We start from the raw sequence: 227,347 nt of genomic DNA on the forward strand, positions 1-227,347 counted from the left end.
GTTAACTGCTTCTTAGCCAGTATTTCTCTATTCTGTTTTGCCTAAAATTTTTATGCAGATGAAATGTTGAACTAACGTCACCATGGTAACAAATACCATGAGGCATTTTCTGTGTATGTAGTTCTTTTTGCCGACTGAAGGCGGCAGTCGAGTCAGGTCAGGCTTACTTGATCTTACTGCTAGGAAAAAGTCAACCTTTAAGGCCTATGTCATCTTAGCCTAAAATCCAAGGAGAAAAGGGTGAAAAAGTAGAGGCTGATTCTCAATCCCTCCTCCCCACAACGTTTTGATGCAGCCTTCGTCGGTCTCAAGGTTTCAATATACGTTGCTTACGAAGACTTGCTTTTTGACCTGTTGAGGAAGACCTTAGGATTCTGGAGAGCATTTTTTTTTCCCACAATGAAAACTAAGGACATGTGGTATAATGAATACATTTGCCCCAAAAAATCCAGAACAGGCAGTCATCATACTTTCAATGTCAGGGGATTAAGAATTTATAAACAGTTTCCGCTCTGTATTCAAAAGACAGGTTCCTTTCCAGAAGGCATGATTTGTGTTGTTTTTCTGGGATTGAGGAGGAACAGGGAAGCTGGCTGTCCCTGTCTGACTCAGGCTCAAGAGACTGAATTTTCTGTGTGCATCCCGAGTCCTCCTCCTCCATGGTTCAGCACAGTTCTGGTGCACAGAGCAATCCCAGGCTGCTGTGAGTCACTGGGAATATCAATAGGGAGAAATGAACTTCATGCATAGTCCCTGGCTGGGTCACCCCCTAGGGTGAGTTAAGTCTTGGCTGTCAGAAACTGCTCTTGTGCCAGGAGTGCTAAGCCATATTTATTTTTACCAGGCCTCTCAGACTGTCTTGTTTGGAGTGAGAGATCCTGAAAAGCATGCCAGAATGGGCTGTTTGTCTCCCTTTTATTGTCCCCTGGGACATGCCCCTAGGAAAGTTGTAGGGGATTGCCAATTCCAGAAGTGTCTCAGAGACATTCGTTTCCTCAGAAACACCACCCCTTTCCTCATCCTTGAAGGACAGACCAGGGGACTGAATTTCTAAGATCAGAATATTGCCCTGAATTAGACCATCACTAATGGCCTTTTCAAAGGATACCCTGGGGGTGCTACAGAAACAAGATAGAAATGGGCACTATTTTGATCCAGTTGGGTTGGTAGAATCCTCTTACAACCCAGGCATCATTCAACAACCTGAATTCTAAACATAATTCTTCTAAAAGAGTAAAAGGTTTGACATTTCCACACTTTAAAACAGTGGTTCTTAATCAGGAGTGATTTTTGCTGACATGGGGCAATGCCTAGAGACATTTTGGGGAGTAGGTATTACTGGCAAATAATGAGTAGAGGCCATGGATGCTGCTAAACATCCTACAATAAGCAAGACATCCCTCCCCACAACAAATAATTATTCAGCCCAAAATGTTAATAGTGCTGAGGTTGAGAGACCCTGATTGAAAAGTTAAGAACATGAGTCTTAAAAAAAGAATTGCTCCATCTCTAGGATCACTTTCTTGTGTGAATGGAGGAAGGAGTTCTTAAAGCTATAGAATGGAAAACAAGAGAAACAAGAGAAAGCACAGCTAAAGGAAAGGAGCTAAAAGAGTCCTATACCTATCTGCCTAGGGATGCCTATTTCCAATATTAACTCACTTAGTGGGAGTAAGTATTTATTATGGGTATATTATGTGCCAGACACTGTAGAAGCAATAGTAAACAGATATATTGGGTCCCTGGAACTTACACTCTGATGGCTGGGGAGGCTACAAGTATACAGAGGCATTAAAAGAATGATCTCACAAATGAATTTAAAGCTACAAATGATAGGGGTGTTCAAGGAAAAGTACAGGGTTCTATGAAAGGATAGACTTGATTTAGATTTGGGGGTTCAGGGAAGACCTGTCAGAGGCACTAACACTAGCATGCTGAGTAAGATTCGTCAGGCTAAGTGTGGATGAGGTGGGTCTTCTAGGCAGAAGGAACAGTATGTACAAAGGCCCTGAGCCAGGAAAGATTTATAGAAAAATATAATTAACTTTTAGCAATGGTATGCTTTTATCTAGGTTCAGGGGGCTACTACTGGAGACCAGGAAAAAAGAAAAAAAAAAGAAAGCATAAGGGAATAGTCTGATTTGCATTTTTGTGCTTCTTTAATTGCAGACCCTCCATACCACCACTTCAAGTACCAACACTTTTCACGTTCCAGCTCAGCAGTAGTATTTGAGCCAGGATCTGGGTACCATGGCTGATTCAGTTCCCTGGCATAACTTGGGACACACCCTGAAAAGTGGGACTTCCTAGATATATTTTTTTAATCTCCTGGAAGCTTGATAGTCACACACCTGGCACGTATAAATAGAGCTTTTGCAGCAAACATGTCAGTATGTCTTGCTTATTTCAGTAGTAAAGATGAATTTAGAATGGTGGATAAACAAATGGATCAATGAATAAATACTCATTTAGTAACAAACATGACTCAAGCATCTATGTAAATGGTCTGTTTCACACATGCCCCTTTATAATTCACTTTCTACACAGCAGCCACAGTGACTTCCTAAAAAACAAATCAGGTCATGTTATTACCAGGCTTAAAACCTTCCAATGGATTCCTACTGCACTTAGAATAATAGCTGTACTTCTTACATGTCCTTTGAGGTCCTTCATAAGCTGGCCTTTGCCTAATTCTTTGACCACTTTTCCCCTTACTCATTCTACTCTAGCCACACTGGTTTTCTTTCAGCTCTGTAACATGCTATCATTTCTTACAACTTTTGCACAAGCTGTCTCCTCTGTTTAGAATGCTGTTTCCCCAGACCCTTCCATGGCCGCTCCCAGCTCAATGTCATAGCCTCAGAGCTTACCATCTTGCATTTGCCTTGTTCTCACTCAGCCTTTACCCTGTTTTATATAGGAGATTGGATAAGGGTTCCTGGAAGTGGTACCATTTTGCCAAAGTCTTAGAGGATGTGTAAGAGTTTACTAGGCAGAAAATGTGGGAGAGGTACATTCTAGGCAGAGAGAAGAGCTTATCCCAAAGCAAGAGGGAGTGAAAGAGCTCAGTATGTTTGGGAATAGTGAGTAGAAAGGCATAGCTAGAGAATTAAGTGTGTAGGGAAGAATAAATGGCACAGTGGCTGGAAAAGTAGGTTGGGACCCAACTGTGAAGGAATATATATGTCTGCATGTTAAGGAATTTTGATTCATCCTAGTAATGGTGAGTTAACAATGTTTTTAAAGTAAGGCAGTAACATGGTCAGATTTAACATTTAGAACAATAAACTCTTGTAACAATGTAGAGGATGGCTTGGGGGAGAAAAAATAGACACATAGACTGTGGCTTTTTGTCCTAAGAGTCTAAAGCTTGGGAACTTCCAGTTCATCCAGTTCATATCCTAAGTTTATTTAATGATTCCAAGTAGATTCCCTCTCATCTTCCTGAGCTAGTTACCTTAGCTTGTCTACTTGCAGCATCGTCTCTATGCCTTTTGTTGAGTTAGTTGCTTTTTTTTCTGGGTATTTCTTAAGATATGGTGATCTGTCACACATAGTATTTAGGTGTAAGGAGGTGATGCCAATGCTTTCTGATTGATTTTTAATCTCCTTCTCAATGATGCCTTGCCATTTGCTGGCCTTTTTATTTAATAAATTTGTTTCATGAACTGGTTCCTGTGAGGCAACCATAAGTCCTGTGGATTGGATGGCTTTCATTTTCTAAACTTTTAATCTAAAGTGGGGAAAAACGTCTATTTAACAGGCATGTATTCTGTCAGGCACTGTGTATGATTCTAGAAACTTAAAGATGAATGAAGACTGTCTCTGACCTCCAGGAACTCAGAATCTAGTAGGATAATTCAAATTGGGTTTTTTTTTTTGATGACATAAATATTTTTTAAGTCTACTTTTAAAAATATTGGTTCAATTTCATTTCCAGTCCTTATCCACATGCATAACCTGTGTACATTAACATTTATAGAACACTCCACCCAACAATAGGGTATACATTCTTTTCAAAGAGCACCCAGAACATTTACTAAGGCATATTTACTAAGGTAGTCCATATTCCAGATCATAAAACAATTCTCAATAAAGGCAAAAAAGATTCAAGTCATATAAGTTTTCTCCAGGTATATCTGACCACAGTGGAATTAAACTAGAAATCAGGGACTTCCCTGGTGGTCCAGTGGTTATGACTCCACATTTTCACTGCCAAGGACCCTGGTTCAATCCCTGGTCAGGGAACTAAGATCCCACAAGCTGCACAAAAACAAACAAACAAAAAACCAGAAACACCTTTGGAAAATCCCCCAATATATGGAAATTTTGAATAATACACTTCTATATAACCCATGGGTCAATGAAGAATTCCAAAGGAAAATTAGATAATGTTTTCTATTTTAGTTTATAAATTTAAATGTTTATAAAAGTACAAAATCACATTTTTGAAGATTGGAGTTCTTTTTGTGGGAAGATTTTTAACTAAAAATTCCATTTCTTTATAAATATACAGCTTTTCAGGTCGATCTTTGTTGCTAAGTGCAGGCTTTCTCTAGTTGTGGCGAGCGGGGGCTACTCTTTTGTTACGGTGTGTGGGTTTCTCATTGCGGTGGCTTCTCTTGTTGTGGAGCTCTAAAGCACAGGCTCAGTAGTTGTGGCGCACGGACTTAGTTGCTCCGTGGCATGTGGGATCTTCCCAGGCCAGGGCTTGAACCCGTGTCCCCTGCATTGGCAGCCGGATTCTTAACCACTGCGCCACCAGGGAAGCCCCCCATCTGTTTATTCTTGAGTGAAACTTGTTAGTTTGGGTTTCAAGGAATTTTTCCATTTTACCTAATATGTTAAATGAGTCGTGTTGTCCTACTATTCCCTTAGTGAAGATGACACAAATAGTTATCGCTGTGCATGCTCCAGGACAGAGGAAGGCACAGCTAATTTTTGTGGGCTACCAAGAAGGATCAGAAAATCCTCCTCCGTTTTACACTACATGAAAGTGTAATTCCCAACTCTTTTTGCAGCACTGAAAATATAAAATAACAAGAAGGTACAAGTCTGTAATTGTCTTTGAGCTCCAGTTCAATTTAAGCCATGTCCTCTTAACCACTCTCTCGAAATGCATTAGTTTTCTTTAACTGCCCAAGAAATGGGAACATTTATTTTTCCTTGCAAATTCTCCCGAAGCTCTGGTCTGTTGACCTGTGGCAGTCCAAAATGATTGGTCTGTAAATAGCATTTTAAACTAAACATGTAAATCTCATACAGTGGCACCACACATAGTTTCTGCTTTGCTTTTATGGAAGGTAAGTCTTTGAAGAAGAGCCTAGTAGCTCAGCATGAATTTCATGACCTGCATTTCTTAGTAGCTACTTCGCCTTTAGCATCTTTCTGCTTGATGAGTTGATAAAAGCTTGTCCTAGTTTCTTGAACCTGCTTTGTAAGAATAAGTCATACTGCATTTTTTCTTTCTATTGTTTCCTTGACGTTTAAAACTATTTGGTACATTTATATTTGCTCTTCTGTGGTTTTCAATAACAGGGAGGATTTTCTTCCCTATCAGTCTCTTCATAGGTCCTCAGCAGAGCCAGAGATGTCTATTAATTTTCTCTTTATAATTAGAAATTATAATCTGATAAATTGGTGTCTCAGCATATCCTCTTTTGTGGGTATTTTTCCTGTTGTTTTGAGTTTGATGTTTCCATTCCTTATGCAGTAGTACTGTCGCCTCTCAAGCACTCTCTACGTTTTGACCAATTTCATAATACTTGCTTATTTTCAGGATTGTGGAGTTGATTTCTGATTTACTGGTCTATCTGGATGATTATTGTTTAGGTAAAAATTTCAGACATATGTAATGATAATTTAAGAACCTGAAAAGCACATCTAAATTGAAGGCTGACATGTTTTCCTTTTCTTACATTCAACAGGGTCACAGAAATACACTTGACTTTAACAATTCTTGTGTATTTCCCCTTTTCTTAAGACCTGATGTTGTGTATGTTTCACTGAAAAACTTCCTTCACTACTGACCCGTTGCCAAAACTTATTTGTGTAATGTAGGGGCAGAAGAGAAATCTAAAAGTAATGGCTCCTTCTTGGGAAAAACAAACACTATATGGAATGTCATCACTTCTGCTAAAAAATTTTTTAAAGATTTTTAAGCCACTCATTTATTGTCTGTTTGTCTTCAGGTTATAGCGCATGCCTATTATAGAAAAAATTTAACAATATGGAAAAGTATAAAGAAGAAAAATGTAAGCAGTAATTCCACCACCATTAAAAAGGCTACCTGCTATTTCTGTGCAACCCCAAATTTTCTTGAAGCCTTAGCTTAACGACCACCTGCCCTTTTCTAAGTCTTCCTCCTCAATAGACTGTTTAGGACATTGAGTGGAAGACTGACTTTAAATATAAGGGCCCTTAGGATTTTTATGGAAGGGACGGAGCTGTAGGAAAAACCTACAAATTGCTCCAGAGATGACATCTTGTTCTTATTTAGCTTTCTTTGAGTCATTAACAGTCGGGCGCCACTGGTGCTGAAACTTATCATTATTATAACCACAAATGGGTTAATCCCCAAACAAAGCTATATTCTTGGGGCTGGTTCCCAGCTCCACCACACAGACCCCAACAGCAGCACCCTCTGAGTCCCAGGATAATGCCCCACAAATAAGGGGATGTCAAATGTTCAGCCTGGACTCAAAATTCTCTTCTTTTGTCTGGGAGCTTCCAGTTGCTGGCAGGGCAGAGCAAAAAGAAAAATAAATAAATAAAACCCAAGCCAACAAACCCTAAAAAAAGAGGCTGTGTGGTTTAGCGGTCAGACCACTAGCCTGGAGGTTGAGATCGCTGAGATCCAGTTCCAGCTCTCCCACTGACTGGCTGGATGATGCTAGACAAGTCATTTTCCTGACATGTTCCTCGGTTTCCCTACTTAGAAAAGGGAGAAGTGCATTAGAAAGTTTTATGAGGACAAATGAAATGATCTGAGAATAGCTTCAGGTTGCTTGGAAATAAAATGAAATTGTAATCCTTAATAATTACCATCCTATTACTTTATTAATAATATAGTAAAAAGCCACAGGTGTGAAAGTTATGAAACTCCCATAACTCTCAAGGTGCATGGGGTAGGGGAGGGGGTGGGAGGCAAGGGTGGAGGTAGAAGGCAAATATTTTTTTATGATATGCAGGACTTCACATCAAATACCAAATTAGTTAACTTATTACCTCAAGATAATAAATGCTGCTCTGAGTTCGGCTCTGTCCCTTTATCCTTACCACATGCAAACTCAGAGTGACTCACCGGAGCCTAGAAATGAGACACATATACAATTTTAAGGGAAACGGAGAATTAGGAGGTTTGAAGCTTCTACTGGAGAAGGCTAAGAATAGACCACTCAGAACACAAAGACAAGAACCTCCTCTTTCCTTTTTCTCCCAGTGTAGGTGGTCCACTGGTTTCCCAATCATTCCTTTGATAGAATGATTTTTGTTTTCTTTCTTTCCACAAAACCTCACCTCATGTGGGGGGAGAGCTAACTAAAAAAGTGAGGACAGAGTGACCTTTTCTACTATGTTTGAACTGTGACGAGTGGTACACACCACTAAGCCGTTGTTGGGCGTGGAGAGGTGCAAAAAGAGAAATATCCAGATATCTGGGAACTTGAAAACCAATGAACACTCTCCCCTCTTAAAGGAAAAGTGAGCAATTAGGGATATAAGGGAAAAAATCCAATAGGTGTCCTTGTTTGTGCATCCCATCCCCCCAAGAAGTGAAGTGTCTTTGTAAGAAAAAAAAAAAAAGAAAAGACACTTGGGAAGGGTACCAAATAGTAAGGGATAGAAGTAGAAGGAGGGGCTATAAAGATAAAGAGGAATTTGAAAGGAAATGTCAATGAAGTCATAGAGAATTTAATGAGCACTTTCTGGATGCCCAGACTTGTCACAGGCAGAAAAGACACATCCCTGACCTCAAGAAGCAGCCAAGATATACGCACGTGAAAGCATTTTGTAGTAATTTAAGATGATAAATAATAAGGAGATAAAAATAGGTAATGGGATAGTAAATGTTTATGGGAATTTAGGGGTGGGAGCTATTATTGTGACTTAGGATAACAGTTGTATAAAGCAGGAGTAGTTATGAAATTCAGAAATTGCGGGTATATGGAGGGCTGGCAATAATTTTTCGACACCGGGAAATAGGATGGTTTCAAAGGAACTCTCCACCTCAAATTCCTCTAAAACCAACGCCTCAAGAAAGGGAGGCCAAAGAAACTATGACCGCCGCGAAGAGGCAGCTCCCGGAACTAGTGTGGCCAGCTTGGCGTTGCGATACGGAGACTGTTTGCGTGACACCCTCTCCGCCTCTAGCCTCTCCTCCCGCAGCGTGGGTGCCATGGCAACAGAGAGAGCCCTCGACCTGGCTTCCGGAAGCGGGAGAGCTGGAGCTCTGAAGCTACCCTGGTCAAAGGATGCTGAGTCCGGAACGCCTAGCCCTACCGGACTACGAATATCTGGGTAGGCGCTTCCTTCAGCTTCGGGGAAGGAAACAAGTGCAGACGAATTAGGCCAGGGTTTGGGGAGGAGGCCGGGGCGAGGTCTGAGTGGGAACGGGTAGGGTGGGCTAGGGAGGGGCGGGGTGGGGGCGGTCCAGGGCCTGAACTTGTAAGGCCCAGCGAGGAGGAAAACACCATCTGGGAGTAAAGAATGCTGAAGTATACCCGCTGGAGCTCAGACAGTGTGGATTGTGCCCTAAGTGGGCTAGGTTGGAGTTGAGAATTGAGGGGCCTTTGGGGGTATTACTGATATGCTGCCAGTGGAGTAACCTTGGAACCTTGAAGTGCCAAATCAGTCATTCTGTGAACAATCATTTAACCGTTATAGCGGCAACTAACATTTTTGAGCATTTCTTTTACATCAGGCACTATGCTAAGCATTTTACGTGCATTCTTTATTGAATCTTCTTAACAGCCCCAGGAGGAGACTGTGTTTTTCTTCCATTTTGCAGACAGCGAAACTGAGGCCGAAGAGGTGACTTGCACAAATAAGGCCACACAGCTATAAAATGGTAGGGCTAGGATAAGAACCTAATTTGCCCACTCCTGAGCTTGAGCTCTTGGCCATTAAGGCTGTGGCTGTAATACTTTACACACACTGTAACACCTTCAGTGTGTAAGGCATTTACTGAATGAAAAAAGGATATATGTATGTTGTGTGTATGTATGTATATACATGTATATACATACATGTATGCACACGTTTTAAAAAATTAATAGACTTTATTTTTTAGAGCAATTTTAAGTTTACAGAAAATTGAGCAGATATTATAGTGTTCCCATATACTCCCTCTCTCTCTCACTCAGAGCTTCCCATTATTAACATGTGACATTAATATAGTACATTCATTACAATTGATGAACCAATATTGATACATTATTATTAACCAAAATCCACAGTTTACATTAGGGTTCACTCTTTGTGTTGTACAGTTTTATGGGTTTTGACAAATGCATGATGTCATGTATCAACCATTATAGTATTATGCAGAATAGTGTCACTGCCCTGAAAATCCTCTGTGCTCTGTCTATTCATCCTTCCCTCGGTCCCCCAACCACTGGCAACCATTCATCTTTTTACTGTCTCTAAAGTTTTACATTTCCAGAACGTCATATAGTTGGAGTCATAGAGTACGTAACCTTTTCAGACTGGCTTTTTTCACTGAGCAACATGTGTTTAAGGTCCCTCCATGTCTTTTCCTGGCTTGATAGTTCATTTCTTTTTATCATTGAATAATATTCAATTGTATGGATGTACTATACACATTTTTTTTCTTTTTTTTTTGCAGTACGCGGGCCTCTCACTCTTGTGGCCTCTCCTGTTGCGGGGCACAGGTTACGGACGCGCAGGCTCAGCGGCCATGGCTCATGGGCCCAGCCGCTCCGCGGCATGTGGGATCTTCCCGGACCGGGGCACAAACCCTTGTCCCCTGCATTGGCAGGCGGACTCTCAACCACTGTGCCACCAGGGAAGCCCTATACACATTTTTTAATGAAAAACAATTCTAGTTTAAATTTTTGAATTAGTAATATGGAAACTAGATTAAAAAACATAAAGAAGTTTATAATGAAAAGTCTCTTCCAACCCCTTTTCCCCCATCTGCCAGTTTCCAACCATCCTCAGCCCCCCACTAGTAACCACTATTACTGGTTTCCTGTGTATCCTTCCAGAGTTTAGTTTATTAGGTATATAAGGGAGAATACACTTTTTTCATTCAATATATCTCGGAGTGATTTCTGTGTCAGTGAGACCTTTCTCATTCTTTTAAAAAAATGTTTAGCTACATAGTATTTTAAATACTTGACCAATTCTCTGTTGGTACACATGTTGTTTTTAGCCTTTTGCTATTACTGAAAATACCCCACTGAATAACCTGTAATTTTGTGCCATTGCTAGTATATCTGCAAGGATAAATTCCACAAAGTGAAATTGGTGGGTCAGGGACCTATGCATTTTAAATATTGATAGATATTGCCAAATAGTCTTTCACAGGGGTTGTACCATTTTACACTGCACTAGCAATGTAAGAGTATGCCTGTTTCCCCATAGTCTTTCCAACAAAGTATATCAAACTCAAACCATCAGATTTTTTCAACCTGTTAAGTGACAAATAGTCCCAGGGTAGATTTAATGTGCATTTCTTTTCTGAAGTTGAGCATCTTTTCACCAGGTTTAAGGGCTGTGTAGTTTTTGAAAGGTGTATATATATATATATATATATATAGAGAGAGAGAGAGAGAGAGAGAGAGAGAGAGAGAGCATTGTTATATCACAGATAATTTTGCATCCAATGAATAAGAATATCAATGTCTAACAATGCCTAGACTTTTGCTAAGGATTTTATGTATTTTATCTTATTTACTCAGTACTAATCTATGAAATATTTGAAAAGCCTAGTCTATTGTTCACTTCCTTGGATGTTTGCATCAAAGTCTTAACATATTTAAATTATATGCCTCAAAGGCTTGACATATTTAATATACCGGTGCTTTGGTGAGTAGAAGTTGGTGGTCCCTCCAAAAGTGGCTTTTTACAGCCACTAATTCAGTGGCAATGTTGATAATAAATCTATAAACAGAATCAAGATTTCAGGTTGGTTGTAAAAGCTTCAGTTTCTAACCACTTATCTAATTATTGAACCCTGGATTATTGAACCTCCTTCAGGTTCTGTTGCATATTTAAGTGCCTTAACTCCCTGTCCCATTCACCATCTGGACGTTCATACTGCCCTAAGCAGGGTCATACTACTCATTGGCTTCCTCATGGTTCCTCAGACCATACAACTCTGATGAAATGCATTTGTCTTTAGTTGAGAACAACCCTGCCCATTACAGTTTGGTCTCTTTTAGAGGCATGCTGTTGCTGTTTTGAAGCAGTCACCCTCAATATAATGACCACTGAAAATCACCCCTTATAGATTAATTTAATAAAATATTTTCTGATTTGAAAATTTAAATACCTACAGAGGTTTTTTTTTTAACTTTTTTATTATTTATTTATTTATATATTTTTTACGGTACGCGGGCCTCTCACTGTTGTGGCCTCTCCCGTTGCGGAGCACAGGCTCCGGACGCGCAGGCTCAGCGGCCATGGCTCACGGGCCCAGCCGCTCCATGGCATGTGGGATCTTCCCGGACCGGGGCACGAACCCGTGTCCCTTACATCGGCAGGCGGACTCTCAACCACTGTGCCACCAGGGAAGCCCCAGGGGTTATTTTTGGCTTGGCTTTTCTTCCTCCTCCTCTCCTCCTCCTCCTTCTCCTTCTTCTTTTTTTTTTAAATAAGTTATAAAGTCACATGTGTAGGCCTAGAGAAGAAAATACACATAGAAAAAAGAAAATTGCATAGATAGGAAAGCTCTAGGTTTTCAGTGCATCAGAAAAGTGAAAGCTCAATATCCCTTGGTAAGTGTGTCTGGAGACCTCTTTTTAGTATTATGGTATAAACGACAGGGATACCTATTCAGTGAATATCCATAGATTTTCCCTTCTGCCTGCTAGCCAGGGCTTATATTTGCCTTTTTGACTACTAGTGAAGAAAACAGTCTTTCATCCTGTTGGGTAAACTGATCCATTCCCTGCTGACTTTGTGGATTAGGAACCTGTAATCATGGCCTGGAATGGCTTAGGATCTTAAGATCATCATTACAGAACTGACTCCATGATGTTCATGCCTGCAGTCATCAGAATGGAGTGATAGGAACTATGTTAATGCCCAGGCGAGAATAGAGAGAGAGGAGAGTCTGGTAAGGAGATGAAATAAATATAGAGCCCTTGAAAGGTTTCCACTTTATGAAAGCTACTTATTGGAAGCTTCTGCCAGAGGCTGAGGTGTGTCTGTGTATCTGGTTGGGTGTGGAGAGTTCTCTAGAGCTGAAGGGCAGCCTGTTCTGGTCCCAGGTTTGCAAAACACACTACCTACGTGCTGACCTGAGTGTAAGCATGAGGGTGTGAGGTTTATTATTTTACCCCACCTAAATTGGTGAGGTGCTTGCTTTCACTCACGCTTCAATTTGCCTCTTCTGTTTCTATGGGTACTGCTTATTCTCACTAAGACTGGTAGTGGATTGGCATAATAGATAACTCCAGGAAATCCGAGATGGTCTTTCTCCTTTGAGGGCTATAGTTTTAGAGGAATCACAATAAACTGGACAGTTATTTTTAAGCTATAGTTTTTGAGCACTTCATTTATGCTTAGCACTGTGCCTTAACTCATTTAATCTTCACAACCACCATACAGTTAGGTGTTATTATTAGTCCTATTTAGTAGTTATTAATATTGTCTCCTCATTTTACAAATAAGGAAACTGAGGCTTAGAAAGGCTAATTGATTTGTACAAAGTCACATAGGTGATGATACATAAAAGCAGGGATTCAAATCGAGGTTTATCGGATTCCATGCCTGTTTTTTCCTCTCTACCAAGAAGATAAAAATAAACAAACCAAAATATCTATTGCCTGTAAAGGGTAGTGATCCTTGCTTCCCTTTTAAGAATGGAGTTCTTAAACAGTTCATTAGTTGCAAATCAGTTTCCTGAACACAGGAATTGTATCTTTCTCATCATTGTATACCTACCTTTCACGATCTAGACACTTTATACATACATGTGTGTTAAATTGAATATGAATAATCTGACCTTAGGGTCCCCCAAATGTGAGCAGCTAACAGCAATAACTAAGACTTATTAAGTACTTACTATGTACCAGGTAACATTTTATGTGCTTTATAAACATTAATGCACACGAAGATAGTTTCAATTTTTATCTCCATTTCACATATGAGGAAACTATAGCACAAAGGTATTAAATAACTAGTTAGTGAGTCCTAGAGGCAGAATTCTAATCTAGCAGTCTGACTCCAGAGTCCACACTGTTAAACTCCATGCAATGAATACCTTGAGCAACTCCAACAATGAGGCTCCAACTATTGCATAGACCAGCTTATAATGGTTGCATGGATTCTGGAGTAAGTTCAGGTGACTCCAAGAGCTTAATTTAACATTTCTGCCAGGAGGGGGCATACTAGGAACCAGGATGGATCAGGGAATAGTAAAATTCCAGTTCCTTCTTGCCACTGGACTCATCTCTCAATTGCAGGCAATAAGGAAGATAACTTCTAAAATTAAACCATTTAGGAGAGTTTTAATGACAATAATCTATGTACTTTGTGTAGCTGTGTGACCTTGAAGAAGTTACTCAACCTCTCTGTGCCTTAGTTTCCTGATATGCAAAATGTACTTACCTCATACATGTAAGCTTTTAGAGCAATGCCTGGCTGCTACATTGTATCTGCATTGTAAAAAGAGGAAACACAAAGATGAGTAAGATACCTTTCCTTCTAGAGCACCTGGGTAGGTGCTCAATAAATATTAGCTGCTATTATTACTCCTACATTTTAACAAAAATGTAATACATCTGTGGCAGCCATGAAATTGTGCCTCTCAGATCCCCTATTACGTGGAGGGGAGGGTAATTAACTCTGAACCCCAGCTCTCAATCCAACACCTTGTTCACATTGAGGTCACACTTCCCGCAGGCTGCTCCCAGCGGATGACTGGGTGGGGAAGACCCACTTTTATGAGAAGTGTGACTCCTCTGATAGTGACTTTGGCTTGAGGACTCCCACTGCACTGCAGTCTAATACTCTCACTCCCTCGCTCTTCTTTACAAGGGTCAACCCTGCATTGTGGTCTGTCAGCTCTCCCAGCTTCTTCCAGCTCCCTCCCCATTTTCCCTCATGGGCTTTTCAGTATATCTCTTGCATGTCTGATCCTGTCTTGTCTGCTTCTCAGAGTACCTGGACTAAGACAACATCCAACAGTAACTGATATAGTCCCTTCCAGTCATGAGGTTGATACAGTCTTTTCAAGCCTTGACAAAGGTTCTGACATATGATTCTTTCTATGTTGAAGATTATTAAGTGTTACTAATCTTATTTTTTTGCATTTGCTGATATCATAGCACATGATATTTACTTGTCTTACTGCCTGGCACAATTTCTTTTTTTGCTTTTGGATGAATCCTGATAAGCAAACTTATTTTTGTTTGAATATAATGAGTGAATCTTCCAAACCCAACCCTATGCTAGGAAACATTGCTATTTACAATATGTCAACAGAAATACTGTTAGAACTTTAGAATGCTTGGGTTGTTGCAGAAAGAAAAAGAAATATTACGGATGTTATGCTGACTTCCTAAATCTTTGGAAACTAGGTTTAAAATATATAAAGCTGGTCACTTAAAAACAGTAATGAACGTGTTCACAAAACAATCTCCTTCCTTTCTTCTTCCCCCCTTCCCCTTCCTTTCTTTTCTTCCTAATTGTTCCTTTCTTTCTTCCTGAATACCTTCTCTATATAAAGCAAAGCATGAATACAAAGTGTTCCTCCCTACGGGAAACTTATGCCAAAGATGGGAGATGAGACATATTCATAAATGACTGTAACACAAAGTGACAGTGTTAATAAGTGCCAACAAAACTGGGAAATCGCCAAGACACCTGCATACATACAGTTCACTTGCTCTATAATGACACTTATTTCCCATCTCTGTAGTTGTAGCGCACGGGCTTAGTTTCTCTACGGCACGTGGGATCCTCCCGGACCAGGGCTCGAACCCGTGTCCCCTGCACTGGGGGGCGGATTCTTAACCACTGTGCCACCAGGGAAGCCCTAATAATGTTTTTGCTGGGGAGAAAAAAGAGCAAGTGAGTTCTAAGGCACGTTGTTTGTTGACCCATCCCCATTTCTCCAAGGTAACTGATTGCAGGTGATGTCAGTGTTATTCTAGGGTTTAAATTCTAAGGTTCTGTAAATTGTTTACTTTGCTTATCATTTATATATTCAAGTAATCTTAAAATCTTTCCTCCAAATGCTGTCCAAAAGTTGGGGATCTCTTTTATTTGTTATAAATACCACATTTGCTAAATGAGTAAATTTAGGAAGCTGAGTAGGTAATTAAAGTTTTAAAAACTAATAATAGTAGATGAGAAGAGACAAAATGAGCCATTAGCTTATCTCTAGTTCATTATCCTGTTTATAGCCTTCTTAGCACTTATCACAATTATCTTATTTATCTATCTGTATATTTTGTTACTGTTTCTTACTAGAATGTAAGCCATAAGGCAGGCTTATTCTCTCAGTATCTCCAAAATCTAGCACGGTACTTGGCCCAAGTTAAGTGCGCAATTGTTAGACGAATAGTCTGCTTTAAGTAGCAAAATAATTTTTTTTTTCAAATGAGAGAAGGGACTCCAGTTCAACAAATAGTTATTGAATTCCTACTGTGTGAGAGACACTAAGCTTTTTTCTCCTTCTTCCATTGACAAAAAAAAAGGATGACTGATTAAAATCTTTCATCTGAATGCTGTCCCAAAGTTGGGGATCACTGTTATTTGCATAAATACCATGTTTGCTAAATGAGTAAATTTAATTTCATGGTTGACACATTTTCTTTGTTTCGGTTACACAACAGTAAGATTTAATTCATTTTTTTAAATGATATTTTATGAAGGAAGGAAATTTTATACAATTTGGGGGCATCTCCTTGAGATTCCATCTTCAGTTGGGCAGAGTAATATGCTTTAAGACTGGAATTACCCTTGTCAACTAATCCCTGGGTCCACTGTGTTGGGATGCCCTTGCGCTACTTCCCTACGGGCCTTAGGAAATTGCTCATTCTATGATTGGAATTTCAAGTCAAAACACATTTATCTGAGCAGAATTTTAATGATTTATCAAAGAGAGGAGGGATTTTCCCATACACATCTGAACTTACCAAATTACCGATCCCATTAGCTATGTTTTCTCTTAAGCACCTTTCTTTAAACAAAGTAATTACTGCTGAAATCATCCAATGTATTTTTCATAAAAGCTTGTGACTAAGTTTTGTTTGATTAGCAGGAACGCAGTAAAAGTAAATATTGTTTGAGAAGGCACTTTCAGAGCCCTTTCTTTTTCTTCATTGAATTAGCTTTTTAAAAGCACTGTTCTTTGGAGAGAGTAAGAGCCATTTTCCAGTTGTCCTATTGTGTAGCTCAAGGTCTTGTTAATACTATTATCTGGCCCTGAGATTACAGGTAATTGTGGTAAAACACAAGCTTCAGTTTCTGTAATCTAAGACAGAAATCTGTTTGTGCCCTGGCCTTCATATCAGGTGTTTGTTAAATTCAGACTTCTCTCACCTGGGATAGCCCACTGCCCCCCACAGTAAACAGAGGTATCTGGCAGGGATGGGGCTACATTAGAGCCATTGCCATTTTTTTTTTCTTTTTAAAGATCATGTAGCAGAACCCCTCCTGTGGCCAACTTACATACAACATGTGCACTAAATGGGAAAATTATATATTTTAAAATAAGCATGCTTGAAACAATAACACTTTTGAATGTGAAATGTACCAAAAGGCCGCATGTCTCTGGCTTTGCTTGTCAAATGGAGAGGCTGCCAGAACCACTCGGCTCCATGGTTCTCATGCCCTAAAGTCCTGCAAATTGACACGTAAGTAGGCAACACACAAAGAAGCTCAGCCCATGAGAAAGTGAGTTTGGGCGCTTGGGCTGCCTTCCTTTCTCTCTGTGTGGATTTCTTTCCAGCTTCGCTTCTTCTGTCCTATCTTAGTTTTTCAGAAAGGAGAGATTAAATGTGTCTGCTATTTCAGCATGTTAACTGCACAGGCAACATGAGGCTAGCACTCAGGCCACTGTTCAGCCTGTCATATGGAAGGAATTGCTTTTCAGGGGAGATTATAATTGTGTATGTAGCCACACAAATGCACATTCTGCCTGGAGGAAAATGCACAGAAGAGGAGGCCTTATGCTGCCACTCAGGTCTCTTTGTGGAGGGCTGCATAAGAAGCCCTTACATGGCATAGTCAACTCTTTTGGGCTTAATGAGTCATCTTTTTGTGTGATGCCTACTTCAAAAAAGGAGGAGGGCGGGGGGCGGGGGGAGAAGAAGAAGCACACTCTTGCCCAAGTGAGTTGCTTTTATTGGCCCTGCAGCTTTGTCTAACAGTTTTGTATATTCCTGATGACATCATTTATAATACTAGTGCACAGAGAGTAAACAAAAAATAATTTAGCTTTCAGGCATTTAGACAAAACTTAAATAGTGCAATTTAGAGAAATGATAATAAGCTTTATAAACAGTGAGCACATGAGCTTAAACAGCAAGCATGACCCCACTCTTTTTTGGAATGTGATGTGTTGAAAGATGGCTGTAGAGAAAACTAGAAGCTTGACACTTTTGAATTATGTGCAGTTCAGACTTGAGTCCATGGTCTAGTGTTAATCCCAAGCAGTATGTTCTAGTTAGTGGATAAAATACAAGCTACCATGTGAGTAAGTCATTAAGCCCCTTGAGTCCTAGCATTTTACCTATAAGAAAGGAAAAGGTAATATTACCACCTACTTCACAGGAATGTTAGAAGACTGAGAAGATAAAACATGTGGAGCTCTTTATAAGAAAGGTATTTTGTAAATAGAAAATAGCATTATTATTGTCCTTCATCAAATTTCCCCAACACATGGAGTTGATAAAAGCTATCTCGTAGGGGGTTGAGAGGATGAATTAATATATGTCAAGTATCTTAAAGTAAACTATTTAATGAGACCTAAAATTGATAGTCTTTCTTGATAGTCTCTAGACCACCAAACCTGATATTTAAACACATGATTAACTTATAAAGTCTTATATGTGCCATCAGTCTTTTGCCTTGTCTTCAAGGATTGGCATGGTAGAGGATAGTGAATATACAGGTAGAAGAAAATAGGTTAAGTCTTCGGGAAGAATGGCCCTGCCTTTTTTCTTTTCCAGATTATGCCTATGAATAGTCTTTGGAGTCTTGCTAATTTTTTTTTTAATTAATTAATTTAATTTTGGCTGCATTGGGTCTTCGTTGCTGCACGTGGAAGCTTTCTCTAGTTGAGGTGATCGGGGGCTCCTCTTCATTGTGGGGCGTGGGCTTTTCATTGAGGTGGATTCTCGTTGAGGAGCATGGGCTCTAGGCACGTGGGCTTCAGTAGCTGTGGCACGAGGGCTCAGTAATTGTGCCTCGTGGGCTCTAGAGTGCAGGCTCAGTAGTTGTGGCACACGGGCTTAGTTGCTCCGCGGCATGTGGGATCTTCCCGGACCAGGGCTTGAACCCGTGTTCCCTGCATTGGCAGGCAGATTTTTAACCACTGCGCCACCAGGGAAGTCTGAGTCTTGCTAATTTTTGTTGCCATGTCTGGACATAGGTAGAGACTGTTTTGACCTTTGTTCTTCCAGTAAATATTTGGTTTTGATCTCATGTTTCTAAAGAAACAAACTCATAAGGAAAAGAAGTGATTGTTTTGTCTCACATTGTGAACTTTTCTTATCATATTTCTTAGTAGTTAAGAGAAAATAATTATTGTTGAAGGACCTGACATCGAGTTCCCTAACTGGAAAGTTCTTAAACTCAGCCAAGTAGTAAAACCAGCTTTGGTTATTATCTTTAGAGGAGAAGGGACATCAGAAGAGAAATTATATTTTTTAATTGACAAAATTATCGCTAATATCTCTGCTTCCATTTTTGTTGGTATTTTCATAAGGTTTTAGGCAACAAAACCTGAGAAGACCCTCTCATGTAATTTTCAAGTTTAAAATTTCATCTGTTGTTTCCAAGTAGAGTAACACTTGGGTAACCTCACTTCCCATATTTAATTTTCTATTAGATGACACTAAATGGGAAACACTATTTCATTTAAATTCTAACTCCTTAGCAGAGATTATTTCTCTTACGTTTTTTTAAATACAGAGGTAATATTCCAACTTCTAAGTAAGGCCAGCCCCCCAAATACTGTCTTAAGTGGGAAATATATTCAAATAGATGCTCTTGGTATGGCAGCTGGAGTCATTCTCATATACAGGAGGACTGGAGATGGACAGCAATCTCATTTAGTCCTTACAAGATATTTGTGAGGCAGGTACCAGCCTGATCCTCTTCCATGAGTAAACTGAAATTTAGGTTATGTAACTTGCCCAAGGTCACCAAGCTAGTAAATGTGGAGGTGAAGCTTGAATGAAGTTTATCTGACCCTAGAGCCTGTGTTGTTAGCTGCTTTGCTTTTAGGCCTGATTTCTCAAGGCCCTCTTTCCTATTCAGTTCACAAGGATTGAAGGATTAGAACTTAATATTTTAACAGAAATGTCTACAGAATATATGATATATTCCCCAGATTCTCTGGTATAATAGAACATAATTTAACATTTCTTTATGTTGTGGTGTCATTATTTGAGACATTATTTATTATATTGTACTGTAGATGTGTTATGACATTTACTCATGAGGGTGGATGCTAGGAAACGGGGACTCAGAGAACTTAAGTAAAATTTCCAACGTTTATATATAATAGATAGCAGTAGGTGGAGCTAAGATTTGACTAGTACTTCTGGTTCCAAATTTAGTGCTTTGGGTGCCATTCAATCAATGTTAGTTAAATCTGACTTTATAGTTATTAATTAATGGTAAGAACTTCCCCCTATGCTCAAAACTCCTCTCTCTCCAGACTAATGTTTCCTACTTGGTCAGTAAGATGTTGAGGTATACTGAGGTTTTGTACTCTAGGTGCTTTTGTGCCACTGATCTCAGGGTGATGGTTGAGCAGCTGTTATAAAAAGATCCACCACCACAGCTGCCCCCTCCAGTGCAATGGCTCATACAAAAGAGAACTTTATTTCTTTCTAACTTAACCTGAGTCCAGGATGCGGATGGCAGGATCTGCTCTAGGAAGCCATCATGGGATTTCAGGTTAGCAGGGCAGACAAGCCATTTGAAACCCATGGTTTCTGAGGATGCCTCCATTGTAGCCATTTCCAGTTATAGAAAGGAAAAGGGGAAGGAGCAAGTCCAGGGCAAACACCTTTTAAGCAAGTAAGGCAGAAGTTGCAAACATCACTTGTGCTCACATTTCATAGGTGAGGACTTAATATAAGGCCCCTGCTAACTGCAGAGGAGCTTGGAAATTGAAGTCCAACCAGACAATTGTGTGTAAGAAGAATAGGAGCACATATTTTGGGGTGTGCAAACAATAACCTGCCATACCTGGTATGTGTATTGTTAGTAGGTGCTTGCCCTTATTCAGAAGCGAAGCACAGATGTATCAGTAGGTGTCTGACTTTTCCTCCCCTACCTCTACCTCTGTTAAGTACAGAGTATTTTATCCCTTGTCCGTGTTCTCCATTCTTCTGCCTTATGCTACTACTGAGCTTGGTTGCTCCCTTTTTTTAAAAAAATAAATTTATTTATTTTATTTATTTTTGGCTGCATTGGGTCTTCATTGCTGTGTGCAGGCTTTCTCCAGTTGAGGTGAACAGGGGCTACTCTTCGTTGCGGTGCACGGGCATCTCATTGCGGTGGCTTCTCTTGTTGCGGGGCACAGGGTCTAGGTGCGCAGGCTTCAGTAGTGTGGCACTCCAGCTCTAGGACACAGGCTCAGTAGTTGTGGCGCACGGGCCTAGTTGCTCTGCGGCATGTGGGATCTTCCCGGACCAGGGCTCGAACCAGTGCCCCCTGCATGGGCAGGCGGATTCCTAACCACTGCACCACCAGGGAAGCCCATGGTTGCTCCCTTTTTATTATTTTTTTCCTTCTTAACTCTATGTCTCCTGTCATTTCTCTTGGAACACTTCTCTGTCCTTTGTAAACATTTCCAACTGATCAGAAGAGTCCCTTTCTACACTTTAGTGAGCACATGGAATGTTAGCGTTTTAGTTCTCTCCTGTTGTGTTGGCTGCTGGGTGTTGGGGCTTACTTTGCTGCCAAATAAAACTTCTCTAAGTGGGAGTTGGACCCATTGTAGGAACTTAAATCTTGTTTCCAGAGAGCTAGTTTTACAATAAATAAAGATATTTATCTTCCTATACTGAGAGTGAGAGTTTTAGAAGAACAAGGAAAATGTGGTGCCACGGAAACTGGGGGAGGAGTGAGTTTCAAGATGGAGGGAGTGTTCAGTAATAGCACTTGTCGCAGAGAGGTCAGATAAGATAAGAGCTGCAGAAGAGATTGTTAGTGGCATTAGGTGCGAAGTTTCAGTGGAGTAGTGTGGCAGGACGCCAGATTTTCCTGGATTGAAGAGTAAATGGGAAGGGTGAGGGATTAGAGACAATAGGTAGGCTGGATTTGTTTCCAGAAGTTCGGTGGATTGGGGAAGGAGGAGGGGGGGTGATAGCAAGAGTAGGGAGAGTTTATTGCTGTTTTTAAGTTTTTAGATGGCAGAGAGACTTGAGTATGTTTATAGGCTGAAGGAAAGGGAGCCATAGCCGAGGAGAGAGAGAGGATCCAAGAGAAGAACAAGATACTTAAATGATGGAACGCTTTTTCAGAAGAGGTGGGAGGGAATTCCAGGATCAAGGGCAGAGGAGCAAGCTTGTTTCTGGAGGTGGGAATCAGGGCTATGTTTATCCATTGGGCACTATAGGCATTGTGCCTAATCTATAAACTGTTTTGAGATCTTTGAAAATATTTGATGCCTATAAAATATTTATTGACCCTGAACTATAGGTAAATGTTTAATTATACATTTATAAAACATAGTATAATGTCACTTTTATTGTTATATTTAGTGTGGACAAACATTTTATTACATTTGAAAGCAGCTTATAGGTAAGATTTTTCGCAGTTAGCAGGAGTTCCCAAGTGAGAAATCAGGTCCTAAGATGGCTTTAGAACAACTTTACAAGGCTATTATTCAGCAATAAAGAAGAAGGAAGTCCTGCCACTTACAACAACATGGATGGACCTTGAGGGCATTATTTTAAGTGAAATAAGTTAGAGAAAGACAAATACCATATGATCTTATATGTATGTAATATTTAATATCTTTAAAAAACCTGGACTCATAGATACAGAGAAAAGATTGGTGATTGCCAGAGAGGTGGAGGGTGGAGGGTGGGTGAAATGGGTGAAGGTGGGGAAAAGGTACAAACTTCCAGTCATACAGTAAATAAATTCTGGGGATGTAATGTACAACATGGTGACTGTAGTTAATAATCCTGTATTGTATATTTGAAAGTTGCTAAGAGAGTAGATCTTACAAGTTCTCATCACAAGAAAAAAAATTGTAACTGTGTATGATGATGGATGTTAATTAGACTTACTGTGGTGATCATTTCACAATATATACAAATATTGAATCGTCATATTGTACACCTGAAATTAATATATGTCAATTATATATCAAAGAAAAAGAAAGAAACCCTGACTCTACAAAGAATAATGTATTTGAACAACAGACAGAAAGTAAAAATGGTGAAGGAGGGCTTCCCTGGTGGCGCAGTGGTTAAGAATCCGCCTGCCAATGCAGGGGACGTGGTTTCAAGCCCTGGTCCGGGAGGATCCCACATGCCGCGGAGCAACTAAGCCCGTGCGCCACAACTGCCGAGCCTGCGCTCTAGAGCCCATGTGCCGCAACTACCGAGCCCACGTGCCACAACTGCTGAAGCCCGTGCGCCTAGAGCCCGTGCTCCGCAACGGGGGAAGCCACCAGGGTGGGAAGCCTGTGCACCACAACGAGGAGTAGCCCCCGCTTGCTGCAGCTAGAGAAAGCCCGCACGCAGCAACGAAGACGCAACACAGCCAACAATAAATAAATTAATTAATTTAAAAAAATGGTGAAGGACAGAGTTAAGCTTAGAAATGGAGCTGAAAGTTGATGTTCTTTACCTGACCACTTAACCTCGTGTTTGTCTTTGAAGTAAGATTCAAGGTTATCTCCTTAAGAGTTAGGGAAACAAAAGTAAAAGGCATAAAAGAGAGCAAAGAAAATTTGTATTGTTGAGGAAAAGAAGAAACAAGTTGCTGTAGGAAGGAAGAAAGATAGCTTGACTAGGGACAAGTATAAGAATTCTGAGCAGCATTAAGACATTTGAAGTAAGGATGTATAAATAAATCCTTTGAAAAAAGAAGCAACAAAGAACGTAAATAGGAACAAAGTCGACTATGTAAATTCTAAAAGAAAAAAATACAAAAATATTGCAAAGTAATAATTAGATGAAATGATTGAAAAACTTTTAGGAAAACAACATGTTACAAATAATGGGTAAAGAGGGAAAATCCAAATAGAACAAAAATTGTTTAATTTAATGTATATTTTTATTAGCTACAGAATTTTATCAGTCAAATGGATTTATGAAAGTTTTAACAAAACACAATAGTACCATACCACCCAAACTTCTCGCCTCTAAATCCCACTCCTCAGAGAAGACTACTTACAGATTTTTTCACCATGTCTTTTGATATTTTTCTACATATTTTAAAGTAACATGCTTAAACTACTCCCCTTGATTTTTCAGTTATAGATGTTATCTAATGACTTCTTATGATGGATTTAGTGCTTTTATATCCTCTAAATTTCCTTCCTCCTAGCCTTCCAATAAAACTATGATTTTTGCTTAAGTTAATATTCAGTGTTTATCATCACTAAGGAAATGGTATGTATACATTAGTCATGTGGTATGTACAAACAACATGTACAAACAATAAGGTAAAATTAGAACATTTAGGAAAAGACTAAAGTGGAAAATTTGGAAATAAAAAATATATGGATCTTTTACAAACATTTATCATATACAAAGAAGTTTTTGGTTAATAAAATGTAGAAATTATATATATTGCATCCTCAAGCTATAATAAAATAAAATTAGAGATAATAAAAGTATAATTTAAAAGTTACCTAACCACAAGGATAGTTTAAAAATTACTTTCCTTTACAACTATGTTAGATAATAAATTTGAGAAATAACAATAAACTATTTTTTGATCCCAGCACAATTAAAATCTATGGGCAAAAAGCAATACTTTGAGGAAAAATTATTGTTATAAATTAATAAGAAATAAAAAGGTAATTAAGCTTAAAGAATTTAGAAAAGGAGCAAAGTAGCAAACCAAAGAAAATATAAAATCGAATTAAATAATAAAACTAAAAGTACACAAACAAGTTGGTGATTTTTTTTGAGCTTTCAGAAACAAATAGTTCATAAATTACAAAGTTTGTCATTAACTCAGAAAAAACTCATCTTTCTTTTTTCTGTCATTTTTATGGATGTGTAATTTATCATCCATAAATCACCAATTATAAGGGTAAGATTTAATAAGCTTCAATATATGTATATAGCCATGTAATTGTCACCTCAGTTACGATATATAACATTTTCATCACCTGAAAATGTCCTTATGCCCTGCTCCTATGTTGAAGCCCTAATCCCCAATGTGATGGTATTTGGAGGTGAGGCCTTTGGGAGGTAATTAGGTCATGAGGGTGGAGGCTTCATCATGGGATCATATGAAGAGACACAAGAGAGATAATCGCTCTTTTCACCCTGAGGAAGAAGGTGGTCATCTGCAAACTAGGAAAGCTCTTTGGTAGTATATACTAAAGTTGAACATACTCATACCCTATGGCACAGTCATTTACTTCAAGGCACAGAACCAACTGAAATGCAGACATAAGTTTACTAAAAGACTTATGCTAGAGTGCTCATAGTCACACCATTCATATTAGGCCCAAACTAGAAACTGAAAACATGCTGTCAACAGGGAATTGATAAATAAATTGTGGTGTATTCAATAATGGAATATTATGCTGCAATGAGAATTAATGAACTCACAGCTGTATGGACGAACCTCCTAAATATGATGTTGAATGAAAAAAGCCAGACACAAAAGACTGCATAATGCATGATTTCATATTTCCAAAACAGGAAAAATTAGTCTATGTATTTACCCTTGGGGGGCTTACAGCTGGAAGGAGACTCTAGGAGGTTTTCTAGGGTGCTGATTATAAGTGCAAATTCATATTTTTCTGTATACTACGATACTTTCATAGAAAGTTTTAAAAAATTATGTTACTTAGTTTTTAACCTAAAGATACGCAAGTAAAATAGAACTGAGGTCCCAGAAATAGATGCCGAAGTACATATCCATTTAATTTGTGACAAACTAAGTGTAACAAAATAATGTGAAAAATTCATTAGTTGAGATAATTGGAAGGAATATGGAAGAAATAAATTCAGATTCACACTTCATACCATGTGCTTCAATGAATTCTAGTTGAATTAAAGTGTTAAAATACTTTAAAAAAATTTAAAGTGAAAAATTACAGTCAATCTGCATGCCCATCAGTAAGAGAATGGTTAATAAATTATGATATTTTTATAATAGGTATTACCATGCAGCCGTTGAAAAGGATGCGTTAGACTAATATGGAAAGATGTACGTTAAGTATTAAGTGACAAAATAAGTTACAGAATGTGTACAAAGTGGTTACATTTTGTAAAAAAACAAGTTAACGTTTGTACATTTATGTATGATCACACATAGAAAAAGTTCTGGAAGGAGGTAGAACAATCTGTTGACAGTGAATACTCTGAGGAATTGAATTAGGGAAGTGCTTACAAATGAGGAAGCCTCACTTTTTACTTTATCCCCTTCTGTATTGGTCTGTTACATTCACGTGTTGCTTTTACAATTAAATTTTAAAGTCCATATAAGAGGAAAGATAACCTAACTAAATATTCAGATTAACAATAATTTAAGCTTTGCAAATTAAGATATTTTTGAGTTAGTTAAAACAGAAAGCTTTATACTGGGATGTCTGCAAGGAAATTGGTCTTCTTTTTTTGAAGGTGGCATAGTCTCTGGAGAGCAGTTTGGCAACGCATAACAAGAGCCATAAAAATCAGTATATCTTTTGATCCTAAAGCCCTACTTCTGGGAGATATCTTAAGGAAGTAATTCAAAAGAGAAAATAAATTGTGTAAAAATGTTTATAGCTACATTATTTTTAATAAAAAACTGGAAATAATCCAGAAGCAAACTGAGGTAGATTAATACAATGGGATATTATATTATTATAACATTAACTAATTCCTAAGAAGACTATATGTGTGTGTGTGTGCATGTGTGTGTGTGTGAAAAAGCATGTACAAATTTTTTTTTAAAAAGTAGAACTCAAATATAAACCTATGGATTTTGGTGAAAATGAGAAGGGACCATAGAGATATGTAAATTCATGCTATTTTAAGATAAAGGAATTCTGTGTTTAAATAATGTTTTAAAATGCAATAACAATATTGATTTCTAATTTTAAAAACGTATTAAACTAGATGGCCTAATAAGGTTACTGTCAGCTCTATGCTTTTATAATCTTAAGAAAGTGACATTGAAAGTCATGTTTCTTTGATCTTTTCCTTCTCTCTCTAGCACCATTCATATCTTTCTCCTTAGTTTAATATTTTCCTTAAACTAGGTCCATTAATGAGTCTCTGCACTGAGTCATTTTGTTTTGGGAAGACAAAGTATAAATTCAGAGAAGTAGAAGAGAATGCAGTAATTTCATTCTCCATATCTATTTATATTAACTGTTACAAAAGCAAAATGTTCACTAATGCTTAATCAGGCTTCCAAATAGTTCTAGAGAGTATCCTTCTCCCCCATAATCTAATGAGGAAAATTCAGTTTGGAGGGGGGTGAAATACCTTGCATAATGCCCCATGGAGCCATCTATAAGACAAGGATTAGAAACCAGGGCTCATGTAACAAGACCCTCTTGCTCAGGCTGTTAGCCTGGGGGCCTCTCTGTGGGATGGTAGTGCAGGGCTGGGATCAATTCACTGTTTAAGAGCTGGACTGAAGGTCAGTTCACCTTTCCTTGAAGGGTTGAATTATTTGAGCAGTATAAACTTCCTGATAAGAGATTTCTGGAAGCAATTGTAAAAGTGGCTTATACCACCAACAGGTGGAACTAGATGGAATCTAACCTAGGCTGTCCAAAGAGAAGGGGCCATTAGAGAGAAGTTCTGCTTCCCCTTTGCTACTTACGTACTTCATGTGCCGCCCCTCATTTCATTTTCCTCTCTAGTGCAAAATGCAGGATCAAAGGAAATGGTGCTGTCATCAGTTCTAAAATTGAACAGAATGCTTCCTCGGTTAGTAAATGGAAAAATTAATTTTAAAATGTCTTTATGTAAGTTCTGTGAAATACTAAGATATTGACTTGTGATCTGTTTTTCAATCAAGGTATTTATGTTCATATTAATTATTATTAATCATGGTCATTTTAAACTTTGTGAATATCTCTAAGAATTTCTCTAAGAATTATCCACTGTGATTCAGTGGGTTATGTTTACACTTACGAGATTAAAGTTCAAGTTTCTGCTCTGTCATTTATAAACTGAATGACCTTGGGCAATTTCATCATTTGTAAAATGGAGAGAATAATCCCAGCCTTATCTGACTCCTAGGTTGGTTGCAAGGTTCAATGAGATAATGTATGTGAAAGTATTTAGTAAACTTTCAGGGGCATTACAGATGTTACTGTTCAAGTCACAAAAGTCAGTTAAGACCTTACCGTGTTTACAACAATGGTCCAGCATTGAAGAGAACAGTATATCTCTTCAGATGCTAGGATAATGTCTGGAAACACTTTATGCTAGCCTAGCATGCACTAACCTAAATCAATGGATAGGCCAATGAGCCTCCTGATTGGTATGTTAGTTTGATCCCTTCATTTATACTTTTGGGCAAATACATGGATGTTTTATGTTTATATTAGGTTTGTCTGAATACAATAGAAAAACCTAAAATAAAGTGGTTTGATCGACTTAGATGATTATTTCTCTTTTGTGGAAAAGAATTCTGAAGATGGGCAGTCCACGGCTGATATGGTATGCTCCAAGGTGTAATCAGGAACTCAGGTTTCGGTCTTTTTACTCCAACATCCTACCCATAGATTCCATCTTTTGCCTCATGATCCATGAGGACTGAAGTAGCTCTCTGTTATCTTCTGAGGTAAATAAGGGACATCTTTCAGCTGAATTAGTTCCATTTAGGGACTTTCTAGAAGACCCGCACCATATTGTGCTTATATTTTATGACTTAATCACATGACTAAAGCCTAGCTGCAAGAGGAGCTGAGAAATGTGATCTTTATGCCAGTGGCCATGTACCCAGGTAAAAATTGGAGTACGTTTCTAGAGAAAAAGGTTACTAGAGTCAGCAACTAGCAGTCTCTGTCACAGCATTATATAAATATATGGATGTTTTCTGTTATGAACTGCCCCCCCTACCCCATCCCCAACACACAGACACACACACACACTCGCACGTACCTCACATTCACGTAAGTGCTGCCTATTTCATTTTGCTTGTTTCCTGGGTAAATTAGTCCATTTCAGCTATCCTGTACCCAGGAATCATGTCAATGCATGGTGATTGATGCCAGCTTTAGAAGAGTAACCGGTTGAGCTCATTAAGCAAAAGGTTCTGTGGCCTTTTTTCAAGACAGCCAGTTGACCAGTGGAATGAATTGATTATGTGTATGTTCAGCACTATGCTTGATACTGCAAAATACGCATAGGGGGTACAATACAGACTTTTCTTCCTGTATTTTGGTCTTAGTGAATGGAACCATCATATTCCCAAATGCCCAAGAAAGGAACCCAGAAATAATCCTAAATTCTCTCCCATCCTTTACCTCTCATCCAACCAATTACCAACTTCCATTGATTTTTCCTCTTTTGCTTTTATCTGTCATTCCCATTGCTACTTCCCTAATTCAGGCCTTAACTCTCTCTGACCTGGACTATTTCAACAACTGCCCTACTTCTTATTTGTACCTCTAATCTTTCTCCCTTCAGTTCTTCCACACTGCTTCCAGAGTGATATTTCAGAAATAGTAATCTGATTGTCACTCTCTTGCTCAAAATCCTTCAGTGGTTTCCTGAAATCTGTGCTCTTTTATAAGACCCTTTATGGTGATGATGCTGTCCGGCCTTATCTCTTAGCAATACTCAACTATTCTTAGCTTTCCAGATCTACCATGCTTTACACATCTTGATGCTTCTGCATGTGCTGATATGTCTGTGTTAAATATCTCCCCTCCACTTTTTTTTTTAATTTATTAATTTATTTGGCTGTATCAGGTCTTAGTTGCTTCACTCAGGATCTTCATTGCGGCACACAGGATCTTTCATTGCAGCGTGGGGGCTTCTTTAGTTGTGGCGTGCGGGCTTCTCTCTGGTTGTGGCACGTGGGGCTCAGTAGTTGCAGTGCATAGGCTTAGTTGCCCCGTGGCATGTGGGATCTTAGTTTCCCGACCAGGGATTGAACCCGGGTCCCCTGCATTGGAAGGCGGATTCTTAACCACTGGACCACCAGGGAAGTCCCTCCTCCCTCCACTTATTCACCTGGAAAATTTTTTCAGATCCTTTGAAACACTCTTTCTCCCAGACAGATATAGGCACTCTTTCTCTTTACATTTTTTACATATCTCCTTTATAACAGTTATCATACTATATTGTCATTGTTAATTTGTATGTCTGCTTCTCCAGTAGATGGTAAATAAACTCCTCAAGGACAAGGACCATGCTTAGGTATTAAATAATTATTAAACAAAGGGATGTCTTCAATTGTAAGTGAGTTGGGGATACTCACAGATGAAATAAGTGGAACACTTTTAAGTCAGCATGAAATCAAGTGCTATGTAAGAAGAAATAGGAGTTCAGGAGGAAAAGGAGATCACTGGGGATTGGAGGAATTAGTCAAGGAATCAAAATGAGTATATCTCCTTAGGGAGATAGCAAAGTTCTTTGGGCAGGGAAAACTGAAAATTCTAGGGATATATTTTTATACTTGGCAATGTTTGTATAAAGCAATATTTCTAATGTCAAAACATTAAATTTTGAAAAATATAATAAGTAAATAAAAAAGGAAAGAAAAATGAGAAAGGAAAAACCCGAGGAAATACAAGGGGTATACTGGTTTAATTTTGAACCCTCTTATCTATAAATGTCTTTAGTTCCTTTTACTTTAGGCTTTTCTCATCTCTGAAGAAATCAAAGTCCTATTGTATAAATGCTTTATTAATAATACTATATCAGTTATAAGAGTCAACATTGTCTCAACCTGCAATCTTTTTAGAATGTGTGTATACATACACAGTATTAATACGTGTTTATTATATATATGTTTTATATATGTATATGTATAGACTAGGTAATAGTTCAAAACATATAATAAGGCATACATTGAGAGGAATTGTTCTCACCCTGTCACATTTTACCCTTGTCCCCCTCTCATATGTTCTGTAGACAACTGCTTTTATTTTATTCAACCAGCTCTTTTAAATCCATTTGATATGATTATATTTTGGTTCTCCAAGTTTCCAGTACTGTTGAACTTTGCCATTTTTTCCCCCTGAAATAGCCTCCTTCTTTACTTTTTCTAGAATACCCTCTTTTTCTGCCTTTTATCGTAAAGGCATGTAATAATTTACCTCATCTGATTGTCTTCCAGTTAAGAGTTCAGTATAATTCGGTAATCTGATTATTGGTACTTAGATTATCTTTCAGCCCAGCGTTATAGGACAAAAACAGTTTTTTTATAATTGTTTCTGAATTATGATTGGTACCAGAGGCCTGAATGGACTATCAGTAAGATAGAAGAAGGCTGGATAATATCATTTGACTATTACTTTAAAAAAGATAGGTCCATTCAGGGAGTATGAAAAAAATATTTGAAAATAATTCAGTTGCTACCATGATTCATTTTGTTTGTTTGTTTTTTAATTTATTTATTTACTTTTGGCTGCATTGAGTCTTCATTGCTGTACGCGGGCTTTCTCTAGTTGTGGCGAGCGGAGGCTACTCTTCGTTGCGGTGCACGGGCTTCTCATTGCAGTGGCCTCTCGTTGAGCGTGGGCTCTAGGTGCGTGGGCTTCAGTAGTTGTGGTGTGAGGGCTCAGTAGTTGTGGCTCACGGGCTCTAGAGCGCAGGCTTAGTTATGGCGCACGGGCTTAGTTGCTCTGCGGCATGTGGGATCTTCCTGGACCAGGGTTCGAACCCGTGTTCCCTGCATTGGCAGGTGGATTCTTAACCACTGCGTCACCAGGGAAGCCCCTCCTTTTGTTTGTTTGTACAAAGAAAAACTTTGGCAATGTGGTTATAGATGGAAATATGGAGAACTTAAGGGATGCATTTGAGCAAGCCCAAAGACTTTCTATTACTGAATCAAGGGTAAAAAGAATGAAGAATGACTTCAATTTCTGTATCTCTAAAATGACTGGAGTTGAATGATACGATCTTAAAGTCTTTCTACTCCTTAAGCTTTTATAATTCAGGAGCAGTGGTGAGAATAGTGACAAAGTGACTGGCTACTGATTCCAAGTTAAGTACAAAAAGAGAGGCCAATGGAACAATCTGTGGAAGGACATAAGTGATTTCATGTCCTGGTGAAGAGGAATACTGTGTTCAGTAGAAGTTGAGGAAGACAAGGAATTTTCGGGTTGGAATTTGATAGATCATCATTGTGAAAGAAAACTGACCATGTGTGTCTAGGAAGAGAGATTTGGGTGCTGGATTTTTTTTTTTAATGTGTAGGCTATGAACCCTCAGGGGAGCTATAGATGAGCCTTAGGAGGTTCTTGAATGTTCTAAAATTATACACAGCATATTAAATTATATCCATTTTTCTTTGAGGAAGCATTTGCAGCTTTAATTAGATTCTTATCATGACCTAACAAAAAGCCACTCACTCTTAAAATATGAATGATAAAGACTCCAAGTGATTAAAATGGAGAAAGAGTAATAATACACTTCAGTGGTCATGCAGTGGATGAATATAGTCATTGTGATATTTTCAGAGTAAGTTGGGTTTCAATCACAAAAGACACAGAAGTAAGGGGTGAGAAAAATACAAAGAATGGAGAGAAATTGTCATTAGACAGCTTTGAGTCTTGGCTTGCCATTATAAGCTGTGTGACCTTGGGCAAGTGAATAACCTTCAAAAACCTCAATTTCCTCAGTTGTAAAATGGGGATAATAAGTATCTACCTTAAATGGTGGATATGAAGATTAAATGAGATAACACATGGTAAGCACATAGTATAGTGCTTGGCACATAGTAAGTATTTGGTAAACCTTTTCCCTCACAAGGTTTTAAATTTTCTATATTTATTTTAAGGTCCTTATTGTAGGTTTCACTGGGGAGGGCTGGTCCTTAGTAAGTCCATCTTCAGAGAACTACTCAGTGATGCTTACACTCAAGATTATATTAAGTGGTTAGTCTAGAGGCTCTTTCCAATGTAGATTTGCAAGCTGGGTGTATAAAAGTCAGACACTAGACTTGTTGCCTGGCAGCACGTGTCCCTGAGTGGTAGTACATGGCTTGCATTGTAATGTCATCAGTGCAGGGGCCAGCTGGCTGGACATGTACTGCCACATAGTCTAGGGACTCCATTCCTCAACGAAACAGCAGCCGGCACTAGGGTTAACAGAAAATGACAAACCAGGCATGGATGAGGGAGGCGCCAGTAGAGCAGCGGGATGTCCTTTGATTTGCTTCTGTTATTTGCATGTCTTTCTTGTGATGTCTGTGAAATGTTCAGAATGACAAAGTTTTTAAAAGACCTGCTGACTCCGCCTGAAAAATGTGAAAAACCTCCCGTTTAGAGACCCATTATGTCCAGCTAGCCTGCATTTTCTATATCTTTTCCTTCATTTTTTATTAATGCAAACATTTGCATGAAGACAGAACCTTTGTTTCTTAAAGAGTTCATCTGCTCCTGCTGCTTACTGGCCCTGCCATGCAAGAGCACAACAGAACCTTTGTTACGCTTTGAGCAAAGCTGTTTATGAACGGTGGCTTACTGAGAACTGCTTCCTGTGCTGTGTGCTTCCATTTTGTCTAAAAGAAAAAAAGAAAATAGTTCTTAGGAGTGAAAAGAATTTGGACTTTCTTTTATTCACGTGTTGAATGTTGAAATGACAAGTAGCCCCCAAATTTGTGAGGAACTGGTAATTGCATCGAATGCATTTTTTCACTTTACCTTGAACATAATGAGGCTCTTGGTAACAATGGAAGAGACAAGTACTTTCTCACTGGAATAGAGAGACAGAACAGTAAAAAGGCAACAGAAAGAAGGGTTGAGAACAGGGCAAAAATGGCTTCCTGTAAGAACCCTAATATTGTAACAGAATGTGTTTTGGCACTTAGTGTTCCCCACCTGGAAGGCACAGTCCTGAAATGGTTGAGTTGAATAAAGAATAGCACCACAGTTTATAAATAGTGATACATTTTATGTACTCATTCAGTAAATATTTGAATGACTGGTATGTGGAAGACACTGAATGATTCTGAGTGTTATAGGGGATAAAAGACAAATGAGTTATGGTACCTATCTGTCTTTAAGGAGCAGGAAGTCTAACAATGGAGGTAACACGTGTAACAGAAATAACTCCATATCAAAGTAGAAAGTGCCACTGGAAATATTTAGAATAGGTATTTAGGAAGTTCAGGAAAAGGAAGGTTGTTTCTGGCTGGGAGATAATCAGGGAAAGCTTCCTGACCAGGTGGCATTTGAGTTGAGCCTGGCAGGAGAGGTAGGCTTGGACATTGCAACATGCCAACATTCCATTAATCATTTGAGTAATAAGTCAAAAATTATGTGGCTCTGGTAAAATAGATCCAAAGCATATTTTTATAGGGTACTTTGGTGTTTTACACCATTTATTCGCTTTCATTTAAAAAAAGTTTAATTAATTAATTAATTTAGTTTTGGCCATGCCATGTGGCATGTGGGATCTTAGTTCCCTGACTAGAGATTGAACCCGCCACCCCTGCAGTGGAAGCGTGGACCCTTAACCACTGGACCACCAGGGAAGTCCCCACACCATTAATTTAGATGATATGTTAAATGATGGCATGAATTTCCTGTGTAAACTAAACTAGGGCCTCTCTGTCTAGCCTATGCTGTTCCAGTCATTCACCGCATATGACTTTTGTGCACTTTGGCCTAGGCCTCTAGGCATCTATAAATATCTATGTAAGCATCCTTTACTTTCATAACAAAAATAGAAACTCAAAGGGATTATTGAGCATTATTGTAGCCATATCCCATAAGCAGGGTGTAGACATAGTTCTGAGTGGGGATTTGACATGTGAGACTCTCATTTGAAAAAGAATCTCCACCTTCATACAGAAGCAGTATCAATCAGAAGAGAGAAGATTGGGAATTCTAAGCCCATGAGTTTTCAGCTGCCTTTAATTAGAACTCTTCTGTATCTTTCTGCCACTAGATTAAATGAGACCCTGTTGCTGTTTTATGAGTTATTGTGAGTGCCAACTAATTTTTATGAAATAGTTTGAATGTAAAATGTCAAGTAATTGATAAGTTGTTGCATTCATACCTTGCTGCATTAATATCACTAATCTGTATATTCATAGTTAAATTCCATATTACCAAACATAGTTGCTGATAATCTGTAGATGCACGGTTTGCCACAAAGGCTACAACCTTTAATGACTATGTAGCACAATTCATTTTCACCCTATAACATTAATACTTCCCTGCCTGACATGACATTATGAGTTGCACATTATGACAATATGATTTCTCCATGTTTGTCAGTTTATAGGGTTTTTTTTCTAATTCATGGTGCTTTCTGGAAGATGGTATTGTGAATGTTTATGGAGTTGATTTGATAACTATACTGCTCTATGAGTAACTATTTTTGCAAAGCTTTAGTCATGACAATGCTTGGATTCTTCATGTATCCCATAGATCATAACTGTGGGAAACTTAAGTGCTACTTCAGATTTCTCTGCATTTAGGCAGTGCATTTTGTTATGGTCAGCTCTCTGAGTGCTTTAAGTTTGGATCTCTGTAATAGCTTCCTTAAAAAAAAAAGAAAAAAGATTTCTGTAGTTTCTGGCACTTGAAATTGCAAGACTCAAACGTACTAATTCTGTATTATGAGATTTAGGCTGGAAATACTGAAGAAATAAGATTTAAGTACTTAGCCTTAATTGACATCTGCCTCTTTCCCGCCCCCCCAAACCCCCCCCCCCCCACCAGTTTTAGGAAGGAGAAGGGAGAGGAGAGGATTAATGGTTGACCAGAAACTGTTTGAATGTCAGGGGACTCAGCTGTTAACTTGTACAATACCACCGTTGGTTGAAGGAAGTAGACTTTAGTTTTTTGTCTTCTACTTTACATAAAGACCTTTAGTCACCTCTTGTTTTCTGGTTGTCACAGGTGATGTTAACATATGTGTAATGCTTTCTTTGCTCCTGGCTTATCTTCTAGTATTTGAGTTTGACTAGCTGTATAGCAGCACTGTGGTGGTTTGGGTGTCCAAATGCAATGTATTAGTTTTGTCTGTTTTGTAACTGTTAATGTAAAAGATCTTTCCTTAATTTGTACATTTGTTCTTAGAAAATTCCATTTGATACATATGCTCCGTAGCTCTTTAAGGGCTGCAATATAGTGTAGTGCAGACCAAAGGCCTGGATTCAAATCCTGTCTCTGCTGCTTACCAGCCCTTTAACCTTTAGGTAAATTACATGTCTGAGTCTTCCTTTTTTCACCTGTAAAATGGAAATATAATAAAAGTACCCATCTCATAGGATTGTTGTGAGCAGTAAATGAATTATTACCTATAAAATGCTTAGAATGCTGTCTTTCATAGAGCTTAATAAATGTTGGCTGTCATTTTATTATATTTATAGGTTTAGCTACCATTAAGCAAACTCCGTAATGATCAAGAGCTATTAAAAGAGGGAGGCCTCCTGCATTTATATAAAGGATATTTCTCAAGATATTGATCTGCAAGTTGTGATTCATTTACAGTTTTTTTCTGGGGGCCCAAAGTTAAACTTGACATGCAACTGTTTTATATTCAGAGCTAGTTAGTGTTTAGAGAAGCTTGATTTGGGGTTAACACTTTTACTTTATTTTTCTCCACCGCAAGTTTTAAATTTCTTTTTGTATTATACTGACTATGTTAATTGTGAACTCACAATTTTGGTAAGGGACGTAATTAGCTTAAATTAAATATCATACCAGAACAAAATATAGGGTAATAGGTTTATACACTTGGAGTACAGAAGGCCTGTTTGAACAAGACGCAAAGCACAAAGGGCACAGATAAATACTTTTGATTACATGGACATTTTAAACTGTGCAATGAAGGGTACCATAAACAAATGAAAAGAAAACCCATAAGGTAGAAAACCCATATTTGCACATATAGAGAATTAGAAAAACCTCCAAATCAAGAAAGGAAAAAGACAGCCAGAGAGGAAAATGGGCAAAGGATATTAGCAGATTATTCACAGAAGAGAAATACAAGTAACCATGAAAATATGCTTAACTTTATTTAATTAAGTAATTAAGAAGACTAAACTATTAAAACAACAGTGAGAAACTATTTTATAACTGTTAAATTGGCAAAAGTCACAAAGCTTTAGTGAAAACAGATTTTCTCATGGTGGGGAGGAGTATAAATTGGAATAACCCTTTGTAAAGCAACTGTGTATATCTAGTAAACATGAAGATGTGGAAAAAAGGGAATTCTTGTGTACTGTTGTTATGATTGTAAGTTGGTACAGAAACTATGGAAAACAGTACAGAGAATCCTCAAAAAATTAAAAATAGAACTACTACCATGTGATCCAGCAATTCCACTTCTGGGAATATATCCAAAGGAAACAAAAGCACAAAATGGAAAAGGTACCTACATCCCCATGTTCATAGTAACATACTTAACAATAGCCAAGATAGGGAAACAATCTAAGTGTCCATTGATGGATGAATGGATAAAGAAGTTGTGGAAAAAATACACACACTGGAATATTATTTTAATAATATTCTGAATACTATTCAGAATATTATTAAAAATGAGGAAATTGGGCTTCCCTGGTGGCGCAGTGGTTGAGAGTCCGCCTGCCGATGCAGAGGACATGGGTTCATGCCCCGGTCCGGGAAGATCCCACATGCCTCGGAGCGGCTGGGCCCGTGAGGCATGGCCACTGAGCCTGTGCATCCGGAGCCTGTGCTCCGCAGCGGGAGAGGCCACAACAGTGAGAGGCCCGCATACCGCAAAAAAAAAAAAAAAAAAAGAGGAAATCCTACCATTTGCAACAACATGGATGGCCCTTGAAGGCATTATGCTGAATTAAGTAAGTCAGAAAGAGATAGACAGATACTCTATGATCTCACTTATATGTGGAATCTAAAAAAACCCACCAAACTCTGAAAAAAGAGATCAGACATGTGGTTGCCAGAGGCAGAGGGTTGGGGGAAGGAGAATAGGAGGATGGTGGGGGTGATGGTAGGACAGGGTGCAGATTTCCAGGAATAAGGTAAATGAGTCCTGGGGATGTTAAGTACAGCATGATGACTGTTGTTAACACTGCTGTATGATGTATGGGAAAGTTGTTAAGAGAGTAGATCCCAAGATCTACTTTTCTTTTCTTCTTTCTTTTCTTTTTATTGTATCTATATTTGAAGATGGATGTTAGCTTAACCTATTGCGATAATCATTTCATAGTATATGTAAATCAAGCCATTATGCTGTATTCTTTAAACTTACACAGTAATGTATGTCAATTGTTTCTCAATTAAACTAAAAAAAAAAAAAAAAAACCATGAGGATATGTGCATCCTGTGACATGTCCATTCAATTTTGAGATATCTGCCTTAGGAAAACTCTTGTACGTGTATGCACAGGAAAACAAGTGCAAGAATGTTCAACCCAGCACAGTTTGCTATAGTGAAAATGTGGGAACAACCTGAGTATTTATCAATAGAGGAGTATTTACCATTGGCAAATAAGTTGGTTCCATATTGTTTCATAAAAGATTTCCAAACATGGTTGAGTGAAAATAGTAAGGTACAGAAAAGTATATGTCACTTACTTAAAAACAAAACCAAGCTCACAAACTGTGTTTATATATTTTTTTAAGTATGAGTACCAAACTGATTGGGAACTGGGATTGGTTTTTTACTTTTTCTATATTGTTTGAATCTTTAAAAATAATTAAATATGTAATTATAAATAAACATTTTTTTAAGTTTAAAGATCATGCCAATACTTTATCCTATTTACCAACTGAAGTTTCTTTTCTAGTATTAAGAATGGAGAGCCAGTGTTTTCTAGATAATACAGTGTAAAATGGGACACATTGTAGGTTCTTAGCTTTTTCTTATTTTGTTTTGTTTTTGAGAGCTAGGGTTGAAGTGGAAGGGCATGGGCTTTGGAGTTAAATCTTAAGTTTGAATTCTAGCTCAGCCATTTTTTAAGACTGAGCAGGTTCCTTAACCTCTCTGAGCTTCAAAAAAGTCTATTTCCTACCTCATTGGGTTGTATAAATATTGCATGTGCTGGTTTTCCTCATTTCCCCATCTCCTTTGGTCAAAGGAAATTGGTCTAGTGTGGTCTAAGATCAAAGATGGTCTTGTATGGGTGATAAAATATTTTACCAGAACATACTGTGTCCCTGGATCAGGACATACCAGTAAAGATGGAGGATGTAAATAATTAGTTTTAGAGGTTTATTAACTTTTTAAACCATTAAGCTATCTATATGTACTTAACAAGATCAAATACTATATCATGTTAGTGATTTATATATGATATTAAACTTGAAGCTTCTAAACAGTTTACGTGACAGGTCGTTGGTTAACAGGGTTACTTTTCTAATCTCAGAGAACAGTCTTAATTTAATTCAGCACTTATTTGTGCCAGCCAGCATCTAAATCTCAAGAGGCTTCAAAGACAAAAATGTGTCTCAAAAGGACTCTGGTAAGGGAGAAGAAAGTCAGATTTAAAGTTGAATATATGTGTGTACTCTGCTTTTCACTTACACTGCTCTTGCTCTTGTATCTATTAATATCACATATTGTAATTCATGTGAATATTTTCTGGGGAAACTTGTTTATTCTAATACAGGGACTCTGTATAAAATACTAATATAATAAAATGAGTGGTCTCAATGATGTAGGTAGCCTGTCAAGCAAAAATTTTCGAATGGGACCCCTTGTCATTTAATTGCAAAATAAATAGCTAATGCTTTGATGGTATTTATGCTTGGGAAGAGAGTAAAAAGAAATAGTTGTGGACTTCACCCGTATAAATTAGAGCCTCCTGAGTAATTAACAGTTCATAAATGAATGCTTCCCACAAGTTTAAAGGCTATAGCTGAAATGGGTATAGATTATGTGTATTATCATATGTGTAGGGTTTTATATAGCCCAGGAATCCTTGAAGATAATCTGTAAACATCCTTGGTTAGATGAGCAGAACTTTAAATAGGTGAGTAGGGGGCTATAGTGGGTTGGCCTCCGGGTGTTCCTTAATGTTGAAACCCAATGTCTTGTGAGGTGCGATGTCTGGGAGGGATATGTAGTAACAACTGTAATAAAACAACAATAATAAACATAATAGCTAATGTTTATTGCATATTTACTATGTGCCAAGCACTATGCTAAGATTATTACATAAGTTATTTTATTTACTCCTCACTACAACCTTAGGTGGTAGGTATTATTTCCCAATTTTACAGAAAAGGGCAGAGAGATTTGGTAATTTGCTTCAAGTCACACAGCTAATAAGTACCAGAGCTAGAAATCAAATCCAGGTCAGCCTGACTCCAGAGCCCATGTTCTTAACCATTGCGATAAATTGCTATGTTGTTTTAATCTGTGAAATTAGTATGTAGCAATAATAACATAATCATTAATATGTTACCTTCTGTGTATATCAAATGTATTCTAAAGAAGCAGTTTATTATTAGACATATTCTTTTTTTTTTTTTTGCGGTACGCGGGCCACTCACTGTTGTGGCCTCTCCCGTTGCGGACCACAGGCTCCGGATGCGCAGACTCAGCGGCCATGGCTCACGGGCCTAGCCGCTCCGCGGCATGTGGGGTCTTCCCGGACCGGGGCACGAACCCATGTCCCCTGTATCGGCGGGCGGACTCGGCGGACTCTCAACCACTGCGCCACCAGGGAAGCCCTATTAGACATATTATTAATGTCATACCCATTTTATAGCAAGAGTGACTGTGGTATATAGAGATTAAGTGATCAGCAGGAGGTGATTCAACGGAGAACCAAGAAGTTTCTGATCCACAATTGCTTTCACTCGTAACGTTCATATAAAGATCATACAGTATTTACTTATTTATTTATTTATTTATTTATTTTTTTTGTGGTAAGCGGGTCTCTCACTGTTGTGGCCTCTCCCGTTGCGGAGCACAGGCTCCGGACGCGCAGGCTCAGCGGCCATGGCTCACGGGCCCAGCCGCTCCGCGGCATGTGGGATCTTCCCGGACTGGGGCACGAACCCGTGTCCCCTGCATCGGCAGGCGGACTCTCAACCACTGCGCCACCAGGGAAGCCCTATTTACTTATCTTTTACTTAGATATTTCAGTGCAGTGCAGTCTGAGATAAGCACTTATAGCTTCAGTACACTGCACTGAAATATCTAAGTAAAAGATAAGTAAACACTGTATGATCTTTATATGAACCTTGTGAACGATGCTGTCTGAGCAAAACATGGACTCTTGGGCCTTAGTGTGGATTTCAGAACAATAGAGCATATTGGTTCATGTCAGAAAACTTAATCCTGGTCTTGTGGAAATCACAGCAAAGCAGAAGAAGAGAAGCCAATCTGAAATGCTTTTCTTTTCCAAGAGGGCAGCTAAGGTGCCCAGATATCTTTGCCCTCCAGGGGTGCAGGTGTGCAGTTTTTATTCTTTAATCATTCACATAAATTAAAGCTTATTCTTTTGCATTTAAAAAATAACATGAAGTGACACCCTCCATGTTTTATTGCCAGACAAGAGCTTTGAACTTCTGTCTCGCTGAAGTTTGGTAAAGTACAAGGATTTTCCATGGCTGGGTGGTGCCCTTAACCACAGAAGGAACATTGGAATGATAAGAGCTGCACAGGAAGGAAACCACTAGGGAGCAGCAATTTAGAGAGAGCTCTTTGCACTTGGCTCGTGTGAAATTCTTGGGAAGGAACTTCTTCCTACCTCTGCTGGCTCTTCTTAGCTCCTTTGCTTCACGCACAGATGAAAAGAGCACTAGGACATATATACACTACCAAACGTAAAATAGATAGCTAGTGGGAAGCAGCCGCATAGCACAGGGAGACCAGCTTGGTGCTTTGTGACCACCTAGATGGGTGGGATAGGGAGGGTGGGAGGGAGGGAGACGCAAGAGGGAAGAGATATGGGAACATATGTATATGTATAACTGATTCACTTTGTTATAAAGCAGAAACTAACACACCATTGTAAACCAATTATACTTCAATAAAGATGTAAAAAAAAGAAAAAAAAAGAAAAAAGAGCACTAGGGCTTTCTGTTTCTACTTTCCGAACTAGGAATGGGTGGAGTAAATACTTTGTGGTGGGGTGGTTCTTCATAAGAAACTTTGAAATTTGGGGACAAGTTTTAACTTCACACAAATGCTGATTAGCATGCATACCTATGCAGGTGGGGACAGGATATAGACACACTCACATACACACATATGAATTCACATGGACACAAGTGGACCACATCTCTCAGATGATTTTACTATCAACATACACCCCTGCTTTTGTGCTCTGTGTAAAATGAAGATCATATTTATTTCTAAAACTGATTAGAAAGTGTCAGTGATGAGGCAGTGTGGTATATAGTGTTAAAAGCATGGGTTCTTGGTAGGACACACCTTGGTTTGAATCTTGGCTTCTCTTCTCACTAGCTGTGTGATCTTGAGCAAGTTACTTTAATTCTATAAATCTCAGTTCTCCCATTTGTAAAACAGAAACATGATCAAAATTTCTATCATAGGATTGTTGTGAAGACTAAATAAAATCATGCATGTAAAACAATTAGCACAGTCTCTGGCCCATTGTTGTTCAGTAAGTTGCACAGGTCCTCAAAATTGGTAGAGCTGTTATTATCATTATTATGTGTAATATTAAACTCTAAATGTCTGATTGGTAGCTGAATGTTAAATAAGTATAGTCCTTTATTTATATTTGTTTTCTTTTTTCCTTCCCCTTTCCCCCCCTACTTTTTTTTTTTTTTCTCATGCAAAGTCTGTTTTCCAGAAAAGTCCTCCTTTTTTTGAGGAGGACGAAAGTACTTTGATTTTAACTGCTCTGAAAACATTTCTCCCTTAAAGAGCTTTCACATTGACTTTTAGTCCCTGGAGCTAGGGAGGAGAAGCAGCAGGATTTGCTTCTAAGTAGAGCTCTTTCATTTCTACCATCAAAAAACAAAACAAACAACCAAACCAAAAAAACAAAACAAAAAAAACCCCTAGTCTTGTAGTAGCCTTAGGTAGATCTAAGTCATAAACGCCTATATAGCCCAAGGAAGAAATCTTTTTGTAAGACCAGGATAAGTGAGTGGAATAAGGGAAGGAAACTCAGAGGTGAAAGTATACCTGATTTTAATGTTGGTTTGGCCATTTTTTCTTCCTGATTTCATATATGCTTAATTATAAAACAATTAATGCCAGAAATATCTTTTTTTTTTTTGGCCATGCCACGTGGCTTGCAGGATCTTAGTTCCCTGACCAGGGATTGAACCCAGGGCCAACAGCAGTGGAAGCACTGAGTCCTAACCACTGGACTGCCAGGGAAGTCCCAAGAGATTGTCATGTATTATCTCACTTCTCTGTCAGTTTTGGCCATTTCTTAGCGAAATAGTTTTCCAGTTGTATGAACTGTTGCTGAAGCACTGGTTTTGTTTTCACATCTTTTTCTGAGGTCAGGGTTAGAGAATGTTTGTGGTAGCTGATAGTTGTTAGCTTTGGGAAGCACTCATATTGATAGAATAAGTCATGGAATGTAAACATGTCATTCATCTGGACTTTAGGCTGGTGTAAACATGGTGAAACTTTAGGTAACCACTGTCAAAGACTCACTTGAGTAGAGCTTGGGTAGATAAACTTATTTGCTTTATAATCTCACTAAACTACCAGGACTTCAGGAATGTTTTTTTGAAGTACCTATTTTTACAAATTTTAGGTAATTCTTTCATATTTTCCTGAAGGATGAAAATGTGAAAGAGGCAAATGCCCATCTCAGTAGCAACTTTGTGGAACTGCTTTTTGGCAAGATATTTATTACTTTTGGGTTTTTTGTTCTTACTGTTCCAGACGAAAGTTGTTTTGTTTTGCTATTTTGTAAAAAATAGGATGGCAAATGGAAGTACTGAATTGGAAGTTTCTATATGAAGTGTGCCAGGCTACCACTGTTATACCTGAAGACAAAACTCAGGGAAGGGGAGCAAGCATTTCGTGAGCACCTGCTATATTAGAAGCTCTGCTGTATTACTGAAGTAAGCCTCCGATAGCCCTTTGACATAGCTTTTAATAAAATATATTATCAAGAAAACCAGGTATTGTGGTTTATGAATAGTAACGGTATTATTATCCACAGGAAATAGGCTTGCAGAATTATTTGCTCAAGGTCACACAGCTAGCATTTGGTGGGGCTGAGAATGGAACTCAAGTGTCTTGGAACTCCAAAGCCAAAGTTCTTAACCAGTGATTCTTAAACTACATCAGAAACATCAAGTGTACCTGTTAAAAATTACTGGGCTCCAGTTAGAATTTTAAGGTCACCAAGTCTGAGATATTGTCAGATGATCAATTTGTATTTTAACAGGGTGTCTCAGTGATTCAGATCAAGAAGTTGATTGACCATGTTTTGAGAAAGAATTAAATTATGTTTCTTTCATCACTTGTATGTGGAATCTAAAATATGATACAGGGACTTCCCTGGTGGTGCAGTGGTTAAGAATCGCCTGCCAATGCAGGGGACATGGGTTCGAGCCCTGGTCTGGGAAGATCCCACATGCCACGGAGCAGCTAAGCCCATGCGCCACAACTACTGAGCCTGCGCTCTACAGCTCAAAAGCCACAACTATTGAGCCCACGTGCCACAACTACTGAAGCCCGCACGCCTATAACCCGTGCTCCACAACAAGAGAAGCCACTGCAATGAGAAGCCCGCACACTGCAACGAAGAGTAGCCCCCGCTTGCGACAACTAGAGAAAGCCCACATGCAGCAGCGAAGACCCAATGCGGCCAAAAATAAATAAATAAATGTATAAAAAAATAAAAATAAGTAAAATAAATTATGATACAAATGAACTTATTTACAAAACAGAAACAGACCCACAGACATAGATGACAAACTTACAGTTACCAAAGGGGAAGGGGGAAGGGATAAACTAGGAGTTTGGAATTAGCAAATACAAACTACTATATATAAAATAGATAAACAACAAGGTTCTACTGTATAGCACAGAAAACTATATTTGATCTCTTGTAATAACTTATAATGGAAAAGAATATGAAAAAGAACATATATATATAACTGAGTCACTTTGTTGTACACCAGAATCTAACACAACATTGTAAATCAACTATACTTCAATTTATAAATAAATTAATTTAATTAAATAATGTTTCTTTCCACACTTGATAAAGAAGAAAACAGGTGCAGATTAAATAACTATCCAAGATTAAGCTATCAGACAGAGCCATGATTCCAACCCAGGTCTGTCTAATTCTAATACTCATCACACCCTGTATTACAAGCCCATGATTAAGTCACACATTTATCCGTCACAACAAATGTAGAAAACATGATTTCTGATAAATTGGGCCACACAGATTTCATGGTCTTATTATTTATCAAGGTTAATAACTTATGACAACTTTACTGAAATCTTCATGGTCCTTAAACTTTTTCAGTGACTTTTTTTTTTTAAATTAAAGAATTGAGTTTTCCTTGCAGTCAGATCATCCATGTTTCAGGCATAGAATCATTACTCCCTGGGATAAATTTCTGGGACACGCAGAAGTGGAAGAAGGTGGAAGGAGGGAGGAAGAAAGAATTCCCAGGTGTACCTGCTAAATGGTGCTAAAGCTCCTCACCCTAATCACTGAAATGAAGAGTGAAGGGTTGATATTAATACTAACAGCCAATCACATGGCAATAGGTTATGTTCTACAGCATCTCCCATTCTGCCCATTGAGACTAGCTCAGTTAGGGCCAGCAAGTTTGGTTTGCCTATTCCAGTCCACTTCCTAGAACAGAACCAACACCTTGATTGACTTTCATGGCCTACTGGGATTGGAAGGACTTTTTTTTTTGTATCCCTCTAACTTTCTCTTTCTGTCTTTGTTTGTTTGTTTTTTGTAGCCCAGCGCCATGTCCTCACATACATGGAGGATGCAGTATGCCAGCTGCTAGAGAACAAGGAAGATATTAGCCAATATGGCATTGCCAGGTTCTTCACTGAATAGTAAGTACATGAGTGCTTTGCCTATAGCGTGGGCCCAGAGGAGGCTTTTGGAAGCAGGCAAGATACATGAAAAGTAGAGCAGGGCAATGCTGATTATGTAGTGGCAGTGAATGCTTAGACTGATTGAGGGCTGCCCAAACAGGTTTTGGAACATGCCTTTGGTGCAGCTAGTTTTGTCCAGTGATAAGTCTCATGAGTGGTGATAACTATAAAAGTTCAACTGCTGCTTGTTTGATCTATTAGATCTGGTTTTTTTAGGTTCTTCTTATAATTTTTAACTTTCCCTCTTATTCAGAATATTCACTCTGATTTCCTTTAGTCAGTGTTCCTTTAGCCTGTGTTTTTCTTGGCTGGCTTTTTTCGTGGAAATGCTTAGGGTGATATTCCTCTGCAGTTTTCTTTCTACAGGAGGCTGTGTCAATCACTTAATGATTTGAGATTATTTCTAGAGGCAGGACATCTTTCACAGATTATATCTTTGAGGAGTAGTGTTTCTTTATAAAGTATGCTTGGAGTGTGTAAAAGTCAAAATGATTATTTTTTTAATTTATTAAAAAATTGTTTTCTTCAAGTTATAATTTCTTCAAGATATAGTTGATGTATAGTACTGTCTAAGTTTAAGGTGCATGGCATAATGATTTGATTTACATACATTATGAAGTGATTATCATAATAAGTTTAGTGAACATCCATCATCTTATATAGATAGATAATTAAAGAAATAGAAAAAAACTTTTTTCTTTTGATGAGAACTCTTAGGATTTACTCTCTTAACAATTTTCATTTGTAACGTGCAGCAGTGTTAATTATATTTATCGTCTTGTACATTATTACATCCCTAGTACTGGTTTATCTTATAACTGGAAGTTTTGCCTGCCTTTATGCACTTCCTCCTATCCCCCACCCACCTCCGATGACCCGAAATCTGATCTTTTTTTCTATGAGTTTGTTTGTTTTTGAATTATTGACCTATAACACTGTTAGCTCCTGTTACACAACATAGTGATTTGATACTTCTATGCATTTGAAACTGATCACTGCAATAAGTCTAGTTGTGATAGTTCACCATACAAAGATATTACATAGTTTTTTGTTTTTGTTTCTTTTTTAGGTATTACATAGTTATTGACCATATTCCCCACACTGTACATTTCATACCCGTAAGTCATTTAGTTTGCAACTGAAAGTTTATACCTCTTAATCTCTCTTACCTATTTCTTTCTTTTTGGTATCACAGAACTGGTTTTAGGCTGAATGAAATAATCAGTTTGAAATACCTTGGTCTTCATGAAAGGATATGCTAAAGAAATACAAAAAATTATTTTTATTACCAAAATGCCAACATATTTATATAATCATTTGTCTTCTTTTTCCTTTTTTTCTGGTTTATTGTAAGCATTCTAAAAAAGGAAGAATAGCCTCTTATAGGCTTCTACTTATGGTGCATCATGAGCTCAAGTCCATCCTCCTTGAAAACAATTTTATTTTCCTTTCTGTTCTCCAGAGTTTCCTTGAAGATCAGACATCTCTTCTAATGGCCTTAACTTGGGTTGCTGTTAGGGGAATTCTTGACTCCCCCAGCTCTTTTGCTGAGGTATAAGTCTTGCAAACAAAATCTAGATTTCTTATGGATTGGAATTTCAAGTTCCTGGGAAAAACAGGCTTGCCAGGATCAGAGCTGTCCCTTCTCTTCTCCCAGTCTTCTAAAGGAGGGTGAAGTAGAACAAGGAATGTCACTTGTTCTCGAGGTATGGGCTGAAGCAAATGAGGTGGACTGGGAATAAAGACTGAGAATGAATAGCCTTGCTTGCTTTTACAGAACTGACAAGCCTAGGGGTCAAGTTTCTAGGCTATTTAATCTGTACGAGCACCCTTGAGGCTCCTTGCCAAATGAAATATGATTCTTCTGGGGACAGTGCTTCTTCCTGGCTTTTTTCATTTTACTCTATTCCCCCTCCCCATCTCCTTTATAAGTCTTTTCCCTACTGTGCTGGTTCCTTGAGGGTAGGCATCATTTCTTCTTCATCCCTGTATTCCCAATACCTGGCATGATGCTTATTATATGATAGGTGTTAGGTAAATGTTGAATCTACAGCTGTATCTGTATTTTAGGTTATTGCATACTATCCACTCTTATTCTTGGTCTTATTATGAATAAGGACCGTCTCTTGTTCTTTCTCTCTTTTTTCTTGATTCTTTTTGATAAAGTTCTATATCCTGCCATTTAAGAAGCTGTCTACTGGAATTCCCTGGCGGTCCAGTGGTTAGGACTCCACACTTACACTATAGGGGGCACGGGTTAGGTCCCTGATCAGGAACTAAGATCCCATATGACGTGCAGCACGGCCAAAAAAAAAAAAAGAAGCTGTATACCATGTATGTAGCACTCCAAAAGTGAACCCACTGGTGTATGTAACTAATACTGAACTCTAGTAAGGCTTATAACTGTTTCCAAATGCTATTGACTATAGCTTTTATCTAGCAGTACACTGTTGGAAAAAAAAAATCTTCAGACTTTTTTCCACAGTGCTGATAGAAATCTAGTTGCCAAGTGAGCAGTTGCTTGTCCTTAGAAAACTAAAAATTACATAATCTATGTGAATGGCACATACCTGACATTTTTTTAAAATAGATCTTTATTGGAGTATAACTGCTTCACAATACTGTGTTAGTTTCTGTTGTATAACAAAGTGAATCATCCATATGCATACATATGTCTCCATATCCCCTCCCTCTTGAACCTCCCTCCCACCCTCCCTATCCCGCCCCTCTAGGTCATCGCAAAGCACCGAGCTGATCTCCGTGTGCTATGCTGCTGCTTCCCACTAGCTATTGAATATTTGGTAGTGTATATATGTCGATGTTACTCTCACTTCACCTCAGCTTCCCCCTCTCAAGCACCCCCCAACTGTGTCCTCAAGTCCATTCCCTATGTCTATGTCTTTATTCCTGCCCTGCCGCATCAGTACCATTTCTTTTTTTTTTTAGATTCCATATATATGCATTAGCATACAGTATTTGTTTTTCTCTTTCTGACTTACTTCACTCTGTATGACAGACTCTAGGTCCATCCACATCACCACAGATAATTCAATTTCGTTTCTTTTTATGGCTAATATTCCATTGTATATATGTGCCTCATCTTCTTTATCCATTCATCTGTTGATGGACACATAGGTTGCTTCCATGTCCTGGCTATTATAAATACTGCTGCAATGAACATTGTGGTACATGTCTCTTTTTCAATTATGGTTTTCTCAGGGTATATGCCCAGAAGTGGGATTGCTATGTCATATGGTAGTTCTATTTTTAGTTTTTTAAGGAACCTCCATGCTGTTCTCTGTAGTGGTTGTATCAATTTACATTCCCACCAACAGTGCAGGAGGGTTCCCTTTTCACCACACCCTTTCCAGCATTTACTGTTTCTAGATTTTTTGGTAATGGCCATTCTACCTGACATTTCTATAACTCTAAAACACCATATTGGCCTGAGGCAAGTCATTTTAAGAGGTGAGCCAGCATCAAAGCTCCAAAATCCTTAAAAAAAAAAAAAAAAAAACACAAAACTCAACTTGAAAGGTGTTTGTATATGATTGAATAGGAAGTAGTATTTGGTAGACAAGGAGACCTGAATGGTAGAAGTTCCTGATTTTCCTTTGATTGTGAATTTATCTACTGAAAATCCTTCTTTCGCAGACCTGAGTTTTGTATTGATTTATAGAAGCATAATGAAGTGAAAAGAGCTCTGCCCTGGGAAGAAAAAGAGCTCCTATCCTTATAAGTCCTCACTCCATAATCTTGGGAAAATTTCTGAAATTTTTTTCCTTTTTTTTTTGGGCTGTGTTGGGTCTTCGTTGCTGCGCATGGACTTTCTCTACTTGCAGTAAGCGGGGGCTCCTTTTCGTTGAGGTGCGCAGGCTTCTCATTGCGGTGGCTTCTCTTGTTGAGGAGCTTGGGCTCCAGGCTCACAGGCTTCAGTAGTTGCAGCACGCAGGCTCAGTAGTTGTGGAACGTGGGCCCTAGAATACGCGGGCTTCAGTAGTTGTGGCTTGCGGGCTCTAGAGCGCTGGCTCGGTGGTTGTGGCACACTGGCTTAGTTGCTCAGTGGCATGTGGGATCTTCTCGGACCAGGGATTGAACCCATGTCCCCTGCATTGGCAGGTGGATTCTTAACCACTGTGCCACCAGAGAAGTCCCTCTGAAATTTTCTGGGCTTCAGTTGCCTCAACTGTGAAATGGGTATAATAAAGTCTAATGTGCTAATAAATAAAAATAACGTAATAATTATATATTATAATAAAAAATGTTTTATTAAACTCATACTATGTTTCAGCAACTATAATTCTTTGAAATAGGTAATATTATTATCTCTATTTTATAGATGAGGAAACTGAGGCTCAGAAAAGTTAAAATAGCTTCTTTAAGTTCACAAGCTAATAAATGACAGAATTAGGAACCAAGCCTCATCTGCAGTATTACAAAGGCCACTATTCTGTACTGTCTCCAAGTCGCTATAATGCCTAATGTTGCTGGAGGCCTAACCAGATAATAAATATGAGGTCTCTTCTAGCTATGTTTTCTGGATTCTTTGAAATTTCCCTTATGAGCTGTACTTCACACAGTTTATTACATAGCTTTGTCTGGTGACCTCCATTCATTGCCATTTAAATGTTTTATGTTGTCCTTTTGGAGGGGATACAATTGGAGCTGTCTCAAAACAATAGGAAACATAATTTTTTTTAAATGTGTTAAGTGTGCACTTCCATCTCTCAGTTTCAAGTTCAGACATTGAGATTTTCATACGTTTAATGGTGGATAATTTACCTTTGAGCAATGATAAAAATACTCTTCAAAATTGTTTTTGGAAGGTTTTTCTGCTGATTTTCTTCTATGGATCGGCTTGCCCTCTCACCTGTGCTGTCACTCCTTGGTGCTTGGTGTTTTCCAACAAATCCATGATTGTTCCAGCAAATCTGGATAAGCTGTAAAGCATGAGTAGCTAAGCTGTACTGTGTGTGTGTGCGTGTGCGTGTGTGTGTGTGTGTGTCTGCAAGACTGTGAGCTCTTCAGATCATATTCTTCTGGACACTCTTGAAAGAGGGATACGAAATCCCACAGGATTTTCTTTCATGTTGTATGCAACCTCTACCTCTGAATGCCATCTTTCAACCAATGAAAGGTAAAAGGAATTAATATTTAGAGGTGCCGCTCTAAGAATAGACCAAGTGTCGGCACGGGGTCAGGACCTCTGAAGAAGTACAGACAAGAAAATGAGGCTAGAGTAGCTGTAACTTAGAAACCACAGCAGAGTGTGACCAGGTTCTTGTGGGAAAGATAAAATGAGAAATGTGTTTTTTTAGGACATTGGAAAATAATGATGAGAGAAAAACAGGCTGAAATCTGAGAATTCCTATCACGATTGGGAACCCTTCTTCACAGGCTAAATTGATAGTTACAACACTGTGGCATCAGAGAGCTTGACCTCCACATACTAATATAGAAAAGAATGATACTCTGTGGTCTTGGTTGGTGGGCCCAGGAGGACTCTTTTTTTATAATCAAGTGTCTTGTTTTTGTTTTTTTTTAAATGATGATTTTACCTTTCTAGGGAAGTTTTCATGATGACTGTTTTGCTTACAAGTACATATACAGATATCCTTCATTGATGGAAGTTTTTTTTAAGGATATGTGAGAATATAAGACAGCATTCATTCAGTAATTATTTTTGAGCACCTACTGTGTGCCTATGTGTATTTGGCAATGAAGAAGACATAGTGGTGAACAAGACAAATAAGGTAATTACCCTCATGAACCTAGCTGTTTAGTGAGGGAGATAGTCAATAAACAAGTAAGCTGACAATGACGACAATAGCTAATAGTTAATAAATACTTGCTATGTGCTGGGCATGGTTCTAAGCATATAACATGTATTATCTCATTTAATTCTCAAAATACTATGAGGTGGAATATTAGTATTATCTTCATTTTATACATTAGGAAATTCAGGCACACAAAAGTAACATTCCCTAGGTTACACAGCTGATAAGTGTAACAAGGAAGTAACTAGGATAATGTGATATATAGGATGGCCAGGAAGGCCCCTTGGAGGAGATGGCATTTGAGGGCTTATCCCATGGAATGACTGGCTCATCCCATTTGAGAGCTGATAAGTTATCTCAGCTCAGGTGACCTACCTTCTTTTTGTCCACCTTTATTACCTAGGCTTTCTGTGTCCAAAAAAAATAGTTTGATTGATTTTATGTGCTGCTTCTCAGAGTGGAATACTCTTAACAGGCAGTAGTCATAGAAAGCTATCTTACAAGTAATTGGCCTCCCTCATGCGCTGCTCATATATAATAAGTAAAAACAATAAAATAATTAGTCATAAAATTATTTGTGTTATCTAATAGATAGTATAAATATGGAGATGGAAGTATTTATCAATCTTTGGAAAAAGAACATTAGTAATTCCATTGTGATACATATTATCAGAATTCAGTTGGGAACTTGCATGCTTTTTTATATACTCTTGTAGTAAAAGGTACCAGCCTCAAATTCCTTTTTTTATTGTTTTAATTAGAATAAGTCCATGAAATGTGAACTTCATTAATTCGCTCTTGGAGAAAAAAAGGAGATTCCAATAGTGCATATTCTTAAATCACTTAAAATATAACTTAATGAAAACAATGCATGATTATAAAATATGTATTATTTCTTCTTTTTTAAAACAGGTGCTCTAAGCCCTATGAAAGATGACCCACTTCTCTCCTCAGTAATCTAGAACAGTCAGGGTATAAACTTTCAGTTCTAAAATTGGCAAATTTTTTAGGATTATCCACCACCCAGCATTTAAGTAATGTTTTGGGTTCTTCTTGTGCCCATGGTAACAGAGGAGTGGATTTGGAGCAACAAAAAACACATCAGAACAAACCAGGAACTCACTGATTTCCAGGCTCATAGCTTTGAATGAGGGGTGGACTTAAGACTTCTCTGGGCCATTTCTGCTCCATGTTTTCCCAATTTATTGTTGTTAAATTGAGTCAAAATGTGGTATAGTGAAGGAATGGTGACTAATCCTATCATTGGCTTCTTCAAAAGGTGTAATACTTCTCCCAGCCTACCCCTCACCCCCATCTTTTTTCCACAGTTCAGTTCTTAGCTGGAGTTGACACATTGTAACAGAATATAATCCATTTTTCATTGTCAACATCTGGATTCTCAGACTCAGATAATTGCCACGAATAGATTTTGCCATAGCTGAAGCAATCCTATCCTCATTGTTATTGGCCCAGGCATTTCTGTTAAGCCATCATTTGTGAAATCTATAGAGGATTCTGGTTCTTTTCCATATTACCAGAGGTATCTTATAGCAAAAGGACACCAGGGAAACATAGTGGTGAGTTGAGAGTCACCAAAATCTATTTTGAAACTTAAAAATCCAGGTTCATTGAGGACATAAGAAGCTGCTTATTTGCTTAGAATCCGTCTCTCTTCTTCAGTCCCTTCATGTTTTGATTATAGGAAACCATCCAGCAGCACTTGACCTGGTAACTGAGGAAGCCATTTCACAGCCCACTGGTCCCCTGACTCATTTAGAAGTTGCAGTCAAAGGTTATGGAAGTAATAATTGGGCCCAGATTCTCCCTGTCAGGAAACACCTTACTTCCCCACCCCCTCCCTGCTACAATTTAAGAGAAATTTAGCTGTTGTGAAACTGTGCAATAAGAGGAAATGAAGGAACTCCATCCTTGGCTGAAGTATTCTCAAGACCCAGCGATATTATTTCTGTTTTCATGGGAGCTGCTTTTACAGCTAGCTAGTATAAATTTTAGGTATAATTCTCCACACTAAAATATTTCCCCTTAGAGAAATTACTTGATTTATTTTAATCTATAAATAATATAAAGAACCTTTACTTGGTCCAATCCAAGCCCTGGTATTCCTTGTCACTCTGATAATTTCCTGAGTACTCCTCTGGCAATCAGGTAGACACACACAAATCTGAAGTAACATGTCAGTAGTGCTATTAGCAATGTAAAATAGCTAATCAGAAGTTAAGAAACTTTACTTCATCAACAATAGAGCAATTTAAATTCATCGGTGCTTTTAACTTCTTCCATAATTTGCTCAGAGCTCTCGAAGATCTGTGGTGCTGGCAGCACAGGCCTGGCATGAGAGCAGGAAAGAATGACACAATCTGGCACCTTTAACCAGAGGGTTGTTAATGAACTGGGATGGGGCCAGAGGGGAGAAAGGGGAAGGAGGATGGACAGTTAGATTTTTGGCAGTCACACAAAGGTCCTTCTTCCCTGAGAAAAGTGAAATGAAAGTCAAATGAAGCTTCTCTCTGTTATTATGATTTACTAAGATGTTTGTCTGTCCATAGCCTCCGGCCCCATGGCAGGTGCATCTTTGCATTCTGACTTCCCCACAAAACAAATTCTCAGGGTCCTTCAAGAGGGGTCATATCCAACCAGGTTCTTGTCTGAGGCTACAACTGTGATTTCTTTTTTCAACTAACAAATGCAGCTCAGAGCAGCACGGTAGAAACTACCTTATCAGAAAATGTTATGAGCATGTAAATTTATTTGAAGACTCATCATTCCAGCATTACTGAGTTCTGAGGCTGCCACAGTAGGTAATGCCATTTCTGGTGTGGCCATAGAAGCAGCCTTGAATTTATCCCTTTGTCATTAAATAGCATTAATAACAAATGCCTTTGTTAAGGTCCTTGTGTTATATTTTCCAAGTCAAAACAATTGCTAGGGATGAAAATACCTGTCTCATAGGGTTGTTATGCAAATCTAGTGAAATGACAGGTATAAAATATCTGACTATATGTAATTCATTTTCATCGAGTCTCATTCCCCTTTATCTCCAGTTTTCTGGGATTTTTGCTTCCCTCCTACTTCATGGCTTTTTTGGAAAGTGATAGTCTTCTTCTTCTTTCTCTTTAAATGGTATCAAAGTTGAAAATCTTGAGGACTTTTAGTCTGTCTTGTTTTCTGTAACACTTTTTGCTTACCCTGCACTGTTTGGAGATTAAAGACGTTTGATGATTTTCTGCACGACTATTAGCCATTTAGTGTTAGCCACTTCACTCATTATTTAGTTTATTCAGAGAATAGCCTAAGAAAGCTTTTCTTTTCTTTTTTTTTTTTCACAAAAAAGCCATTTCCTCACTTCCTGTCTATACCCTCTTTCCTCTGGCTGCCAAGATTTTAAAAATTCAAGGTGTAATGGGAGACCTGAGCTAGTCGGGGCCATGCAGCTTGTATTGTTCCCGCTCTTAGCTCTAGCAGTACAGTGATGTGCTCAGGGTAATGAAAAGCAGACATTCTCTGCTGAGGTCATTGCTCGTCACACTGGCAGCTTGCTCCAGGAAGCTGTTTATCTGTGCTTGCTGAGCCAAGCTCCAGCCTCCAAACAGTTGGATGCACTGAGAAACCACAGAGCCCAAAGAGAGAATGTTACACGGGCAGGTCCAGGCAGAGACAGTATATTTACACCACGCAAGCTGCAATTTACATGTGTGGGGGTAATTGCTCATCTGCACCCTCTCAGACTTCACCTTCTATGTAATATATGTGCCCTCTCAAGGGGGTTTAACCTAGAGAACTGTGCAGCTCTGTCCAAATTGCCCTGAACATCCGCTAACTTGCCGTAAGGAAAAAAAGGTATTATAGAAAACTTGATGTAAAAACCACCTTTTTTTTTTTTTTCAACTGGACCATTTTTAAAGTCTTTATTGAATTTGTTACAATATTGCTTCTGTTTTATGTTTTGCTTTTTTGGCTTTGAGGCATGTGGGATCTTAGCTCCCTGACCAGGGATTGAACCCACAACCCCTGCATTGGAAGCCAAAGTCTTAACCACTGGACCGCCAGGGAAGTCCCCAAACCACCTTTTTTTGTGTGTGTGTGGTACTCGGGCCTCTCACTGTTGTGGCCTCTCCCGTTGAGGAGCACAGGCTCCGGACACGCAGGCTCAGCGGCCATGGCTCACGGGCCCAGCCACTTCGCGGCATGTGGGATCTTCCCGGACCGGGGCACGAACCCGTGTCCCCTGCATCGGCAGGCGGACTCTCAACCACTGCGCCACCAGGGAAGCCCACCCAAACCACCTTTTTAAGGTAGTATTTTTCTGAGTCAAATTTGTTGTTTAGAATCTTAAACCATACAGGCCCTATCTCTAAAGCATCCCAAAACACTGTTCCTTGCATGGTTTTTCCAACTAAATATTTTTCTTCATGCCTTTACCGAAATAGCAGGTATTGTTATAGAGCTTCATATGTGGCCTATATCAATAGGAATATAAGATATGGTCACATGCCTAAGGGAGTGTAATCTGGTTGAGGAGATAATGCTTATTGATTAACAGCTACAGAACAATTCAAGACCTTATATAATGGCATTAAATTGTGCTCTGAGATCTGAGAGTAAGGTGAAATAATGGGTACTACAGTAGTTACATCATAGAGGAGTTTGTTTTGACCTCTGTGATGGTTAATTTTATGTGTCAACCTGACCAAGCTAAGGGGTGCCCCAGTAGCTGGTAAAACATTATTTCTGGATGTGTCTATGAAGGTGTTTTCAGAAAAGATTAGCATTTGAATCAGTAAACTGAATAAAGAAGATTGCCCTCACCAATGCATATGGGCATCATCTAATCCACTGAGGGCCTGATTAGAACAAAAAGGTAAAGAAGGGTAAATTTGCTCTCTTTGCTTGAGCTGGGATTTCCATTTTCTTCTGCCCTTGCACATCTGCACTCCTGGTTCTCAGGCCTCCAAACCTGAACTAGAACTTAACACCATTGGCCCCCTGATTCTTGGGTCTTTGGACTCAGACTGAGACTCATACTATTGGCTTCCCTGGCTCTTAGACCTTCAGATTTGGTTGAATTAACCAACTTTCTTTGTTCTCAGGATTGCAAGTGGCAGATCATGGGACTTCTTGGCCTCTATAATCACATGAGTCAATTCCATAATTAGATAAGCTATATCTCCTCTTATATATATTTATATATATACTATTGGTTCTGTTTCTCTGAATAACACTGACTAATATAACCTGGAAAGGTGAGTAGAATAGGGATAAATGAAAAAGAAAGAAGTATTTTTATGTGACATGAAAGCACTGTAGCGTAGTGGTTAACAACACAGACTTTGGAATCAGATCTATGTTCGAGAGCCTGCCATCTAACTTAATAGTATGTGACCTTGGGCAGGTTGCTTAGCCTCACCTATAAAATAGGGAGACTCATATAATAAAATAAAATTCCATGTTACATGACTGATAGAAGGTTTAAATGAGATAATGAATGTAAAATGCTTGGCATTCTACCTAAGATATACTACGTGTTGAATAAATGATAGGTACTGCTACTGTTCATTCATTCAAAAATATTTACTGAGTGCATTTTGGTAGTTTTCTAGACACTAGGAGATAGAAGTGAACAAAACAGACAAGAAATCTCAACCTTCATGGAGCTTCCATTCTGAAGTTAGCTATCATTCAAACTATCTTTATTTCACTTTTTTTTCTCTTTTAATTATTTTAGACTTACAAAAAAGTTGCAAAAATATTATTGAGTTCCTATAACCCTTTCACCCAGCTTCCATCAATGTTAACATCTTCTATAACCATAGTATAATTACAAAAGTCAGAGACTTATTACTTGAAAACTATTAACTATCTATAGACCTCATTTGAATTTTCACCTTCATTTTTGAAGGCCTGTTTTCTCTTATATAAATTCTAGGTTGGCAATTATTCTCCTTTAGCACTTTGCATATACCATTCCTTTATCTTCTTGTTTACACTGTTTCTGTTGAGAAGTCAGCTATCAGTCTTATTCTTACACCTTTGAAAATAATCTTTCCTTTTACAATAATCTCTAGCTACTTTTGGATATTTGGTCTTTGGTTTTTGGTAGTTTTTCTATGATGTGCCTAGGTTTGCTTTTCTTTATATTTATAAACTATTTGGGGTTCTCAGTGTTTCTTGAACACGTAACTTACATCTTTTATCAATTTTGGAAAGTTCTCAATTTTTAGCTTTTCAAATTACTTCTGTTGCACTATCTTCACTCCTGGGATTCTAATGACACAAACATTAGACTTTTTCATGGTATCCACTCTTATGCACTTTTCTGCATTTTTTCATCATTTTGTCTTTCATGCTTCATTGTGAATATTTTTTTCTATTTTACAGTTCATTAATTCTTCTTTCATTTATGTCTAATTTGCTGTTAAACCCATCTACTGAGTTCTTAACTCCAAATATTATTTTGTTTTTGTTTGTGTGTGTGTATGTGTGTGTGTGTGTGTGTGTGTGTGTCTTACTGTGGCACTTTTAATCAGTCTTTTAAATGCAAAGGAAAGAAGAAAGAAATTGCAAGTTGGACGACCCAGCAATCCCACTACTGGGCATATACCCTGAGAAAACCATAATTCAAAAAGAGTCATGTACCACAATGTTCATTGCAGCTCTGTTTACAATAGCCAGGACATGGAAGCAACCTAAGTGTCCATCGACAGATGAATGGATAAAAGTTGTGGCACATATATACAATGGAATATTACTCAGCCATAAAAAGAAACGAAATTGAGTTATTTGTAGTGAGGTGGATGGACCTAGAGTCTGTCATACAGAGTGGAGTAAGTCAGAAACAGAAAAACAAATACCGTATGCTAACACATATATATGGAATCTAAAAAAAAAAAAAAAAATGGTGAAGAACCTAGGGGCAGGACAGGAATAAAGATGCAGACATAGAGAATGAACTTGAGGACATGGGGAGGGGGAAGGGTAAGCTGGGACGAAGTGAGAGAGTGGCATGGATTTATGTATACTACCAAATGTAAAATAGATAGCTAGTAGGAAGCAGCTGCATAGCACAGGGAGATCAGCTCAGTGCTTTGTGACCACCTAAAGTGGTGGGATAGGGAGGGTGGGAGGGAGATGCAAGAGGGAAGGGATATGGGAATATATGTATACGTATAGCTGATTCACTTTGTGATAAAGCAGAAACTAATACACCATTTTAAAGCAATTATACTCCAATGAAGATGTTTAAAAAAAAAAAAGAAATTGCAAGTTGGGGAAACTGTAAATGGTTGAAAGTTAGTTTGAAGAAACCTTAGGATTTGTTTACTAGTATTTCTCATACTTTTCTTAGTCTTGCCTCCCCTACAGTGCATCTTCATTCTTTCTTATTTTTATTTCCAGCAGCAAAGAGGATTTTAATTAGCTTACTTTCTATAGTTTATTCCTCTAGTTTATTCTGAAAACCCTCTTTTTAAAATAGTAGTTCAAATATGCTTTTCTTGTTTGTTTTTTACAGACTTATTTTTAGAGCAGTTAGGTTCACAGCAAATTTCAGAGGAAGGTAGAGATTTTTTATATACCCTCTGCCCCCTAAAAATTCATGCTTCTCTCATACCAACATCCCACCAGAGTGGTACACTTGTTACAATTGATGAACCTACACTGACACATCATTATCCCCCAAAGTCCATAGTCTACCTTAGGGTTCACTCTTGGTATTGTACATTCTCTGGGTTTGGACAGATGTGTAATGATATATCCATCATTATAGTATAATACAGAGTATTTTTATTGCTCTAAAAATTCTCTACCTGTTTATCCCTTTTTTCCATTCCAATTTCTGATATTTTTACTGTCTTCACAGTTTTTCCTTTTCCAGAATGTCATATAGTTGGAATCATACAATATGTAGCTTTTATGATCATTATATTTTTTTAATTCTAGAATTGCCATTCAGCCATCATTAAAAAGTCTACAAATAACAAATGCTGGAGGGTGTTTGGAGAAAAGAGAACCCTCCTACACTGTTGGTGGGAATGTAAATTGGTGTAGCCACTATGAAAAGCAGTATGGAGGTTCCTCAAAAAACTAAAAATAGAGTTGCCATATGATTCAGCAGTCCCTTTCCTGGGCATAGATCCAGACAAAACTATAATTCAAAAAGGTATATGCACCCCTATGTTCATAGCAACACTATTTACAATAGCCAAGACATGGAAACAACCTAAATGTCCATTGACAGATGAATGGAGAAAAGGAAGATGTGGTACATATATACAATGGAATATAGTCAGCCATCAAAAAGAATGAAATAATGCCATTTGCAGCAACATGGATGGACCTAGAGATTATCATACTAAGTGAAGTAAGTCGGAGAAAGACAAATACCATATGATATCACTTATATGTGGAATCTAAAATATGACACAAATGAACATATCTATGAAACAGAAACAGACTCACAGATATAGAGAACAGATTTGTGGCTGCCAAGGGGGAGGGGAGTTGGAGGGAAGGATTGGGAGTTTGGGGTTAACAGATGCAAACTATTATATAAAGGATGGATAAACAACAAGGTCCTACTGTATAGCACAGGGGACTATATTCAATATCCTGTGCTAACAGGATACCATAACAGAAAAGAATATGTAAAAGAAAATATATATATAACTGAATCACTTTGCTGTATAGCAGAAATTAACACAACATTGTAAATCAACTATACTTCAATAAAGTTTTTTTAAAAAGAATTGCCATTCATTTCTTTTTTAATGGTTTCTTTACTAGATCTTATCTTTCATTTGCTTGACCATAGTAAAGCATGATTATAAACAGTCCTTCATTCATTATTTGGATTCTCTGTGGGTCTTTGTCTATTATCTACTCTGTCTCTTGGTTTTTTACTCCATTGTCTTATCTTGTAGTATGCTTTTCCCCCCTTTAGTTGAGTGTTGTATATTGTATCAATATATGAAAAACTATAGAGATAATATGAGGCCTAGAATGATGTTATCTTTCTTCAGAGAGGATTTACATTTGCTTTTGGCAGATGGCTTGAGCACTCACAATCCTGGATTGCCTCAGTTCAATCAGGGGTTGAAATCATTTGAAGCTGGGCTTAAGTATCAGGGAGGGCTGATCTATCAATATTTCCAGGTATAGCTTTTCATGGTGCCAACCAGAGCCTGAAGGATTTACCAGAGTCCCTCTCCCCAGCCTTGGTGGGTCCTGAACTCCAGTTTTTTGGCTGCCAAGTCTTAAAAATCATTTGAAAACTCAAGAACTTAACATCAATTCAAAACTATTACCTGCTCAGGCTATCAGCTGCCTCTTTCATGACTAGTAGAGGCCCTTGGAACTACTAATGGGTATAATATTACCTTATTTTTGAAGTGGTGATGACTATAAATGATATTGTGAGATATCTGGAACAACTTCAATATGATATGAAAATATCTGAGATTTCTATTGTTGAAAAAATCACAGGAACTGCTAATTCTACTATATTTACATTCATAGTTGAAGGAAATCCTAAATTCCAGTTAAAGGTTACTAAAAAATAAAGATGTAATTTTTTTCCTATTCAAGTTTGTAGATTCCTTGAATTCAATCCATGGACCCTTCTGTTTAGAATTCCTGCCCACTGGGAAGAGTGGCACCAAACACTGGGCTTACCTCTTTGAATTTTATTCTCCTCTTATACGTGGCCTTGTCGTTCTTCATTTGACTTGGTGGCTCTCTGATGACTTCAGATAGATGCTTTTAATAGTTCATCCAGTTTTTCTCAGCCAGGAGGATTGGTCTAAATTACTTAGTCTACCTTTATTGTAAGAGGAAGTATTTGGAACTTTCATTCTAGTGGAATATAATTATATTAGCAGAAGTAGAAAGGCGTCATAAAGGAGGGGTCATAAAGGAGTCTAACTTGACTTGTGGAGGACCAGTACACGTTGAAAAGCAACAAACAAGAAATATATATTTAGGATAGGGTCAGTCTGTGGAAGCCTCAATTATATTGAGATAAGAAGAAAGGCAAAGTAAAAATACCTTATAAAGGCTGAGAAGTAAACTCACTGCTTGGTCTTTTTTTTTAAATTTATTTTTGGCTGTGTTGGGTCTTCGTTGCTGTGCATGGGCTTTCTCTAATTGTGGCGAGTGGGAGCTACTTTTCGTTGTGGTGCGAGGGCTTCTCATTGCAGTGGCTTCGCTTGTTACGGAACACGGGCTCTAGGCACATGGGCTTCAGTAGTTGTGGCATGTGGGCTCAGTAGTTGTGGCTCGTGGGCTCTAGAGTGCAGGCTCAGTAGTGGTGGCACAAGGGCTTAGTTGCTCCGCGGCATGTGGGATCTTCCCGGACCAGGGCTTGAACCCATGTCCCCTGCATTGGCAGGCGGATTCTTAACCACTGTGTCACCAGGGAAGCCTTTGGTCTTCTTTTAATTTTTAAAATTCAGTAACTATTTATTAAGCCCTACTAAATGCCAGTCACTGTGTCAGACATGGTCCTCAAGGAATTCACTGTCATTCTTACGCGAAGCAGAAATAATGGCAGTTTACATACCAGAAAAACGCTATTATTCTACAATGTTTATGGACCCACTATATGCTAGGCACCATGCTACTGAAGGATATAAGATGAATAAGCCAGTTGAACTCGAGGAGCTTATGAACTCAAGGAGAAAATTCAGAAGTAAGCATAATTATTAAGATGCTATTAAATAAGTACCAAGTAGAATTTCATGTTTTGGGATAAGTGGAAGAAGAGATTCATTCTGACTATGAATTTTGAGCTTCAGATGGTCCTTAGAAGATGAATAATGGAGAATGGGAGCTGAGCAAGGAGTGCATCTCTAGCCAAGGCAACAGCATGAGCAAGGGCACAGAGGTTTGGTGTATTTAGAGAATGATAGAAGGTCTGTGGTCAGCGGGTTAGTCTGTTCAAGCTGCTATAACAAACTGTCATAGACTATGTGGCTTATAAACAACAGAAATTTATTCCTTGCGGTTCTGGAGGCTTGAAGTGCAAGGTCAAGGCTGACAGATTCCATGTCTGCTGAGCCCTGCATCCTGGTTCATAGATGACCATCTGTTTGCTGTATACTCCCATGGTGGAAGCGGTGAGGAAGCTCCCCTGAGCCTCTTATAAAAAGGGCACAAATCCCATTCATGAGAGCTCCACCCTCGTGACCTACCTCCCAAAGGCCCTATCTCCAAATACAATCACATTGGGGATTAGGTTTCAACATATGAATTTTGAAGGGGACACAAATATTCAGCCTACTGCAGTGAGGTAATAGAGCTCAGGAAGATATTTCAGTGAGGGGTTAGAAAGATAATTTTCTATCCTATGTGACTGGTACGGTGTTGGTGCCATTGACTGAGATCATTCAATTCAGGAATTATTTCTTACATACCTGTTATGCCTTGGTTTATGACAGGTGCTGGAGAAACAATGACTAATAAGGCATGGTCCCTACCTTGAGGGTACTCATGGTCAAATAAGCCAGTGATTAAATTACTTGTGATTTGAGCTAACTAGAGGTTTAAGGTGCTAAGAATAAGACTGTCCAGAGGACAGATATCTTAATTAAACTTGAAGAGTCAGGGAAGGTGTCACAGAACAGGTAGCCTTCTAAGCTGAGTATTCTTTTCCTAATTTATTTATTTATTAAAATCAGAGTTATACATGCATACAGTTTAAAGAGTGAAATAGTTCTATACGAATTGTAAAAAAAAAAAAAAAAGCATTCTTCCAACTCTCTCTCAATTTAGTTTCCCTTTCCTCAGAGATAATCACTTTCAACTCAGAGTGATTTATTTGGCATTTATTTCTAGACCTCTAAATGACTAGCGTATGTTGCTACTTCTTGATTTTTTCAAATCCAGGTGCTATCTATTGACTTCCCGCTGTGTAAGATATAACCCTAATGCCCTTTAACACCCTTTACTGCACGTGTGTGCCTTTGCTCACCCGCCACAACTCCCAGTATACTCATATCAAGGTTTTTGTTGTATCATTATTCAGTGTTTATATTTTATAACTATACAAACAGTGTCAACCCCTGAACTATGTTGTGCAATCTTCTCGCCCCTATGATTACCCCGCTCCCTCTTTTTTCTTGTTTGGTTAATTTCCTGTAGACTTATCACCAAGTGAACCAAATTCTACCCACTTGAGTAAATTTCCCTTTAGTACTGTGCTATTTATTTTCCACTTGCCCCTCCAGATCCACTCTCTACATTTCTCTGCTCTGGAGGGCTGATCTGTATGGATTTTAATCCATAGGCTCCCTTGCCCTGTGGCTTCCATTTGGGCTAAAGCCAGTGGGAGGTACTGGCAGGAGATTGAAGGGCAGGAGGAGAGAGAGTGAGATTGGGATATCTATTCACTTGTTTCTCTTTCTACCAGTTTGCTGTGGGCTGCATTGGCTCTGTTCCTCTACTGAAGGTCACAGCTCAAGTCGAATGGTCCCTACTCTTTCTGGATTCAAGAAAGCATTCCCTCTGCTTGTCTCTTCAGGCCTAGGGGTAAAAAACAGATCCTAACTGTTGCTGGCCCTTAGGTAATACACTTTCCCTTAGCCCTGTCCATACCTTTGTAAATATTTTTTCTAAAAAACTTTCCTCAGCTATCCTTTTTAAATGCATTATCTGTTAACTGCCAGGACTCTGACAGAAGCAAGTACATTAATATTTGTATTTATTCTCTCTGTTTTCTCTCCTTAAAGAAGTCTCCTCCAGAATCTTCTGGTTTGCTTTATCTTTATTATTTTATCTCTCTGTATGCTATATAGCAGTTATCAGGGACCTCTGGATTTCACCATTACCCTTCAGATTCCCTGTCTTCCTTCTTCCTTGTTTCTGGTGTAGTAGTTTTAAAAAAGGACCCCACATTCTTTGATATTCCTGCCGTAGAGAAGTGGGGTCTATGTGCCCTCCCCTTGAATATGAATATAATAAAGTAACACTTTGTGACTTCCCAAGGCTAGGTCACAAAAGACCATGTGGATTCTGTTTCTGGGACCTCGGTTTTCAGAAATTCCCTCTCAGGACCCCTCTTACTAACCAGCTGCCATGTGTAAGAAGCCCAGCCACAAGCCTGGTCTTCAAGTCATCGCAGTCCTGGCACCCAACATGTGAGTGAAGAAGCCTCCTGATGATTCTATCCCCAACGCTTTGTATCGACCCCAGCCATTCAAGCCTTTCCAATTTAGGTCCCAGACATCATGGAGTAAAGACAGGGCGTCTCTGCTGCACTCTGTATAATTCCTGAACCTACTGAATGCACAAGCAGAGTAAAATTTTTATTTTTTATGCCAGCAAGTTTGGTGTGGTTTGTTATGCAGCAGTAGAGGTCCGAACAAAATTTGTTCCTGGGAGTGAGTTGCTGCAGTAACAAAAACCTAAAACATGCATCATTGGCTTTGAGACCAGGCAGCAGGCAGAAATCAGAAAGACCTTGAGGAGACTGTTAGTGGAAGTCTGATGGGCCTCAAGGAGGCTATCAATGAAGCCTTAATAAAGAGTGAGGAAAATGTTATTGGAAGCTGGAGGTAAGAGGACCCCTGGTTATACAGTGACAGGAAGTTTGTCAATACTGTTTGTTACCTTTGGTAATGTGAAAAAATAGGAAATGTAAATGAACTATTTGGTTTTCAGGTAGGATTTAGAGGAAATATAGAGAGCTTGGGACAGTCTTTCTAACCAGCAAAAAATACTCAAAGTAAGGAAGTGCCTCAAGGCAAAGATCGAATACAGAGTGCTGTCAGAAAAATGTGGTCTTAGAGTAAGGATGTACGTTTGTTAAAACCTCAGAAAGATTTCAAGGTGGAGCCTCTTAGACTCTTTCAGATAGACAAAAGACCTAAAGATCCTAAGGGTGTTGTCTCATTGCAGCCTAAGAAAACCCAAATAGGGCCTGTCTCAGGGAGACTTGGATGTACAGCTTTTGTCTGATGAAGAAAAACCCATGTTTTTAAGAGAATTGTATTGGGGGAAGTACCACCAGTTTGGACTAAAGAGGATAGAGATAAATACAAAACAAAAAGTTACCTTAGGACCCCTAGACTTCTATGGGCAGGAAGCAAGCCAAGAAAGCCCCTCCACTACAAACTGAAGCAATGTTTCATGGAAATGAAAGTATGATTCAGAAGATGGAACCAAAAGCTCAGAGTATAGAGTCAAAGGTCATGGAAAGTCATTACCAGGAAGAGGTATTGGGCCCAAATCAAGGAAATAAGACATGTGCCTGTGTGGATTTCAGAATTGCAATGGACCAGTGGTTACATATTGCCTCCTATTCTCCCTCTTTTTGAATGGAAGTCTATTGTGTTTATCCTATGCCTGTATCATCATTGTACATATGGGAGCGTATAACTTATCTCCTCAGTTTACAGGTGTTTAGATGAGTAATCAGACTGTGGAGCTGTACCCCAAAAGTTGTACTTGAGGAACTTCATCTGCACCTGGTTTTGATTTATATGACAAGATCCTGGAGTTAGGGTTGATGCTGAAATGGAGTTAGACTTTAGGGGTTTAGGAGAGCAGGGTGCATTTTGCATTTGGGAGGAATGTAAATTTGGGAGGGAAACTGTGGCAGATTATATTTTCCAAAGATAGCTGCACCAATGTCTCCTATCCTACATGTTCTTCTACAAAGTGACCTTGCCACACCCCCAATAAAAGGTGGAGTCTAGGACTTCCCTGGTGGTGCAGTTGTTAAGAATCTGCCTGCCGATGTAGGGGAACAAGGGTTCGATCCCTGGTCCGGGAAGATCCCACATGCCGCGGAGCAACTAAGCCCATGCACCACAACTACTGAGCCTGCGCTCTAGAGCCCACGAGCCACAACTACTGAGCCCGCGTGCCACAACTACTGAAGCCCGTGTGCCCTAGAGCCCACATGCCGCAACTACTGAAGCCTGCGTGCTCTAGGGCCTGCATGCCACAACTACTGAGCCTGCATGCTGCAACTACTGAAGCCCACACACCTAGAGCCTGTGCTCCTCAACAAGAGAAGCCACTGCAGTGAGAAGCCCATGCCCTGCAATGAAGAGTAGTCCCCACTAGCCACAACTAGAGAAGGCCTGCGAGCAGCAACGAAAACCCAACACGGGCAAAAAATAAGTAAAAAACCAGAAAAACAAACAAAAAGAAACTGGCTTGTTCATTTAAAGAAAAAAATGGTGGAGTCTAATTTTTTACAATGATGTGCCTTGGTGCGCATCTATATTCATTCATTGTGCTGGGCTTTTAAGGATCCTTTTGTTCTGGGAACTCATGTCTTTCAGTTCTGAGAAATTTTCTTCAATTTTTTTTCTTGCCTTCGTTTTCTCTGTTCTTTCAAACATCTTGTCTACTTGCATAAGCACCCATGTAGTTTTATATCAATGGTATCATACTATTCATGCTGTTCTGTATAATGAATATTATTTTTCAGATTATACAGGCTGTATATCTTTTAAGATTTATCAAATGATATGACATTTAATATTTATCAATTAGCATGGCATTTAAACATAATCATTATACCTATATCTATATATAAAAAATCTATAGGCTGTTTCGCACACCTGGAAGTGGCCCACACACCAAATAAAAACTTTTTTAGACTAGGTCCCAATTTGAACTTCCGAAAATACAGTCACCATATGCTAAGGCATGAATTAGGGAATGAGCGTGGTGTTTGATGTTCCCCATTACTCTTTTCATTGCTCTCCATTGCTCGTCCCTCCTTTCTTACATGATGACCCTATCTGAGATGGGTCTACATAATGGAGAGTAGTTTAGAATTGTGATATTTTATGGAAACAATTCTCTGTAATAACTTTTTGTAAAAATCGTATGTTTATTTTGGAGTTTTAAGCCTGGTGGTAAGACAGAATTTTTTTCTTAGGAATCCAGATTTTCTCTTTAATCAGCAAAACCCTTTAATTTGCTAAAGATCAGTTTTGTGCCCTGTTGACCGCTCAGTGGAACAAGCAAGTGTTAAGAGATCCCTTGTGTTTTTTCTTTGGTTGTAAATTCCATCAAGCTAGCCCATTAATTACAGTGGTTGGGAATTGGAGAGCTGTTCATTGGGCAATTAGCAAAGGGTGGTGGATGAAAGAAAAATACCTTTCTGATATTTTTGCTTAGGAATTTAGGGATTCAGAATTTAGTCATAAACGATTTGAATTGTTTGAATTCAATTCAAACAATTGAATTGTTTTGAATTGTTAATTCACTTAAATCCTTCACTTGAATCACTCTTAAATCCTTCCTTGTTTTGTAACATACAAGAACTTATAGCTAAAACAGTGGTTGGGAAATTCTGTTGTGGATTTAAGGTCCTCGAAAAGCATCATCCTTTAATGGGCATAGTGTTTTGGTGATAGATAAGCAAGTATCGGTTAGCTAATAAAGTGAGAAGTCCCAGGTCCCGTGGTTACCTCTCTGAATCAGAGGAAGTGTGTAGTTTGTAGGCAAGAGGCAATTTCTTTGGAGTTCACTGTCTCTGTTCTGCAGGGCTTTTTTTCTTTCTTTCTTTCTTTTTTTTTTTAAATATCATCCTAGAGATAACAAGAACATTTAATGGCACTAGATGGTACTCATCAGGAGTTTAGGATGTTTGCATGTTAGGTTGTTTAAAACAAGGCAGAAAGGATTACTTACTGCCAGCTGCATCATTCCTGGCAAGAGCTTACTAGTTTGCTGCTTGGTTTTTTGTTGTTGTTGTTAACCCATTAGAGAAACTAACCACTATATTAGTTCCAGCCAAATCTTTGTCATCACTGGTCCTAAAAACCTCTTGGGGACCTAAGAGCACCTGGCCATTCTGAAAGCTTCTATGCTCAGTGATTGATGCTCATCTCTGCAGGCTCCCCAAAGCCCTCGTCCCTTTTTCCTGAAGCACCTTCAAGCATTTCTGCATGGCTACCCACTCTCTTCTATTATATCTCCTCCTCCTGCCTTACTGAATACTGGATTTCCCAGCTCACAACTCTTAAGAAGGAGCTTTATTTCAGAGTAGAAAAGGGCCCCCATATGTGGCCTATTATATCCATATCAACTTGCTTACCCTTTTCAAACAGCTATTGTCTTTTAATAGGGTCCTGCCTGGCAGGGGGAGTCCTTAATACCTGCCATATAAGAATGGGCAGCTTGAGTTACAGCGAACTGCAGTTTGGTGCTCTGATCAAAAGGCCTCTGTTGTTTTTAGGGTTTTGTTTTTTTTTTCCCCTTCCCTCTCTCTCTCTTTCTATATCCTAAGCTAATAATTCAGCACAGCAAGGTCATTACTGGCTTTGAATTGAGAGCTGAGAGTGTTAAATTACTGACCTAGAATAAAAGAGATCTGGGGGGCTCTCAGGAAAGATAAAGGGATTCCGGCTAGTAAAGTGCAAGCCCAGCAACCTCGCTTCTTAACAATATTATTTTTTTTAATCCTCTCTGTCTTCAAAAGTCTTTTCTGGGACAAGGAAAGATCCCCAGTTAGAGAAATTAGGTTAGGAACTCAATGACATCTTCTGAGAATTGTGGCCCAGGTGCTAGAAGTTCATGGACGCCTATGTAGCTGTCCTTTTTGTCTCCCCACCTTGTTACTATTTCACTCTCTTCCAGCTTGCTCCTTAGCCAAATATTGGTCCTTTATCACATAAGTCAAATATATTTGTGATATTTCAGCTGAAAGATTATCTCCCACACGGGGATTTCAGACATGTGAAAAACATACCATTAGGCCCCTAAAATATTTTTCAAATATGACATTGTCATCAAAAGCTACTTCTAGTCCATTTATATTTTGTAAATAATGTTTGTCTGGTCCTCACATACTTTAACAAGAAAAAAATTCCCCCACTGTGAATGAATTTGACACCTTTTCTCTACTATATTGGGTCTTCTGAAGAAAGTCATTTCCACCCCTTCATACTTTGTCAAAACTATTACCTCCCATATATCCTTTTTCACAATTATCTCTTAAAAGCCAGGCACCATTCATATCCTCTGGAAAATATTGACTTCCTAAATTTACTATTTTTAGAAAAGTCCCTGAAATCAACTTTCACAGATTTTCTGTACATCAAAGTAATAATAATAGCTTATAGTCCCTGAATGTGCCAAGAATTATACCACAGGCATTATTATCACATTTAATCTTTGGCAACCTTATATAGTAAGCATTCCTATTATCACCATTTTACAGATAAAACATAATTGAGACACAAAGTGGTTAAGTACCTGGCCCAAAGTCACACAGCTAAAAAGTGGTAAGATTTGCCCCAGACTAGCGCTTCTCAAACTTTAATGTGCATATGAATCACCTAGAGATCTTGTAAAAATGCAGAATGGGGTTTATTAGGTCTGGGATGGGACCTAGATTCTGATCTCTAAGAGGCTTCTAAGGGACACCGATGCTGCCGTCGTTGGTCCACACTTTCAGTAACAAAGCTGTAGACATTCTTACTTCGGACCCACTCTAAAAAATGTTACGGTTATAACTTCCAATTTCTCATTCCATCAGGCAATTCTATAAATATACATACTGGGTTTTTGTGTTATGTTACTACTATTATCTTAACCAGTATCTTCATTTCTTTATTTTTATTGTGGTAGAATATACATAACATACAATTTACCATTTTAACCATTTTTAAGTCTACATTTCTGTGACATTAAGTACATTCACATTGTTTTGCAGCAGTCACCACCATCCATCTTCAGAATTTTTTCATCTTCCCAAACCGGGACTCTGTACCCATTAAGCACTAACTCCCCATTTCCTCCTACCCCTATGCCCTGATAACCACCATTCTACTTTCTATCTCTATGAGTTGACTACTCTGGATACCACATATAGGTGGAATCATATAATAGTTGTCTTTTTGTGACTGGCTTATTTCATTTAGCTTAATGTCCTCCAGGTTCATCCATGTCGTACCATGTATCAGAATCTCCTTCCTTTTTTGAGGCTAAATAATATTTCATTGTATGCATGTATCACATTTTGTTTATTCATTCACCTGTCGATGGGCACTTAGGTTGCTTCCACTTTTTGGCTATCGTGGATAATACTACCATGAACGTGGGTGTACAGATATCTGAGTCCCTACTTTCATTTCTTTTGACAATAAACCTGGAAGTGAAATTGCTGGTTTATATGGTAATTCTACCAATATCTTACTTTCTAAGGTACAAGTTTATGTCCAAGTTATTGTTTGTGTCCCTCTTTTTTAAAAGAAAAAAGAAAAAAGAAAAAAATATTTCTTACTTAAAGTGAATCTTTAAAGGTTTGGCAGGAAAAGTGAGTTTTCAGTATAGATTTTCATTAGGTTCTGTCATCTATAGCTGCTTTGTGATTTTCAATCAATCACAAAAGAGTATTGAAAAATGTCCTTTGTTTTTTAGAAGTCTAATGGTACCAAGTAAAGAATTAGAGAGTGGTAATGTTCTAAAATAAATCAATATTAAGAAGTTTTATGTCACAGAGAAAGTTTTATGTGAATGAATTCAAGACTTCACCTGACAGACAGGTGTTTGGGGAACGGGGAGGCCCTTGTTAAATTTTTATGTTCTTTCTTTAAGATTTCCTGGAGTAACTATCCTAGGATCTTCAGAAACTTTGTGGCACCTCTTTCTCTGAGGTCTTTAACCAAATAACACATTAGATTCTCAGTGTTTACAAAAGTTTTGTGTAAGAACCTGCCTACTATCTAGAGTTCTTCCCTCATATATCTTTTTTTTTTTTAATAAATTTATTTATTTATTTATTTTTGGCTAGATTGGGTCTTTGTTGCTGCGTGCAGGCTTTTCCCTAGTTGCAGTGAGCCGGGGCTACTCTTTGTTGTGGTGTGTGGGCTTCTCATTGTAGTGGCTTCTCTTGTTGTGGAGCATGGGCTTTAGGCGCACGGGCTTCAGTAGTTGTGGCTCGGGGGCTCTAGAGCGCAGGCTCAGTAGTTGTGGCGCATGGGCTTAGTTGCTCCACGGCATGTGCTTCCCTCATATATCTTTAGAAATAAAATTCTCTGCTGGAAATAAGAAAACAAATCAAAGTGACATTGAAATCTGATGAGTTAATAAGAAAGTTTGAAGAGATTTTTATAAAGGTATCAGGAAGAAACTGACTTCTTTCCATCATAGACTGCTGAATCATTAAGGCTACTTTAATCATGTATGCCTGGAGCTCTCTCATTTTAGGAGTTCCTAACTAATGCAAAAGATTGAAAAGAATGGACTTGAACTTGGAAAGGTAAGAGAAAACAAAATAGCTTTCACCTAAAGTCAGGAAAATGAGTATTTTAAAAATATAAATGGATTTACCAGTAGCTTTAAATAAATAAGCATACATGGCTACCAAAAGAAACTGCATTTATTTTCTAAAAAGTGAGACCAACTTTGGAGATAAAACAAAAAACAACACAAAGAAGGTAACTCTGGAGATAATGGTAATAGTGTAACACAAGACATGATAAGATGAAATAATAACCTAGAAGAGAATGGAATCAGCAGCCGCAAGACTGATGTGTGTGGCTCTAACAGAGCAAACCCTGTTTGGTGTGTTCCCAACACCCCTTCAATTTTATTATCATTTTGAATTAAAATCAAATCCAAGACTTTGGCCTATGACTAAAGCATTTGTATGAAGCATTTTTTTCTCAGCCTAATTCATATCATCTTGAACGAGAACAAGGGATGGTGGTTTGAGAATTACTTGCTGGCTTTGAACCGAGAGAGCTGATAAATGTAATAATGCCTGCAGCTCCTGAATGGGGGTGGGGGGGTAGCAGGGAAAGTGTTTTTAACATTTAAGTGACCCTAAAAATAGGGTTGGGTCTTCAGTGAGATCTGCAGATGATGCTAATGGGACCATATTGAGGATCCTAGTGAGAACAAAAGGATGATACAAAAAATCCTAGAAGCTATAGCTGTAGGCAGAAAATAGAATGTTCCTTAAAATGTCATCTACTGTTGTACAAAGCTCAAATATGCAATGGGTGGGAAAAACCTGGAAGGAAACTAGTATTGAGCTGAAAAAGCTAAAGAAGAAAACTGACAAGAAATTAGATAAGAATGTGATATGTGATCTGGCAGTAAAACAGACGAAAGCTGTTTTGAGGTCTGGAGGTAGAGAGTAATCACACTGTAGGGAAGGAACGGCAGGATGTATCTGAGGATGACTAAGGAGAGCCTTACCTGCAGCACTAAATTTAACTACAGTAGCAGAAAAAAATAGTACCGGTGGGATGAGCCTGTTGACAAAAGAGATACAGAGGTTGAAAGGTAGAGCCGAAGAGAAAGAAATAACAGATAACAGGTTTAGAGACCACATAAGAAAATATGTGAGATGTAACATGTAGCAGGAGGTAAGATATAACAGAAATACTACAGCATTCTAAGGAGGAACATTCTTTGTCCAGAAGTTTTTCCTGTAAGGCTAGGAGATGTTTCCCCAGAGAAATCATGGAAACACAATTACTCTTGATTTCAAGTGAAATTCGGCAAGCTCCTGGAAGTTCTGTTATCAAGACCTGTGTTTAAAGGCCTTGTAGGAATGAGAAAAACTAGAGATTTATGGTAACTGTTGTTAAAAAATATTTTTCTTACAAAAATGTAACATATAATAATATTGTAGAATATATGGAAGACAAAGAAATCAATTAGAAGCTAACAATCCTAATTCAATGAGTAAATACAATTCTTTTAAATTTTTTAAATCATTTTCCTTATTGTAGACCTACTTTATTGTAGTTAAAATTATAATGTACACACAATTTTATTTCCTGTTTTTTTTTATAGTATATGAAAAGCATTTTCTAAATTGCTACATTGTCTTTTTGTAATTTAAATTTCTAACATGCTGTAAAGAGTATGTATGCAGAAATTTTCTCCCAGTGCTCTCTCTGTGCATTGATTTTCCATCCTGAGGTACATGTATTTGCCTGTTTCTATTCGCATGGAGTAAAGAGCAATATAAAAGAGATGTTCCTTAACACTTAAAACTGCAAGGGATAAACAGATGTTAATGAATCATCTTGCTTTTCTACTGATACAAGTGGGTAAGGAATTGATATGCAGTTGAGAGTTTACCATAGCATGCCAGGCATTCGGCAATCAGTTTTGAAGTTGGAAGGCTTGAAAGGGGAGTTTGAAACATTTTTTAACTCTGGCAGGGGGCCTAACTGAATTATGAATAAAGATCCAGAGGAGAGCAGTTTACTTTCAGAGAAGCAGCATATGAGAACGAAGTCCTTTGCTTAGTCTTCTGGGGAGAATTTGCTTGGTGATCACCCTATCTGGAAACACTCTCCTTTCCCCTTGGCATCAGCCCAGGATGGGACAAGTGCTCTCTTCCGCTGCTTTAAGAAGATTCTTTCTGGGGTTTGGTGACAGAAGAGTACTTGGTGAAGTAACCAAGGAAAGAAAGCTCGGCGCTGCTTATGCTTCCCATTGCAGAAGCTTTTCGTAGCTCTCAGGGCCTGAGGCTGTCTCGTGAGTTTTTCACTTCATAATGCAGTAGAATATGATCTCACTGATGTCATGGTCTGAAAACTAGCTCTGCTACTGAGGATTACTCAGTCAGGCCGAAAAAAACCTTGGTATGCAATGCCAATGCTAAGGCATTAGAGTGAACCGATAAGCTTCTGATTTAGTTGTTTTACTGTTGCAGAAATTACCAATCTCATCCACCACAAGGGCAGCTCAGTTCTCACAAATTGGTTCACCTATCCCTAGACAGTGACTGAAGATTGATTAGTCCCTGTTGGATTTCTTCCTAAATTGGAGATTTTTTTTTTTAGAAGCCAATGATCTCAGATATTCTAGTTCTGATTTAGCCAGTGCTGCGAATGAGAAGATGAAGAGGATTGTGAGTGTCCACCTGCAGCATGGCAGCTTTCTATTTTCTATACTGCTTACACTTATATCTTCCTGGCCAACAGAGAAGATGACCTGCAGTCGATTCACCTGATGCATATCTATGAGCAGAACCATATTCCAAATGTCCCATATGTTAAAACCACACTTGGTGGGCTTCCCTGGTGGCACAGTGGTTAAGAATCCGCCTGCCAATGCAGGGGACACGGGTTCGAGCCCTGGTCTGGGAAGATCCCACATGCTGCGGAGCAACTAAGCCTGTGCACCACAACTACTGCGCCTGCGCTCTAGAGCCCGCAAGCCACAACTACTGAGCCCGCGCACCTGGAACCCGTGCTCCATAACAAGAGAAGCCACCGCAGTGAGAAGTCTGCACGTCGCGACGAAGAGTAGCCCCTGCTCGCCGCAACTAGAGAAAGCCATGCACAGCAATGAAGAACCAAAAGCAGCCAAAAATCAATCAATCAATCAATCAATTAATTAATTAAAACACACACACACACTTGGTCAAATTTCTCCTTGGATACAGGGTCATGATGTTCATTTATTTTTTTCCTGTTATGGGTGTATTGTATGTTTGAACAATAGATTATAACAGCCCAGTAGAGAGTTAGATGGTTTTAGAAATTCTGCATTAAACTTTTCTGCAGAAATTTCTTTGTAGCACTATAATAAAGAAATTGGTGTGAGGTAACTTCTATTCAAGTGTGTTGCCGAAACTATAATACTTTGGGGTTCTGCAACATAGACCAAGCTGACATGCTTCACTGATTTCTCTCATCAAGTTAGCATTGCAAAATTCTACAGCAGATAGGCAATGGAAAGAAGACACGTAAGGGCTTAGGCTTCGTCTGAACTTCACAAGGAAGGAAAGAACAAACCCAGGCTTAGTTAGTTCTGGGGACCAAATCACACCCCAGGAATACATCTTTAGGGTTTGGTGACTTTTTGCAGCACAAAATGCCAGTCTGCTAATTTTTCCAATCCATTAATGGGAAATATGCCCTAAAACTTTCTTTTCTATTCCCTCTCTATGGAATATCTTTTTTCCTTCTGCTTCCAGAAGCAATAAAAGGTTACTTTAAATCATGATTTTTTCCAAAATGTTTTGGATCTTTGATCTTATTTATTTTTCAGAGGTTGATCTCTACCCTGTGTATTTATCACCTTGTGTGGCCAGTTTGTGCTACATAATTGGGTGTGATCTGTTCTCATATTTTACTTTCTTTGTAGATCCGTTTAGGATTTCTTGCAAATAAAGCTCATCTCAAAACAGCAAAAAACAGTCCCAATTCTAACAGAAGATAGTGTATTCTAATGAGCTTGCCTGATTTTAGAAAGAAAAAAGGAGACAAGAGACTGGCCTAAGAAGACCAAACTGCTGCAATCCAATTTAATTGTGTAGGTCAGTACTCATTGGCTGTTTTCATTTTGAGTAAGAGCAAGGAGTACCTGGAAGATTTGAAGTATTATAGGAACTTTGAACTTTTGCCTCTTGGCACATTGAAAATGAACTGGAATATTTTAATCTGGTCCTTTTGCTCTTTGTTATTTCTTTATCTAGAATGTGAATGGCTATGTATGTAAATCTACTACGATGACATTTATATTTAATTCTTTCCTTGGTAGTTCTTGAGTTACTGGCCACTTCACCAAAGTAATTTAAATCAATTCTGACTTTTTGCTTTTTAATATCCAACATTAAGGTGTTTATGTGGAATTGATACCATAAACGAATTCTTAGAACTTCTTTAGTTTTTCAGGAGAAAACAGATACCACTTAATAGAAGTCTGTTGACTTTTTTCTGTATAAACAGCCTTTGTTATTAAATAAGAAAATGAAATTTTATCAAGAACTCACACTATTTAACATGTTTACAAATGTCTGTTTATAAAGTCATTAATTTTAAGCACAGCTTCTGCTGTATTTTCTTGATCTGTTACTCTAGAGTTAATCAACTATTAAGCAAATAAAATGCGAAAACTATGAAATTTAAATAATTTATTTTCTTGTTAAAATCAATTTGAGACATTTGTTCTCAATTTCATTTTAATAAATTTATTTATACCTTTAAGATAAAAATGATATAATTCACAGACATTTTAATTTTGAAATCTCTGGTTCTCTTGTGGCCAGAGGATCCAAACAGAGAGTTCTTGAACTTTTTATTCATGACAGCTTAAAAAGAGATCATCAGATCCCTATGAATTGGACAAAAGAATATCTGTATTATGCTACCTATAGTATAAGAAAGAACAAGAAATAAAAATATTTACATGTATCTTCTCTTTATTGTAGAAAGTCAACTTATAAAGGTAGATGAAATGATGTAATTAGGGGAAAAATAACCATTTGGCAAAACCATCATAATTTTTATTGTTTCTGGCAAGAATTATCAGTAGATGCTGAAAGTAGCAAATGAAAGTTTGAAGAGTAACAGTATATTTCCACAGCCTCAAAGTATCTCCCCACAAGATACTTACTAATTACAAAGGATGGCTCTACAGTGGGTGAACCTAGCAGACACTGCTTTACCTAAATGACCAAAGTTGATATCACCAGTAATTAGACTAATCCACAGCAAGTGCCTCTTGATATGATGCACTGGGAAAACTAAGCATCACTTCTGTGATAATCCTGCCAAAAGAGTATAACCTGAATCTAACCATGAGGAAACATCAGACAAACCCAAATTGGAGTACAATCTGTACTCTTTAAAAATGTCAATGTTGGGCTTCCCTGGTGGCGCAGTGGTTGGGAGTCCGCCTGCCGATGCAGGGGACGCGGATTCGTGCCCCGGTCCGGGAGGATCCCACGTGCCGCGGAGCGGCTGGGCCCTTGAGCCATGGCCGCTGAGCCTGCTCGTCCGGAGCCTGTGCTCCGCAATGGGAGAGGCCACAACAGTGAGAGGCCCGTGTACTGCAAAAAAAAAAAGTCAATGTCATGAAATACAAAGAAAGACCCAGGAACTGTTTCAGATTAAAGGAGACTAAAATGTCATGACAACTGAATGCAATGTATCATCTTGAATTTTCTTTTCCTATGAAGGAGACATTACTGGAACAATTAATGAAATCTTAATAAGGTCTGTAGATTAGATAAAAGTATTATATCGATTCTAATTTCTGATATTGTTCATTGTACTATTGTTACATAAGAGAATTACTTATTTTTTAGGAAATACATACTGTGTTTAGGGGTGAAGGAGCATCATGTCTACAACTTACTCTTAAACAGTTCTGAAATATAATATATATAAATACCTATATTTATACATATATGTATGGGTGTGACAGAGAGTAGAGAGAGAATGAGAGAGAAAGAATGTTGTACTGAGAGCAAATGTAGTAAAATATTCACGTTCAGGTAATCTAGGTAAGGGATATGCAGGAATCCTTTGTGCTATTCTTGTAACTCTTCTGTAAATTTGAAATTATTTCAAACTTAAAAAAAATTGACATCTCAAGGGTATAAAACCAACAACTTAAGGAAAATGAAAGATTTTGCTTAATGAAATTTAAATACTGGTTTTTGGAGAACTCTGAGGCAGGCATCTGATATACTTTTGTATGGCCTTTAAGATATTTTTAGGAACTCTTTTGTTTGATTTTACAAGTAAGATTGATAACTTCTTTTTTCAAAATTTGTGATCCAATTTTATTTATTTATTGAAGTATAGTTGACTTATAATATTATATTAGTTTCAGATGTACAGCACAGTAATTTGATATTTTATAGATTACACTTCATACAAAATTATTATAAAATATTGATTATATTCCCTGTGTTGTATGTTACATCCTTGTAACTTATTTATTTTATACCTAGTAGTTTGTACCTCTGAATTCCCTCCACTTATTTTGCCCCTCCGTCTACCCCTCTCCTCTGTGGTAACCACTAATTTGTTCTCAAGATTCATGACTATTAAAGAACATTTCAGTTTAGTTAAATACAATGAAAAATTAATAAGAAGGTTTTTTTTTTTTTTTTTTTTGTGGTACACGGTACGCAGGCCTCTCACTGTTGTGGCCTCTCCCATTGTGGAGCACATGCTCACAAATGGCTCACGGGCCCAGCCGCTCTGCTGCATGTGGGATCTTCCCAGACCGGGGCACGAACCCGTGTCCCCTGCATCGGCAGGCGGACTCTCAACCACTGTGCCACCAGGGAAGCCCCAAGAAGGTACATTTTATGCAGGTAGAAAGTTTGTTTTGGATTTCTGGTCATAATGGCTTTCAGTGTTTGTGATTTGGTCCTCCTATTCATTCCAAACACATGGTAATGATAAAATTTTCTGAGAGAAAATTTAAAGGATTTAGCCATGTGTAAAATCAATATAAATTCACCTATAGACCAAGAACTAAACAAAACCACAATGTTAATGGGACTAAAACCTTAGGCCTCCTGTACTCTGGGTTCAGAAGCAAGCATAGGTAACTAAGTGCTCATTTCTTATGGAATAGTAAAGACTAAAAGTGTCACACACAGGGCAAGAGACTAAAGCCAGACTTTTCTTCCTCTACCCCTTTAAATGGGATTCATAAAAAAACTTATTATTGCTATCTGGAAAATGGCTTATATAAAACCTGGGAGTACAAGAGGAAGCAGACACCCTTGTAGTCAGAACTTAGTCTTGCTACTCAGGTCTAAGCTACTCAGGGATTCAGTGATAGTCTCTGTGATATCCCCAGTATCATCAGGAATGGAGTCTTAAGTCATCCAATATAAGACCTAGTTCTGAACTAGGATCTGTCTCCAGGAGACAGTGAGAGAATAAACAAGTAGAGAGAATAAAGCCTGCCACTTAAGATGAGTTTGCACACTGCAATTCCAAAACATATAAGGAAAACTGATGCTAAGAAAAAGAGCCAATAAACCCAGGAATTGAAATATAAATTTACTCCATAGAAAATAAAGTTAATTAGTTATTTTAAATTGATTTTGAAATGATGTTTAGGATCCTCAGGGAGAAAAAAGAAAGAATAGTAGTAATATAAAAAGAGAACAAAATATGGATAAACAACAAGGGTTGTACTGTATAGCTCAGTGAACTGTATTCAATATCTTGTAATAACCTATAATAGAAAAGAATATATACATATATATATATCTGAATCACTTTGCTGTATATGAGAAACTAACACAACATTGTAAATCAATTATACTTCAATAAAAAAATAAATAAATAAAGAGAGAACAAAAATTGGGAAACAAGAACAGGCAAAATGAAACAAAGCCATGTATAAGCCTTAAAAGACAAATTGAAAGTTCTAGAAATAAAAAAGTTAATTGAATTTTTTAAAAACGGAAAGAGAATGAACTCTAGACCAGACATAATAGAATAGAGAATTCATAATTTAGAAGATAATACTAAGTGTAACACAAAGATCAAGAGATAAAATCTATAAAAGGACAGGTGAGAGACACTGAGAGGCAACAATGTGTGTCTAATAGGAGATTTAGAAGAAAAGGATAGAGAAAATGGCAAAGGAGCAATATTTTAAAAGATACTGGCTAAGAACTTTACAGATTTGACAAAACACATAAGTCAGGTGAAAGTCCTGAGCAAGATAAACAAAAATAAACCTACATGGTAGACACATTGTAGAATCTGCAGAACATTAACAATAAAGAAAATAGCTTATATGAATGATAAGAATGATTAACTCCATCCAGAATGTCAGAAGTTTGACTGCTGGCATCTTGACAACAATGATAGGTGCCAGATGACAATGGAGTAGTATCTTTAAAGTGCTGAGGGAAGATAAATGGCAATCCAGAATTCTCCACCTGGTTAAATCATAACTCCAGAGGGTAAAATAAAGATATTTTCAGGAAGATGAAAATCAAGAGTATTTACCACCCACAGACTTTTGTGTAAATGACAGGTCTATGAGTATTCAGAAATTCACAATTCAGAACTCAAAAAAGCTTAAAAAACAAGGTTTTTTTGGTAAGTTTTCAGCAAACTCATTTGTGGGCACACTTGACCTGAACTAGTTTATGAGGCTGTCTTTGGTCTTTATTTATCCTACCTAGTGTGACTATATGTTTCACTGTGGAAATTTTAATATGCTTGACTGTGGGCTGCTTCCCCGGACCCAGTGGATGTGTTATATCACAGCTAGTTTGTCCAACATGTTGCCTTTATAAAATCCAAAAATTTGTCAGTTCCAAAACAGAGAGGTCCCAAGGATTTCAGATAATGATTGTGGACCATTCTTTCTTTACTTTTTTTCTTGAATAATTTCCAACTTTTCCCCCCAGTTTTACTGAGATATAATTGACATACAACACTATATAAATTTAAGGTGTACAGCATAATGACTTGACATACATGTATGTTGTGAAATGGACCTTTCTTTTTTTCTTTCAATTTTTTTCTTTTTTTTTTTTTACCTTGAGGTATAATTGACATACAACGTTATATTAGTTTCAGGTGTACAACATAATGATTTGGTATTTGTATATATTGTGAAATGATCACCACAGTAAGCCTAGTTATTATTCATCACCACACATAGTTACAGAATTTTTTTCTTGTGATGAGAATTTTTTAGACTTACTGTCTTAGCAGCTTTTAAATGTGCCAGTATTATTAACTATAGTCACATGGCGTACATTACATCCCCATGACTTATTTATAACTGGAAGTTTGTACCTTTTGATCCCCATCACCCATTTTGCCCATCCCCCAAAATGGTTGCCTCTGGCAACCATCAGTCTGTTCTCTGTATCTGTGAGCTTGTTTTTTTGTTGTTTTGTTTTCTTTTTCAGATTCTTCATATAAGTGAGATCATACTTATATGAAGTATTTGTATTTGACTTTCTCTGTCTTATTTCACTTAGCAGAATGCCCCCATGGTCCATTCTTGTCACAAATGGCAAAATTTCCTTCATTTTATGGAGAAGTAATATTCCATTGTGTATATATATCACATTTTCTCTATCATCACTTCATCCATCAGTGAACACTTAGCTTGCATCTATATCTTGGTTTCTATAAATAATGCTGCAATGAACATGGGGGTGCAGATATCTTTTTGAGCAGTTCTTTAGATAAATACTCAGAAGTGGAATTGCTGAATCATATGGTAGTTCTATTTTTGTTATTATTATTTTTGTGTGTGGTATGCGGGCCTCTCACTGTTGTGGCCTCTCCCATTGCGGAGCACAGGCTCCGGACGCGCAGGCTCAGCGGCCACGGCTCACGGGCCCAGCCGCTCCGCAGCACGTGGGATCTTCCCAGACCGGGGCACGAACCCGTGTCCCCCGCATCGGCAGGTGGACTCTCAACCACTGCGCCACCAGGGAAGCCCTATTTTTAATTTTTGAGGAACCTCCATACTGCTTTCCATAGTGGCTGCACCAATTTACATTTCCATCAACAGTGCACAAGTGTTTTCTTTTCTCCACATCCTTGCCAACACTCACGATTTCTTGCCATTTTAAAAATATCCATTCTAACAGGCGTGAGGTGATGTCTCATTGTGGGATTTTTTTGTTTGCCTGTATGTTTGTTTGTGGTACGCAGGCCTCTCACTCTTGTGGCCTCTCCTGTTGCGGAGTACAGGCTCCGGATGCACAGGCTCAGTCGCCATGGGTCACGGACCTAGCCGCTCCGCGGCATGAGGGATCTTCCTGGACCGGGGCACGAACCCGTGTCCGCTGCATCGGCAAGCGGACTCTCAACCATTGCGCCACCAGGGAAGCCCCTCTCATTGTGGTTTTGATTTGCATTTTCCTGATGATTAGTGCTGTTGAGCACCTTTTCATGTACCTGTTGGCCATCTGTATGACTTCTTTGGGAAAATGTCTATTCCGATCTTCTGCCTATTTTTTAATCAGATTGTTTTTTTGTTTTGTTTTTGTTTGCTATTGAGTTGTATGAGTTTTTCATATAGTTTGATATTAACCCCTTATCAGAATATGATTTGAAATATTTTCTCCCATTCAGTAGGTTGCCTTTTCATTTTGTTGCTGGTTTCCTTTACTGTGCAGAAGTTCTTTAATTTGATGTAGTCCCACTTGTTTATTTTTTCTTTTGTTGCCTTTGCTTTTGGTGTCAAATCCAAAAAATTGAAATGGACATTTCTTAGAGGATGAACTTTAGCAAGAAAATAATTGAACCAAGAGAGAAGGAGCAAAAAATAGTAATGAGGATGAAAATTGGTATGAAATGTTGGTAAACTTAATTAGCTATTAACTAAAAATTAGTAACTTTTTTACATTAAAAAAAAAAGTAGAGTCAAAAGAAATAAAAGACATCCAAATTGGAAGGGAAGAGGTAAAATTATCTGTTTGCAGATGACATGATCCTATGTACAGAAAATCCCAAAGAATCCACAAAAAAAGCTACTAGTGGGCTTCCCTGGTGGCACAGTGGTTGAGAGTCCACCTGCCGATGCAGGGGACACAGGTTCGTGCCCCGGTCCAGGCAGATCCCACATGCCACGGAGCGGCTGGGCCTGTGAGCCATGGCTGCTGAGCCTGCACGTCCGGAGCCTGTGCTCTGCAACGGTAGAGGCCACAACAGTGAGAGGCCCGCATACCACACACACACAAAAAGCTACTAGAGCTAATAAATGAATTCAGTAAAGATGCAGGATATGCAGAGGCAGGATCAGTTGTGTTTTTATTCCAGCAATCAACAATCCAAAAAGGACATTAAGAAAGTAATTCTACTCACAACAGCATCTAAAAGAATTAAGTACCTAGAAATAAATCGAACCAAAGAGATGAAAGACTTGCACAGTGAAAACTGTAAAACACTGCTGAATGAAATTAAAGAAGACCTAAATAAATGGAAAGACATCCCATGTTCTTGGAAAGGAGGACTTAACATTGTTAAGATGTCAGTACTACCCAAAGCAGTCTACAGATACAACACAATCCCTACCAGAATTACAACAGCTTTTTTTTTCCACAGAAATAGAACAACCAATCCTCAAATTCATGTGGAATTGCAAGGGCCTCAAATAGCCAGAACAATCCTGAAAAAGAAGAATAAAGTTGGAAGGCTCAAACTTCCCAACTCTGAAACTCAATACAAAGCCACAGTAATTGGAACAGTGTGGAACTGGCTTAAGGACAGACATATAGACCACTGAAATAGAAGAGAGAACCCAGAAGTAAACCCTCATATGTAAGATCAATTGATTTTAAGAAGGGGGCCAAGGGTACCATTCACTGGGGAAAGGACTGCTCAAAAAGTCTTTCAACAAGTGGTGCTGGGAAAACTGGATACCTGTCTGCAAAGGAAAGAACACTTACCTCACACCTTATATAAAAATTAACTCAAAATGCATCAAGGACCTAAACTTAGAGCTAAAACTATAAAACGCTTAGAAGAAAACAATCCAATGTCTTCTTGACATTGGATTTGGCAATGATTTTGTGGATATGACACCAAAAGCACAGGGAACAAAAGAAAAAATAGATAAATTGGACTTCATCAAAATTAAGAACTTTTGTACATCAAAGGATACTATCAAGAAAGTGAGAAGACAACCTGTAGAATGAGAGTACATATTTGCAAATCACATATCTAATAAGGGATTCATATCCAGATTATGTAAAGATCTCTTACAACTCAGCAACAACAAAAAATGAACAACACAATTCATAAAAGGACAAAGGGCTTAAATGGGCATTTTTCCAAAGAAGATATACAAATAGCTAATGAGCCCATGAAAAGATATTCAACATCATTAGTCATTAGGGAAATGCAAATCAATACCACAATGAGATACCACTTCACACCTGCTAAGAGAGCTATTAAAAAAGCACATGGTGGTTGGGACTTCCTTGGCGGTCCAGTGGTTAAGACTCCATGCTTCCAGGGCTTCCCTGGTGGCACAGTGGTTAAGAATCCGCCTGCTAATGCAGGGGACATGGGTTTGAGCCCTGGTCCAGGAAGATCCCACATGCTGTGGAGCGACTAAGCCAATGTGCCACAACTACTGAGCCTGTGCTCTAGTGCCCGTGAGCACAGCTACTGAAGCCCGCACACCTAGAGCCCATGCACCTCAACAAGAGAAGCCACTGCAATGAGAAGCCCACGCACCCAACGAAGAGTAGCCCCCACTCGCCACAACTAGAGAAAGCCCACGCTCAGCAATGAAGACCCAACGCAGGCAAAAATAAATAAATAAATTTATTTAAAAAAAAAAAGACTCCATGCTTCCATAGGGGACATGGCTTGAATCCCTGGTCAGGGAACTAAGATCCCGCATGCTGCACAGCACAGCCAAAAATAAAAAAGAGGTGGTGGAAGCACAGACGTTGACACGAACATGAAGAAATTGGAACCATTCTGCATTGCTGGTGAGGATATAAAATGGTACAGACACTGTGGAAAACAGTTTGGTGGTTTCTCAAAACATTAAACTTAGAACTACTCTTTGATGCAGCATTTCTACTCCTTGGCATGTATCAAAAAGGAATTGAAAGGAGGGACATGAACAGATATTTGTACACCCAAGTTCATAGCATTTTTCACAGCAGTCAAAAGGTAGAAACAACCCAAGTGGCCATTGACAAATGAATGGATAAACAAAATGTGGTATATACATGCAATGGAATGCTATTCAGTCTTAAAATGGAATGAAATTTGAAGTATTCCACAACATGGATGGACCTTGAAGACATTATGCTTAGTGAATTATCCAGAAATAGAAGGACAAACATTGTATGATTCCATTTAAATGAGGTACGTAGAATAGGCAAATTCATTGAGACAGAAAGTAGAATAGAGGTTACCAGAGTCTGGGAGGAGGCTAGAAGGGGGAGCCATTTTTTAAATGGATACAGAGTTTTTGTTGGGGATGATGAAAAAGTTTTGGGTATAGATAGTGATGATGGTTATATAGGATTGTGAATATGTTTAATGCCACTGAATTGGACATTTACAGTGGTTAAAATGATAAATATTATGAATGGTTAAAATGATAAATATTATATATATCTTACCACAATAAAAAAAGTTTTTCAGGGCTTCCCCGGTGGCGCAGTGGTTGGGAGTCCGCCTGCCGATGCAGGGACACGGGTTCGTGCCCCGGTCTGGGAGGATCCCACATGCCGCGGAGCGGCTCGGCCTGTGAGCCATGGCCGCTGAGCCTGCGCGTCCGGAGCCTGTGCTCCGCAACGGGAGAGGCCGCAACAGTGAGAGGCCCGCGTACCGCAAAAAAAAAAAAAAAAAAAAAAAAAGTTTTTCAATTAAAAAAAAGGTAGAATTCAAATTCTAGAAAATAGTATCAGAAGATGAGAAGAGTGCTAATAAGTTATTTAAGTGTACTTTGTTCCTTGTTTTGGAGAGTGATAAAGATGATTAATTTGACATTTTAAAAATGTATAGCTAGGGCTTCCCTGGTGGCGCAGTGGTTGAGAGTCCGCCTGCCGATGCAGGGGACATGGGTTCGTGCCCCGGTCCAGGAAGATCCCACATGTCGTGGAGCGGCTAGGCCCGTGAGCCATGGCCACTGAGCCTGCGTGTCCAGAGCCTGTGCTCCGCAACAAGAGAGGCCACAACAGTGAGAGGCCCGCGTACCGCAAATAAATAAATAAAATGTATAGCTAAATATGTATGTTAAATTTAAGAGAAATACTGAAAGGTTACAGATTCTGTCATAGCTTCCAAACTAATTGGGGGGTGATATTTTTAAAAAACTTTACTAACACACTAAAAAGTAGGAAAAGAGAAAAAAAGTCAAAGAATAACAGTTCTCAGAAAAGACAAAATAAGGGACTTCCCTGGTGGTCCAATGCGATCCCAGGGAACTAGATCCTGCATGCCACAACTAAAGATCCTGCATGCTGCAACAAAGATCCCACATGCGGCAACAAAGATCCCATGTGCTGCAGCTAAGACCCAGAACAGCCAAATAAATAAATATTTTTTTAAAAAAGACAGAATAAGGGCCTCCCTGGTGGCACAGTGGTTAAGAATCCGCCTGCCAATGCAGGGGACACGGGTTCGAGCCCCAGTCTGGAAAGATCCCACATGCCGTGGAGCAACTAAGCCCATGCGCCACAGCTACTGAGCCTGCACTCTAGAGCTCCCGAGCCACAACTACTGAGCCTGCGAGCCACAACTACTGAAGCCTGCGCACCTAGAGCCTGTGTTCCGCAACAAGAGAAGCCACTGTGATGAGAAGCATCCACAACAAAGAGTAGCCCCTGCTCACCGCAACTAGAGAAAGTCCGCATGCAGCAACAAAGACCCAATGCAGCCAAAAATAAATAAATAAATTAATTAAAAAAATAAAAAGACAAAAGATGGCAGAAATTAATCAAATATATAAAAAACTTACTAAAATACAGAGAATGTAAGATTGGGTAAAAAACCAAATCCAGCTGTGCAGCACTCACAAGAGAATTATCTTTTTTTTTTAAAATTAATTAATTTATTTATTTTTGGCTGTGTTGGGTCTTCGTTGCTGCACATGGGCTTCCTCTAGTTGCGGCGAGAGGGGGCCACTCTTCGTTGCGGTGTGCAGGCTTCTCATTTCAGTGGCTTCTCTTGTGGAGCATGGGCTCTAGGCACGCAGGCTTCAGTAGTTGTGGCATGCGGGTTCAGTAGTGGTTCATGGGCTCTAGAGCGCAGGCTCAGTAGTTGTGGCACACGGGCTTAGCTGCTCCGCGGCATGTGGAATCTTCCCAGACCGGGGCTCGAACCCGTGTCCCCTGCATTGACAGGCGGATTCTTAACCACTGTGCCACCAGGGAAGCCCAAGAAGTATCTTTTAAAAATTACCCAAAAAGATTGAAATTAAAAGCATAGAAAAAGATATGCCAGGCAAATACTAATTAAAAAAAAAAAAAAGCTGGTATTGCAGTATTACAATACTAATATCAGACCAAAGTCCTAGACTTTTAAAAAGATGGTAGAAATTTGACTTTCAGTATCACTGGTATGGCTAGTTACAAACATAAATCCTGATACTTTCTGCCTGGTGTTATTCATCTGTTTTTTTCTTTTCTTTCTAAATCAACTACCACAGACATTTATGGAGCAGTATCTACTATGTGTTAGGTAATGCAATGGAGACAAAGATGAGTGCAGCCTAATTGATTACTGTATAGAATCTAATAGAGGAAATACATCCAGTAACTTTAAAACAAGGCAGCAAAATTGTGAGTCCCATTAGAGAGTTATAAGTGAGATATGATGGGAATGGGCTGTGGTGGGAGGAATCAGGAAAAGATTTCATGCAAAACATGGTATTTGACATGGATAGAATTTTAAGAGATGGAGGTAGGAAAAAGAGATTTCAGGTTGAAGAGAAACAGTAAAGCTTTGAGCAAGCGCATTTTCTGCTTTTTCTTTACAGCCATCTTATCTGAAAGAATTTCCCTGGTTATACTAAGATTGTCTATTAACTCTTTAGATAGTGATTCTGATCTCCATACTGATCAGCTACATGATCAACTGATCATCTGATTATCTCCATACTAATCAAACATTTCTAATTATTTTTATTTTTAATTAAATATGAATTTTATTGGTATGAATTATCTAAAGGCAGTAGTGTAAATACAATTATGTCTTTTTATATTCAGTATTGTAAGACTTTGCCCTATCAGTTTGTTGTATAAAATTCCTATTTTATAAATTCTTATGTATATTCTATTCATTTATACAGTGAGGCTCAGCTAGATTCTTCAATGAATGAATTACTCCCTAGCTTAAAAGAAGATATTTTTTAAAAGCTACACTAAGGATATAATTTCACTAGTATTAGTTCCTTTACAGCCTGGACCATAACCTAGACACCAGCATTTTTCCCCTGGGGGTTGTGTAGCACACTTTGGGACTAATTCTTTACTGGGTAGCTTCATAAATTTAGGCTAGAATGTTATCATTTGCTAGACTTCATTTGCTAGAAATGTGGCCTGCTCCATTTACCTGTAACAGCTCATTTGCTTTATTTTTCATTTTCCTTTACTCAACACAACAGCACTGCAAACTGCGTAATTAGGTTAACACTTTCGTTGCTTTTCAAAAATCTTTCTTATAATTCTTTGCCTCATACTTTCTCATAGTATCTTAGATTTGTATGCTAGTTTTCCATGGGGGAAGAAGGGTATGTAATTCGCTTTTTCATGCAGTGTTGTTAATATTGACAGAAGGAGGCTAATTTTATCCTAAGTGATAATATGCTCTATGTTGAAGACAGGTTAAACACTTCCCTCTGAACTTGGTCAGGGAAAAGGAAAATGGATTAGATGGCTCCTGAAATTTTTTCCTGTTCAATTCAGAGATTCAGAATTTTTTCCCCCTTTAAATGCTAAACAAATGAAAAGTGACATTTGGGATTACCACTATCCCTCTGTTGCTTGCCATCTTCAGTTTAATGTCTGCTTCTCTACAAAGATTAACATAGTTTCCACTCATGATTTACTTGTCAGGGACTTTAGGAGTTTTCTGGAACCAGAAGTCTGCCTTTGGTAGTGATGATTACTGGATAATTGCCTATGCTTTGGTGGATTTTCCATTTTTAGATTACATCAGGCTCTACAGACTTTATTTCTTTGGCAGAAGAACCCAAAGGCAATGGAGTATATTTTTTCCCCTTCCCCAGCCCAGCTTAAACAATGACTCACTTGGGCCCTAGGGCTTTACTTCATACTCTCATTCAGGGGCCGCTTTCTACCCTTGTTTTTCTTATTTGCCTTTAGTGTCTGTCTGGAACCTTTTATATCCTTTGGCACATGGATTTTCCTCTAACGTTATTGTCAGAGAGGTATACGCCACCACCCCCAAACTGGAACAGACAATCCAGTTATGTTCCCATAAGCCATGTTGTTCTTAAGACAGCTGATATAGGTCAGAGAGAATACAAAAAGAATATCTTTAAGGAAACATAAATTTCAAGTGGGGTAGAGGGAGAAGTATTCTCCAAAAAGATATGAGTGCCAGTGTCATCCAGCTAAAGACAAAGATTTCCCACTATATGAGATGCTCTAATGACTGATTAAAACTTCCTCAGTGTGTGTGTGTGTGTTTGTGTGTGTGTGTAGGAGGTGGGAAGCACTCAGAGGAATTGGACTCCAAGAGTTTTCAAAGAGATATAGTTATGTGAAGAGAATTCCTCATAGAAGGACTTGGTCTAATCTATAGTTCAGAGTTTTTTTGGAGAAAAAAAGATTTTTCTCCTTTTGGGCAGTGTTCTATATATTCTTGACTTTTCATTCTAATTCCAGCCTTCTGTAACTCTCTATCTAATGATAATTCCTTGATTTTTCTCTTTGCAGTTTTAACAGTGTATGTCAGGGAACTCACATTCTTTTTCGGGAATTCAGCTTCATCCAAGCCACCCCTCACAATAGGGCATCATTCTTACGGGCCTTCTGGAGATGCTTCCGAACTGTAGGCAAAAATGGCGGTAAGTCTTCCCAAATTTTTTTCTTGCCTTCCTTTATTCCCTCCAAACTTCTTTCTTTTGCTCAGTATAAATACTGTTTTAGTGCATACTCTTCAAGGCTCTAGGAACACCTTTTAAGGAGCTATCTGTCTTGTGTCAGAGATACTGCCATCAATATTATTATCACCATCACCATCACCATCACTGAAGCACTTATTAAGATCCAAGTGTAACTCTGAGATCTATGTGCAGTAATTCATTTAATCTTCACAACGTCTCTCTGTGGTAGATAATATAATTCCCATTTTAAAACAAATGAAACTTAGGATCAATTTGCATATTGTTGGTTCAGCATCTTATGATTATAACCCAAGGAAAATATTAAAAAATACACTGATCAAAAATGTGTTTACTGAGACTTTATTTTGGTGATATGAAGGGTGAAGGACCCTTACTGAGAGCTTCTTTTAAAAAAATGGCACTAAATTCTTACATTCAGGATATTAAAATAGATTAAATTGCTCCAAAATTTTCAGATATAGAGTCTCTACATCAAAACTTTTGTTCACGTCTGTTTTCAAAGGCCTGTTCTTATTCCCATCTTCATATTATGTTTTTCCAAATAAGTATCGAATATCTTTGACAGTTTCTATAGTAAACCTAACTTAAAGTAGAGGAAGGCTTAAACTATTTCCTCATTCATTCAACAAATATATCTGGTAGACTTACCATGTACCTGGTGCTGGGGTTATAGTAAGAAAATAGGTATGCTCCCTGCTTTCATTGAATTTGCAGGATCCCCTACCCTGCTCTAACTGATGCTACTGCTACTTTATATATAGCTACTGAAACTTTTTTGCTAAAACTCCTTCTACCTAGTTTCTGATTAGATCATTTCGCTATCCTAAGAAATAGGTATGATAGATATTATTGTGCCCATTTTATTTTATTTTGTTTGTTTATTTATTTTAAGAAGATGTTGGGAGTAGGAGTTTATTAATTAATTAATTTATTTTTGCTGTGTTGGGTCTTCGTTTCTGTGCGAGGGCTTTCTCTAGTTGTGGCAAGCGGGGGCCACTCTTCATCGCGGTGCGCGGGCCTCTTACTGTCGCAGCCTCTCTTGTTGTGGAGCACAGGCTCCAGACGCGCAGGCTCAGTAGTGTGGCTCACAGGCCTAGTTGCTCCGCGGCATGTGGAATCCTCCCAGACCAGGGCTCGAACCCATGTCCCCTGCATTAGCAGGCAGATTCTCAACCACTGCGCCACCAGGGAAGCCCTGTGCCCATTTTATAAATAACAAAATTGTGTAACTCGCAGAAGGATTGCACAGTAGCAAATTTGGAAATAGAACCCAGATTTACTAATATGCTCTTTCTACTACTGACAAGTAACTCTAGAGATCATCCATCTCAATTACACTGTTGTGCAAGTGTATTGAGAATAGCATCATCTTCTTTACAAAATATATGACTAGTAGTCGAAAATCAGTGTGAACTCAATTTTAAGTGAACTAGCTCAGAAAAACTATCTTGTTGGTCTCCACATAAACAAAACTGGGAGCTGTGAGTGTATAGATGAATTTTGTACTATTTCATCAGAACCTGTCTTTACTAATCCTTTCTCTGTCCCTTAACCAGTCAGCAAATATATATTAAATACTCATTATATCAAAGAATGGTGCATATAGCTAGAGCTGGTTTCTGTGAAGTAGCACATGGAGATAACTATGGAAAATAATCTTCAGATATCCTTAATTCTTTTCATGACTTACAAGTGGGGCCTCTTCAGTAATTTATTTATTATCACAAGGGATCCATATAGTGGTGGACTCTAAGCAGATGTGGTTTTCTTTATCTTTCTTATAGCAGCTGCCAATGATTCATCCAGCTGCTGAGAGGAAGCAGCTCCAAGTTCTCCCTATTTCTCCTGTGCCCCCAGTAGGACCTAGATTTTATGCTGGATATTTATTGTCATGCTTCTGAATCAGACAGTCTCTGATTTCTTAAATACCAAATGCAACATTTGCGTCTAGGTGATCCTAAGATCTTTGGTTAAATAGTTTTAATATATTCTCAGTTTCCTCCAGGAAACCGTCAGTCTCCAATTTTAATCCAGAATGAGCAAAAACACTCAGAGGCAAGATTCCAAAGGAAAGTATTTATTAAGTCCCATTTTTTCAATTAGAATGCCAAGTACCAGACACCTACTCAGTGGAGCTGCTATTATATTGTTCTCCTGCAGATAACTTCCTTAGAACATCATGTACATATTGTAGCATTATCAAGAGGAAACTGACTCTTCTGGGAGGAGGCAAAAGATGAGCTGGGTTCCAGCGTAACATATCTAAAAGTGAAGCCACCTGTAGAAAACTAAGGACCTTGATCCCTTCTGGCAAGAAATCTTTTATCCCAGTTTTTAGCAAGTACAGAGATACGATGTCATTCCTGCATGACTGAGTATTGAATGATGCTAATTTCCCTGTGTCTGAATTTCAAATAACCTCATGAAAACTGTAGTGAGTCTCTTGCTATCTAGACAACTTTAGACTCTTGGAAGCAAAAAGATCTACTCAAATGTAATAAGCCTTTAAAATTCAACTTCTCACTTTGGTATTTTTTTCAATACAGAAATATTAGTCTAAATTTTCCAAGTTGGCAAAGATTGAAATTCCCTTGAAGTAAATCTCTACTTCTATTTAGGGATATTGGCTCAAAAGAGCTTTTGTCCACAGTTTATTTTCAGTTTATGAGAATTTAGTTTTGAGCTTTGTGCTTTTACCAGTGAATATATATATTTCATTTAATAAAATAATGATACTAAGGGAATTGTCCTCCTGCTATAAACAACTAGAAAATCAGACAAAGTATCTGAAACAACTGTTTCAGACATTGGACCAACAGTCAGTGTGGAACTATGGTCCCTGAGGGGCAGTTACCAAGTGACAGTACAGGGAGATCATCAAAGAGCTTGGTGGTCTTACTGAGTTGAAGAGGCAGAGGCTGGGGTTTAGGGAGGCCAAGGTGGCCAGTATTTACAAGGCCAAGTACCAGAGAGAAGGGCATTGCTCACTTAGCTCCAGAGAGCTGCAAGGAGGTATTTGAGTCTTTGACTACAAACTCTGCACATGTGTGGGTTGGAAAAAGAACCACTAGAAAACAGTAGGCCAGACAATTCCTGGAGTACTCACAAGGCTAGTTTCTTCTATTTTGAGAGAAACCTCAAAATACACTGGGCATTGGATAGAGTCCTCAGTAGCTTAAGCATTAAACTGATCTGCAAGTAACTGCATATACCAGAACAAAATTCAACACTCCTTAAAGGAATTCAACAAAATCCAGCACTCAACAACATAAAATTCACAAAGTCTGGCATCCAACTAAAAATTACAGGAAGCAGGAAGATATGACCCATAACGAGGAGAAAAATAAATCAATAGAAACACAGACTCAGAAAAGACAGAGATGGGGGAATTAGCTATCAAGGACCTTTAGACAGTTATTTTAAGTCATATAGATGTGCTCAAGTATGTAAAGGAAAATATGAATATGATTAGGAGATAAATGGAAGATATTAGAAAGATCTAAATGGAATTTCTAGACATAAAATACAGCATCAGAAATGAAAATAATGATAATAATAGCAGTTAATATTTATTAAGTGCTTCCTGTGTAGATTATCTCATTTTTCTAATCCTGTGTATTAGGTAGATACTTTTATTATCTCCTTTGCACAGAAAATAAAACTGAGATTTTGAAAGTTAAATAACTGGTCTAGGTCACACACCTATAAGTGTGTGACCAATGAATGACAAAGAAGCCAGAGAGCTGACTTGAGACAGTATTATGTTTTTAGTGTGTAATGTGTTCTCCATCAGAGAGTGTATGAAATGCTGGAAATACAGATAAGTAAATGACAATGCTTGCCCTCAAAGAGCTCACATTCCGGGAGAAGAAACAGAGTAGCCTAGAAGTAGTTTCCTTAGAGTATAAGTGATTAGTAAAGCCTGTATGAATCAGTAATCGCACAAGGAAAGAAATAGTTCTTCCTGCAGAAGTTGGGGAAGGCTCTAAAGAAGTAAAGACAATTAGGATGGATCTTGGAGTAGTAGAAAGCTGTTAAGCAAAGAAGGAGTACATTCTGAAAAGAAAAAACAAGATTTTTCAAAGTATGATGACATGAAACATCATGGTTCCTTTGGAAAATGGTAAGAAGAACAATGTGGCAACAGAAAATGATGCCGAATGCTTATTGTGCCAGCCACTGAGCAAAATGCTCTACATGTATTCATTCATTTCATTCACACAACAAACATGAGTTGGTGTGATTATTATCCTGTTTTATACATAAAGAAACTGAGAGAGAAGTTAAGTGACTTGCACAGGCGATATAGTTTATAAGTAGCACAGCTCATATTCAAACTTGTCTTCACAAAGGCCACATTTTTTTTTTTTTTTTTTTTTCTGTACGCAGGCCTCTCACTGTTGTGGTCTCTCCCATTGCGGAGCACAGGCTCCGGACGCGCAGGCTCAGCGGCCATGGCTCACGGGCCCAGCCGCTCCGCGGCATGTGGGATCTTCCTGGACCGGGGCACGAACCCGTGTCCCTTGCATCGGCAGGTGGACTCTCAACCACTGCGCCACCAGGGAAGCCTCCTTTGTAATTTTTTAAACAAACAAAAATCCTTCAGTGTGATCTCTTCACTCCTGAGGTCTCCTCTAGCAGCTGGTTCTCTCCACTTGTTCCCACCAGTGCTTCACCTCTCATCACTTTCCCCGGAAACCTGATGTGGCCAGGTTAAATAAATAAACAAATAATTTCTTCAACCTCAAGTTCCTGTTTCCTAGCTCCCATTTTACTTATTTCTTCTCTATTCCTAATTTTCTCTTATTTTTTCATTTTTACTTCTTTCTTCAGAATCTTTTCTCCAGGGAGAACATTGACAATTGATGTCCCCTCAAATCTGTCCCCTCTCTACCTGCAATAACTTTGATCTTTCCCTCTATTTAATTTTTTTTTTGGCTGTGTTGCATCTTCGTTGCTGCACGCGGGCTTTCTCTAGTTGCCGTGAGCGGGGGCTACTCTTTTGTTGTGGTGCGCGGGCTTCTCATTGTGGTGGCTTCTCTTGTTGTGAAGCACGGGCTCTAGGCACGTGGACTTCAGTAGTTGTGGCTCTCAGCCTTAGTAGTTGTGGCTCGCGGGCTCTAGAGCGCAGGCTCAGTAGTTGTGGCTCATGGGCTTAGTTGCTCCGCGGCATGTGGGATCTTCCCGGACCAGGGCTCAAACCAATGTCCCCTTCATTGGCAGGTGGATTCTTAACCACTGCGCCACGAGGGAAGTCCTCCCTCTATTTAATTTTTCCTTTTTTCTATTTTGGTTATTTGGGGGTGTCACACATGTCACACAAGCATTCCTGGAATGCTTTTGTCACAACCTCCTCTCCCACCCAACCCTCCTCACCCTCCATACAGAATACCCTTAGGCTGCTGACCTCTCTTTATCCTTTTAGGTCTTAGTTTAAAGGTCAGCTCCTTAAAGGGGGCTTCCCTATGACCGTTCCTCATCTGAATTAAATCCTTTCATTACTCTTTTCAAAGCATCCTGTAATTTTCAGTCATCATTTATTACAGTTTCTGACTAAATATTTTTGGGATGACTCTTTACTTAATGTCCATCTCCCTTATTAAATTGTAACCTTTATGAGGGCAAGAACCTTGTTTTGCCAATAACTATTCCTAGCACCCAACATCTGTAAATGATTTGTTATTTAATGTGAAGGCTCACCATTTCCCAATCACTACAAGAGGATAGATTCTTTTTTTTTTTTTTTGCGGTACGCGGGCCTCTCACTGTTGTGGCCTCTCCCGTGGTGGGAGCACAGGCTCCGGACGTGCAGGCTCAGCGACCATGGCTCACGGGCCTAGCTGCTCTGCGGCATGTGGAATCTTCCTGGACCGGGGCACGAACCCGTGTCCCCTGCATCGGCAGGCGGACTCTCAACCACTGCGCCACTGGGGAAACCCAAGAGGATAGATTTTTGAATGGGTTATATTATCGTTTCTTCTATTGGGTGTAGGATTGGTTTTGTAAATCTGTTTTACGCTAACTTTTCAATATTGTGTAGGAGCCTTGTTTTAAAATAATAGTAGCTACCACTATGCAAGGCACTAAACTTCATGTTCTAAGTGCCCCACTAAAAACTAACCCATTCAAAGCTGTGCTATTTTAAATGACACCTAATTAAAACAATATTCAATACCCACTGGTGATTCTAAACAAGGATTAGAAAGATTTAGATCATGATCTGTATGCAAACTTAATTTTTTTTAATATTTATTTATTTATTTGGCTTTGTTGGGTCTTAGTTGCAGCACGTGGGATCTTCGTTGTGGCATGCGGGGTCCTTTGTTGAGGTGCGGGCTCAGTAGTTGTGGCATGCAGGCTTAGTTGCCCCATGGCATGTGGGATCTTAGTTCCCCGACCAGGGATCAAACCCACGTCCCCTGTGTTGGAAGGCGGACTCTTAACCACTGGACCACCAGGGAAGTCCCGCAAACTTTAAACATTGGTGAGGATCTGATTAGTAGTACTTCCTTTCCTTCTTTTGTATTCCAGTCCAGCCTTTACGCTATGAAAGAGATCACAAACTAGTGGTCAGCTGACTGCACGTGCCTTGGCCTGCAGATATGTTTTCTTGGTTTGCGGTGTTAAAAATACATATTTTTAATTTGATGCCAACATTTAACATAAAAATCTCAATTCAATTTCACTTAAAAATGGAAAGTCCTCCCAATACCACGACGACATTCTAACAAGAAGACAGTTTGCCAGGGCAGAAGTGCAGCTGCTCTCTTTAGACAGGGTATGTAGACTCAGATTTACCGCCAGGACGGAGGTACAGCTGCTCTCTTTAGACAGGGCACGTAGACTCAGATTTACCACCATCCCCAGCTGCCTTGCTTCACCTGCTTACGTTTCCTGCCTGGCCTCTATAGGCATTTGAGTTTGCTATCATTGCTAGAACTTCTTGGTCCATTTATAACCACTTGAAAGGTAAGGTTACACTCATAATTCAGAACAAGGAGTCAGGTTCTTATTCCTCAACTAGATGCTCTTTCTCTCTTCTCCTTGTTATCATGATGTCTCAAAATTTTTTATAATTAGAAGTGACCTTAAAGTCCTCTCATCTTGAAACTAAATCTAGGTTTTTTTTAAATATTCTCTTTTTTACAGTAAAATATACATTACATAAAATTTGCTATTCTAACCACTTTTTAAATTGAGAAATCTTTTTTTGGTGGTAAAATATAAATAACATAAAATTTACCATTTTAAGTGTACAGTTCAGTGGTATTAACTATATGCACATTGTTTTTAAACCATTACCAGTATCTATCTCCCTTTTTTCATCTTCCCACATTGAAGCATTTTACCCATTAAAAAAATAACTCCCCATTCCCCCCTCTTCCAGCCACTGATAACCACTGTTTTACTTTCTGTCTCTGTGCGTTTGACTATTTTAGGTACCACATATAAGTGGAATCATACAATATTTGTCTTTTTGTGTCTGACTTATTCCACTAAGCATGATGTTTTCATAGTTCATCCATGTTGTAGTGTGTATCAGAATTTCATTCCTTTCTATAGTTGAATAATATGCCACTGTGTGTATATCGTATTTAGTTTATCCGTTCATCTGTCAATGGACACGTGGGTTGTTTCCACCTTTTGGCTGTTGTGAATAATGCAGCTGTAAGCGTGGGTGTACAACTATCTGTTTGAGTCCCTGTCTTTGATTCTTGGATATGTACTTAGGAGTGAAATTGCTGGATCATATGATCATTCTATGTATAACTTTTTAAGGAATTGCCATACTGTTTTCCACAGTGGCTACACCATTTTACATTCTCACCAGCAATGCACAATTTCTCCCAATCCTCACCGACATGTGATATTTCTTGTTGTTTTGATAATAGGCATTCAAATTGGTGTGACGTGAAATCTCATTGTGGTTTTGATTTGCATCTCCCTGATGACTCATGATGTTGAATATCTTTTCATGTGCTTATTGGCCATTTGTATATCTTCTTTGGAGAAATGTCTATTTAAGCTCTTTGCACTTTTTTGAATTGTGTTGTTTATTGTTGTTGTTGAGTTGTAGGAGATCTTTACATAATCTGCATATGAATCCCTTATTAGACATGTGATTTGCAAATATGTTCTCTTATTCTGTAGGTTGTCTACTCACTTTCTTGATAGTATCCTTTGATACACCAAAGTTCTTAGTTTTGATGAAGTCCAATTTATCTATTTTTTCTTTTGTTCCCTGTGCTTTTGGTGTCATATCCATGAAATCATTGCCAAATCCAATGTCAAGAAGCCATTGGATTGTTTTCTTCTAAGAGTTTTATAGTTGTAGCTCTTAAGTTTAGGTCTTTGATCCATTTCAAGTTAATTTTTAGATAAGGTGTGAGGTAAGGATCCAACTTCTTTCTTTTCTTTTCTTTTTTTTCCCACTGCATGGCATGTGCAGTGGAAGCATGGAGTCCTAGCCACTGGACCACCAGGGAAGTCCCCCAACTTCTTTCGTTTGCAGAAGGATATCTAGTTTTTGCAGCACCACTAGTGAAAGACTTTTTGAGCAGTCCTTTCCCCAGTGAATGGTACCCTTGGCCTCTTCTTGAAAGTCAATTGATCTTACTGTGAGGGTTTACTTCTGGGCCCTCTCTTCTGTTCAAGTGGTCTATATGTCTGTCCTTATGCCAGTTCCATACTGTTCTAATTACTGTGGCTTTGTATTGAGTTTCAAAGTTGGGAAGTTTGAGCCCTCCAACTTTATTCTTTTCCAAGATTGTCCTGGCCATTTGGGCCCCCTTGCAATTCCATATGAATTTGAGGATCAGCTCTCTATTTCTGTGGCAAAAAACCTGTTGGAATTCTGGTAGGAATTGTGTTGTATCTGTAGATTGCTTTGGGTAGTATTGACATCTTAACAATGGTAAGTCTTCCTATCCATGAACATGGGAAGTCTTTCCATTTATTTAGGTCTTCTTTAATTTCATTCAGCAGTGTTTTATAGTTTTCAGTGTGCAAGTCTTTCACCTCCTTGGTTAGATTTATCCCTAAGTATTTTATTCTTTTCATGCTATTGTAAATGGAACTGTTTTTCTTAGTTTCCTTTTTACATTTTTCATTGCTAGTTTATAGAAATAAATTGGTTTTTGTATGTTGGTTTTGTATCCTGCATCTTTGCAAAATTCATGTATTAGCTGTAATAGTTTGTGTATTTGTGTATGTGTATAATCTTTATGGTTTTCTGCATAGAAGATCATGTCATCTTTAAATAGAGATAGTTTTATATTTTCCTTTACAATTTGGATACCTTTTATATCTTTTTCTTGCCTAATTGCTTTGGTTAGAACTTCCTGTGCTATGTTCAGAAGTGGCAAAAGCAGGTATCCTTGTCTTGTTCCTGATTTGGGGGGAAAGTTTTCTAGTATTTGGTTTTAAGATAAAAGTATGTCAGGAAAATTGTGATTCACATGGACAAGTAGCTGCAAATACTAATAGATTTATTTTTAACATCTTGACATCTGGTCAAAAAAAGTTTTTTAGTTATACTGATCCACATATTCAAAAGAGTAGTGATAGGGAATTCCCTGGCAGTCCAGTGGTTAGAACTCAGTGATCTCACTGCCAGGGCCCCGGGTTTGATCCCTGGTCTGGGAACTAAGATCCTACAAGCCACAGAGCGAGGCCAAAAAAAAAAAAAGTAGTGATAGTAAATTTTTGTGCCAAAGCTGAGTTACTTTCCTAATTGATGTGTGATCACTTTGGAGAAATCAATGAACAGTTTTCTCAGCTAGTTTAAAAACTGCATTGTTTGGAGAAAAATAAATGTATCTTATAATATCTCATATGAGTTGTTCAATAGTGTTATTTCTTTAAAGATTAGGTACCTCAGGGGCTGCTATGGATTGAATTGTGTCCCCCCCACATTCATATATTGAAGCCCTAACCCCCAACATGACTGCGTTTGGAGGTAGGGCCTATAAGGATGTAATTAAGATTCAATGAGGTCATTAGGGTAGGGCTCTTCTCCAATAGGATTAGTGTGCTTATAAGAAGAGATATCGGGGACTTCCCTGGTGGCACAGTGGTTAACAATCCTCCTGCCAATGCAGGGGACATGGGTTTGAACCCTGGTCCAGGAAGATCCCACATGCCACAGAGCAGGTAAGCCCATGCGCCACAACTACTGAGCCCACATGCCATAACTACTGAAACCCGCATACCTAGAGCCTGTGCTCTGCAACAAGAGAAGCCACCGCAATGAGAAGCCCGTGCACCGCAACGAAGAGTAGCCCCACTCGCTGCAACTAGAGAAAGCCCACGCACAGCAACAAAGACGCAGCGCAGCCAAAAATAAATAAATAAATTAAAAAAAAAAAAAGAAGAGACATCAGAGAGCCTTCCCCCTCTGTTCGCCATGTAAGGACACAGTGAGAAGGCAGCCTTTTACAACAAAGGAAAGACTCCTCACCAGACACTGAGCCTGCTGGCTCTTCCATCTTGGACTTCTAGTCTCCCAAACTGTGAGAAAAATAATTTCTCTTGTTTAAGCCACCCAGTCTATGGTATTTTGTTATGGCAGCCTGAGCAGACTAAGGCCAGATTTTTACAGAGGCCAGATTTTGCTCATAATTTTCGTGCAGAAAAATTAATTTTATTTTGCATTTTGAATCCAAATCCTGTTTTGATTCATCACTAATATTTTATCTGAGGTGGTAAGTATGGCAGTGTTATAAGCCTAAATTGAGCTATTCAGTTTATTTAAATATCAGTAAGATTTCCAAGTTGATAAACTTACATTTAATGAATGTACTTAAGGTAGAAATAATAGTAATTTCTTATTTTATTTGACTATTGTTTTGACAACTGCCTTCTATCAGTCAGAAAACTTTAGTGTAAAAGAATAAATTCTGGCATCACTACTGATACGTCTGCAAATGACTCTGAAAGGTCTACAATTTAAAAGCCTCATCCTAATAAAATTAACAGTATGTATCAATTTGTATAACATTATCCAATAGTGTTTTGAAAAATGCTTACATAATCTTAACTGCTAGTGTTTATCTACACAACATCTAATGACATTTTAAGGCCTGTGATCCACTATTCCATCAATTTTTTCTGCCATTGCTTTTCCAGTCCCAGCACAAAAACGATTACATTTTTACCACTTTGTTAGTATCTTAACACTTAAATACTTCTATTTTGTAATTATCAAGTTATTTTATAGAGTAATAAATCTACTTTGTTTTGTTCCATAACCACATCGTATAGGAACAAGTATAAGGAGGGGTTGATAACATCTGTACTCTCATCCAGTAGAATTTAAAGATTTTATGTAATCACAGCCTTTATGCCAATATAGTCCTGGATTAAAAAGAAAAGAAAAAGACTAGAGCAGATAAAAAGCTTCCTAGTCAGTGACACATTTACAAGTTCAAATACATATATTTGTGAGCAGGAGAAGCGCCACGATGAGTTAACCTGAGAGCACAAGTTGGTAGTGTCTGTATATTCAAATTTACTATGTAACCTATTTAGTGCGCATGTTGTTTTTCTTATAAATTTTAAACAAAGGTATATTTTTAATAAGAAAACTGTTAATATTAAACATTTGTAGAAACTTACCAATGCCTCTGAAAAACTCAAGCCTTCTGGTTTGAAAACTACTGATGTTTCTCTACTCATTCCCCATCGCACAGGTATAAAATTGAAGCCTGAGGTCTCCCAGAGAGTCTTCTGACTCTCACCAAGTGCTCTTGCTATTAGCGTCAAGTGCTCTTGCCCTGACGCTTAATGCACATCAATATATTTTATGTCATTCAGCCTCTGAGATCAATGTATAATTTTCTAGCCCAGAATGTGATCAGATTAGTTAAGGTTTAAGAATGTGTTGCAATTGTGTGTGATTTTCTATCTTCTTTGATTGCCTTAACAGATGGAGGAAAGTTTAAGTTCCACTCTACCTGTCTTTAAGAGAAAACATTATGTTATTCCATCTTTTATTTAAAATAAAAAATCATGATTCTTATTACTGAGGGAAGTATAGTACTTGCTTTACTGCATATTTCATGCTTTGAAGGACATAACAAGCAGAATTTGGAAGTTCTTTGAAAATACAACCAAGGGTTTTTCAAAAATTAGGCTAAAGTGAGACTTTACCATGAGATGTTATTAAACCCATTCTCTAAAGCAGATGTACCCCCAAAACAGAATGGTACCTCTTAGGCTTCTGAAATCTCTTGCTCACATGATTCAGTTAAAAACAAAAGTAAAAGACTAAATTAAAGTGTATACACTGTGAGTCAAAATAAAGCCACCTTAGGTTAAAAATGTCAGTTTAATAAACCATACTCAAATTTGGTAGTTTTGGTGGGTTTTAAGCTGGGAGTGTATAAAAGCAATTATAAGTAGTGTTGAAAATTTAATCTTTTCTAGTTTTATTTTCCTTGGCATAACCTGCTCTTCATTCCTACCGCTGCCACTGGACCCTAATTTAGAACCCTAACTAACCACATCGGAGAGGTTGTCAAAAAGAAGATTCCTTGATCCCATCTCCAACCAAGTGAATCAGAGTCAGCAGGGGAGGGACGTGGGAATGAATGAATGAATGAATTTATTTATTTTAACATCTTTATTGGAGTATAATTGCTTTACAGTGTTGTGTTATTTTCTGCTGTATAACAAAGTGAATCAGCTATATGCATACGTATATCCCCATATCCCCTACCTCTTGCATCTCCCTCCCACCCTCCTTATCCCACCCCTCTAGGTGGTCGCAAAGCACTGAGCTGATCTCCCTGTGCCATGCAGCTGCTTCCCACTAGCTATCTATTTTACATTTGGTAGTGTATGTATGTCAGTGCTACTCTCTTACTTCCTCCCAGCTTACACTTCCCTCTCCCGTGTCCTCAAGTCCATTCTCTACGTCTGTGTCTTTATTCCTGTCCTGCCCCTAGGTTCTTCAGAACCATTTTTTTTTTAATTCCATATATATGTGTTAGCATACGGTATTTGTTTTTCTCTTTCTGACTTACTTCACTCTGTATGACAGTCTCTAGGTCCATCCACCTCACTGCAAATAACTCAATTTCATTTCTTTTTATGGCTGAGTAATATTCCATTGTATATATGTGCCACATCTTCTTTATCCATTCATCTGTCGATGGACACTTAGGTTGCTTCCATGTCCTGGCTATTGTAAATAGTGCTGCAATGAACATTGTGGTGCATGACTCTTTTTGAATTATGATTTTCTCAGGGTATATGCCCAGTAGTGGGATTTCTGGATCATATGGTAATTCTATTTTTAGTTTTTTAAGGAACCTCCATACTGTTCTCCATAGTGGCTGTATCAATTTACATTCCCCACTAACAGTGCAAGAGGGTTCCCTTTTCTCCACACCCTCTCCAGCATTTATTGTTTGTAGATTTTTTGATGATGGCCATTCTGACTGGTGTGATGTGATACCTCATTGTAGTTTTGATTTGCATTTCTCTAGTGAGTGATGATGTTGAGCATCTTTTCATGTGTTTGTTGGCAATCTGTATATCTTCTTTAGAGAAATGTCTATTTAGGTCTTCTGCCCATTTTTGGATTGGATTTTTGTTTTTTTGATATTGAGCTACATGAGCTGCTTGTATATTTTGGAGATTCATCCTTTGTCAGTTGCTTCATTGGCAAATATTTTCTCCCATTCTGAGTGTTGTCTTTTCATCTTGTTTATGGTTTCCTTTGCTGTGCAAAAGCTTTTAAGTTTCATTAGGTCCCATTTGTTTATTTTTGTTTTTACTCTAGGCGGTGAGTCAGAAAGGATCTTGCTGTGATTTATGTCATACAGTGTTCTGCCTATATTTTCCTCTAAGAGTTTTATAGTGTCTGGCCTTACATTTAGGTCTTTAATCCATTTTGAGTTTATTTTTGTGTATGGTATTAGGAAGTGTTCTAATTTCATTCTTTTACAGGTAGCTGTCCAGTTTTCCCAGCACCACTTATTGAAGAGGCTGTCTTTTCTCCATGGTATACTCTTGCCTCCTTTATCAACGGAGGTTTATCTCTGGGCTTTCTATCCTGTTCCATTGATCTATATTTCTGTTTTTGTGCCAGTACCATACTGTCTTGATTATTGTAGCTTTATAGTATAGTCTGAAGTCCAGGAGCCTGATTCCTCCAGCTCTATTTTTCTTTCTCAACATTGTTTTGCTATTCAGGGTCTTTTGTGTTTCCATACAAATTGTGCAATTTTTTGTTCTAGTTCTGTGAAAAAATGCCATTGGTAGTTTGATAGGGATTGCATTGAATCTGTAGATTGCTTTGGGTAGTATAGTTATTTTCACAATGTTGATTCTTCCAATCCAAGAACATAGTATATCTCTCCATCTGTTGGTATCATCTTTAATTTCTTTCATCAGTGTCTTATAGTTTTCTGCATACAGGTCTTTTGTCTCCTTCAGTAAGTTTGTTCCTAGGTATTTTATTCTTTTTGTTGCAATGGTAAATGGGAGTGTTTCCTTAATTTCTCTTTCAGATTTTTCATCATGAGTGTATAGGAATGCAAGAGATTTCTCTGCATTAATTTTGTATCCTGCTACTCTACCAAGTTCATTGATTAGCTCTAGTAGTTTTCTGGTAGCATCTTTAGGATTCTCTAAGTATAGTATCAAGTCATCTGCAAACAGTGACAGCTTTACTTCTTCTTTTCCAATTTGGATTCCTTTTATTTCTTTTTCTTCTCTGATTGCTGTGGCTAAAACTTCCAAAACTATGTTGAATAATAGTGGTGAGAGTGGGCATCCTTTTCTTGTTCCTGATCTTAGTGGAAATGGTTTCAGTTTATCACCATTGAGAATGATGTTGGCTGTGGGTATGTCATATATGGCCTTTATTATGTTGAGGTAGGTTCCCTCTATGCCTATTTCCTGGAGAGTTTTTATCATAAATGGGTGTTGAATTTTGTCAAAAGCTTTTTCTGCATCTATTGAGATTATCATATGGTTTTTATCCTTCAATTTGTTAATATGGTGTATCACATTGATTGATTTGTGTATATTGAAGAATCCTTGATTTCCTGGGATAAACCCCACTAGATCGTGGGGTATGATCCTTTTAATGTGCTGTTGGATTCTGTTTGCTGGTATTTTGTTGAGGATTTTTGCATCTATGTTCATCAGAGATATTGGCCTATCGTTTTCTCTTTTCTGTGACATCTTTGTCTGGTTTTGGTATCACGGTGATGGTGGCCTCATAAAATGAGTTTGGGAGTGTTCCTCCCTCTGCTATATTTTGGAAGAGTTTGAGAAGGATAGGTGTTAGTTCTTCCCTAAATGTTTGATAGAATTCGCCTGTGAAGCCATCTGGTCCTGGGCTTTGTTTGTTGGAAGATTTTTAATCACAGTTTCAATTTCAGTGCTTGTGATTGGTCTGTTGATATATTCTATCTTCCTGGTTCAGTCTCGGAAGGCTGTGCTTTTCTAAGAATTTGTCCATTTCTTCCAGGTTGTCCATTTTATTGGCATATAGTTGCTTGTAGTGATCTCTCATGATCCTTTGTATTTCTGCAGTATCAGTTGTTCCTTCTCCTTTTTCATTTCTAATTCTGTTGATGTGAGTCTTCTCCCTTTTTTTCTTGATGAGTCTGGCTAAGGGTTTATCAATTTTGTTTATCTTCTCAAAAAACCAGCTTTTAGTTTTATTGATCTTTGCTATTGTTTCTTTCATTTCTATTTCATTTATTTCTGATCTGATCTTTATGATTTCTTTCCTTCTGCTAACTTCGGGGTTCTTTTGCTCTTCTTTCTCTAATTACTTTAGGTGTAAGGTAAGGTTGTTTATTTGAGATTTTCTTGTTTCTTGAGGTAGGATTGTATTGCTATAAGCTTCCCTCTTAGAACTGCTTTTGCTGCATCCCATAGGTTTGGGGTCATCATGTTTTCATTGTCATTTATTTCTAGGTATTTTTTTATTTCCTCTTTGATTTCTTCAGTGATCTCTTGGTTATTTAGTAGCGTATTGTTTAGCCTCTTGCGTTTGTATTTTTTTACAGTTTTTTTTTCTGTAATTCATATCTAGTCTCATAGTGTTGTGGTCGGAAAAGATACTTGTTACAATTTCAATTTTCTTAAACTTACCAAGGCTTGATTTGTGACCCAAATGGATAGATATGGACTATCCTGAAGAATGTTCCATGATCACTTGAGAAGAAAGTATATTCTTTTGTTTTGGGATGAATCTCCTATATATATATCAATTAAGTCCATCTTGTTTAATGTGTCATTTAAAGCTTGTGTTTCTTTATTTATTTTCAGTTTGGATGATCTGTCCATTGGTGAAAGTGGGGTGTTAAAGTCCCGTACTATTATTGTGTTACTGTCGATTTCCCCTTTTATGGCTGTTAGCATTTGCCTTATGTATTGAGGTGCTCCTGTGTTGGGTGCATAAATATTTACAATTGTTATATCTTCTTCTTGGATTGATCCCTTGATCATTATGTAGTGTCCTTCTTTGTCTCTTGTAATAGTCTTTATTTTAAAGTCTACTTTGTCTGATATGAGAATTGCTACTCCAGGTTTCTTTTGATTTCCGTTTGCATGGAATATCTTTTTCCATACCCTCACTTTCAGTCTGTATGTGTCCCTAGGTCTGAAGTGGGTCTCTTGTAGACAGCATATGTATGGGTCTTGTTTTTTTATCCAGTTACCCAGTCTGTGTCTTTTGGTTGAAGCATTTAATCCATTTACACTCAAGGTTATAATCAATATGTATGTTCCTATTACTGTTTTCCTAATTGTTTTGGGTTTGTTATTGTAGGTCTTTTCATTTTTTTGTGTTTCCTGCCTAGAGAAGTTCCTTTATCATTTGTTGTAGAGCTGGTTTGGTGGTGCTGAATTCTCTTAACTTTTGCTTGTCTGTAAAGGTTTTAATTTCTCCATCGAATCTGAATGAGATCCTTGCTCGAGATCCTTGCTCGGTAGAGTAATATTTGTTGTAGGTTTTTCCCTTTCATCACTTTAAATACGTCCTGCCACTCCCTTCTGGCTTGCAGAGTTTCTACTGAGAGATCAGCTGTTAACCTTATGTGGATTCCCTTGTATGTTATTTGTTGCTTTTCCCTTGCTGCTTTCAATATTTTTTCTTTTTATTTAATTTTTGATAGTTTGATTAATATGTGTCTTGCTGTGTTTCTCTTTGGGTTTATCCTGTATGGTACTCTTTTTTTTTTTTTTTTTTTTGTGGTATGAGGGCCTCTCACTGTTGTGGCCTCTCCCGTTGCGGAGCACAGGCTCCGGACGCGCAGGCTCAGCGGCCATGGCTCACGGGCCTAGCCGCTCTGCGGCATGTGGGATCTTCCCAGACCGGGGCACGAACCCGTGTCCCCTGCATCGGCAGGCGGACCCTCAACCACTTGCGCCACCAGGGAAGCCCCCTGTATGGTACTCTTTGTGCTTCCTGGACTTGATTGACTATTTCCTTTCCCATGTTAGGAAAGTTTTCGACTATAATCTCTTCAAATATTTTCTCAGACCCTTTGTTTTTCTCTTCTTCTTCTGGGACCCTTATAATTCGAATGTTGGTGCGTTTAACGTTGTCCCAGAGGTCTCTGAGACTTTCCTCAGTTCTTTTCCTTCTTTTTTCTTTGTTCTACTCCCTGGCAGTTAATTCCATAATTTTATCTTCCAGCTCACTTACCCGTTCTTCTGCCTCAGTTATTCTGCTGTTGATTCCTTCTAGAGTATTTTTAATTTCAGTAATTGTGTTGTTCGGCACTGTTTGTTTGCTCTTTAGTTCTTCTAGATCCTTTTTAAATGTTTCTTGTATTTTCTCCTTTTTGTTTCTGAGATTTTGGATCATCTTTACTATCATTACTCTGAATTCTTTTTCAGGTAGGTTGCCTATTTCATCTTCATTTATTTGGTCTTGTACGTTTTTACCTTGCTCCTTCATCTGTAACAAATTTTTTTGTCATTTCTTTTTTTTTTTTCTGGTGGGTGGTGCTGTATTCCTGTCTTACTTGTTGTTTGGCTTGAGATGTCCAGCACTGGAGTTTACAGGCAGTTGGATAGAGCTGGGTCTTGGTGCTGAGATGAGGACCTCCAGGAGGCCTCACTCCAGTTGATATTCCCTGGGGTCTGAGGTTCTCTGTTAGTCCAGCAGTTTGGACTCGGAGCTCCCACCACAGGAGCTCAGGCCCAACCTCTGGCCTGGGAAGCAAGATCCTGCAAGCTTTGTGGCACGGTTAAAAAAAAAGGGTGAGGGGGCTTCCCTGGTGGTGCAGTGGTTGAGAGTCCGCCTGCCGATGCAGGGGACACAGGTTCGTGCCCCGGTCCGGGAGGATCCCACGTGCCACAGAGTGGCTGGGCCTGTGAGACATGTCCGCTGAGCCTGCGCCTCCGGAGCCTGTGCTCCGCAACGGGAGAGGCCACGGCAGTGAGAGGCCTGCGTACCGAAAAAGAAAAAAAGGAGGAAAGAAAAAAAGCAGTACAATATCAAATAATAAAAAACAAAATAAAATTAGAAAGATAAAAAATGTTAGGAAAACTAAAACTATAATTGAAATAACTGCAACAAGGTACAGTAAAACAACAACAGAAATAAAGAAGAAAAAAGGCGGGGGGGACAAGCCAAAAGGAGAGATCACTAACAAAGTATAAAGAATAAAATAAAATTAGAAAAATAGAAGATTTATTAGGAGAAATAAAAATATAAAAGAATCAACAACAATGAGTCAACAAGCTAAAACAGAACCTCAATCTAAAAGAGGAAAAAAGAAAAGAAAAAAAAAAAGTCTGGCTATGGGGGCGGATTGGAACTTAGGCAGGGGCGGGGTGTTTACAGTGGGGCCGGACCTAGGCTGGTGGGGAGGTGACGTTTGAGCGTGAGGTGGGGCCTAGGCGGGGCGACGTTCAAGTGTGGGCAGAGCCTCTGCTTAGGACCTGCGCAGAAGGGGAGCGGCAGCATGTGGAAAGCAGGGCCTCGGCAGTGTGGGGTTGCGGAGTCTGGAGATAGGGCCCTGAGTGAGGGTGTGGGGTGGGGCTTGGCTCTGCATGGCAGGAGGGAGGCTCTGAGGGCAGAGGATTAGGCCAGGGAGCCCAACAGGCTTCTCAGTGCCCAAGTGGACAGGGAAAGCCCCGGTCCTGTTCCCTTGTGTTCCTTCGTGCCCCTCCCCCACAATCTCCCCCCGGGGTCTCCCGTGTCGCTGCCAGACCCCTAACCGTGGGTGGGTTGTGCTGGGTGTAGAACTCCTCCCCTACCCCAGCCGCCCCTCAGGGAGGCCGGTCCCGTAAGTCCGGCCTTTACTTCTGCTCCCCCTTCACTCCCTCCCACTCCCTCAGGACCCGCGCTGCTGGAGAGGGCCTCGGTGGGCAGAGGATCAGGCCCGGATCTCAAGAGGTTCCTGGGGGCCCAAGTGGGCAGGGAAACCTGGCCGCACTCCCTTCTGATCCTCTGCCCTCCCAGTGGTCCCCCAGTTTCCCCCTTCGGGCATGGGATCCCTTCCCCTCCCTCAGCCACCCCTCTGGGGCGCCAGTCCCGTCCTGCCTTCACTCCTCCTCCCCCCTCACTCCCCCCACTCCCCATGTCCCTGGTTGCTGGGGGTTCCTTCCGTCCCCTTAGGTGTTCGTGGTCCCCCACCGGTGCCTGGTAGGTGCCCTAGTTGTGAGAAGCCACGAATTCTGCGTCCTCCTAGTACGCCATCTTGACTCCCCCCCTCACCCGGGAATTTATTTTTTAACAAGCATTTCAGGTGACACTTAAAATCACTCGTGTGGGAAATATTGAATAACTTCTTAACTTTTTTCTTTTGCTCCAGTCCTTGCTCTGCATCAGCAGTTTTCAACCCTGGTTGCACGTCAAGTTCATTCAGGGAGATTTTAAAAACTACCCATGCCCATGCCCCATCACAGATCGATTTAATCAGAATCTTATGGGTTGGGACCTATGCTTTTTTTTTTTTTTTAATGTTTTAAGTAAAAAGGTTTTATTGCAGTACAACATTTAGAGAAAAGTGCAAAATAATAAATGTACAGCTTAATGGATTTCTACAAAATAAACATACTCATGTAATGTCCATCCAGATAGAGAATATTACCAGCGCCCCAGATGCCTCTCCCAGGTCCCCTTCCAGTCATGAATCCCCTCTAGGGTCACCACTAGTCTAACTTTTATCACCATAAACTAGATGTGCCTGATCTTGAACTTTATGTAGCTAGAATCATAGAGCATGCGCTCCTCAGGGGCTGGCTTCTTTTGCTTAACATTATATTTCTGATTTGTTGTTGGGTTTAGCTACAGTTTGTTCTTTTTTATTGTTGTACAGAATTCCATTTTATGTATAAACCACAGTTTATCCATTCTACAGTAGGTGGTGTTTGGGTTGTTTTCAGTTTCAAGCTAGTACAAACAATGTTACTATAAACATACTTTTATATGTCTCTTGGTGTATAGATTTCTGTTAAGTATGTACTTAGGAGTGGAATTGTTGGGAATGCGTACATTCAGCTTTAGCATATGTTCCCAAAATGATTGTACCATTTTCCACATTTAACTGCAGTTTATGAGAGTTCCTGTTGCTCTAGAACTTTTTCTGGGGCCCATGCATTTTAAAAGCTCTGCAGGTGATTGTGATGCACATTGAAGCTTGAGAACTACTGCAAGACCTTTTATAAATATAATTCTCTAAAGCATAGCCTTGGGCTTGTCGCCCCTGCTTAGAACATCAAAGGTTCTATTGGTATTGCCTGCTTATGAAATATGAGTTCCATTACCTTACATTTAGGCCACTCATGATCTAACCTCAGCTGTTCCAACCACTGCTTTCCTACTCACAGCCTACACTCTCACCACACACAGACATTCACTTTCCCCCAAGTACTCCTTATACTTTTCCCCTAGCACACCTTTGTTTTTGCTTTTCTATTTGTGTAGCACTTTCTTGCATGTCTGTCACATTCCTGCCCATCTTCAAGTAAACCCAGTTCTAAAAGTCCTTGTAATTCCCACTTCCTCCCCTCCTTGCCCTCCCTTACCTCCATAAGTGATCTGTCTTATGGCACTTATTCTATCATATTTATATTAGTTATTGGCAAACATACAATCTCTTTCCTAAGATATCGCATGGGGTCAAGAATAAATCGATTTTGTCTCTCCTACCTCTCCATTCAGCTTGTAAATGTGCAATATCAAGCTCCATGTGAAGCACTAAAGAGAAGACTTTAAATTGGGTACAGCTGTGTAACCATGGTTAAGTTACTTTCTCCAGGCCTTAGTTTTCTCATCTCTAAAATGGAGAGTGTACTACTTCAACATTGTGAAAATTAAATGAGATAATGGACTAAAGCACCTGTTAATCTTGGCACATAATAACTGCTTCATCAATGCCAGTTGTTTGTGTCATGTGATAGGTATCATTGTTAGTTCCCTTGAGGGGGGAGACAGCATAGTTTATCTCTGAAGCCCCATTCGGTACCTTTGCTTGTTGTGGGTGCTCAGTAAATGCTGGAAGAATAAATTAATGAATGTCTGCTGGATGATTGGATGGGCCAAGCTTATTCATATTCCATTGCCAGTAAGTTTGGCCTATCTTGGAAGAAGCAGTCAAATTTCAGTTTAACCATCAGAGATAGACAGAAAGTAGGGTTTCTACTAAAAACTTTATTAAAAAGCTTAAATCCCCAGTTTAACCATACAACAGCTGCTCTCCTTCTGCTGCCAGGAAGTAGGGAAAACGCTCCAAGAGCTATTTGCTGTTTGTTTGTTCATCTTCAGGTAAACATGCCATGACTTGGGGAGAGCACACACGTCACCCGCAGGCAAGCTTGGGTCTGGGAAGTTGCAAGTAGGAGCAATGAAGAAGAAATCCCCCACTCTGGGAGAGGTTCCTGCAGGGACTCAGCTAAACCCATTTGCAGCTTTGCTGAATTATTTACTAAGATGAGGGGACTGGGTGTGGCTGGTCTGAGATTCCTCCTGGGAAGTCACTTTAAGAGTCTCCTTAATTTCCTCACCCTTCATCTTTGTTCTCTGGCTTTGGTGCAAGGGTGCAGGCAGTCGCACCCAGTTGACTGTTGTTCCCAGCACACTGAATTCTTTGAATCCGGCTGTTGCTGCCAAGGATTCCCTGCCCTGTTCTTTTCCCCTTGCCCTGATTTTAAAAACAGTTCGAGAAGTTCTCATCTGGCATGGAGATGCTGTTTTTCTAGATACATAGGACCAAGAAGGACCTTTAGAGCTTTAGATTATCATTTCTCAAAAACCCAGTATTGCTAGATGAACAAATTATACAAAGTAGGCTCTGCCATCACCACTGTCATTTAAAGGTATTTTAGTGCTAAGAGGCTGTACAAGTGAGATAAAACTGATACCTGAGAGTATTTATCACCACCTATGTCACTTGCAGGAGGAATATAAGAATATATTTAGCTAATTGAAACCTTATTAAAGGTGTGTAACAAAATATATGAAGATTAATGGGTAGTCCACGAAAATGTTTACCAGATAACTAATATCTTTTAAAACATGAGCAAATAAATGAATTTAACCATGTTATAATCAAAATGGGTCTGATGACAAAAGAATTAGTAGTCTGAAAAATATATAATCCAGTGTTCGAAACCTTATTTGTCATGCAAATTGGCCAATAATTCCTTAGAAGCACAATTCTACTTTTATTTATTATTTTTAAATTTATTTATTTGGCTGTACCTGGTCTTAGTTGCGGCATGTGGGATCTTTAGTTGCAGCATGTGGGATCTAGTTCCCTGACCAGGGATTGAACCTGGGCCCCTGCATTGTGAGTGCGGAGTCTTAGCCTTTGGACCACCAGGGAAGTCCCGCATTTCTACTTTTAAAATAAAATTAACTTCAGGAAGCAATGATGAGCAAGGAAGTAATACAATTTTAGGAAGACACTGAAAATCTGCACTTATTGTCTCAAGTGGCAGAACAACAGGATGGTATAATACCATTTATGTAAAATTATATATTTTTATGTCTGTATGTACTTATGTGCATACAAAAATGTTTGGAAAGAGGTTTACCAAAATGTTATAAGTGGTTTTTCTTTCAGTGCTAGGATTTTACTTTTTTTTCGCACTTTTTTATACGGTTTGAGTTTTTTATAATGACTGTGTAACATTTTTATAATCACAATAAAAGCTATTTTTATTTTGAAAAAAAGAAAATTTTGTTTGACCATCTGCTATGGGCCCAAAATGGTACTAGGAGTTACAAGGATTAGAAAAGAAGGCTGCAACCTGGCCACCAGTATGTTTACATTCTAGTTGGGAAGGTACCTAAAGGGTGGTAGAGTGTAGAGTGTAATCAGGTGTCAGGATACGTGGTTCAAAGAAGTGCTGGAGGCTACCAGGAAGAGGAGAGGTCATGTGGAAGTTTTCATTGGAAAGAGGAAGCTCGAGTTGGACCTTGAAAGATGGACAGAATTTGACTGGGAGGAGGGAAGAAGGATATTTTAGGCAGCTTGAGCACTGAAGCAATAATAATGGTATTTGAAAAGACAGTGAGGAAACCAGCTTATATAGAGTAATAAGCAAATATGATTTGTGATAGAGAAATTTGCTTTATTGCCAAGTTTATTCCATATCTTTATTTTGATACATTGCAAATTGTATTTTGGTATACTTGAGCATTGTAAAAATCAGATCTTAGAAAAATAAATTATTCTGAATACTGACTCTAAAGTGACATAAAAACTATGACTGCCATGAATATTTCATTATTTTAGTGTATTGAGAATGGAAGACTTCAGTCCATGTGCTCTATAATCCTGTCATTTCTATCCATGTCTCAGTTCAGTCAGTGGCTTTTTCTATAGGCTTTTAATTTGTGATTAATATATTCCTACACTTTCTTGTATTAAAAATCAAAAAGTAGGGTATGAAGGATGGAGGCCAAAAGTTTATTTAAAAATAAATGAAAATTTATTTTTAAAAAAGACATTAAGATTGAGGCTTTTCAAACAATGGAGTCAGGATTTGCTTTTACTAGTTACTTGGTTAACATGACTACATGAAATGTGTGCTATATACTCTAAATACTGTGGCCATGTAAACTATACTTACCATGCAAACAAGTCTTTCAGAGAACCATATGTTCGAAATTTTAAATACAAAATGTCAACTATAAAGCTTTCCTTTTTGAATTCATGTATTTTTAAGTACTTTCAGTGTTCAAAGCACTGTGCTGCTAGGTGATGAAAAGTAAGCAGAGAACTCATTCATTCATCTATTCATTCATTCAACAGTATTTGTTGAGTGTGTCCTCTGTGCCAGGTATTATTCTAGGTGCTGGAACTAAAAGGATAAGGAGGAAATAGTTCTATTCTTAATGAACTCATAGTCTAGTTGGAGAGAAAATTGACATGTAAATAAACAGTTATAGACCACTGGTAGACAGTGTCAGGTCAAATACACATATTTATTTGCACTCTCTCTATAGAACACACTAAATTTATAATAAAGGGGGGAAAAAGGTATAAAGCCAAAAGAGAACAAGAGATGACAGTAAGTAGTAGGTGTCAACTAAATTTTACAGGGTGGACTACAGATGGATAAGTAGGGAGTGATTTAGCAAAGAAAGCTGATGACTAATTTACAAAAGAGAAAGGTATCTCTTTATGCCACAGAGGTCTAGAAGGGTTCAAGAATTGGAGGTGTCAGGTACTCTGAAATTGGGAGTGTGAGGAAAGCTGAAAAGAGGATTTGCTGCAAGTCCTTGTAAGGAATGGTTAGATCCCCAGATCCTCTTCCCCACATTAAGCATCAAGGTCACTCCCTTCTCCGTCCAGTAGAAGGTTGGAGCAACTAAACTGAAGGAAGTCTTAACTCAAGAATACCAGGTTCAGAGCAGAGGTGAGATGGCCTCGTGAAAACAAGGAAATAAGCCAACGTCTACATGCTGTATGTTGATACCTCATTCCCCCCTTCCCTTGCTTAGCTCTCACAATGCTGGCTGCCAAATGGATACTCCCCAAGCACAAGTCTAGAAAATTTCCTGGAGAAACTTGAAGAGCCCCAGGAAAAGTCCCTACAGATCTGACATTTAGGAGTTCCACTGTAAAATGACCAGGTCTCCATTCTGCAATGGAGCTCAATGTCAGCAAGCTCCATCCATTTAGAAAACCAGCTTTTTTACATCTCACTCTAAATATGAATGGACATATTCAAGGATCACCAGGCATTTGGAGAAGCCTCTAACATGATAGCCAGAAACGAAGACCAAACAAACAAGGTAGAGGAGGGGGAACTCAGAAGAAGCAGTAACAATACAAGGAGCAGAAGAAAACTTTAAGAAAGCTGTCATTAATAGCCTCAGGGAAAACAGAGAAGGTATTGGATCCATTAAATAAGACTAGCCTGCCAGGCTTCCCTGGTGGCACAGTGGTTAAGAATCCACCTGCCAATGCAGGGGACATGGGTTCGAGCCCTGGTCTGGGAAGATCCTACATGCCGCGGAGCAACTAAGCCTGTACGCCACAACTACTGAGCCTGCCCTCTAAAGCCTGTGAGCCACAATTACTGAGCCCACGTGCCACAACTACTGAAGCCCACACGCCTAGAGCCTGTGCTCTGCAACAAGACAAGCCACCCCAATTAGAAGCCCACACACTGCAACAAAGAGTAGCCCCCGCTCGCCACAACTAGAGAAAGCCCGCGCGCAGCAACGAAGATCCAATGCAGCCAAAAATTAAAAAGGAAAAAAAAAGACTAGCCTGCCATATATAGCCGTGTGTGTGTGTGTGTGTGTGTGTGTGTGTGTGTGTGTGTGTGTGTGTGTGTGTTTAAAGAACAAGAAGGAGTTCTTGGAATTAAAAATATAATAGCATAAATTAAAAATTCAATAGAAGGGCTAAAGGTAAAGTTGAGGAAATTGCCCAGAAGAGGCAAAGAAATAGAAAATAGAAGAAAAATACAAAAAAATTAGAGGCCTAGTCCAGAAGTATAACGTCTAAAAAATTGGACTTCCAGAAAGAGATAAAGGAATTAGAATGCCACTGGGCTTCTCAACAGCAATGCTGGAAGCTAAAACTCAGTAGAGCAATAGAGCAATGCTTTCAGAATACAAAAGTAAAATTATTTCCAACCTAGAATTCTGTACCAAACCAAATTAATAATCAACAGTGAGAATAGAATATAGAGTTTTAGATAGGCGAGAGCTTATAAATTTTAACTCCCATGCAGCTTTTCTCGTGAAACTACTGGAGGATGTGTTTCACCCAAAAATGGGAATAAATCTAAAAAGATGAAATTATGGGATCTAGAAAAAGGGATCTAACACAGAGAAGTAAAAGGAATTCTTAGGATGATAATGAAGGGTAGTCCCAGGACAGTCATTTATGCAGGAGAGTTAGATAGCAAGCAGTTCAGATTGCAGCAGCAGAAACATCCAGGAGGAATGTCTGCAAGAAAAGTTTTAAAATAGAACTGATAAAAGTGTTGTGTTAGATTACATTCAGTTGGAGAATTAGAGATTAATACTTCAGTTGAAGAAATAGTGATTAATACTTAGAAACTCCAAGCCAACCAAGAAAGAGGTAATTCCAAGAGAAACAAAATGTTGTATGAGGAAGAAAATGTAATAATAATATACCTTGTGGCTTGGCTGTGAATAATGTTTATGTGGTATAAAAATATAAATATGAATATTTTAAGCTAAAATTGTTACTGTATCTATATTAGAAAGATGGAGGGATGGGAAATGTGTGTAGGTGGTGAAAAAGATAATCTGTCATTTTCAACTAAGAGTCCAAAGATAATGTAAAATTTTAAAATCAAGAAATAGCAGCATAAGCGTATTATTAAAAAATGAAAAACAGAAGACAAGTGGAGTTGGTTAAAAGAGTTGCTACCGTAGTTTGGTTTGGAACCAACTGAGTTTGAAAAACCAGTGAACCTTTCAAATGAACTTGTCCAGCAGGGATTCAAGTCTGATAAAGAGATTGGAAGTGGAGATATAGTCAGAATGGATATAGTGCGAATGGATGAGATCACCGAGGGATGAAAGTGTAGTGAGAGAGAGAGATAAGGGCAGAACTTTGGGGAATGCTTATATTTAAAGGGTGAGAGAAGGAAAAAGAGTCAGGGAAGAAACAGAATATAGGAGGAGAAATAGAATAATATGCCATTACATAAACCAAAGGAGGAGAGTTTCAAGGATAGGATGGGCAACAGTATCAGTTGTCGCAGGTGGAGAACTAAAAAAATGTCCTTTGAATCTATGGTGATTGGAGATTGTAACTTTCAAGAGAACAGTTTTGATGTGATGGAAGCAACACTGAAGGGGCTACTGAGTGAATGAATGAGTGGTAAGAAAGAGGAGATAGTGAATATAGCACACTCTTCTGAGCAATTTGGCTTTGGTAAGTAGACTATGAAAGTTTTTTTAGATTAAGGGACCACTTAAACATATGTGGGTAGATAGCAAGAAGTTAATGGAGAAGGTAAGATGCAAGTGTAAGGGGGATAATTGACAGAGCAAGATCCCAGAGAAACTGAGAGAACATGGACTCAAGAGCACAGATGGAGAGATTAATCTTAGTAAGAGAAGAGAAAGATTTCTTTCTTTAAGAGAGGGATGGAAGAGGTGAGGATAAGTGAAGACACTAAGAAATATTAAGGTGTAGAGGAAGGAAATTGAAGGATTAAAAAATCAGATGGCTTCGATCTTCTTAATAAAATAAGTTATCTGCTTAGAGTTGGGGGTTGGGGCAAAGGGTTAGTTTGGAAATTTGAGAATGGAAAATGTCTGGGGCAGCTGCTGGAAGGAATGCAATACAAAGTTAAAAGGAGATGACTGAAAGGATTACCCGGTAGCCAAGAGCATCCAGTTGAGGTTAGAATGTATGAATTTGTAATAAAGCCAATCAGTATGGTTTCTGGACTTCCTCCAAGAGCGCTATGACTCCAAAAGTTGTGTAAGTCATCATCTTGGCTAGAGAAGGGTTTTCTTGGAGTGTCTTAGGAGACATCCCAGGGTTCAAAAACTTGAGAAAAATGCTTGCTCAAGGAGAGTTAATGCTTAGGAATACCAAAGAGCAGGTTTGCTTGTGGGATACTTCCTTCTGTGGGTCATTCAGAAGTCTTGTGGGGAGAATCATGGGCAAAAAAAAAGAAATATACTTAAGAGACTTAAGAGAAGCAAAGCAGTTTGGTATCAAGAAGAGCTATAGCTGCATGGATATCTAGACACAAATCTGAGGGTGGGACCGTGTTCGAGAACATCTGGATTCAGATAAAAGAAGAGCAGAAGAGAAGTGACATCATTGTGGGATTACACTGTAGGCTACCTAGCCAGATGGAAGAAATAGATAAAGCATTCTTGATGTAGATCATAAAACTGGCCTGAGTCATGACAGCATGGCAACAGGGATTTCAAACGTCAGGACATAAGTTCCAAGACACATTCAGCCAAAAAGCAGTATACTTGATTAATTCCGTTTTTTTTTTTTTCCTGCTTATGATTTTCTAATCATTAAAGAGACACTTGCTGGAACTTCCCTCGTGGTCCAGTGGCTAAGACTCCATGCCCCCAATGCAGGGGGCCTGGGTTCAATCCCTGGTCAGGGAATTAGGTCCCACAAGCCAGCAACTAAGCCGCAACTAAAGATCCCGCATGCCACAACAAAGACCCAACACAGCCAAAAAATAAATAAATAAATAAATTTTTAAATGGTCCACATAAAAAAAAATCTTAAAAATAATAGCCTTTATTTATTCAAACAAAAACTAAAGTCCCTTTTTATAGCGAAAGAAGATAAAATACCTAGGAATAAACCTAACAAGAATATGTAAGAGCTGTATGAAGAAAGCCTTAAAACACTACTGAAGAACTCAAAAGAAGGCTTGGACATATGGAAAAGCATAGTCTGTTCTTAGAAAGGAAGACTTAAAAATCATAAAGCTGTCAGTGCTCCCTAATTTAATTTATAATTACCACGATCTCAGAAAAAATACCAAAAGGATTTAATTTTGTTTGCTTATGTTTTGTGAGACATGCTGATTCTAAAGCTGATACAGAAAAACTAAATATACTAGAATAACCAGGAATATTCTGAGAAAGAAAAGAAATAATAGGGAGGCCCTGAACCAAGATAGTGGAGTAGAAGGACGTGCTCTCACTCCCTCTTGCGAGAACACCAGAATCACAACAAACTGCTGAACAGTCATCGACAGGAAGACACTAGAACTCACCAAAAAAGATACCCCAGGGCTTCCCTGGTGGCGCAGTGGTTGAGAGTCCGCCTGTCGATGCAGGGGATGCAGGTTCGTGCCCCGGTCTGGAAAGATCCCACATGCTGCAGAGCGGCTTGGCCCATGAGCCATGGCCGCTGAGCCTGCGCGTCCGGAGCCTGTGCTCTGCAATGGGAGAGGCCACAACAGTGAGAGGCCTGTGTACTGCTAAAAAAAAAAAAAAAGATACCCCACATCCACATCCAAAGACAGAGGCGAAGCCACAATGAGACAGTAGGAGGGGCGCAATCACAATAAAATCAAATCCCATAACTGCTGGGTGGGTGACTCACAAGTTGGAGAACACTTATACCACAGAAGTCCACCCACTGGAGTGAAGGTTCTGAGCCCCACGTCAAGCTTCCAAACCTGGGGGGCCGGCAATGGAAGGAGGAATTCCTAGAGAATCAGACTTTGAAGTGCAGCGGGATTTGTTTACAGGACTCTGACAGGACTGGGATAAACAGAGACTCCACTCTTGGAGGGCACACACAAAGTAGTGTGTGCATCGGGACCCAGGGGAAGGAGCAGTGACCCCATAGGAGACTGAACCAGACCCACCTGCTAGTGTTGGAGGGTCTCCTGCAGAGGCGGGCGGTGGCTGTGGCTCACCATGGGACACTGACAGCAGAAATTCTGGGAAGGACACTGACAGCAGAAGTTCTGGGAAGTACTCCTTGGCGTGAGCCCTCCCAGAGTCTGCCATTAGCCACACCAAAGAGCCCAGGTAGGCTCCAATGCTGGGTTGCCTCAGGCCAAACAACCAACAGGGAGGGAACCCAGCCCCATGCATCAGCACACAAGCGGATTAAAGTTTTACTGAGCTCTGCCCACCAGAACAACAGCCAGCTCTACCCACCACCAGTCCCTCCCATCAGGAAACTTGCACAAGCCTCTTAGACAGCCTCATCCACCTGAGGGCAGACAGCAGAAGAAAGAAGAACGACAATCCTGCAGCCTGTGGAACAAAAACCACATTCACAGAAAGATAGACAAGATGAAAAGGCAGAGGGCTATGTACCAGATGAAGGAACAAGATAAAACCCCAGAAAAACAACTAAATGAAGTGGATATAGGCAACCTTCCAGAAAAAGAATTCAGAATAATGATAGTGAAGATGATCCAGGACTTCAGAAAAAGAATGGAGGCAAAGATCAAGAAGATGCAAGAAATGTTTAACAAAGACCTAGAAGAATTAAAGAACAAACAAACAGACATGAACAATACAATAACTGAAATGAAAACTACATTAGAAGGAATCAATAGCAGAATAACTGAGGCAGAAGAACGGATAAGTGACCTGGAAGACAGAATGGTGGAATTCACTGCTGTGGAACAGAATAAAGAAAAAAGAATGAAAAGAAATGAAGACAGCCTAAGAGACCTCTGGGACAACACTAAACGCAATAACATTTGCATTATAGGCGTCCCAGAAGGAGAAGAGAGAGAGAAAGGACCCAAGAAAATATTTGAAGAGATTATAGTCAAAAACTTCCCTAACATGGGAAAGGAAATAGCCACCCAAGTCCAGGAAGCACAGAGAGTCCCATACAGGATAAACCCAAGGAGAAACACACCAAGATGCATAGTAATTAAATTGGCAAAAACTAAAGACAAAGAAAAATTATTGAAAGCAGCAAGGGAAAAACAACAAATAACATACAAGGGAACTCCAATAAGGTTAACAGCTGATTGCTCAGCAGAAACTCTACAAGCCAGAAGGGAGTGGCATAATATACTTAAAGTACTAAAAGGGAAGAACCTACAACCAAGATTACCCTACCCTGCAAGAATCTCACTCAGATTCGATGGAGAAATCAAAAGCTTTACAGACAAGCAAAAGCTAAGAGAATTCAGCACCACCAAACCAGCTCTACAACAAATGATAAAGGAACTTCTCTAGGCAGGAAACACAAGAGAAGAAAAGGACCTACAAAAAGAAACACAAAACAATTAAGAAAATGGTAATAGGAACATACATATCGATAATTACCTTAAACGTGAATGGATTAAATGCTCCAACCAAAAGACACAGGCTTGCTGAATGGATACAAAAACAATACCCATATATATGCTGTCTACAAGAGACCCACTTCAGACCTAGGGACACATACAGACTGAAAGTGAGGGGATGGAAAAAGATATTCCATGCAAAAGGAAATCAAAAGAAAGCTAGAGCAGCAATTCTCATATCAAACCAAATAGACTTGAAAATAAAGAATGTTACAAGAGACAAGGAAGGACACTACATAATGATCAAGGGATCAATCCAAGAAGAAGATATAACAATTATAAATATATACACACCCAACATAGGAACACCTCAATACATAAGGCAACTGCTGACAGCTGTAAAAGAGGAAATCGACAGTAACACAATAATAGTGGGGGACTTTAACACCTCAGTTACACCAATGGACAGATCATCCAAAATGAAAATAAATAAGGAAACAGAAGCTTTAAATGACACAATAGACCAGATAGATTTAATTGATATTTATAGGACATTCCAACCCAAAACAGATTACACTTTCTTCTCAAGTGCGCACAGAACATTCTCCAGGATAGATCACATCTTGGGTCACAAATCAAGCCTCAGCAAATTTAAGAAAATGAAATAATATCAAGCATCTTTTCTGACCACAATGCTATGAGATTAGAAATGAATTACAGGGGAAAAAACGTAAAAAACACAAACACATGCAGACTAAACAATACGTTACTAAATAACCAAGAGATCACTGAAGAAATCAAAGAGGAAGTTAAAAAATGCCTAGAGACAAATGGCAATGAAAACACGACGATCCAAAACCTATGGGATGCAGCAAAAGCAGTTCTAAGAGGGAAGTTTATAGCTATACAAGCCTACCTCAAGAAACAAGAAAAATCTCAAATAAACAATCTAACCTTACACCTAAAGGAACTAGAGAAAGAAGAACAAACAAAACCCAAAGTTAGCAGAAGGATAGAAATCATAACGATCAGAGCAGAAATAAATGAAATAGAAACAAAGAAAACAATAACAAAGATCAATAAAACTAAGAGCTGTTTCTTTGAGAAGATAAACCAAATTAATAAACCATTAGCCAGACTCATCAAGAAAAAGAGAGAGAGGACTCAAATCAATAAAATTAGAAATAAAACAGGAGAAGTTACAACAGACACCACAGAAATACAAAGCATCCTAAGAGACTACTACAAGCAACTGTACGACAATAAAATGGACAACCTGGAAGAAACAGACAAATTCTTAGAAAGGTATAACCTTCCAAGACTGAACCAGGAAGAAATAGAAAATATGAACAGACCAATCAGAAGTAATGAAATTGAAACTGTGATTAAAAATCTTCCAAAAAACAGAAGTCCAGGACCAGATGGCTTTACAGGTGAGTTCTATCAAATATTTAGAGAAGACCTAACACCCATTCTTCTCAAACTCTTCCAAAAAGTTGTGGAGGAAGAAGCACTCCCAAACTCCACCATCACCCTGATACCAAAACCAGACAAAGATACTACAAAAAAAGAAAATTACAGACCAATATCACTGATGAATATAGATGCAAAAATCCTCAACAAAATACTAGCAAAGAGAATCCAACAACACATTAAAAGGATCATCCACCATGATCAAGTGAGATTTATCCCAGGGATGCAAGGATTCTTCAATATACACAGATCAATCAATGTGATACACCATATTAACAAATTGAAGAATAAAAACCATATGATCATCTCAATAGATGCAGTAAAAGCTTTTGACAAAATTCAACACCCATTTATGATAAAAAAAAAACTCCAGTTGGGCTTCCCTGGTGGCGCAGTGGTTGAGAGTCTGCCTGCCGATACAGGGGACACGGGTTTGTGCCCTGGTCCGGGAAGATCCCACATGCCGCGGAGCGGCTGGGCCCATGAGCCGTGGCTGCTGAGCCTGCGTGTCCGGAGCCTGGGCTCCGCAACGGGAGAGCCCACAACAGTGAGAGGCCCGCGTACTGCAAGAAAAGAAAAAAAAAACTCTCCAGAAAGTGGGCATAGAGGGAAGCTACCTCAACATAATAAAGGCCATATAAACAAACCCACAGCAAACATCATTCTCAATGTTGAAAAACTGAAAGCATTTCCTCTAAGATCAGGAACAAGACAAGGATGTCCACTCTCACCACTATTATTCAACATACTTTTGGAAATCCTGGCCATGGCAATCAGAGAAGAAAAAGAAATAAAAGGGATACAAATTGGAAAAGAAGAAGTAAAACTGTCACTGTTGGCAGATGACATGATACTATACATAGAGAATCCTAAAGATGCTACCAGAAAACTACTAGAGCTAATCAATGAATTTGGTAAAGTTGCAAGATACAAAATTAATGCACAGAAATCTCTTGCATTCCTATACACTAATGATGGAAAATCTGAAAGAGAAATTAAGGAAACACTCCCATTTACCACTGCAACAAAAAGAATAAAATACCTAGGAATAAACATACCTAGGGAGACAAAAGACCTGTATGCAGAAAACTATAAGACACTGATGAAAGAAATTAAAGATGATACCAACAGATGGAGAGATATACTATGTTCTTGGATTGGAAGAATCAACATTGTGAAAATGACTATACTACCCAAAGCAATCTACAGATTCAATGGAATCCCTATCAAATTACCAGTGGCATTTTTTACAGAACTAGAACAAAAAATCTTAAAATTTGTATGGAGACACAAAAGACCCTGAATAGCCAAAGCAGTCTTGAGGGAAAAAAACGGAGCTGGAGGAATCAGACTCCATGACTTCAGACTATACTACAAAGTTACAGTAATCAAGACAATATGGTACTGGCACAAAAACAGAAACATAGATCAATGGAACAAGATAGAAAGCCCAGAGATAAACACACGCACATATGGTCACCTTATCTTTGATAAAGGAGGCAAGAATATACAGTGGAGAAAAGACAGCCTCTTCAGTAAGTGGTGCTGGGAAAACTGGACAGCTACACCTAAAAGTATGAAATTAGAACACTCCCTAACACCATACACAAAAATAAACTCAAAATGGATTAAAGACCTAAACCTAAGGCCAGACACTATCAGACTCTTAGAGGAAAACATAGGCAGAACACTATGATATAAATCACAGCAAGATGCTTTTTGACCCACCTCCTAGAGAAATGGAAATAAAAACAAAAATAAACAAATGGGACCTAATGAAACTTAAAAGCTTTTGAACAGCAAAGGAAACCATAAACAAGATGAAAAGACAGCCCTCAGAATGGGAGAAAATATTTGCTAATGAAGCAACTGACAAAGGATTAATCTCCAAAATTTACAAGCAGCTCATGCAGCTCAATATCAAAAAAACAAACAACCCAATCCAAAAATGGGCAGAAGACCTAAATAGACATTTCTCCAAAGAAGATATACAGATGGCCAACAAACACATGAAAGAATGCTCAACATCATTAATCATTAGAGAAATGCAAATCAAAACTACAATGAGATATCATTTCACACCAGTCAGAATGGCCATCATCAAAAAATCTAGAAACAGTAAATGCTGGAGAGGGTGTGGAGAAAAGGGAACCCTCTTGCACTGTTGGTGGGAATGTAAATTGATACAACCACTATGGAGAACAGTATGGAGGTTCCTTAAAAAACTAAAAATAGAACTACCATATGACCCAGCAAACCCACTGCTGGGCATATACCCTGAGAAAACCATACTTGAAAAAGAGTTATGTACCAAAATGTTCATTGCAGCTCTATTTACAATAGCCAGGACATGGAAGCAACCTAAGTGTCCATCAACAGATGAATGGATAAAGAAGCTGTGGCACATATATACAATGGAGTATTACTCAGCCATAAAAAGAAACGAAATTGAGTTATTTGTAGTGAGGTGGATGGACCTAGAGTCTGTCATACAGAGTGAAGTAAATCAGAAAGAGAAAAACAAATACCATATGCTAACACATATATATGGAATCTAAGGAAAAAAAAAAAGGTTCATGAAGAACCTAGGGGCAAGACGGGAATAAAGACACAGACCTAGTAGAGAATGGACTTGAGGATATGGGGAGGGGGAAGGGTAAGCTGTGACAAAGTGAGAGAGTGGCATGGACATATATACACTACCAAACATAAAATAGATAGCTAGTGGGAAGCAGCCACATAGCACAGGGAGATCAGCTCAGTGCTATGTGACCACCTAGAGGGGTGGTATAGGGATGGTGGGAGGGAGGGAGACGCAAGAGGGAGGAGATATGGGAACATATGTATATGTGTAACTGATTCACTTTGTTATAAAGCACTTTGTTATTCACTTTGTTATAAAACTAACACACCATTGTTAAGCAATTATGCTCCAATAAAGATGTTAAAAAAAAAAAAAAGACACATGCACCCCAGTGTTCATTGAAGCACTGTTTACAATAGCCAGGTCATGGAAGCATCCTAAATGCCCATCGACAGACGAATGGGTAAAGAAGATGTGGGACATATATACAATGGAATATTACTCAGCCATAAAAAGGAATGAAACTGGTCATTTGTTGAGACGTGGATGGATCTAGAGACTGTCATACAAAGTGAAGGAAGTCAGAAAGAGGAAAACAAATATATATTAACACATATATGTGGAACCTAGAAAAATGGTACAGATGAACAGGTTTGCAGGGCAGAAATTGAGACAGAGATATAGAGAACAAACATATGGGCACCAAGGGGGGAAAGTGACAGGGGGCTGGGCTGGGGGGTGGTGTGATGAATTGGGCTATTGGGATTGACATGTATACACTGATGTGTATAAAACTGATGACAAGAACCTGCTGTATAAAAAAATAAAATACAATTCAAAAAAAAAAGAAAAATAATAGAGTAGTAGCTCTTCCAGATATTAGAAATTATTATAAGGCTATAATAATTCTAATAATAATTACTAAAACAAAACACTTACTCTGTGCCAGGTACTGTTTTAAGCACTTTCACTATAATAATTCATTTAATCTTCACACCAGCTCATTGAGATTAACTTGCTCAAGCTCACAGAGTTAATAAGTGGCAGAGGTTGAATTTAAACTCAGGTACTCTGGCTCCAGTGTACATGCTCTTCATCACCATGCTATACAAACATTCATTACAGGAACATGAATAGATAAGTAAAAATCAATGGACCAGAATGAGAAGCCTAGAAATTGACCCAAATATGAAAAGGGAGTTAACCTGCGTTGGGGGAGGGAGGACCTTTTAAATCAATGAGCATAACTGGTAGCCATCTTTTAAAAATAAAGGGATTCCTTCCTCACACCTTACATGAAAATAAATTCCAGATGGATCAAAAATTTCAGTGTAAAAAAAATGAAACCATAAACATACTCAAAGAAACCACAAGAAAGTGTTTTTATAGTTCAACAGAAAGCAAAGCCTTTCTTAATATGACTGAGAACATCAAAGCCATAAAAGAAAAGATTGATACATTTCATTAGGTAAAAAGGATGAAAAATCTGCTTGACAAAAAAATCCTATAAATAAGGATAAAAGATTAACAACAAACAAGGAGAAATATTTGCAACGAATATCACAGGTGAAGGGCTAATTTCCTTACATATGGAGTTCCTAAAACAATAATAAAAATAATAAAAACTCAGTAGAAAACTGAATGAAGGAAACGAACAGAAAATTGAAGCAAAAGATTGTATAAACTGTTCTTAAAAATACTTTTTTAACAGTAGCTTGATTGAGATATAATTCACATGACATACAGTTCACTTACTTAAAGCATGCAATTCAGTGGTTTTTAGTATATTCACAGAGTTGTGCAACTATTACCACAATCAATTTTATTTTATTTTTTATTTTTTAAAATTTTATTTTTATATACAGCAAGTTCTTATTAGTTATCCATTTTATACATATTAGTGTATATATGTCAATCCCAATTGCTCAGTTCATCCCACCACCACCCCCATCCCCTGCCACTTTCCCCCTTGGTGTCCATGTTTGTTCTCTACGTCTGTGTGTCTATTTCTGCCCTGCAAACCGATTCATCTGTACCATTTTTCTAGGTTCCACACATATGCATTAATATACGATATTTGTTTTTCTCTTTCTGACTTACTTCACTCTATTTTTTTAAAGGATTAGATTTCTAAAAATAATTTGTATTTGTTTATTTATGGCCGCACCAAATGGCATGGGGGATCTTAGTTCCCCCACCAGGGTTCGAACCCGTGCCCCCTGCAGTGGAAGCACGGAGCCCTAACCCCTGGACCACCAGGGAATTCCCACCACAATCGTTTTTAGAACATTTTTATCACCCACTCTCTGCCCCCACACACACACAAAAAGTACTCAGCAGTAACTCTAATTACTAAATACTTACCCCTACTCTTTCCACTACTCACCCACCCACTTCCAGCCCTAGGCAACCACTAGTCTACTTTCTGTCCCTATGGATTTGCCTATTCTGGACATTTCATGTAGATGGAGCCATACAATATGTGGGCTTCTTTGTCTGGTTTCTTTCACTTAGAATAATGTTTTCAAGGTTCATCCATGTTGTAGAATGTATCATATCCATACCATATTTCTTTTTTATGGCCAAATAATATTTCATTGTATGGATATTCAATGGCTATTTATCTACTCATCCACTGACAGACATTTGGGTTGTTTCTACTTTTTTGGCTCTTATGAGTAATACTGCTACAAACATTTGTGTAGAAGTTTTTGTGTGAACATATGCTTTCACTTCTCTTGGGTATATACCTAGTAGTGGAATGCTGGATCATACGATAATTCTATGTTCAACTTTTTGAGGAACTGCCTGCCTACCTGCCTGCCTGCCAAAATGGCTGCACCATTTTACATTCCCACCAGTAATGTATGAGGGTTACCATTTCTCCAGATTCTTGCCACCACTTGTCTTTTTTTTTTTTAATATAGTTGACATACAGTGTTATGTTAGTTTCAGGAGTACTACATAGTGATTTGTCATTTGCATACATTATGAAGTAATCACCATTATAAGTCTAATATCCATCTGATCCCATACAAAGTTGTTACAGTATTATTGACCATATTCCTTATGCTGTATGTTACATCCTTGTGGCTTGTTTATTTTATAACTGGAGGTGTGTACCTCTTAACCCACTTCACCTATTTTGTCCCCCCACCTTCCTGGCAGTGACCCATTTGTTCTCTGTGTCTATTGAGACTGTTTTCATTTTGTTTTGTTTGCTTGTTTGGTTTTCTTTTTTTTTTTTGTAGATTCCACATATAAGCGAGATCATGTAGATCTCACTTTGTCTTTGTCTGACTTACTTCACTTAGCATAATTCCCCCTAGATTATCAATGTTGTTGCAAATGGCAAGATTTCTTTTTTGTGGCTAATATTCCATTATATATCTACACCACATCTTCTTTATCCATTCATCTATCAATAGACACTTAGGTTGCTTCCATATCTTGGCTATTGTAAATAATGCTTCAGTGAACATTGGTGTGCATATATGTTTTTGAAATAGTGTTTTTGTTTTCTTTGGGTAAATACCCAGAAGTGAAATTGATGAATCATGTAGTTCTATTTTTTTTTTGAGGAAACTCCATACTGTTTTCCACAGTGGCTGCACCAATATACAAAACCACCAACAGTGCACAAGGTTTCCCTTTTCTCCACATTTTTGTTGTCTTTTTGATGATAGCCATTCTGACAGGTGTGAGGTGATATCTCATTGTGGTTTTTACTTGCATTTCTCAAATGATTAGTGATGTTGCACATCTTTTCATCTGTCTGTTGGCCATCTATGTGTCTTCTTTGGAAAAATGTCTATCTAGGTCCTTTGCCCGTTTTTTAATTGGATTATTTGGGTTTCTGCTATTGAGTTGTATGAGTTCACCATATATATTGAATATTAACTCTTTATCAGATACATGATTTGCAAATATTTTCTCCCATTCTGTAGGTTGCATTTTCATTTTATTAATTCTTTCTTTTGCTGTGGAGAAGCTTTTTAGTTTGATGTAGTCTATTTTTTGCTTTTGTTGCTTGTGATTTTGGTGTCATATATCCAAAAACTTGTTGCCAAGACCAGTGTCAAAGAGCTTTTCCTTTATGCTTTCTTTTAGGAGTTTTATAATTTCAGTCTTACATTAGTCTTTAACCCATTTCAAGTTATTTTTGTGCATGGTGTAAGACAGAGGTCCAATTTCATTATTTTGCATGTGAGTATCCAGTTTTCCCAGAATCATTTATTGAAGAGACTATTCTTTCTTGGCTATCTTGTCAAATATTAGTTGATCATATATGTATGGGTTTTCTTCTGGGCTCTCGAGTTTGTACTGTTGCTCTGTCTGTTTTTATGCCAGTACCATACTGTTTTGATTACTTTAGCTTTGTAATATAGTTTGAAATCAGAATGTGTGATGCCTCCTGCTTTGTTCTTTCTTTTCAGGATTGCCTTAGCTCTTCAGGGCCTATTGTGGTTTCATATGAATTTTAAGATCCTTTTTTTTGCTATTTCTGTGAAAAATGCCATTTGAATTTTTAAAGGGATTACATTGAATCTATGTTGGCTTTGGGTAGTATGAGCATTTTAACATTATTGATTCTTGCAGTTGGTGAACACAGATATCTTTGCCTTTGTTTGTGTCTTCAATTTCTTTCATCAAAGTCTTGCAGTTTTCAATGTACAGATCTTTCACCTTCTTGAATAAGTTTATTCCTAAGTATTTTATTGTTTTTGATGCTATTGTGAATGGGATTATTTTCTTTATTTCTTTTTCAGAGTTTGTTGTTTGTGTATAAAAATGCAACTGATTTTTGTATGTTGATTTTATGTCCTGCAACCTTACTGGATTAAGTTATTAGTTCTAACAGTTTTTTGGATTGGATTGTAGTTTTTAGGATTTTCTATATGTAAGATCATATCATCTGCAAACAGAGACAGTTTTACTTCTTCCTTTCTGATTTTGATGCTTTTTATTTCTTTTTCTTGGCTAATTGCTGTGGCTAAAACTTCCAGTACTATGTTTAATAGAGGTGGTGAGAATCGGCACCCTTGTCTTGTTCCTGATCTTAGAGGGAGAGCTTTCACCCTTTCACCACTGAATATCTTGTTAACAGTGAACTTGTCATATACAGCCTTTATTTTGTTGAGGTGCATTCCTTCTGTATCCAAATTGTTCAGAGATTTTAATCATGAAAGGAGGCTGGGGCTTCCCTGGTGGCACAGTGGTTAAGAATCCGCCTGCCAATGCAGGGGACACAGGTTCAAGCCCTGGTCCGGGAAGATCCCACATACCACGGAGCAACTAAGCCTGTGTGCCACAACCACTGAGCCTGCGCTCTGAGCCCATGAGCCACAACTACTGAGCTCACCGGCCACAACTACTAAAGCCCGCACACCTGGAGCCTGAGCTCTGCAACAAGAGAAGCCACCATAATAAGCCCTTGCACCACAACAAATAGACCCCGCTCGCCGCAACTAGAGAAAGCCCGCGAGCAGCAAGGAAGACCCAACACAGCCAAAAATAAGTAAATTAAATAAATAAATTTAAAAAACAAAAAAGGAGGCTGAGTTTTGTGGATATATGTTTTTATTTCTCTTGGGTAAATATCTAAGGGTGAAATTGCTTACAATTTGTTTTCCAAATTGGTTGTACTGTTTTACACTTCTATCATCAATATCTGAAAATTCCAGTTGTTACACATCCTTGCTAACATTTGGTGTTGTCAATCTTCTTTTTTCCTCCAACTTTGAGATATAATTGACCTATAACATTGTGTAGGTTTAAGGTGTACTATGTGATGATTTGATATATGTGTATGTTGTGAAATAATTACCACAATAATGTTATTTTTTAAAATATGGACTGCTTCACAAATTTGTGTGTCATCCTTGCACAGGGGCCATGCTAATCTCTGTATTGTGCCAATTTTTATACATGTGCTTCTGAAGCAAGCATAGTCTTTTTAAGTTTAGCTTTTCTAATGGGTATAAAGTAACCTTTCTAGTATCTTGTGGTTTTAATTTGAATTTTCCTGATGACTAATGATGTTGAACACTTTTTTACTGCTTATTGACCATTTCCTCTGTGAAATGCCTCTTCAGATCATTTGCCCATTTTTAATTTTTTAAAATTTTTAAAAAATTATTTTTTGATGTGGACAATTTTTAAAGTCTTTATTGAATTTATTACAATATTACTTCTGTTTTATGTTTTGGGTTTTTGGCCACGAGGCATGTGGGACCTTAACTCCCCGACCAGGGATCGAACCCGTATCCCCTGCATTGTAAAGTGAAGTCCTAACCACTGGACCACCAGGGAAGTCCCTTGCCCAATTTATAGTGGGTTGTTTATTTTAATCCTTGAGCAGCAGTTCTTTATATACTCTGGATGCAAGTGAGATATGTGAATTGCAGATCTCTCTCCCATTCTTTGGCTTGTTTATTTATTTCCTTAGTGGAGTCTTTTATTGAGCAGAAGTTTTAAAAATCGATTTTTTCTTTTATGGTTAGGCTTCTGGGTCTGCTCTAAAAAAATCTTTGCCTACACTAAGTTTGTAACAGTATTACTCTACATTTTCTTCTAAAAGCATTAGAAATTTAGCTTTTATGCTTAGGTATATAATCCATCTTGAACTAATTTTTGTGTGTGGTTTGAAGTTGAGGTCAGGGTTTTGTTCTGTTTTTTTCCATATGGATAGCTAGCTGTTTGTTCCAGCACCACTCTTTGAAAGACTTCACCTTTCCCACTTAATTGTTTTGGTTCCTTTGTAAAAGAAATCAGTTGATTACATAAGTGTGGGTGTATTTCTGGATTCTCTGTTTTGTTCCATTGATCTATTTGTTGAATGTTACTCTTGATTACTTTACCTTTATAGAAAGGTAGTGTATGCCCTTCAACTTTTGCATTTTCACGATTGTTTTGGTCATTAGAGGTCCCTTGAATTTCCATATAACTTTTAGAATAAATGTCAATTTCTACACACAAAAGAAAGCCTAACAAGAATTTGATTGACATATCCATTGAAAAGCATTTCTAAGTTTGTGGTTGATTTTCGACTGTGGCTTATTGTGATATTACGATTGATATATTTTTTTTCAATTTCGGTTTGGTCAGATTTTGTTTGGGGATTTTTCTCTAGAAATAACCTAAGGAAGGAAGTATTAGGAGATCTGAATGAAAGAAGAGGCATACTGTATTGTGTTCCAGGTTCAGATTCAAAACTGTAAAGAATTAATTCTACCTAAAATAAAGTTATTAATTCACTACAAAAAAAAGAATTTGATTGAGATATGAAGAATCTGTAGATCAATTTGGGGAGAATTGTTATCTTTGCAATATTGACTCTTCCAGTCCATGAACATAGTAAATTTTTTCTTAGGTCTTCTTTAATGTCTCTCAGCAATACTTTATAGTGTTTAATATACAGATCTTACACATTTTATTAAATTTATCTATATATTTCATGTTTTGTGCTACTATTTTAAATAGCGTTATTTTTTTCAAAGTTTTTAATTTTATTTAATTTTATTATTTTATTTTATTTTATGTTATTTTTGGCTGCATTGGGTCTTCATTGCTGCACGAGGGCTTTCTCTAGTTGCAGCGAGCAAGGGCTACTCTTTGTTGCAGTGCGCGGGCTTCTCATTGGGGTGGCTTCTCTTGTTGTAGAGCATGGGCTCTAGGAGCGCAGGCTTCAGTAGTTGTGGCACACGGGCTCAGTAGTTGTGGTGCGTGGGCTTAGTTGCTCCGTGGCACATGGGATTTTCCCGGACCAGGGCTCGAACCTGTGTCCCCTGCATTGGCAGGCAGATTCTTAACCACTGCACTACCAGGTAAGCCCAATAATGTTTTCTTTTCTCTAGCTTACTTTATTGTGAGAATACAGTATATAATAATATAACATACAAAATATGTGTTAATTGACTGTTTATGTTATCAGTAAGGCTTCAGGTCAATAGTAGGCTATTAGTAGTTAAGTTTTGGGGGAGTCAGAAGTTATAGGCAGATTTTCAACTGCGTGGGGGGCTGGTTCCCCTAAGCCCTGCATTGTTCGAAGATCAACTACATATACAAATGAATGTTTATATTTATATTGTATTAAATTAAAGGGAAAATAAGAGACTAGGAACACTGAGAATTGTGACAAAATACTGAGGACAATATAAAAAGTCTTCCTTTTAAAAAAATTGCATCAGAGCAAAAAAGAACAATGAAGACTAGGTGGGTGGTATAATATTAATGAATGAAAGTGAGAAAGCAAAACCTCTTATTCTGATTTAGTCTTCTCAGTCAAAGAGGACGCTCTCTGGACTGGAAAAGATAAAATAAACACCGGTTCCAGAGAATGAGATCAAATATAGCTGAGATTCTAAGAGATAAACTGCTTTTAATGAGCTCAAGTTTCTGGGCCTAATGTACATCCAGAGGTGCTAAGGCCCAGTCGATAAACTGGCTGAACCACTGCTGGCAGTCTTTGAGAAAGCAGAAAGTGTGCATGTTGTGTGGAGGGGGCGGGGGGATGGGCAGAGGGAGGGTGGCATGGCAGGTGGAGAGGAGAAGTTCCAGAAGATTGGAGTCAGAAGGTCATTTCAGCAGACTGAAGGCTGATGACCTTGCCATCCATCTTGGGTGATATTCTTCAACTATTTATTAAAAAGAATTAAAAAAATAAATAAATTGTAGGTATGTAGAAAAGGAAGTTGTAGTCACTGTAAGCCTATCAGAGTTTATTGAAAAAGAAGGGGGTGGGAGGGGATGAGGGAAGGAGGAAGGGGTGGAGAGAAGAGATGAGTAGAGTTGAGAAGAAAAGGAAAAGAAAAAGAGCCCAGGCTTGGTGGGTAAAGAAGGCCCGATTTCAACCCCAGGTTTCACTTCTTAGTAAAATGACATTAGGCAAATTATTTATCTCTATAAGCCAAATTTCCTTATTGGTAAAACAAATAATAAGAGAACCTACTTCATAGGGTAGTCCTGAGTTGTAAATCAAATAATGTGTGTAAAGCACTTATTTATCAAAATCAGTGATGATTGTGACGGGAGTGATAAAAGATGAATGGTGGTAATGGCAATAATCCTGAAGGAGGAGCAAGTGAAATAGTTAATGCAAACTTATTCTGTTTTTGAAGGCATTACCAGACAAATTGGGAGAAAGCTGTACTTAGTTTTAGCTGTACTTATCGTAAGATCATTCTAATATTTAGCTACATTTATTGTATTTGTATAGTTTAATTGGGTTTCAACAAGACCTTGACAACATCTCCATGATATCCTTGTGAAGAAGCAGAAAGAATACAGGCTGGTTGAACAACATATAACTGGTTGAACAGTCGTATCAAAATGTGCTAATTAATGAGTTCATGTCATGCTGAAGGGAATAGTCCAGAAGTATGATTCTGGACTATTCTTTAGCCTATCTTTTTTTTCTAATCCATTATTTGCATGAAAGCATTGATAGCAGGTTAATCAAAGGTGGGAGAGGTAGCTAATAAGCTGCCTGAAAGAAACAGGGCCTGAAAAGCCATAGTATAATATAGTACAGAGAATATAGGCTTGGTGTCATGGGTCTACCATTACTTGCTTATGACCTTGAATAAATTATTTAACCACCTGAGCCTTTGCTTTCTAATTTGCATGAAGATAATACCACCTATTCCATGGTGGTTGTGGGAATAAAAAAGATAATATATGTGCACTAGTTAAATATATATGTATTAGTTATCTATCAGTGTATAATAAATTACCCCAAAACGTGGAGGCTTAAAACAGTAAATGCGTATGTCACACAGGTCCGGAGGGTCAGGAACCCAGGAGCAGCTCACTTAGATGGTTCTGGCTCAAGGTCCCTCATAAGGTAGAAATCAAGATTTGGGTCGGGGCTGCAGCCACCTGAAGGCTTGAATAGGACTGGGAGGTCTGCTTCTAAACTCACTCACATCACTGTTGGCAGGAGGCCTCAGTTCTTCATCGTAAGTTCCTCATGATATGGTAGTGGCTTCCCCAGAGAAAGTGATCTCAGAGAGAGAGCAAACAGGAAGCATCAGTACCTTTTATGACCGAGTCTCTGACGTCACGTACTGTCGCTTTTATTTTATTCTGTTCTTTAGAAGTGAATCAGTAAGTTTAACCCATACTCAAGGGGAAGGGAGGGGAGTATCATAGAATTTTGTGGACCTTAAAACCACCACATTATACAAAGTACTCTGTATAGCGCTTAGCACGCAGCAGGTACTCCATAAATGGCAGTTGCTTTTATATTGTTACTAATATACACCTCATACACATGGTCCTTACTATAAAGCTATTGTGCGCAGGACAAGAAAAACTCATGGTTTTTTAGATTCCTGGAAAATACAGAGAAGGAAGCACCATATATCACAATATTCATTATATCTGTTTTGTAAACTAAAATGAATGAACCATTTTTGTACTGCATATATTGCATTAAGAACATAACTGATAAAAAAAAATTTAACACTTAGTAGGCATACTTAAAATGTAGAGTCAGCCTGCAAATACCAGTGACACGGATAGTTTGAATGACAGTTAATCCAAAAATTGATTTTGTTTGGTTTTGTTAAGATAAAATATAAACACCTATATTTATATTTAATAAATATGAGAAGTCTTAAAATTTTAACTGTGTAATACATCAACTTGTATGAGTCCTGCTCTCCTTTCCATCTAGAAATGGGCCACAGCAAAGACTGAGAGGCCCCAGTCTGCAGCAAAGATAAGAAGACTTGCTAGTTCACACACCCTCCCTGAGGGCAAGGAGTAATTTAGGGGGGAATTAAACCAACAAACAAAAAAGTGTATCAACAAAGGGCTCAGTTAAGCCAGAGAGTTGATGTTGACAGTAAAAATTTAGAAACAAGAATTAATATGGCTAAATCACTGGGTAACCTAGAGTTCCTCTGTTTATATATACATACGGATACGTAGTATCCATACAGCCTCAAGGATTGTCTAAAGTTCTTTGTAAACAAAAGCATGAGATCTCTTGAACCCCAGGTGGACAGAGTAATTCACTGGGCCACTTTTGTAAGGTAAGATCATTAAATTGAAGATATTGTCACACCCTAAACTGGTTCATTTACTAGTGTTTTGATTTGTATTAATCATTAGACAGGTCCTCAGGCTAATGTCTGATGTGGTAGAACGCTACTTAGCAACTCACCAACATAGCAATCAAACTTCCTAGTCACTGATTTGAAAGTAAGTAAAAATGGCCCCTGAGGAGCCAGTGTTTACAGAGTTTATATGTGTGTTTGTAGGAGAGGCAGAAAGTCTCCCAAGAGTTTGACAGAGAATCCGTTTACTTATAAATGCATAACCTTCAAGTACTGATCAGTTCAGCAGCAGCAGATAAAAAAGTAGTGAGGAGGGTCTAAAGTGTTGCCTTAGCCACACACTGACAGTGGTGATAAATGTTATCAAAAAAGGAAGTCACTAGAGAACCAGTGAAGAGAAAATCCATATTAAAGACAAACAAGAGAAAATCCATATTTAAAACAAGCAAACAGTATTTTAAGGTCATTTACCATATAGGGGACATGTAAAGGCTTTATTAATCTTTTTGCTCATCGAGGGTATCTTTCTATTATGGCCAGGGCAGTAAGCAATAGTCATAATGTTGAACCAGAGTTGATAAACAAAAGGTTACTTGTGTTTATTATCATCTTTTTAGTAAGCCAAGGAAGTTTGTGATACAGTTAGAGATAAGATATGTTTAAAAATTTTTTTTTAAGTTTTGACACTTGAGTAAGCTTTACTTATTGACTTATATAGAATGCACATAGAAGAAGGGGTCACTAGAGGCCTCTGGAAAAACTGTGTACTGATTCAGCCTCATGAGGGTCGCACAGCCTGTTCTGTGAATAATAAAATAATTATAATAGTAGCCATCATTTAATGAGCACTCACCATGTGTCAAGAACTGTGTTAAATCTTTACATGCATTGTAATATTGAATCTTCTCAACCACCATTTAAGTATTATTATTATTTCCATTTTAAAGATGAGGAAATTGAGGTATAGCAGTTAAATAATTAGTGCAACAGAATCAAACCAAGGTCTGAATACATCCATTCGGGTTTCCCAGCTCAGTCTAAGTGTTTTATGGTGATGAGAAATATCCTTTCTGAGGAGGAATGACATTGTGCCTTCTAATTTATTTTCAAAGAATGAATGAAGATTCCCTCCTTTCTTTCTTTTTTTTTTTTTTAATAAATTTTTATTTATGTATTGATTTTTGGCTGCGTTGGGTCTTCGTTGCTGCGTGCGGGCTTTCTCTAGTTGTGGCGAGCGGGGGCTACTCTTCATTGTGGTGCGCGGGCTTCTCATTGCAGTGCTTCTCTTGTTGCAGTGCATGGGCTCTAGGCGCGCGGGCTTCAGTAGTTGTAGCACTCGGGCTCAGTAGTTGTGGTTCGCGGGCTGTAGAACGCAGGCTCAGTAGTTGTGGCGCACGGGCTTAGTTGCTCCGCGGCATGTGGGATCTTCCTGGACCAGGGCTTGAACCTGTGTCCCCTGCATTGGCAGGCGGATTCTTAACCACTGCACCACCAGGTAAGTCCCAGCCTTCTTTATTTCTTACTTATTCATGTGACCCTTTATTTTCTCTCACTCTGTGGTAGGCTGAATAATGGCACCCAAAGATACCCAGGTCCTAATCCCTGGAACCTGTGAATGTTATCTTATATGACAAGAAGAACTTTGCAGATATGATTAAGTTAAGGATCTTGAGATGGGGGAGATTTTCCTGGATTATCCAGGTGGACCTAAATGTAATCACAGGTATCCTTATAAGAGGCAGACTGTGGGAGACTTTCGTGACAGAAGAGGAAGAAGGTAATGTGAAAGCTGGAAGCAGTGGACAAGGGAAGGTGATGTGATGCGGGGCCACAAGCCAAGTAGTGAGGACAGCCTCTAGTCGATTGCGAAGCCAAAGAAATAGATTCTCCCCGGATCTGCAGAAGGAATCGGGCCACTGACACCTTGATGTTAGCCTGTTAACACTCAATTTGGACTTACAGCCTCCAGAACTATAGGAGAATACATTTCAGTAATTTCAAGCCACCAAGTTTGTGGTAATTTGTTAAAGCAACCATAAGATTCTAATACACACCCCATATTACTGGCTTCACGGTTTATTTCCTTCGCACTTTGTCCTTATATTTTTCTTACACTTTGCAATTATTATATTACTTTTCTGAATTCAGTTATAAAAGCATTATTTCAGGTCAGGTTTGAGGAGTGTTGAGAGTTTAGCTAAGCTACTCCATGCTTTTGCTGCCTTGCAATCCATTTTGTTTGGCCTGCAGAGACCTTAAAATGATACCAGCTTCCTCAGCAAGTGCATGCCTTAGATAACAGCCTGCAAAGTCACAAACAAATATAAGTTCCTGATATGACTTTACCACTAGCAGTCTCCCCTGCCTCCCAGGGCTTTCACCTTGTCCCTTAGATAAGACCCCCATGGGAGCTTACCAAAAGCCCACTCTTTTGGTTTGAATTGACCAATCCGGCCTTAGTCCAGGAACCCCAAAGTTCTCCACCCACAGACCCTAATAAAGCCTTGTTGCCCCAGGTCCTGTCACTCTCTGTCTTCACTCTGCCTTGACCTCCCCCTGTGGCCCCTTGAGGTATGCTTTGTGCTTCCTCCAGGACCTGTCCGTAATAAACATCTCTATTTCAGTTTCTCTTGTGGTCTGTTGCTGAACAAGATAATATCTGGTACCCTATGCTCCACTTAAGAAATGTTGATTTGGGCTTCCCTGGTGGCGCAGTGGTTGAGAGTCCGCCTGCCGATGCAGGGGACACGGGTTCGTGCCCCGGTCTGGGAAGATCCCACATGCCGCGGAGTGGCTGGGCCTGTGAGCCATGGCCACTGAGCCTGCGCGTCCGGAGCCTGTGCTCCGCAACGGGAGAGGCCACAACAGTGAGAGGCCCGTGTATGGCCAAAAAAAAAAAAGACCTGGTGCAACCAAATAAATGAATATTTTAAAAAAGAAAGAAAGAAAAGAACAAGAGTCATGGGAATTCCCTGGCAGTCCAGTGGTTAGGACTCTGTGCTTCCACTGCAGGGGGCTCAGGTTTGATCCCTGGTTGGTGAGGGGGGGACTAAGATCCCACAATCTGCAAGGTGCACCCAAAAAAAAAAAAAGAGGCATAATGACAAGCAACTTAACAGTAAGACTACAAGAGACTTAAATTGAGTATTGGGCAACAGGATGATGTGACTGTCATGAACCTAAGTTAGCCTTAGATTAATACAAGAATAATAGAGGCTGTAAGGAGAAGATGATTGTTTGGCTCTATTTATTCATTTTTCATTCAACAAGTATTTATTGAGTGCCTACTGTATCCCAGGAACTAGTTTATAGATTCTTGAAGGTCATCTTTTTTAACCGTGCAGTAAAAAATAGAGATAGTCACAGTTTCATTTTGGAATAAAGGAAGGTAATTATCACAGAAATAAAACTATTGTGTTATTTGCAGATATTTTTGTTTTACTGATTGATTTAAAATTGCTTCTTTTGAGCTCATCTCTCTAATTAGAGAAATAAATTCCTGACCGCGAAATGGCCTACCGAGGGCATAGTCAAGACAAAGTGCAACAATCATTGCATCTTTTTCCTGAAAGAACTTTCCCATGATTGTTTAATTCGGCCTGAAGAGCCTTTTGTGACACTTAAACATCACTGAGGGGAAAAAAAAGGGACTGAGCTGGGTCAGTTTTGCAAAGGACGTAAGGGGTGAGTCTTGTTTCACTTGCCAGTATTAAGACAGGATTTCATCTATGAACTTTGTTTCTTGTCCAACTCCAGTTTCCACAGGTTTCCGTTTTCCTTTGCTCTCCAGTCAAAAGGAAAAATACTCACGTGACTGTTAGGAATACTGGAGCAGTAAATTGTTTGTGGGACTTGAAACACCCTTTTTTCTCTCCCTTCAAAGCTTTAAATGATACTTGCTTCATTGAAGCTTACAGATTATTAAAAGCAGGCCTGACAGAGTGTTTTAGCTTCCAGTAGAAAAAAATCTCTATCAAACTAATCTTTGAGTCATGTAGAAGTTTTCCTTTTCTAACGTTAATGCTTTGGAGCATTCCAGCACCTTTTCAGTAACTGCTGTACAGAAAACTCCTGTATCTTCCTTGAGCCAAAGATGAAACTGGTGTCACCTCTAACGATTGTTAGAATTCCTAGTCTTTTTCAAATAGGTTATTATTTACCCATTCTGTTATTGCAAAGTAACTCCCAAGGACCAGTGTCCTGGAAAAACAGAAATAACATAGTAGATTAGCAGTAGTTACGGGAACATTGAGAGTACCATTGCAAACCTGAATTTCTTGCATCTTTGTGGCTTCAGTTTAGAGTAAATGTAGATGGACAGAGGTCAAGCTGTCTCCAATTTGACCTTTAGTTAACCTAAAAGCTATATAAAAAAATATAAAAACTAAGGATACCCTACTTCCTGTTACTTACAGAGAAAGAAGCATAAAAGGGCCAGACTAACAAAAAAAGGAAATAACATTTGTTGAATGCCTACAGTGAGGTAGGCATTGTGACAGGCACTTCTTAAAGTTATAATTCCTACAGTATCACATTTAATCCTCATCACAATCTGCATGGTATTGTCTCTATATTATAGACAAGAAAACAGAGGCTCACAACTAATTTGTTCAAGGCCATACAATAAGTAGTGGAGAAAAGATTCGAAACAGTCTGTTTGGCTTCCAAGTTATGCCCTTTCCACTACCTCTTTCTTCCTACTTCTCTGACCAGTCCTCCTCAGTGTCTTTTAAAAAGTTACTCTCGGCAGTGGGAGGGGAGGTGGGCAAGAAAAAAAAAAAGTTACTCTCCTGTATTCGTCTTAAATGTTGGTATATCCCAGGGTTCCATTCTTGGCTCATTACTTTTCTCACTACACATGGTTACTGAGCAGTCTTGTCTCCTTTGACTTTTCCTACTACCTTAGGCAAATGACTTTCTAGCCCTGAACTCTCCCTGAGCACCAGACCCACACATGCAGTGTGCTATCAGCCTCAGACATCACTACTGGTATGTCTGACAGTCACCGAATTTTCAGTGTGTCAGAAACAGAACTCCTCACCTTCGCCCTTGAATCTGCCTCTGCTCGTGGGTTCCCCAAAATTATACTCTATCATTCTAGACTCCTCTTTTCCTCTCACATTCAGTCAGCTAAAAAGTCCCACTGTTCTCCCCTTCAAAACAGTTCCCGATTCCCGACCCTTCTTCTTGATTCCCCTTATCATTGCTCCGGTTCTCGCTTGAACCTTTGAAATTCTGCTCCCTTTACAGTCAAGTTATCTATATACGAAGAAAATCTGACTGTGCTGCTATTATTCTTCTTTTACTTGAAACCATTTAAAGGTGCCCGCACCATCTATAGAATGAAACACACAAGACTTTCTGTGACCTGATCTCTGCCTCTCTCTTCAGCCTTGTTTCCAGCAACTCCTTGCCTGAAAAGATACTCTCCAATTATACTGAATTCAAGTACTGGTAGTTCCTCTCATCTCACATGTTGCTTGCCATGGGGATGCCTTTGTTGAGGCTCTGCCTGTAGCCCTGCCACCCCCATCTTTCCGCCTGGATAAACTCCCGCTTCAGTACACATCTCAGGTAGCACCTCCTCTAGAACACCTGCCCTCAGCAGCCCTCTACCTCAACCCACCAAGGAGGCTAAACCCTGTCCTCGCCGTCATTACTTTATCAAGATTGTTTTGAAATCAGTTTTTATCTTCTCTATTAGACTTTAAGTTCTTTGGGCACAAAGACCATAACTTATTGAATTTTTTAATCCTAGTGCCTAGCCTGGTACAGAGAGGGCTCTTAATGACTGTTTAACCTTAGTTAAACAACAGCATACTATCTCTCAAAAATGACTTCTGTATTGGCAGTTCAAACCATATCTTCCTCTGTGTAAAATAAATCTGACAACCGTTAAAACACAAGGACATAAAAAAAAAAACAACCTGATTTAAAAATTGGCAAAGGACTCAATAGACATTTCTCCAAAGAAGATATGCAAATGATCAATAAGCCATGAATGAAATGAAAAGATGCTCAACATCACTAGTCATTAGGGAATGAAAATCAAAACTACAGTGAGGTACTACCTCACACCCATTAGGAGGGCTACTATTAAGAAAAGAAAAGAACAAGTGTTGGCAAGGATGTGGAGAAACTGGAACTGGAACCATTGTGCACTGTTGGTGCAAATGTACAACGGAACAGCTGCTATGGAAAACAGTATAGTGGTTCCTCAGAAAATTAAACACCTCTGTGTACATATCCAAAGCAGAGTCTCAAAGAGATATTTGTACTCCCATGCCCATGGCAGCATTATTTACAATAGCTAAAACGTGGAAGTAACCAAAATGACTATCAGTGGATCAATGGATAAGCAAACAGTGGTACATACATATAATAGAATATCACTTACCTTAAAAGGAAGGAAATTCCGACACATGCTACATGTGTCAGAACCTCGAGGACACCATGCTGAGTGAAATAAGCCAGTCACAAAAACACAAATACTGTAGGATTCCACTGATGTGAGGTACTTAGAGTAATCAAAACCATAAAGACAGAAGGTAGAATAGTGGTTGCCAGGGGCTGGTGGAATGGGAGGGTATTGTTTAATGGGTATAGAGTTTCAGTTTTGCAAGATAAAAAGAGTGCTGGAGTTGGATGGTGGTGATCGTTGCGTAACAGTGTGAATGTACTTAACATCAGTGAACTGTACGCTTAAAAATGGTTACGATGAATTTTTTGTTATGTGTATTTTACCACAATAAAAAATTTGTAAAAAGCAAAAACAGGGCTTCCCTGGTGGCGCAGTGGTTGAGAGTCTGCCTGTCGATGCAAGGGACACGGGTGCGTGCCCCGGTCCGGGAAGGTCCCGCATGCTGCAGAGCGGCTGGGCCCGTGAGCCATGGCCGCTGAACCTGCGCGTCCGGAGCCTGTGCTCCGCAACGGGAGAGGCCACAACAGTGAGAGGCCCGCGTACCGCAAAAAACAAAAACAAAAACAAAAGAAAACATAGGACAGAGGAATAGGTCTAAGGGTTAATAAGCTTCTTGAATTGGCACCATGGTGCCCCAATACAGACAGCATCCAGTTATCTCTTCATGATCCTTAGGGTCCAGTAGTTCCCAAATAGCCACTCTGGGGTATGGCTAGAGAATCTGTAACTTTAGCAAGCACTTCAGATGATTCTGATGAACAGACAAATTTGGGGAACTGCCTAAGCCACATTATTATAAAAGAATGATTGAAGAACGCTTTATCTGGATTTTTTTTTTAAAAAAAGACATCATTTTTGGGCTTCCCTGGTGGCGCAGTGGTTGACAGTTCGCCTGCCGATGCAGGGGACACGGGTTCGTGCCCTGGTCCGGAAAGATCCCACATGCCGCGGAGCGGCTGGGCCCATGAGCCATGGCTGCTGAGCCTGCGCGTCTGGAGCCTGTGCTCTGCAAGAGGAGAGGCCACAACAGTGAGAGGCCCGCGTACCGCAAAAAAAAAAAAAAAAAATCATTTTTTATTGTGGTAAAATACACATAATAAATTCACCATTTTAACCATTGATAAGTGTACAACTCAGTGCCATTAAGTACATTCACAGTATTGTGCAACCATCACCACTATCCATTTCCAGAACTTTTTCATCATCCCAAACTGAGACTCTGTGCCCATCAACCAATAACTCCCTGCTTCTCCCTACCCCACCCCCAGCCCCTAGTAACCTGTAGTCTACTTTCTTTTTCTGTGAATTTGCCTCTTCTAGGTACCTCATAAAAGTGGACAGATAACTGATTTTTAACCTAAGTTTAATTGCTTTCTTGCCTGGAGGCAGGAGTGAGGGGAAGCAAACATTAATTGGGTGCCTTGACATGACAAGCCAAGGTCGCATTCAGATTTATTGGATTTATCTCAAGCAATAGAAAATTATATTTATAAACTTTGGTTTCATGAAGTCATGTAGATTCCTTTTATCCTAATTATTTTTATTGTGACTTATGTGTTCCTTATAAAATCTATTCATTCAAGATGGTTACTGATTAGTTGGTGATATTTATCTGATTTTCTCTAAAAATTAATAAGCATCTTTCAGTTACATTGTTCTAAGATTTTTCTGTAATATCAAGGCCCAGCAGAAAAAAACAAGGAGAATATTACTATTAAAATTGTTCCAAAGTTCAAAAACAGAGGAATTAGGACTTTTTAAACTCTTTTTATAAAAGGCATCTACTTCAAACCATCAAAAATTTGAAATTTCAAGTCATCCGATTTAGTACTCAAGATTTAGTACTTGAGTGCAGCCCTACTGGCTTCTTCTAGATATCCCAATGAAGCAAAGAACACCTTATGTGCTCAGCATACTACTCTGGGGAGAAAGTCTCTTCATCTTGTCCAGAGCAGGACTTCAGACATCTGTGCCAGAGGCCCAGGAAATAGCCACTACTTGGAATGTTTATTTTAACCATATTCCTCAAACTTTTAAGACCAAGTATCTGTGACATACTCACGACCTTCACTGTTCCATAGTAACCTAATTATGTGTTTTGTGCAAAACTATGGAACTACCTGTTAATTACTTAAACCTTGCATTATAAAATTGCATTATAAAATTGCTTTTGATCTCTGTCCCCATGGGGTTGGACCACTGTATCGTGATAAATGGTTGGCCTAAGGTCTTCCTACACATTCCTGTTCTCCATTAAAAAAAAGAAAAAAGTATTCCAACTTCTAATTCTCAAACCTATAAGGGCCCTTCTGATAACCTACATCTATCACTGAAGTTGACCCTTGGATCCTATAATGCTCTTTGTTACAGACCTACTTTGCAACTTTGAGCGAATTACTTCTTGAACACTTAACTTTCCACACCACTGTTCATTGAGCATAAAACCAGGATAACAATACCACCTCTAGAAAAAGAGATTAGTGAGTCATTGGGTCTGTTTCCTTACTTATCTCTGGATGGGAAAATGCCTTCTTACTTTTCCTTCTGAATTCTCCCTTTGGTACCTGGCCCAAATGAAGAATTGTTCTTCTTGGCAGCATCTGTGGCTACCAAGAGGGACTTTACCCGCACTGCCTTTGAAGTGGTAGAGCAAAGTCTTTACCGAGGGCTTGGAGGATCTGGCACCCTGAGGAATCCTACACGTCCCCATCCACAACCTCTTTGGGAGGTCCTTTTCCTAAAGTTATATTCAGACTTACATCGATAGGCAGAGGAGACATCCTTCCTACAGAAGGTTTGCTTTTCCCCCACAGCTGTGGGAAGATGGTGAAGGGGAAGTGGGAACTGGGTATAACATTGGCATGTGTTTTGAGCACTTCAGATAAAAATGTTTGATGAGTACCGTCTTGTTTTTATTGCCTTATTATACTGCACGTTGAAGAATGTGTTTTCTCTGGTCACCTGCCAGTGAAAAAAATTAGCCTTTTCCTGAAACTAGGATTAGTTCTTTAACTAGTTATGTAGGTAGAACAAGATAGACAAATGCTTCTGAAATTAGCAAATCAAGACTGGAGCACAGTGGTGCTCATTCCTGTTCACTGCCCTTTCCAATTCACTGACAGCTGCTGCAACCAACAGGAACAGGATTTCGGTGGGGCTCTCTTTCTCTTCTCACCTACTCCAAGTCGGAGTGTTTTCAGTTGGTTCCTTTGTTCTGATGTCCAAGACTTTAAAGGACTTGCCCCTCCCCCTCTTCGTTCCTGTTTTATGGTACCCGGTAGGAAATGATTTTTCACTTAAATCCCTCTTCTGTAACAAACGAATCACTTTTTTTTTTTTTTGCTGGGGGTGCTGAGTTGGGTCTTCGTTGCTGTGCGCGGGCTTTTCTCTAGCTGCGGCGAGCAGGGGCTACTCTTCGCTGCGGTGTGCAGGCTTCTCACTGCGGTGGCTTCTCTTGTTGCGGAGCACAGGCTCTAGGCGCGTGGGCTTCAGTAGTCGCGGCACGTGGGTTCTAGAGCGCAGGCTCAGTAGTTGTGGTGCACGGGCTTAGTTGCTCTGCGGCATGTGGGATCTTCTGGGACCAGGGCTCGAACCCGTGTCCCCTGCATTGGCAGGAGGATTCTTAACCACTGCGCCACCAGGGAAGTCCCAGAATCACTTTTTAGATTTCCATACCGTGTGTTCTCTAGTTTTTATTTTAGTCCAAAATAGTCATAGTTTCATTTTTTGAGGCAAAGTGTGAAGTTTTTTTGTTTTTGTTTTTGTATTTTTTTTGGCCCTCTCTCAAATTTGTTCTGGTTTATAGCAAAAGAAATGGCTAGCATAACATTTCTGTATCAGAAGCTAGTTGAGCTAAATGTGTATACTACTTTGAAATTCTCCTTAATGGGTTTGCATTGATGTAGGGTGTATCTTTTGGCTCTGGGCATTCTGAATAAAAGTTAAAGCATTTAACCCACCATTAGCTCATCTCCACCTCTTCAAACAAAAAGGAATGAACTATTGCAACGTGAGGGACAGAGGTCACATATGAGGGAGATTTATTAGAGATAATGTTATTCCGTGTCATGTTAGGTTCCTAAGCAATATTGCAGAATAACCTTCCCTGAAGTCTTTGTTTTGTTTTAATAGAGTAGACTCTGGTAGTGAGGAATTAATTACACACAGATCTACTTGAAGTCATGAGATGGACTTTATCTCTTGAAGTCAGTTATTCTTTAGAACGAATAAGTTGTATATTATTTTGAGGGAATTTTAACACTGATTTAATTGGGAAAATTAAAATGAGTCTAAGCCTAGTTTACAGAGAAGAGCCCTTTTAGATAGTACTTTTTTATTTGATTTGCCAACTCGCACTCACTTATGGTGAGTTTCAATATGGATAGTTCTACGTTGTGGTCAGTTTCCACGACTACTAAATAAAATATGAATTTCTCGTGTTATTTGAAGACTGCCTGTGGGAGTTGTTTGTTTTTTGTTTTTGTTTTTTTGCGGTACGCGGGCCTCCCACCGCTGCGGCCTCTCCCGTTGTGGAGCACAGGCTTCAGACGCGCAGGCCCAGCGGCCATGGCCCACGGGCCCAGCTGCTCCGCGGCACGTGGGATCCTCCCGGACCGGGGCACGAACCCGCGTCCCCTGCATCGGCAGGCAGACCCCCAACCACTGCGCCACCAGGGAAGCCCCGGGAGTTGTTTTTTTTTTTCTTTTCTTTTTCTTTTTTGGCTGCGCCCGCGTGGCACGCAGGATCTTGGTTAGACCAGGGATCGAACCCATGCCCCCTGCTGTGGAGACGCAGAGTCTTAACCACTGGACCGCCAGGGAAGTCCTCTGTGGGAGTTCTTGATTTGAGTCTTTGTTATCTTCTGAGGAACGTATCATGGTTTACTCTGTCTCATCTGAACCCTACAAAAGATGATGGTATTCATCTTAGGAAAGAAAAAACTTTTGAACCTCCCTATACAGTGTACTATGCTTCCTAAGCCATTTGCTTGTGAAATAGAAACCGTTAGGATAATAGCCTGAGTTCTCTTCCTCTCTCCCCATCAGTCAGTTCTTATCTGTTAGCACCTTCTTTTGCTTTTCTGTCATCAGATGGAGAAAAGGGGTTGTCAGAGGCAGAACAACCTTCTTAAACTTTTCTCTAGCAGAGTACCATGATCCTAGATTAAAGTAGGAACCAGAAGACATGAGGTCTAGAAACCTCAGAGTGACCTTATATGACAGATAAGACAGTTATATGAAGAAATGTCAGTCCCTGTGACCTAAATTAAGCTACCTAATCTCTCGATGATATCATTTCTCTGATTGTAAAAGGGGAATAGCAATACCAATCACTGTCTTCCTCTGGAGTTTGGGAGAAGTTTAATGAGATAATGAACTTAATTCTACTCTTACAAGGGAATATGTTGTTGATGTTTAGAAGAGTGAACTATTTGGCGGTCCCTAAGGGACTTGACGATCTACTACCTCTTCCAGCACTCAGAAAGAAGTATTGTAGAAAGTTAACCCACAGCCAAAATGTAAGCCATTATTCAGTGGATAGATCAGGTCCAGTGTGAAAAAAGGGATTTTGCTCTCTTCTTTGGAAGAACTATCACTAGATAGGCACAAAGATATCCTTTTTTCTTTTTTTTTCTGAAATCAGAACAGTGGTATAATTGTGTTTTGTGGTTCACTTTGGGAGAATGTTGGGTTCAACCCTGGAAATCAGATGATATACTTTTTAAAAAGTCTCTGGAACATGCATTCTCAGTGGGAGCAATATTGCTCTGAAGGGGGGAAATATTGGTTCTTTGAGAGGCAAAAAAAATAAATATTACAGTGGTTTGTGGCCCTCCACTTAAAAAAATAGACATACAGTATATCTACGGTAGGAAAATTTCTCGGCGGGGGGGGGGGGACTTGGAAAAAAATGTATGAAAATGCTGGGGGAGGGGCAGGATTTTCAAAGGTTGGGAAACACTGCTGGAGTCTAGAACAAGCATACAGTTGTCAATTACTCTTCTGGACATGTCTGTCCCTAAGTATAGGTGAGCTGCACATTGTCAGGCTGAATGCAGATTGCTATTGATTTCTTCACTCCAACAGAAACTGAGTTCATAGGAAACTTGAAAGAGATTAAATTTGTACCCTAAGGGATAATGATCTCACACAAACAACTCAAACATAAAATCTACCCTTTTAGAACCGATACTTTGTACTTAAATGTGGTTAAATCCTTAAGGTAAGAGACTCCTTTTTTCTCCTGCCTCTTTAGCCTTACAGAAAGGCACATCAAGGATAGGAACAATCTTCAAAGTGCTTCACAGAAAACGTCAGACTGAGAGAAAAGGGAGGGTATGGACCCCGCAGGCAGGAAGGGAATAATTGTCTAAATAGCAATGTAAAGTGCAAAGGAGTGAAGACAAGAAATATAGTGGGAATTGATGTTTAAATGTTTAAAGAATTTGAAGTTTGATGTTGCTGCTGATATTAATAAACATTTATATATCCTTCCATCCCCCTCATATGTCTTATATAGTCTTCATACCTTTTTAATGGATGGGACGTCTCAAAGTTGACTTGCTACGTACTATGAAATTTGGAAGAGGCCCTGTGTTCTGTATCCCTGAAACAATAGAATGGCCATATTTTCTAAAAATATTTTCCCCTAGTCTCTGACTCTTCCTTGTTTGATTATACTATTCTTCGATATACATAACATAACATAACCATAACTTGGAGGAAAGAGAAACAGTGATTTTTTTTCCTCCCTGCTTACCCATTTCACAGTGATGTTCTGGACAATGAATACTCTTTCTCCAAGCCAAGCATTTGCTAAGCATTAGTTGCTGTGGGCATTTAACTGTCTTACAGAAATCTACCCCAATCCCCTGTTTGTCGATTTCCTTAAGATCTTAGAAGAAAGTGAAATGAATTGGAGAGAGGCCTTCAAGCCCCCTGATCCACAGGGGGCCCACTCATCTCCACTTCCCACCCCAGTTCCAAAACCTAACATATTGTCCCTTTCATAGTTCCTCAGATCCCCACCCTTCAGCTTCTTTTTGTTACCCACTAGGTGGGTGTAACCAAACCTCAGTCACACCATGGCCCCAGCAGCTGGGCTTCTCTCTCCCGCATCACATTGCAGACATTCTTTTCACATCATTTTGTCCTCTCTGCTGCATTCCCTCCATTTGGCATCATTCCCTCTGTGCAAACTTCTCTTTCAAGGGACAGGAGTTTGCCAAGGAGATGCTGGCAGAGAGGGTCCAGTTCTCTCCTTTCTATCTGAAGAACCCAGTGTCACTCATTAGCATATGAGAAGAATGGTTGTAAATAAACATCAAATGAGGTTAACGAGCTGCAACTCATCAATATTAATGAAGTCCACCTCACAGTCTTGGAGTGAGGTACTGATGGCTCTAATCACAAGAAGCAGCTTCATAAGGCCCCCAGTTACAGGGCAGGAAGGGTTAGATTCAGCCTGCTGGAATGTTTGTCATTTTACAACCCCAGGAATGCTGCAGAGAAAGGCTGTCTGATACCAGATCTGTACTTGCAAGACCCCTCTTGTGTTCAGAATACATCTGTTTGTCTCAACAGGTGGAAGCCTAGAGGAAGAAGGCTGTATCTGCTCAGCCAGACTCTGGGATGGGAAAATGCCAGGTCCATCTGCAAGTCAAAATGGAGGTCCCCAGAGTACTAGGATTTAATCTCTCATGGTCCTTTCATCAATAACCCCATGAAACTCAAACTCTTGTTTCCAGTGTACTGAGGGAAGATCTGGAGACCTTCTAAGCCCAGTCCAATAGAGAGATGAAGAAACTTGTGTTTCATGTAGCTCATGTGCCAACTACCAGTTAGGTCCCTCCCCAGAGTCATGTTTGATTCCTGTGCCTGTATTTAGAAGATTCAAAGGGTAATAAGTACAGCTGTAATTTATTGAGCACTTACTGTGTCCCAGGCACTGCACTAAACATTTTTCGTACGTTATATAATCCACATATAATCCCATGAGGGTGATTCCCATTTCACAGGTGAGGAAATTGAAGCTCACTGATCTTATGTGACATGTCTAAGATTACACGCAGCAAGTGACAGATCTACAATAGATCTGTCTGACTGCAAGATCCATGCTTTCTGCAAATGCCAATCTAATCACTGCATTCTATGGCATCTCAAAGTCAATCATGAAAAGTATGTGAGCTTCTGTGCTGTTCCTTCTCTTTTGTAAGATGCGTGCCCTTGGGCTTCCCTGGTGGCGCAGTGGTAAAGAATCCGCCTGCCAGTACAGGGGACACGGGTTCGAGTGCTGGTCCGGGAAGATCCCATATGCCCTGGTGCAACTAAGCCCGTGGGCTACAACTACTGAGCCTGCACTCTAGAGCCTGCGTGCCACAACTACTGAAGCCCGCATGCCTAGAGCCCGTGCTCCACAACAAGAGAAGCCACCACAATGAGAAGCCCGCGCACCGCAACGAAGAGTAGCCCTTGCTCACCACAACTAGAGAAAGCCCGCACGCAGCAATGAAGACCCAGTGCAGCCAAAAATAAATAAATTTATGATGCGTGCCCTTTCTTCTCTAGTTCAACAGACCAAACACAAAGTAGTTCTCTGAAAGTAGAATCAGAGGACTTCAGAATTAATTTTTTTAATCAGAGCACCTCTTTGAAATTAATTTTAGAAAGGAAACTTTCACTAGATGTGTTTCCCTGTGTATATAAATTTGAGGTCAGTGGGATGTGTACTTTGAGATTTTGTGTGTGTGTGTGTTGGGTAGCACTGATACTGATTTATCCAGCTCACCAGGCCAGTTCCTTTTATGATTAAGCACACACCTTGTGTGAGATCATTGACTATGGGACAAAAGAAGCCGCCTGACTCTCAAGGCTGATTTGAGCCTATGATCCTAGCCTTAGTTACACTGTTTCAGCAACTGAACCCTGGTTTATTTCTCAGTGTTCATACTATCAGCTTCTTTATCTATGATTTCCTGGAGGGCGGAAAGGAGACCCTGATCCTTCATCAAATGGTTGTTATCACAAAAGCTATACCTGATTGTTTTTAAAGAACAACTCACAGTGAAAGCGTCTGAGAGTGAAACAGCCACTTATCTTTCTTCTCCTTTCCTCCTTGAAAACTCAGGGACCTTACTTGGTAATTTTTACTTAGGCAAAGTGCCCAGGAATGTTTCCACAGAATAGCACCCAAAGCCCACCCATGCAGGAGCCCTTCCCGCCACCAAGGTAACCAAGACTGGGAAGCAATTGAAACTGGGCCTTCCTTTCCCAGGCCTGTGGCTGTCAACTTGGCTCAGAAAGAGGCAGACTGATGACTCTGTCTCCTCACCCAGTCACATTACCGCACAGTTCTCATTTGAGCCTGAAGTCACATGGTTTTGCTACTTATGGCCAAACAAGGATGCGCTGTTTCCAGTTCTTTGAACCCTGGGTTTGGCCTGGGCATCCTTAGTTGAAACCATCAGCGCCCCCAAAACCTGAAGCTTTTCCAGGGACAAATTGCATGCAGCGGTGGAGAGGGGGAGCAGAGCAGTGCAGTGGAGCAGCGGATGGGGCGCCGTTGGGACATTGGCGAGAGCCAAGGGGTTAGTTCATTGCTGCTTTGTATACTCAGGCGCACCAGAAAACTCAGATTAATAGGCTGTTTATTCTTCAGCATGTTCCTTGAATCAAAGGCTCTGGATGGTATTATTAAAGAGTGTTTGTGAGAGTGCCCTGGAACACTCCTCCTGGTCTCCGCTCACTGAAGAGGAACGACTGAGTCCTTTCATTTCCTGGGCAGCATCCCTCACGCTCACTGCTCACTGTAGTATAAAGGTCTGCAGAACCTTTGTTAGAAACAGAATCTTTTGTTCGGTCTCTATGAGGTCCCATTACCTCCAGCACCTTGGTCTGTTAGAGTCTAATCATTTCATGTTCTTGTCTTTGAGCTACCTGAACCTGATGAATGCAACCACTTTATCTCAGGCAGGTTTTTTTTTGTTTTTGTTTTTTGAGGTACGCGGGCTTCTCACTGTTGTGGCCTCTCCCGTTGCGGAGCACAGGCTCCGGACACGCAGGCTCAGCGGCCATGGCTCACGGGCCCAGCCGCTCCGTGGCATGTGGGATCTTCCCGGACCGGGGCACGAACCCGTGTCCCCTGCATCGGCAGGCGGACTCCCAACCACTGCGCCACGAGGGAAGCCCAGGGAGGTTTTTTTGTTTGGGATTTCTGAGGGTTTTGAGTTGGCTCTGTTTGGCACCAGTTCTCTGTCTGGGCAGTACAGTCATCTTTTATTTTCATGTTTATTTAAAGTACTTTTGCCAGGGGTGAAGAAAACATACACCTGAACCCTATTCTGTGAAACAAATGAAGATTTTTTTTTTTTGGCTATTAGAAGAGTCCCCTGAAATGTAATGACGTTTCTTCAAACCTTGGAATTGAAACATATCAATTATGGAGTTACTTCCTCCACCACCAACCCGCACAGTAGACATTTATGTCGGAGAAGGTCAAAAAATTAGGAGGAAACTGCTTCTCCACTCCCCTCCCAACCCCTTGGCAGCAGCAGCCTGCTATCACATGAGGGACCGCTGTACCCTGTTCCCTCTAGCAGTTATACTTTTCCCGTGGCCTGGAAAATAATTGTATTTCAGGCCTTCCACGACTTCTGTGCGTGCACACACACACACAACCACAACCCTCACAGGCATGCCCTTAACACAGAGGCATCCAGTGTATTGCAGAGGTGCTCGAAGCTCACTAATCACTATAGACGATGCAAACACTCAGCACATTGCGGGCACCCATATATATCAAACAAACCCAGTACAAATCATAAGCAACAGTTCTGAATCTGGCACAAACTTAATTACCACAGCCAGAGGCCAGAAAATGAAATTGGGGTCATATATCTGGGGTTGGAACTCTAGAAACCATCTGGCATCCTGTAGCCCAAGATTCCACCAGGGAGATGCTCCTTGGAGGGAGCCCTTGGAGCACTACACCGTGGGGCAGTGGGAGTCCTCTCATCCAGAGGATGCTGTCCCCTCACTTCCCTCCAAAACCAGCACAGCTGTGTGGATGAGGACTATTTGTGATATATACACTGAGATCAAGATATATATACACGCCCGGGCGTTCCGCCTGTTTCCTTCTGTGAAGGCCATCTGTTTATCCAGTTCCAAATCCCAGAAGACAGTCACCGAAAAGTAAATAGTGAGAAGGGACAGGTTTTTTTTTTTTTCCTTCTAGATAAACATGTTCTAATGAACAAAACAGATTTTGCAAACACATTCTATCTAGTAAATCTTACCTAACAGCTGTGTGAGAAGGGCTTAGAAGGGAGAAGGATGAGGCATATGGGAAGTCTCGGACTTGACTAAGAGAATTAGAAAGTTCAGAAATCCACAAAGCAGGGGCAGTTCAGTACTGTCTACTTCTTGTTAGATGGAAATGTGCTGCTTTATTCTATCACCTCATCCCAAACCTGGGATCTGTGGTGGGCTTGCCGAAGATAAAGATCAGCTTCTTCCGCTGAAAAACCAATCTTATCAAAACTTTATCTTTCGAGGACGTGTCCTGCCTTCTGACTGTACCCTCTTCCTCTCCCACTGACCCTGCTATCATCCACTTCAGCTCTAACGCTCCTCTGGAGTCAGACAAGGGAGTATTGCCCTAGAGCAGCCCATCTGGCCTGACTCTGCTTGGAAATGAGGGACTGAGCTTAGATCAAGAACGGATTCTGAAGATCAGGGACGAGCACAAGAAATTGACCTTTGGCCTCAGAGGCGGCTGGATATTTGTGTGTGTCTGTTCGATGTCGAAATGGCTCACTATACCCTTCAGGAGTTGTTGTGTGCTTTTTTAATGCTCTCCTCACTCCTCAGTTGCGGGTCGGATGCTTTGGATAATCCAGTGGAATTCTCTCCGCTTCACTGCCGGTTGCTGCCAGACACAGTGCTAAATCCTGTCAGTCGGTGACTTAAAATGATGATGTGTGAAACAGTGCCGCAATCTGGACATCCTGCACTCATTCCCATGGACTGCTTTGCCAATTAACCATAGTAGGGAAATGCGGCAGCAAAGGGGGAAAGAGCCGTTTCTAGAGTCCTCGCCGTATCTTTCCTCTGGGATCAGAGTACCTAGTTAAGCTCCCAATCCTCTGCCAATGCCAGTATGTGTCTCCAGTAATCAGTGAACCTTGGAATTACGTTTCGTTCAATATCATTCCTTTCCCAGGCCTCACAGAGCAATTTCTTTAACAGATTGTAATGTGCCAGAGACAGAGAAGTAGTATGTGTGTGCAGAGTAGGGAAATGGGAAGCAAAACACTCTTGCTGCTGGTTCCCATCTCCCGGCCTGTGCACGTGCTGTCTCTTCTTTCCGCAGATCGCATGCTTGGCTTCTTCTCATCCGGTTAGACCCCAGCTCAAATGACACCTTCTCAAAGAGCTTATCCTTGACCACCCCATCTAGTATCTCACTTTCAGTCACTCCACATCACACCACCCCGTTTTACTTATGTCATCGCCCTTATCACTCTCTACAAGTATTTTATTTATCTCTTCACCCACACACACGTACTGGAATGTAAGTTCCATGAAAATAGGGATTTCTGTCGTATGCATTGCTGTTTCTGCAGAGCCTAGCGTAGCCCCTGGAACACAGTTGGCACTGAATATTTATTAACTGAATAAATAGGTAGGAATGTAGCAATTAAGAACCCCCAAAGCAAATATATGGTTACTATCAGGAGATGGTGAGAGCAGACAGACAAATACTTTGAGGACTGGAATAAAAGTACAAGGTTTCTCATACTGGTTTTCATAATGGTTTCAATTCCAAACTGAATGTGTTGAGTTGAACATCACATAAAGCGAGTTGCTCTTCACTTCTTCTGACTCAGACTAAACTGAAAGTAACACCTAAGTTACCTATGGAGTAGGTTAGGTCAGGGTCATGGAGACCAAGCACTTCACCCTTCCTTGGCAAGCTGGCGTAACTGAGGCCACAACGGATGCCCACTTCCAGATTTCCACTCGATAGTACCTGGCTTAGCTTTCCCGAGGGCAGGTGCCAGAAGAAACTGGCACAAAAATGTAAAGCAGTTTAAAGCCCAGCCTGGGTATCTATCTGGCCTTGATTACACTCTTGCCTGCCTCCAGTTCCCCAAAAGACCACACCCCTCTCCAGAGCTCCGGGGCCCTGCAGGCAGCTGTTCCCACTGGGAGAGCCCTGGAGGGTGGGTGGGTGTGTCTTAGCACCGACATCGCCAGCTGTGAAACGGGAGGGCTGAGAGAACACATCCTTTTAACCTGGCAGCCACGTGGCACTCGTCTCCTCAGAAGTCCTTTGCCGAATGGAGAAGTAATAGCTTCTCAGACGCTATCCTTTGTCTTGTTGGGGCAAGATCAGTGCCTAGTGTCAGGAGAGAGATATTAAAGATTAAAGAGCCTCCTCCACCAGGAAACGAGATAGTTTTGCCTGAATCTCTTAATTTGCTTTTCCCCCCATACAAGTGCATTCATGTTGCTGGGCTCCCTGGCTTACTCCCCAGCAGTTTGTAGTCATTATTCTCCTGAGTTTGTGGTCTCATTGATATTAGAATGTTTTTCATCTGCTGTGATGCTTCCACGCTCCACTGCTTTTCCTCTTACATTACTAACGACTCTTCTGTTGGTTTCAGCCTTTAGCCAAGCGCACCCCATCCACACCCCACTCTTTCCCTGTCTTTTATTGATGCTATGTTGACTTTGTGTGTCTCTGTTAGTTCAGTTTTCTGAGCACCTGCAGAGAATTAACCATCTCTACTTGCTGCTGGGGATCACCCAGGCCTTTGATCTGTTTGATTTCTGTACTTTTGGAAACGTTGAAGGATTCTGTAACCCCACCAAAGTACATAAAACCTGCTATAGTCCCTGTAGCCTGACCTTCCAGACTAGCTCTGCTTAGGGACCAGAAGATGTTAATGTAAATACAGATGTAGATTCCATCCATTAAGTGTTTACTATGTACCATGTACTGTTCTAAGCACCTAACATGACTATCTTATTTAATCCTTACATGTAGGCCTAAAAGGCCACACATGAACTGGTCCCAGTTATTTCTCCAACCCTATTCCTTAGTCCTTTCCCTCTTGTTTTCTTGGCTGTAGCTACACTGGCTTCTATGCTGTACTTCTTACCCAATGGGTATGTTTCCTCCATATAGCCTTTGCATTGGCTATTCCCTCTGCCTGGAATGCTTTTCCCTCAGATGTCTGCCTAGGTTACTTTTTAACTTTCTTCAAGTCTTTGCTTAGGCATTACCTTCTTCATGAAACTGAACTAGACTCCTTTCTATAAAATGATGCCACCACTACTACCTCACACTCCCTATTCGACTTGCTCTATTCTATTTTTTCCGTTAAACTTATCAATAACTTACTCTATAGTTACTTATTTTGCTTATCTGTCTTCTCCAATATAATGTAAGCTTCAGGAGGGCAAAGAACTTGTCTATTTGTTCCCTAATATATCCCAAGCACCTAAAAGAGCAGAGTATCTGGCACACAGTAGATGTTCTATAATTCCTGGCGAACTTCATCCCTTCAAGAACCATGTGAGTAGGTGTTTCTGTTATTTCCATTTTAAAGATGATGGAATTGAAGCTCAAAGAATTTAAGTAACTAATTTGCCCCACATCACTCAGCTATTAAGTAGTGGAGCTGGGATCTGAAGCCAGGATTGACTAACTCCAAAGAATGTGCTTTCAAGCACTAGGTCAATAGTTCTCAAAACATTTTTCTTTTAAGTTTTTGGCCATGCCAAGCAGCATGTGGAATCTTAGTTCCCAGAACAGGGATGGAACCCGCACGCCATGCATTGGAAGCATGGAGTCCTAACCACTGGCCCGCCAGGGAAGTCCCATCAAACTTTGATATACATAAACGTCACCTGAGCTATTTGTTTAGATGCACATTCACACATCCTAACCCTGAGGATTCTGATTCAGATTCTGTAGGTCTGGGATGTAGATGATCCATGAGCTATCCTTGGAGGTACATTGGGATATACTATGTTGCCTTTAAGGGCTTGGGATCTATGTAAGGAGGCACAGAGATAAAGCCCATGGAACATTTTCTAAGTGCCCACTATGTACCAGTCCCTGTGGCACATAAAAGTCCTCACTCTCAAGATTCAATCTTTTGGTGATAATGGGGCAAACAGACACATATATCATTAATAAATCATGGAATATTTAAAAGCACATGCTTTAGATTCAGGCAGACCCATGGTTCAAAGCCTGAATGGCAAATGACTTAACCTCCCTGCATCTGCAAGTAAAATGAAAACAATATTTACCTAATAGGACTGTTATGAGGGATTAAATGAGGTAATGGGTGTATAGGACTCAGGAAGGTAGCTTAAAAACAAATAACCAACACCAGGATAAATAAATGGCTCAGAAACAGTAAACATAGAAAAACTCAGAAGAAGAGTTACAGTTTTACAGCCTACTGTTTTATACTTAAGAGTACCAAAAATTTTTGTTGTTTGTAATGTACATGAAAAACTTTTCAAAATATATTTATATATATCTATATATAGATATAGGTTTAAAATACTGTTCCCTGCATTCTTTTTTTTTTTTTTTTTTTTTTTTTGCGGTACACGGGCCTCTCACTGTTGTGGCCTCTCCCGTTGCGGAGCACAGGCTCTGGACGCGCAGGCTCAGCAGCCAAGGTTCACGGGCCCAGCCGCTCCGCGGCACGTGGGATCTTCCCGGACCGGGGCACGAACCCGCGTCCCCTGCATCGGCAGGCGGACTCTCAACCACTGTGCCCCCAGGGAAGCCCCCTGCATTCTTAAATAGAACTTATCTTGGCATCTAAGTATATACTTATAAATTATGTTATGCTGGAAAACACTGCTGCCGTCAGAGCTTATTGAAGTGTACCCTAAAAGCATCGATTGTATTTTAAATATTTTTTCCTGCTTCTCTATCATGTTTCTATCATGCTGTTAATGCCTAATTTCTCACTGCTGTCCTTGCACCCGCCTTTTATAGTTCCTTTTCCTCTCCCAGGTGACTTTGTCTAGTCTGTATTGGGTTTAGAAACTAGATGGCCAAGCTTATTAAAACTGTGAGCATAATCAGGACATTTCTCAGAAGCCTGTAAGTTAACCACATAAGCTTTAATGTGCGAACTTTGTGACATCTGTCTTGCCTACTTAGAGGCTTATTGGCATTTAGATATTTGAGATTGCCTATTAGTTAAGTTTTAAATACGTTAGGTATTATTGTGTAGGGTACAGACACCTGGAAAATCCATTTTCATTGTTCTCAGCATTGGAAGTTAGTCCATTTTGTAGCTCCATAACTTGAAAGAGCCTTGGGAATCACAGGATCGTAGATCTGGCCTTTTGCTGTCAAGTAGGTAACTGATTGTTATCTCCATTTTACAGATAAAGAAACTGAGGCCTAAAGAGTAAATAGCATGCTCCAGTGAGGCAGTCCAGCAGAGCCAAGGCAGGGCTCCAAGTCTCTGAGCCTTCCCTTCTGCTCAGGCACACTGTTCCCAGGAGGAAACAGAGAATCACCTTAGGTTGTAGAAAGGAAGGAAAACCATCAATAACTATGACTAAAGAAAAATGAAGCCTGATTAGCATTGTAACTAATCAGTTTTAGCCCTGACTTTGATAGGTGTTTTTCCCCCCAGCCCTGCCCTCATTGGAAGGGATGTATAATCTTATTGTGCCCCCATTGGGCCCAAACTGTGAGCATGTATTGATATAAGGAAGGCCCAAGGGGCATTATAATAAGATCCAGAAGCCTGTAAAAGATTTTAAAAGATGATTATCAGCTTTTCAAACTCTTCTCATTATGGACAAAACAAGGTGATTTAGAGAGGGCAGATAGAGCCACTGAGAATGAGGGACATGGAAATAGGTTTTTGAAGGAAGATGCAGAGTTGACTGGCTGCATCTTCTTGCTTGCTGGCTGGGTGGCTGGCTGGCCTCCTTGCTTGCTTTTTTTTTTTTTTTTTTAATTTTATTTATTTTTGGCTGCATTGAGTCTTTTCTCTAGTTGCGTTGCTTCGTGCGGGCTTTCTCTAGTTGGGGCGAGCGGGGGCTACTCTTTGTTGCGGTATGCGGACTTCTCATTGTGGTGGCTTCTCTTGTTGTGGAGCACGGGCTCTAGGTGCTCGGGCTTCAGTAGTTGCAGCATGCAGGCCCTAGAGTGCGCAGGCTTCAGTAGTTGTGGCATGCAGGCTCAGCAGTTGTGGCTCGTGGGCTGTAGAGCACAGGCTCAGTAGTTGTGGTTCACGGGCTTAGTTGTTCCACAGCATGTGGGATCTTCCCGGATCAGTGCTCGAATCCATGTCCCCTGCATTGGAAGGCGGACTCTTAACCACTGCGCCACCAGGGAAGTCGCAACAGAGGCATTGTGAACCCAGGCCTGTCTTAATTCCAAATCTCATGTCCTTAGTTATTATGTATACTGCACTAGCAGACAATAACATGGGTTTCATAGCATCCCACTCTTCTAGCAAGTTATGTGCTACCTAGATGCAAATTACGTCCTACCAGTTCTTTAGGTTACTGCCTTAACCACAGAGAATTACAATTAAAGAATCCTAGAATGTTAGACCCAAATAGAACCCTGAGGATTATTGAGACAAAAAATTTGCAATTTTTTATACTTCTGAACGGTCTTACTTTTTTAAGACCCGTTGATGTCTTCCCACTGCTCATACTTTTGTCTTCTTAATTTTTTAAATGAGTTATACATGAACATGACAAAATTCAAAAGGTATAAATCTTACATACTTTAAAATATATTTAACTTAGTCTAATCGACCCCAATCATTTGGATGTGAGGCATGACAGAGGAAGAAACTGAGGCGTAAAGAGCTGGTGCCCAGTTGAAGGCCACCCATCAATGGGCAAACCAAGTACCTTATCCAAACTCCGGTGAGTAAGACCAGACTTTGTCTTCGAGAATACTTATGCCTAAAAGAAATTGGGTAGGTTTATCCTTTGATGTCACTGGGGTATTTTTTATCTTTTTCCTTTCCTTTTGTATGCCTGCCAGTCCCACTGAAAGACAAGCATCCGAGTTGAGAAAGCCTGACCATTGTGTCATTTCCCAGGGTGGAGAGCCACTAGCATTTGGTTCACATTTTTATTAAAGTAAGATGAGTGATTCACTCACATTACAGGCAAGGAATCTTTTACCAGGAAAACCATACTTTGAAAAACAAAGCCAATGGCTTTAAGGAACAGAAACTGCTAACATCAATTTCCTTTCCCATCCAGTCCCAAAAAAGTCAGACACTCTCTGTCTCTAGCTGCGTCTTTCTCTTACCCACACATATACATATAATTATAGATATGTTACGTTATATATGCCCACAAATGACAGAAGACAGCAGGAAAGACAAAGGTGGATTCATCTGAAGAAATGTATGTGTTATCTACATCCAACCCTCTATCTGGTTCCTGCTGTTTTTTGTTTCTGAAGTCTATTTTTTTAGTTGATGGGTAGCCATAAATCCATCATCATTGGTGGAAGTTAGTGGATTCTGACAAGAGAACAGGCTGTGGTCTTTATAAATACGCCTACATGCTGGCAACAGCCTTCCCATACTCGCACAATCACTGAGGACCAGGGAACTTAGATTGTTTTTTATTTTTAGTCTGTCTTGGTTCAGCTCACCCTCAGTGAGTAACTCTGTTAGCCACTGCTTCTTATTATGTTTATTTAGAAGAGAAGGAAAATGCATTTGAAGCAAAACAAATGCATAATCTGTTCCACTTCTTATTTATTCTATGGCTACTTTGGACAGTGGAAAGCCCAGAGAAATAATAACTTTTATTGGTTTTTGTTTTCTGTGGCTTGCTTTCTCAGACAAGTCCTCATCAGACAGTTTTGCTGATAGCTTATGAAACTCCATGCCAACTCTCAGCCTCATTTTAAATTGGAAAGGAAAAAGGTAGCTGGAAGTATTTTTTATGTACATTAAATATACTCTTCTCTTGCTAATCTGTGTCTGATCCTGTTAACATTGCAGATACAGGCTAATAATGACTTTAAATGTTTATTGTTTTTGTTATCCCCTCTCTATTTTCTTATAGAGATTAGCAGCAAGTCACCAAAAATAGAAAGCCTCTGTCAGTTTGTTTGGAGGGCAACAAGGAAGCTGGGAGCCAGATAGACTACATCTGACCCTGGAGTCAGCCTAGGAGAAAGATGATAGAAAGAGGTGGAATAGCTGGTGGCAGATTTCAATAGTAACAGTAATGATAATAATAGCATTTGCAGCTAACATTTACTGCATTCTCACTATGGAATTTGCTATGCTAGGTGTTTTTCATCCATAGAAGAAATAAAAGCAGGCTGAGTTCCCAGGGTCCCAGGGACCATATGGCAAGAAAGAAACAGACATCACAGGGAACTGGCCTGTGTAATAGAAAGAGGCCTTGCCCTGGAATGGGAAAGCTTGATCTGATCCTGGTTCTAACATTTACTTGGTGATTTTATCCCTTACTGAGACTCATTTTCCTTGTCTATAAAAATGGGAATATTTTTATTCCCATTTTCCTCTCTCTGCCCCACAAACTTCTTATGGAGATCAAAAGTGATAATGCATATGAAAACAGTTTGCATAATTGTACAGTCTCTTTATAAATATGACTCATCATTACTTTTAATAGTGAGAAGAGAGAGGATTGGCAGTGCACTGACTATCAAGGAAAGTGGTGTACACCTGCCTTCAGGCAGGAAGTCTGTTATTCACTTGTCAATAAGAACAAAGGAAGCAAGATAAAATAATTATGAGATAAGGAATAAGATTATTCTAGCCACCCACTGGCTGGAGCTGGAGAACTTCCATGAACTGTGCCTTTTGTTATGCAGGTGCCATCGCACCTGTGTGCCTCAAACACAGGAGAGTAATAACAAGAGTGGCTACTCTTTATTGAATGCTTGCCCTGTGCCCTGTTCTAGCACTTTAAGTTTACTATCTCTCTCTTTTTTTTAATCGTCTCTTTTAACCCTCTCAAAAACTCTTCATGATTAGTATTAGTATCATCTTCATTCATATTCATGTGATGATGATTATTATTCACTTTCATTTCTAATTGGCTTGCTCAGTGCCACCTGGCTAGATTAAGAACCAGGATTTAGATCCTCGTCGGCTGATTCAGGAGCCTGCACTCTTAGTGAGGCACTATATAAGACCCACTTAGGGGTCAGGGCCAGTGGGGTTTTCTTTTCTTTTTTTTTGGCCACGTTGGGTCTTCGTTGCTGCGCGTGGACTTTAGTTGCGGCAAGTGAGGGCTGCTCCTCGTTGTGGTGCGCGGGCTCCAGGCACGCGGACTTCAGTAGTTGCAGCGCGCTCGGACTCAGTAGTTGTGGTTCGCGGGCTCTAGAGCACAGGCTCAGTAGTTGTGGTGCACGGGCTTAGTTGCTCCGCGGCATGTGGGATCTTCCCAGACCAGGGATCAAACCCATGTCCCCTTCATTGGCAGGCGGATTGTTTTTTGTTTTATAAATTTATTTATTTTTTATTTATTTATTTTTGGCTGCGTTGGGTCTTCGTTGCTGTGCATGGGCTTCCTCTAGTTGCGGCGAGCAGGGACTACTCTTCATTGTGGTGCGCAGGCTTCTCATTGCAGTGGCTTCTCTTGTTGCAGAGCACGGGCTCTAGGCATGCGGACTTCAGTAGTTGTGGCACGTGGGCTCAGTAGTTGTGGCTCACGGGCTCTAGAGCGCAGGCTCAGTAGCTGTGGCGCACAGGCTTAGTTGCTCTGCGGCATGTGGGACCTTCCCAGACCAGGGATCGAACCCTTCGTTGGCAGGCGGATTCTTAACCACTGTGCCACCAGGGAAGTCCCGGGCCAGTGGTTTTTAAACAGTCCTCTATAGAGCCCAGAGTTTAAAGCAGTGCCTCAGGCCTTCTCCCGCAGCTTCCTCATCCCCGCACCTCTAGCCTCAGTGAAGGCTATTGAGGACAAAGTTGGGTAAGAAGAGGTTTGTTTTTATCTATGTTATACATTAAGGTTCCTTATAAAATTTCCATTTTTAAAAAGTATATCTGTTTAGGGACTTCCCTGGCGGTCCAGTGGTTAAGAATCCATGCTTCCACTGCAGGGGGCCCGGGTTCTATCCATGGTCGGAGAACTAAGATCCTGCATGCCGTGCGGTACAGCAAAAAAAAAAGAAAACCTTCCAAAAAGTATACCTGTTCAAAAATTTTGTTCAGCCCTCACATACCACGACATCCTTATTTTATAGGTGAGAAAATGGAGGTCCAGAAAACCTGTGGCCAGTATCATGTAAGTAGTTCTTTGCAGAACTCAGACCAAGTTCTTTTTAAAGTGCTACCTCTGTTTCAAAAATTGAGTGAGGTATTCCAGATACACCACCACTGAGAGGGCAGGATTTTCCTCTCACCTTTACTTCCCGTGAGGCGGGAATGAAGTTCATTGTCCAGCTCTTGTGCCTGTTTGACCGTTTCTGTTCAGTTAAGAACAGGAGCAGGTCACAGGAGGTTACAGCAGCACCTGCTTCTTCCTGGATAAAAATTACACCTTAGCTCTGAAATCTCTGCTTCAAAGCGCACACCCTATCCTCCCATTTCCAAACAAAAATGTGAAGGAGCGACACTTGATAGGGCTGGACTAGTTGGTCTCTGGATCAGAGTGCAAATGGTAGTGCAATGCTAGGCTTGAAATAACTTCCTCGATGGGCTGCTGGGCCCTTTGGGAGCTTATGGTGCCAAGATCCTGCTCTACATTTTAGTGTCCAAAGCTGCCTCCATTCCTCTGTAAACTGTCAGGAGACTGTGTGCCTGTGCCAGAGTAGCTAGCCCTGTTGCTGCTGAAGAGAGACTTTCTTTCCTCCTGGCTGGGGCCTCCTTCCATAATGCCACGTGGCTTCCCACCCTGGGCATGTGCAGCCTGTTGTGTTTCATGTTATCAAAGCTGTCTAAGACAGTGCCTCCCCCCAGAACCAAGCCTTGCCTTGGTCCTCCAACTCTCAGGAGCCTATCAGGATGTACAGAAGAGAGGGTAGCACCCCAAGGTGTATACACAGTATAGAGGGTTCTTACATATCAGCCCAGCCCACTGGTTCAGTCCCACAGTGGTGGCTAGAGATGGCCATGGTTAGCCCCAAAACCCGATCAGATTGCCATTATGTGCCACACACAATCCCTGGGGAAGAATTTTCAGACCCTGATTAGAAATGCTCACATTTCTTTAAACCTTTGTATAATATAAACAGTTCCTGGGGAGTTTCTTTTATTCATTCTAAAAATTGCCATGAAATTGTTATTATATCTGATTTAGTGTTTTGCCTAGAACATATATACTGGCCAAAAAGTAATAGTCACTTGATGTTGGGCTTAGTCATAATCAAATATAAAAACTAAAGAGTCTGGCTTTCTGCCCCTGTTTGAACACACTACACATACTCTGGGGAGTAATGAGTTGGCAAAGGATAGTGTTAATAATGACCCCACAGGTGTCGTTGGAAGCCATTGCTTCTCATTCCTTTTATAGAATCATTTCCCTTTCAGTAAACTAATTATCATTTTCCTCCATTTACAATATAAAACAACAGTGCTGTCAAAGAACATAAAATTGAAGAACACAGTCTGCTCTTCTTTGGGGGTTTTGCTTGACAGGAACATGGCCCTAGGATGTGAGCAATCTTCCTGTGACTTTTGGTACCAAGTGCCACGTGGGGAGTGAAGCCGTCAGATGTCTGCCTCCTTCCTCTCCCCTCCCCCGACTCTCCCTCTCTCCCTTCCCCTCCTTGCAGAGTAGCACTGAGATATTTACTCAGCTGTGGACTGGTACCAAAGCCTCAGTGCCCTGGGGAAAGGAAGGGGTGGTATGGTCATGCCCTGAATTATCCACGTCCTTCCGAGCATCTCTTGGCAGGGCGGCCTGGCTGGGGGTGAGTGTCATTTGGAATGAGCCTTCACAACCCCTGCATAAAAGAATATAAAAACAATTGCAGTTGAAAATTGGAGAGTCCACTCATGGACTGTGGTGTTCTCTGGCCTCTGTGGTAGTTCCTGTTGAGATCATGCAGCCAACCAACTAGAGGTTGTCCAGTCCTCTGGGATTCTCCGTGGCTTGGTAGCATTTCATTATCTCCAGCTCCAGTCTCAGCACTAGCTCACTCAGCCCTCAGCATGAAGGCAGTCATGCAAATGAACTCAGAGTAAACCCCAGTTCATCCTCCAGAGTTTTGGAGGTAAAAACCCTTGATTCAGGCTTTGGGAAGGCTTCTCTGAGTAAGGAACAAAGGTATGGCCCTCACTCCTTCCATCTGGCACTCCTCCACTGGTCTCTTTTAGTGACACCACTCTGACCCTGGAAAAGGCACCATTTCCTAGGAAGAGCAGGAAGCATCTGAATCTTCAACCACACACTGCCGCAGTTCTTCTGAGCAAACGTGTGGACACGTGCGGTGGTCTGAGAGGAGGATGTAGAGATGACTAAGCTACCCCCACAGAGCTTCAGAGACCAGAATTTCCACAGCAAGAAGGCAGACCAGATGTAGAAAAGATAAGAGAAGGTCTTCAATCCTTCTTTTCCAAGAAAGGAGGAAGTGAGAACGAATTAGCCCTTGAATATATTGGGCCTCAGTAATTTGTGATAAGATTACTTTTCTTAGCCAAAATAACCTCACTATAATCCATCCAATAATAATACATCCAATAATAATCCATCCATCCAATAATAATCCATCACTCTCTAGGATTAGAGTAGGGCTAGCCAGGAAAAGAATACTTTGAGTCAGGGATTGGTTATCTTGAAAACTCCAGTATTCAAAACTCCAGCTAGAGTTGTAACAGTAGTAAAGTGAATCACTAAGAAGTAAACCCTAGGCGGCTTCTGATTTTCACGGTAAAATTGGTGATCTATTCCAATGAAAATAAATACTCGAGTTGATTGGACTGAGCTCTTGATAAGAAAGTGCTGGGAGTCAGCAAGGCCATGGAATGTAGTTACACCTTCCATAATGTATTGAGTTCACTGAGAGCTGTGGTACCTACCAACCAGGACGTTTTCCATTTTCAGCACTTTACAGCTCCTGGCACCTCCTCACACTGCCCTGAACTTACAGTCATGCCTCCTGTGCCTGGAGATCCCCCATCTCTGTGTCCACACAGTGACCAGAAACTCGTCCCTCCGAATTTTCATCTGGGTCACTGTGCAGTGCATGTTTTTATTCAATCATTCCTTCAACAGATATTTACTACTGTATGCCAGGCCTTGTGCTGAGGGCTTTCGTTAAGGCCAAAGATGCTTATCTTCAGGACTTCAAGTTTTAACCAGTTAATAATTATTAAATAATTCTCCCATTTATTGAGCATTTTGCTAATTTTTCAGAAAAGTTCCTTATATACAAATTACCTCATTTGATTTTTACAACAATCACACTAGGTAGGTACTGTGATTAGTCACATTTCTAAGAGGAAACCAAGGTTCAGAAAAATTGTCTAACTTATCCAAGTCATACTGGTGGTAGGTAGTGGAGGCCAGGTTTTGAAGCCAGGTCATCTGATTACATAGTCTGCGCTCTGCACTAACACAACTGCCCTGCCCAACTGGAGGGTATCTGTATGTTTAACTTAGATACTGGGTTGGCCAAAATGTTCGTTCAGGTTTTTCCATAAAATGTTACAGAAAAACCCAAACGAACTTTTTGGTCAACCCAATAAGTCTTTAACTTAGATGTAAAGTTTGTCAATCACCTGGCATAAACAATCCTATCATCAGAAGTCAAGTCCCCCACTAACCAGCCAGATCACACCTGCTAGAGTAGAACTTGCAGGACCTTTGGAGCTAGACAGGCATATGTCTGAATCTCAGTCCTCCCTCCTCTTACTAGTTCTGTCTCCTTGAAAAAGTAATTAACCTTAAAGAAACCCTAGTTTCTTTATTTCTAAAATAATAACAGCAAATACTAACAGAGCACTTATGATGGGCTATTATTCTTAGTTCTTTTTTTTTTTTTTTTTGCGGTACACGGGCCTCTCACTGTTGTGGCCTCTCCCATTGTGGAACACAGGCTCCGGATGCGCAGGCTCAGCGGCCATGGCTCACGGGCCCAGCCGCTCCGCGGCATGTGGGATCTTCCCAAACCAGGACACGAACCCGTGTCCCCTGCATCGGCAGGCGGACTCTCAACCACTGCACCACCAGGGAAGCCCTATTCTTAGTTCTTAACATTAGCTCACAACAACTGAATGATGTTGGTACCACCATTATACCCACTTTATAGATGGGGAAACTGAGGCATAGAGCACTTAAAGGTCAGTAATTTGAAATCAGTGGCAAAGCTTGGATTTGGACCCAGGCAGTCTAACTCTAAAGTCTGTGCTATGGGCCACAATGCTGTACTGTGCTGCCTCCTGAGATGATAGGATTGAGGGTGTAGAAACCTCTGGTCCAGAGCCACACAGTCAATGGGACTATTACAAGGTTTAGAATAAGAAAATTTAACAGCTCTGACCACCCACAAAAAGAGTAGCACCAACTTGTGGGGAGTGTTCTGATTTTGATCTTATACCAAAGTCGTCTTATGTCTTTGCCTTTGAACTTTCAGGACCTGCTGGCTGAAGCTTTCCTAATTGTGGGGGGATTCCTTTAGAGAAGGCATCTGTTGGTACACACCGCTTACCTTCCCTGCACCTGCCAGGATGGAGAGCACTGGCAGGTGGGCGGGGATGAGAAATGGCTATGTAGCCACCAGCACAGGTGTACTCAACCCCCACCTTCCCATGGCCTCCGGCTCAGCAAAGGCTGTGGTGCTGGAGCTGCAGTCTTTCCTGTTGACAGTAATTAGAACCTTTCAGACTTAATTTCTTACATGAAAAAATCCCAATTCACTTGAATTGTCTCCTTGATCCAGTTCACCTGGAGCTATTTAGTTCCTGCAGTTTGTTTGGGGAGAACAAGCTATTAAGCCTTCACACATTACCGTTGATAAGATCAAGGTGCGGAAAATGTTAGCTGGGTAAACTTTGGAGCCAGACTGCCAGAGTTTGAATTCCAGTTCCAGCAGTTAAGCATGATCTGAGTTTTTGTCTGTGAAATGGGAATAACCATAGTGAAGATTAGATAAGATGAGATGGCACAGGTAAAACCCTTGGAAGATCAGTGTCTGGCCCATAGTAAGTGCTCAGTAAATGTTAACTGTTAGTATTATTATCGTTAATTAAGCCCATCCAGCCCTTAGACCCCAGCCTAGGATCTTGCTCTGGGAAGCCAAGTCCCCTTCCTGTCCCCCAGTCTCTGGACCCTTCTCTCCTCACTTACCAGATGATTTCATCTCTCTATGCCTCCACGCCCTCATCTATGAAATGTGGCTGGGAATGCCAGAGTCTAGAGTCTACTTTGTGAGGTTGTTGTGAAGGTTAAGTGAGCTAATTCAAAGCCTGAGCACAGAGCTCAGTGACTAGTCAGTCTCACTACTGTTATTCCTGAAGAACCAAGGGCTGCCTGGAAGGCAGATCTTTGAGATCTTGGAGAGCTCTTAGAACCAAAGGACCCAAAATAGGCAGGAGCATTTAGGGTTAACCAATGCCTGAGTGTGAGCCTCTGGAGCTGGGTAGACCGCTGGCTTGTTGGGAACGGAGGAGGCATTAAATGAATGCAGACTGCAGAAGAGTATTCAAAACCAGGTTCGGCTCAAGCAATCTGACTGAATTTTCAAGGCAGAAAAACTTTAAAGGGGTTTACGCATTTATACTCAGCAAGAAGCACCTTCCTCCTCTCCTGCCTTTGCCCCCAGGATTTAAAAACAAAACCGAATAGCTCCTGTTGTTTGGTGTTACTATGTTCTAGACATTCTGCTGAGTACTTTATTGACATCACCTTTTTTGATCTTGACTTCAACCCTGAAAGGTAGGTGTCATCATTCCCATTTTACGGATGAAAAACTGAAATTTAGAGAGATGGAGCAGTTTGCCCAAGGTTGCATACCTGGGAAATTGCAGAGCCAAGATTTGCACCCAAGCCAGGCGGACAGGAGGAGGACAGCTCCCATTTGTTCATCAGTGTTCTGATTTTGGAACAACACTTAGTGCTCACCATTCTCCCAAATACCCACTGTACAACCCAGGAGTGTCTCCAAGTGGCAGATGCCTCTCCCTTGAAATTATCTGGCCTTGATATTATCCTACTTCTACTTTAATAGAACTGCTGTCTTCCACAATTAAACTGGCCAAAGTTGTTTATCTGCCTGCATTTCCCGTTCATCTCTTTATCTGAGTATCTTCCTCACTTTACATTGGGAATAGTCAAGTTCCAGAAGTGGTGAACAGGATGTATTCTGTTTTTCTGATGTATTTAGTATTTCCAAGAACTGTTGTTGCATTGGAGAAGTACAAAATTATTTTTGTAAATCATTCTTCTACGCTTAGGAAGCAAGTATTTGAAGCACATGAGTTAGAATATCATCAAGGACCTAAAAGAGAGCTGAGAGTCTGGAAACCAGGAGGCTGAGATCGATTTCCAGCACTGTCTTTCTTGATTGAATAAGGTGGTCATACAACTCTCTTGGCTTCTCATTTTCCTTTACCCTGTTTGTCTTCCCGAGGATATCTTGTAGATAATTTGGGGGATAAAAATGAATAACTGTGAAATACTTTGACCCCCCCTAAGAATGGTATCAGATCCATCCACCAAATCTTAGCCTAGAAAAGCATTAATGGGGACTCCCTTGTGGTCCAGTAGGTAAGACTCCAAGCTCTCAATGCAGGGGGCCTGGGTTCAATCCGTGGTCAGGGAACTAAGATCCCGCATGCATGCCACAACTAAGAAGCCCTCATGACGCAACTAAAGATCCCACGTGCTGCAACTAAAGATCCCACATGCCACAATGAAGATCCCGCGTGCTGCAGCTAAGACTGGGTGCAGCCAAAATAAATAGATTAATTAATTAATTTTAAGAAAGAAAGGAAAAAAAGCATTAATGATTCAAAGATAGAACTTTCCTTTATTAGTTCCTGCCAGAACTCACTTCTCTCTATACAGGGGGTTTTGAAGTGAGAATAAAGTGGGAACATATTAGATTCAGTGGCTTTTCTCCCTTTCGTCTTTCCTGTCCCTCACCCCAAGTCTGCGAGCCCACAAGTGGCTATTACTCCTTCCCTTGAAGAACAAAACCTCCTACTAGGCTGTGCCCTAGGTCAGGCGAGTGAGGAGAGGAAAGTGCACACCCCATTGTGGCTAAGACGAAGGCCGCAAAAGCCATCTTGATCCTTTGACCTACATTGACGCTGAGTCTGTCGCTTTGGTGTCCCTGACTTTGGCAGTGTGGTTAGTCTAACTCTATGCCCCCACCTTGAATTGAGCCTTGATGAAAAAGTAGTAGGAACCCAGGCCTGTCCCTGGGGATTTGGGGTTTTTATCTTGGAAACGCATCAACCAAACTATCAGGGACAGGAGATCTGGATTCCTGTGGCTTGAGCTAACTTAGGTCCAAAGAAACCCAGTGCCTGTGATCATCATCTTCATTCCCCAAATGTGGCCATGCCCTCTGGATTCCCTCCTCTCACTCATGCTCCCAGTTAGGAGGGCTTCTGGGTTGCTTGATCTTGCTTTACCATCAGCACGTCGTTCCATATTTGAAATGCTTCGGTATACGGAATACTTGTGGATGGCAGCTGCCTGACTGATCTGAAATCTCTTGGCTTTGGGACATGCAGTAACAAAACAACTTTTAAACACCAGTGTATTTCCTCTCCCTTGGCATTCTATAAACCCCCCTGAGATTTACCTCTCTGGGTTTTCTACTAGGTCACAGAGCCTCATCCTGGCTCATCTCTCCCAAAACACTGCTTCTGTATATCAGGAGTCCCTTGGTTGCCTAGATTGTATATCTTGGACCTTGGTCTTGGCTTCCTAGAATAGGATGACCAGATTTGTGTGCAGCCATCCAAAAGGAGCCAGCCTGCACAGTACTGGATGACAGAGTAAGAAGGTCTGTGGGTTGCTATGCTGTATTCTTCTCCTCCATACGTTGCAAGACTGCATTTGTCTTAATACTGCTTGCAGATGTTCTGTGGATGGTCTCTGGGCATGTTGTGGTGAATGTTACCATGCCAGAGAATTTCAGCAAACTTAGCCAGCTCTGAAATGACTCATTCTTGTGGATTTGCATACATAAGAAGGCTAATGAAGGTACCCCTCTAATTCCCCCTTCTTACCCGACCATCTTTCAAACCAGTGAAGCTCCTTTGGCCAAAATGTTGTAGCTGGGTGCCTCCCATCCAGGAAAAACTTTGTAGAGATATTGATCTTAAAATCTCACCCTTGGAGGGTTAGTGGCTAATGCAGCCTTAACACTGACTCACCTTTAAAAGAGCAGATCTACTGAGAGTAGGTCTGAAAACCATGAAATGATCAAAAAGACAGCAGTGACTTCACATGCAGAGACCTAATGTGTTCCTATCCATTTCCATTCCAGATTTGCTGACCATGAGGGAATATCACTGCTTGCTGCAATTACTGTGCCCGGATTTCCCGCTGGAGCTCACTCAGAAAGCAGCCAGGTATGTCTCCTGGGCTTTTGAAGTCAACTCAGCCCCCTCTTTGCCCCAGGCTTCTGAGAGAAACCTGAACTGTATACAAACAAACATACCATTAGGGGAGAATGAAACTGATAGGGAAAAAACTGGCATTTGGAGAGGGGTCTATTTGGGATTTGCCCAAAAACATAATACTTTCTGCATTTCCAAATGGAAGCCAAATGATCTTTGGTGGTTTCTGCGGGGAGTTTTATGGTCTGCAGATAGAGTTGGGAGGTGGTGAGATGAAGAGGCAAACACACACACACACACACACACACACACACACACACACAGGCACGTACACAAAGAAATATCCCTAGAGGAAATTCTGAGAAAATATGGGGCAAGTTTGACAGCGACTTGTAATAAAGGGGGTTGAAGTTCGAGACTGGAAAACATGAAGGTGATAAAGCCCAATTGAGGGAGGGATAAATTGTATTACTTTTGCTAAAAGAAGGTTTTCAAGATTAGTCCAGAACCAGGAAGACTTGGTAGAAATAGTTAGAACCCTCTAATTTCTGTGTTTGGTTTCACTGTCATTCACATTTTTTAACCAAATGAGGTCGTTGGGCTCTGCCTCAGTTAACTTTTACTTGATTAACTGAAAACCTGAGCTAAGGCAGCAAGTGGAAGTATAGCAAAAATCTTGTTTTCTGAAAAATGCCAGAGCAGAGGATTTTTAGGAAAATACTCTGTATTATATCATACATGACAGATACGTGTCATTAGACATTTGTCCAGATCCATAGAATGTACAACACCAAGAGTGAATCGTAAATCTAAACTGTGGACTTTGGGTGATGATGTCTCAATGTAGGTTCAACGATTGTAACAAAGGTACCATTCGTGGGGGATGTTGATCTGGGGGAGGCTGAGCACGTGTGGAGGCAGGAGGTATATGGGAAATCCCTGCACCTTCCCCTCAATTTCACTGTGAACCTAAAACTGCTCTAAAAAAGTAAAATCTGATTCATTTTGTTGTGAAGCTGAAACTAACATACCATTGTAAAGCAATTATACTCCAATAAAGATGTTAAAAAAAAAAAAGGAATTACAGAGACTACAAAAAAAAAAAAAAAGTAAAATCTAAATAATAATTTTTTAAATGCCCAGCTTCCCTAAATCAATTAGTCAGGTATATTTACAGAGTAGAGTTGACTAGTGAACAGGGAGGGGCTTAGGGGCACCGACCCTCTGTGCAGTGGAAAATCCAAGTATAACTTACAGTCAGCTCTCCATATACACAGTACCTCCATATACATGGCTCTGCATCCGTGGGTTTAGCACCTGCGGGTTCAACCAACCGCAGATTGCGTATTTGCTATTGAAAAAAAATCCACATATAAGTGGATCTGTGTAGTTGAAACCCAGGTTGTTCAAGTGTCAACTATATATTCACATCCATCACCACAGTCAATTTTAGAGCATTTTAACTACCCCACCAAGAAATCCAGCACCTCTTAGCCATTACTCCCCAATCCCCCATCCTCCCTAGCTCTAGACAACCACACTCTGTCTCTATATATTTGTCTATTCTAGACATTTAAAATAAATGGGATCGGGCTTCCCTGGTGGTGCAGTGGTTGAGGGTCCTCCTGCCGATGTAGGGGACGCGGGTTCGTGCCCCGGTCCGGGAAGATCCCACGTGTCGCGGAGCGGCTGGGCCCGTGAGCCATGGCCGCTGAGCCTGCGTGTCCGGAGCCTGTGCTCCACAACGGGAGAGGCCGCAACAGTGAGAGGCCCCCGTACCGCAAAACAAACAAACATACAAAATAAAATAAAATAAATAAATGGGATCATATGATATATGGTGGTCCTTTGTGACTGGTTTCTTTCACTTAGCCTTATGTTTTCAAGGTCCATCCACATTGTAGCAGGTCTCAGTACTTCCTTTCATCAAATATTTCTTGAGTGCCAATTTTGTGCCAGGATCTATTCTGCATATTAGGGGTACAGTGATGAATAAGATATAGTTCCTGCCCCTCAAGGAGCTTGCCATTTGATTTAGAACTGGATCCCTTGGGTACCGATCACGGCCTGCCACCACTTTGTGTCACATCACCTTGGTTTCTGTCACTGCACAGCAGCCTCCGTCCTCCTGTCCCACTCCTGAAAGGTAGCGGGCGAGTGTGAGGGTGAGCCTTCTGTATGATTTTCAACCCCACCAGCCCCGTTTTTGCATTTGCCCCACCCATCTCCCAGACCCTTCCAAACAATCTGATGTGTGTAAGCATGGCAAGATTAGACTAGAAGGAATAGAACCCTCTAAGATCCACAGATTCGTACAATTATTGATACCAAGGGGCTTCTGGAGTGGCATTCCCCTAGCTGTGTCAGAAGCTTACCTCCTCCTCAAGAGGCCTACTGTTCAACAGAAACTTCAGACCTTTCCATTTGAGGAAGAGGAAGCAAGGTAACCAGTCCATGTCAATAGCAGGGAATGTGAGGGGATGATGGGGATGCCAGTATCAACAACAGAAGGGCCCCAGGTGAGCCTCAGGATACTGGCTACAAAATTAGAGATGAACTCGGGACTCAGGCTTTTGTGTCAACCCCGCCTCCCCAGTGCCCTGCTTTCCTCACTCCACTCCAGCTGGTGTGTGTGTGGAAAAATTGCATACATCCCAGAAAGTGCCCTCTGATTGTTTAAGCTATTCTCATCTTGTCCTGAAGGTCAGGATCCCAACTTCCTCACACACAAACCCACGCTTCTGACCAGAACTGCAAATGGGGGTGGTTAGGCCTCCAAGGCAGTTACTCTAGCTGGAAGAGGCACTGCCCTCTCCTGTCTCACTGCTGGTCTCACTGTATTCATGGCCCTGAGGTCTGGGGACAGGCCGCAGGAGGAGGCTCCAGTCTCTGATGCTGTGCGCGTAAAAGAATGTAATCCACAGGCAGCTGTATGCCAGAGCCTGTTCAGCGGCAGAGCAGCTCCACATGCGCCTGACTTACCTGCGGCCAGCACCGTGGCCAGGCCCCGGAGCGGCAGGTGTGAGCCGGAAACAGGAGAGCAAAGAGCAAATAGACTCCATGACAGCGCCCAGCCAGAGATCCCCTCCACCGCACACACTCCTGCAGCAGTGGGAGTCGTTAAGTAATTTTATCCCTAAGTGGTCACCATAGCTTCTCTGTCTCCAAGGACTGGGAGGCTTTCCTGACGGTTAAGAACATTCAACTAGAGCCAGAATTCTTGAGTTCAAACCCTGGTTCCACAATTTACCAGCTTGTGCCCTTGGGAAAGTTATTTAATTTCTTTGAGCCTCAGTTTCCTCATTTGTAAAGTGGGAATAATCGAGAAGCATATAATGTGCTTAAAATAATGCCTGGCACAGAGCAATGTTAGAAGCAGTGGTATTAACCTTGACCTTTAAGAGCACAGGCATCATAGGGTTAGAAAGACCTGGGTGTACACACCACCTGTGCTCTATTAACTGGATGACCTTGAGGATCTCTCTTAACTTCTACAAGCCCTGTTCCCCTATCTGTAAAATGGGGCTAATAATAATAACTAACTCAGGGCGGTTGTAAGATTTCAACAAAAAATTATATGTAAATTGCTTAGCACATTATATAATCCAATAAATAATAATTTCTGCTGTTAAAATAATGTTAGTATTATTGTTATTACCAGATTTTTTTAAATAAGTGAGAAGTCAGACAGCAGATTTGTGGTTGCCAAGAGGGAGCGGGGGAGGGAGAGGGATGGACTGGGAGATTGGGGTTAGTAGATGCAAACTATCACATTTATTTATTTGTTTGGTTGGTTTTATTTATTTATTTATTTATTTGGCTGCATTGGGTCTTCATTGGCTTTGGGCTTTCTGCATTGGGCTTTCTCTAGTTGCGGCGAGCCAGGGCTACTCTTTTTTTTTTTTTTTTTTTTTTTTTTTTTTGCGGTACGCGGGCCTCTCACTGTTGTGGCCTCTCCCGTTGCGGAGCACAGGCTCCGGACGCGCAGGCTCAGCGGCCATAGCTCACGGGCCCAACCGCTCCGCGGCATGTGGGATCTTCCCAGACCGGGGCACGAACCCACGTCCCCTGCATCGGCAGGCGGACTCTCAACTATTCCACCACCGGGGAAGCCCCGTGGCTACTCTTCATTGTGGTGCGTGGGCTTCTCATTCCGGTGGCTTCTCTTGTTGCGGAACACGGGCTCTAGGCGCACAGGCTTCAGTAGTTGCAGCACACGGGCTCAGTAGTTGTGGCACGTGGACCCTAGAGTGCACAGCCTTCAGTAGTTGCGGCATGTGGGCTCAGTAGTTGTGGCACACGAGCTTGGTTGCTCTGTGGCATGTGGAATCTTCCCGGACCAGGGATCGAACCCATGTCCCCTGCATTGGCAGGCAGATTCTTAAACACTGACCCACCAGGGAAGCCCAAAACTATTACATTTAGAATAGATAAGTAACGAGGTCCTACTGTATAGTGCAGGGAACTATATCCAACCTCCTGGGATAAACCATAGTGGAAAAAAATATTAAAAAAGAATGTATATATGTGTATAACAGTCACTTTGCTGTACAGCAGAAATTAGCACAACACTGTAAATGAACTATACTTCAATTAAAAAATTAAATAAGTGAGAAGTTCCTGGGTTCCCTAAGGCAGTGGTTTCTGGCCTTTTTTCCCTTCACAAAGTTCAGAAAATAATATATAACAAAAAGTAGGGTAAAGACAGGACTGCCTGTGTCTCCTCCCTCCTGGGCCGGGGGGACCATCACACCTGTAATCCATTCAAGGCCCAAATGACACAGGGGTGGGAAGCTTCCCTCCAAGGGTGAAGATTTAAAGCAGTGGTTCTCCAACTTGAGTGTGAATCAGAATCACCTGCAGGACTCACTAAACAGCGATGGCCCAGCCCCATGCTCAGAGTTCAGTGGGTCTGAGGTGGGGCTCAAGAATCCATATTCCTTATAGGTTCTTAGGTGATGCTCATGGTCTGGGACCACACTTTGAGAACCACTTTAGAGCATTGCATGCCAACCTCTTTCTGGCATTTTAGAATTGATTGCATTAAAAGGAATTGCTTTTCCTTCTCACTCTTGTCATCTGAAACACTAACTCACTTCTCCCTCACTTAAAGCCAGATTTCCTAGTGAGTAATATATGTTTAACAGGAAAAGCTCTTTTATCATGGTTATATGCTGAATACATATAGTGCTTCAAAAGCACATAAACTCCTCTAAGGAATCTAGTTTTAGACCTAACAAGTCACCTCCATTTAAGAGAGTCATTTTTCAGCTGGTCCCTGTATCACAAAGGTTGAATGGCCTAATGGTGTAGGACTCAGGTGCTGGAGCCAGACAGCCCTGGGTTCAAATCTCACTTCCTTCACTCATAGGCTTGTGACCTTGAGCAACTCCTCTGAGCCTCAATTTCTTCATCTTTAAAATGGAAATATAATAGCACCTGCCTCATAGAGTGTTTTTAGGATTTAATGAGATAATGCATGTAAAATACCTGTCACAAAGTCTTTTTTTGTTTGTTTTGTTTTGTTTTTTTGGCCGCACTGCGTGGCTTGTGGGATTTTAGTTCCCCGAACAGGGATTGAACCCGTGCCCTTGGCAGTGAGAGCACAGAGTCCTAACCACTGGACCGCCAGGGAATTCCCTTACCTATTATTTATTTATTTATTTATTTAGGCTGCATCAGGCCTTAGTTGCGACACGCAGGATCTTTCGTTCTAGCATGCGAGCTCTTTGTTGCGGTACTCAGGCCTTTCTCTAGTTGTGGTGCGTGGGCTTGCTGGTTGTGGCTCATGGGCTCAGCTGCCCCATGGCATGTGGGATCTTCATTCCCCGACCATGGATCAAACCAGCGTCCCCTGCATTGCAAGATGGATTCTTAACCACTGGACCACCAGGAAAATCCCTCCCTTACCTATTTTTAAAGAATATAATTATAATTAGTAAGTGGGGAGTGATACTTCATTCTTATATTCATTTTTCAAATGTTTACTGAGCATCTACCCTCTGCCAGGCCTCATGCCATGCCCTGAAGATACAGCTTTATGCTCTCTTGATGTCTTTCTTTATGCCTCTCCTCTGCAATATCATCCTGCATAGATCTCCTCCCCAGATCTGACCTGCCATCTGACAGTGTCACTGTTACCCCAAAGGTCTTTCACCTAAACAGACTATCCTTTCCCTCCCCATTCTTTCATTTACCAAATATTTATTGAGTGCCTGTTATACTGCCAGTCGTGCTTGTGGAGGGGCTATGACAATGTTGCTCCAGCCCTGGAAGAACTTACAAACTGACAGAGCAGCAGACATTAAATAAATGAAGAGCTAAGTGCTATAGGAACATATAAACAGGATACCCAGCCTAACCTGGGGAATCATGAAAAACTTGTCCATAAAACAGAGATGTTGAACCTGAGACCTGAAGGATTAATAAGAGATGAATTTGCCCTATCAACTACTAGGACTGATTATAAGGCCATCATAATGCCAACTAAAAATTTGGGACTTGCCATCTGCCTTTACAAGGATTAAGCCACTACAGCCGCTGACCTTCAACACACCCTGAGTGGGATTCAGAGTGGAGATCAGGAATGAAGCGCTCTGTGCTCTGGGGAAAAATGGCAGAACAGGCCTTCAGATAGTTAGTTTTTTTTTTTTGGCCATGCTGCATGTGGGATCTTCCCCAACCAGGGATCAAACCCATGCCCCCTGCAGTGGAAGTGCAGAGTCTTAACCACTGGACCGCCAGGGAAGTCCCAGATAGTTAGATATTTTCAAGGGAAGATTTTACGAGCCCAATTCTTGCATCTCCTCATACCTGAAAAGGCATTAAAATCATTAATGGAGACACCTGCTCCTCGTGACCAGCAGTAAACTTCACAAGACTAGCGACAGCCTTCTGCAAAAATGTGTGCTGGATTGCATGTACGTCCCCTTCACCAAAATCACATATATACCGACCTTCCCCCCTACCTCTCCAGAGCAGTTTCTCAGAGCTATCTGATATGCTGTCTCCCAGGCCGTAGTCCTCATTTTGCCCCAAATAAAACTTAACTCAAAATTCTCACGTTGTGCATGTTGTTTTCAGTCGACAGTTTATCCACATAGGATAAAATAAAATTAGCTCCCTACTTCAGACCATATTCAGAAGTCAATTTCACATAGATTACAGACCTAAGTGTAAAATGCAAAACCGTAATACTCTTAAAAGAGATTAGGAGAAAATATTTTTATGGCCACCAGGTAGTTAAAAAATTCTTAAAACAAGATAAAAATTCTTAAAGCCCAAGCCCAGTGGACAAGGTTGATAAACTGACCACAAGCAGAATTGCATTCACTTATTCAATCATTCAGCCAGTGTTCATGGAGAGTGCCTGTTCTGTGCCAGGCACTCTTCCAGGTGCTGAGGACAGAGCAGTGAACAAAACCAAGCCCCTGCCCTCGTGGAGCTGACATTCTAGAGAAAGGGGAAGTATCTGCTAGGAAGCACGAATTCCCTGATGGCAAAGTGAACCCTAGCCACAGCGATGCAAGTGTTGAACCCTAACCCGCAGGACTACCGGAGAATTGAGATTAAAATTTTCTATTCAACAAAAGATGCTGTAAACAAAGTTGAAAGACAAGCCAGTGACTAAAAGATATTTATTACATATGTAACTAACAACAGATTAGTCTGCAGAGTTTTTTAGTCTCAAGAATGGTTTATGGGGGACTTCCCTGGTGGTCCAGTGGCTAAGACTCCGCACTCCCAATGCAGGGGGACTGGGTTTGATCCCTGGTCAGAGAACTAGATCCCACATGCCACAACTAAAGATCCTGCACACCACAACTACAAAGATCCCGCATGCCGCAACGAAGATCCTGCACGCGGCAATGAAGAGCCTGCGTGCAGGAACTAAGTTTAAGACCTGGTGCAGCCCAGCCAAATAAATAAATTAATTAAATAAATATTTTTTTAAAAAAAGAGTTAAAAGCTATTTTAAAAAAAAGAATTGCTTATGAAGAACTCCTACAAATCAATAAGAAAAAGATGGAGAACCTCAGTAGAAAAGCAGTCCAAAGATACAAACAGATAATATATAGAAGAGAAAACCCTGACAATTAATAAACATTTGGGCATATCTTCATGGCCAAACTCACTGGTATCAAGGAAATGCCAATTAAATTGAGATACCACTTCACCGTCATCAAATGGGCAAAAATTTTAAAGTGAGATCATACAAGTATTGGTGAGAATGTGGGACAGTGGGAACTCTCCTAAACTGCTAGTGGTAGTGTAAATTGGTATAATCACTTTGAAGCAATTTGGGCACATCTTAAAAAGTTCAAGACGTGTGCCTGGTTATAAGGAGACATGCAGCATTATTTGTAATCGCTACCAATGGAACCCTCTGCCCGTCCCTATGCAGTAGAAAGGACAAAGTGTGCTACCTCCATTCTGTGGAAATCTATAGAGCAGCTAAAATGAATGCAGGGAGATATATATGCATCAGCACTGATAAATCTCAAAATGTCAAGTTACCAAATGATGCATAGAGTCTGAGAACAAGCAAAACAAAGTTATATAATATTTTAACAATGTAGACATTTGTGTGAGTTAATATAGTATGGAAACATGGGAGGGATGCCAAGCCCAAGTTTAAATGAATGAATGCTAAGCCCTCAAGCCCCAGTGACGATCTCTGAGGAGGAAGGTAGAGGAAGGGGATGAGGGAGGGTGTCCAGGTGTTCAGGTGTTTTAATCTATATGTGTAATATTTTACAAAGCTTTTAAACATTGAAGCAAGGGTGGCAAAATGTGAAGTTTTGATGAAGTTAGCTAGTGGGTATACAAATGTTTGTTATGTTAGTCTGTGTAATTTTTTTGACGTTTTAAATATTTTATTTAAAGTGAAAAGGGGACTTCCCTGGTGGCGCAGTGGTTAAGAATCCTCCTGCCAATGCAGGGGACACAGGTTCGAGCCATGGTCCGGGAAGATCCCACATGCCGCAGAGCAACTAAGCCTGTGCACCACAACTACTGAGCCTGCACTCTAGAGCCCGCGAGCCACAACTACTGAGCCCACATGCCTAGAGCCCGTGCTCCACAACAAGAGAAGCCACCGCAATGAGAAGCCCGCGCACCACAACGAAGAGTAGCCCCCCACTCACCGCAACTAGAGAAAGCCCGCGCACAGCAACAAAGATCCAATGCAGCCAAAAAAGTAAAAAATAAAGTGAAAAGCGTGGGTAGGATTTAGGGAGGGAGCAGGGAGAGGGAAAGGCCGTCTAGGGAAAGTAAGCAGCCTGGAAAGAAGCCCCTCTTTCTCCAGTGAGGACCTAGGGGAACTGGGGAGTCAGTGGGCCTGGAGTTTGAGGAGTTTGGGGACTGGGAGAAGAGAGGGCCTCACAGGCCATGCACTGGATTTGAGTTTTTATCCTAAGATCATGGAACATTCCCCCACCCCCACCGTCTGTAAAGCTTCTTGGGAGAGACCAGGATAATGGAGCTGAAGTGGCCAAGCGGGGCCTTCACGGTGTCTACAGGGAAGAAGCAGTATCCGGGCCTAAGCCTCCAGCCCTCCTGGGGGCCACGGCTCTACATCAAGGGTGGGAGGAGGGACAGCGCCACCGGCAGGAGGTGTTATTGCCACTTCTTACTGGAAGCAGCTGCAGTGGCCTGGGAACTGTGGTTAGCGTCAGAGGGGCCTGTGTTTGAATTACAGCTCTTTTGCTTCTGCCTTGAGACCCTGGTCAGGTTTCTGAACCTCCATGTTCTCGGTAAAGATATCCACCGATCTCACCTCATAGGATTAACGTGAGAAGAAAATGCAATGACAGATGTATGGCGCTGACCAAGTAAGGCCTTAACGAATACCGTGTTGCTGTAGTTGTTGCTGCTTCCCACACTCTCTGGATCCAGCTTCTCAGGCACCACAGGGCAGGTGGGATTGGGACCCCCTGGAGATGCAGGCCAGAGCCCAGGGAGAGCCATGACCTGGACACCCCATGCTGCTCTGAGGGCCTGAACTTGGAGGCAGCTTGTGAGGCACAAGGGTGCCTCTGACACAGTCCAGAAGAGGGGCAACCCTGAGGAAGTGTCACAGGAAACCCTGACAACACCTGGAGAAGGTGGCCAGGGTGTAGTTTCATCCTCACTCATGGCCCTGACTTTAAGACATAGTCCACAGAGGTGTCCCGGGGTCCCAGACAGACTCGGAGACACGCTTTAGCTGCACCCATGAAAGACGCTGCTCATGTGACCTCCCAAAGGAAGTGCAGTCATGGAAGCGTTCTTCCTGGCCCTGGCTTTGGCCTGGCTTCCCCCAAAAGTGGACTTGAAACAGGATAGCTAGCTTCCGCCTGAGAGCCTCTGCCCTGCCGGGCGCTGGCAGCACCTACTTCCTCTGAGCTATATTTTCATTTGGTATTTTGAGCCCTTCCATCACCTGAAACCAGCTAGAACACTTATTGGTAGCAGCTAACACTTATTTTGAGTGATTACTCGTATATAATAATACAATAGGCACAGTATATCACCATGTTGAGTCTTCACAAGAATCCCGTGAAAGAGGAACTATAATTATCCCCTCTTTACAGATGAGGAAACTGAAACTCCAGGAGAAAACATAACTCGCCCAAGAAAAGGTAACTTAGCCAGTCGGTTCTAGAGCTGGGATTTGATCCCAGGGCCGCTAACCCAGAACTGCACACACACACAAAAAAACAGGTACAGCTCATGCCACTAGACCAGAGATACTGACCCTTAAGGGGGAATAGGAAGCTGGTAAGTCAGTAGGTTCGGACTGAAAGCTGTTTGCTTCCTTGGCACCCACTTAACTCCAGCCAGCCAGCCCATCCCAGCTGTTGGAAGTCAGCATGGGAGTGAGAGCACGGCCAGCCCCCTTAGGAGTAGCTCAGACCCTGCCAAGTGCTCTTTCCCCATTCCAGTCGCTGCCCTGGACTCCACCCTTCACATGGTTCTGCTCAGAGCCAACCTGAGCTAGAGTGCCTTTACTTGTCCCTGGAGTTCCTCTCTCTAGCCCTGAGGCCTGGCCGGCAGGGATTCCTCCACGATCCAGTGGATGTGCACAGACTCTCGTTGGCAGCAGCTTCCTGCTGGCTCCACTTCAAAGCAGGGGCGGCCTGTCTCCTGCAGGTGTCAGACGCAGCCGGCAGGCCAGCAGGAGGCCTCTGGCAGGAAGGGGTTTTAAGCCAACTGCCGTCAACTGGAAAACAGCACACGTGGATGACCTGTCTTCAAGAAACTCCTCTTGAGCCCTCGGGGGCTGGTGACAAGTTTGAGTTCGGGGTGGAGCAGCTGTCGGTGGGTTGTAGGGCCTACAGCCTGGGGTTGGCCCTGTCACCAAAGGCAAAGACAGACCTGTAGCCCCCTGCCTGCCTTTTCCCACAGTTCTGCCAAGACTCCAATGCCAGATGCCCAGAACTTTTATGGGTCAGAGCATCAGTCGGGAGATGGACAATGCAGCATATGATGTTTCTAAAAGCACCTTTTTGTAAGTCTTTCAGACTTTTCTGCAGCGATGGTCCTCTGAACAGCAAACTTTCCCCCCAGCAGAACCCGCATTAACAGGAGAAGCTGTTAGTTCTGTCCACCCTTGGGATGACACTCTCTCAGGGCTAGAAGGAGCTCTTTCATACTTTCGGGAAGTATTCTGCTTGAATATCTCCAGCAACAAGCAGCTCACTCCCTCACAAAGCAGCCATAATCCCAGAGATGAGCATCTTCAAGTCTTCTAGAGCCAAACTGTAGACCCCTGTGACATCTCCCTCAGAGGCAGCCCTTCAGGAGTCGGGCCTCGGCCTCACTTCCTCCTTCATCTTCTCTTCCAGGCTAAAGGATCTAAAGGCAGTCATTTGTCTGACATCCTGGTGTGCAGACTCCACCCCTCTGACCTCCCTATTCCGTGACTCTAGTTTATTCCCCTTAAATGGACTGTCCAGGGCTGGATGTAGGATCCAGATGTCGCCTTGCCAGGGAAAGAGAAGAGGGAATACCGCAGCCTCTCGTAGTCATTTGTTCATGCTTTCCTTCATGCAACAAATACTTACCGAGTGCCTACTGTGTGCCCTGCACCACACTGGCGCTTGAGTCAGGCAGCGAACAGAGAGACAGAGGTGTAACTTGGTGGCTCTTATAGTCCTGGGGCAAAGACAGACACGAACAGTGTGAGGGGGTCACAGAGAACTGTGGAAGCCAGAGCAGGGAGGCCTACCCTCGCCTTCCCAAAGGGGTGCTCTGTGGCTGCACCCTGAAGAGTGAGGAGGTATCAATCAGGTCGGTGAGGAGAAGGGCATGGGGGGCAGGAGGAAGGAAGAACTGAAGCATCTGTGTGGCTGGAACATCGTGAGGGACCCTGCCTGGGGCCTCCGATGAGTCTGGAAAGGTGAGCAGAGGCAGAGGGCAGGTCATGCAGGCTCATAAGCCAGGATAAGGATGGGAGACTTTGCTCTAAGGGCAATGGGAAGCCCACGAAGGGTTTCAAACAGAGTTGTACGATGGTCAAATTCACGTTTTGAAGATCCTTCTGACCACAGTATGGACACTCAATTAGAAGCAGGCAAGAGTGTTGCAGAAAACTGGGTGGGAGGTCGTTCCGTTGTCCAGGAAGCAGAGGTGGAGGTGGGCATTGGACGGGGGCTGTGGAAGTGGAAAGAAGTAGACAGATGCAAGAGAAATGTCCAGAAGAGGATTGATAGGACTCGGTGACTGACTGATGTGGGGCAGGCAAGGAAGGGAGTTTCCAGGATGTTAGGAGGACTCCAGTTTCTGGCTGAGCAGAGGAGCGTTGCTGTTAATGGCAGCTGAGATCCAATCGGCTTCTCGGGCAGCCAGTCTCACTGCTTGCAATCAAGAAAACCCCTCAGTCCCAGGCACAGGTGCTGCCGGGATCCCAGCCGCCTGTCCCTCAGAGAGAAAGCCCCTGCTGCCCGTGTGCCTCCCCCAGCTAGTCTGCTGGTGCCTCCTGACCAATCTGAGTCTCGGCCCACCGAGGAGCAGGGGCCAAAACCAGAGCACACGCAGGGTCGCCCTGCTCCCACGGAGACCGCTGCCACCCTCTCAGAAGAGGGAGCTACCGTTCCTAGTCAAGAATGGCTGCCCACAGAAAGCTGCAGCCGGGCCGGGGCTGGAAGGGCAGGCCCTGCTTGCAGCTGCCAGTCCTGGCTGTGGCTGGGAGAGGAAGATGCTTATGGCAATTGGCTGGAAGCCCTGGCGTGGCAGGGCCTGTCTCAGGAGCACGATGATCAGCAAGAATTACAACTTCTGGAATTAAACAGTGGTGAAGATTGTGCAAGTTTGTGAATATACTAAAAAATACTGTACACTTTTGTGTGTGTTTGTGTGTGTGTGTGTGTGTGTGTGGTACGCGGGCCTCTCACTGTTGTGGCCTCTCCCGTTGCGGAGCACAGGCTCCGGACGCGCAGGCTCAGCGGCCATGGCTCACGGGCCCAGCCGCTCCGCGGCATGTGGAATCTTCCCGGACCGGGACACGAACCCGTGTCCCCGGCATCGGCAGGCGGACTCTCAACCACTGCGCCACCAGGGAAGCCCCACTGTACACTTTTAAAGGGTGAATTTTATGGTATTTGAATTATATTGCAATACAGATCTTCCTCAAGTTTCAATGGGGTTATGTCCTGATAAACCTGTTGTAAGTTGAAAATATCAAAAGTCAAAAATGCGTTTTTACGCCTAACCTACCAAAGATCATAGCTTAGCCCAGCCTACCTTAAATGTGCTCAGAACACTTACATCAGCCTACAGTTGAACAAAATCATCTAACACAAAGCCTATTTTATAATAAAGTGTTGAATCTCTTATGTAATTGATTGAACACTGTACTGAAAGTGAGAAACAGAATGGTAGTCTGGTACAGAATGGCTGTCTGTGTCCACCCTGGTGACCGTGTAGCTGACCGGGAGCTGCCACCGCCCAGCATCACGAGGGAGTATGTCCTGCGCATCGCTAGGCCAGGGAAAGATCAAGATTTAAAATTCAAAACATGGTTTCTACCAAATTCATCTTGCTTTCACACCATTGTAAAGTCAAAAAACCTAAGTTGAACCATCGTAAGTCGGGGACCATCTGTATGAAATGAATGAATAAATAGGTAAAGAGAGAAATTGTAAATGGACGTAACTGCTATAAACAGGAGCACCAGGTCCCGGGTTGATGATAAACCAAGAGGAGCCATGCAGCACCTTCAAAGGCTTTGGTTCCCTTCGTGGTTTCCTGCTTGGGGGTGTTCTCAGCCCGGCACTCTTCCCTAGCAATTAACTTCAGGCCATTCGGGTTCTCAGCTGTCCCGGGAGTGGGGCAGGAAGGAGACGTCACTGCCTTCTCTCCTCTGGGGCCTTTCCTTCCCTGTGAGCCTGGGAAGGAACGACTTGGAGGTGCTGGTGGCTCCTCCTCCCTGGGGCTCTGGGAGAGCTCACTCTTCCTCTGTAGTTTGGGTGTCTCTGTCACCCAGTCCCTACTACCTGCCCTCTCTCTCCCTCTCTCTCCCGATCCAGATATCAGAATCTGGGCTTTGTGCCCCCTCTCTTCCCTTTCGCCTGCCTGAGGTTATGAGAAACGGGGTAACTACTTAGCCAACGGCTCAACGCTTGGGCCCAGGAGCCTCTGCCGGAGAGACCAGGACGCCCTCCTGTGGCCGTTAGCAGCATTGCGTCCTCCCACTCTGGCCTTGAATTTTTTTCCAGCTGGAATTTTAATGTTGAATTCTGGTAGTTGAGGCAGCTTTTGTCTTCCCCAGGAGATACATGAGAAACAGTTAAGGCCCTAAGATATAGGTGAGAAGAAAAAAGATAAGTTAGGCAGCTAATAAACTAAGAATTAAAGTGCAAGTGTTCATATTCTGTATCTTTATTTTAAAAGAGGCAGTGAGACCTAGTAGAAAGTAAGTACATGACGTGTAGAGCAAATTCACCAGCTGTGCGACCTCAGCAAGCTGACTGCTCTGAGACTTAATCTCTTCACCTGTAAAATGGGAATAATCAACAAGACCTACTTCATAGGATTGTTGTGGGATAAATTTTAATTAATATAAGTAAAATACCTTATACCGTGCCTGCCATGAAGTAAGTACTCAGTCAGTATGGCCTGTTTCTATCGTTACCATTATTACAACTGAAGACCAGAGGTAGGAACCATTGCTTTCTTCGGGGAGACCTGAAACCAGGGCAGCTGCCTGGCACAATTCCAGGGGCACTGCTCACATTATATTCTCTCTAAAACCCCTTCCCCAGAGGTGAGCAATGCCTGCTCTCTCTGGAGCTGATCCAGTTGCCAGTCTGGGGATTCTCAGACCCAGGGAGGTGGAGAGAGAATTAGAAAAATGCACGAGAGAGCAAAATAAAAGGTTTTTTGTTTTTAAAGGAAAGATAGGGCCCAGTCAAAAACAGATGGGGAGGTGGGGGCGGGTACTTCCCTGGTGGTCCAGTGGTTAGGACTCTGTGCTTCCACTGCTGGGGGTGCGGGTTCGATCCCTGGTCGGGGAGCTAAGATCCCATATGCCACACAGCACAGCCAAAACAAAAAACAACAAAGAAAAGAAACAGATGGGGAGCCCAGCTTCCCATCAGCAGGTGAGTTTGGCACCCTGCCTGGCACATGGATGGAGTCCAGCGAGTGCTAACTTCCTTCTCTTCCTGTCCTGTCCGGTGAGGCCCTGAGCAGAGTATGAACGTGGCCTTGGTCTGAGCCCTTTGGTGGTCACATGGTTTTCTTCCTGCGAGGTGAGTGCGCAGGCCGAGGGGTAGAGAGAGCAGACAGCAGGAGGTGGCCAGCTTGTGAGAGTGAACGGCGTGCGTGGAGGACCCGCAGCGCCGCAGGATGGGGTGTGTTCTTGGACCCTCTCAAGTGCAGACCCCAAGCGGTACCCTCTGCTCTTTGTGCCAGCTGTGTCCCAGCACGGAGGTGCCTGTAGCCGTTCTGAAGGTCCTTGGTAGCTTATTAAGTCTCAGTGCCACTTGCCAAGACCCCTGTAAACCTCTTGGCTGTTCTTTTTGCCTTTTCTAATCAGCTGTATTTATTCTGAACTAAATGGTCCTCGCTGCAGGACGGAAGTGTTTACTCTTAAGGGTATGAAAAGGGGTCTTGGCTGCGTTGCAGCTGCACCCCCTCTCCTTGTCAGCACCCACCCACGTCCCATCCTCCAGCTGGTGCCACAGACACTGAAGCGGGAGCCTGCCTCCTGCTTCAGTTCAGTTTGGTGACAGAGTCCAAACGATGGAGAAGTGGCGTGACCGGGAGGACCTTATCTGGGGGAGCCCTCTCCCCAGTGTCTTGCTGTCCCAAGGGAGACTGGATCCCCAGGGACAGCTCGCTCGAATGCTCCCCCAGACACACACGTACACGCATCCTCTCATATTTTCTCTCTCTTCCCCCCTCAGGATTGTGCTCATGGACGACGCCATGGACTGCTTGATGTCTTTTTCAGATTTCCTTTTTGCCTTCCAGATCCAGTTTTACTACTCAGGTGAGAGTCTCCCAGGACCCCTGTGGCTCCTGTCAGGACCACGTGCCCTCTCCTACCCTGTTGCCCTTTCCATCGGTGTGCCCGGCGCATGCACTTCTCCCCTCCTCCCTCCGTGGTGTGCTTCACAGCTGGTCACCCACCAGCAGGATGTCTAGTTCTTGCTGGTGGTCACAAGATTCAGTCTGCAGAGCCGACTCCCTCAGCCTCCTCAAGACATAGGAAACTGCAGTGCTTCCAGCCAGCAGCGCAACACATCAGTTTAAGTGATAATGACAGTAACAACAATACACACTATTGGAACAACACCCGATAAATTCACTAGCGAAAACTTACTGTGTGCCAGGCACAGCACTAAGCACCTTAATCCTCACAGCAGCCCTGAGAGGTAGGTCCTTTAAGAGAGAAGCCGACAGAGGTAAAGCTGCCAGAGACACCGCGCTTATGGGGGTGGAGCCCAGACCTGCAGAGGGCCCACTCCACAGCCAGTGCGCTCAGCCACTCTGCTGTGTCACTGCGATCGGGGGTCTCTCCCTGGGCCCTGACTCAGATGTGTGAGCACACATTTTCCACCCACACAGCTTTCAATAAGCGCACGCCAGTCCTCTCTCACACTCCCACCCTGCTCCCCAGTGCTCACCAGCTGTGCCCTTAAATACCTTCTGGGCTCAGGTGGAATAAAAATAGATGAATGAACGCCAGTGCCCAGCAGCTCACACACAGCAACATCAAATGGAATGTTGGATTTAGAAACTGCTGGCTATGTCCATAAACAAACTTGTTTAAAACAGGCTATTCCAGTAAACAGAAGGCTGTCCTTGGAGCCTGGACGTGGCCTTCCTGCCAACGGGTGGCCCCAGCCAGCCCTGACCTCACTCAGGCGCCACATTCTGTTTTCCTGATGGCGGCCCAAGGGCCTTGTCAGGCAGGGGCTGGAGCCTGGGGCCTCGCCACCTGCTCTTAGCAGCTCCAGGTGTCCATTTCCCATTTCTCTGAAGTTTCTTGGGCCCTAGAGAAGGAGCTGCCACGTGTGGAAACCCTCTTCCCTTGGCTGCCTGTCGGGGCTCTCCTCACAGCGGTCCCAGAATGGGGCAGCAGCAGGGAGATGGGCCATAAGTCTCTGCTTACCTACGAGGGCTCAGCTACTAACATTTGAAAACGAATTCAAATGTTTAATAAATGAGCAGCTTGCAAGCTTTCTCTCCCACACTGGTATTCCAACCTGCTTTCTTGAGTCAGAGAGGCGTGTGGCTCACAAGATGGGCTTACCAGCAGGACTGTGCACACGTTCGCCGTTCAAACTTTTTTTTTTTTTTTTTTTTTTCGGTACGCGGGCCTTTCACTGTTGTGGCCTCTCCCGTTGCGGAGCACAGGCTCAGGACGCGCAGGCTCAGCGGCCATGGCTCATGGGCCCAGCCGCTCCGCGGCATGTGGGATCTTCCCGGACCGGGGCACGAACCTGTGTCCCCTGCATCGGCAGGCGGACTCTCAACCACTGCGCCACCAGGGAAGCCCCTTTCAAAATTTTTCAGAAATATTTATCGCATTTTCTATGTGCCGGGCACAGTGCTAGGTGCTGGGACAGGAAGGCTGACAAGGCATGATCCAGGCCTTTATGCAAGATCTTCTATTCCAGCAAGGAGACAGAGTGAACAAGTAGTTACACAGAAAACCCCTCACTGGATAAGCACTACAGAGGAGTACAGGGTGCAGGAAAGGATGTAACAGGGGGTCTCACCTGGTCTAGGAACAACTGCCAGAGGAGGGGACATTTGAGCTGAAACACATATTAGTGTCATCTCTCATGAGTGTAGTGGTCACATGAGGCCGAGGGCCCCTGTTCCCAGGACACTGTGCGCTGAGGACTGAGGCTGGTGTGGAGCTGAGCTAACACACAGAGAAGGGAGGGCACTGTGAGGGGACCAAGTGTGTCATCCCCGCCTGACCTGTGCCCCTCTACTCCTGTACCCAGAATTCCTGGAGAGCGTGGCTGCCATCTATCAGGACCTGCTGTCAGGCAAGAACCCCAATACGGTGATTGTGCCGACGTCATCCAGTGGGCAGCACCGCCAGCGGCCTACCTTGGGCGAGGCCAGCATGCTGGAGGGCGTGGAGGCGTCACTGTTCTACCAGTGCCTGGAGAACTTGTGTGACCGGCACAAGTACAGGTGAGAAATGGGCACGCAGACCCCACCTCAGCCCCAGGATTGCAGGCTCCTGGCCCAGAACAGATCTCCAGCAGGCTGTTCTGACTGGCCCAGGGCTTTTAGGCCCTTGATGGTCATAGTATAAATTAGAACAGTGCCATTTGCCCCCAGTCCAGGCTGTTGACTGAAAGTCTTCCCAGGTGGCTCACAGGAAGGATTGCTTTCACTTGGGCAAGAGCAGCTGTAGATGACCAACTTGGGCCCCTTCTCCTTGCCAGGAGATAGATTGGTCTTGACTTTTTAGAGAGAAGGAAAAAAATATTCACTGTGCGAGGAATTCACCCTACAGAAAGGAGGGTTAAGCTGTCCTGTGTAGCACAAAGTCCCCTTGGGGACAGAGCAGCCAGTTTTGGTCTCCTCCAAGAGGAGGCCTTGCCCAGCGCCATTTCCCCGTTCCCCCACTCCCACCCCTGCCAGTGAAGCACCAGTTAGTGAACATGCCAGCCTTTCTGTTCACAGTCAAGGCCTTGCTTCTGGAGATCTGCTATACTCCCCGGGGTCTTAGGGCTCCCAGGGTAGGCAGATCCCTCGGTCTTGGCTTTGGGCATCCCCCTAAGCCTGAAGGTTTGGATGAAAAGATGGCACTCAGACTCACTAGTCTTTGAATTTGGCATCTGTATTCTCCCTTCTAGCTGCCCACCCCCAGCACTCGTCAAAGAGGTCCTAAGCAACGTTCAGAGACTGACCTTCTATGGATTCCTCGTGGCCCTCTCAAAGCATCATGGGATCAACCAAGCCCTAGGTAAGCCAGAGCTAGCTGTGGCCAGCCTCTCCTGCCCCTACAGTGTAAAGCCACATAGGAGCTGGCCCGTGTTGGTGGACAGAATCCCAAGGGGGAGGCAGCTTCACCATGTCTGCCTTGACTTCTCAGGGCCAGACTCTGAGGCCTAGGGAGCCAGAACATGCATAACACATGATGTGCCCTCTGAGGCCTCTCACCCTCCCGTGGCCAGGGAGAGCCTTCCCCGCCCGAGGTCCTGCCCCAGCATGAAGCAGCCTCTCCATGGCAGAGGCACGCCCAGCCCCTCCCATGGAACCCTCATTTCTGCTTTGGGGCGTGGCCTGCAGGTTGGGCAGACACAGGGCTATTTAATCAGTGGCTCTGGAGCTTATGTGTCAGAGGCACCTGAATCCCATCTGTAAACAGGGCAAAGGTGTGTCTGGGGAGACCTTTTTCCCATGTGGAAAAAAAATCTTATTAGTCTGAAAGGGAGTGGAAAAAAAGGGGGGCGGGGGGCAGAGAGAGGCCCACACTGGCCCAGTTTTTCCTGTCCATCGTTTTACTCTCACTGGTTGGCCTTCCCACCCACCCTCCTCTTCCCCCTCCCACACCTGCTGCCCTCCCAGGGGAGGGGCCACCAGGCTGTCATCGCCACAGAGCTTGAGAGGGGTTCTTATTATTAGTCTCTCTCCTCAAGAGATATCCAGGTGTGCTTGAGATCCCAGGTTCCTAAGTCTCAAAAGAAGACTTTTGCCAGTTGCGGGAGTGGGGTCAAGAGAAGGAAACTGAACATTCGTTAAATGCCAGCCACAGCAGCCCAAGTGCTGGGCTAGATGCTTTAGATCTTACAGGACAGAGAGCCTGCTAGGAGCACAAACGTCAGCAGGACTGACTGAGGGTCCACTCAGGCACAATGCACGGGTATGGGGCCCCCTCAGCTGAATGAGGTTGGTAGCCAAGGTCACCAACTGGAGGAGGAATACAAATGTGGCAAATACGAGTCAGCAGTAAGGGGGCAGGGAGTGGGGAATTGGCTTAGGTTTTCTTTTACACGCCTAGGTAACTGACCCTCCCTTCCTGTCCACAAGTCAGCCACTAGGAAGAAAAAGGAAAAGCTAAGTAGCATCTGGGTCACAGCGTAGACTAACATCATGCCTTCACTTTTTCTGGGTCCTTTAAGAAGGACAGTCATTCATTTAAGTTCCTTTACAGAGCACTCATGTCGGGCAAGTGGGAGATGGAAAGAAGTGTATGGTCTCTACCCTCACCTGCATCTCCAGTGTATGAAATAGAGACCTGAGGTCCCCCAGGTGCAGCCAGTTGTGGAGGGGTTGTCCTGTTCCCTTAGTCCTCCTCAAGGCACCCCCCCCCCCACTCACAGACACAGAACAACAAGAGGGTTCCACCGGACCATAGTTTAAACACCACTTAGAACAAAAGGGGCCAGGAGGCATCATCTGAGAAAGTCAGGAATTGAACTAGAGCCAGATGGATAATTTTAAGCTTGAGGCTTTCTAGAGACTAGCACTGTTAGAAGCCACATCTTGCTTCTGACCACCAGTGAAGCTCTTTTCTCTAACAATTTGCTGTTAAAATCTATCTGCAAACTTCAGCTTTACCTTCCCTCCCACTGTTAACTGCTCCAAAGAGCATCCTAGACCCTCTCCTCTCACCTTTCCCCAGTATCCAAAAATTACTTCCCTTGGTTTATAACTGAGGAAACCAGCTCAAAGAGATTTGTGGCAGAGAAGGGACAAGCTCTCCTCCCGGTGGCTTCTGGCCACGGAGAGGAGAGTTTGATCTGATCCTGACCCCCCCTTCTCTTCTCACCCTGGGACCCTCCCTGGAGAGGCTGAGGCAGCGTTTTTCACCATTCTGTCTCCAAAGTGGGGTCACTCTGATTTAGAGGCACAAAACTAGATAACTTATGGTCTTTGGGGCCTGGGCTGTATCCTGTGTCTCTGGCTCCTTTTCAGCTCAGTAACTGGGGCCTCAGGAAAGGACCAAACCCTCAGTACCTGCTCACAACCCACCGTCTAGTCTTGGAAGGAGATCGTCCTGTTTGTGCAATGACCTTGAGGTTTGGGGATGTCTCGTAGCTATGACTGCGAAGGGTAGGCAGTGGGCTTCACTAAATTTTTCCAGCAGTACCTAGGACTTACTGCCCCCCTAGCAGACCTCTTAAACTTCTGTTCCCCAAAGCTTTTAGATCAGCTCTCCCAGGGTTGGCAGAATAGGCAGACATGAAGGTGAGGGGCACATAGGCATCTGCTGGGCACGGGCTATGTGACTGCAGCCGGGTGAAGGATCCTCAGATTAAGTTCTGTGCCCCCAATTATTTCCTAGGAGCTTTGCCTGACAAAGGGGACCTGATGCACGACCCAGCTCTGGATGAGGAACTAGAACGGCTGTAAGTGTCAGGTGGGAAGATGCTGCCCCCTTGTGGGGACAAAACCTCAGTCAGACACGGTAATGCCCCGTCATGGGTCACACAGCACTTGTCCATCGGTTGGGGAGGGGTTTGGGGGCCAGCAGAGGCCTGAGGGATCCTCTCTGAGTCCTTTGGGAATACAGCCCATGGTTTCATCCACATGCAAGAGTGAGTGCGGAGGTCCTGGTCTCCGGACGGGAGGCACCTCGCTGCCCTCTGGGCTTCTTCCCTTCTTCAGGCTGGCGCAGATCCCAGGCCTGGTCAACTCGGTCACTGCCGGTCCAGAGGCCAGCTGCCTGCCTGCCCGGACCCCTCCCCGGGTTGGCTCCCCCTGGAGACCCCTGCATCACGCCCGCAAAGTGGATGCAGAGAGCGACGGCTCCACCGAAGAAACAGATGAGTCCGAGACTTGAGGAGTCTGAAGGGTCCTATCTACAACGCCCAGTACCCAGCTCCCCGCCCCCCTCTCCCGTCCAGCCCTTGGGACTCCCGGCCACCTCCTCTCCCACCCCCATGCCATGCTGCCCTCTGCTGGTGAAAAGGCCAAATAACGGCCCCAGCCCAGAGACCTGCCAGAGGGGTTCTAATGATCAGCCAAGCTAAGCAGTGACCCTAGCAAGTTAACAGCCTGCTCTCCTGGCTCTGCCAGCCTCTCATCGGGCCCCCAAGCTGACAGCAGATTGAGCTGAGGCCACCAGAAAGGTGACTTGGCTTTAGCCTTTTGCTGACAGTCCCCATCTCCTCACAGCAACTCCAGGAAGAGGGAGACCGTGCATAACCATGCAGGACCTTGCATGGTAAAGGGTGACACCCAGTGATGCAAGTATTAGGAGGATATAGCCATGGTGGCCTTCTGCTGGAGCAATAGCCACTAGCCATAAGATGGAGAAGGGTGGGTGAAAAGACTAATTTCACTTTCAAACACTGCTTCGTCTCCTCTGTGTCTAACAGTTAAATATGTGAAATGAATAAAGTCCCTTGTGTCTGGTAAGTGGTGAGTCTAAAGCCACTAGACTGAGGGGGTGAAGGCAAGGGGCAAGTTTGAGTTTTTGGTGCCAAGTTCCAGCTTTTTTCTGGCAGGACTGGGCAGTGGGGGCCAGAGGACCACTCAAGCCTGGAGAACTGCCTCAGATAATGGCAAAGAGGGGCTTACCTCCTGCACGTCCTCAGCCTTTCATGGGAAAGGTGCCTCACAGGGGGAATGGACCTTCAGGGAACAAGCTCAGATGGTTCAAGGCCAGGTTCCCGTAACTTTAGAGACTTTGGCCGCGAAGGGTTAGCGTTGCAGAGCCTCTCAACCAGAGTTTCATTAAGCATTTTCCAAGTACCTGCTCGGGGTTAGGCCAGTGGGGATGCAGCTGTGAACAAGACAGGTCGAGGAGTACCAGCTTCCAGCCAAGGCTGGAAGGTAAGGCAGGTGGTCTTCAACTTCCCTGCATTGGGCAGGGGTCCTTGAATTGGGCAGTTAACACCCACCTAGGGACCCAGAGCAGGCTGCTTCCTCTGAAGCCACTGGGCACACACATTTTCCTGGGCTCCTCCCTGCCCAGACCAGCACCCCTGGATAGTTAGTAACAGGGACTGGCTCCCAAAGCTCTGCAGCCCCGGGCCAGGACTGGAAGTTCCAAGCCATGTGGTGAGGACTCAGGACCAGTGATCTCCAGCCTCCAGCTGATTGAGAGCAGTTCAAAAATCCTGACATGCATCGGTCACCTGGGGAGCTTGCTTACAACGCAAATGACCGAGCTCCAGCACAGAGATCTCCATTATGAACACTCCAGATTCCAAAGCTCCAAGATCCCCAGTTTGGAAATCACTGCTTAGAGCCCCCATGGCTCCCTCCACCCATCTCCCAGAGCCCCTATAGGGGAAAACGGTTGACACACACACACACACACCGTTTGGAAATCACTGCTTAGAGCCCCCATGGCTCCCTCCACCCATCTCCCAGAGCCCCTATAGGGGAAAACAGTTGCCACACACACACACACACCATTTTTTTTTTTTTAACTCCACTGAGACACCACCCCCCCCCCGCACCCCCAACCAAGCCTACCGCTGGGATGAGGTGTACGGTGCTGAAGTCGCTCGCCTGCCTGCAGCCATATGGCTCAGTGGGTGAGTTAAAGGGCCAAGTAATACCAGCTCTGTCCTCCGTGTGCCACGGGGTGGTGAGGTCGAGGCTGCACCGGACCTCACAGCAGCACAGGGCCAAGGAGCCGGGGGCCTTTGGCTTTCAGAGAAGGGACAAGCTGGAGGCCCCGGAGAGAGCGCCCTCAGCTTCAGCACCGACACCCTACGCATACTGGTGGGAGCCCAGAGAGTGAGGCGAGGGGCTTGCACTGGGCAGGGAGGCAGGATCCAGAGAGGACACTACTTCACTCAGACCAACAGAGGCCTAGGGCCCCGTCGGGGCTTTATTTGACACCACTTAGTTTCAATACAAACAGTCCAGAAAGAAAGTCACATCCCTTTGGGTGAGGGGGTGGTGGGAACAGTGGTCTGTGTTGCTTGGAACCTCAACCCTCAACCACGGGGTGGCGCAGGGCCAGGCTGCCAGCACGGCAGGGGACGATGGCACCAAGGATGAGTGTGTGGCCCAGAGGGGTGAGACCTGCAGCTCTGGAGGCGCCTCAAGCTCTCAGTGGTGGGGTGCTGTCCAGGCCCCAAGACCCAGATGATGAGGAGGAAGAAAGCTGAGCCCCAGGAGCCTGCTTCTGTCCCTCACGTCCTCTGCTTTCTTGGCCAGCTTTACACTCACAGTATCCAGAGCAGAGCACAGGGCAGATGAGACCCACCATGGCCACCAAGCAAGAGAAGAAGGGACAGAGTCTCGGGAGGGGACAGAGGGTCCTGTGGTCCACAATAGATGGTATGGGAGGACTCCGAGACACCCAGGAGGAGAAGTAATCCTCCAAGTGATCACTGTAAAAAGGGGCAGTGAGACAGGAGATCACTCGGGCCTCCAGTCTGACCCCAAATGAAACCTTTAGGTACCAGGTAAAGTTTCTAGCCCTCAGTAAGGCCCACACGAAGGTCCTTCCCCTCCCCTGCCCTCTCCTGGTGCCCAGAAGAGACCACTGGAGCAGCAACAGCAGCAGCCTAGTCCAGAGCCTCCCTGCCCTGGGGGCTGATCTACAGCAGAACTCTTTCCAGACCTCCCTGCTGGTTCCAGAGGACAGGGGCCAAACCCCCAATCTGGAAGGATCCTAGAGCCAGCAAAAAAGCCTTATACTTTTTACTTTCCCTACTCCAGGAAGGCCTGGACCCAGGATAAGCCATCCTGAGGGAACTCTCCCCCCTCACTCCCAGTGTGGCAGGACAAGCGAGCAGCAGCTTTGGGGGCAGGACTGGATTAACAATAATCTAGCACACAGGGGTGGGAGTGGGAGAAGAAGAGGATAAAGGGCGCAATCTCCAGGCAGAGGTCAGGGGCTGATACTGCCCATCCCTCACCCGAGATCCTCAAAGGCCACCCACTCACACACCACAGGTATAAAATAACAATGCCTCCCCAGCTTCCACAAGGCAAGCATCCCAGGCCTAGGAATCATGAGGTTTTTGCTGCTGTCAACACCATATGTCTGAGCCATGGAGCCTGGATCAGTAGGAACCATAGCGATCCTGGGGATGGGGAAAGAAAAAACAAAGTCAGGGTCTCTAACCTGCATCAGCTTTCCAGCATGCACACCCTCCCCCAACACACCCCTCGGGACTGGGGTACTGGCAGGCGGGGGAATCAGGCACCAATCTCACCCTGGCAGAGATTGTTTTCTATTTTACTGTGACCCAGGAAAGGGGCTGTGGCCAGATCCCAAGGGGGAAGCCCTGCCTGATCTCACAGAAGCTGGAGAGGGAGGAGAAACCGTACAGATGACAAGAGTGGGGGAAAATCACTGCAGACATGGCATCGTCTTAGGGAGAGGCCCAGCCCTGGTACCAAGCTCAAAGGAAGGAAGCTGCCCTTCAGGAAAAGAAAATGCTCTCTCGGGCTGAGGGCTACCGTGCAGCTACGTCTGGATCTGGTGGAGAAGACCAACTTCCAAGCATTACCCTTTGGTCTCCTCCCACCCCAGGTCAAGCAGTCCCAGCCTCACCTGCAAAGAATTCATCACACCATTGGCCAGCACGGCCATCTTCCCGGCCACAGACTTGACACCCTGCTTAAACTGGGCAATGTCAGCTGTGGGCAGCACGTTCCCCAGAGACACACTACCTGTCAAAGCAAGGGAAAGGGTGACCCAGAGCCCAGCAGGAAGCCCTTCCCAGTCCAGGGGGCCCCAGCTCCGCTCGCAGGCTTCGCTTGGGGCCTACCTGCTCCATGAGCACCATCCATGTCCCCAAAGAGGTCCGAAGAGCTGATGGCACTGCTGCCTGAGAGCCGCTGTAGCCGGGACCTGGCTTCATGCTGCGGTGAAGAAAAGGCAAGGCCTCAGGACCTCTGGGCTGATGACCCAAGAACTCATCCAGGCCCAGCCACCCTGGTGCCAAAGTCCAAAACAGTAGGGAAGAAACTCTGCTTCTACCTGCTGCCTCCAGGCTCAGGTAAGCGGACAACTCTACTTACCTCAGTATCCATTTCCCGCCCAAAGAACATGTCAGATGAGATAGCTTTGGCTCCTGCAAATTTCTGTCGTGCTTCACTCGACTCAAGGCCTGAGCTCCGGCTTTCCACTTCCCTCCGGTTTGTGACTCTGAGGGGTGGATGTGGGACAACAGCTCTGACTCTTCCCATTGCTACCAGGCAATAGTATCACTATAGCATTACTATCCCATTCCTACCGGAGGCCAAAAAAAGCACCAGTGGCCTTCTGGGGATGCTCATCATGGCCCCATCTGACTACGGCTCTGGGACCCAGGGGCCCTCTCTTCTCCACACTGAAGCCAAGGCACAGAGAGCTTATGTTCCCTCCACTAGGTAGCATGGAAATAGGGTTTGGAGGGGCCAACGCTTCTGCCCCAAACCACTAGGATGATCAAATGTCTCAGTCTGCCTGGATTTATACCTACTCTCCTGGCGTAATTAATAGTATTACCCCCCTTTTACTCTCAAAAGCATGCCAGTGTGGCTGAAAAGGTGTACGGTCACTCCCACCTAGCACTGACACAGACACTGAGCTAGGTGTTTCATAAGTTTCATTACATTTAATCCTATGGCAGCTCTGAAGTCATTAGTTATGTCCCCATTTTACAGATGGATTATCTGCAGATTATTTATCAGTTAAGGACTGCCCCGATTAACATGGAATATGCTTTTAAAAAATTACTAGATGAAGGCCAGACACACAAAATCAGGCTCCTCCTGCCAGAGAAATGGACCTCAAGCACAAGAGGCTACAAGGCTTCCTGCAATGGCAGAGCACAGCTCAAACCAAAGCCTGATTCCTGCACTCTCTAATCTGGTAGCCACTAGCCACATGTGACTATTCAAATTTATTCAAATTAAATTAAAAACTCAGTTCCTCAATTAACCCTAGACACTTTTTAAGGACTCGCTAGCCACATACTTGGTGGCTACCACACCACACAGTAGCACTGCCAGCATCACAGAGCATCCTACTGGACAGTGCTGCCCTTGAGCACTCCACCTTTCTGAAATGGGCCGGACGCTTGAGACAGTCACTTCTGGCTCCTTCTCCTCCATCCCGTCCATACCCCAGGCAGCATCTGTATCCCAGCGGGAACCAAAACTCTCCCCCAAGGAAAAGGGGTTGTCCTTGTACCTGGGGAGACAGTACAGTGGCTCAGAGAAGCTTGATGAGGAACATGGTAGCCCAGTCTGCACCCCAACAATAGCCTTACTTTGGGGGTCCAGAGGCGAAAGTACCAACATCGTCAAACAAGTCCAGCTGTGAGCGGGAGGATTTTGCACTCACTGGGGTTTCCTGTTCGATCACCTGCATCTCAGACAGCACCGAGTGGGAAACGGAACTGTGGAGAAAAGCAGGAGTGAGCATCAGTGTCACTGCACAAGAGAAGATGCTCAGGGCTTCCCTGGTGACGCACTGGTTAAGAATCTGCCTGCCAAGGCAGGGGACACAGATTCAAGCCCTGGTCCCGGAAGATCCCACATGCCATGGAGTGACTAAGCCCGTGCACCACAACTACTAAGCCTGCACTCTAGAGCCCATAAGCCACAACTACCGAAGCCCATGCGACTATAGCCCACACAACTAGAGCCTGTGCTCCGCAACAAGAGAAGCCACCACGATGAGAAGCCCACACCACAATGAAGAGAAGCCCCTGCTCGGTGCAACTACAGAAAGCCCGAGCGCAGCAACGAAGACACAACGCAGCCAAAAATAAATAACTTTATTAAAAAAAAAAGAGAGAGAAGAGAAGATGCCCAGCTGCTGGCAGAAACCTGGGTTCTCCTTCACTGAGCACCACCCAGAACCTTCTTCCCCTGACTGTGCCCAGGGCTGGGCAAGACCCAGCAGGAAGTGCTAGCAACTGTGCTAAACTGGAGAGCACTCCTCACCTGTCAATACATCAGCTTTGTTTTCTCAAAGTAGGGTTTCCCTGACAAATGACTGTTTGGCCTGTTTTAATTTTAACGATAATGTGCACCAAATAATAGTGCTTTCTGTCCTCAACTTGCTGCACCATGAGCCACATCCTTCACCAAGATAGACACATAAAACAAAAAAGATGAAATGCCCCAGAACCAGGGAAGTGAGTCTAATGGCATCAAAGGATGAGTTCTTAATTATCCCATCCTTTTTTTTTTTTTTTTTTTTTAAAGAAGAAAGCATTTCAAAGTAGAGTCTGGCCTTATGCACTAAAACCTGGATCTGCTATTTGGTTTCCCAATGAGAAGAGGCATTGAATTTGGCAGCCAGTACCAACTCGTGATGCCTCTCTTCCCTCCTGTGTTAAGCTCCACAGAGGCTTTTAAGGATTAATTTCATTTAAATAAATTCATTAAAAAATATCTACCACTTTTGGTTGGCAGAACTCCAAGGAGTGAATATTTTGCAATAGCGTTTTATATAAGGTGGGCTGGGTTTAAATGATTCTACTGCAGTACAAAAAAGAAAAAGAAAGTTTTAAATATACCCTTTAATCCAGTCATTCCTGTGAACAAAACAGGGAAGAGGAAAGTCCTTTTGGGATAAAATTTTGTCTCCCTGATTAGCTGTGGGTTACACTATTAGTACACAGACTAAAAGGGAATAACTTAAATCCAACTGGCCGTGTCCTGAAAGATTAAGTAGAAATACCCAGCTGTATCTTCTTCCAGAGGAGTAGAGCATAATGGCTACAAATACTAAATATATAATCAAACAGTTCTATGTTCAAAATCTAGTTGTAAGAATCACTAGATTTTGGGGCTTTAGACAAATTGCTTAATTGCTCTGAGTCTCAATTTTCTCATTTGTAAAAAGGGAAGACAATACCTCCTGTATAACACTGCTGTATTTAAGTAAATAAGGCCATTGGCGAAGCTCACGCCCCCTGGAAAGGAGCAGACCACTTAGCACAAGCTCACTGTAGCCAGGATTGCTCACCCTGGCGCTGCCAGATATTCCAATTTTTAAGAGAGATAAAAAATCTAGTATTACTGAAATCTCTAGATGCTAACTCTTATTGTGAAGCAAACAAAATGCATAAGAGAACTGGTCAGCAGCTCTTGTTCTTTTTTTTTTTTTTTTTAAGAAAACCACAGCAACATAAACCCAGTGGTCCTGAAACAGGAAGGGTACCACCCAACCAAAGGGCATTTAAATGTCTGGGGTTATTTCTGGGTGTTATGGCATCTGGTAACACTAATGGCATTTAGTGGACAGGTATTAGGAATGCTGAAAGCCCTGCGATTCTTGGGAAGCTCTTGAGAAAACTGTCCTGCCATTCAAAGTGCCGTTAGCACCCTTTTTAAGAAACATCACCCTAGGGACTTCCCTGGTGGTCCAGTGGTTAAGACTCTGCGCTCCCAACGCAGGGGGCCCAGGTTTAATCCCTGGTCAGGAAACTAGATCCCGCATGCCGCAACTTAGAGCCCGCATGCCACAACTAAAGATCCCGCATGCTGCAACTAAGACCCGGTGCGGCCAAATAAATAAATAAATATCAAAAAAAAAGAAATACCACCCTAGTCTCTTGGACATATCGAAAGAGCACCTGATCCTGTGTTTCATTCGTTCAACAAATACTTAGCGAGCATGTACCTACTATGTGCCAAACACTAACTAGGGGCTTGAAGACAATAAGCAAAGTCATCTATTCAGCCTTGGAGGAAGACTAAGCCTAGAACCCCAAATTGCTGGGAAGAACCTTCAATGGTTCCCAGGGGAACAATGGCATTTCCGCGCCACACCCCAAAGCTGAGCCTCACCTTCGGGACACCAGTCCCATGCCCAACCTCTCTGCCTGCTCTCGCTTCTTCCCTTCCAGATTCTGTAGCTTCTTCTCCTCCTTCTTACGGTCAATCTGAAGCTCCTGGTAGGCCAGACGCATGGAGGCAACCCTTAGAGGGAACAAACGTGTCAGAGGCTGGCACCATCCTGACCTGTCCTACCTGCCCACCCAACCCCATACAAGCTGGGGCCCCTCTGGCCAACACTCACATGGACTCCTCGGCCTGCTTCTTGGCATCAGCCACCTGCTGCTCACGGAGCTTCTCTGCCACCTGGGCCTGCCGCTCAATCTCGCTGAAACTCTGGCTGCTCACCTTCTGGGCCCCTAGGCCTTTCTTGGCACCCAGCTGGGAGAATTATATGATGAGAGCTTTGCCAACCACAATGCATGGAAACACCCACAAGGAAAGGGTTCCTTCTTAAAGTTTAGTGTAAAAAAAACAGGAGCCCCGTCAGCATGGTGGAGAGGGAGAACAGTGGTTCTGCTGGAGCTGAGCATAACGTGGCCCACACAACCCCAGCAGAGGCCTGGGGGCCGGAGGACAACGGCTAACGCTACCAGGCCCAGGATGTGCCAAGCACTTATGTGCACAATCTCACTGACTCCTCCCAGGAGCCCCTTAGAGACAAGCATCTTGACAGCCCCTCACAGATCAGGTGCAGAGAAGCTAAGCACCTTTCCAGTCATACAGCCAGTAAGTGGTCAGGGAAAAGGGGGAACCCAGGCGTCTGACTCCAGCTCCTAACCACTCTGCCATACTGCCTCTCCCCACCTACCCCTTTCTTAGCTGCTGCTGGCTTCTTCTTGCCAATGAGGGAGGTTTTCAGTTCTGTGTGAGGAAGAGGGTGGGGCGTGAGCAGAGACAAAGGGAGGTCAGAGGCAGCAGCTCAGTCCACATCATGCAGCTTTCTGGCAAGAGCTTCTACAAAGAACAGCTTCAGGCAGGGGAAGGCAAAGCTGCCACTACCAGCTCCAACCAATGGTGTCAGCACGTCCAAGCCAAGACAGACGAGGTTAGAGGAGCTTACTGATTCCCAGCCGATGGACCTAAGAACCTAGACCTGAAGCACCAGAGACAAAGTCCCTGACCCAACACGAAGACTGCCAGGCAGGGGCAGCACCAAACACCAGCCTCAGCTCCTAGAGCAGAGGGAGCGGGCGCGCAAGGGGCTCCCCAAGAAGCTGCTGGTTACCTCTGGCAGGAAGAGCCCCTTTAGGTGACAGATACATGGACTCTGGAGAAAAACAGACTTGTGGCTAACAGGGGGCCCCACCTCAGAGCCTCCATATAGCTCCCAAGCCCAGAGGCCTCTACAGAGCCTCACTCCGGACCAGGCCATGCCAGCCTTCCCATGGGGTCAGACTGACGGTCATTCTGCTGGCTTCCTGCCCCAATGCCCAAAGGTCGATAAAACAAACCAGGGCAGCAAATGGACTGTTCACCCTGAACTAAGTCTGAAGGACATCAAGAAAAGAGTAGAAAAGAGCCGAAAGGGCAGGGACTGGCCGAGAAAGGACAATGTTGCCTCCAGCCATTAGCAGCTCAGAGTTGTCCCCTTTCTCGTGAAATAGACCAGACAGGCCAATCCTGCCTCGGCCCCCAGGGTTAGGTGTCCAGCCTCACGCTGGCCAGCCCCAGCCCCACCACCAGAGGCAAACCCCAGGCCTGGGACACCGGCCGCCAAGGGCCTGCTCTCAAGTCCTTGTGGTCGATGTTGCACCCACAACTTCAATCCCAAGCCCCACTCCAGAGAGATCAGATGCTCAGTCTCCTGGGACCTCAGTCCACATGACCAGGCAGCAACAGATCTGAAAAGAACCCCCGAGGCCGACCCTCTCCCAGGCACCCCACACCTGCCACCTGGCATACTGACCCAGAGAAGCTTTGGGCGAGGTGCCAAGCAGCTCCATGTTGGGGCCGTGCTCCGGCTCTGTGGATGCAATGATGGGAATCAGGTGGAAGACTCAAAACTTCCTATGACCTCCCCTTAAGGGAAGTGATGGGGTAAAAGTAGGGGCACCGACTTTCCTCAGCTTTCTGAGGCCACCAAAATAGAGCAAGAATGCCCACCACCTCCTCCGAGGGACTTAAGTGAATCCCAGCCCACCCAGAGATAGTAGGAGACCCCTCACTCCCATTACCTTGGCCAGGTGTCCCATTCCTAGCCCCAAGTCCTTTGCCAGGACCAAGGCACATAGTTGGAATCTGGGCTAAACTCACGTGCCAGGCCACTGCTCTCTGCAGGTGGGGGTGGCTGCTGGGTCTCTGATGGGTCTGTGGCTGGTGCATTCCAGGCAGGGGGCTGAAAAGCCAGATGACAGAAGCCTTGATGAGCCATTCCTGCTGGCAAAGAGTGCCAAATACCTTGTGGGTACAAGGCCCTACTCCAATCCCATGAGGAAAGAATACTGGAGGTTAGCAATCAGAATTATAGTTGCTATTCACTACAGAAGAAAGCAGCACAAAACTAGCAGCCACCTCCATCCCTTCACTGTTTACTTAGAGCCAGAACCCATTCCCTTAATTTAATAATTGCATCGGGCACTCACCATGTGCCAGGTACAAGTCTAAGGGCTTTTTACATGTAAATATGTTTTATTATCACAACAAGCCTATGAGGTAGATACGTTCTCCATCTTAAGAGACTGAGATTAGGTGTCTTAGCCACCACACTAGAAAGACTAAGTAAAGGAGCAGGGATTCAAACAGAGTCTGACTTCAGCACCCAGTGGGTGGGTAGAGGGGAAACCTCCTCCCAGGGGTAGGTTGCTTGGGAGGGAATCCCTTCATTGTCCCCAGCCACAGCGCCTTTATCATAGTGGAAGAATCCAGGAAAAGTTATTTGGGGTTCCTGATACCTCGAGCCTTTAAGAAGCTTCTCGTCCTCCCTACCACCCCAGCTTATAGGGGTGTGTTCCTAAGGAGGGCCTCATTGCACCCCTACTCATGGGAAGAGGAAACACCTGGGTCTATCCAGCAGTGGGCCCCAAACATTCCCCGTATGAGGTATCACACCAAGGCGAATGGAATCCACGCCCATGACTGTGGGCCTTGGCCTCAGTAAGTAAACCACCTGTCAGGAACAACTGTGGGAAACATTCCTTGTGCGCACTCACTTGAGTGTGTTCCGAGAAGAAATCAGAGTCCTTCTTCTCTGGCGAGTGACTGGGAGCACTACTCATATTGTCTATCCAAAGCTAGAAAGAAGACACAACTGAAACACAGGACTCTGAATATTCCCAGTTACCCCATGACCCCAGCCCGGGAGAACAGGCACTTACATCAGTGCCATGCCTAGCCAGGGCCGCACTCCCCAGCTGCCGGATCTTTTCCCGGTACATCTGGGCAGCTCGGCTATTATATTTGGTGTTGGCATCACTGGCTGTGCATCCATGTTGGCGGAAGAAGGCTGTCTGGTGAGCAAAGAAGAGAGGAGAACGTGCTACAGGTGGTTCTCCCCAGAGCAAAACAGACACCTCCTTCTAACAGTCTGGTTATTACTTACACAGGACAGTATGCTCTATTGACACCAGCAGTTTTTCATAAAGTTCCTCAGGAACTCCTACAAAAAACACAGCCTCCCATCCTCTACGATGAATGACTGAAGCCCAGACCTCACTCAGCTCTGCCTGAGGACAGCATGCTGTACCCACTCTGCCCTTCCTTCATCCAGGCCCACGAGACCCAGACAACTGTGGAGGCCCCAAGCCCTTGGCCTCTCCCCCAAGAACGTCTGTCCAGTTTAGTTCGAATCCAAAGCCCCTTGGAAAAGAACAACGACCAATCTCCAAGTGTAGAGAATAGTATACAGTGTTGCCATAGACCAGAGAATCCTCTGAACAGAGAAACTGAGAGGGCCTCCAAGAAGTCACTGTGAAGTCAGTACCCAGGCAGAAGAACGGGGGCAGGAGGATGGTAAGGAGGAGCTTTACCGCATTGGCATTCCCGCCGACCTGCATACACCTCAGCTGGAACCAGTTCCAGTTGGAATCCAACTCTGTGGACCTGTGTGCAAGGGCCGTGTGTCACCTACCAGCAGGTTCCAGGAGACGCTTCCCTGGCAGACCCACACCTGTCATTTGGCCTCGGGCTGCAGTAGGCACCCAGGAAACATTCATCAGCCACCTCCCTGTTTCCTCCACTCTACCCTGTCCAGGAAAGCTTTGCTCTTTATTCACCTAGTCCAAAAGGTACTAATTATTTCCCAGATGCGAAAGGAGGTCGAAGCTTGGACTCGGCCTTTCCCTTAAGGCCAGCCACAGTCTCGCTCCAGTGCATCAGCAACAAGAACAACGCAGATAACTTTTCCCTGAAACTAACGCTTGGAGCGTCGAGTTTGACGACCAGGAAATAACGGAGTTTTGACCCAGACGCGGAAACGAACCGCCTGTGTAACAAGGGGCCCACACTGGCGGCTGCCTCCCGTGAGAAGCTGGCGAACACCAAACTCAGGGCGCTCCAAGTCCAGGCAGCCACTCTCCCCTGCTGAGCACCCAGTCCCGACCGACGGCGAGGAGACCCCACCTGATGAAGCTGAGATGGACGCCCAGGGAGCGATGCACGCCGGAACAGTCAATGCACAAGAACACACCGTACGTGATGCTGGCCCAACTCGGATTCTTGGCGCCACAGTCGAAGCAGGCCTGGGTGGAGAAGGAGATGAGCGAATGGTCAGGGGCCCCGAGTCGAGGCCGGGCGCTGACACCCCAGGAAAACAGCCCGCGCCGGCCCCTCTCCCTCCCTCAGAACCCAGGGGAGCCGGGAGAGTCCCTCTCGGCCGGCGCCGGACGCCGCGCGCCTCCCTCTCACGCACCTTGTTGGTCGGAATTGCGCGAAGCCTCTTAAAAAGGGTCTGGATCTCTGTCTTGCTCGGCTCGGCCGCCATTTTCTCTCCCTCCCAGACACCAGCGCGATCGACGGGTCCCGTCACGGGTCAATCCGCGGCCGCGAAGGCGGCACAGTTGGGTGGGCCTCAACGGGGGCCGGCCCGCCGAGGGGTGGAGTGATTTGTCCCGATCTGGACCAATGGGCGGCCGGCGGAGCTGGCGCCGAGACGTCAGCGTCCCGGGCCCCGCGAGGTCGCCCGAATCCGCGCCGCGCCGCGCCGCGCCGCGGCCAATCCGCGCCGGGGCGGGGCGACGGCCGGCCCACAGGCCCAAACCTCGCCGCAGAGCCGCCCGCAAGCCCCGCCACCCCCAGAAGGTGGAGCCACCTCACAGAAGCGTGGACTGCGAGGCCCGGCACCCGGCCTTAGCTCAGGCCAGTTGCCGAACGGTGAGTAATGATTAACAGTCCTACCAAGCAGTCGTAGTCCCGCCGGCCTGGACGGGAAGATAAACTGGCTGGGCTCCCGCCTGGCTCAGAACTCAGCACCCAGCCTCCACCAAGCCTGGATGGCTCACACCAACTCTGATCTCGAGTCCCTTCCACCCCAGGTTAGGGTCCCGAAGGCCCAGAACAGGTACCAGGCTGGCAGACCTTCGCCCAACCCCCGCCCCCCCAATATACTCCAGGCCCACGACCTCCTCAGTGCCTCTCTCCAGATGCCCTCGGCAGCCTGGCAAGAGTGGAATAGCGAAAAAGATGCATACAAGCCTGTTTTGTTTTTTCTTCCAAGTTTAATACACACTAGAACAAGCCACAAAAGAGTGCTGCTAGCCCAGAACTACACTCACCCCAGGCCAACCCCAGGAACCCCAAAACACAGAGATCAGGAACTGCATCCACAGCTCCTGGGGAAACTGGAGGACTCTTGGGGAGGCCCAGGCACCCCTGGGCCCTTCTGTCACCTCCTGACCTCCCCATCTTCCCCTCAGCCTAGACTCAGTTGGCCATTCCCTACCAGTCCCTTCTTAGACACAGGCCCCTCCCGTTCCCTGGGTCCCAGGACTTCCTCCCTCCTCAAGGGACAGAGGGGCAGCAGGGGCAGGATGGTTCAAGGCCCTCAGGTCCCGCTGTCCAGACAAGCTGGGCTCTGACCCAGGGTGGAGAAACGTTGCAGAAGGGCTGCCAGGGCAGGTCAGGCCCCCACACACTCCACATAGTTGGCCGGGTACAGGCCAATCCTGCCACTCTGCAGCTGGCCCTGACACCAGCCCTGCTCATCCTCCTCGCTCATCTTCAGCAGCTCCTCCCCTGCAAGAAGGGGGATTGGTCACTGGCAATTGTCCTGGCCCAGCCCCATTCCTGCAATTGGGTCAAGGACTGAGGGGGAGGGGGTAGTCGGAGAGCCCAGCTAGAAGAGACCTGGCTCAGGCAGAGGGAGGTCAAAGTCAGCCACTCCACCCCCAACCCTGAATGCAGCAGTCAGGCCGCAGCTGATGACTTTGAGAGGCAAATGAGGACTCCAAGCGGACACTCTGACTCCTGGGGGCTGGACCCAGAGCAGCCTTAAGAGTCAGAGAACTGGCCCTTGATAAGTGGATGTCTGGCTTCCCTTTTCCACAATCCTGCTCAGGCTAGTAAAGGGGCAGGGAAAAGGGGTGGAGGGGCTGAAGTCTGGAAGGGATCAAGAAAGGAGTTCCAGGGTACCTGCTCGGAAGCTCAGCTCATCAGCTTCCTGGCCCGCGTAGTCATAGAGTGCCCGCACCCGGACCCCAGTAGCAACCTTCCGGGGGTTCTCCTCATCTGACCACTCCTCATCCTGCCCGCCGCTAGAGAGGGAAGGACAAAGGGACAGTCTCAGGGCACAAGGAACATGAGCGAGAGAGCCTAGGACTCAGGGCCAAGGGCTCACCTCCTGGAGGAACCCAGGGAGAGGCAGGTGGGGAAAAGCTGCAAGATTCTAGCCTGACCTCTGCCATGAATGCCTGCAAGCTCAGGCACACTTCTGCCACACAGAGCTGACATGAGCAGTAGATGAGAGGGAATGTGGGAAACGCCTGGCAAATCTAAACCACCATAAAAACTGGCATCATTACAACTCATAAGCATTACAACCCCTAAGGTACCTGGCACCGATTTTCAACCCACTTCAGGTGTGACGGGAGTGAAGGGAAGAGACAGAGGAAGGAGGGCAGAGCAGGGGGCAGAGCTGCTTCCTTCCCACAGCCCGAATCCTGGCTCTCACCCTGGGGACCCCAGGCACTGGGGTGGGGATGCAGCACCATCTCTTGTGGGTACGATGCTGGTCAGAGTAACCTCGTCAGGGCTCCGGCCACCCTTCTCCTTCCGGCTGATTGTCCTCTGTGTGTCCCAGGACCACTCCTGTGGGGGCAGTGTTCAGGGTCAGGCGGGGCTGCAGGCTCTGGTGGCCGCCAGGACCACCCAGACCACCTTGACCTCCTTCGTCCCAAGCCCCAGCCTCCCTCCTGAGGTCCAGGCTGAGCCCAGTGGGAGCCCACCCCACCTCCCAGCCCCAGCCTGCCTGGAACACGTACCTCAAACTGGGGCCAGTTCATGGCCATGCCCGGCCCGTGGGTGCTGCGCCACCACCGCAGATCCTCCCTGTCGCTGGCTGCCTCGATGCCCTGATGCAGGTCTCGGTGGAGTTCGTGGAACCTGTGCCCCAGGCACAACCCTCAGGCTGGGAAGCCCTGGGCCTCTGCGCACCCCAATCTCATTCAGCCCAGCCAGAGCCCAGGGGAGATGGAGGAGACCCAGCATCACCCAGATCTCCATGCCCACCCGGCAGGCCATACCTCTCGCTGCTGGAGAGGTCGAGGTGCTGGTGTAAGGTGAGCAGCATATCCTTGAAGAAGAGAAGCCGCTGGCGCTCGGCAGCCTGGCAGGTCTCGAAGGCCTGCTCCATGTCCTCCATGTAGCGTGGGGTGTAACGATGCAGCTCCGCCAGTGTCTGCTCGTACTGGGTTTTCATCTGGGTGGGAGAGGAGGGGGTCTGGTGAGGACAAGACCTTGTATTGCTAGTATTTACTGAGCACCTCCTGTGGGCTAGACTGTGGGCTAGGCACCAGGGTCCCAAAACCTGGCTCCTGCCCTTGAGGAACCCCAGGAGCCTAACAAGGGAGGTGGCATTCAGGCACAGCAGCTTTAAGAGTCTGGTGGAGAGTGAGATGAGGTCAACCTATGGGGAGCAGTGGGAGAAATCAGAAAAGGCTTCCTGGAGGAGGTGGAAACTGAGCAGCACCTCAGAGGACAGGGAGGAGCTCGATGTGCAGAGCTGGAGGAAGGGCACTCTGGCAGGGTAGACAACGTGAGAACTTGTCCCAGGTGGGGACACTGTGAAAGGAAAGGAGCTGGGAAGTTCTCCGCAACTGCGAAGATTATCCCAGTGCCCGAAACCACACCATTTCTCTCCTGAGTAAAGCATCATCTTTCTCAGGTTCCTCCCTTAACTGATAATCTGGAGAGAAGGTGGCAGGTGAGGATGAGAGCAATACAACTGCTGGGGACTGGAAAAGGCACTCAGGAAGCCCTGACCTGGGCCAGCCCAGTCCCTCAGCCGGTACCTTCTCGGACTCCTTGGAGCAGCGTTCCACCCGCTCCTGCAGCTTCCGCAGCTGCTCCTGGGAGACAGCGCTGTCCGCCTTCGCGTGGCTTTCCCGAGTCTGGGCTGTCTTCTCCTCCTTCCGGGCCGCATGGTAGCTCTTCTTGGAAGCCTCGACCTGGCATACACACAGGGACCACTTTGGACCCTGCATGCCATGCTTTGGCCCCCTCTAGCCCCAGGCCGACCCAGGAAGGCGTGTGCCTCTGCTGCCCATCCCGCCCAGGCTCACCTCCTTCAGCCTCTTTAGCCAGGGCTTCTGGGCCTTGCGGAAGCCGTCCTCGGCAGCCCGGCTCTCGCGGAAGCCACCCAGCACAGGCCGGTGGAAGGCCCCCCGCTGCCAGGCGCGCACCCGCTCGCTGTCCTGGCCCTGCAGCTTCTCCCGCACCTCCAGGTGCAGGGCGCTCAGCCGCTCGGCCGCAGTGAAGAAGGCATGCCAGGCCTTCTCCAGCGTGCCATACTGAGGGCCTGCAGGGAGGGAAGGGGCTTGGGCTGGGCCGGGGATGCCACTTGCAGTGAGCCCACCCCCTCTCGTCAGGTGCTGCTCTGGGTGCCAGACGTGGAGGAGAAATGCAAAGATAACAACAAATAATGTCAGCTGCTGCTTACTGAATACCTAATCTGTACCTGGACATACGAGATCTCACTGGATCCTTGTCTCGTCCACCATTGTGAAGACAGTGTCACAAACAACATGGAACCAGCAAAAAGGCAGCCCAGAGAAGTGAAAGTAATTGCCCAAAGCATTATAGCTACAATTGGAGCTGAAATTCAAACCCAGGACTGTGGTATAATCCACTATATTCTATTGCCTCAGAAGGAAGAACTAGTGTCCGTTCCCAAGGAAGGCAGCTTGTTTGGATGGAAAGATCTCAAGCTCCTGAGTCAGAAGGCCTGAGCTCAAGCTTTAGTTCTTCTTAGCTGTGCGACTTCAGGCAAGTCATTTAGCCTCTCTGAACTGCCACATTCTCCTCTGGAAAATGGGGAGAAGAAGACCATCTCCATTATAGGGTTGTTAGAAATATCAAAATGACTCATGACAGTACTTTGGGAACTCTAACAGCACAGCTATAAGAATAACCGGGAGGATCGTCTCGCTTTAAAGGGAAGGCAGACGTGGAAGCCTCGAACTTTTCCACGAGAGGTGCAACAAGAAGCTGCCTTGCCTGGTCACCTCTCCCGCGGCAGCCCTCTTCTCCCAGTGGGCCCGAGCACAGGCTCACCCTTCTCCACGGAGCCCCTCCACTTGCGGGCCCATTCGGCCAGCTGCTGGGCATAGGCCTTCTCAATGCGGGCGCGCTCCTGGAAGCAGCTGACCAGGTCTCCACACAGCCGGTGCCCATCCTCCACCCGCTGCACCGTCCGCCTGTAGTTGCCAGCCTGGGGAGGATACGAGAAGGATAGTGTCACCAGGGAGAAGCCCCGGGCAGGGGCCGGGGCTGACAGCTAGGCTCCTCTCTTGGACAGATGACTGGGCCCAGAGAGGGGTGAGAATTTCCGTGCCACCCCCAAACCTGGGACCCAGCTAGCTGCTCACCTCCCAGAAACTGCCCTCTAGGGCCTCCCCTCCAGCATCTTCCTCTGGAGCCATGGTGTCCCCGCAGCACGGAATGGTGGCGGATTAGAGCTGTAGAGGGCAGAGGGGTAAGCAGGGAAGCCAGACGCACACTTTTGGGGATAGGAAAAGACCCTCTCCTATCCCTGGCTTTTGCCCCCCACTGCCATCCCCACTACCCAAGGAACTGTTAAGAGCCAGGACTTAGCAGGCTGGGGTCTGGAAGTCCCCAGGAGGGCCCAGGGTGGGGGCAAAGATCGTAGTTTCAAAGGTCCTCCTCTCGCCCTGGTTTGCCCTCGCCACCACCTCACTCCATGTACCTGGGGCCTAGAGCTCACTTCAGGGACCTGGGTGTCCAACTCTCAAAGCTGCCACTGTGATTCTGCCTTGGAGCCAACAAGAGCAAAGCAGGGGGTGAGGGTGGAGCTGACAGTGTCCAGGGCGGTGCCCAGCTCCCCCAATATAGCAACTGCTGTCAGAAGCGCCAGATTCCAACCAGGAGAATGCCAGTCGGGTCACATGGTCCAGCTGGGGATTACATGGCCGGCGGGGGTGGGTAGTGGGCAGAGAGCCTCTCACTGCCCCAACCGCAGATGAGACAAGAGGACGCCTGCCCAAGCCAGGGCTCTGTGGCCTCTCCTTGAACAAGGCGACCCTTTACCAGACCAGGCCAGGTCAGAGGGTGCCCAGCCACACTGCAGTAGCTCCCCGTGCTGGGAAGAGCAGACTGGGAACCAAGAGGCCTGAGTCTTATCTTGGCCATGAAGCTCGAACAAGTGCATTAGACTGTCCTCTCCTAAGGGGCTTCGGCTCCCTCCTAAGATGGAAATTCCACCTCCTGGTCTGCTTCCGTGCCAGGGCTGGTACAAGACTCAAACCAGGCAATGAACAAGAAATGTGAGGGGCCCGACAGTCACGAGGGACACACATCCCGCTCCACAGCATCCACTATGAGGTCCCAAAGGGCTCCGTGGATAATGAGTAACTCAGCCCCACCCTCAGAAAGCCCAGAGTATGGGGCGGCACGGGGTGTCAGACAGGTGATCAGCCAGTTATGACAGTGTGCTCCAGAACTGCGGAGGAGGACAAGGCAGATTCCAACCCCAGAGCCACCACCCCCAGGGGCTAGAGGACACAGTGGCATGCGGCCACTCCCCTCCTGTCTCTGGGCAGGGTCTCAGCTGTCCCCAGCATCAATTCAAGCCCCTAGAAGGAAATCACTTCCTCCTCTGAGCAAGCCCAAGGGACACCGCCAGACCCAGGAGGACAGTGTGCTTGTTGTTCCCAAAGCAGGGCTCTATCACAGTACTCCCCAAACTGGTAAATCTCTCCCCATCCTTCAAAACTCAGAGTGAGGCACCTTCTCCAGCCCCCCGCCCATTCCTCCATCCCCTTCTCCCACCTGTCTATATCCCATTGGGTTGTGACTACAGGACAGGATCTGTCCCCAGTCACTGGCAGAGACTTCCTGAGGGTCCAGTTTGTGTTTCTGCAGGCACTGGAGTTAGTTAGTAGCTGAATGAGAAAACAAATGACATCCACCTGAAGATCAGGAAACCCACTGGCTATAGCAGCTTTGAGAAAGCATGGCCTGAGTGGGCTTCCACCACTCAGCTAACAGGAGGGAGAGCTCAGGCCTACAGTGGAGGTGCCTGGGCCCAGAGCAGGAGAGGAGCAGAGCAGCTGGCCCCACCAGGGTCCTCAGCACTTCCCCTTGCTTCCTCTTGAGTCTGTCCCACTTACCCAGAAAGGACTTGCCAACCAGATGGAGAGAAACCCAGCTGCAGCTGTAAATCCCAGGGCCTCAGAGCTGTCCCAGTCAGGCATCCAGGGGCCTGGGCCCCCTGCGTGCTCCAGCCTCTGTGCTCCTGGCTCCCGGGAGAGCTGCCCCCCACCCGTTCCCTCTCTCTGGCCCCAGAACAGAGCAAGCTGTGTGTGCAGGGCTGGCACTGCTCCCTTCAGCCTCCCAGAGCAAACACAAGCCCAAGCCCCAGGCACAGCCAGGCCCCACTGCCCCACGGGACCTAGCAGCAGGGGTGGGCCTTGTGCCTTGGCCCCTGCGGAGAAGGGCCAGCACCCTGTGCCTCCTGACCCCAGCAGAGACCTAGATTGGTCCCCAGAACACGCTCCACCACGGGCAAGCGCTCAGAAAGCAGATAATGAACCTTCCCAGCCCATGGAGCCAGCACCTACTGGGCTGGGACAAGTCCTCTGGGGCTTGGCAGGGTCTTCTCACAGCTTGCTAAGCCAAGGTAGGGAGTCTTGGAGTTCAGGGAAGAACCCACTCCCTTACCTGAGGCTGGTATGTACCCCCAACCAGACCAGCCCCCACCCTTTCCAGAAGCCGGGGGCATGCCCCTGGGAGGGAGCACTGCCGCCCTGCCCTGCCCATCCTCTGTCCTGAGGCACGGGCTTGGCCTCAGGACCTCTTCTCCCAGCCGCCCCTCCCGATCCGCCCGCAGCCCGAGGATTTGAAGGCACAGAAGGGGCCGGTCGACTGGTCCAGAGAGGGGTACTCAGGCAAGAGCGACTGGAACCAGCAGCCAGAGAGGCCCGGGAGGCTGGGGGAGGGGGTGGCGCGGGGAAAGAAGAGGAGGCAGGGCCAGGGAGGGGCATAACAAAGGGGCGCTTTTGGAAACCCGACCTGCCGCCTGAGGTGCCTGCTCCCTGATGACGCGCTCCAAAGCCGGAGCGCTCACACCAGACCTCGGAGGCCAGGGGCTGCCGTCTCTAACCTCAACCCTTAAGGACGGCTCCCTTCGACCTGGCCCTCTTGCGGGCCCGGCGCTGCACGACCCGGAGCCCATGGAGCCCACGCGGAGCGGCCGGGCCAGGCCTAGCCATGGAGACTCTAGCTAGGACTTCTTGGGCAAACTTGTTGAACTTGGTCTCGGCGGGGGTGGGGCCAGCCGGTCATCGCTGAGGGGAGGGGGCGCACCCTGCCTTGGCCGGCACCGCCTCGAACTCCAGATGGTTGCCCGGGGCTGCGGTCCCAGGAACTGGGGCTCTTTGCTAAGGGCGAGGGGTCCTGGGGAGTAAGACCCCTACTGGGGTCCCAGGGCGGATTGGGGCCTTTTAGGGGCCCCAGGAGATGGTGTGGCCCGCCAGCCCCGACGCCTCCCTGTCCCCGGCAGGTCCCCGCCGGGTGCGCGGCGCCGCAGATAATAGACCCCTTCGGCTCGGCGGCAGCTCTTGCTGTCCTTCCGCAGAGCGCGGTGGCCGGGGGCTCGGGGAGGGAGTCACTGCCATTGCAAACTTCAGGAGCCGGAGGAGGAGAGGGCGTGCTCGAGCCGCGGCTCCCGCCGCCGCCTCCCCGCCCCGCCCGGGCAGCACTCACCGCGTCCTCCCTGGGCGCCTCGGCGGGTGGGGGTCCGGCCACGCTCCGGCCCAAGTCCTGCCGCTCCCGGGCCGGGGCCGCCGCCTCCCGGTGCGCGCCGGGCCCTCCCCCGGGAAGCCCAGCCCCTTGCCCCGCCCTCTCCTCGCTGCTGCGGCCGCAACCCCACCGGCCAGCGGCCGGAGCAGGGGCTGCCGGCATAGCAGCGACCGGCGCTTCCCGGGGCGCGGGCCGTGGGGTCTCGGCTCCCGCCTGAGAAGCGCCAGGGCCGACTCCCCAGGGTGGCGCCGGAGTCAGATTTCGGCTTTGCCCCTCCCCGGCCTCCGCAGAGCCTGGGAGACCGGTGGAAATGCGAAGGGATCGGGCCTGCACTGGCTCCCTTTGGAGGGAGGTCTGGGGGCTACCCTGCCTTACTCTTTTTGCTGAGCACACCTTTCTTAACTTCCACGAGGCTCACAATCATCTCCTTGTAAGCATTAGGACTCCCATTGTATAGATGCAAAAACTGAGGCTCAGTGACCTTTAGTAGCTTGCACAAGATCTGTAGTCGGGCAGGGTCGGGACTCCAAAGCCGTGCCCTTTCTTTGCACAGCCCTCCTTGCCAATCCGAGGGCCCATTCTGAGGACTGGGCAGACAAGTAGTGGAGGTGGGGCAGAACGGCACGAGCTCCTCCCCCTCCGTGTTCTTATTCCCAGATTTTGTACCACGATTCATTCTTAAATCCCTTCGCCCCTCCACCCCCTTTGTTAGTAGATCTTTGCAGATCGCCACGATGCCACTCCCCCGCCCCTTAATAAATCCCTCTTCCTCACCCCCTTGCCCCCCACCCCGGGATTTTTCGGAGCCTGTCAATCGGTTATTTATATCCACTGCTGGAGCGGTCCAAGAATGTTCTGAGGCTGACCTAATCGCCACCTGCTCGGTCTCCCCGCCCCTCCCTCTCCCTCCTGGGCCCGGTGACCAGGCGGCCTGGCAGGAGGGAGGGAGCGCAGGTCTGCGCGGTCCGACGCCGGGGGCACTCAGCGGGTCTAGACCGCGCACATGGCTGGCGGTTGCGAACCCCGCCGCGCGCTCCGAGGAGTGCGCCCCCAGGGGACCGCGCGGCTCTCTGGGAAGCCAAGAGCCACGCTGTTCTCTTTCCAGCACGTACTCTTCGTCCTCACTCCCCGCAAGCCCGTCCCACCCCCACTCCCCGAGGAGTGTGAGTACGTGTGTATGGATTTGTAAACGGCGGCTTTAAAAATAGCAAAACTATGTAGTTTCTAAATCCGGGAGGAATCACGGACGCGTTCTTTGTGCAGATAAATCCGCTCGTAAAATGGAAAGGGGCCCTGAAGAGAATGGCGGGTAATTTCAGGTGGTAATTTTAGCCGCTGAGGGCTGACTCGCTCCGCAGTCCTTGTGGGAGGGTGAAACCGCCTGTGGGGCACCCGAGACAAGCCGTGTTTGGCCAATCGTACCTGAGTAGTGGATCCTTGACTTGGCGCTCTCAGGGTGCAGCTTCTGAAACAAGTTTCAACACCCACTCTCTGTTGGGGCTTGGACAAGTCCCTTTTCTGCATATCTCTGTTTCTACCTCTATGAAACATGACAGGTGACTGGGCTGACCTCCCAAACGGGTATGTGCCCCAGGCAATTAATGATTATAAAACGACTGCAAATGAGAGGAGCTGAGGTAATATCTAATGACAGCCATACTGTTTTGTATTATTCAAAATCAGTTAACATCCCACCAAGTGCCTGGGGGCTTTAGGCACCTGGAGAGAAAGTGTGAAAACACAAGAATGAAATTAATTACAGGAGCCACCTATTAAAACCCTATTAAAAATAAAGACTGCAAGCCAGGCTTTGGGATCTAGGGAAGCCAGGCCACAGAGAGAGAAAAAAAAAAACAGGGCTATTCATCAGACCACAAGGAGAAGGGAATGCGGAGTGGAAAACATCTGGCTTCCCTTGGGTTCAAATCTGGAGGCAGAGAGCACAAATGTTGCCGCTGATCTTAATTGCCCCTAAGGTACTGTAGGGAGAGAAAAAAAACCAACAACAAAATCCGAGCATACTGAGCTGTTTCAAGGGTGAAAGGAGACAGAGCTGACCTTGGAAAGCCAACCCCATCCTAGTGCTGCCCCAGTGCTCAGATTTCTGTGCTGCGGCCAGAGCCCCTACACACTCACACGGCTCCATCAGTGAGGTACCCAACTTGAACAGAGTTCAAGATGAGATGCTCAAGGTCAGAGGACTGGATAGACAGAAAGCCAGAGGTAGCTTGGCCCGGGGCACCAGGTGACAGGTTGGTCCAAAGCCCAAGTTCACAACATTCACAGACTCACTCACCTTGAGTTTCTGGAATGTCCTAACCACTGTACCTTCATGTGTTTATTTATTCATTCATTCATCCAGTTAAGAAAACATTTAAATTTTTGCTTTATGCTAAGCCCTATGCTGGATGTTGAATACAAAGATAAATAAGGCTGAGTCCTAAGGGTATGACAATGATACGATATGGACAGGAAGTACTATGGGAAAACAGAAGCAGAAGAGACCACTTCTCACCAGGTGATGACACTTGACTGGTTTTGATAAGCAGGAGTTAGTCATGTGGAGAGGCATTCTAGGCGGGAGCACCTGGGTGTGCCAAGCCCCAGAGGTGTTAGCATATGACCTGGTGACCCAGCAATTCCACTTTTCGGTATCTACCGTAGACAAACATGTACAAGTCCAGAAAAGGATACAAGGATGTTTGCATATAGTATTGTTTGCAATAGGGAAAAACTGGAAACAAATGTCCATCAAGAGGGCAATGGTTGAGGGACTTCCTGGGTAGCACAGTGGTTAAGAATCCGCCTGCCAGTGCAAGGGACACAGGTTCAATCCCTGGTCCAGGAAGATCCCACATGCCTCGGAGCAACTTAAGCCCGTGCGCCACAACTACTGAGCCTGCACTCTAGAGCCCGTGCTCCACAGCAAGAGAAGCCACTGCAATGAGAAGCCCGCGCACCCCAACGAAGAGTAACCCCCGCTTGCGGCAACTAGAGAAAGCCAGCGTGAAACAACAAAGACCCAACACAGCCAAAAGTAAATAAATAAAAAAATTAATTTTTAAAAAAAAAGAAGGCAGTGGGGTTTCCCTGGTGGCGCAGTGGTTGAGAGTCCGCCTGCCGATGCAGGGGACACGGGTTCATGCCCCGGTCCGGGAAGATCCCACATGCCGCGGAGCGGCTAGGCCCGTGAGCCATGGCCACTGAGCCTGTGCGTCCGGAGCCTGTGCTCTGCAACGGGAGAGGCCACAACAGTGAGAGGCCCGCGTACCGCAAAAAAAAAAGAAGGCAATGGTTGAATAACCTAAAGTTCATTCATGCTCTTGGATTACTCTGCAATAACTAAAGCACAGGGGAGGTAGAGATGTGCTCTTATATGAAAACCTCCAAGACACTGTTGAAGAAAAAGCAGAACACTCAAAATATTCAGAGACTATACACCAAACTGATTTGGATGATTCTCTCTAGAGAGAATTGGTGAGGGAGAGTTTTGTAATGTTTGAAAATTAACAATAAGAATGTACTTATGTGTAAAATATATCATTAAGATAAAGAGTTTTGTTTTAGGAGATGGTGATGGGTCTTACTGTCTGAAACGGTGCTGTCCAAATAGAATTTTCTGCATTAATGGAAAATAGCTGTGCTATCCAATATGGTAGTCACTAGCCACGTGTGGTTATTGAGCACTTGAAATGTGGCTAGTGTGATAGAGGAACTGAATTTTATTAATTTATTTTAATTTAATTAATTAATTAATTTGGGCTACACCGGGTCTTACTTGCGACACGCAGAAACTTCGTTGCGGCATACAAGATCTTTAGTTGTAGCATGCGGACTTCTTAGTTGCGGCACGCGGACTCTTAGCTGCAGCATGCATGGGGGATCTAGTTCCCCGATCAGGGATCGAACCTGGGCCCCCTGCATTGAGAGCATGGAGTTTTACCCACTGGACCACCAGGGAAGTTCCTGAATTTTAAATTTAATTTAATTTTAATTAATTAAAATGTATTCGCTACGTGTGGCCAGTGGCAACTGTATTGGACAGTTCCCAGCTAGAATATCTAGAACATTGAGTTCAGGATGGGGTAGAGGCAGATGGAAGATGTGGCTGGAAAGATGGGATTGAACGGTGATTTGCAAGATGGGCTAAGGAGTTTGGTTTTATCCTATAGACAGTGAGGAGTATGAATGGAAGTGATTAGATCAGATTTATCCTTTTAAAAGATAACTCTGGCAGCCCTTCAGAGTGTAGATTAGAGCAGGCAGAGGGCTGCAGGCAAGGTTTATCTCCTCCGAAGGCTGCTGTTTGTCTCTGTGGCCTCTGGACATTGCCCCAGCATTCCAGATGGGCAGCTGAGTAAAGTACTCTGATTCAACAGCTATATTTTTCAGATCTCAGGCAACCCCAGGTGGAAAAACTTGTCCGAGTTATTGAGAAGGGTTAACCTTAGTGGGGGAGGCTGTCTCTGGGTTGGAACACAGGAAGAACAGCAGACGGATGGCATTAGAGTGGAAATGTGTAGCAGGTTTCAGAGCAGGGACCGTAGAGAAAGTTTCTCCAGGGTCAGGAATTTGCCCCGGGCAGATTCTTTGGAAGGTACAGTTGCACAGTCCACGTTTCAGCTCCACAGGCAAGGGTTCTGCTCAGCAGACCTGCCCTAGTTCATTGGGGCCCTTCCCCGAAGTCCACTGGGGATCTCCTTTTTGGTGAAAGAGGAGTTCTAGTGGGGGATCCATTAATTTAGCTGACTTTCAGGGAACACCTACTATGCAAGACACAATGCTGGGTGATTGGTCCAGTGCAAACAAAGGAGACATGGTCCCTGACTCCGTGGGGTTTCCCATTAAAGTCAAAGGCCTGAGTACATAATTACAAATTGTGATATGTGTTTTAAAGTGCAATAAAAAAGATAAGTGCTATGAGAGAATAATAACAAGGGGAAAATAATTTCAATTGGCAGAGGGTCAGAGAAGATGTCTCTCAGGAAGTTTAAGCTTCTCTACCCCATAAGGGCCCAAAAGACAAATGGAAGTTAGCTAAGTAAAGAGGGAACCTAGAAAACAGGATTCCAGGCAGAAGGACTGATGTGTGCAAAGTCTCTGAAATGGGAACTTGACCTGGGAAAGAAGGGTAGAGTGGGTAGGGCATGGTGAGTGAGAGGGTGAGAGGGCCAGGGTGAGGTAAAGAGGGGCAGGCAGCACCCAGACACTGCAGGCTTTGTTTTATTCTGAGTGCAGAATTTAAGCAGAAGAGAGATCTGAATGTCTTTCTGGATGTTGTGTGAGGAATGGATTAGAGCAGGGGATCAGCAAACTGTAGCCTGGATGGCCCACAAGCTAAGAATGTTTTTTATTTATTTATTTTTTTTTTTAAAGAAGGATACAAGTCATCCTTTTTTTTTTTTTTTTTTACTTTATTTATTTTTGGCCACATTGGGTCTTCTTTGCTGCGTGCGGGCTTTCTCTAGTTGCGGCACGCGGGCTTTCTCTAGTTGCGGCAAGCGTGGGTTACTCTTTGTTGCAGTGCACGGGCTTCTCATTGCTGTGGCTTCTCTTGCTGTGGAGCATGGGATCTAGATGTGCGGGCTTCGTTAGTTGTGGTTCGCAGGCTCAGCAGTTGTGGCACACGGGCTTAGTTGCTCCACGACATGTGGAATCTTCCCAGACCAGTGCTCAAACCCGTGTCCCCTGCATTGGCAGGCGGATTCTTAACCACTGTGCCACCAGGGAAGCCCTAAGAATGGTTTTTACATCATTAAATGGTTAAAAAGAATCAAAAGAAGAAGAATACTCTATGTGTTATGTGAAGGTTTTAAGGAATTCAAATTTCAGTGTCAATAATTTCAATTATTTATTGAAATTAAAATTTTCAATAAAGTTTTATTGGCACACAGCCATGCTCACTTGCTTACAAATTGTCTACGGCTGCTTTGGCACTGCAGTGGCAGAGCTGAGTAGTTGCAATGGTGATTGCATGCCTGCAAAGCGTAAAATATCTGCTATCAAGCCCTTTACACAAAAACTATGCCGGCTCCTGGATTTGAAGAAGACCAATTAGGAGATTGCTGTAGTCATCAGGTGCAAGATGATAGGGACCTGTTCTAGGTGGTAGCCGTGGAGGTGCTCAGTGCGTGGCCTGAAGTATCCGGGGGAGAGAATCGGTACAATTTGCTCAAGTGTGCATGGTAGGGGGGAGAGACATTTCAAAATGACACCCTCCAGGGACTTCTCTGGTTGTCCAGTGAATAAGACTCCAGGCTCCCAATGCTGGAGGCCGGGGTTCGATCCCTGGTTGGGGAACTAGATCCCACATGCATGCCACAACTAAGAAGCCTGCATGCCACAACTAAAAGATCCCGCATGCCTCAACTAAAGATCCTGCATGCCGTGACAAAGATCCCGTGTGCCACCACTAAGACCTGGTGCAGCCTAAATAAATAAATAGATAAATAAAATAAATATTTAAAAAAAGACTCCCTCCCATGAGTTTGGAGGACTCAGAGTAGGACATTAGTGGGGCACTTGACAAAATTTGAATAAAGTTTGTTGATTAGGTAATAGTGTCGTTCCTGTTCATTTCCTCACCTTGATCATTGTATTGTGGTTCTGTATGATATAACATTTGGGGAATTAGGGAAGAGTATATTTAAATTCTTTGTTCGGACTTCCCTGGTGGTCCAGTGGGTAAGACTCTGCGCTCCCAACGCAGGGGGCTCGGGGTTCAGTCCCTTATCGGGGAACTAGATCCTGCATGCATGCCACAGCTAAGAAGTCCACATATTGCAACTAAAGATCCTGCGTGCCGCCACTAAGACCCGGTGCAGCCAAAATAAATAAATAAACATTAAAACAAAAGTTCTTTGTAACGTTTTTGCAACTCTTTGTAAGTCTGAAACTATTTCAACATGAGAAGTTGAAAAATAAAAATAGATTAAAACAAAGTAAAAATGACTCCCTGGTTTTCAGCTTGAGTATCTACATAGACAGGTCATTTACTGGGATGGGGAAAATGGCAAAGAGGCAGGAGAAGAGGGGAGGATCAGACTTCACTTTGTTTTTTGTTTTTTTTTTTTTGCCGTACCACAGGGCTTGTGGGATCTTAGCTCCCCGACCAGGGATTGAACCTGGGCCCTCAGCAGTGAAAGGACAGAGTTCTAACCGCTGGACCACCAGGGAAGTCCACAGACTTCACTTTGGACAGTTTAGGTTTGAGATGTTGATCTGAGAATGTGTCAAAAAGGCAGGGCCAGGCACTATCCTGAATCTCACTGATGAGCCCAAGACCTGGGAGAAGGTATAGAAACTGTGCAGCTCAACCTCAGAATGGGAGCTCTGTGCCTGAGGTGAGGCTGGACAAAGGGGGTCGGGGGGAAGTTTGTGGAGTATCTGTGGAATCGCAGGTATGCTGCTCAGCACTTGGTCACCTCAGCCTCGTAACAACCCTGTCCAGTTGGACTTATTCTTCCCAGTTTACAAACGAGGAAAGAGACTTAGAGAGGTGCAGATCTGCTTTAGGACACAGCTAGGAAGTGGGAATGTGAGGGCTCGCCAGCGATTTTTCCTTCTTGCTGATACTGACCACCCATGGCAGATACTGAGTGTATTAGCATCCTAGAGCTGCCATAACAAATAGAACAAACTGGTGACTTAAAACAGCAGAAATTTCTTCTCTTACGGTTCTGGAGGTCAAAGGTCCAAAACCAAAGTGTTGGTAGGGCCACACTCCCTCCCCAGGCTCTGGGGGAGAATCTTTCCTTGCCCTTCTGCTGGCTGCTGTTGGCTGCTGGCAATCTGGTAGCTTCTTTGGCATCCCTTGGTTGATAGCCATATTACTCCAGTCTCTGCTTCTTTCTTCACATCATCTTCTCTGTGTGTCTGTCTCTGTGTCTTATCTCCCTCTGCCTCACTCTTCTAAGGACACTTGCCACTGGATTTACAGTCTAATTGGATAATCCAAGATGATCTCCTTATTTTGAAATCCTTAACTACGTCTGCAAAGACTGTTTTTCTAAATAAGGTATCATTCACAGGTTCTGGAGATTAGGATATGGATATATCTTTTCAGGGGCCATCATTCAACCCACCACAAGAGGCTAGAGGAGGCCAGAGCTGCTGGCCTTGGAAATCTAGTAAAATGCTTCTTGAGCTTAAAAAACGGGCTGCCTTTCAGTCTTCCTTCATCCGATTTCACAAATGTGCCTCTTTGTGGAATGGATCAGCAGCCTAAATGCTGCCAACACAAATGTGGCCTGCTCTTCCAGACTGCCTGTAATTATGACAAAATGCTCAGATTCTGGGGCCTTTAGACACGGGATATTTGAGCACAGAAGGGAATTACAGTAAATGTGCCAGCAATGATGCCCAATCAGAGTGTGGAGTGTTGGGGAGATTGTGTGTGAATCTGTACCTAGAAACACCCTCTTCCCGAGGCTATCGGTTTCACCTATAAGAACCACAGCTACCTGGGCAGCTCACCACCTTCCTCCACAAGGAGAATGTTAGCCGAGGTTCCTTGGGCGAGCTTCTTGTCACATGCTGCTGAAGTTACAATGACCTAATAACAGGACATGGGCTCCTACGGACAGGAGCCAAAGCAGGGCAGTGGAGAGGCAAGTGGGAAGAGCGGAATGTAAAGTGATGTAAATGTAGTTCTCCCGGTCCCACCAGCCTGTGACTCATCTGCTCGCAGAGAACTGGCTCGGCTGTACCACAGAGAGAATCATTTTTATTTCTGCCACTTGGGATTTTTGCAGTCCTCGAGACCTTTGGCATGAAAAGAGTGAGGAGAAGGCATTGGCAGAACTCAAACCCCTGGTTTGTGATTCTCTGGTCCCCACTCTTTCCATGAGGGCTTAGCGACTGGTGAGAACTCTTGAGAACAGCTTCTTCACCACCTTTATCAAACCTTATCAGTAAATAACATGCTGCCAGGAGATTATATAACAACTTCTATTTGTAGAACACTTTACAGTTTGCAAAGCACTTTCGTATATTATTTCAGCACTCTGGCAACTGCCCTGTAACTCTGGCTTCCTAGAGAAGTTTCCTGGCATCCTGCACCAGTGGTATTTCATGACAGGATATTGATTTAGTGTGTGGATGGTGCCTCATCCCGCACAGCAGAGACAGAAGGTGGGGTTTTGGGGTATTTACACAGCTGTTTGACACTTCCAAACCTACCCAAAATTATATTTTTGAAAACTGATGCTGTTCCCAGAGGGCGGGAAGCATGCTTTCATTTCGCTTTATTATAAATCTATTCATACTGGGGCAGTTAAATATGTATTGGAGATGCCAAGCAACAAGGACCCTGGGTGCTGTATTCAGTCTGTTTCCAAACCTTTAGGAGGAATTTAAACTTCAGTTCCCTGCAAATGCTGCAGAGTCCTTGAGGCTGTCATTTGCAAACCACTTCATGCAGTAACTGTGTGTGGGAAGCCTGCACACACCATCCGTGTGGATTATGGATGGTTTGGCAGACTCAGCGGAATGTTTGGATCCATTGACAGCTTGATCAGAATCAGAGTCATGTATCAGCCTGCAACAGGAAAATAGTTCCTAGTAGATGGAAACTTCCCACAGGAAGGCCAGAGTTGAAAGCAGTCACTGGTTTCTGCTGCTTTAACAGCAAGTCATAGAATCATAGATTTTAAAACTGGAAAGGATCTGAGAGACCACATCTTCTCTCCCCTTTATTTTATGATGAGGAAACTAAGGCATAGAGAAGTGAAATGATGACTCCAAGATCACATACACAGTCTAAGTACATGCTCTTTCCACCGTGCCATAGTATTTATTCCAGAAAACACCTAAGCCACATATTGTTTTGCAGATCAAAGAAACTGGCATTATTTAGGGTCACGCTCATGGTCTGCCCAGCTTCCAGTGCAAACACGAGACCTTGATTTGTTATCACCAGCAGCTTTTGAATGAATTGCCTTGTGATGCCTTATGTCAAAAGTAGTGTCACAGTTAGAACCAAAACATCTGTAAACGTGGTGTCATGGCACAGCCTCTCCGTAGCATGAAACCAGAGCAATACTGTACCATTCACCTCATTATCAGATTAGCTGCGTCAAAAAAAATGTATTAAATACTTTTATCCACCCTGCACCCGACGGTTCATCAGATGGGAATGGATGACATCAAGTCCCTCAGCAGCTGCTTTGCAGTGAACAGCAAAACTCAGGGTAAGAATGGCCCAACACACAACCTGAGGCAAAGCGTTTTACTGGTATGTGCAAGGCAAGTTTTCACTGCTCACACGTGGTTTGTTTGTTTGTTTTTTAATCCACCATGGAAGACTCCTCAATCCTAAAAAGGGATCGTGGGAAAATCTGGCATTAAGCAGGACATTTCCTTTGCTCATGAACGGCTATAACCCTCCTGCCTTTCCATTTTCTACCCCTTCTGCCTGGAATGTTCTCCCACTCTCCCCTGCCTCAGTCTTCTCTCAAGATTCAGCTTAAGTGTCACCTTCTCTAGGAACATTTCCTTGACTGTTTTTTTTTTTTTTTTAATTTTTTGGCCGCGCCCGTATGGCATGTGGAATCTTAGTTCCCTGACCAGGGATCAAACCCGCGTCCCCTACATTGGGAGTGAGGAGTCTTAACCACTGGACCGCCAGGGAAGTCCCAACACTGCCCCTTCTTTACCCCACTCCAAGCTGAGTTCAAGCATCCTTTTTCTGTACCCCCACCCCACCCCACGTGAATCCAACGCTTCCTCTCTCAACCAGCTTGTCACACAATACTGTAGCTTTAGGTTTATTTGTCTGTTAAAAGACACACACCACGTGAGCCATGGCCACGTGAGCCATGGCCGCTGAGCCTGCGTGTCCGGAGCCTGTGCTCCGCAATGGGAGAGGCCACAACAGTGGGAGGCCCGCGTACCGCAAAATAAATAAATAAATAAATAAAGGCACACTCCATGGGGGGAAAGAACATTTTTCATATCAGCATTCTTTTTTTTTTTAATTTTATTGAAGTATGGCTGATTTACAATGTTGTGTTAATTTCTACTGTACAGCAAAGTCAGCATTCTTTTTGACTGGAATAATGCCAGGAACAGTGTAGGTTTTTGATAAACGTCAGTAGAATGAATTCTTCTGCTTGCCATTCAACCTCCCCCTTTATCTGTCCTCTCTTACTTTGCCCAAATCCTTAATGTGATCAATTTTCTCCTCTTCAAGCTGCCTCCTAATCTACCTATAAATGCCCCCAAGCCAAATACTATCAGGGACACTCCTGTAGTTGAACTCTGGGTCTATTGCTCATTGCAGCAGAGGCTGCATACCATGGGGAAGGGTGGGACATCTCTGGAAGAAAGTATTAGAAAGAAATAGGAGGGAATTCCCTGGCATTCCAGTGGTTGGGACTCCGTGGTCTCACTGCCAAGGTCCCGAATTCCCTGGTCGGGGAACTAGGATCCCACATGCTGTGCGTTGCGGCCAGAAAAACAAAACAAAACAAAACAACCCAAAAAACAAAATAGGATTGGCTTGTGTTGGATGGTTTGTATAACGGATCAGAGAAGTGGGGTTTTGCTCTGTATTGGAGGCTGTCAGGAAACAGGGGTGATTCTGTGATTGGCTATCAGTAAGAATGAAGCAAAGCTAAGGCTGTGATTAACAAAGAATCTGCAGTCATTCATATTAGCCAAAATAACAGGGGGATGTTTGGTCATTTCTGTGGTTAGGATAATGTTCATACTTTTG

General features: G+C 42.5%; 3 protein-coding genes across 7 annotated transcripts; 1 reads left to right on the forward strand and 2 right to left on the reverse strand.

The window, feature by feature from the left end:
* Window positions 1-8,395: 8,395 nt before the first annotated feature.
* On the forward strand, window positions 8,396-196,225 carry CSTPP1 (centriolar satellite-associated tubulin polyglutamylase complex regulator 1; the record flags this gene model as incomplete). 3 transcript variants are annotated; one of them, XM_082844034.1, is made up of 9 exons in its annotated part: window positions 8,472-8,517; window positions 45,577-45,679; window positions 89,618-89,748; window positions 171,993-172,077; window positions 188,457-188,542; window positions 190,512-190,707; window positions 191,379-191,488; window positions 193,814-193,877; window positions 196,066-196,225. In XM_082844034.1, 9 exons carry the CDS (start codon window positions 8,472-8,474, stop codon window positions 196,223-196,225), a joined length of 981 nt encoding a protein of 326 aa, XP_082700160.1. The 3 variants fall into 3 exon arrangements, with proteins under 3 accessions (XP_082700159.1, XP_082700160.1, XP_082700158.1); XM_082844032.1 differs by lacking the exon at window positions 196,066-196,225 and adding an exon at window positions 194,119-194,311; XM_082844033.1 differs by lacking the exons at window positions 45,577-45,679; window positions 196,066-196,225 and adding an exon at window positions 194,137-194,311 and having other exon boundaries at window positions 8,396-8,517.
* Window positions 196,226-196,318: 93 nt separating this feature from the next.
* Window positions 196,319-207,177, reverse strand: ARFGAP2 (ARF GTPase activating protein 2). The gene is made up of 16 exons (XM_082844031.1): window positions 207,071-207,177; window positions 206,782-206,900; window positions 206,190-206,262; window positions 205,539-205,670; window positions 205,374-205,454; window positions 204,478-204,559; window positions 204,131-204,187; window positions 203,033-203,085; window positions 202,466-202,602; window positions 202,234-202,365; window positions 199,701-199,829; window positions 199,487-199,621; window positions 198,466-198,592; window positions 198,213-198,306; window positions 197,996-198,114; window positions 196,319-197,522 (listed from the first exon to the last, which is right to left on the reverse strand). Exons 1-16 carry the CDS (start codon window positions 207,140-207,142, stop codon window positions 197,502-197,504), a joined length of 1,563 nt encoding a protein of 520 aa, XP_082700157.1. The 5' UTR covers window positions 207,143-207,177; the 3' UTR covers window positions 196,319-197,501.
* Window positions 207,178-207,872: 695 nt separating this feature from the next.
* Window positions 207,873-217,147, reverse strand: PACSIN3 (protein kinase C and casein kinase substrate in neurons 3). Of its 3 annotated transcripts, none has more exons than XM_082844467.1 (10): window positions 217,054-217,147; window positions 212,241-212,330; window positions 211,927-212,083; window positions 210,936-211,171; window positions 210,666-210,821; window positions 209,898-210,073; window positions 209,637-209,757; window positions 209,327-209,463; window positions 208,789-208,910; window positions 207,873-208,392 (listed from the first exon to the last, which is right to left on the reverse strand). In XM_082844467.1, exons 2-10 carry the CDS (start codon window positions 212,292-212,294, stop codon window positions 208,277-208,279), a joined length of 1,275 nt encoding a protein of 424 aa, XP_082700593.1. In that variant the 5' UTR covers window positions 212,295-212,330; window positions 217,054-217,147; the 3' UTR covers window positions 207,873-208,276. The 3 variants fall into 3 exon arrangements, with proteins under 3 accessions (XP_082700593.1, XP_082700592.1, XP_082700591.1); XM_082844466.1 differs by lacking the exon at window positions 217,054-217,147 and adding an exon at window positions 215,596-215,705; XM_082844465.1 differs by lacking the exon at window positions 217,054-217,147 and adding an exon at window positions 212,579-212,652.
* Between the last annotated feature and the right edge of the window lie 10,200 nt (window positions 217,148-227,347).

Source organism: Leucopleurus acutus, assembly GCF_964270905.1.
Source record: "Leucopleurus acutus genome assembly, chromosome: 8".
Lineage (NCBI taxonomy): Eukaryota > Metazoa > Chordata > Mammalia > Artiodactyla > Delphinidae > Leucopleurus > Leucopleurus acutus.

Coding starts and splice junctions, on each gene's coding strand:
- ARFGAP2 (XM_082844031.1), bottom strand. CDS start 207,142: ATGGCGGCCGAGCCGAGCAAGACAGAGATCCAGACCCTTTTTAAGAGG. Junction 204,560..205,373: donor TCTTCTCGGAACACACTCAA/GTGAGTGCGCAC, acceptor CTGGCTTTTCAG/CCCCCTGCCTGGAATGCACC. Junction 199,830..202,233: donor ATGGGACTGGTGTCCCGAAG/GTGAGGCTCAGC, acceptor TTTTCTCCACAG/TTCCGTTTCCCACTCGGTGC.
- PACSIN3 (XM_082844467.1), bottom strand. CDS start 212,294: ATGGCTCCAGAGGAAGATGCTGGAGGGGAGGCCCTAGAGGGCAGTTTC. Junction 210,074..210,665: donor GCTCCAAGGAGTCCGAGAAG/GTACCGGCTGAG, acceptor TCTCCCACCCAG/ATGAAAACCCAGTACGAGCA. Junction 209,758..209,897: donor GACCTCTCCAGCAGCGAGAG/GTATGGCCTGCC, acceptor CCTGGGGCACAG/GTTCCACGAACTCCACCGAG.